This window comes from Lygodium microphyllum, chromosome 22, assembly GCF_053477565.2.
Source record: "Lygodium microphyllum isolate KBCC chromosome 22, Lygodium_microphyllum_v1.1.10, whole genome shotgun sequence".
Taxonomy (NCBI): Eukaryota; Viridiplantae; Streptophyta; class Polypodiopsida; order Schizaeales; family Lygodiaceae; genus Lygodium; species Lygodium microphyllum.
The window spans coordinates 85520202-85767948 of record NC_141156.1 but is presented as its reverse complement, the minus strand read 5'-3'; the positions used below and the strand labels follow the sequence as shown (position 1 = coordinate 85767948).

Below are 247747 nucleotides of genomic sequence, written 5' to 3'. Positions count from 1 at the left end.
TATGGTTTGGTTGGTTGGTTCATTGGTTATGTTTCTCTTTCTTACTTGGTTAGTTAGTTAGTAGGTTGGTTAGTTTAGGGTTAGTTGGTTAGTTTAGTTAGTATGTTAGTTGGTCAGGTAGTTACAGAGAGAAATCTATATGATATTAGTTAGTTGGTTAGCTATTAGTAGGTTCCATCTTCTTCTCTCACCTCTGACTATCCTTCTTCTCTCTCTATCTCTTTCTCTCTCTTTCTCTCTTCTTCTTCTTCTTCTTCTTATTCTCCTTCTCTCTCTCTCTCTCTCTCTCTCTCTCTCTCTCTCTCTCTCTCTCTCTCTCTCTCTCTCTCTCTCACGCCTCTCCTTCTTTGTCTTCTTCTTCATTCCCCTACTCTCTCTATTTCTCTCTCTTTCTTAGTTGGTTAGTTAGTTAGTAGGTTGGTTAGTTTACTTAGTATTATGTTAGTTGGTCAAGTAGTTACAGAGAGAAATCTTCATCTTCTCTCTTTTTCTCACTTCTTTTTCTTCTCTCTCTCTCTCCTTCTCCTTCTCCTCATTCTATCTCTTTCTCTCTCTCTTTCTCTCTTCTTCTTCTTCTTCTTCTTCTTCTCTCTCTCTCTCTCTCTCTCTCTCTCTCTCTCTCTCTCTCTCTCTCGCTTCTTCATCCCCCTATTCTGTCGTCTCAATGTCTCTCTTTCTTAGTTGGTTAGTTAGTTGGTGGGTTACTTTAGTTTAGGGTTAGTTGGTTAGTTTAGTTATTTACTTTATTATTGTCTATTAATATTTGATTATTTGGTTAGGTGGAGAGAGAGAGAGTGTGTGTGTGTGTGTAGATTGGTTGTGTTGGTTAGTTAGTGCATTGGTTGGTTGGTTAGGTGTAGAGAGAGGGAGAGGGAGAAGCGAAGAGAGAGGGTTAGTTGAACTTTGGCGGTATTAGATATGGGAGTTTTCGTTGTTTCTAAATTTTGAGAATATTTTATATATCCCTCAAGGTTAACACATGTTTTTTGCCCAGTATGGAGGCTTCTGCAGCAAACAAGAATATGTATGTAGAAGATATTATACATTGCACTCCTAACATGCAAATGAATTTATGCAAAGTAAAGGAGGTCACAAGGAAGAAGGCAATTCGTTGTACACTTAAGCATGTTGGAGGAATGCTAGTTCCATTGGTTCCTTAAGGTTTATTCGTCCCTTGGATGGGATTGAAAAGCAAGTAAAGACACTATTTCGACATAAAAAAGCTTCGATTTCTGTCTGTGAGAACATTGGTAACCATCTATAGAGGATTGAAAGAATGTTGGAAGAGAAATATGAAGGGCACCTTGCTGATGGAGTAACGATACATGGCGAGTTAGAAGAGATAAGGGGTTATATAGGTGACATTTATGAACGTATCTAGAAAAATTGGTAGCCGCGTGTTGGATCTTCAAACGATCAAGAAGAGAAGTTGAAATATCTTCTTAATAGTGTGGGTCATAATAGAGGATGGAGTATGTGAGTTGATTGCTCACAAGAACGAGAGCTTGATTGGACCAGAGAACATTGCTCTTGATGTGTAACTTACTTCTTTGAAAGTTTATCTTAATAGATTTTCAACAATGTTAACGCAAATGAATCGCCGTGCAAGCTCATCTTTTGGCACTGGAGAACATTGCCATTGATATGCACTAGAGAACATTGCTTCTTTGAAGAGTTGTTCACAATAGGTTTTTGGCAAAGTTAACCAATGCTTCTTTGCCGTGGTTTGCTTGGTATATGTAATCCCTACAAGACTTCTTAAATAAATTATTTGATGAAAATCTCCATTTTGAAACACATTGTTTGTGTCTTGCAAATTATAAAACTACTTTTAAACCATTATAATAGTCCCTCTTTCTCTTTATTTCTCTCTCGTTTACTATACAACTTTGCTAATGTACTTTTGTGACTTAGATTGGATTAGATACATAGAATGATTGAAGCTTTGACATGTTGGGATGTTTTGTATAGTTTGGTTTTGCAATTAGGGTACATATGCCTCACACACACACACACACACACACACACATTTAGGTGGCTTATGTGTGGCTCCCTCACTGTATCTCACTCTCTCTTTCTCATTCTTCTCTCACACGCATACAGATACACTCTCCTCTCATTCTCTTCTCTTCTCTTCTTTGCCATGTTGGAACGCTTTGTATAGTTTGGTTTTGCAATTAGGATACATATGCCTCTCTCTCTTAGTGGGTTGGTACATGTACCTCTCTCTCTTCATTATTGTGAGTTGGTAAGTTATCGTAAGCCATCTCAAAATATAGTTCTATGGGATTGGCACCAATAAGTATTTCACGACTTGGGACACCTTCCTGTGTAGAACATGTTCTTTTCTCTCAAGATTGTGCAAATGTACATGAATGAAAATCCATCGGCAGGGCCTTTAGGCAATGCATGGCTGGTGCTTGGTGAGTGCTATGTGTGCATGATGGCATTCATGCATAGCGTACATATATTCTTTCATGCATTTAGGGTTTGTGGTTGCGAATGTGTTTATCGCTTATATCTTGAATAGCTTTGAGATTTATTTGTTGTGTGACTCTTATGTTCTCTTTAAAGTTTGGTGTAGCCATGGAACAAAGAGAAGCCATAGGAGATATTCCTGACATAATGCTTTCGACTCCATTATTGAATGTAGTGGATTCATTTGAATTAAACAAAATGAAAACTGCATCTTCTCTTCAATGCTTGCCAGCTTGGAGCCATTCGCATGGGTATGGAAGATAGTTGCTTTAATTGTACTTGTATCAAAGTGCTACTATATATATTTTTGGAGATGATTATTTATATATCCCATTGCAGACAACATATGGGCTCTAATAGAATAAATGTGTAAAAAATGAAAGAGGTGGCAAGGGGACAAGAGATGCATGTTGCTAAATGTATAAGAGCTACAAAGATTCAGAGAAACACAAGAGCTACTTTAAGTGCTTCGGACTTTCAAAATCTTGAGGCCATGATGAATGAGTTGATGGAAATGCAGACGCGTTTATATGCACATGTTGGTCATGCACTTTTCATGTACTCAATGGAGTTACATGAACAGGCTAAAGGTCTGTATGGTGTTGTGTGTGAGACAAAGCATACACAGGGTGTTCAATAAGTGTCAACTGATCTGGGTGGTGAAGTAAGGACACTTTCAACAATTATTTCTGAGACAAGTAGATTAATGAATCTACTGGTGAATGATATGTGGGCTTCGGGAGATGACCACGAACCTGTGATTTGCCAGAGGGGCTGTCGGTTGCCATCCTTGCAATTTCAAATGAATGTTAGTAAGTTTAATGCTTTGCTGCAACAATTGAGTCATTAAATGAACGGTCGCATCTAAGGAGAAAGAATTGCTTAGGGTGAAACTTATAGGTTCAAATTGTCTTGCATATTTTAAAGTGCTTGGGCTAGCACTTTTTGTGATAATATATACTTTCTTTTTGTAAAGCCTACATGGAATGTGCTAAGATGTGTAACACTTTTGATATGACAAAGTGTATTTGAGTAAAATGTATTGTGTGTATAACATGATGCCTGTTTCTTGAGATTTACATGGAGCAGTTTTGATCATCCCATGATGGTTATTATATTTACATTCGATATATTGCATACATAATCTACGCAATACATTTAGTTTTGAAATCAAACCATGCATGTAATAAAGTGTGTTGATAATTGTTTCTGTGGTTGCATGTTTACTTGATTCTGTTAGTTAATTGAAATGGATCAATTATGCATGTGTTTATATCTAAATTCTCTATCTCAAGAAAAAGGCGCTCTCTCTCTCTCTCTCTCTCTCTCTCTCTCTCTCTCTCTCTCTCTCTCTCTCTCTCTCATAGGCAAGTGCAACGTCTTTGTAGACAGATACATTGACAGGGTTGCATGCATTAGCTCAAATACATTGGACTTGGTATTGTGACATTGCTGCCTTTCTTTTACCAAGTGGTCGTACAGCTCACTCATGGTTTAAAATCCCAGTAGAATTAAATAATTGATCCACCTGCAACATTCATATTCAAAGTGACCTTGCTCGGTTATTGAGATATGTCGAGTCTTATTTTGTGGGATGAGGCTCCTATAACCCATTGATATGGGTTTGAAGCAGTTGATAGAACTCTAAGAGATGTTATGAGTTGTGATAAACCATTTGGTGGAAAAGTTGTTTTGTTTGGAGGGGATTTTAAGCAAGTCTTGTCGGTTGTGGTAAATGGAACACTTGAGGATATTGTTAATACATAAGGATACTAAGGCTATCTGGGAATATGCGAGTGTCAACAATTGGTAGTGTAATGGACAATGGGTTCATCTATTGGATTCAAGGAATAGGGAATGGAGTGGGTATTATCAAAAGTTGTGATAAGTTGTGTGTTCCACCTAGCATGGTATTAAAAGGGCAGTCTATCGAAACCTTGATTGATAGTGTCTACAGTGACGTGTCCAATGTGAGTGACTACACATCGTATTTTAGTGAGCGGGCTATACTTGCCTCACCGAATACAGAGGTGGCTACTTTGAATGATCATGCATTGCAATTGATGCCAGGGGAGGTCAGGCAGTATTATAGTGTAGATTTGATTGCAAAGACTGACAACTCATTTTTGTACTATGTTGAGTATTTAAATACATTGAACCTTGGAGGTGGATTTTCTCCTAACTTATTGTTGCTAAATATAAATACATCTATTATTCTTCTTAAAATCCTAAAGCCAGAAAGGGGTATGTGTAATGGTACGTGTTTGATATGTAGAGCTTTAAATAGGAAAGTGATAGATACTAAGATAATAACAAGGGCAAATATGGACGAACGAGTTTTTATTCTCCGAATTACTTTTACTTTGAATGCTACACAATTGCCATTTACTATGAAACGGAGGCATTTTCCCATCCAGTTGGCATTCACTATGATAATCAACAAGTCACAAGAGCAAACTTTGTCCATTGTTGGACTTTATCTAAAGGCACCAATATTTACACATGATCAGCCATATGTTACAATTTCAAGAGTAAAATCATCGCATAGTATGAAAGTCCTATTGAGTGAAAAGGATGAGGATATGACCACAAACATTGTATACAAGGGTGTTCTTCGAAAGGTGCAATAATATGCATTGCTTTCTTTGTGGAGATGTAATTATTGACGACCATGTAAGGATACTGGTTTTGCATATATGTAAATTGCTCTCTATGCCTTGTTTGGTTGGCATATACTCTCTTGGAACGGAATTATTTTTTATATTCCGCTATTTATTTAACTTTTGCATATGCCTACCCTAGAGTTGTACTATTACCCAGCTTCTAACTATCAAAAAAAGCTACAGTGCATGTCGCACACAGTAACGAGTGATGATATCATAAAAAAGACACTTACAAAAGTCATCGGGCATTTATATGATGATGTTAATATTGACATCAAGCTCTCAATTTTTATTAAAGTTGTACATTGTGGATACACAATATTTTCGGATGCATATGTATAAGGTTAACCATAAGAAGATATTTCAATACTCTCATACTGATAAAATATTGAGGCATTAGTTCAAGTATGGATTCAAGGATTTGGGTTGTTTTGTGACGCTGCATCAATGTTTGTCAGTACCTATGAAATGGTTCATAAATATGCGAACGTGTATTATTACTATTGGGATGAAATGATCTTTGTTAGTTATTCCACGTACTTAATTTATGATTTTTTTTTAATGGAGAAATATTTTGTTAATGATTCATCAAAGAAGAGAAAGCTTTCGTTCTATTATGCATCTTGGAGACATTGTCTTTTTTTATTGGTATCGACCATTTACCTATGGTACTTGAAAACACTCGAAACCTTATACTTCATCTTTGTGACTTCATTTTCACTAAGTCTCTCATAGAAATTCTTTTTGTGGTGCTTAGTCTTTGTCTCGATTATGACTCGTTTCAGTACAACATTATTGTTCCACGTACTTATATTATGATTTTTGTTCCAATGCAAGTGGTAAAGAGAGAGGTAGGACTATTGCATCGCCCATGCGATTACCAATGGAAACTATGGAATCATTCCTTGCTTCGCCTCTGCATGTTTTGCTCAATGAGAAAGATTTTGTTAATGATTACTCAAAGGAGAGAAAACTTTCTTTCTATTAGGCATCTTAGAGACATTGTCTTTTTTTGTTGGCATCGACCATTTACCTATGGTGCTTGGAAATACTCGTGTGCCTTATACTTGGACCTTTGTAGCTTCATTTTGACTAGGTCTCTTATAGAAATTCTTTTTGTGGTGCTTAGTCTTTATCTCGATTACGACCTATTTCAATATAACGTTGTTATTTCTAAGTATTGCGCAAAGCAAGCATGTGATTCCTTACATTGATGTCGAGAGGAAAGATTGTAAGGATGGTGCATGGAAGAGATTATTTCTATGTCTAGCATTCTGTGTTATAAATTTTATAAACTACTTTTAGTTTTAAGTTTTGTATGTGTGTGTGAGAGAGAGAGAGAGAGAAAGGGTGCTTAGAGAGAATTGGGATATATATATATATATATATATATAGAACATCTTGAAAATGGAGAGAAAAAATAGGAGGGAGAAAGAGGAGAAATTGATTATTGAGCAAAGTTATCGTGTGATAGCACAACTTCACATGCTGCGAAGAGGCCTAGCGGTGGACATTATGCATCCTATTTACACTCATAAGGATCATTGAGACACGCTTTTTCATATGGAATATTTACATCATAATAAAATCACTTGTGATGCATAATGAAAAGACTAAGAAACTATGAAATCAAGGTACAAACATTGTAAAAATTACATTGTGTGGCAAACACAATTGGAGCAATAAATAAAAAACACAAAAAATAGAAGAAAAACTAAGATATCTATAACTACAAAGTGATATAATTATAGTTCTACTCATTCATGCACTTCCATGGTAAAGCTAAGATAGTGACTATATAAATTCTAGGTAAAGAGCTTAACACTTTAACTGGATGAATCCTAGCTGGGCAAAAAGAAAGATGATGATGGTTCTAAGATTTCTTTTGATACCCCATGGAGATGGTAAAGTTGATTTGATCTACATAGACTATGAACCTTTGCTTGGTGGCGAAGAAATATTCTAATGAATATTCCTTTTACCATTGGGTTAGGGATGAAACCCCTAAATTCTCATTAGGGGAGCCACTAAACCTCCTCAGATCCCCAACCAAGGGCCATGAAAGCGACCCCTAGGACCTGAATCAAGAGTCCTTGATAACTCCTGCAACTCCATTTAGTGTGCTTTGAGTTGCTACTAGCTTAACTACTCCATCTAATCCATTGCCTAGACCCACATAGGTCACCTTTTTACCATTTGGTCATATAGACCTCATTTAACATGTAAGTTAAGACCTTCAAGCTTACATATGGCTTCTCCTCATAATGGAAACCATATAACTTCAAGCACCATGGATCATTGGCAACACCTTATGAGGATGGGACATTAAGCATATCTAAAAGCATGTCGTATTTTCTATGCAAAACTAGTTCATTAACTAGCTCGTTGTTTGATGAGCAAGGGAAGCATAATCCATCCTTTAGAGAGGATGAGAGAGAAAGAGAGAGGAATACACTATTATCATTATTTCTCTCTCGTCTTCTTCTCATAAAAGCATGGAAGAATAGATTGAGTAAAACAAGTTTCCATTGTTCATATGGCTTGAACGAGTATCAAGGCTTCACAACGAGCATACCTTGTGTCCTCTTGTTTGCTTTTCTTATTTGCTTGCAATTATGGAAAATGAGTGAAGTAGGCTCAAACATATTTTGCTTCTCTTTATCAAGCGCAAGGTTCTTGTTAAGCTTTTGCACAGTAGTATTAAGTTGGGTTCATTGACAATCCATCCGTTCTCCCCAGGAGAAGTGTTTTAACGATTTCAAGTCCTCACAAACCCATCTGATCCTTTTGATTAGCCTTAAGCTTGGTTCTTGACCAATGTGGAGGCCGCCACCTTAGACTCTCCACCCTTAGGAGCTTCCACTTTGGTGACCCCTCTTGGCTTCCACCACCAACTTTCGTGGGCACTCCCTAGCAAGGTGCCCCACCTCATTGCAGAAGAAAGAAGAATCCAAGAAGAGAGAGCAGCGAAGCTCTACAACAACTTCGATACCATTTGCATCAAACACCTCTAAAGACTCGTTCTTTCCATCCCAAACAATTCCGGGCTTCTCCTCAGCTCTAAAAGCTTCAATGGAGCTAGCAGAAACATAAACAACCCTGCCCAAAATTTTAGCCAAATCCTAATCTCTGCATCTGGTCTGGCCAATCGAGGGAAGGAAAGATGATCCAAACAGGGCATTTCTATTGCAATATCTCTTGCGAGGAAAAGGCGGCGTACCAGGGAACAATATAGACTGAGTTACCCTTATTGCCGACAACACTAATCACTATCCAATCGAGCGCAACAACTAAGCCAACAAGAACCAGAAAGAAGCCTCTACCAATGAATCAGAACTGTAGACGAGAAGCATTTCCTTGACAGGTTTCATTGAACCTCCTCTCAATCTCACTCTCTTCTGGTGGTTTACCCATGAAGAAAAAGAAAAGACCAGAGAGAAAAATCAATATACTTGATCTCGATCCTAGGAAGTAAAAAAGCCGAAGGGGTCTAAAAGGCCAACGGGGTGTGAAGGGTCCTCTTGTTTCCTCCCTCGGCCAATAGCTGCCTATGTTTGTCATTGTGAGCTTTGAGGCCCCTCCTGCATACCCATCTCAAGCTCGTCATGTTTGATCTGCCTTGCTCTGACACAAGCCCGTTCAAGGACAGAAAGGCAAACTTGAGTTATGCTTGTAGGGGATTAGATTACAGCCTCAATTTCAGCATGCCAACTGAAAATCCAGACTAATTCAATATGTTTTAAGGTAGACAACGATTTCCAAGGCCTCTAAACTTCTAAGAAAACTTTAATGAAGCATCACTCAGTTGGTAAATTTACAGCAGTAATCCCCCCAAAGCCCACCTTCACGGCAGCTTCCTCATCCATGCTGACTTACTGGAATCTAATACATCGCTCCACATAGTGGATGCATGATTTTACATGTGGCTGGATGAGCACTGCAGGTGCTTACAATGTGTGATAGCTTAATTGTCACTCGCTAAAAACAATCACTAGTGGGAGCAATCTTGTGATTTCCATCCTGGCATGATGTACAAGCCCTGGTTAATTATGCTTGAAATCATGTTGTACAATGTTTTGGACTGATCGATGTACAGCTTTGCTGCATAGCCACAAATGCTACTAGGCAAGAACATTTTTTGAATCTGCCTCAAACAATTATCTGAAGGTGCAGTTGAATCTGTGGAAGCTTTGAGGAGTAAAGCTGTCAATGTTGATGTGTAATTTACATGCACAGTCACCTGAGCCTGCAGGTGAGGACAAAGAACTGTTAAGTTCTAGGCCACTCAATTTTTCTCTCTTTAGCTTACCATTTATATAAACTTTGTTTAAGTGAAAAACATGGCCACAAAATCACACTTCAATTCTACTAAACTATACAACTATACATGTTCTGATGAACAGGCAAATGTGATGTACAGGTAAAGACACTGAAAGTTATAGAACAACATCTAAGAATTATCAGAGTGTTACCAGTACATATCCCATGAATAGCACCTGTTCCCACAAATGCAGAATGGCAACCTGATCTAAGGCAGATTCTGGGGCTGTAAACAGCATCAAACCCTAAAAATGATGTCGTTGACAGTAGTTAGTGCAACCAATGGGCTTTTAGACAGCAGCAAAACCCTAAAAAGTTAAAACTATCATGTGACCTGATTTTCTCTCTCTAAAAGAAGAGGGGATTGCTGTTACAACATTTTCTTGGCATCACATGGAAGCTCTCTACTGGCCTTCTCCCTCATGTCAGAAATTTGAAGATATTCAACATGCTGAATTTAGACCTAGTAACTAACTGCTGTAATTAGGATTTTCAGCTGTCTTAAGAAGTGTTCCATGGAATCTTAGCCATTCTCAACCATTCTCAGTTTTTGCTCAATTGTTTGAAGGTGGACAACAGTGTTTATGCTGTCAAAACTCTAGTTATAGCAGAAACTAGGGTTTCTCATCCACCTCGAAGTGCATGCCTATTAAAAAAAAAGCGTAAAGATCAGAGTAGCTACTAGAATTGAAACAATTACAGAAAATCTAGTAAAGTACATCCACGTTGAAGTTGATCCGCATACAAGTGTTCTCGATTCAATTTGTACTTGAATTGTATTAGAATCAAGGGCCAAATTAGATTCCTAATGCTATTGGTCATTGGTGACATCCCCAAAGCATTGGAATTTGTAGGGAGATCGGTCTACATCTCAATGTAGTACAAATTCATAGGAATACAAGTTAAAGAAATATCTGTAAAGAAACACTTGTCTACAGATAACAAACACAATCCTATGACAAAGCACAAACTGATAATGAACATAGTTTGGGTTAGGATAACTTTGAGCCAATGAACATTGAAGAACATAATGAATGAATAATGAATGTTGCATATATACAATGCTCAATGCAACAAACACACTATGCAAATGTAAAATATTGACCCTTGAACTCTTGTGTCTCGACTCTCAAGGACCGAGGCAAACAGCATGAGCAGGAGTGTGTCGTACTTTGAGATAGCCTCTAGAGATGTCAGACAATGCAGCAAACACAGCTTAGGAATGGCTGAATCAGTGTTTGATGGAGCAGTCGGGAGCAGAAACAACAAAATGCTGCTCAGATGATGATGTGGTATTTGGGTGACATGCTGGAATAGCAAAACATAGATCTAGCTGACACATGGCAGTGCTGGTACAGCAAGTCCAATGATGACATTGACAGCTGGCAATATTAGGGAGAGGATAAATGCAGGCTGAACACAATCTGCAGCAGTAAACGCAGCTGTTCATGTTGACAACACACTGGAAACAGTCACCAACAGCAGTAGGAGGCTCGATAGCAGGCGTTTGATGATGGACAACAGCTCAAACTAAGATATCCCCTGCAAATGGGGTGTGGCCAATAGAGAGAAGGAATCTACAAATTGCAAAAATGAAATTTGCATGTCTATTTGTATATGGATGGGTCCTCCCAATTCAAGGTTTGGCTTATGGGCAACAGACACTCTCTAGGATCAAGTTTCTTTTTAATAAAAGTTTGGTAAGTTTGTGTTTTGGGACTGTTATTAAAAGCGGTTTAAGTTTAGACTCTAATTTTAAGCTTCATATCCCCTCTAAGGCCCAAAATTGGAGCTATGCAAGGACTTTCAAGATAGCTCAAGCCCAAGGTCTCTTTTACCCAAGGCATCCCACCCCAAAGCAACCAAGGCATTGGGCAAAGAAAGCTTGTCGGCTATCTAGTGACCTACCAAGACTACAAAGACAATGGTTAATTTACCAAGGGAGCCCAAGTGACCACCCTAAGAAGGCCAAGGCATCAAACAAAGGGTGCTCGTCCGTTGCCCAGTGGCCTACCAAGGCTTGCAAATGTTGATACAACCACCTTATTTTTATTTTTAAGATTATGAATGATAGTTGAAGAAGTAATATGTGCCCCAAGGGGAATAAAAGGGATGGTTAGACCCAACACATTACAAAATAGACAAGCTATCCCGATTATCCCTAGATGTCGATGATGAAGGAAGCTGTGGAGGGGTATGGAGTGAAGGAAGCAAGGAGACTATTGTAGGAGACTACCATGGGAGTTGCCGTGAATATGGTGGATTAAGAAATCTGGCCACTCTCTAACTAAAAAGGGATAAATATGCATAAATGCATGTTTATAAGAATAGAATACCAATGCATGGGAAAATATGGAGAGCAATGTAAAACATCATGCTCATGCAAAATGCTCTACAATGATGCAACACCCTAGTTGTCGTAGAAGTTGATGAATAGTGTCGCATATGAAAAATGAAGTGTTGCCAACAAGCTCTTCAAGTACATAGCCTTTACAATGCCATCAAACAGTGCCTAATACTCTGCCTTAGCAATGGAAGCAATCACTGTCTTGTGCTTACAGCTTGACCATGAAATGGGAGCCATGCACAAAGAGTAGATGCAATCACCGTGGAAACGCCTGGTGTCATGATCTCTTGCCAAGTCAGAATCAGTATAACCCTGAAAATCCAAACCATGACTATAAGTCAGTCCGTAAGAATAAATACATTGAAGATATCTCAACACACGTAAACAAGAAGTTCAATGTGACATTTTAGGTGCATTGAAATACTGCCCAAGCGAAGATACCGAGTAAGCTAAATCTAGTCTAGTGTAATCAACCAAAGTAATTTTCCTACAACAGATCTATAGGTGTGTTTCTCAAATGGACTTACCATTAAAATCCTTAGCTAGTTTGACAGTGCAATCTAGAGGCACAGCCACTGCTGGCTATATCCAATCAATGCAAAATTGTTCCAAGTGATTGAAGTGCGAACTTAAATGGAATCCCCATGTCAAACTATCCAATCCACAAGAAATAAGACATCTGGCCGAGGTCAATCATCTCAGAGGTAGAACTAAGATGGGCATTAATATCTATAATGGTAGCATTGGGGATGCTTTAGAGCCTCCAGCTAACTCTTTGGCTCAAAGTGCACTATGTAATCTGCCGTAGAATAGACGCAAATGAGGAAGTAGGTATACGCAAGGAAGATATTTTATGTCCTCTAGATGGAATTCGATGAAAGGATCTCAAAATCCCACATGGTTTGCTAGTACTAGAGAGGTAATGGACCCTTGGAAGGAGATCTAGGTGCGGAAGACTCTACAGGTGGATCACGAGCAAGTAGTCGACCCGGTTCACATGTGGCACTATTTCTAATGTCATAGGCTAAGGAATTGGCTTGGAGGCTGGTGAAGTGGATTATTCTACATCCCTCTCATAAAAAACTATATATCTCTAGGTAATCACCTTGTTCGTCTGAGAATTGGATAAGTACTAGGCTTTTTTCTCAGAGGAGTATCCTACAAAAATCAAGAGATCAACTTGGGGATTGAGCTTTCCTATCTTATCATCAAGAGTATATGTGTAGGCACGACAGTCAAAAGCTCTCAAGTGGGAGATGAGAGGCTGAGTGCCAAAGAATGCCTCGAGGGGATATTCTGAGAGACCATTATAGTCGAGTACTAGTTAAGGATGTACACTAATGTGTTAATAGCCTCAATCCATAGGGACTCAAGGAGTTCTATAGTTAACAACATAGAGCATGCTGTTGGGTATTTTACTCACGCCTTACTTACGCCTACGCTCATATGGGAGTGTCGGTGATCAGTAGGACACTGGGGCACTTTTTACTCTCGGTAGGAGAGGTTTTTTCCTCCAGACTTATGGTCTTATTATCGTATGTACTTATGTGCTTATGTTACACACATTTGGGCACTTAGTGTGTGTCGGGTGTGAACACCCCCCTACAACCCTAAGGTTTAAGGGTTGTACTTTGTACTTTCAGATTACACTCATTCAGTCTATTCTCTTGGGTGTCGTGCTTCAACTCTGTCTCTCTCATTCTCACACTGTCTACTGAATCTGGCTGTACCTCGATCCTCTGTTCTCACATTTGGTATCAGAGCGGTCCTCAATCAGCAGCCAGGAGTCCCCGCCAGTTTTGCCCCCGAGTCGCCAGCTCCAGACTTGCCCAGACGCCACCTGTACCTGCACGCGCCCTGGCGCTGTTCCTCTGTGTGTGGCCTTTGCTCAAGTGTCCGTCTGCAGCCCGTCGCCTATCGTCCACGTCAGACCTGCCCAGACGACTCCTCTGCCAGCGCGCTATTTGACAGTGTAGTCCTCGTCAGATGTCAGCGTCGTCAGCGTCAGCAACGTCGTCTGTCAGATTCGTCAGTCCGCCTGACATCAGTCTCGTCACGACACGACACGTCACGTCAGCTCGCGCGCTGTTCGACAGCGCAGTCTTCGTCAGTCTCGACGCCTGTCAGACCACTGTTTTTGACCACACGCCAGTCTGCTCTGCAACAGGTAAAATTTTCAACATTTTTTTAAATTTAAGCCCAGAACACAGTTCTGGAAGCGGAGGTTCACACGCAGCAAGCACAGAATAAGTGCAGGGATAAATTTCATGCAAATTTCTGGACTGGATCGTCAGACATTTTGGGGCTTTTGTGTATTTGGAAGACAGTTGCATTTGAACTACTGATACAGTCACAGAAAGACTGTTTTTGACAGAAATTTTGGCAAAATTTTTGGGGATTTTGACATAACAGTGTTGCATTGCACTGTTTGTACCTTGGGAAGCGTGCAGTAAAAGACAGTTTTCTGACAGAGTACGCTCTTGCACATTAATTGCAGAAACATATTTGCTGTAATTTCTGGAAATTTGCAGATTTCCAGTTCGTACTGCTTTGACATTGCTCATTTTGTCTTTGGAAATTTGTCATCATGGCAAATCAGGGAGGTGATGTTTTTACGTATGTATCCAAGGAGGACAAACTGGACGGAAGCAACTATTCCCTTTGGTCATTCATGATGAAAAATGTATCAGTGGCCAAGAATTTATGGGATTATGTCAGTGGAGAGGAAACTCGACCGGGAGTTGTAGCTCCCGTTACTCCTCCTCCCCAAGGCGCACGTGGACAACAGGGACCTCAGCCCGCTCCACTTCAGCAACTTCCACCCAGAACTGCAGCTCAAAAAGCTTGGGATACCCGTGATGCACAGGCCTTGTCGTGCTGATTGCTCTGGCAGTTCAGCGGTCCATCATACCTCATATCCGTTCGGCATCTTCTTCACGAGATGCATGGTTGACTTTGGAGCATATGTTTGCAGGAAAGAATGAGACTCGGATCTCTTTCTTGAAGAAAGAGTTGGAAACTCTGAAGATGCAAGAAGGTGATTCTATGCAGGATCACTTAAACAAGATTCAGGACTTGAGGGAGTAGCTCATGAATGTAGATGAGTATTTTTCGGATGCACAGTTGATATCCACGACCTTGAATTCCTTACCTCCTTCGTACTTGTCTTTTCATACTGCATTGAACCTCACCATGAGGATTGCTGAGCACCCACTCACTTTTATTCAGCTGGTTAGCTTGCTTCTAGAGGAGGAGCAAACACGGAAAAATAGTGGTGTGGACGCTATAGTCTCTGTGCAGGCTTTTGTGGCAAGACAGAAAGGCAAGAACAGCAAGGTGAAAAATGCTCCACAGAGTTCTGGCACTTCGGGCACATCGCAGAATCAGTCACAAGGGGGGACGCAAGCAAAGAAAGGAAAATGTCATTATTGTAAGAAGCCCGGCCACTATATCACTGAGTGCAGAAAGCGCATTGCCAAAGAGGAGAAGAAGGAGTCAGGAATGTCTGTTACTACTACTTCTTCCACTGCTAGTGAGTCCACGTCCTTTGTTGTGGACAGGAACTATTATTTTTACACTTGCAGTTATGACATCTCTTGGGCCGATAGAGCACTTAGCTCTACAGAGGATGCTGACACTTGGTTCTTTGACAGTGGTGCTTCTAGACATATCACATCTCGCAGAGATTTGTTTGCTTCAGTTAGTGCACCTCCCGTTGGGAAATCGGTACAGTGTGCCAATAATGCATCATACCCTGTTCGTGGTATTGGGGAGATTTAGCTCACAGCCATTGATGGCTCTATTCTCCGCCTACAGGATGCTTTGTTTGTGCCTGAAATAAAGAAGAATTTGCTTTCTATTTCTTCTTTAACACGTTGTGGTATGCAGGTCACTTTTGATGATGACCGTTGCATGGTTCGAGAAAAAGAATGCCTGACATTGGTCTTGACAGGATCTTTGTGTCATGGTTTATATGAGTTGGATGCTCTTTCAATAGATCAGTCAGCATACTTGACATCCACTCTTACTCCTGCTATGATACAGGCGGAGTTATGGCATGCTCGTTTAGGGTATGTAAACTTTGGCAGCTTGATCCTTTTACAGCGTACTCAGATGCTGGATGGCTTACCTCTCTTGGAGAGACCTCCTGAGCACTTATGCGAGGGATGCATTTTGGGGAAAATGCATCGGTTCTCATTTCCTCGTGATGTTGCTTTCAGGGCAACAACCAGATTGCAGTTGGTGCATTTAGATGTTTGTGGGCCTATGCAGACCATGTCATTGGGTGGTTGTTATTATTTTGTGACATTCATTGATGACTTCACACGTTTTTGCTGGGTCTATTGTTTGAAAAAGAAGTCAGAAGTGTATGATGCATTTTTGGCTTTCAGTGCACTTGTTGAAAACCAATCTGGATGCCACATTAAGACTCTCCGTTCGGACCGAGAGGGGGAATACATGTCCTCTATGCTGAATTCTTTTTTGCAGCAGAAGGGCATAGCACATCAGTATACTACAGCTTATACTCCACAGCAGAATGGGGTAGCAGAGAGAAAAAATCGGTCACTCATAGAGATGGCCAGATGTATGCTAAAGGCAAAGAGCTTGCCTCATAGTTTTTGGATGGAAGCAATCATGTGTGCTTGCCATATTTTGAATAGATGCCCTACCAAAGCCTTGAAGACCATCACACCATTTGAGGCTTGGAACAGCCGTAAACCTTCTGTTGGTCACTTTCGTACCTTTGGGTGTCTTGCCTATGCCCATATTCCACAGGTACTTAGAAGAAAATTGGACAACAAGGCTGTTAAGTGCATTTTTATGGGATATAGCAATGAGAGCAAAGGCTACAGACTCTATGATCCCGTTACTAAGAAGGTTTTTGCCAACAGGGATGTTATTTTTGATGAAAAATCAGAATTATCCTTGGTTGGTTTGGACACATATCAGGCTGCCCGTGATGTTTTTGAAGGCTGCTGCCCATTACTTTTGGTGATTCAGCTGGAGGTTCACAAAATGAACCTAATGTTCAGCCAGCTGCTCCTATGGAAAGTGCAGAAATTCAGCCATTGGCTGATCGGAATATTCAGCATCATGCTGAAACAGAAATTCAGCAAGAGCTTGCACACAGCTAGGATGCTAGACAGCTACCTAGATGGTATTTGCAGACTATGCAAGATAGTCCTTTGGATGCACCCATAGCTGGTCGTACTAGAAGGCAAACTCGTTTGCATGATTCAGCACATACTATGGAGTTTATTATGGCAGCAAGTACTTTTGATAATGAAGAGCCTGAATGTTATGAGGATGCACAACACAGTGTGCATTGGATGGCAGCCATGCAAGCTGAATTAGATTCTATTACTAAGAATCAAACTTGGGATTTGGTGTCCTTGCCATTTGGGAAGAAAGCCATTGGAACAAAATGGGTCTACAAATTGAAAAGAAAAGCAGATGGATCCATTGATAAATACAAGGCATGGCTGGTAGCTAAAGGCTACGCACAAAAAAAGGGCATTGATTATGAGGAGACATTTGCTCCTACTTCCCGTATGACGACCATCAGGTCTATGATTGCTTTGGCTGCACATTATGGTTGGACAGTCCATCAGCTAGATATCAAGACTGCATTTTTGCATGGGGAACTTCAGGAGGAAGTTTATGTACAGCAGCCCATTGGTTTTGCAATTGAAGGCTCAGAACATTTGGTATGCAAGCTCAAAAAGGTACTATATGGTTTAAAACAAGCTCCTAGAGCTTGGTATGAAAAGATAGATGCTTTCTTGCTTGGTCAGGGGTTTCTAAACAGCTCATCTGAGTCTACCCTTTACGTATGTAAAGAAGGGGGATCTATGCTGATTTTATGTCTTTATGTTGATGACCTTTTGCTCACTGGAACACATGCTGATCAGATTTCAGCATTCAAACAAAATTTGCAGCAAACTTTTGACATGTCTGACTTGGGAGTTTTACATTACTACTTGGGCATCCAGTTCATACATAATGCTCAAGGTATTGGGTTATCACAGTCAAGGTATATTGGGCAGCTTCTTGAAAAATTTGGCTTATAGGATTGCAAGCCAGTTACTACTCCCATGGAACCTGGACTGAAACTGTCATTACATAATGATAGTGATTTGTTTGATCTACATACATATGCTCCTGCAGTTGGATGTCTTATCTATCTATGCAATACTAGGCCGGACATACAGTTTGCAGTTTCAGCCTTGAGCAGGTATATGCATCAGCCACGTATGTCACATTGGCAAGCTGTCAAGCATGTTTTTCGCTACTTGCAGGGTACTCGTTCTCTTGGGTTGCTTTATGCCAAGGGGGGACCACTGCATTTACATGCTTACAGTGATTCTGATTGGGCTGGTGATTATGATACACGTCACTCTACTAGTGGCAATTGTTTCTTTCTTGGCACTTCTTGCATTTCTTGGCTTAGCAAGAAACAATCCACTGTTGCCACATCGTCATGTGAAGCTGAATACAAGGCAGCTTTCACCACCACAGTTGAATGCGTATGGCTTAGACGCTTGCTAGCTGATTTGGATGTATCTGTTACTGAGCCTACTCCATTGTTCACTAACAGTCAGAGTGCCATTGCAGTGGCACGAAACCCAGTGTTTCATGCTCGCACGAAACACATTGAGATTCACTATCACTTTGTCAGAGAGAGGCTACATGCAGGTGATATCAGCCTTGTCTATTGTCCTACCACCAGTAATGTGGCAGACATCTTCACCAAAGCTCTTCCTCGTGACAAATTTGAAGCATTTCGCGATGCTTTAAATTTGATATCCTTTGGTGGCGGATGATCCTTGTACTCTTGATCACTCTTCACTCCAGGGGGGTTTGTTGGGTATTTTACTCACGCCTTACTTACGCCTACGCTCATATGGGAGTGTCGGTGATCAGTAGGACACTAGGGCACTTTTTACTCTCGGTAGGAGAGGTTTTTTCCCCCAGACTTATGGTCTTATTATCGTATGTACTTATGTGCTTATGTTACACACATTTGGGCACTTAGTGTGTGTCGGGTGTGAACACCCCCCTACAACCCTAAGGTTTAAGGGTTGTACTTTGTACTTTCAGATTACACTCATTCAGTCTATTCTCTTGGGTGTCGTGCTTCAACTCTGTCTCTCTCACTCTCACACTGTCTACTGAATCTGGCTGTACCTCGATCCTCTGTTCTCACACATGCCATGCGCATCACGATTTGGTTCCTATGCTCTATGACTTCATTCCGAGGGGGAAGTTGATAGAGGTGAGCTAATGAGAGATGCCATGCTCATGTAAGGACTCAAAAACTTATGGAAGGTAAACTCACTATTGCTATCACTCCTCATAGTTCTTATATGACGACCAATCTGATTTTGTACGAGGCACACCCATATAGAGAAGTATATCAAGGCTTTACATTTATGCTTCAGAAAGTACACCTACATATATCTCGAATAGTCATACACAATAAAAAATGACTACAATGCGTCATTAAGGGTGGTAGTGGATGTTGGCTCACAAAGATTAATGTGAATCAATTTAAGGGGCTCCTCAACTCTATGTGTGGCGTGCGATGCTACTTCCCAAATTGACAAGTGCCATAGACATCCTTGGATAGTTTCAGACATGAAAGCCTCTCAATGTGATAACTCAAAAAGAGAGTCATAGCCAAGGTGCGTGAAGTGAAAATGTCAGAGACATTGTCCGTAGACTCCTGTGTGATGTCTGAAGCTCGGAAATAGTGGAACTCGAAGTTCTCAACAATCAGCTGGAAGAGAAACTTGATTATTGGCTACTAGGCTGTGACTTGCTAGGAGCAATCACGAAAACAATGTGAGAGTCTATGGCCTCGACTTTGGTCGCAATAAAGAAGACTACTCACTCCAATTGGAAAAGTTGCTAAACAAATAAAAGATTCACTCCAAATTGAGAGACAATACACATCGTCCAACAAAGTAAGATCCTCGCCCTCATCAATATTAAACTTGATGCAAGCTAGACCATGGATCTTGACTGAGGATTTGTTTTCACACTGGATATTCTTGTTGTAGGGGCTCAAGAGACAAAAATATCATATATGGAAGTTATATGACGGTTGGCTCCAGTATCCACGATCCAAACAAGTGAAGATGTGCTCGGTTAGGTAGGATGGGCCTCTGCAATTGGCTCATTAAGAGGTGACTTGCGAATATGGACTAAGCTTGTATCCTTTGACATCTATATAGAGACAAGGTGGACATGTGATCTAGTAGACCAGTCAGACATGACCTTTGGAGTTGAGAATGAAATCGGCTATAATGGCTGACCATTGGTGGTGCAAATCAGAGTCCTCCACCACCCCTCATTTTGGTTGCCACCACCCTATCTCCCTACTAAGAGTTACCTGACTAAGGGGCTCAAAATTTGATTTTTAGGTTTCCATTGGTACCTCTTGCCTTTGATTGACATCCATTGTCAAAATGGCTAGCCTTTTGATAGTGTTGGCAATACCTATTTTAATCTGGTACATTTTGCCACCCAAGTTTGAGAGCAAACTGGGAGTCCCCTTGTGATTCACTTGAGTGGTTTTGATTTTGATTTTGGTTTTGTGTCTTCTTGCCTTGCCCTTGCTACCCCCTTTGAGAGGTGGTGACAAGAGCCCTCTCTAAGGAGGACGTACTATGGAACTAATTGAACAATTGAGCGTAACGTAGCAGCTAACACTTGAACTCATAGAATGTGGGCATAGTCAGCTGTGAAATCACTTACTGTATGGAATTGATTTATTTATTAGGGAGCTCATTAAGGAATAATGTAGCCTAGTCATCACGAGACTTAGGAGTCCCTGTGGTGGAGAACTCTGCAAGTTATTGCCAATATTCAGCAAACTTGATCTTAAGGTCATCCCAGTGTCATGTGGCTGAAAGTATAGTGAATGAAAACTCCAAGAAAGACCAATAGTGAAAGTATCCAAGTTGTATGCCTGTGGGATGGAATTGTTTGTGTCTATGCTGATTGCATACAGTCTACATCAATCTGTCATGCAGTCAAGTGTGTTTTCACATCATAGAATTTCAGGACAAGTCATGAATCTTCAAGCAGGAGTAAAGTGGATTAGTTTAGAGAATGTAGGCATGATTTACAACAAGCCTAATGTGTGGATGAGAGTAGGAGCTGCCCCAAAAATTCTGCCGTGATTTGCGGCTTGTTCTGGCACCCATTTATGGACAGTAGGATGTAGGCCAATAATCATACTTCTTCATTCGAGATAACTGTGTATTATGTGGCAAAAAGCAAGGGCAAGAACTAAGAGAAGACTCCTCTATGTGGTTGTAGCTGATGCATGAAGGATACAACTGCTGTGGATAGATTTGAACTGGGATTTTATGCCATCTACTGCTGTTCATAGAGTACTCTCTGTGATCTATCTCTAATCTATGCTTAAAGAAGGCTTTTGGCTGTCCTGAAACAGGGCCTTTTGTGGACTATTTTGATGTATCTTGCTATGCTGCTGTAATAAGATGCAAGATTGATATTTTGGGCAGAAACAATAGTATTTTGGAAACCCAGGACAGGGATTTACACGTCTGTATGGCTCCATAGGTTCTAGACTGTTCATATGAACATACGTGCCTATTTTTGAGCCATATATACATTGTTTGATGTCTAAACTCATGTATGGTGAATCAGAATACATATGGGCTGAATATATTCGGGTTTATGCTAAGCCTTAAACTTTGTACATAGTCTACATGTTGATGTACATGTTGTATATGGTTGGGCCTCAAGATTTTATGCCATAATCATAATCTACAATAGCGTTTCTTGCATATATTGGATTTCAGCTGTTTCATACCATCTTCTTGAAGGGAGGAGAGTGCGCAATGGAGTGTGAGATAGAGGTACAAGCAGCAAAGTTCAGAGTTAGAGAGAGTGAACGCAGAGATAGGTGTACCAGATCGTGATGGTACACAAAGAATAAAAGAATGTATTTATATGTTAGGGTACAATAAGGGTGTGTTCACACTTGTATGACTATATACACGGAGACGAAGGGACTTTACACCCAACAACCTCCCACTTAAAGGTCCGAAGTGGTCCCTTTAAGCTAACCAACTCCCACTAAATGAATGCAATGCTCATGCTAAGCCTTTGCAAGACACTTACTGAGAACATCTGCAAGGTTATCTTGGGTTTTGACCTTAGTCAGTGTGACAAGACCATCATCCAAGACCTGTCGAATGAAGTGGTTCTGAACATCTATGTGTTTGGTATGTGCATGGAACATGGCATTCTTAGCCAGTAGACATACTACACTCTGGCTATTACAACCAAGCACTGGAATACGCGAAGAAAGACCAAAATCCTTGACCAGACGGCCAAGCCAAATAGCTTCCTTAGAAGCTTCTATGGCTGAAATATATTCAGCTTCTGTAGGACTCAGTGCCACAATTTTCTGCAATCTTGAACACCAAGAGATAGTCCCACCAGCCAAAGTGAAAACATACCCACTGGTAGATTTCCTAGTGTCAAGATCTCTTGCCATGTCCGAATCACAAAATCCCTGCAACTCTAGTGTACCCTTTCCATAGCATATACACTTTTCTAGTGTACCTTTCAAGTATCTGAAGATACATTTCACTGCTTCCCAATGTGACTTGCCAGGGTTAGCAATGTCAAGGTGAGTTACAACCATGGCATACATCAAAGATCCACAAGCTGATGCATAAGGTATACCCTTCATGGCACTAGTAGATGCATCATCCTTAGGGCAATCAGCTTTGCTAAGCTTTGTATGTGGCGGTAAAGGCACACCAAGAGGCTTAGTGTTAGCCATATTAAACTTGTCAAGTACTTTGCTGATGTACTTGTCCTGCGAGAGAAACAACAAATGCTGTCCTCTGTCTCTTTTAATGCACACGCCAAAAATGTGTTCAGCTGCCCCCAAATATTTCATAGAGAAGGCTGAATTCAGCTACCTTTTAAGAGCATTCAATGTACTCTTATGTTGTCCTACAATCAGCATGTCATCCACATATAAAACCAGCACAATAAGGTTTCCATCATCAGCCTTTTTAGTGTATAAGCAGTGATCTGCATGACTGCATTTAAATCCATGGTTGAGCATAAAGGTATCAAATTTTTTGTACCATTTTCTAGGGGCTTGTTTCAGCCCATATAAGCTGCGTTTCAGCTTACAAACCAAATGCTCTTTGCTTAGAATAGTAAATCCTTCTGGCTGCTTCATGTACAGCTTTTCATCTAAGTCACCATGAAGAAAAGCAATCTTCACATCCATCTAACCCAACTCTAAATTCAAGGATGGAGAGAGCAAACAAAACACGGAGCGTAGTCATCTTCACCACTGGTGAAAAGACCTCCTGGAAGTCTATACCTTCCTTCTGTGTATAGCCCTTAGCAACCAGCAGTGCCTTGAACTTGGGCTTCCCATCAATACATTTCACTTTGTAAACCCATTTATTAGAAATGGCTTTCCTATCCTTGGGCAAAAGTACAAGCTCCCATGTATTATTTGCATATAGAGACTTTATCTCTTCCTACATAGCAAGCTCCTACTTTCTCTTGTTTTCACATGACTGTGCCTCTTTTAAATGTCTAAGGCTCACCCTCATCAATCAATAAAATGCAATCCAAAGATGGTTGAAACCTCTGTAGCTACCTTCTGACACGTGTAGACCTTCTTACCCAATGATCTGTATTATCAGGCCTACATCCTGAGGAATGTGCACACCATCACCAGGTGGCTGACTTCCAACATTTTCTTGCTGCTGTAATCTATTTTCAGCATGTTCTTCTTGCTGTCCTATTTCATCCTGTGCATCTATTTGATGTCCATGATCTTCTGGCTGTGGCACAATAGGTTACTGCTCATTTTCAGCATCAAAAGGGACAGAACTTTCAACTAATGGCTTGCTGTTCATGCTGAAATTCGACCTTCTTTTTGTCAAGATCACCATGTGTAGCATTTTTCAGCAACTTTGCCTCATTAAATACTACATCTCGGCTATGTATTATCTTCCTTCCCTAAGGAAGCCAAACTCTATAACCCATCTCTCCCTCATCTCCATATCCCATGAAAATGCCCTTGATGGATTTCATGTCTAGTTTGGTCCTCTGTTCTACAGGTACATGCACAAAGGCATCACAACCGAAGACACGCAAATTGTCATATAAAGCAGGTTTGCCAGACCAAACCTCTTCAAGAATGCCATTTTCCAATGCACAATTGGGAGAGCGATTGCATACATGAACTGCAATTTTAAGAGCCTCTCCCCAAAACTGTTGTGGGAGATTAGTTGTGAACAGCATGCATCTAACTCTCTCACAAGGTGTGCAATTATATCTTTCAACAACGCCATTTGATACAGGATTATAAGGGGCTATCAACTCCCTCTTAATGCCATGCATCTCACAAAACTTGTTAAATTCATTTGAGACATACTCACCCCCATTATCTGTTCATATGGCTTTTCAACTTAAGCCCTTTCTGTGTGGTAACAAAAGTGTGAAACTTTCTAAGAGCATCCAACACTTCCTTTTTGCTCTTAAGTACATACACCTATGACTTTCTACTGAAATCATTAATGAAAGTAACAAAGCACCGTGCACCCCTATACGAATTAACAAGCATAGTGCACACATCAAAGTGTACTAAGTTTAGAGCATTAAACTTCTTAACGATACCAGAGTAATAAGGAGACTTCACATGTTTTCCATATAAGCAATCATTACAAAATTCGAGATCAGAGCATTTTACATCAAATCTCCCTAAAGAGGAGAGAACCTAAAGGCCTTTCTCGCTCATATGACCAAGTCTTTTGTGCCAAATCTCCATCTGTGAATGGACTTCAGCCACAACCAAGAACTTGTCAGGTAATGCTTTACAATGCAAGTAATATAAAGTCTCCCTTTTGCTACCTTTAACAATTAGCATAGAGCTCTTATAGACCTTCCAAGATCCACTACCAAAGGTAGTAAAATACCGTTTAGCATCAAGCTGCCCAACTGATAGTAGACTTTTATTTATGCTAGGTACAAATCTGACATTCTGCAAAATCAGCCCTTGGCCATTTTCAAGGGCCAAGTGAATGGTGCCAACACCCTCTATCTCACGTGCATAGTTATTAACCCTCTATCTCACGTGCATAGTTATTACCCAAGTAAACCTTGCCTTGAATGGTGCCAACACCCTCTATCTCACGTGCATAGTTATTAACCCTCTATCTCACGTGCATAGTTATTACCCAAGTAAACCTTGCCTAGGCAACCTACAGTGTATTTAAAAAATGACTCCAAAGAGGGGGTAACATGAAAAGAGGCACTACGGTCCACAATCCATGATTACAGAGACAGCCCATCATGAGCTGAGAGTAAGGCATCAATTACCTCCTTTTTAGTGACATGCATATCACCTACTGCTGCCATAATATCTGCATCATTACATGAGGCTACAACAAGTATCTCTTCAAAGTCAGAAAGCTCTTCAATGACCACACTAGATGCAACATTTGCCTTTGAAACTTCTTTTGAGGAAGAGCTGTCATCATCTTTCTTATCATCCTTCTTTTTCTTACCTTGCTGTTTCTTTCTTTCTTGCTCTTTCTTGAAGTACCGGCAATCGAGCTTTTTATGCCCTTTACGCGCACACTGGTAGCATGTGACATCCTGCTATTTTCCCTTGCTTTTGCTTCTGCTTTTGCCTTTACTCGCTGCATTACCTCTCTTTTCAGACCTACCTCTTACATGGTAAGCTGAGCCACTGCTTTCACCACTAGACTTTCTTCTGATTTCTTCATTAAGGATTGAACCTCTAACACCATCAAAAGTCAAAGCGGGGTTGTTGCTAAGTGACACAACCAAAGATTCCTAGCTGTCACGCAAAGTCATCAATAAGAAAATAACTTTCAATTTATCATTGAAAGCTGCCAAACCAGAGTCCTTACATGTGCACACTCAAAACCCTTGTGAAAGCACTTAAATGCTTAGATGCTAGCTTAGACTCATCCAACTCCACGTTCACAAGTTTATGCATAAGATGCACTTGATTTATAGGAGTTGTATTTTCATAAGTGTCCTTAAGATTTTTCCATATAGCATAACCTATATCAAGACGCTTTATGTCTATAAGTACATCATCAGACACTGCCATCTTAATGTATGCAATGGCCTTCTTGTTAAGTCTAGCCCAATCCACATCTGTCATAGTTGCAAGCTTAGTCTCCAAGAGAGCATCCTCACAGTCCTTGAGAAACAAAATGCCTTGCATCCTATCCTTTCACAAGTCAAAGCCAGTGCCATCAAACCTATTGATTTCAAAGAGGGATTTAGTGTCACTGCTGCTAGAAGCATTTGCAGCCATTTTTCAGCAATACACCAGAAATTCAATGCTGCAATTTATGATAGCAAAAATGAGCTGAATATTCAGCTGATTTCAGCCCAAATTTTCAGTAAATAATAGCAAGATTCAGTCCAAGTACATGTACAACAGTAGAATGAATGACTTTCAACAGTATAACTGCAATTTCAGCATACATTAAATGCATACATTACTGTCAGGTAACTCCCACTTCAGCAATATCACCAAAAATACATCTGCAACAATACCAGATCTGCAAATGATCACTAAGACTGCTGCAACATGAATAATTAGCAATACATCAACTCAATGGGAGCTGCCCAACATGTGTACTGCATACATATGTGATCGTATCAATTTCTGATACAAAAAACACAAAAAAATCTCTGCAATTTCTCCAAAATCGCACAAGCGAGAGATAAAAAATGCTCAAATCGCTCTTCTTATGGCAACAAGATTGCTTCAATAATATTCCCAAAGTGCATTTCACGCATCAACTTTGCCATAATCCATATATTTCAGCAAAAGCCCCAAAATTTCACTATCAAATCTGCCCCAATTGCATTAATACATGTTCTCGAGTGCATAAAACGGGCAAATTTAGCAAAAATTCACAAAATTTTGCAACAACCCCAAAATTTCCAGGTCCAAGTGTGCACGAATGTCAGCCAATCTGACTCAGCTGAACAAAATTTCACCAATATAGCAAAAGCCCCAAATTTTATGGGTCCAATGTTGAGAAATTTTACTCAAATGAGCAAAATTTCACTAAATTTGGCAAAATCCCCAATTTAAACACACACAATGTCTACAATTTCTGAAGCAGATGCCTCAACTATGAAGGAACAACACTAAATCTGAAAAGCCCCAATTTTCTAGGCATAAATCTACACAAATCTGAGCACTATGCTTGCGCACATGAACCCCCCCGTCAAGACAAGAGGAAACTCAAAGGAGATTTTGAAGAAAAAGATTTTTGATTTAAGGAAAAACGGAGAGACGGGGTTCCGTTCACCCGTCATGCGAGTCGCGTGACTAACGGCCCGTTGGCGTCCATCCCACACATGCCTTGTCTCACACCCATCCGCTGGTCCCCGTTGCACACTGCGCCTGCTGCCTGCTGCTGCCCACTGGTCCACACTGGTCACGCTGGTCAACAGTTTGTGGCACCCACAGTTTGGTCATGATCCAGCCAACTCCCTGCTCGACACAAACTCCAGTCGTCTACACGCCTGACGATCTTCTACCATATGCTCTGATAACAGTTTGAAGGGGGGAGAGTGCGAGATAGAGATACGAGCAGCAAAGTTGAGAGTTAGAGAGAGTGAATGTAGAGATAGGTGTACCAGATCATGATGGTACACAAAGAATAAAAGAATGTTTTTATATGTTAGGGTACAATAAGGGTGTGTTCACACCCGTATGACTATATGCACAGAGACAAAGGGACTTTACACCCAACACTTCTACAAGATTTCTTCTCTATATACTTCATGCTCTTTGAGTCTCTATGACTTTCAGCCATACACACTAAATACCCCAACACCAGTCTATAATCCTAAATTCTTGGACCTCATGGTTGAGATTTATACGACGGGTCCTATCGCAAGCCTCATATTAATCAGTCAAGTATTTCCACCACTCCGGTGCAAAGTCAAAATGTTGAAACTCAGCTTACCCAAGCACCTTTTTACAATCAAGATCATCCTAATGATGTGAATGATGATACAAAGTACAAAATGAATACATATTGTTTGAATCAAACTGTAATCAAAACCATGTCACCATTAAAAGAAGAAAGCTACCTCCTCTCAAGGTTTAAGGGAAAGCTAGAGAATCGAACAAACGATAGGCTTTCGCCTTAGGGGAATATCCTATAAAAATAAGGAGATCAATTTGAGGAGTGAGCTTTCTTATCTTATTATCAGGAGTGTGCTTGTGCGTAGGACACCCATGTCAAAAGTGGATGGCGTGATGGAAGCATGGAAAACTGTTGTAATAGATTGTTGAACACAAGAGACAAAGGAAAAGAGAAATACTGCAAAATAAAAGAACATTGCATAAAGAACTCAAAAGCAAAGAGATGCTCGAGAAATGGAATCCATATACCAAGATATGAGACACTATAGATCCAACATGAGTCACTGGCTATCAAGGCACTAGCACTAGCTCTCTCTCTCTCCACCAAAATCTGAAGAAGGTAAATGGCGATAATGACTAAGGAGGAGCCCCAATATATAGGTCAAATCTAAGCCATAAGTAATGTCAAGTTGGCCATCAATAAATGCCATAAACACCATGAAAATGACAAATATAAAATGCCTAAAATATCTAGAATGTGCCCAACCCTGTCAGGCATGCACAAACTCACACATGAACTAACATATCTACTAACCACCTGAAGAATCTAAAGTGGAAAACTACAAGCTCAGAGCCAAGGAATGCTTATATGGGGTCATCTACATGCCATAGTGGGGTACTCGTTGAGGATGTATATCGAAGTGTTAACAACCTCGACCCAAAGGCGCTCAAGGAGCTCTACTACAAACAACATGGAGCATAGCATGTTTATAATTATCCGGTTCCTACACTCTCTGAATCCATTCTGAGAAAGGGAAGTTGATAGAGGTAAGTTGGTGAGAAATGCCATATTCATGTAGAAACTCGGTGAACTTGTGGGAGATAAACTCACCATCATTGTCACTCATGCAACCCATGTGACGAACAATCTGGTTATGAACCAACAACACCCATGTAGAAAAGTAGATGAATGCATCAAATTTATGCTTTTTCAAAAGTTCACCTACATGTATCTCGAGAAATCATCCATTATCGAAAAGAAGTACAGCACACTGTTCAAGGCAACAATGAATATTGGCCTGCAAAGTCCAACATGGATTAATCTAAGGGACACCCTGGCTCTATATGTGGACTACTAAGGGAATAGAGTATAGTGTTGTTTTCCTAGATGACAAACATCTCTAGATAGTTTTAGGCATGGAAGGCCTTCAACCATCTATAGACGAGGCAACTAATAAACAGAGTTATAACTGAGATGCCTAAGCGGTAATGCCAAAGACGCTCATTATTTGTAGACTCCCGTGTGGTGTCTAAAGCATAGAAGTGATAAATCTCTAAGCCCTCAGCTCTCAGATCGGAAAGAAACTAGGTCATGTGATAAAGGCTCCTAGGTTTGGTGATTACTTGTGCCTCATCACAAGTAATCACCAAACCAGTTTAAGAGCCAACAAAGAAGTAACTACCCAAGTCACGCTTGAGGTCAAAAGCGAGTTCCCTCCTGTCACACTGCTGCTGCCACCATCGTGCCCCCACTTGCCATCAATCCCCCCTGCCGCCGTCGGCCCCCGCGCTGCCCCCGCCTCCCTCGCCCTACGACCCCCGCCTGCTACCATCGCACGCCCCTGTCGCCGCCAACCCCTGCACTGCCCCTGCCTCCCTCACCCATGTGACCCCCATCCTATAGGGCCCCCCGCACTACTCCCGTCCTTCGCCTGCCCCCCATGGCGAGCTGCGCTCCCCTCCCCCGCCGGAAAACTGAAAGTCTGCCCCCTCCTCACCACCACCCCCCATCTACCACACGACCTCTCCTCGCCTCCAAGCTGCCCCTCAATCTCCCTCAACCACCCCCTCCCCCCAAGTTGCTCCCTCCATCTGCAACAACATTCCCTCTCCGATAACACAACAGCTTGATCGGTAGGTCCTCAGCAAGGACATGCAATGGAAACCTCCGGTCAGATGCCGGTGCATTCTGCAAGTGCCCCCCAATCAAACACCATGTGCATCGTCCTCTCTAGGGAATAGCTCTTAGCCGTCCATGCCACAGAGCTGGAACTGAAAGAAACAACAATCTTTGGCCAGGTTGTAGGACATTCCCCATCCAAGGCCCAACTTCAGGATTGGCTTCTCTCCACACTACGCATTGGCATAACGCAGATCGCAGAGGCAATTCTCATGGGTCAAGGGATCTTCACGGTTTGACTCACCTCTGCAGACGTAGCCCATGAGCTATTTGATAGCTCACCTTATGCCTCCACAAAGGGGGTCATCTATATGGTTCCCTAGTATAGTGGCTTCACAATGAAGGAATTCGCGCTCCACAACAAGTTTCTTAGACACCCGCTCACGCTACCATTCCCCGGACTGGCGGTAGAGTATCATCAGTTAGTGGAGGACTTTGGACGGCTTTTCAGCACAGTTTTTCCTGCCTCCTTTACAGATGCATTGCCGCAGGAGACCCAAAGGCACGGGTGGCTATGAAAGATACAAAGAACATACCACAATTTCTGGAGATTGAGGCTAACAGACACTCCTTCAAGCAGCAGGTTATTGTGACTGGGCAGCCATGGCAGTGCCTACGATGCCATGACTTTGGGCATCAGGCAGCAAATTGCACGTGCTTCGAAGCCACGGCGGCTCCACCGACATGCCCGTAGGTAGATGTTGACAGCTTTACACGAGTCCAGCAACGATAGAGAGGGAGACTACAGGGGGGGCCTCAGTCAGCCCCTTAGATAGCCACGACAGTAGAGAGCAAGAGGGCGAGCAACGGACCCCTAGCAGAGCACCAGCAATACCCCCCAGCTCGTCCCGCCCAGCAAGATCACAGACCTCCACCTCCATCACCCACAGAGGCATCACAGGCTACCCCACCCGAGATCCCATAGCCCCCACACCCACCCCCTCCTCATGGATCCCCCCCCCCCCCCGACCCTATCCCACAACCTCCCCCTTCCAAGGCCACTCACCTCCTACCTCCGATCACCCCACCATCCCTCGATCTTCCTCTTCCCCTCCGATTAGTCCCCCTAATCCTCACCCAGTACATGTGACCCCCCCCCCCCCCCTCGCCACACAGCCACTAGCTCATCTCACCCAGTCGCCCATCACACTTTCCCTAGGCAGGCACAGCTACTCCCATAGGACTTCTTCCGCATCGGTTCATGGTCCTACTTAAGAGTTGCGGAGTGCAGAGAGTTTCCACTACCTCTGGAGGTGGGGATCTTCATGGTCCGCAAGTCAAGGAGAAACAAGGTCCATTTACTAGCACCATCGGATGGACCAAACTATGCTTTCTTCCTTCAAACCTCAGGAGACTGGACAATGACACAGATAGAGGAGGAGGTGAAGGAGCCAGGTTGTAGACCACATCTCCCAGTGGATGGGAGGAGAACTAGCACTCTTTTCTCGACAGTGGCCAGGGTGCATGATGGACATTAACTAGTGGGCTAGAACCAAGGTCCCACATCTAAGCATTATTTCTCCAGCTCCTCCACAATGGAGAGCACCGATGGATGTGATCGAGTGGCCCCTCACAAAAGCTGCCCACTTCTACCAGTGTACAGAGTCACGCCTCTCAGCCTGGCTGATAGACGCCTTCGTGGTACCGCTTGGAGCATCTATTACCCCCATGGTCTACCGAGAGCCACCATGGGGGAATGGAGTTCACCTTCTAGGCCTGCGGCAAAGTGCATTCTCATGCCCCATAGCTCTTCTTCTTCATCAATAGCTTCCACACCGAACAGATGCCTGTTCAGTCAGTCATAGGCTTCCCTATGAGTTTATATCTAGCATCCTGGAATGTGAATAGCCTCCACTACAGTGGGGCACGTGGTTCCAAGAAGTTGATTGTTCGGCAAGAGTTGCAGTCTACCCTTGCACAACGGATCGACATCTTACTTCTACAAGAGCACAAAGTCACCCTTGCCCAGGCTCATCAAGTAGGGAAGGTACTTCCACGTAGCTCACACACCTACTGGGAGTACTCCATCGGTGCCCACGAGAGTGGAGGCATATGCACCTCTATTGGCCCCTGGCTTACCACCTGTGTGCGTGACCATGAGACGATTGTGAAAGGGAGGGTCCTATGGATCAGACTAGACATGGGGGACTCATGCCTTAGAGTCTTCAATGTCTACGCTCCTATGGAGGTTAGGGCACGCAGTAGGTTCTAGATGGAGATTGCAGCAAGACTTTCAGAGGTGGACTCTTGGATTGTTGGAGGAGACTTCAACAACCTGGAAGCCTTAGAGGACTAGCAGGGCAGAGGCAGAGACTACTTGGGTATGGCAGGGAAGGAGCAGGAGGCATGGGAAGTCTTTCTCCTCACGATAGGAGAACATGATGCTTGGCGAGACCCAACTTTTCATAGGAGGGAGAGGTCATAGGAGGGAGAGGTCCCTGGACTTCTCTTAGGGATACAGGCGGATGGGCAGAGCTCTCGTGGAACGGCTGGACCGGTTCTATGTGGGAGAGTGGGGATGCTCTCGAGGAGGCCGGGTAGGGCAATTGGCTGGCACCACCTTGTGTGATCACTGCCCGGTTCTCCTCACACTTGATGCTCTAGTTTAAGCCCTTGACACGCAATCCTGTCGGATCCCTAACTCGATCTACATGAGGGAGGAGGTATAGGAGCCAAATTAAGCAGCTCTGGACTAGGGAGTGGGACACGAGGGACCGGATCACAAAGGAGGTTGTTGTGCAGAGGTCTTACCCGAGTCGAGCAAGATTTGCCAAGAGGTAGCCCTACAGGCCGGGCAGCAAAGCTGGGAGGAGAGAGCACTCCGGCGAGACCTAGCAACCACATAGAGACTACTCCAGGAGGCACCAAGGGATCCCACTCTCCACACACAAGAGGTGCATGCATGGACAGCCCTCGCCAATCTTGAGGACAGATGCTCGGAGTTTTCCTTCTGTACCTTAGCAGCCTTTTGGGCACGGAAGGGGGACACGATGTGCAGGGAGTTTTTTTAGGTGTATCAACCTCGTACCTTAGGAGATCAAATTTGCAAGCAGCCTTCGTGATCAATATGGGAGGATTCGCTCTGGCCCAAATGAGGTGATGGAGATTGCCACTGACTACTACATACACCTTTTTCAGCAGGAGGCAGTCTCAGCCAGAGGACAGCACGTCTGGGACCACATTCCGTCCCTCACCACAAAGGAGATGGGACGCTCTCTCCTAGACCCCTTCACAGAGAAGGAATTAGTGGAGGCTTTCCATGCACAGGACAGGCAGAAATGCCTGGAAGAGGAGTCTTTCTAAGGCCTTCTTCACTACCTACTGGGAGGTGGTGAAGGATCCCCTACTATTGGCCTTTCAAGAGATTTTCAGCTCACGATGGATGCTAGGGAGTCTATCGGTAGGTCTTATCAGTCTCCTCCCCAAAGGGGGAGATCAGTTGGAGCTATCCCACTGGAGACCAATCACCTTATTTTCGGTGGCCTATAAGGCACTGGCCAAGATGATCGGTAGGCAACACCACCCCATGCTTCTAGACATCATCCATGACACACATACAGGTTTTGTCCAGGATAGGAGCATCCTAGACAATGTTTTCACCTTCTTCAAGGTGACCGAGTGGGCCTAGCACAATGGCCAGGGATTGGCTGTAATTCTCCTGGACTTCAAGAAAGCCTATGACAGGGTTGACTTGGACTTCTTAGAGGGCACCATGGTGAGGTTGGGCTTTCCCCAAGCATGGATTTGCAAGGTTTCTGCACTTTACAGATCGGCCCCTAGGAGGGTTCTCATAGGTGGCAGGAGGGGGGAGGAGTTTCAATTGGAGAGATCTATCCGGCAGGGTTGTTCTCTTGCCCCGTATCTGTTCTTACTCTTTGCAAAGGCGATGTCCTACTTCCTCCGGTCACGTGTGAGAGGGCTACGTGGCCTTCAACTTCCGATGAGGGAGGAGACGGAGCTGCTAGATTCGGAGTATGCAAATGATACCGCCCTTTATATAGAGGACGATGAGCTGATGTTGGAGAGAGTGAAACTAGCTCTAGAGGTGTTTCGCACTAAAGCTGGAGTGAAAATCAATTAGCAAAAGTCGGTTGGTTTTCTTACAAACCTGGACTTTAGCATGGAGTGGGGCATCCACTTGGGGTTCAGATGGGTGTACAAGGGACAGACCGTCCGATACCTAGGGTTTCAGGTGGGACTCGACATCACTCTTGCCCAACAATTTCTTCTAGTTCTCAACTCTATCAGGCAGAAGCTGACCTACTGGAGTATTGTCCACCTTTTCTTAGCGGGACGAGCCCTAGTGGTCAACCAAGTCCTCTTAGCAACGGCATTGCCTCGTGTTGGTGCTTCTCCTCGTCTTGTGTAGTTCAACTTCGCCGCCTAGTGTAGAATTTTCTCTAGGCTGGCTCAGACGGTTCCAGGGATTCTCGAGCCAAGGTGGCATGGGCGACCATCATCTGGGATTGGTCTAAGGGAGGGCTTGGAATCATAGACCCAGATCTCCAAATCCCTTTTGGGCAAGCTAGTAGTCCGTGGGCTCACACTAGGAGGGCAACCTGGAAGGTCCTTTTGCAAGAGGGTCTCTAGGAGTGCAAACCAAGGCTTGGTGGTGGTTGGAGGCCATCCTTGAGATGGATCTTCACGACTGCCCAGATCATGCCACCCAGATCTTCCTTCCTCCGTAGCCTACTTCGTGTGTGGCAAGGCCTCCACAAGTCCCTAATTCACAAGCCCCCAGGATGCCAGAAGGAGATAGACTGCCAACCAGTGGTCTGGAACCCCTAGGTCCGAGATCGAGAAGGGATACATATTGGAGACTGCCCCAACGTCCAATGGGCTGGATGGGAGACTGGCACTGCTCATACTATCAGGACGTGGCGGGAGGGGTACAGGATGGTGGATCAAGAGGTGTTGCAGCAAGCATTAGGTTGTCAGCAAGGGGCTGAGGTGAGGAGAAGGGAGATTGACTTAGTGATTCCTCAGCAGTGGCTTGACCCCCCAATCCGAGAGCTAGTAGATCTTGGTGAGGTGTGGGCCACTAGATTTTCACCGACAGGTATCCCCCTACAAGTTACAGGTAGAGTGGGCGGCGCCCCCTACCGGATTTTCTTCACTGTGCAGGATGGGGGGCATCTAGTCCTTGACAGAGGCCAGCAGGATGAGGAGATCGTTGTCCTTCCTTAGAGGAGGATTTGTGTGGTTGGTCTCCAAGGAAAGACCTGGCGTCTGGACCCTTATGTACTCTGGGAGGAGTTTCGGGAGTGGCAACTCTGGATATGGGAGAGCAAGTCACTTGATGGGCTAGAGTGGGCCCTTGGAGAGTGGCTATGGCCGGCCACTGCGGTTGCCAAGAAGCCACTGAGGTTCTTAGAGTACACAGCCAGGATTGGTAAACATGTACTGATGCAGGTGGACATGGATTGGGCACCTTCGCGTAGCAGATACTGGGCGGAGTATAGCATCACGGATGCCTTCCGTCGGACTTTCTGGCGCCGTCTATGGGACAGCTAGAGGCCAAGGAGGGTGTCGTATTTCCTCTGGCTTTTGGCACATGGAGGTCTGGCCATTGGGAGTTACCTGGCCTAGATGTAGCAAGATGAAGGGTGTAAGCACTGCCCACAACAGTACTTGGAAACCCCAAAGCATTGCCTTGGTCTTGCGAGGTGGCACGTGTGGAGAGAAGCCTGTCGTATTCTCCACCGTGTGGCATCCAACCTTGGATGTATCTCGTGGGGGGCTTTTTGCTGGCAGGCAATCAGCCACGGCCGTCACCTTTTGTATGAGGCCAAGATATGCATGACACGATTTTCATCATTGAGGCTGAGTCTTGCGGAGGGGTCGGCTTGGAGGCTTTACCCAACTACCAAGTACTGGAGCCCACAGCAGGCCGCTCAGAGGTATGGGAGATCGTAGGGAGTCTTACAGGATAACACATCTGGAAGGCACCCTGTCAGGAGGTTTTTGGCGGGGAGTGCCTTTCAATACAGGAAACTTTGGTAGAGCTTTGGACCTCCATCATCCACTCCCTCCACGGCCGATGGGACCAAGTGCAGGGCAAGTCTCAAGCTCATCAGGAGCTCCGTTTTCACTTTCCGTGCACTTGGGGCGGCCAAGACCTGTTCTTCATGATGTAGGCAGACAGCCCTAAATAGCGAAACACCCCCCCCTCCATGGCTTCTTGCCCCCATCCCCCCCAGACCACCTTGAGAGGCTTATATACATGATGTATTTGTGATTTGCATCAACTCCAGCTAGTATGTTGAGCATGAGCACTCTGTTGTAATCAGCCTTCTGAATAATATATTTAGCCATATTTAACTTGCAAAAAAAAAGTCTAAGAGCCAAGGACCAGTAGACATCATCCAGCATAGCAAGATCCAGACCTTGGTAAGTTGCCAAACTGATGTGACCCTGAGATTGAATCTTGACCGAGGAGTTATTCCCAGCCGAAGCATAAAGTTCAGGCAAGAGCATGGTTGAGCGTTAGTAGTCGATGTTTATGTTGCCTTATGCCTTTTCAGTTGAGTACTTTTGCTTTTGTTACTTTGTAGTGCAATCGGGGAAGATTGTAAGGTTTTAAGAGGGAGGCCTATCATAGGGACATATACCTTTAATGCTTAACTTTGGTATTATTAAGTTGTGCACGTGTCAAATGTACATGTGAAGTGTAAGTATGGCACAGTGATAAGTCCAAAACCTAAGTTATGCATTGGGGAACATTCACAAAAGTTGTGATAAGCTATGTTGGCTAGGTAGTTGTAGGTACCTCGTATTAGTTTTGACCTAGAGCATTAAATATGCCCTAGAAATGACTTGTGGTGTCATTTGGGCTAGGCAAAAGTTAAACATTTAATGTTAGAATAAAGATCAAAAGAAGGTTTACACAACTTTCAAGTTTAAAGGGCTTAGCACATTAAATGTGGATGGGCAAAGACCAATTAATGGGCAGGGTCAAGAGGAATTCTAATTTTCAGCCATTTAATAATTGCTGAAAATTAAGTCTAGAAGCTGAGTTTCATTTGGGGGATTGTGCCATTTGGCAACCATGGAAGGAACTTGTCCATGTAAGATCAAAGGAGCCTGTTTAGGCTGGCCAAGACTAGAGAGAGGCCATTGTGGAGCTGATAATTGCTAATCAGGGAGATTCCAGCCAGTCAGGAGTAGTTTGGAGTCATTGGCAGCCATCAAAGGTTATCTAGCAGCAATGACAACATTGAAAGCACTTGTAGCAACTGGTGAAAATTGATTTGACTAAGCAACGGCCATATACAACCATGCATCCATCCACCCATGTCAAAATACACCATACAAGGGTTTACACAACCTTTAGGCATGTATCCCATGGGTAGGTCCTTATAGCTGTGTGGTGGAGGTGGACCGGCGATGAGGTTATATCCCTGAAAACAAGCACCTATTGGAACCTAAATGCAATGATACTCCTCCCGAGCATATCAAGCCCCAAATGCCACCGAGGTAGCCACACAATTTATGAAAATGTCAATGCTTAGTGGATCATCCCCCTTTTATTATGCAACTTTGCTTTAGTTGGGCAAGCGCCATGAGTCACTATGCCAAGCATCTTTGGTGCCACATGTAGAATTGGGCCCTGCAGTTGCCTTTCTAGCACAATACACTCATATGACACCTCACAGTTCTTCCCATCCATCTACAATGGTTAAGAATGAATTTGGTCACAAGATTGATTTTAATGGGTGAACTTCACTACTTAGTCCAATGTCATGCAGCATATGTTGAATTTCTAAAATTTATGGGACCTTGTTCAAGGGCTGGAACCCTGCTTTTCCATAGTCGACCGAATTGATGCTGGGTCTCCTCCCTAAGTTTCATTCCGAATTACAACATTTCCAGCTAGTCGAGCTCACTTGACCAGTTGCAATGCAGCTCATGATCAGGCCCATCACATAAACCTTGAACCATGAGCTTCAATAGTTTAAATATTAGACAATGGCAACCTTAAGGTGTAGTTTACTAGTACTATAAACTCCAATAGTTCAAAATATTAGACAATGATAACCTTAAGGTTAACTTTACCGAGTACTAGTGTTGACTCATCGACTTTGCCACCATTGGATCCACAAAGTCAAATCATGATCGGGTCACATTGTTCCTCATTAAGTTGCCTCCAAAATATTTCAACTTTATACTACAAGTAGTTTCACAATCTACCTTGCCTACTTTTTATGAATTTGAGTCTCAGTCATTGCATTGCACACCATTGTTTGTTCAAGTGTATAAGAGGTACTCTTTGCCATCTTCAAAGGGGCCCTCATTTCCATTCACCAAAAGGGAACTCGAGAAAGGAAAGAACAATGATAGATCTGAAGTGACTAGTGATGAGTGAGGGGACTCCCAATCTACACTAAAACTGAGATGGCAAAATGTCCCAAAGAAGAATAGGTTTTCCAATGCTACCAAAGGACAGGCCATTTCAATAATGAATATTGATCTATGGCCAAGGGCACCAAGCCCAAACCCCCTCCCACTTATACAACCACCCCACCTATTTTGGGTAACCCCCTTATTGGAGGCAAAATGATGGTCAACCTCCAACACAAGGCCAATGGAGACCATAAGTTCATGTGACCTCTCAATATAAAAGAATTCAATATGCATAATCCTAGCATATGCATTGAATATGCAGACCATATTTCATCTGGTCAAGGGCATATAACATCTCGTATCCTTATATATCAATAGGTCTGTGTGTAGACAGCAAACAATACTTTATGCAACAAGATGTAACCTTTGAATAGTTCTCTAGAAGAACAGCCTATATACTTTCAAATTGCCCTGATCCAGAGTGAAATCAGTCCCCCAAAATCCCTTCAATACCCTAAGTAAACCTTTACCACAGCATAAATACATGTAGAGATCAAAACAGTCCATGATTCTTCTTCAAACAAGCTTTCTATGAGCATACAACTGTAGGTAAAAGTGAGTTACAAAAATGAGTGAATTCCCTGCATGAACAGCAGTAAATTGCATGTTTTCTCTACACAGATCAGTCCAATATAGTCACGAAGATCTTTGATCGGTCCTCTTCATACACCCCAAAGCATCAACCAATCTTCTCCTTGTTTACTTCCTGCTTTCCCTGTGTTGATTTTTGTGCAAGCTTGAGATTGGCTGCAACTTGTTTTGGCCATACCTTTGTCATACAAAGCCCAAATAGGGTCATCCAGGTACTCAAATGAAATGAACGATGACTTGTCAACAGGCCAACGTCGACAGAATTCTGAAATTTCCCTTAGAATAGTCAAAAATATTACTTTTTTACAAACATGTCACTTTTTTAAAATTTTTGGCTTGGATAACTTGTACCACTCAAGATAAGTGCTTACATGCATTTAAATCCACCCAAAGTTCTCATTAAATCATTAGAACTTAATCTTGGATACTTAGACTTTCAAAGACTAGTTTCGTTCTTAGAAAACCCTGTAAAACCTCCCTATCATGTGTCCATATAGTTGCTTATCACTTCATGAAGGCAGGACAAATATTATCATGTACGCAGATAGTTGAATTCTTTTAGTAAATGGTCTTTCCTATGGTTTTCCATAAGTGAACTTGTAGCCACATGGCATCCACCCCCTTTGAACCTACACATGCGCTGTGTATTTGCCACACTGCTCAATCTTGGGATCACTGCTTTTCATCCACCATGATTAGTCACTCCCTGCTCTCAAAAACTTGTCAATCAAGATAACCCTGTATAAAACTACTGATAACTTTCCAACCATAGCTTAGATCGCCAAGCTTTCTGAAAAGAAAATGGACCTCAAGTTCCAATCTAAAACTTCTTAGGAAACATCTGAGGAAAATCTTCTAATGTGATGCCTCGAAAAAACTTTGCACAATCAGCAGTCCTGTTTTCCTGCATGCAGTCTACAACAGACATAAAGCTTCTTGAGCATGTATCTTTCCCACATCCTGCTTTGTTCGCTACCAGACTTGGTAGGCCTATTCTTTAGGTATAAGAGTACCCCTGAATATGCTATCCATCATTAGAAGATCCCTGATTAGCACCAAATTTCAGTGCATCAAAACTGTCCAAAAACTGCTAAACTGCAGTAATATACTTTGTGACCTGTATATACATTACTCACAGCATCTTTCCATAGCCACCCCTTGGGTAAGTATGCATAGAAACATGCTTCCATTGTCACCTTCAAGATCAAACATCTAGATAATCATCTGACATAATTTATGTGCATCATAATATCCACTCGGATCATAATCCCAAATACTTGTCTCCCTGATAAGCATGCACTCAATCCATTTTCCGATTCCTAGATCATATGGCATTGACACTTCATGCAGCCCAAATAGTATGTTTCCATACTTATCGTGCTCTAAGTAATCCCTAGAACCACATTGACCAAATCGTAACCCATAATACATTTGTAGCTACCCACAACTATATACAAAGAGAGGAGGAGGCAGACTCTTCTGTTCAATCACTACTTGAGATTCGAGTCGGCCTACACTCTTGGACAAAGGTCATACTTATCATGGGGGAAATTCTCTCTACAAGTCATACTGTCAGTGGGAGATTGGTTTGTATTCTAGGCGTTATAGCAAGAGACTTAAATTATAAGACTATAGGGTCTTAAGGGAGCCAAAGCTATGATTGAGGTTGTGACAGAGGAAGTTCCAATACAGGCACTTCTCAAACCTCCATTGGTTTCTTCTCTAGAGGGGATTTTCTTCTAGCAGTCATTCTGACTAGCAAAGACAGGACATTCCCTTTTATGCTTGAGGAGGATGGTCGCCTTCAACGAGAGGACCTTGACCAGATTGTGTTCGTCGGATGCTCCGAATAGAGAATCAAAGTAATGGCACACTTCAAGAGGAAGTGGCACACTGATCCAAACTCGACCGCCTATCCTGTAGATGATGGAGACATTGGGATTATTAGATTGGGCCTCTACAGAGATTATAGTGGGATCTGCAAGAGTGGGTTTAGAGGGGTCCATTCCTTAATAGACTATGTGACATGGCCTTCTTGGGCTACAGTACTTAGCTGGAGAGGAGGATACAAGTGAGTAGGATCAGAGCACAACTAGCACCCACCCCCCTACTGGCACAGAGAGGGAACATCAGATGAGTTTTTATATGACTTTTAGAGGAGGCTATATGACAGCTTTAGGCCTAGGGAGATCTCTCTCCTCCTATGGCCTATAGCTCATAGACCTTAGCGGTTGGCACTTGGCTTGGGTATGGCAAGGACTCTACAGCATGTGTGAGATGCGCCGAGCCAAAGGAGACACAATCACTACCTATGGGACTACCCTAGAGCCCAGGAGGTATGGAGCAGAGCCCTTATGATGATGTCATATGGCATAGCATAGACCATATTGGTGAATTGGGGGGTTATAGCCTAGGTCATAGATAGAGGCCCAAAAATGTGGCTACAAGGGCATTTAGGGGAGTTTTTCTTTCCTCATTGTTGGATAACATTTGAACAAGACCCCTACCCCAGATTACTTGCAGACAGTGTGGACCTAGGGACAGTGTCACAGATGGGAGCTATGTTTTCTCCCTCTCTCTCTCATTCTTTCTTTCCTTTTCTATCTTCCTCTCCCTCCCTCACGCTCTCCCTCTCTTTCTCTCTTTCCCTATTATGTTTAATGTTTTTTCTCTCTTCCTTTCCCTCTCTCATTTCCTCTCCCTCCCTCTCTCTCATTTCCTCTCCCTCTCCCTCTCCCTCTCTTTCTCTCTTTCCCTATTATGTTTAATGTTTTTTCCCTCTCTCTCTCATTCCTTCTTTCCTGTTTTGTGGACTTTCACAAGGCCTTTGACACAGTGCCACGTGCTAGACTCATGAAAAGAATGCAAAACATTGATGTGCCCGTAGAGATATAGTGGAGTATCTATGCCCTGTATGAGACAGTGACAGGCAGAGGACGAACACCTGAGGGCATCTCAAATACAGTCAATAGCACCATTGGGGTGAAACAAGGCTGTCCACTTTCACCGACACTTTTTGGGCTGTATATAGATGAAATTTCAGAATATGTGGATAGGACGGGTGGGGCCGGAGCCAGCCTAGCTGGAGTGCTGATACCATTACTGCTTTATGCCGATGATATTGTACTTATATCTGACTCACCTGAGGGACTAAATAGACACTTGGATGCATTATCAGCTTTTTGCAGAGATAGAGATCTTAAGGTGAACCTTGGCAAAACTAAAGTTATGGTATTTAACACTTCAGCTGCTTGGGTGACAAGAGCTGAGCACCAGTTTACTTTTGACAGAGAGCCAGTGGAGATGGTTAGGCAGTATGTTTAGTTGGGGGTCACATTGAAGGGACCACAGTTCTCTTGGAGAGAGACATCAGAGGCTCGTTTGGCAAAAGCATATGCAGCCTTAGGTGCATTGGAGAGGCAATGTGCTCACATACAATTTCATGAGCCGCGCACCAAACTGTGGCTTTTTGACACCTTGGTTACACCCACACTCCTATATGGGCAGCTATTTGGGGTCCGAGTCTATTTCACACGAGGAGACGGCCTTTGGGAGACCAGGATGGACCAGAGAAGGAATACTATGATGGATGGGAGCATATGGAAAGACCACTGGTCATGATGATCTCACGCATGATACGAGCGAAGAGCTCGACCCCACATGAGATTATTAGAGCTGAGTTGGGGGCATCACCCATGGTGGCTGAGGCCTTGGTTCAGGTAGTGACTTTCATACATAGACTATGGGAGCTCCCCCAAGATAGATACCCACGGCTAGCCCTGGCCTCTTCTAGACAACTAGCAGCAGACGGTGACAGACACTGTTGGTATGCTCAGATGAGTACATGGATGCGTCTACATGGTCTGCAAATTGACAGACTACCCCCCTTTGAATATAGCCTCGATTGCCCTACACTTGACCTAAGCCGATCAGAGCTAAACCATGTGATCAGAGCAGACATACTGAAGTTAGATACGGAGAAGACCTGGATCCGACCCCCCTCGCCCCATGGCACGAGGATGGCACACTACCAGACCCACTTCCTCCAGGTATCTGAGGATGGTTTCATCACCCGACCCAATTACATGGACACACAGCTGCCTCATGGACTACGCACAGTTATTGGTCAGATCCGCACCTCATCCCACCACCTGAGGATTGAGACAGGCAGATGGGAGGGTATACAGACAGAAGAACGCATATGCCCACTATGCGACAGAGAGCCAGAGACAAAGGAACACTACATCTGCCGATGCACTGTATATTACGACATACGAGGTAGATACCACTGTCTGTTTCGAGAGGGTTTTGGACCCCTGAGATGGATCATGCAGTATGAGGATCAGAGATGCTTGGGATTTTTCCTCTTGGAGCTCCAGAGGCGCAGAGCAACAATTCTACGGAGTAGGAGGCCCCCACAGCTCGGCTCACATAGACAGAGAGCAGTCACTGACTTTTTCATTGATACACGACAGAGTATGGCAGATACCACTACTACTGCCACACAGCCTACAGGAGTACATCATCATTGGACCTCATCTTCTGTAGGTGTCCCTTTGGATAGAGCAGTGGAACTTAGCCGGTCTAGGCGCCCACGTCCACCCGGACAAAGGCCTAGACATCCACACCACAGACAAATTAAAGCCATCATTGAGCGCCACAGGAGACAGATGCCAAGACGCCTCAGCCATGCAGAGATACACCTCCCTAGAGAACAGACATATCATTGATGGAGAGTTTTCCTTTCTCTACTCTCACTTTCAGATCACTGACATGTTTCCCTTTTATGGGACACTATTTCATTTCCTTTTCAGTCTTATAGGCATGTTTTTCATCTTTTTTCTCGTTCCAGATGAGAAACACACCATCATTGTATGTACTGCTTTGGTCTCATAGGCCACATTGGCCTTTTAGAGACGTTAATATACTCTCTCTCTCTTCCTCTTCCTCTCCCTCTCTCATTTCCTCTCCCTCCCTCTCCCTCTCCCTCTCCCTCTCTTTCTCGAAGTACAAGGAACTTTGTAAAGAGCAACTAAGTACATCACAAATACCATGGTTGTGTGAATAACCAATCAGGAGGGCTATAATGCCAAACCATCCAAGGGGCAGTATGGAAGAAAGTGCCTGAGTCCCATGTTTGCAATGCCTCTCTTTTCTTCCCCATCCTGTTAGAGCTGCCTTGCATCCTCCTCATCTTCGACGGAGAGTGTAGGTGATCATTGTCCAAATCCTCGATAGATTCTCTGCCACATCCAACGTGTCATCAAGAGAATTCTCTTTTCTTGGAAAAAACATGCGGTCAGGCTGATTCTAGTGTTTCACACCAGGAATCACAGATGCCCATCAGGTTTTCATATGTTGCAAAATGGTGGCCCAGAAGCAAAATGTTAACAGGATTCTACAAATTGAGAGCAGAATACAATGTCAAGCAATCAATTCAACTTAATGTACTTGTCTTATCCTAGCTACCATTCATGCAGTGCAGAAAGATATATAGGTGACAGTGCTTAAAAGAAAGTTGATAACTAATCCTTTACTGATTACACACTAAGAACAGTAAGGCATAGACTGCTGTGTAGGAGGCTGCACAATATAGAGACACACAGAAATGCACATATTGGCATATTTCTTGCTCAGAAACCTCTTTTTTATTAACTGTTTCTGTTTAAATGAAACTTCATTAGACATGAAACAAAGGACTTCATAGCATGTTAAATCATAAAGAATACAACGTAAAAGCACAAATATACAATGTCAGGCAATCAATTCAACATAACATACTTGTCTTATCCTGTCTTGTCAGGCAATCAATTCAACTTAGCATACTTGACTTATCCTGTCTACCATTCATGCAGCGAAGAAAGATGTATAGGTGACAGTGCTTAAAAAAAAGTTGATAAACTAATCCTTTACTGATTACACACTAAGAACGGTAAGACATAGACTGCTGTGTAGCAGGCGGCTCGATATGAAAACACATAGAGATGCACACATTGGCAAATTGCTTGCTCAGAAACCTCTTTTTGATAAACTATTTCTGTTTGGATGAAATTTCTTTGGACATGAAACAAAGGACTTCATAGCTAGTTAAAGCATAAAGAATTTAATGTTAAATCACAAAGAATATAAGGAATATCTTTTCATAGAGATCTTTTTATGTTTACCTAAAAATCTTGGTCACAATTCTGAGTTAATGAAACCCCAACTTACACTGAACAACATCACCTCAGACAGTGACTCTCATGTCAACAACCTGCTGGTTCCTTTTCCGACGGCGTGTGTAAACCTTCAAACAAATTGGGAAATGCAGCTCAGCTTGTACAATGGCATCATTTGCCATATTTTTCTGATCCTGAGATACCATTGGCAAAGCACCCTCACCTGTCACACATAATAAGATACTTACCAAAGCAGCACACTGATTCTTTTATTGACTTCCAACTCCTCATTCCATTCCTAATTGCACAACCTCCACAAAATATATACATGTATGAAGTAACTGTACCATTACTCAAAAATACATTTTTCTTCTTTAATCAAAACCACTTCCAATCTGTCAAAAAATGTTTTAAAACTTCTGTAGCAAAGCTAGATGTTCATAATGTACAGAAGTACTTACATAGGAATCCAAACCATACCAAATACTTGCTTAGAAAAGCTAGACATCTCACGTATACTCCCATGATTAATGTTCCTGCAATCTACTCACAGCATGAGCTCGTCTTCGACAGATGCAGAGAACTTGTTATCCATGATCAAATGCCACCTGAGGTAAACATAACCATCTTACCTCCCTCTGCCTTGCCCCAGCATTCTTCTCCTAACCATCTCCTCATGCCCTGCACCTTCTCCTTTTCCCTCACCCAGCATTCCTCTCCTCACAGTCTCCCCATGCCTTGCAGCCTGTGACCTTTGACTTCAACCTCTGCCTCCGCTTTTGCACCCTCCTCTTTCCTTCCCTCGTGCTACCTCCTCCCTCTTCCCAACCACCATCTTGAATCAAGGGATAAATCCTAGACAAGCATCACTGTCATGTCCTTTAGTTTCCTAGCACTAATCAAGTCAAGACCTTGATCATGATTCATGTAAATAATTTGTCTTGAGTTCTCAAACCATAATCAGGGGAAGCAAGAGAATGGGAGCAGAAATGTAAAGGGTGAAATTTTGGAATTTTACAAGTTTCTAGCAAGTATAAAGGTCTGGGATATGAAGGAATGTAAATGGAAATATAGACATGAATGGAAAGCATTTTAGGTTAATATGGTTAAAAACCATGCAATCAACGTGGCAAGTTAATTGCTGGACTAGATAGGTTTCCCTTGCTTGGATTCTGATACCTCGTGATGACCCAGGCTATCTGCTTGAAGCAAGGGGCAAGGGAAATTCAGTGACTATTTGTGTGGTATGATGAAACTTCTGACAACCTATCTGTGGTTCCTTAAACAAAATGTACTTGATGAAGCAACTATTTGAGTTGTAAATAAAAGAGGTTACTCATATTGCCTCCCACCTCCATGAGTTCAACATAATATTTAGCCAAATGCGGGGTCAGAAATTGAAGTTTGAAGATGAGGTTAAGGTGATCTTTCAACAATGTTCCTTGCTTGCATCATGGAATACCTTTAGGATATCCATTTAAAGATTTCATTGAAAGGTATCATGTGAAGGGATGCCTTTCAGAAATCTTGGATATACACCTTCATAGATTTAGAATCTTGTTTTAGGTTATGCCTTTCAATGGTGTCCTATGTCAAAACTTTAAAGGTAACAATTTTTGGCAAAATGGGTTTTGAACTTATCCACTTTTTTCCCTTAACGACAAAGTGAATAGCCACCTTTGTTGAAAGAGACTATGGTAAAGTACCTTCAAGCCCTCTACAGGAAAGCAATGCTGTGACATGAGATAACAAGGGCTAGACTAGTACATGGGCTTACAAAAAATAAGGATGCCTAATGCCAAATCATAGGTGGCCCTAGATGGAAGAAGCTGCTGGAATACAATGTCTCAAGAAGAGTATCTATCTCCTCAAAGCCAAAGATTTTCTCTAGTACCAAAACCTCATCACGGTCCTCTCTAGTTGAATTTTAGCAGATAAATCCTCTAGCACATCGGCATGGAAAGGTCTCAACAAGCTCAGATGAAATGATGCATGTTCCGATGCTGAGGTAATTTCAGTCTATAAGGCACATCACTTATATTTTCCAACACTTGGAAGTGTCCATAGGAACATATATTCAACATTGAATACTAATGCTCTTCCATCTTTTTCAAAGTGTAGAAGCATCCAATCACCCTATCCAAATTTCAATGCATGTCTATGGTGATCATCTGCCCTCTTTAGTTTTTTCTGAGATTTTGGAAGTGCTTGTTTAACATTTTCATAAGCAACATTCATGCTTTCCATCTACTTATCAGCCTCAAACATCTTATCTTTAGTTTGCAAGTTGGGTGGGCCTTACTTGTCACTTTGCATGATCTCAAACAAAGCCTTACTAGTGGAACTATGCACAGTATCGTTGTATGCAAACTCAACCAATGGCAAATAACGTCCCCAATGTGTTTTGTGCTCTGATATATAGCATCTATCGAAAACTTTGGAATTTGCCTCTTTTGACTGTCCATTTGTCCCCAAATGGAAAGAATATGAGAATTTCAGCATAGTTGCCATATTCTCAAGCAATCTCTTCCAAAACAAACTCATTATGTGTGGATCTCAATCATTGACTATAGATGCTAGCATGCCATGATGCTTCAATATTGTTGCATAAACCACATAATCAGCCTTGAAATTCTTTGGAATAGGAAAGAAATGCATATATTTGCTAAACATGCACATGATAGTCCAATATCATCATTGCCAATAGGTGTCCTCAGAAGATCAAGCATGAAAGTCTATAGAAATACTTTGCAAGGCGTATCAAGAATAGGCAAAGGAAGCAATAGCCTTGGAATCTTTTGCCTATCATATTTGACCTTTAAACATACAAGGCATGTGCAAAAAAAATCCTCAGCATCAGCCCAAAAAGTGTACAAGCCTTGAAAAAATCCATGAGAACAATATAAACACAAGGCAATCATAATTGTGCATAATTGACATACACGTGATGTAGAATCAGATTTATGAATATGATTCTTGGAGTAGACTTGGTTTCCTGTTTAGTATTATCCTATTAACCAATATGAAACCTTCATGAAGAAAAATTCCAGAGCTATTTTTAGTACTTTTTTCTGTGGACAGATAATTCAATCAACCTACTGGCATCATTCTTCCATTTTATATACATACTTATAAAGTCATAATGAACAAAGATGCATAGCAGTTAGTTGAAAGAAAGATGGTTTAAAAGGACTATAGTTGGGCACAGCTTACAGAATCTCACATACTTCCATCGAACATTGCACAAGAACAAATTGAAATTGTGAACCTTTCATTCACTGTCTTGAGAACTTTTAAGGTGCTCGATGAGAAAACGAACAAAGCATATAAAACTCCTAAGTTAACATTGATGACATGTGATGAAAAGAACTTTCAAATCAACTTACTTTCATCTAACCATGTATTTGCCTGCAGTCTTGCCTTTATGATGTCAGGGCACACAGATGGAACACCGACCCCTATGAATTCCAAAGATTTGTTTTCCCCTGTTAACACATCCCTAGATTTCTTGAACAATCTTTTATGGAGTCCATAGGAAACACTTTGCTTTAGCTCGGGCCTGTCTCTAGAATTCTTGACCAGTTGTTTCAATGCATCTGCGACCCACTGAGATGATCTCACCTATGGTTAACAGTTCAGCCATTAAAACGTACTCTTTAGCTGGCATAGTTATTGCAACTTTCCACACACAGGGTTCAAAAAGATGAGTCCTCCTGATGCTGTTTGATTTATTATCAAGCACACGTTACTATTAAAGTTGAATTCACCTACAATAAACATTTCCTTAGAGGAGTGTGAGTCCAGATCTATCACAGAAAGCACAAGGTTCAAAATGAGTACACTTAGCCCATATGCACCAAAGCAAGCACAAATGTAGACTTAAGAGCAAGTGTCACATAACCAAAAGCGCAGGAGTGTGTGTGCACTTTACTTACTGAGATCAATTTCACAAAAGTGTCTGCATGTGCACATGACAATAAAAAAACTTCACACAACTTGTAGCTCAGTTCATCCTGACATTTGCCTCCCAAGTATTGCCATAGAATGCTTTTACAAAATGTAAGCTTCAAACATGCTCCTTTACAATATTTTGGAAAAAAAAAACAAAAACTAGGAAAGTACAAAGTTAAACAATGGAATACGAGCAGAGTAAGATATAAAGAGCACAAATGCATTCACACCCATATGCTCCTGTGAATGGACTGTAAAAGTGTGTCAGACTTTCTTCATAGACCCCAAACAACGAGGATAACATATAGAAATTCCACCTATAATGTCATTGGCTGATTTTGTTCATAGAATTAGTAATCCAAGACCAAAGAAAGGAAAAAGAAACTCTAACTCAGTGATATTGAATTTATTCTTACACATATCGTGCTGAAGTTCCACTCTTTAATTACCAGATTTTGTCACAGCTACAATCACATTTGCAATTCTTTGAAGAATCCTTCCTTTAAATGAGTACTGCTTTGCGTTAACATAAAGCATCTCTCTGTGAACTGTATTGGGTACTCTTTATATACATGTAAGCAGGGTGGTAGGTGATATCCACAGTTGGTGGATGGTATATGAGGATAGTTGGAGAGATGAATGATCCTAACAAGGCTTAACCTTAGAGGTAGGTAAAATTACCTTCTTACATCCCCCCTTAAGCCAAAGAGAGGTGGGGATAAATCTACTACTACATGTCTGCTGTAATTCATCCTCAAAATCCGCAAAATTTCCAGCCTTGGTTCTAGTGAGCAGCATGTCATCAACTTAGAGAAGAATCATGAAAAATTTCCCCCTTCTTTGATGACATAGAGGGCACTCTCATGTGGACTGTTTTGCATTCCTTGGCTAATCAAGAAAGCATCCATCTTTGCATACCAAGCTTGAGGAGCTTGCTTCAAACCATACAAGGCCTTTCTCAGCTTACATACTTTGGATTCCTTCCCTAATTCCACAAATTGGAGCACGAATCAAGCCAAAGAAAATGGGAACGGGCTCATCACTCAAATCGGCTATAAATTCTCAATTCACTGCTGCTACTCTAAGTAAACGGTTTTCAATTATTGGGCACAGATTGCAAGGTGGCTGAGAGATCTAGTTTGTGCGGTAAATTAGGGTTTTGATATTATAAGCACTATTGTTCACCTTCAACCAGCTAAGCTAAACTGAGAATGCCTGAGATTGAATGCACACTTCTCCAGACAACTGCTAAACCCTAATCAGAGCAGTATTTATGTCTAAATTCAGGAAAGAAATGCTGAATACCTTTAAAATCTTCCAAGATGACGGAGAAGAACAGCACCAGGGAGAGAAATCTTCAATCTAATGCCAGGAACATGCTGTAACAGCAATCCCCACTTATTTTAGAGAGAAAAAATAAGGTCATCTGTTGGTTTTTAGGGTCTTAATGTTGTCTGAAACCCTAATATCTGCACCAGCACTGCCAATGACCTTGTTGTAAGGGTCTCTTGCTTTACAACCCCAGAATCTGCTCTAGATCCGGTTCCCCTACTGTCTTGAAACTTCAACAACTATGTCCTTACTCAAAACTAAGTTCTCCCACATCAGATCTGCCCCACACAGCCCAAAATGGGAGAAAAATAGCCCAACATGGAAAGATACACTTGTCTACAGCACAAAACTAATCCAAACTGGACACTTGGCAAATTTCCATTTTCACCAGCGTCTCCATATACAAAAATGAGCTGCCTAGCTCTTTGGCCTTGCCCTCATTAGAATAACATTAAAGGTTGCCTGACCTTAATTTTCAATCCTAACCTCTTTGAGCTTGAAAGTGTTGAAACTATGAAAAAATTTGTGGAGTAGCTGCTAGGGTTTGCACTAAGGAAACATAGAGTGTATGACCACAACAAAAACACAACGATATAGACACAAACATGCAAAACTTTAACCCTTAAAGAAAAACTCAAAACTCAAACACAGAAACAAACACAAACAAAAGGAGAGAGAAAAAAAACAACTCTGAAGTAAAAGAAAACCGTAAATGAATGTAAGAGTGTACAGAGTGCCCAAGGGCTCAACAATAGTGTCGAAGAGCGACGCCCACTCGAGACAGATCCTAAGTACTGTTACCACCACTTGGAGTATATAAGGAGAGGAAATTGCAAAATGATGATGCGAGCTACTAGTGGAGAACCAAACGCAAGCAATGATGATGTAGAAGAACCCACACAAGGCTGCAAACGCAAAAGACACAGGGTCGCCTAATGGAGCAAGAGTGCTGAACATTGTTGCCTGGGCAGTAGGATGCCAAACGCAAGCAAGCATAGCGATGCAGAGGGAGGAGAGTGATCAGCCACCTGACGTCTCCACAATAGGATGCCAAACACAAGCAACAAGAGGAGGTGAGAAAGCTAGTGATGGCTGATCAGCACCAAACGCAGCAAGGGGAAGTCCTCCAAGCGGTGGGTGGCAACTCCACAGGCAATTGCTAGCAATTGGGGCAGCAAGATATGGAGTGGCAGGAATCACAAACACTGGGACAACCATGTGGAGGAAGACTAATGGTTGAAATCTGCACACAAGGGTCAGAAATCTACACAAGGATTAGGACGGGACAGCTTGTCTATTTATAGATGTGAATGGACCCTACCAAATTAGGGTTTCACTGTGAAACTCTCTCGAACCACACACAATTTTAGGTTTTTCATTAAATAAGCATATTTTGGGCCTATTCAGAGGCTAATCAACATGTTATGTACTTTTTAGCTCAACACCTCCTCTCAGACCCAAAACAGTGCTAGAAAGGAAGGCCAACCCAGTTTTTCCCAAGGCGTCCCACCCCAAAGTAGCTAGAGCATCAAACAAAGGGAACACAACTACCCAATGGGCCTACTAAGACTACAAAGCCTACCAAGTCTTGCAAAGGCGGATGTAACCACAATGAACCTTTTCTTTAAAAAAGTGTATTGAGAGATGGTTTGTGGTCGATTAAGTAACTGCACCATATGAGAGAATGAGAAGGGATGGTTAGATCCAATCCATCACAAAACAAACAAGCTTCCCATCCACTCAAGGGTATTGATGACAAGGGAAGGGTAATAAAGGAATGGTGGTGCAATGTACAAGCAGCCAGTGGAAACAGCTTAAAATTTCTGCTAAGGAAATGAAGTGTGATGTTGCTTCCCTAGTTATCAAGTTGGGTAGACAACCTTGGACAAGTATAGACGTGGAAGGCCCTCAACCATCTAATGGCATGATAGCTCATAGAGCAAGTCATACCCAACATGTCCTAAGCAATAGTGCCAAAGGAGCTCATTGATCGTAGGCTCCTATGTGCTGGCCAAAGTTTGGAAGCAAAGGAACTCCGAGTCCTCCATTGTTAGCTAGGATAGAAACTAAGTCATCTCATAGAGGCTACTACGCTGTGCCTCGCCGCAAGTAATTGCTAAACCAATCTCAAAGTCTATGACCCCGACTATGGTCACTGTAAAGAAAACCACTTGCCCTTATCGACTCTAAGAGTCTATAACCTTAATTGTGATCACTATAAAGAAAATTGCTTGCCCCAATCAGCAAAGCTACCAACAAACAGACAATAAGTTCACCCCAAGGTAAGGGATATAGTATACATTGTCCAACAAAGTGAGTTTCCCAACCCCTCTCAGCATCAAAGTTCACTCAATCTAGACCATGAAAATTAACTGAGTTATTCTCATTGCGGACATTCCTGGTTGTACAAACTCCCAAGACAAAAATGACCTGATGGGATTCATTACTATCCACAATCCAACCGTAGCTAATATACTTAGTCAAGTAGAGTGGACCTCTGCGGTCGCCTTGTCAAGAGGTAACTCACAAATGTGAACCACCCTTGAAGCCTCTGATGTCTCCACAAAGACGAGGTGAGCCTCATGTCTAGCAGACCAGTCATACATGCCCTCTGGAGTTGAGAACGATACTGACTATGATGGTTGACCAATGGCAATGTGGATATGGCCTCACTACTATCCTTGATTCATTGGGTTTTTCTTTAGTATATTCTATCACTCGAGTTTTAAGGATGACTAGGAGTTTTCCTTGGGTCTCACTATCTTAGTTTTGGTTTTGAGTTTGATTTAAGTCGTGATTTTGATTTTGTCTTTGGTTTTGATTTTGATTTTTCTTGCCTAGCCCTTGCTACCCCTTATGAGAGGAAACAACAAGGGCCCCTCTGTGGAGGAAGCACTATAAAGTTAACCAAAGAGATGAGCATAACATGGTAGCTAATATTCAAATTCATAGAACATAAGCATGGTGGGCTATGAGATCACCTGTTGCACAAAATGGAACTATTTTCTAGACAACTTATTTAGAAACAATGTGACCAGTCATCACAGAATTTAGAAGCCCTATAATGGAGGATTCGGCAAGAAGTCACCCATACTCAGCCAACTTGACCTTAAGGTCATCCGGATCAGTCATTTTGAAATTTTGGATCTCATGGTTAAGATTTATACAAAGGATCATATCCCAGGCTGCACAGCAATGAGTCAAGTGTTCCCACTGCTCCAATGCTGGGTCAAAGTACTATAGCTTTGAGTGGAACTCCAATAAGAGACCTTGCATCAGCTCGAAGATAGCAAATACATTTTTGGCCTTCCATGAAAGAACAACCTCTAGTGGAACAAGTCACCGGTCAAGTTGATTCCAACCCGTGGACAACATCCCACAAGTTTTGTGAGTCAAGAACATGCCTTATCAAATTCAACCAACTGGTGTAGTTTCCCGTTAAAACGAGTCTTGTCAATAAAAGCACGCTTGGCACATGCGGATGAAGAACTGTGAGATACCTAGTAGTATGGATACAAAGAAGGATAGGGTGGGTAGGCAAAAAAAGTTGGAGAGGGACCCACAAGTACCTATAGTGTAGGCATGGAAACTCTCAAACTTTGTACAACTGTTGGCTCAAACATACTAGCATAACTAGATGCCCGCGAGGAATTGCCATGGAAGCAAACTATGGTATCAACTAGTCAACACTTGCATAAGCAAGGATAGGGACCCCATGCTAGGTGTAACCCAAAGGTACATGAGCACAACTCAAAACTGAAGGTGTAAAGGTTCTAAAGGATGTTCCTATGTTTAAAGAATCCTCTGATTCTGCAATGACATGAGGTGTCTGATATGCAAAGGTGAATGTTGTGAAAGGTAATGGTGATATAGCAAAAGAAGTGGATGTGATGAGTGGGTCTTGAATGAAGATGCATTAAGTTGATTTTGATTACTGAATGGAAATTGAAATCGAGATGATGATTCATAATGTAATGAAGAAGTAATACCATACTCATTTCAACTTTGAGAAGAAAAATTAAAAGAAGAAAAGGATGAATAAGTGTTACCAATCTTTCTTTTATAGTCACTCCTTTTTTATTAACATACATGAGTGGATCTTCAATGGGAGATTTTCCACGATCAATATATGGCACTATAGCTTCATTTTGATCTTTACCATAATGCTACAAGGGCGGTAAAGAAAAAGAAATAGAAAAAGGGACAAAAGTAGAAACTTATGTACCTTGCACCAAAGTAGAAGAGAAAGTTTGAAAGTACGGAATAGAATCCAGATTTGTTTATCCAAGAGGTGGGTCCACCCTAATGGAGATCTAGACAGCCTTGCAACATCATCAAATTTATATGCAACATTTGACGAGAAAGAATCAATTATTGCTTCTTCACACAAGTTTTGTTTAAATGCTTGTCCATGAAGCACTTCAAATTTCCTGTCTCTGTGAGCCAAGATCAATTCCAGCTCCTCATATGTGATGGATAGTGATGCGTGTCTCCAACGTAGTCAAGTTGGCCATGTTGAAACCTTGTGGAGTTCACAGTGTGTACCACTTTTTCTCAATTCTGGGCATAGGCTCATTTTGGGACTAAGTAGTTGTGAAAGTGTTCAATATCATCTTCTCTATAAAGTTCATGCTTTTGAGATAAGCTTTCCGATCAAGGGCCTGGGTCTCTTCAATTGGTACCTAGCTTTAATATCATGTAAAGAAATACTCTACTATAGAAAACACAAAAACAATTGTACGACAAATACATTGACTGATAAAGAAACATAGTTAGGGTTAGGGTGACACAAAGACAATGAACACTGTGAAAAATAATGAATGAATACTGAAGAGAATACAATGCTCAATGCAACAAGCACGCTATGCAATGAAGAATACTAACCTTTGAACTCCCGTGTCTCGAGAACTGGGGAAGAGAGCATGAGCTAGAGAGTGTGTCATACTCTTACAAATCCTCTAACGCAGCAAGGCTGTCTACGTATACGTCTAGGAAGGGCGAGCATAGCAGTAGATGCCAAATTAGTGAACAAACAAGAAAAAGAGGGATAGAAAACTGCAAACGCAGCTCAAGATAATGATGCCATAGCTCATTGAAGGTCCCCACAATAAAAGGCACCACCAGGAGAGAAAAATCAGCACATGCAACAACAGAATGATGAAAATGCAAGCTGGTGGATATCATAGGCATGCCATAATCAAGTGTACTCATTAATTCTTGCTCATGTCATATGAATCCACACCCCATGCGAACACACCCTTGGCAGGGCATCCTCGAGCCAACCATGAGAACCCACCCTTGCCATGTCATCATAGAACCTTCTAGAAGATATGCCATGTCATCGCTTGCATCATCGATGATGTCATCATGGAGCATTCTAGAAGATCTTTAGCCACCCTCCAACACCTATAAAAGGAGGGGCTCACCATAAAGCTCCTCAATCTTGCCAATGCCAATCTTGGGAGCTCAAGGAGTCAAGACCTCCAAGTAACTTCAAGTTCAAGTTCTAGCTCTGTCTAGTCATGGTATCTAATCTTGTCTTGTCTTCCATTATACTCCTGTTGTCTTATCACCTTGTAATCTTGTAGTACGAGATCCTATCTAGTATTGTCTTGTATCTTGTTCATCCCCGTCGAGGGAGATCTTGTAATTCTGATATCTTGTATCCAAACCTATGGTCCTGGGTTGTGGGATCCTTCATATCCTATCAAGTTCTATTGTCTATACCTACAATCCCGGATTGTGGGATTTTCCGTATCTTGTTAAGTTATCATTGTATCTTGTGCCCCTACGTGGGATTATCTTGTAATTAGAATTCTTGTAAAAGAAAATCTTGTATCTAGTCTAGTCTCTTGAGCACAGTCTAGTGCTCCCATAACAGTGGGTGTCGCTAGTTGATAGCGATAGTTGATCTTGGCAAAATGTAGCTCTTCAAGCAACATGCAATGGAAAACACACATTTTTTATAAAAGGTTTAATTCATTTTTGGAGCTGCTTTAATAAGCTAAGGTATCTTTACCTCAACCGCAGATGCGCGCAAGGAGGGGAGGGGGTTAATTGTCGGGGGTGGGAAGAAAGATCTAGTAATGTCCTTTGGAGGCCAAAATTGACCTATAGGACAAAGCAAATAGTTCATTGCATTCCACTTCACGTATCCATGCCATGAAGGCACATATAATGGAAAAGAAAGAAAATTAGATGGGATAAACTCTAAGCTCTTATGATTCATAAGAGCTTTAATTACAACACCAAGTTCTATTATAGAGATAGAGAGTGGCTAAATTCCACTACAAGATATATTTACATATGGGGAAGTGGAATGTAGAACTCCCGAATGACTACTTGTCCTCCTCAATACACTACCCACTTACCAATTCTTCATGCTTCTTTGACATTGGCTAATTCTATTGATTGATTTTTAAGCTGAAGTGGGGTCAACTCATCTGGTACCCACAGCTTTGTCCCTTGTAGGGACCTAGCTAGCTTCATCACTACTATCTTCTCTATCATATCCATGTATTTGACCTTTGCTTGCATGCCTTTTGGGATAATGTTGATTGGCTCTCCCAAATCTATGAAAGAGATCACCTTGCTTAATTGTGCTTGTAGGAAATTTGTGTCTAGGATGAAATCTTGTTCCAACTTTGGAGCAAGATTCTCCCTATCCTAGCCCAGGGAGAGACCACCAATCCTTATCTCTCTCTCATCACTTTCAATCCTCTCATTCTCATTGGTTACTAACATGATCTCTTAAAAAAAGTGTGTTGAATCAAATGAGTTCACTCTTTGTATCTCGTTGGCCAATTCTGCTTGTAATGACTCTATTATGGGCTCCTCCTCTGCTTTCTGTTGTTCCTTCTTCATGCCATACAGTTATTCCAACAATTTTGAGAGAGAAGGGGGGGAGAGAAACAAAGAAAGAAAGAGTATATTAATGTCTCTAAAAGGCCAATGTGGCCTATGAGACCAGAGCAATACATACAATGGTGGTGTGTTTCTCATCTGCAACGAGAAAAGAGAGAGAAAGAGGGGGGGGAGAGGGGGTTATGAGAACAACCAAGACTATGCAAGCAGGACTCTAGTCAACACAGCACTCTGTAGTAGGGTGGAGTCCCTACCTGTATACATAGAAATAGGCTTGCAGGTACAGAGCTGAACCAAGGCAACAACTCTGTGTAGATAGAGATTTGCATCACACACACACACACACAAAAGAATGTTTACTGCAACACCAACAACAAGAAAAAAGCAGGAAAATAAAAAATCTGAGAAGCAGGAAAAGACATAGGGCAGGCATGGAGAAGACGCCCAGAAGAATAATAAGCCCAGAAAAAATCCAAAAGCATGGGAACAACCGCCAAAAGTCCAAGGCGCAGCTGCCGAAGTTTGGAGGAGTTAAAAGCAAGAAAGTGCACCTTTAAATGCAAAGGCACTCTCAAATCCTTGTAAAAGAGTGCCAAGCTCCCTCCTGTGCAAATTGTAAACTTAGAAGGGCAGTAGGACTAGCTAGAAAGTGAAAGAATGGAGAAAAAGGGCCTAGGCCATGGCCGGCCATGTAAAAATTGAGGATAACCGCCCGTGGGAAGTAGGGCATGTATAAACTTAAAAAGTGAATGAGAAGCTCATTCTTGTGTGTGGCAAAAAGCTTCTTCTTCTTCTCTTCTTCTTGCCTTCTTACTTGTGCTTGAGAGAGGGAGTGAGTGAGTGTGAGGAAGTGAGGGAGTGATTGTGTGAGAGTGAGGGATCGAGGAGAAGAAGCTTCCCATCTCCTCTCTTCATCTTCTTCTCTTCTCTACTCTTCTTTTGTCTCGCGCAGCTATGGAGGATGGAGCTTGTTGGAGAGTGATTGAGGTTGCTTGAGCTTGCCTCAAGGATCGTAGAGCTACCGGCATGCATAGGAGAGAAGGATACTCGATCGGGGATCAAGGAAAGCTCACTACACCCCATAGATAGGGAGGGCGCGTTGGCTATGTGAGAGGTAGCCATGGCCGCTTGGCTTGAAACGCTTGACCAATAAGCGGTCTGTAGGTCTCAGGGGCTGAGCTTGTAGCTCCCTTTATTTCCGTTCCGTTGCTGGGACCGACGGAATTGAGCCTTGAGCGTCGCGCACTTCGAATCGAGCATAGAGATAGGGTTTTCAATCCCAACCGGTGCTTGAGATAGATAGGAGATTTAGGTGGTTTAATCTTCGAAACAAGTAAGTATTTTGGTTTGTTGTTGAGTAGACAAGTAGGTAAATCAACCTCAGCCACTATTTTTTATTTTTGTTGCACTTGGATAAGATTAGGACTAAGGTAATAGGGAAAACAGAAGGGGTTTTTACTGCTGGAAATAGGCTGAAAGCTGGGAGAAAGGGACATAAAATCTAAATCTTGAGTAGATGGGTGCAAGAGAAGCAACCATAAGGTTAAAGGAGACTTGAGCAGGGCAATAAGAAGCTCAAAAGGTCAGGGGAGGCCTCATTTTGCAATCAGACATCAAGAGAGAGAGAGCTTGAGAGAGAGTGTGTGAGTGCAAGTACAGAAGGGATTCGATCCGGTCGTTTTACTGTCGCCCAACCATTCCAGGTATTCCTTGACCTTCTCTGAGTTGTGCTTGTTTGATCTGGAAAGTTGGAGCTTGTACCAGGACCCCCACGCGTAGCATTTGTCACTCGCATCCTCACAACTACACCACGGCAAACACAATCGAACCAGGCTGCAGGTGTCCGAGTCCCAGAATCGGACACTCGGACTGTCTGACTCTCGGAGTCGGACCGTCCGACTCTACCAGTCAGACCACCTGTGGTCCGATCGGATGCACCACCTTAGACTTGGATCACCCGGTCCGATCGGACCAACTACGCGATCGAACTGTCCGACTCTACCAGTCAGACCACCTGTGGTCCGATCGGATGCACCACCTTAGACTTGGATCACCCGGTCCGATCGGACCAACTACGCGATCGAACCGTCCGACTCTGCTAGTCGGACCCTGCCACGTGGTAGTAGGACCCATTTTTAGACTCGGACCCACCCATCCAATAGGACCCTCGTCAGATAGTCTGACCAACTCCAGTCGGACCAAGACTGGGATCGGATCGAACAACCCAAAATCGGACAGTCCCATTCTAGGAATCGGACCACCAGGGCAGAACATTTTAAACTGGTAAGTGAGCCACCTCCTCAAGCCAAGGCCACTCCGAACACATCCCCAAACATCCCTAAGTACCTGACCCAGCTCTCAGAAGCTAAAAATTGAAGAAACCACACATGGGCAGCCTAGAATCAACCTCTAGTAGCAGGCCATAGAACAGACGAGACTTAGAGCCGAAACTGACCCTCAAATTCCAATCCGGCCTTGACGGGGTGTAGCGTGTGTAGCATAGACCCTAGACAATACGAGAAGACAACTAAGAAATGCGCTTAGAGCCATATTAGGCTACGAACAAAAGGGGGAAAAGCGGGAACTGCATTATTCATTTTGCATTCGCACCCCACGCTCATTTCATCATTTAAAGTGCACTAAAAGGGAGAAAGTCTGATTTGGCACTGTGCACTAGGAAGCACTAAGCACAAGTGTGAATAAAATTGATAGTTGCTTTCAATAACAAGGAACTCACATAGAATCATAATAATTCAAAGAACCCACCAATAAGAACATCCTGAGACGTAGCTGGGTGCCACAGAGCCCCGTTAATAGGACCTTGAAGACCCCAAAGAGTTTGAAGACGACAGGATTGAGGGCAAGTCGCTACCCGAGCTGATTGGACTGATCGACAACCTGGTGGAGCGAGAGGCTGCGGAAATGTCAGGAGCAGACGCGGACCGAGAGGATCACCAGCTGGACTTGGGCGAGTTTCCAATCAAATTTCAGTGTATGGTCGACCAATACGACCGGCTAACAAGGACCGTGATCCATGGCAGACTGATCGAGGAAGTAGTTACGGCCTTGAGGAAGAGAGGAAGGCATTAGTTGGTAAGGCCACGATAGGGCCAAACACAGAGAGGGAGAGGGAGCTAGAGACAAACCTGACACTAAGTAAGCTTGTCACCAAGCGGCTCATAGACAACACAACTACAGAACAAAGTGCAACTGCGCTAGCCACCTCTTTACTCACAAGCTTAGGAGTCACGCAGGGGGGGAAGAGCCACAACAAGATCCCTGCAATGGCCAAGCAAATGAACAAGTATCAGCCCAGCAACAACCCCTATAGCTTCGTGGAGCAATTCGAGCAGGTTTGCGAAGCCAACGGTCTCACGGACCTCGACCAACGCTCGCAAGCTTTCGGGCTTTGCTTGGGTAATAAGGGAATGACGTGATACACCAGCCTAGACGCAGCAGAGCGAACGAACTTCAATCGCCTGAAGGATCTCTTCATCAAGAGATTTTCAAAGACAGGGTATTCAGACAACCTCATAGTCCAACTAATAAATGTCAACCAGAAAGACAAAGAAGACATTAGAGACTACGTCACTCATGTATGTAGTCTGTTTAAGAGAATCCCTACCAACGAACGACCAAATGAGAGAGCGGTCTCTACCATTTTTATAAACGGAATCCGCAGTGAGAAACTTTACAAGGCACTGGCAAGCAACTCGAGCTTGCAGAGAGATGTGCTCGCTAGGATTTTCGATGAGGCAATAAGAGTAGATGACCAGCTTAGGGAGAGAAGCGCTAGAAGCTCGAATCAAGATGGCTCTAGCCAAAGAACCACAAAGAAAGCCACAACCTATAGCGAGAGATCAACCCCTAACATGCAAGATAAGGGCAAGAGCACGGCACAAGACCAAGAGCTAGCCGAAGTCAGGATAGAGCTAGCACGGTTGCAAGAGTTGATAAAGAGACCCACTAGACCGCATATCCAGTGTGTGCACTATGGAGGCAACCACATCCCTGCCGAGTGTCAGGATCCAAGATTCAAGCCTTGTGCAAATTGCGGAAGGTTTGGCCATGATGCAATGCATTGTCGATTACCAAGAAGGTTTCCTTACGCACAGCAGTACAACTCACCATACTACGGGAATAGGTCGCCTAACTTCTTCGGAAGAGGAACCCCATTGGCCCTTCTAGTACCTAATGATGCAAAACCGACCATTCCTAGATTAGAGACCAATCCCACGGGCATACCCAGACCACCTGGACCCTTCGTGACACATCCACCGAGTGACGCTCCCATCCACTACATGAAAGAGCCCAATGACGAGGAGTCATATGTGAACCCTTACATCTCGTATGATAAAGGGGGTAATCCGGTCCTCATGGACTATCGACCAGTGCCGGTGATGGCGTCAGGAAGAGGAAGAGGCAGGGGTTTTTCAAGGCCAACCCAAGACCTAGTCACGTGATGGACTTATGGTAACCCTAGTCACATATCGACACGATGCCCAGAAAAAGAGCAGGCTAATAGGGAGAGAGCTAATCTCAGGTGTGCCGAGTGCGGTATCACCCATCTCTTCAGGGAATGCCCTAGACAAAATCCGTCCTCGAGCTCAGGCAATGTACCATCAGTACCTTTGGGACTGTTTGGCGTTGAGACATTCGACAGTGAGGATACACCCATCCCGCTACATGTCATGACACATGCACAAACGCGGCAGACCGGCGTATCACTGCCTGGGCCTAGCAACCTAGACGCTACCTCAATAGGGAAGAAGAGTCATAGGCAGAGAAAAAAGAAAACCGACACTAAGATTACTCTCAAAACTAACGGAGAGACGACGCTAGTGAGTGGCAGGAAGGTAGCTGATGCTAAGGTTGAAACCACCGCTCCGAAAACAACATAGAAAGGGAGTGCTAAGGTAGGGGAGTACCCCTGCCCAAAGCGCCAATTAGAAGCAATTGAAAAGGTCAAGGAGTGGATAAAGGAAGCCCAAGAGAACCTGAAGGATGCTGAGGCCATCATAGAAAACGGAACGGAGGACTTCTCTAGTGTGCACCCTAGTCTCACCCTCTCGATTAAGGACAAGAGATGCGCCTATGCCATGAGCAGCACCACCCAGGAGAAGCTTAGGAGCCATGGGCCAACAAAACACCCAAGGCCAATGGCCTAGAGGTGTGGGAATGGAGGAGAGACAAATGACGAGTAACCTCCTCACGACATTAGTAACCACCCCAGTAACCCTGAGCCTAGGAGACCTACTTAGGCAACATCCGGCGCTTTGGCTGGAACTGAAGCACTGGGTGGAGGAACCAACTGAGCAGATTGCTACTGACCTGCATGTGCACGATGCAGTCACACAGATACCGAGCTTCACGCTGTACTCAATACCTAAATCTCTGCATGTAAATGCTTTTTGGGAGGGCACCGAGATGCACAATGTGCTATCTATCTTGGCCCTAGGAGACATGACGAGGAAAGGAATCGTAGACGCGGGCGCAGGGGTTAGTGTCTTGAGCCACACAGTCTTACAGGCCTGGGGAAACCCTCCTGTCGAGATTGCTAGGTTCAATGTCACACTAGCAAATGGAATGAAGGTAAGGCCGTTCAGAATTTTAAAGAATTGGCCAGTGAAGATTGCACATGTCCACTTCTCTGTACACTTCATCGTTATGAAGGGAGTGGACTACGACATCCTGCTAGGCCAACCCTGGATGAGGAATGCACGAATCATCAAGGACTGGGGCAACGGTCTAATCTTCCTGGGAAATTGAAAGGAAACATTAAGGGTGGAGATGGATACCTGAAAGACAACACCTGTTGATCTAGATGCCATCTCAGCCACATTGAGGGATAACACACAACCAACCACATTGTATGGGCCGCTGACCAAGTATATCCCCTGCCCTGAGGATGAGCGAGATTGGATGCATGTCCTTGCAACTATCGATCTCCCATTCTCAGAGGATGAAGAGTATAAGCAAGCCGCACAAGCCATGTACACGCCAAATGAGGAACACTCAATACCACTCTGCATGATGGCAAGGAGTGCGTGTGGTCGGCCCAAACCTGTCACATTCCATGTCCCAAATAATAAGCTAGAATTCCAGGAGACCCTAGAGTATTTGACAGGTAGATTGGAGGGCAATCCTTCTGCTAATCTCTTGCCCCTCAGAGACCTCCTGGGTGAGCACAAGTGGAAGTGGACCAAAGTTCACAACCTAAACTTGCTACACAATTAGGCTCTAGTCACCGATGAGAAAGAGGCTAGAAAGGAGAACCCAGGAGACGACGAGCAGTCAGGGAGTGCTGGTTCTGACAATGAATATGAGGATTGTTCCTCCATCAGTGAGGAGAGCGAGAAGAAAATGGATACCATGGAGTACGATACTAATGGAAGGGTGATAAAGCAGATAAGAGCAAACTCCAGGCCCCGAGAAAGGAATGCACATGAGATCAAGAGAGAAGTTATGAGATTGGATTGAGATCACTCTTGGTTGGAACACATAGGGGCAGTGGATTATGAGCAAGCTGGAATTGCCCAACCACCACTGGTACCTGTGTTAAGGACAAAAGCACCTATTGAACTACAACCACCCAGGGAGACTCCTTCCTCCAGTGAGGGCTATGAGTTCAACTCGGAGTCTAAAGTCAGTACGGAGAGCGACCCTGAAATACCCATGCCATCCAAAACCAAACGCACCAAGGGGGACTTGCCGGTCCACCTAAGGCGCAATCGGCTATAGGACAAAAGAAAGAAACGAACAAAAGAGTCAGACGCAAAACGATAGAAGAAACCGAAAGACCTATCCAAACGCTTCACTAAGTTTAAGAAGAGTGATGGGGTGGTGGTCCTGCTAGGAGCAAAGAGACGGGGCCAGACCAGTGAGCCTATTGAAAGACCCGCCAAGGTCAAGGAAGTCAACCTAACAGGGGAAGGTAAGAAGCGTCGACCTATATTCATAGCAGACAACCTGACCAAGGATGAGGAGGCTAGCCTTGTTGCTCTCCTACGAGAGTACATGGACATGTTTGCCTAGTCTCTGGATGAACTTAAGGAAATCGACCCCAAGGTTGTGACCCACAACATCCCTATGGTCCCTAACGCTGTCCCTATAAAACAACGCCCTTACCCCATGAATCCAAAGCATGCCCATGCAGTAAAAGAGGAGATTGACAAACTCATGAGAGCAAGATTCATCTACGAAATAGAACATACGAACTGGGTATCACCAATAGTGATCGTTATGAAGAAAAACGGAAAGATCCAAGTGTGCATCAACTACAAGAAAGTCAATGCCGCTACGAAGAGGGATAGCTGTTGAGCTGACATATGCATTACTTGCTGATTAGCCTCTTAAACAGCCCCAAAACACACTAAAAATGCTCTTTTAGAGTAAAACCCTAAAACGGGGAGCAGTTCGAGAGAGTTGTAATATTCCCGCAGCTTCATTCGCAAGAGGCCTTTTTCGCGAACCCCGTCGTAAGGCTTCAATTTCCAAAACTCCATTCATAGAAGCCCCATTCCCAAGAACTTTGTAGGAGCCCCATTCCCTTAAACAAGCTTAAATTCCCACAAGCCTGCTCGTGGGAACCCCAATTCCCGCAAGCACTCATTAAGTTCTATTTCCGCAGCTCTTCTGAAAAAGGCCCAAGCTCCAACCCCTAAGGCCTTCCATAAGCCAAATCTCGCAAGCCGGTATTTTTTTTCAAGGATCCGTATTTCAAAAGGGATCTCTTGCGTACGAGGGAGAAGGGCAAAGATCTTAAGGTTGCATACCAAGGCGAGTAAATTCGTAGACCGCAAAGGCAAACCAGAAGCTGAAATCACGCCTACGATGGCCCCTAAAAAGTCACAAGGTGCGCTTGCAGAAGGTTCATCTCCTACTATTCACGTGGATATCTCCCCGAGCCCACAAGTCCAAGTTGTTTTTTCTATTTCACGTAGAAGTATTGCATTATGCACGATAATTTCATGGACTAGGATGCACCTATGCATGTCAAATCCACCTAGCTAAATGCAATTGGAAATAAATCGGCTATTTCGAATTTACTAGAATTAACTCATGATACGAAATTAGTCATTGGTACTTTCAATGGAATGAACGAAAAAAAAAACACAAGGTGTCTATGTATTTTTAGGACCTTATTAGCAAGTTGCCTTTTGTGCGTTCCAAAGTGGCGAGCCTAGAACAACAGATGCCTATCATTATAAGGTTGAAAATATTAAAGTGCACCTTTGATTAGGCATGGAAAGATTAATCACATGTCGCATTTTTAGACAAATCTTCATTGGATGATTCATTAGGGAAGTCATTAACCCCATAGGAAATAGAAGAGCACAGAAATGACTCTATGAATTTGCATGTGGCATGTGATTGTAAATTGGAATAGGTTAACTCTAGTTTTTTTGGCATAAAGTTCACTACGTTGTAGTTAGGAAATGATTGCATGTTCCACATTCATCGTACGAAAAATTTCATTCATCAAGAGTTGTACTTAGAGAAAGACTGCATGGTTCATTTAAGCATGAAATCTTAAAAGCCTAGAAAAAGAATTATGAGCATGACCCTTGAATGTAAGACCTAGTAGGTTCAATGGAAGTTATACCGCAATGTAACATGCGTTGGTCTTAACAAGAAAAGTTAGGGTTATTGCGAATCTAGTCGTACGTAGAAGCAATGAATCGCGTGCTTACGTGAATTGTGACATGATGCAACTAGTTCTCCCCTTTTAGATCAAGTTAACATCTCTAGGAATGGTTCATCCTTGTCGCAAGACAAGTAAATTGGATTATCTAAATCACCTAAACCACAAGGGATTCACATAGGATGGTTCAATTAATATGATAAATACCCCAAGGGCTAACTAGGATATAGCACGTTAAGGACTCGACCTAGTTTCGTACTTGTTGCCAAGTCGAAACCCTCATACCCAAAGGTCCTACCCACATTCACGGAAGGTAGGGACAATTGGACGCTCATGCATGAAACGATCTACGGTTTTTACCCTAAGGATCATTCGTTCAAATGTTAAAACTCAGTTTGAGTTTGGAATCTCTAGGAGCAAACGTTGTCAGCCTAGTGCAATTAGGATTGGGATTGGGTAAGAAGAAGACATCCTAAACCCTATTTCTCGTCTAATCATAATTCCCTGACCAGAAAACGCCGTTCAATGAGTGAAACGATCCCTTGGAATAGATGCGACACTTGTGCAATAAGTTGCAGCGTCGCATAATCTTGTGGTTTGATCACAAGAGAGCTGCCATTCCTTGGAATGAGATTGGCAGGTTCTTACGCAAGTTTAACTTACAAGAGGATGAGTAGTCATCCTGTTATAACACCTTTCTTGGGAAAAATTGCCAAGTTAAGGGAAATTAGGTATGTGCTTGGAAGCAAAGGGTCAGTTGACAATTTAGAGCGACATGGTCACCGGGATTTATTGTTAATGTATGAAACCTAAGGTATTGGTTAAGTTGGGTTAACAAGGTATGACCCTAACCCAAGGACAAAAGGGTTAACAAGCAAACCCTTGGGGATCTTGCCAAGTCGCAATTGATCCCAGATCGAATGCTAGACACATTCGGAAGGAAGGATTCACTCCTTAGCAGTTGGCCAAATAAACGACTACTGAAATTGATTGTGCTTGTAACAGTTTAGGAGCACTGTTTGCATTGTTTGCTCAAGGAACTAAAGGATAGAAAGATATTTAATGCTTCAAGTTGAAGGCTTGAAGGGAGAGGCAGCTTCAGTTACCCCCGACTATCTACCTGACCCTAACCAAGGGGGTTGTTAGCCGCGCTGGGAACGTGGACCGAACCCGCCGCGTGAGGTCTCTCCGTTGAGCTTTACTTGGAGCAGGAGGAGGCTTGGGTGCCAGGGGGGCTCTAGCTGTAAATCCCTTGCCTTCTGGGCCCTGCACAAGAGGCCAACATGACTCGCGATTGGATCTCTAGGCGCGCATACTAGTCTACGGGCGGAATCTTGGATTAGTAATCCCTGTCGATTGCTAGATAGCCTTCGAGCGGATTATGGATTGCCTTCGGGCGGATTATGAATTAGCCTGCTAGCTGGATTTTATAGATGTATTCTAAAGATAAATATGATAACCTGTTGAAAAGGAACTTGTTTAACACTGCTTTTCTATGTCAAGTGCTAAGATTACGTGAAGGAACCAGTGTCTAATTGGCTAATTAATGAAGCTGTTTAAGGCGTGTCCAACTAAATGTGGTAGGTAATTAGACAACTAAAGCAACCTTTAGGAAAGTGCGGTGGATGTGGCCATGGGTCCGTCCTACGAATGGGTGGTCCCGCTTGGCCGGGAACTTTTCTCAATCAAAATGGATAGTAAAGGAGATCTTCTCAAAGGAAATGAACAGCAAGGGCATTGACCTAGAGTTTAGGTTACTAGAATTCCGATTTATGTTGTTTTAGGGGAACGGAATGGGACTATGCCTTATGGGCAGAGAGGTCGAGCCTTGTATCCCTCTCGTTTCCCATTCTCCTTAAACCAAGTGCAGCATGAATCCGCTTCGTCCCTGGCGTTTCTACGTAAAGTAGTTCGCTTGGGGTTCGACGCTAGCTGCCGTTTAAGAAAGTGACCATTAGGGGAATCCCTGATACAAGTCCGTCCTAAGTGGGAACGGCCGGAATACTTCCGCTAAGTGGTAGAGGCGGGAAGTCCTAGATCGCAAACCCCATAGCATTCCATGGGAGTTTCGGGCGGAGCTTTCTAGACTCTCTTTCCAATGGACTGCTAAGACGTGTCCTAAAAGGAAACAGGTGGACACGTTACAAGGGTTCAGTGGAAACCCTAAAATGTGGAGCGGTTCAAGAAAGTTTAGTGGAAACCCTCATTTTTGGGGCGCCCTTCCACATCTATAAATAGACAGGCTGCCCCCATTCAACAATCATCCTTGTTTTGCAAGACAGCTCTCAGCTGCTGGCGACTGCTCCAAACTGTCCCAGACTGCTGTTCAGCCTACTGTCCATCATCTCCAAGGTCAGCCAGCCTACGTTTTCAGCATTGCAGGCCCTGAACTCTCAGATACTATTTCAGCCTGCTGTTTACAGCACCCTATGCACAGTTTCCAGCCCTCAACCAGTGGTACACTACTGCGTTTTGGTGACCAGCCTGCTGCCATTCACTATTCAGCACTCCTACACTCCGGCTGGTGGTCACAGACTTGGAATCCATCTTCGATGGACGTCACACTCCAACATTGCTCTGCCCTTGAGCACACTGTACACTCTTACATTCATTTACAGCATTCATTCACTTCAGAGTTGTGTTCTCTCTCTCCCTTCTTCTATTTGTGTTTGAGTTTAGGGTTTGAGTTTTGAGTTTTGCGTTTAGGGTTTGAGTTTTTCCCTCTGTGTCTGTGTATGTGTCTTTGTGTTTCTGTCGTGGTCATACACTCTGTGTGTCCTCAGTGCAAACCCTAGCAGTCTTCCTTAACATGGTATCAAAGCCGATGCTCTTGTAAAGAGTATCTTGCGGATATTGTTGAGAGCTAGTCTTTGTGCAAGGCACACAATATGACTTGTAACCAAATCACAATGTCCCAAACACCTTCTTCTCCACTTCCTATGATGTCTTATCAGGCTTCTCCATCATTGGAGGCCCTGAGACGGCATTACTCCACCTTCACCAGATTTCACTAACATGACAAAGGAGGACTTTGAGGAGTACTATCGCAACAAGTACGGTGATGTTTACACCCCTCCTACCAGTTTTGCTACCACATTCAGACCGGTTGGTAAGGCTGGCCACCTCTCCAATCATGGAGGACATACGGCATTCGGAACGTCTGGCAATCCATCTTCATCATCTCCACCAGGTCCAATGTCAAGTTTGTACAATTCTTTTGTGTTGCATGAATCAAAACCCTCGCCTGTTTCTTCTTTTGAGGTACAAGATCCGGATGGCTTTGCGTATGTGAACTTCAATAGAGGGGGCTCACGAAGCATATGAAATTCAAGTACATCTACAGCTTCTGTTTCATTTGAGCATATTACACACACTTCTCACTTCCCTCCCATCCCACCCTCTTCTATATCACACCTTGATCATCTCTCATCATCTTTCCAAAATCTTAGATTATACTGCACATCTGCATCACACACCCTAGGGGTTGGATCTACCATCTTGCTCCTAGCACCTTTTCCTTCTCCACCCCATTCTCTACCTCTTTGCACCATGGTACTTCGTTAGGGGGAATGCCACCCTTTAGCACAGTGTCTCTCACCTTTCAGCAAATGAGCACACCCATCACTCCTGGGTCGACTGTGATGTGCATCCCCCTCACTATCCCCAGCTTCACATCTCCCATGATCACTCATACACAGGGGTTTCCATCCTCAGCTTATGGTGCGTCTTCACACTCTCCTTGGGTTACACCTATGCAAGAATTCCCATCTTCTGCTCCCCATGTTCCCATCCCACCTCCTTGGGTTCCTCATGTGGCTACCATGCCCATGCCTAGTCAGCCCATCCCTACATATGGATCCACCTTGCACACTATCCGCATGCCTGGTGGGCACTCTAGAGCCCATTCCCAAGTATACTCCACTCCCCCATCCTACCCCCACTACACTTTTTCACACTATCCATCTCTGAGCACTACCACTCCTGTTGCAACGGCCAAGAATGCCTTCACGGATAAGACATGTTTTAACGGGTCAAATTTCACTACTTGGTCGAATTTCATGCAACAAGTGCTTGAGTCTCAGGATCTTTGGGACCTCGTCATTGGTCTGGAGCCTATGCCGAACCCTCAACTAGCTCACCCTGACTACATCCGTCAATGGAGAGTCCGCAATGCTACAGCCAATGTTGAGCTGATGCAGGGATTGCTTCCTGAGTTTCACTCTCAGTTGCAGCACTTCCCACTCGCGTCAAAGCGTTGGAGTCACCTTCTCGACCGCTATGCAGCTCGTGATCGTACTCAGCACATCAATCTCAACTTTGAGTTTCAAGAGTTCTCTCTTAAGGAAGGGGATGATCTGAAAGTCAAGCTGGCTGACTATAGGCAGTTACTTGCTGAGTTCGCCACTACTAGCTCTCCAAAGTCAGATGACGATCAGGTTACATTCTTCTTGAATAAGTTGCCCGCAAAATACTTCAATTTCATTCAACACATCATCTCCCAACCTCGATTGCCAACCTTCTACGAGTTTGAGTGCCAATTCTTGCGTTACGCAAGGCTACATGATCAAGTCCACAAGAAATCCTCATCACAGCCTTATTCAGAGTAGAGAGGGTTGGTTGCTTCTTCTTTGAGAGGGAAAACCACCAGTGGCAAGAACTCGCTAGATGCGAAGGCAAGCCAATCAAAGGGTGACTCCTCTTCCTCCAATGGAACCAAAGAATCAAGACCTATCTGGCAACAACTCCCTAAGAAAAACCGGTTTTGCACACATTGCTAGATTGCAAGCCATGTGGACAAGGAGTGTCGCTCCAAGGGCCAAGGTCTTCCACCTAAAAAGCCTCACCAGACCGCTCCGACTTCACAGTCCATTGGAGCTACGCCTTCCACTGCTGCCCCATCTGTTCCTCCAGCCCCCACAGCGACTGCTGGACATGTGGCACCCGGACAACCTCAGCGGCCATCCTTCTCTACTCCTGAAGAATTGGTTGATTGGTCTGCAAGTTCCAATCCCGTTGCACTTCATGCATCTATCTCACCTTCCTCCCCACCTCGTCAGGTGTTCCCTTGGCAAAGCCCTACTACTGGACGTACGCAATGGTGGCCACCTTCTTAGACTAGCATGTCTCTAGGTCCTTTCGGATACCCTAGGTCAATTTAGCATTCATTTTTCGCACTCTTAGAGTCGGGCCCATAGGATTTTTGTCTCTATATTTTATGTCTTCCGCTGCATTTACTCACACACACATACACATTTACATGTTTGCACTTGTTTCTTCAGTTAGCTTTTCATTTTTGTTTTGTTTTGTTTTTTGGAGCATCTCACTACTAACCTCTATGATTGCAGACTTTGATCTCCTTTGCAGGTTTTGTTTTCAATGTAGGGCTAACATGCAGGTTTGCCCAGTCCTACCTGGGCTGGAGACTTGGGATGTGTGCCGTTCCTTTATGGTTTTATCATCCTTGGAGTTTGCTATTCTACCAACATGGAGGCTTCCCCTCCCAAGGCGGATCGTACAGCATCCCTCTTGATGCTATCATGGCGGTGACTTCTACCTAGCTCTTCCAGCTGGGATGCTTTCTCCTCCTCTTCATTCCTTATGGTTCTCGGCACCACACGAAGACCGACATCAAGCTCCTCTTCCTTCTTCGGCATCTACATCCAGGTTGAGGGGGGGTTCCTACCCTTCTTGGTATTCTACAGGCTTCAGCACTTTGTCTTCAACATTGGCTTCTCTCCCTGTTGTACCTTACCCTTTGCATTGCATGATTTTATCATCCTTGTACTAGGGCGCTTGGGCAAGTGAACAATTTCTCCATAAGGGACATTGTCCAAGTGGCACCTGCTACATAAGCATTCTTCAGCATGTAGCATACTTTGCATCTCATTGTGCAGAGCACCACTTGAGCGGATCCTAAGCTGTTTCCACCGCTGGCTGTTGTTACCACACCACCATCCTTCTTCATCACATGGATATCTCATCACCTACTTTTCCTCGTCATCGACACCCTGAGTGGATGGGTTAGCTTGTACTATTTTGTGATGTGTTGGGTGTACCCTCTCTACTCCCGTCTTCTAGGTCACTATTCCTCAATCAGCCGCATTCCATAAAATTTACCACACTTATTCAAAAAAAAAAACAACACACAAAAGTTCCATGTAGTTCCATCCGCCTTTGTAGGGCTTAGTAGGCCACTGGGCAGCAAACATGCACCCTTTGTCCGATGCCCTGTCCTCTCTGGGGTGACTACTTGGATTCCCTTGGTAAGATAACCATTGCCTCTGTAGTCTTGGTAGGCCACTGGGCAACCGACATGCACCCTTTGTCCGATGCCTTGGCTGCTTTGGGGTGGGATGCCTTGGGATACATCAACATCACAATGGCTGGCCTAACCTTTCGGCTCAGTTTTGGGCCTGAGAGGGGGTGTTGAGCTAAAATATGCATTACTTGCTAATTAGCCTCTTAAACAATCCCAAAACACACTAAAAATGCTCTTTTAGAGTAAAACCCTAAAACGGGGAGCGGTTCGAGAGAGTTCAGTGGAAACCCTGAAACAGGGAGCGGTTCGAGAAAGTTTAGTGGAAACCCTAATTCAGCAATCATCCTTGTTTTGCAGATTACACCAGCCCACACACACTCTGCTGCTGTTGGCGCCCAGTTTCCAGCCTGCAGCCCGCCTCCATCTGTTGTCTAGCCATCATCAACTGCAGCCACATCATCTTCAGCCTGTCCATTGCTGTAGGCGACAACTCTCAGCTGCTGGCAACTGCTCCAAACTATCCCAGACTGTTGTTCAGCCTGCTGTCTGTCATCTCCAGGATCAGCGAGCTTGCATTTTCAGCATTGCAGGCCCTGACACTCTCAGACATTGTTTCAGCCTGTTGTTTACAAGAGACTCTACACAGTTTCCCGCCCCCGATCAGTGGTACACTGCTGCGTTTACCAGTTTCCAGCCTCCAAACTGCTGCGTTTTGGTGACCAGCCTGCTGCCATTCACTATTCAGCACTCCTACACTCTGACTGGTGGTCACAGACTTGGAATTCGTCTTCGGTGGATATCACACTCAGACATTGCTCTGTCCTTGAGCACACTGTACACTCTTACATTCATTTACAGCATTCATTCACCTCAGAGCTGTGTTATCTCTCTCCCTTCTTCTATTTGTGTTTGAGTTTAGGGTTTGAGTTTTTCCCTCTGTGTCTGTGTCTGTGTCTTTGTGTTTCTGTCGTGGTCGTATACTATGTGTGTTCTCGATGCAAACCCTAGCAGTCTTCCTTAATAATAACTACTCATTGCCATACATCGAGCACATGCTTGAGAGGGTGGCAGGTAAAGAAGTCTATGGTTTTCTAGATGGCTTCTCGAGCTACAATCAAGTGCGAGTACACCCTGACGACAAGCACAAGACTGCCTTCGCTACAAAGTGGGGGGTATTCGCCTACATCGTTATGACCTTTAGGCTAATGAACCCGCCCGCAACCTTCCAACGCCTGATGTGCATGATCTTCAAAGACATGCTCAGACGTGAGCTAGAGGTGTTTGTGGATGATCTATGCATATACTCTAGCTAGGCGGAACACTTAGAGAAACTACGGGCAGTCTTTGAGCAGTGTCGACTTTGTAATCTCTCGTTGAACCCCCTGAAGTGTCAATTTTCGGTGAAACACAGATGCATCCTAGGGCACGTGGTGTCCAAGAACGACATTGCCACTAATTTCTCGAAAATCAGGGTTATTGTCGACTTGCCACCACCCAACAATTATAAGGGTCTTCAGTGCTTCTTAGGTCACATAGGATACTATTGGCGCTTTGTACTCAATTATGCACTAATCGCAAGACCATTGTGTAAAATATTACACGGCGCAGCGAACAGAATCTGAGAAAGAGATAGAGAGAGTACACAATAGATAAAAGGAGAATCAGTAAATTCTTTAACTCCAAACAACTGATACAAAGATGGCTCTGTCCACCCGTGCGCTTCCACTGTGTAAAGCTTAGATGGCGATCTAGACAGAAGATAGGTGAAGAGCTTAAGGCTAGCTGGAACAACTCTGACTGGGTGAAAGATGAGTAATCGATGGCTGTGAAGGGGTTTAGCTTTTATAGCCCGCGAAGGTCGTTAGGTCGGCCTGCTGACCGACCTACCATATGAGCCTCCACTAGTCGGCCAGGGAATATTCCCTTTACCATCAGGCCGGGGGCGCTGCCCCCGGACCCCCGCCAGGGGGGCCGCTGGCCCCCCTGGGACCTCCTAGCTAGGGGCCGCTTCCGCGGCCCCCGGACCCCACAATAGGGGCCCCTTTTAACTCCCTTACCCCGCAACTCGATGCAATGCGCCTCGAGTTGCTACCATCTTAACCACTCCGTCTAACCCAAAGATTAGATCCACAACGGTCACCTTTTTGCCATCCGGTCACATAGACCTCATCTGATATACAAGTCAGGACTCAACCAATATCCGAGCTCACATTTGGCTTCTCCTCATAATGGAGGCCTTACAACTTTGAGCACCATGGATCATTGGTAGCACCTAATGAGAATGGGGCATTGATCATATCCAACACCCCCCCTCAATGTCCACCCATAGATGAACTATCTCCTCGGCCCAATGCTGAGTCTCTGAAGATGAACTTGAAGCAGATCCTTTGTAAGTGCTTTGGTGAAGATATCTGCTCCATTCTCCTCTGTTGGACAGTAGACCAGTTCCACTATCCCATCCTCCATCAAATCATGCACATAGTGATACTGAATCTCTATATGTTTGGTGCGTGCATGAAACACTGGATTTTTGGCAATGGCGATGCAACTCTGATTGTCACATCTCAGCACAGTTGGTTCTTCATCCTGCACTCCCATATGCCATAGAATCCTTCTCAACCATACTACTTCACATGCAGCAAAACAAGCTGCCTTGTACTCCGCTTCGGTAGAAGACAATGCCACTGTTGGCTGCTTCTTACTAATCCAAGAGAAAATTCCTGAACCCAAAGAGAAACAATAACCAGAAACTGACTTCCTAGAATCAATGTCTCCTGCCCAATCTGAGTCACAGTTCCCCACAAGAGAAGTTCCGAAACTGTATGTGATACCATAGTCAAGAGTTTTCTTCAAGTATCTGAGCACCCGTATCCCAGCCTTCCAATGACTTTCATGAGGTTTGTTTGAGAACCTGCTCAAAACACCAACAGCAAAACTGATATCTGGTCTGGTGTTACACAAGTAGATCAGACTGCCGACCAACCTCCTATACCTCCCAATATCTGCTAGTGCTGATGTATTTTTAAAAAGAACTTATCTATCCGCTGGTACCATGCTCTGGGGGCTTGTTTCAGTCCATATAATGCCTTCTTTAGCTTACACACTTTGTTCTCAGAATGGGGGGCCTCAAACCCTGGTGGCTGAGCCACGTACACCTCCTCCTTCAGGTCACCATTTAAGAACGCTGACTTAACATCCATTTGGTACACTGGCCACTTCTTGTGGGCAGCCACTTCCAGATCCACTTGGTGCCAATAAACTTCCGCTTTGCTGGTCGATCCACTAGCTCCCAAGTGTCATTCTTCATTATGCTGTTATACTCTGCCTGCATAGCAGCCTTCCATGATGGATCTGCAAGTGCTTCTTCTAAGTCAGTTGGCTCATTTACTTCTCTCATAATCTCAACCATCAAGGCCATATTGACTATGTGAGCAGAAGCCCTCCTTTGCTCCTCTATTCTTTGAGACCTCCTTGGTCCGTCTGCCTTCTCCTCAATAGATGCAAGCATAGGATTATTGTGGTCATAGAGTTGCTTCACCCAGCGCGGCAATGGCTTTTCCGGTGGGGTGATGTCAAATTGGTGAACTTTTTCCTCATCATCTGAAGATGATGCTTCCTCCTCCTTAAGGATAGGGACAGCTCTCGGGATAGGTTCATAGTGGACTACTTCTTCGCTTGATAATAAAGTGGAAGAACTTGCCTTCTCCTCCTCCACTGTATGTGGCTCCTCCTTGAACACCACATCACGGCTCGCGATGATCTTCTTTGCCTCTTGGTCATATAATTTGTAAGCCTTCTGCTCATCACTATAACCCAAGAAGATACATTTTCTGCTTTTTAGTTGTAACTTGTTTCTCTTCTCATCTGGAACATGTGCATAACATTCACATCCAAAAATTCTGAAATGTGAGACAGATGGTTTCTTACCAGTGTAAGCCTCATGGGGTGTTTTTCCCTTGAGAGCCTTTGTGTAGCTTCGATTTAGAATATAGGCTGCAGTATTAACAACTTCAGCCCAAAAATGGTTAGGCAATCCCTTGCCCTTTAGCATGCATCTTGCCATCTCCACAATGGTGCGGTTCCTGCGTTCCACAACACCGTTCTGCTGAGGTGTGTGAGGCGTCGTCAATTGACGCTTGATCCCTTTGCTCTTGCAAAAGCCTTCAAACTCCTTTGAGTTGAACTCACCACCACCATCTGTTCTAAATTTCTTCACACTTTTCCCTGTTTCATTCTCAACAAGTTTTAGCCATTCTTTAAACTTATCAAAAGCTTGAGCCTTATCACGAAGGAAGTACACCCACATCTTCCTACTGTAGTCGTCGACAATCAATATAAAATAAGAAGATCCCCCCAAGGCCTGTGTAGGCATCTTACCACACAAGTCAGCATGCACCAACTCTAGAGGAGCCTGTGCTCTATTCTTGCTTTCTTGTGGAAATGCCTTTCTCTGTTGCTTGCCCATCATACAAGCTTCACATGGTTCCTTCAATTCAGTTATTGTAGGTAGGTGAGCAACCATACCTTGCTTTTGCATCTCCTTCAACACTACAAATCCGATGTGTCCAAACCTTTCATGCCAAAGCTTACTTGTGCCCACTCCAGCGGTGGATGTAAGAGCACTTAGCTCATACAGGTTGTTCCTTCTTTCTCCTTTGCCAACAATTGTGCCAGCACTATCAAGAATTTCTGCACCTGTCTTCTTGAATCTCACTTCATGACCAAGATCAGTTATGGCAGCAAACTGATAAGAGATTTCTCCTAATTTCGGAAACATACAACACATTTGAAAGCTTTTTGACTTCACCATTTGCAGCAACAAAAGAAATAGTACATGTGCCCGCAGCAGGGCATTTAGCATTATTTCCAACCGTCACAGTGATGGATTCTTGTAGAGACTGCATAGAACTATATAGACCTTTCTTATTGGTCATGTGACGGGCGGCCCCACTATCCAACACCCATGAGTCAGTGGTAGATTCTTCTTGCGCCGAGGAGCACACTTCCTCAATGGTCGCCATGAATAATTCCAACTCTGCTTCAGCCGTATTGGCTGTCTCTTTCCCTTTACTTTTAAGGGTACCATTCTTTTCATCTGTCTTCTTGACACGACAATCTGCAATTGCATGTCCTTTCTTCTTGTAGTAGAAGCACTCTCCTTGAAACTTTTTCTTGCCGCCCTTCTTCTTTTTGTCACCATCATTTTTTGTGGAGGAAACACCTTTGCCTTTTACATTGGCAGAGAATGCAGCATCTCCATTGTTGCTTCCTTCTCGGGCTTTCAGCCTCAACTCCTCCATTAATAATGCACAAAACTCCTCAAAAGTCAAAGCTTGAGGTCTCACCTGAGTATTAAAGGCAGTTACTAGTCCATCAAACTTTTGTGGACAAATCCGAAGACAACTCCGAGCTAGCTCTTCGCTAGTCTTTTGTATCCCAGCACCAGCCATCTGGTCGCACAGATTCTTAATCCGAGTCATGAATGCTTCAACCGTCTCTCCTTCAGCAAACTTCTCCACTACTAGTTGATTCTTCAAGTTTTGAATCCTTGTTTGGTTTCATGTTTCATACTGACTCCTTAGTACATTCCAAGCCTCTGACACTTTGGTTGTATACTGAATCAAAGTCAAAACACTGTCAGAACAACTTGTAACTAAGGCACACAATGCATCTGCATTCCTTCGTTTCCAAGCTCGTAGAAGATCTGCATTCGGAGGAATCATCACACTAGGATTTGATGGGTCGGAGGTAGGCTGTGGTTCTGCGTCAGTCCCCAACACAGTCTCCAGAAGCTCATAAGAATGAAGGATAGTTGTAATTTTGAACTTCCACAAGGTGTAGTGTGTACCATCTAACTTGCCTTCGCTGAAGGTTGGTGGACGAATCCTCAGTGTTTGAATAGCCGGTACAGCAACACCACCTCCTGCACCGCTTCCTGATGCGCCAGAACCGCTTCCGGAAGTCAACATAGTTTCTCTTTGCTGTTGAAGCCTTTGTCTCTTGCACACTCTCCGATCTCTAGAGCCCCCTGGGCTTTGATACCATGTAAAATATTACACGGCGCAGCGAACAGAATCTGAGAAAGGGATAGAGAGAGTACACAATAGATAAGAGGAGAATCAGTAAATTCTTTAACTCCAAACAACTTATACAAAGATGGCTCTGTCCACCCGTGCGCTTCCACTGTGTGAAGCTTAGATGGCGATCTAGACAGAAGATAGGTGAAGAGCTTAAGGCTAGCTGCAACAACAACTCTGACTGGGTGAAAGATGAGTGATCGATGGCTGTGAAGGGGTTTAGCTTTTATAGCCCGCGAAGGTCGTTAGGTCGGCCTGCTGACCGACCTACCATATGAGCCTCCACTAGTCGGCTAGGGAATATTCCCTTTACCATCGGGCCGGGGGCGCTGCCCTCGGACCCCTGCCAGGGGGGCCGCTGGCCCCCCTGGGACCCCCCAGCCAGGGGCCGCTTCCGCGGCCCCCGAACCCCACAATAGGAACCCCTTTTAACTCCCTTACCCCGCAACTCGATGCAATGCGCCTCGAGTTGCTACCAGCTTAACCACTCCATCTAACCCAAAGATTAGACCCACAACGGTCACCTTTTTGCTATCCGGTCACATAGACCTCATCTGATATACAAGTCGGGACTCAACCAATGTCCGGGTTCACATTTGGCTTCTCCTCATAATAGGGGCCTTACAACTTTGAGCACCATGGATCATTGGTAGCACCTAATGAGGGTGGGACATTGATCATATCTAACACATTGTACAAGCTGCTAATTGTATTCGAGTGGACCGAAGAATACCAACGTACTTACGAAGAATTGAAAAAGGCTCTTACCACCGCACCCGTCTTACGAGCCCCAGATTGGACCAGAACGTTCCATGTGCATATAGATGCATCTAAGTTTGCCACTAGAGCTGTTCTATGCCAGCCTGGCGAACAGAACCTTGATTACCCAGTGAGCTTTGCTAGCAGGCAGCTCACTAACACGGAGATGAATTATTCCACTACGGAAAGGGAGGGGCTGGCCATGGTGCTTGCCATTAAGAAATTTAGATATTATATTTTAGCCACACCCTTCACCTTTCTTATTGACCATCAAGCATTGCTCTATCTAATGAACAAGCCTTGTGCTATAGGACGCATTGCACGATGGTTATTTCTTCTTCTAGAGTTTGACTTCTCTGTGGTTGTATGCAAAGGGAAACAACATTACATGGCAGATCACATGTCCCGCATACCCACAGGTGAAGTCGTTGGACAAGGTATAACGGACAACCTTCCAGATGCGCATCTCTTTGGTCTGTCCGGTGAGAAGGAATTATTCAAGGCTGATTTAAAGCCATACTGGGCTGACGATGTCGTCCACATGCTCGAACAAGGTCTACCCGAGAGACCTATTGAGAAGGCCAAGCTTAGGAGACTTATTGTGAAGATCTAACCCTATCAGCTGATTGCCGACCAACTCTATAGGTTAGGGCAACATGGATTGCTACGCAAGTGTGTGTGCGAACAAGAGATGCACGACATGTTGAGAGAGGCACACGCCGGAATCGCTGGGGGGCATTTCAATGGAGACAAGACAGTCCGCAAGGTGCTGCAGTCTCAATTGTGGTGGCCTACGCTATTTTGTGACGTAGCTAGATTTGTCAAGCATTGTGATGAGTGCCAAAGGACCAAGGTCCCCGCGCGGAAGGACAAAATGGAATTGACCCTTGTAATAGCACGACAACCTTTCGAGAAATGAAGCATTGACTTCATCAGACCCATTAGTCCTGTGGCCCAGTATTCACAGGCTCAATATATCATCGTAGCAACTGACTACTTAACGAAATGGGCTGAAGCAAGAACCACAAGGAAGAACGACGCAAGGACCACAATGAAGTTCTTATGGGAGCAGGTTATCACGAGATTTGGTTGCCCTATTGAGATAGTGAGCGACCAGGGCACCCACTTCATCAATGCGCAATCGTTGATTATCCATAGGAAGTCTTCACCATACTATCCCCAAGCCAATGGCCAGGTAGAATCAATGAATAAGATCTTGGTCAACGTGCTCACAAAGGTGGTTTCCGCTTCTCAAAGCGACTGGGATAACAAGCTCATGGCAGCTTTATGGGCCTATCAATCAGCCTATAAAACGGCTGTGGGACAAATGCCCTTCAAGCTGACATACATAACCGAGGCTATCCTACCTTTAGAATTTTTTATCCCTAGCTTGAGGATCGCGGTGCAAGAGCGTTGGGAAGGAAAAGAGGCTTGGACTAACCGTCTTATCGAGTTGGAACGCCTCACTGAAACTAGACTCATCGCCACCCACGCTCTAATTTGTGAAAAGGCGCGAAGAAAGATGTGGTTTGACAAGCATGTCAAACAATGTGATTTTGACCAGGGCGACCTTGTGTTGTTGTACTCTGTGAAGAGCCATAAGCAGAAAATGAAGTTCTGAGGGTTAGAAACTTTTAGAGTGCGTACCATCAATAGGACGAACAATGTCGAACTTGAAACACTGGAAGGCGAGGGCATAGGCTTTTTCAATGGCAGTCACATGAAGAAGTACTGCCATCCCACACATCCTTTACATGAGCCCCCTATGATAGAGGCCCCTATCAATGTTTGCGTCGCAACCATCACCGAGATAGAGGGTGATGAGGAAGTTGTTGCTCCAGCTTATTTACGAATCACGGCCACAGCCCAAAAGACACATTCTTTTGATGCTTTGATCGATGAGGGAGCTAACGTCAATATCCTAACCCATGCTCATTGGACCCTCATTGGTCAACCCCAGTTGCAGCTTGGGGACGAATCCTATGCACTCCTTGGAAAGTGCAAAGTCATTGTCTCTATTGAGTCTGAAAGTTTGCCAATCATCTTCTATGTGTTGCCCAACGCGAAGGAGGTAGGCAAGGCATCGCTGCTAGGGCGCACTTTCAAAAAACAAACCCATTGTTACGTCAATTACAACCTGCAATATATCCACCTCGCCATAGGAAATGTGTGCGTCGTGACAACTTTCATCAAGGGCAATGTGGGTCCCTCCAAGACCGCCACTCCACCAATAGACAAGACCATGCCTAAGGCTAAGAAGGGGGGTCATGATGTGTCACACCCCACTCAGCCCACAAAACACCACCCCACCAAACCCACTCCTAAGGTTAAGCAACCTATATTTCAATGGGTACCTAAACATCAAGGTAAGCCTTCCCACAATAAGCAAACGCGACCCCACAGACCTAGGAACTCTCATGCAAAGCCTAGAAAGCAGCCTAGACACCAAAGCCGTAAACGCACCCTTAAGCCGCAATGGGTCCCCATAACCCTATTATGTGCTCAAGGATACTATGAGGGCAACAGTTGGATCTAGGTGCCCAAGACATCAATCCTTAAGAACAAACCCGTTACATAGCTTGCAGCCACACCTGCTTCAAGCAGTGTGTTCACTAAACAACCAGCCATACCTAAGACCCAAGCTGTCAAATCTATAACAACCACAAAGGCCGAAGCCCCAAAATCTAAGCCCATCTATCGACCAAAGCCGCAACCCGCTAGCTCTAAACCAACCACTACTGATACTAGAGTAAAGTCTCTAGAGACTCGACCAATCAATCCCGTGCAGCCTGAATCCACTATGTCTCTCGAGATCTCACAAACCCATCAACTTATGCAGCAACTAGATGTCCCACAATCATCTAATGCGACCGACTCTTGCATGCTCAAAGCAACTCACGATGAAGGTTGCACATCTTCCAAGAAGCCGCGGGACACACAACTAACCTTCCAAGCGGATGCTCATCCCAAGGAGCAATCTAGCGGACCATCATCGCTAATGCATCCATCTAGTTCTGCTCCACCACAGCCACCAGCAAGTCTTAGGCCTTCACATGGGCGACGCTCGTTTCTTGCTATGGCCAAGGACCTTGCTGCCAATTCAAGTGATGACTTGGTTACTTGCATTAAAATATTGGATAGCACATTCATGACCTTCGCCCGAAGTTATGAGCAGCTAGACCTTGGCCTTCTTAATGAGCCACTTGCTTCTGAAGTCCATGCTTTACCATGCACCTGGGAAGAGTACGAGCTCATGACCATCAAATACCCCAAGGTTGCAACTGAGCTTATCGCTAGCGGTGAAGTCTCAAAGGAGCAAGCAATCATCGACAGGATGCTGACCTCATACCGAAAACCTGCCAACTCTGCATCAATCCAAGAGCTTGAAGAGCTCGTGAGTCTTGCAAACTCTACCTCTTCATTCTTACAGCAATGGTACGCCTTACGCCTCCAATGGGAGCAAAAAGGTTGCCAAATTATGACGAATGCCAAGTAGAGACGCGCAATCAAGGCTGCGGAATATAACCCCACATACGTAGCTCCTACTTCTTTTAGGATTATGGCCATCATGTGTGACAAACTGCTTGACGATAATTTATTGGCCCATCCTTACATCAACCAAGTTCTTACAGAAGGAGAGCTACACGTTGCTAGCCGCCTCAAATCTAGCGATGTGCTACATGATGTCTTAACGTATATCATGCAAGCATCCATTAGACCGCATGAACTTGACTATCATGCCCAATTGGAATACAACCCAAATTTCTACCAGTGGCTATTGTCAAATTAAACACACAACGCTGTGCTTTAATGGCCTTGCCTCGTCCTATTCAATCCTAGGAAGGTTTTTCATCTTTCCACGAGAGGGAGGGGGAAAGGTGATCAAGAAAACATAACACAAAGGAAAAATGTAATGAAGAGTTGAACTACGCATAAAAACTTAAGAGCAAAGCGCACTTGGAAAATTCGTGTCTTTTCTTTCAGTTTGTTATTTCTTAAATTTCACGTTCTCGTGCAACTTTTCTAATTGTTCAATTCTTTCATAATGCCATAATTCAGTCTTACCTACCCCATCAATACTAATTATGGGTATTGTTGCATGGCAGGTACCCACAATGGCAGGACAGGAAAAAGGCGGTAAGCTTCCGTTCACGGAAGAAGAACAAGCCAAGTACGGGATAGGTGTGGAGACACTTCACCTTCAAGCACACTCTAAACCTGGACAAAGCCATCCTAGAGGAGCCAGCAATAAAGCAGCCGATGGACAAGTGTACTCTCCGGAAATATGTGGAGAAAGTGGGACAAGCGGTGGATTACAGTGCTTGCGTAGAGTTCCTGAGGAGTTTTGATGCTCGCAGGAACTGTGGCATAGTGACAGTAAGAAGAGGGGATGTTTCCCACCAAGTGGAGGTACCGCTTAACGCTGAAGTGGTGGAGAAGACCCTTGGCTTGGCCCCCAAGGCTGTGAAGCATCATAGAAGAGACATATATGCCATCCTAGGGATGAATAGGAGTGAGGTGCGCACAGTGGATGGAGTAAGTTTGGCAGACATCCCAAACCCGGAAGTAAAGATACAAGCAAAGATGGTCCACGCCCTCTTCTCAGGACAGAGATACAATGCTTTGATGAACAGGATCAGTGTCCAGGTATTGGAAAGCATAGCGGCAGGATCCCCTGAGAAAGTGAATTGGAACGGGTTCATCATAAAGACCATCGAGACAGTAGCAAAGGCCCTTGCTACGGGTGCAACAACAACTGGAGGAGAGTCCCCAGCCTCTACAACAAGATCAGCCCGTAAAAAGTCCTCTGCCAAGGCTTCTACCATCAGATACGATGGTGTACTGGCGACCATTATTCACAAGGCCACCGAGGAAGTAGGGGGAATTGAAGAGATAGTAGCACCCTCCCAACCACTGCACCGTGAGGAAGACAGATCCAGTGAATGCACCATTAGTGACAAAGAAGAGCCTGAAGCACCATCCACTCAAGCCGAAGCTAGAGCACAAGGAAAGGCAAAGACTGCCAAGATCCAAAAACAAAAGAAGAAAAAGTTAAACAAGGAAAAGAAAGCTAAGTTGAAAAGAGCACAAGAAGATTCCAAGAGAATGGAGGAGGAACGAAGGATAAAAGAAGAGGAGGAATTTGAAAGGATCAGAGAAGAGTCAAGAAGAGTCGAGAAGGAGAGGAAGAGAAGAGTTGAAGATGAAGCTGAAGAAATGAGGAGGAAGAAAGCTGCGGATTTAGCAGAGGCAACTCACAGGTCCGTGGAAGAGACCCATGGAGAGGGAGAGATGAGCCCACTGAGCCCACATAATGAGGCTGGAGTTGGTAGCAGTATAGAAACAGCCCACTTGGTTGTAGGAAAGGGCAAGGCCCCACTGCACCCCCTCCCCTCTTCCCTTGTGCCACTCCCAACTGAAACCACACCCACCACGACACAAGAGTTGGTGCCAGCTGTGGACACGGCTCAATTAATGGAAATGATACAACTCCTAGCTAACAAAGTGGCCGAGATTGCACCCGAAGCAGGAACAAAGAGGCCAGCCGCAGTAAATGCAAAATCACGGTAAGACCCTAAGCGGCAAAAGCTGGAAGCATCAACCACTACAGCCCCCCTCATAGTGTCACCAGTAGCAGACTACAACGCATATGTGGCTGAACTCCTCACTCAATTGAGCAAGGCCAGAGAGGAAAAGAAAGCGGTCTTAGCAGAGCTGGACGTTGAAAAGGAAACCTCAATAACTCTGGGGCTCAACGTGTCCAAGCAAGCCGCAGATCATTAAAAAGAGCTTAAGGCCCTAAAAGAGCAGTTGGATGCCAAGACCAAGGAAGCTCAAGAGAATGAGGATCATTTGAGGCGAAGATTGGAGGAGGAAGAACAGGATGCACTAGCTCTTCTAAAGAGTCAAAAAATGTTAACTCAGCAGTATGATGAGCTAATGGAAAAAACCGCTTGCTTGGAGAAGCACTGACAGGAAGAAAGCCAGGAGTCGAAAGAGCAACGTCAAGAGCAAGAGGACGCCTTGGTGTTCCAGCTGTGGTATGAAATAGAGGAGCAAGGAAGACTAGAAAGAGAGATCCAAGTCCTAGAGTAAGAAAAGCAGGATACCACAGGAAGAAGCACACAGGAGCTGAAAGATGACTTGGAAAACACAAAAAGAGGTGTGAAAGCTCTCATGGCTATGGCAATAACAGAAAGAAGACTGCATTTTGTAGAGTTAGAAAGCCATGAGCAGATCCGGGAAGAACTGTCAGAGAGATTCGCAGACACAGAACTGCAGTTTACCGTTGCGGAACAAGAAAGGAAAACAGTATAAGAGCAGCTGAACCGCCGCAATAAGGAGAAGACGCAGATGCTAGACTTAGTGAATGAGCAGCAACAGGTGGTAGTGATGTTGTCTTGAGAAATGGAGGGAAGGAAAAAGATAGAAGAGAAGGCACGGCAATGGGAGCGGCACAACTTCAAAAGAGTACGTGGACTAACAGAATGCCTAGCGGCGAGTGAATGTGAAAGAGTGTTCGTGGAATCAAGAGCAGAGGTTGCCAAAGTGTGCTCAAACACTCAGAGACAAGCCCTTCCAACCGGCACAGGTATTACTGTGGCACAACAACACAGTTACCTACGGCAAGCCGGCCTTTCTGTTGACGAGCTCAGGGAACTAGGGTTTGAAGGACAAGTGCAACAACCACTACCTCAAGACCAGCCGGCGGTAGAGCAAGCCACGGAAGAGAGGCCAGACTTTGAGCAAGAATTCGAGGAAGAACAACACAGAGAACCCAATCCGCCCCTACCTGAATTGCCACCGAAAAAGCCAGAAGGGGCATAAATTCCTGAACATATGGTAGCAGCCCAAAGAAAAAGGCAAGAGCTTGCGAAGCAAGCCCAAAGGAGAGCGAGAGTACGGCCACAGCAACTCCCTGAAGAGCCCATGCCGATACGTGAGGATTCCCATCCCGTCAACTGGTCCCAGGAGTTGACTATATGGCAACAGCGGGAGTTCCAGATATGACCATTTGAGCTGTCCTTTTCTTATCCACGAGCTTTGGATCGTGTTCTACCCCTAGAGACAATGGCAAGAATCAACAGAATGGCTAATGACCTCGCCAACAGATGGATAGAGGAGAGAAACATTGTAGTTACCAGATGGAGGCAGGAATCAACAGATTATTGATAGGACAAGGTGAACCGGATTCCCAAGACCGTCCAAGGCTACGAGGCGCAACCGAAGTGGAGGAGAATTTAGGATACCAACTTTGATGCCTGGATCGCTTTCTACAACTCATTGCCTGAAAAGCAGAACGACCCCATCTACATGCCTTACCCCCGCAGACATGGAGTCGACCATGACAGGAACCTGCATGGGCCCCTTGACTTTCCAACAATCTACAAGGTCAATGCACAGACTCCCAAGGGATGCTTGGTTTTTAGATTGGAGAATATCCTTCCATCCATCACCCGCTTTCTCGAGGATTTCTCCTCATGTCCAGACCCGGCATTTATAGTAACCTGTAATTACCTTAGGCTCATTAAGTTCTTGCTTAAGCAAAAGCCTACAGCTGAGGAAGCCCACCTTCCCCCGCTCTTTTTTTATATCAACTTAGGCATTGATAGTCGTGCCATGGCTAGGCTCATGATGAGGGCGACCTTACTCCCCTCCTTCTACACGGAAATCCTAGAGGACATAAGCGATACTCACTTCACGAGGTGTAACCATCCCTTTTTGTTATCAGCACCTCTGAAGGTAAGAGCTAGAATCAAAGAATATTTGCAAAGCCGTGCATTTTTTACTAAGTGCATGAGGCCACCTCGTGGACCATCCGAGGATGATAGAAATACAACATAAGAACTCTTTTTGTATTACAATCGCAGCAATGATCAATAAGTCATCCAAAAAAAATTTTGAAAAAGAGAGAGAGAAAAAGAAAGAGAAAAAAGAAAAAGAAAAGAGACTAATACCAGGAATGAAAAGAAAAAGGGCACTAGAGGACAAAAAGATGCAAAAAAGAGAAAAGCAAAGATTTGAGCTTCCCATGAAACATCTAGAGTGCCACATTCACTGCACCTAGGGTTTCCACCTAGCCCCTTCCCCACCTCACGCTTAGGGCACATCAAGGGCAAGACTACCAGACCTATCACCCTAAGCTCACATCCATGACGATGCATGAACTGGGTCCTCAAGTGTGGGACAACACCGTGGGCTTGCCCAAGGTTCAAGGTTCAACCCAACTCTCAGTTCCACCGCCATGTGCACTGCACGCACCACGAAGAGGCAGACACGCCCCTTAGGAAGTGCACAACTTTGCCTTGTAGGTTAAGATCGAGCCGTATCAAGGAGAAAGCACATCAACCAATGGATCCGCCCCAACACCATTTTCAATTTCAAGGGCAGATCTTTGTCAAGACAAAGCATATCTTTGTCAAGACACCTTTCCGGAGGGACCCAATTCAACACCATTTTCAATTTCAAGAATGAATCCCTCAAACACCATCCTCGACAAGGGCATATATACAAACTCAAAAGGCCACCCGGCCACCAACACTACCACCTTCCAAGCTACCACCCATCAGTGCCATAGGACTTGCACTCGGCTAGGAGGGGGGTAATGTTTACTGCAACACCAGCAACAGGAAAAAAGCGAAAAAATAGAAAAATCTGAGAAGTAGGAAAAGGCGTAGGGCAGGCATGGAAAAGGTACCTAGAAGAATAATAAGTCCGGAAAAAATCCAAAAGCATGGGAACAACCGCCAAAAGTCCAAGGCGCAGCTGCCGAAGTCTAGAGGAGTTAAAAACAAAAAAGGGCACCTTTAAATGCAAAGGCGCTCTCAAATCCTTGTAAAAAAGCGCCAGGCTCCCTCTTATGCAAATTGTAAACTTAGAAGGGCGGTAGGACTAGCTAGGAAGTGAAAGAATGGAGAAAAATGGCCTAGGCCATGGCCGGCCATGTAAAAATTGAGGATGACCGCCCGTGGGAAGTAGGACATGTGTATAAACTTGAAAAGTGAATGAGAAGCTCATTCTTGTGTGTGGCAAAAAGCTTCTTCTTCTTCTTCTTCTTCTCTTCTTCTTGCCTTCTTGCTTGTGCTTGAGAGAGGGAGTGAGTGAGTGTGAGGGAGTGAGGGAGTAAGTGTGTGAGTGAGGGATCGAGGAGAAGAAGCTCCCCATCTCCTCTCTTTATCTTCTTCTCTTCTCTACTCTTTTCTTGTCTCGCGCGGCTATGGAGGATGGAGATTGTTGGAGAGGGATTGAGGTTGCTTGAGCTTGCCTCAAGGATCGTGGAGCTACCAGCGTGCACGGGAGAGGAGGGTACTCGATGGGGCATCAAGGTAAGCTCACTACACCCCATAGGTAGGGAGGGCGCGTTGGCTATGTGAGAGGTAGCCATGGCTGCTCGGCTTGAAACGCTTGACCAATAAGCGGTCCGTAGGTCTCAGGGGTTGAGCTTGTAGCTCCCTTCAAAGAAAGAAAGAAAGAAAAATCTATTAACGTCCTTTGGAAGCCAAAATTGACCTATAGGACAAATCATATAGTTCATTACATTCCGTTTTAGGTATAGGTGTCATGAAGACACATAAAATGAAAAAGGAAAAGAAAATTAGCTGGGATAAAATCTAACTCTTATGGCTCACAAAAGCTTTAATTACAACATCAAGTTCCATTACAAATATAGAGGATAGCTAAATTCCACTACAAGATTTACTTCTGGCGAAGTGGGGTGAGGAAGTCCTTGATGGCTTCTTTTCCTTCTCAATACACTACCCTTTTTTCGTGCTTCTTTGACTTTGGCTAATTCTATTGATCAATTTTTGAGCTAAAGTGGGATCAACTCACCCGCTATCCACACCTTCATCTCTTGTAAGGACCTAGCCTACTTCATCACCACTCTTCTCTGTCATATCCATGTAGCTAACCTTATGCACTCCAAAAGACCTACTATCCAGCCTCTGCAATTACTGGTACACAGTCACACAATCCATAGCCCTGCAGTCCAGCACAAGGCCATCTGAGATTGGCCTCAGCCACAGCTACCAATTGCAGACGGAAGCTGATCACTATGTCAAAGTTGAATACTGACTTCATTGATCAGGCAGTGGAGGATTTGGAACCATGATGTTCAGCCACTAGTTAAACGCAACAAACACACTTCTAATGCCTTGATGACAGATTCTAAAGAACCCCAGCAAGCATTAGGTGCGCTATTATACACACATTACTTCTACTCTTGATGATTCTTAAGATTTAGACTAGGAGCACTTGTTGGAATTCGCTAGCACATTGCTGAGTGAGTACGTCCAGCATAAAAAAAGAATTTTCTGATCAGGATAAAGATCATATCTTGGATGCTACTGTGGATACAAAGATTGTCTTGCATTCCTTTTTGGTCTTCCATGGAAGAGGAGTTATTCTCTTCAGGCATGATCCCGATGCTTTCTTGAATCCCCGTCACTGGTTAGTCCTTGTTGCAAGGGGATTGTGTACATGAAATTGTTGTGGTATCAAGGGGTTTTTATGAGGTGTCGCTAAAATCAAAGGCATTTTGATGATCTCCTCACATAGTTGCCCTTGTTTTCTAATCATTTTTTGGTTCACGTTGTGCCATGGCCACCAATGGCAAACTTCAATATTTGCTTCAACAAGAATGCCCACTGTGGGTGGAAGTGGGGAGTTGTCCTATTGTGTATTGGTCTCTGCTAAAAGATGCTATGGCACCTATTGGAACTGCCTTGATTCCCCCAAATTGGAGGGCCATAAATTGCAACCATGTATGCATGTTGTGGGATACTTCTCATAAAAAGCCTAATTGGTTGCATCTGAACTCTATTGGAATACATCCTTTGTATTTTCGCTTGAAATGGAGCACTTTTGCGGGTCATTTCTTCTGCTTTTTGGGGCATTTTATGGCTGAGTGCCCAGAGAAAAATGCAGCTCCACATGCAGGGATAGCTTCACCCATCAATGATGATCTCATGGTTGAAGGCTCTCGAGGTGATAAGGCCCTTGTACTGACAACTCTAGAAAAAGGAAAGTAGCTTATGTAACCTTTGCATCAACCTGAATATAGTTTTGAGTTTATGTTCATTCTAAAAGAGGCAAAAAGACAGATGTTGACATGGCTACTACTATGCCTACCACTACGGGACTCTTTATGCACATATCAGTGGCGGAAGGAAAAGCTATCTTCTATATGTGCTGCTAATGAAATGGTTTCTTTTGCTCCTCAGAGACCTGCATTTAAAAGGTATCGGTTCATCACTCTCAAGGGATCCACCTGCTAGACTTGATTTCGATACAATAGGCAAGGTGATTACTCCTTGGGATCATCATTATCCCAATCCACTCCAAAGATGGGAGATATTCCCTCCATATCAATGCCTCAAAATCCTTCCTTGTCCATTATACTAAATCGAACTTGCAGACATTGGGATGCAAGGGTGTGGTAATATCCTATTATCTCGTGGCACTATCACCAGGCATCTAGGGTATCCTTTGGGTGTTAGTATTCAGCCAAAGCACTTATTGGAATGGATTTTCTACAAATTGAAGGCTAAGTTTGTTTATTGGAAATCCCAAGCCTAGCCATTCCATATTCGTCTTAAAGTCACATAAACTATCATGTTACCTATGCTTAATTACTATTTGCCACTACTACCTTGGATTACCGCTACCTTAAAAGATCTTACCATGCACATCCATTTTATCCTATTGGAAAAAAGGAATCATTGCATGCAAGTATTTCTTGGATTTCTTGGAGCCATATTTGCACCTCCAAAAGCATGGGACGAGAAGCTATTAGGATGCTAAGACTCATACAATGGCTCTTCATTGGTCACTTTTTCAAGCTATGTGCATTAATCATCACCCTTGGGTCTTTGTTATCTGTTTTTTTCTAGAAGACCTAGGCTTCTTGCTTTCTTTGCTTGAATGCCATGCTTTTGGCCAATTAATTTCTAACTTCTATCTAATCAGTCTCTTCTAAGGTTCACAAATATGATAATCCATCCCTTTAGGTGTTGAACAAAGATTATAACCAAATAAATAAATTGCATGTGTGCGCATACAATATCTCCGTAGTACTAGAGTGCACCCAAAAATACAAAATTTCCAAGATATTGAAGCACCCAAAAAATAATTAATTCTTATGCATTAAATTGCATTCCACTCTAAGTAATTAATTCGCATAACTCTATCTAATAATCTATTCACCATAACACAAAACACATTATTCCCTACCACCTATCTACCAAGGCATGATAACTAAGGAGGAGGGATATATAGGTATAAAATAATGCCAATAATGCATCAGGTCACCCAACATCATAATGACCTAGGAAAGCAATCCACCAGCCAATAAATGCCAAAAACCAAAATAATAAGCATCAGAAAAATGTCTAAAATAATCTATTGTGCCCAGCCCACAAATACACATGCACAAACTCAATCATGAGCTGACTAATCTACTAACAACTTGTTCAAGAATAGAGTAACATGGTCATTAGGGGACTTAGGAGCCCCTCTAGTAGAAAATTCAGCCAGAAGTTACTCATGCTCAGACAACTTATTCTAAAGATCATCCTTTGTTAGTGATTTTGAAAATTTGAAGCCCATGGTTGAGGTTTATACAATGGGTCCTATGCCGGGCCGCATAGTGGTCAATCAAGTATTTTCACCGCTCTAATGTTAGGTCAAAGTGGTATAGTTTTGAGTGGAATCCAAGAAGTAAACCTCATATTAGCTCGAGGATAGCACAAGCATTTCAAGCCTTTCATGAGCAAACAACCTCTAGTGGAACATGGTGTAGGTCTCGTTGGGGTTCCAACCCTTAGACAAGGTCCCATAAGTTCTAAGAATCAAGTGCATGTCTCATTAGATTTGACCAAGTGGTATAGTTAGACCTGTTAAAACAAGTCTTATCAATAAAAGCATGCTTGGCTAATGAGGACGAAGAAATATGAGTTGTCTGAGGCTAAGATGGATAGTGATAGTAAGGGTAGGGAGGGGAACAAGATGGGTAGGCAGAAAAAGTTGGAGGGATCCACATGTGGCTTTGGAGAAGGAACATTGTCAAGGGAGAATAAGGTCTAGGCCTAAAACACTGGGGTTTCAAGAAAATAGACAAAATGAAGGGAAGAAAGAAACTGTGAAAATAAAAACATAGGATATTTTGTAGAACTCAAGAAATAAACAGCTACAACTTGTATTACTCTAGAAGATTTGTACAATTGTATAATTTCTCTTAGGCTAAGAACTCTTTGTCTAAGGCGATGGCTCAAACAAAACTGTTTCCAGGCAATAGCTTGGACTCTATTCAGCCCAAAAGACTCTGCTAGAGTAATACAATGATCTCTATGTGCAAACGATATACTCTTCTCTGCCAAAACAGCCCAATATATGTATAAAACACACCCATAACCACTTCAGCCCTCCAAATCCCTATATAATACCAATATGACAGCCCTACATCTGCCATAAATTTGTAGCATACATGCATCCACAAACATATGTCAATCTTCTCCCTGGGGACTCTTAAACCTTGTGCAACTGTTGACTGAGATATAGTGGCATAACCAGATGGTCCACTAGAAATTTCCATGGAGGTAAACCATGAAATCAACTGGTCTACACTTGGGTAAGCAAGGGTAAGGACCCCATACTCTGAATTTCCCAAATGTGCGTAAGGTGGAGGCTGCAAGCAGAATACCTTATCCCTTGAGTTCCCTAAAGGAAAGCCTGGTGGCTACTCTGAAAGGTGAGAAGGATCGAAGCTTGCACGCGAGCTATGGCGGGAGAGCAAGAGCAAGAAAAGAGAGAGACAAGAAATGGGAACTCCAACCATCACAATGTGTGACTGGGCCTTCCTTTATTCAAATTGTCACTAAAAAAATAAAGAATAAAGTGACGTGACAGGCGCCCGCCACCTGCAGTGTGCAGTGGCAGGTACTGTCAGTGTAGTAATACACGGGGCGGCACGGCGAAGGCGCCTTTACCCCCAACAACCTCCCACTTAAAGGCGAATCTGCCCTAGTGAGAGAGAAAAGAAAAAAGAAAAGACAGTACAAATGTACATAGGTACAAGGGATGAGGAAAGGCGACATCTCATCCAACGCCCATCAACCTCCTGAGGAAGGCAAAGCGCTCAGTAGTGAGGCTCTTCGTGAGTAGATCTGCAGGATTCTCATCAGTGGAGATCTTGACAAGGTCAACAGACTTGTCCTCCACGACACCACATATGAAGTGATACCTCACCTCAATGTGTTTCATCTTCGCATGGAAGACCGGATTCTTAGCCAACTGAATGGCACTCATAGAATCCGAATGCAGTGTAGGTGTAGCATCAATCCCAAGGTCAGCAACTAGACGGCCTAACCATATGGCCTCCTTGCAAGCCTCAGTGGCTGCAACATACTCAACCTCAGTGGTAGACAAAGCCGTACACTTCTGAACCCTGGACATCCAAGAGACAGCCCCTCCAGCATAGGTGAATACATAGCCAGAAGTGGACTTCCTACTATCTGCATATCCTGCATAATCGGAGTCAGTGTACCCCACGACCCCTGTATCCTGGCTGCCATAGCAAATACACATATCTGTTGTGCCCTTCAGGTACCTCATGATACCCTTCACGGCATCCCAATGTCTGCTGCCAGGTGTAGCCATATAGCGTGCCACAACACCAACTGCATGCGCAATATCTGGACGAGTGGCTATCATGGCATACATCAAACTGCCCACGGCTGAAGCATAAGGGATCTTGGCCATCTCGGCCCTCTGCTCATCTGTCTGCGAACAATCGTCCTGTGATATCTTCACATAAGAAGGTAATGGACAGCCAATAGGCTTTACGTCCTGCATGCGGAAGCGCTCAAGGACTTTATGAATGTACTCCCGCTGTGAGAGATACAAAAGCCCCTGATGCCTATCGCGCTTAATGCGCATCCCAAGTATATGTGAGGCTTGTCCCAAATCCTTCATCTCAAAGCTCTTCTTCAGCTGAGATTTAAGAGCATCTAGCTCATCATGAGCTTTTCCTGCTATCAGCATATCATCAACATAGAGTACCAAGATAAGCAAACTGCCATCACGGGCTTTCTTCGTGTAAAGACACGGATCCATAGCACTCCTGCTATAGCCCTGTGACTGCATAAAGGCATCAAACTTATGATACCATTCCCTAGGTGCCTGCTTCAAGCCATACAAGCTCTTCTTCAACTTGCACACTAGGTGCTCCCTGCCAGGCTCTGCAAAGCCCTTAGGCTGATCCATATAGATCTCATCATGCAAGTCCCCATGTAGAAAAGCCGTCTTGACATCCATTTGATATAGATCTAAGTCAAGCTGTGCAACCAAAGCCAAGACTAAGCGCAGGGTGGTCATCTTAACCATAGGAGAGAAGACCTCATCAAAGTCCACACCATGTTCCTGCTTAAAACCCTTTGCTACCAATCTAGCCTTGTATGCCGGCTTGGGGTGTCCAGGGGTACTTTTCAGCTTGTACATCCACTTGCATGGTAAAGCCTTCTTGCCCTTAGGCAAGGCAACCAAATCCCAAGTCTCATTCTTATGCAGGGAGTCTATCTCAGACTGCATAGCCCTCTCCCAGGAGTGACTATCACCCCTGCGCATAGCCTCATCATAAGTGAAAGGCTCTCCTGCATCTGTAACCAAAACATAATGCATAGAGGGCTGAAATCTGTCAGGTGGACGTCTGTCTCTAGCAGACCGTCTCACCGCAGGCTCTGCTGCCTGTCTAACTGCCTGTCCAACACCCTGGCCCTGTGGAGGAACTACTGCAGGCTGTACTACTGGCTGTGCTGGAGCTCTAGGCTCCTCCTGAAAGATCACTCTGCGGATCTCAACCACCTTCTCAGGCTGCCTGTGCATCTTGTCTTCATGGAAGACGACATCATGGCTGCGTACTATTTTCCGCGCCTGCGGATCCCATAGGCAATAGCCCATCTCTCCTGACTCACCATAGCTAAGAAATATGCATTTAATGCTCTTTGGATCCAATTTACTCCTCTTGTCCTTGGGCACATGGCAGAATGCCTCACATCCAAAGACACGGAGATGCGCATAAGAGGGTGGCTTACCAGCCCAAACTTCCTCTGCAACCTGGAAATCCAATCCACTGGAAGGCGATCGGTTTATGATATGCACTGCCGTACTAACTGCCTCAGCCCAAAAACTCTGGGGTAGGCCTGCATGGCTAAGCATAGAGCGCACACACTCCTGAATAGTCCTGTTCATGCGCTCAGCCAAACCATTCTAGGGTGGGGTGTAAGGGGCGGTCAACTGACGCTTAATACCCCTATCATCACAAAACTGCTCAAAAGCATGTGAGACATATTCTCCCCCATTTTCAATCCTAAGGCATTTCAGCCTAGACCCAGTCTGGTTCTCAACAAGAGCAAGCCATCTCTGAAAAACTGCCAAGACATCAGACTTCTGCTTTATGGGATAAGCCCCCACTTTCCTAGAAAAATCATCAATGAAGGTAACGAAGTACTTCGCGCCACCCATAGACATGCAAGGCATAGGCCCACAAACATCGGAATGCACCAATGCCAAGGGCTCACTCATGCGTGGCCTACCCGATTTCTTATGCGTAGACCTATTTTGCTTACCATAAAGACAATGATCACACGAGTCAAAACATGCATAATCCAAAGGCGGAAGATACTGCAAACCAGATAACATTTTCATTCTCTTTAAAGACATATGCCCCAAACGGGCATGCCAAAGTGATATATGTGGGATAGAGCCCACTGCCAAAACATGATCTACAGAAGACCCAGATACAACAAGAGGATAGAGGCTGCCAGCCTTGGAGCCTCTAGCAAGCACAAGTCTGCCTTTGGTGATCTTCCAGGCAAAATCCCCAAAACAGACATGAAACCCTGCATCATCCAACTGTCCTACAGACATAAGACTGCGCGTAAGCGCAGATACATGACGTACATCCCTTAGCAAAAAGGAACTGCCAGTGGAAAACTGCAACTGAATATCTCCACAGCCCACAATATCAAGAGACCTGTCATCTCCAAGTCTGACTGATCCAGATACAGTACGGTAAGAGTGAAACCACTCACGGTAAGGCGTCACATGGAAGGACGCACCTGAATCCAATAACCAGCACTGTGCATACATACTAGGTGTCTCAGTCAAGTGTGAAGCATCAAAAGAACTAGCTGCAAGTATAAACTCATCACCACCATCGGACTCCTCAGTCTGCGTGACATTAATTTCCTCAATCTTAACGCTGGACTTCGCAGGTACTATGCTGCGATCAGAGGACTTCTCCTACACTTTATCTTTCCCCTTATCCTTACGCTTCTCATTGCGCAACTCATGACACTGTGGTCTAATATGGCCCTTTTTCCCACAATGATGACAAGTGACATTTGCATTGCGCCCACGCGACTTACTACGCGACTTGCCACGAGATTTAGATCGACCCTTCTGCGAGTCACGACCACGGCTATTACCACGATCATTCCTGTCATTCCTGCCTCTAACTGTCAAAGCATGACTACCACGAGAGGCATCCAAGTTTTTGCGATTCACCTCTTCCTGAAGAAGAGCATTCTCAACATCTGCCAATTTTAGAGTAGCACTAGAGGCACAAAGAGCAGTACGGAAAACATCCCATGACTCATTCAGAGTCCCAAGCAAGAAAAGAGGAGTTACTTCCTCTCCAAAGGTGATATTCTACAAAGTCAGGTTCTTCAGTATAGCATGGAACTGGCTCAAGTGAGCAGACATAGTCGCATTATCCTTCATGCACAGATCCATAAGCTGCTTCAACCAGTACATCTGACTCGCCGGACTTTTCTTATCATAAAGATTCTTGATCTTATTCCATAGATTCCATGCACTCTGTGCTTCCTCAAATACATTATAATGTACCTGTTCAGTGAGAGACAATACAATCGTGGACTTGCATAGCTTATCAAGTTCAAGCCAGTCGTCATTGTCCATAGTTTCAGGCTGCTCCCCACTCAACTGAAGTGGCTTAATCTGAGATTTCTGCACCAAGACCTGCCAAATTTGACTCTTCCAATAAGAGTAGTTGGTACCATCCAACTTTGTAATGTTAAAGATGGCACTATCATGCGAAGATGACGCAATTATGCAGGCTGGAAATGCCCAAACAGTCCAAAACTGCTTGTTGTTTTACTGCAGAAACTGCCCAAAAATGACCAAAAGGGGGTCCAAAGGGTGAGCAAAGTGTGCCAAAAGTTGCTGCCCACTTAGTACAGGTGCGGTACACCAAATCAGGATATTTCAGCATGAAAAGTACACCTCAATCCACCAATAACTGCTTGCTGTAATAAATTGCAGGTATGCAGTCTAGAGAGCAAACTATCCCAAAATAGGATCCAATGTCAAGCAAACAATGCTAGGTCCAAAGCCGGCATGAAACGGACATAAGCAAGGCCAATGACAGTGAAAAGAACATGAGCTCAACACCGAAGCATGTCAAAATAACATCTGCCAGTGAAAGGCACACTACACCCCCAGACACTCTAGGCAAAGTGTTCCTGTAACTGCCAAAACCTGACACAAATAGGTGTCTGCTCAAAGAGAAAGATCCAAATATGAGACTCAGCTCATAAGCATCCTGTGAACCAAGAGTACATTAATGCATATCCATAAAGATCGGAGTATGATCCCAAAGTCTCAATGCGTATGTAGCTGCTCAAGACATAAACTGCTCCAAATACATGTAAGTGCTCCAATAGCATGCAACTGTCAAAGGTCAAGCAAGCATGTAAAATACTCCCACTGGCACAAAAGGCGTACAAAGCGAGCTCAGAAGCTCAAACAACCCAAGAGAAAGCACCAGTGATAAGTGACCCTGTCAATGCATCAAGCGTATCCAAGAGAGCATGACATACATGAAGCACCGGTCGTATTAACCATGAAGCAATACATAAGCCCAAATAAGCTCTCGGTCAACTCAATAACATCCAAATAGCAACCAAGATCAGTGATCAAGTAAGCCGGGAATGCTTAAATACATCCAAATCCAAGCTCCAAATGTCAGTATGGCATACACAAACCAAATAACATATGTCACGAACCAAAGCATGTAATGCAAAAGCCTAACTGTCAAGCAGAGACATGAGGCATAGGCGGTCCACGAGCATGCCAAGTCGGTCCAAATGCCAGTGAAGACGGAGCTAATGCGAAGCTCAAAAGCATCCCATAATCTCATACATATGCTCCAAGCCGTCCCCAAATGTCAGAGACATCATGCCAAAGCTCAAAGCATACATCCGGTATCGGTAGGTAAGTGCCAAAGCCTGTAAAGTACCTTCAGCCCACTGTTATTCCAGCATGTATTTACTGTTCTAAACAGTAGATTTCAGCCCCGAATTCAAGCCAAAATCATGGTTAAACCAAATGCATACATCGCCAATACATCCGGGTAGGAAGTAGACCGCATACGGGCATCAAATAAGGTAACCGCAGTAGAGTATAAGCATCAAATGCCAACGCCAAGTGTGGCTGCCCTATTTCCAGCACTGTATAACAGTAAATAACAGTCCCAAATCAGCCAATATTTCAAGCCAAAATCATGGCATAATCATGTGCATACATTCCCAAGGCACTAGGCATCATGTAGACTGCATACGGGCATCAAATAGCACAACCGGAATGGAGTATAAGCAACAAATGCTAATGCCAATGGTGCTGCCCTGTTTTCAGCCTGTTATGACAGTTTATGACAGTCCCAAATCTGAAGAAATCAGCCCCGAATGATCAAGACCAATGCCCAAAGCTTGAATGACATCAAACATGAAGTCTATAGCCCTCTTGATTAAGGTAGAGAGCAAGAAGCAATGGCCAAGTGTGGAGCTGAAGTAGATGAGTGCTCACAGCCTGGAAAAAAATGATGCAATCTGCCCTGTTGGTGCTGAACTTACTGCTGCTCCACATGGGCTGAAAAGGGGGTAATGGGGGGCTCAAGAAGGGCCTATCAAAGGCCTATGACAAGCCTCTTTGAGCCTTCATAGGTGTAAGGCACAATATGAGGGGAATAAGCTTCAAGGGTTTGAAGCCATGGCTGCCCTTGCTATTTGCAACCTGTAGACTGAAATAAAACCCCGAAAGAATGATCAAATACCTCAGTATCAATGCCTTGAAGGTGCCTCAATAGACTGGGAAGGTGCTTGGGAAGCCGGGGAGTGATGGGAGCTCAGGGAGATCGGATATGGCTGCTGGGATGGAGATCCAATGCGTGAAGTGAGTCGATGCGAAGGTCGGGAAGCACCGAGTCGAGCTCGAGCAAGAGAATGCCAAGCTCTGATACCAGTTGAAAGGTGAGAAGGATCGAAGCTTGCACGCGAGCTATGGCGGGAGAGCAAGAGCAAGAAAAGAGAGAGACAAGAAATGGGAACTCCAACTGTCACAATGTGTGACCGGGCCTTCCTTTATTCAAACTGTCACTAAAAGAATAAAGAATAAAGTGACGTGACGGGCGCCCGCCACCTGCAGTATGCAGTGGCGAGTATTGTCAGTGTAGTAATACACGGGGCGGCACGGCGGAGGCGCCTTTACCCCCAACATACTCCACATAGACTTCCTCCTCCAAATAACCATTCAAGAAGGCACTCTTGACATCCATCTAATATATCGGCCAACCATGGTGAGCGGCTAGCGCGAGAAGCAACCGGAAAGATGTCAACCACGCAGTAGGAGCAAAGGTCTCTTCATAATCAATGCCATGCCTCTGTCGAAACCCTTGCATAACAAGGCGAGCCTTGTACTTATCTAAAGTCCCATCATCTTTTAGCTTGGTCCTAAAAATCCACTTTGTCCCGATAACTTTCTTGCGGCTTGGACAATCCACCAATGTCCAAGTCTCATTTCGGTCAATACTCTCTAGCTCCTTCTCTATGGCCTCTCACCATTGAGAGTGCTGAAGAGCCTCCTGCCATATATCCGGCTCAAAATGTGCTATGTAATCAGCTATAAACATCGACACAAATGAAGCCTGAGGAGCAAACGGAGTAGATTGTCTAGGTCCTCCAGAGTAGAATCCGGTGGTACGATCCTCCAATCCTGCATGGTCTGCTAGTACTAGCGAGGTAACAGATCTCGCGGAGGGGGCTTGGGAGATGAAGAATCTGCAGGAATGTCAAGAGCAGGAAGTAGACCAGGCTCAGCAGGCACGATCTTCGATGATGTGGAAGGAGGAATAGGATCAGAATCCTGTGCAAAGGATTGCACGATATCCCTTTTGTCAAAAACAACGTCCCTCCTAATGATCACCTTGTTTGTCCAAGGATCGAACAAACGATAGGCTTTCGCTTCAGAGGAATACTCAACAAAAATAAGGAGATCAGCTCGAAGAGTGAGCTTTTCTATCTTATCATTAGGCGTGTGTATGTAGATACGACACCCAAAGACTCTGAAGTGGAAAATGATAGGCCGAGAGTCAAAAAATGCCTCATACAGGGTCTTTTGAAGAAGAGCCACAATCGGGCACCGGTTAAGGATGTACACCGAAGTGTTAACAGCCTTGACCACCCAAAGGCGCTCAGGAAGATCTGCTGTGAATAGCATAGAGCGTGTCATTCTCATGATTGTCCAGTTCCTACGCTCTACGACTCCATTCTGAGAGGGGACGTCAGTAGAGGTGAGCTGGTGAGAGATGCCATGCTTCAATAGAAACTTGGAAAACTCGTAGGAGATAAACTCACCACTGCTATCACTCCTCATGCAACAACACGACATCCAATCTGGTTATGAACCAGCAGCACCCAAGCAGAAAAATATGTGAAAGCATCTGACTTATGCTTGAGGAAGTACACCCACATGTATCTAGAATGATCATCCACTATCAAAAAGAAATATAGCGTGCCATTCAAGGCGGCAATGGATGTCAGCCCACAAAGATTAACATGAATCAATCTAAGAGACTCCTCAGCATGATGTGTGGACTGCTGAGGGAATGAGGTACGGTGCTGCTTTCCAAGCTGACAAGCTTTACAGACATCGCGAGCTAGTTTTAAACGGGAAAGGCCCTCAACCAATTAATGGCGGGATAACTCAAAAAGAGAGTCATAACCAATATGCCCTAAGCAAAAGTGCCAAAGATGCTCATTGTTCATAGGGTCCCGAGATGTGGCTAATGCTTGGAAGCTATGGAACACGGAGCCCTCGGCTGTCGGCTTCGTCAGAAAGTGTCATGTGGTAAAGGCCATAAGGCTGTGCCTCACCGCGAGCAATAACTAAACCAGTCTGAGAGTCAAGGATCTCAACTCACTGTAAAGAAAACTGCTCACCCCAACTGACAAAGCTGCTGAACAGATAACAAGTTCACCCCAAGCTGGGAGACATGATATACATTGTCCAGCGAAGCCAAATCCGACCCTTATCAGTGGCAAAACTGACGCACCTTGAGCCTGAATCTTGACGGAGGAGTTGTTTCCTACACGGACCCACCCGATTATAGGGGCTCGAGTACAGAAAATGTCTTCTATAAGAGTCATATGATGTATAGCTCCACTATCCACAATCCAAACAGGAGATGAAGTGCTTGGTTGTGCCGAGTGGGCCTTTGCGGTAACCTCGTCAAGAGGCAACTCACAGATGTGGACGAGACTCGCATCTGATGTCTCTATGGAGACGATGTGTGCCTCTACAGACTAATCAAACAATCCCTCTAGAGTTGAGAATGTTGTCGACTGAGATAGCCGAGTGGTGGCAGTATGAGTCTGACCTTTAAACTGTCCCTTGCCATCACCCTGCCTCCCCCGTTGGGATTTGCCAAACTGAGGAGCAAGGGTCTGAGACTTAGATTTGGGTGCTATACCTCTAGCCTTTGATCAACACTCGTCGTCAAAATGACTAACCTTTTGACAATGTTGACAATACCTATTCTTTTTAGGTACATTCTGCCACCCTTGTTTGAGTTGTGACTGGGAGTTTCTTTGTGATTCCCCGAATTGATTTTGTTTTCGATTTTGAGTGGAGGTTTGATTTTGTTTGCCCTCCCCTTATTGCCCCTTCTAAAAATGAGCAACAAGATCTCCCTCTGAGAAATAATTCATATAAAATTAATTGAACAACTGTGTGTAACGCAACAGTGACACTCAAATTCATAGAAAGTAGGCATGGTAGACTTTGAAACTATACCTTCCACAAAATTGAAGTATTTCCTAGGAAGTTTGTTCAGAAACAATATGACTTGATCATCAGAGGACTTGGGAGTCCCCGTAGTAGAGAATTCGGTAAGAAGTCACTGATACTCAGTTAATTTGACTTTCAATTCATCCCGATCAATGATTTAAAAGAGTTGGAGCTGATGGTCAAGATTTATGCAACAAGTCCTATCCCAAGCCGCATAGTGGTCAATCAAGTGTGCCCATCATTCTGACGCTAAGTCAAAATGCTAAAGCTAAGAATGAAACTTAGGCAATAAGCCCTACAACAGCTCGACAATAGCGAAGGCATTCCTAGCCTTCCATGAGCACACAACCTCGTATGGAACAAGTGTAGGATCGGGTTGTGGTTCCAACCCATGCACAAGATCCCATAGGTTTTGAGAGTCAAGGACATGTCTCATCAAGTTCGACCAAGTGATAAAGTTTGACCCGTTAAAACGAGTCTTATCATTGAAAGCATGCTTGGCAAAAGATGAGCCGGAACCATGAGATGTCACGAAAGTGGGATAAGATGGAGGTGGAGGGTAAGATGGTGGTGGTGGGTGTGTCTGAGGTATGAGAGATCGTAGGGAGTCTTACTAGATTGCACATCTAAAAGGCGCAGTGTCGAGGTTTTTGGCAGGGAGAGCCTTTGAGTACAGGCGACTTTGGCAGAGCTCTGGACCTCCATCATCCACTCCCTCCACGGCTGATGGGACCAGGGGAAGGGCGAGTCTTGAGCTCGTCAGGAGCTCCGTTTTCATTTCATGCGCATGTAGGGCAGCCAGGACCTGTTTTTCACGATGCAAGTGGGTAGCCCCAATTGGCGATATAGCCCCTCTCCATGGCTTCCTGCCCCCATCCCCCCTAGACCGCCCTAAGAGACTTGTATACTTGATATATCTGTAACCTTGCATCAGCTCTAGCTAGTCTATTGAGCATGAGCACCTCATTGTATTCAGGTTCTTCTGAAGTAACATAATTAGCCACACTTTATTTGCAAAAAAAAAAACATTACCGTACTTGTTGCAATAGTACTCCTCAAAGTCCTCCTCTGTCATGCTAGTGAAATCTGGAATAGGAGTAGAAAAAGAAGGTGAAGGTAAAAGTGGAATGTCGTCCTCCTCACTGAGTCCATAATGTCGTCTCAGGGCCTCCAGTGATGGAGAAGCCTAATAGAACATCATAGGAACTGGAGAAAAAGGTGTCTGGGACATTGTGATTCGGTTACGAGTCATATTGTATGCCTCACACAAAGACTAGCTCTCCACAATATCTACACGATACTCTTTACAAGAGCACCGACTTTGATACCATGTGAAGAAAACTGCTAGGGTTTGCACTCAGAAAACACAGAGTGTACAACCACGACAAAAACACAAAGAGAGACACAAACACAAAGCAAAACTCAAACCCTAAACGCACAACTCAAAACTCAAACACAAAAACTCAAACACAAACAGAAGCTTCAAATGAGGGGGGTTTATCTTCACCTAGTGAGGGGAAGTCCTCTATCCCAAACATGTGCATTGCAGGTACCACAGGCTACTCAATCTTCTCCACAGTAGAATGAGCTTATCACCATTTCTCGATGGTATCGGCACCTTATATAGGAATCCATTGTTTCCTACTTTCCTACTACCCCATTAGGCCCACATAGATCAACTAGATTGCATGCCCAGTGGGATAGTTTACTTTGTGTGGACCATTCTCTTATGTCACACATTCTTCAAGATCGTGAAGCTCCTACAATTGATGAGGTTCTTGCATTAGATATTTGGTGTCACGCTATGCAAGAGGAGCTTGATTTTATGGAACATAACCAGACTTGGGAGTTGGTTCTGCATCCACAGAAGCAGAAGGTGATTGGTGTAAAGTGGATCTATAAGACCAAGTGCCTTGCTAATGGATCCTTGGACAAGCATAAGGCAAGGCTTATTGTCAAGGGATTTGCATAGAAGGAAAGGTTGGAATACTCAAAGACTTTTGCACCTACAACCTAGATATATACTAGCAGCCCATCACCGCTGGCCGATCTTTCAAATGGACATAAAATCTACCTTTTTGAACAACATCCTAGAGGAGGAGATTTATGTCTCATAGTCTCCTGGTTTTCTTGTGCAAGGGAAGAAGGACCATGTTTACAAGTTGCAAAAGGCTCTCTATGGCTTCCATTGATCAAATCATGTGCCTAACCTTTATTATAAGATTGACAGTGATAGGTGTGTGCTCATCATCTCATATGTGGATGACTTGATCATCACAAGAAGTGACTCACAAGAGGTTGATTGGACTCGAGAGATCTTAAGACAGGAGTTCAATATGACAGATCTAGGGATCCTGCACTTGTTCCTTGGCTTGGAGATCTATCAAATGGCACAAGGCGTCTTCATATCCCAACACAAGTACATCTCCAAGTTACTTTTGGAATTTGGTATGACCCGGTGTCAGCCTATTTCTTGCCCAATGGGCTTTTGGCTATCGAAGATCCCCTCCCAAATGCTACCTATTATAGGTGCCTTGGTAGTTCATTGATCTGGCTTATTTACACTCGGCCGAACATTTCCTTCGTGGTAGCATTGCTATCTTCTTTTATGAAGAATCCTACATGGGCTCACTAGAGAGCCAATTTGCACATTTTGCATTATTTACCAAGGACTCAATCCTACGAGATCGTGTACGCAAAGAGGAACCACTCTTTAGCAATCTATTGTGGTGATTTCGTCTATGGAGGTGGAGTACTGTGCTCTTTGTTCTATAGCTATGAAGGCAATTTGGCTCTGCCAAATGGCAGTGAAGATTGGCTTTCCACAAACAAGACCCACTTAGCTATGCGTAGATAAGCAAAGTGCCTTAGCTCTAGTAAAGAACCTCGTGTTTCATGCTCACATGAAGCACATAGAGATTCAATATCATTATGTACAGGAGTAGATCGTGGATTCCAAATTAGCGGTGGCCTACTGTCCCAAAGTACGCAATGCAACGGATCTTTTCACAAAGCCTTTACCTAAGGCTTATATGCTTCATCACATGAGACTATTGGATCTTTAAACACTTCTAGGATCTGAGAGGGGATGTTAGACTCTCTTATTTAGTCTGTCACTTTGTCATCTCTTGGTTGTGAGTCCTAGTCAAAGTTTAACGGGGACATTGGAGCTCTAACTGTGTCTTCATTCATATTATTGTGCATTTCAGTGTTTGTCAAGCATTTCATAGCCTTTGCTGCCTTGCCAGATGTTGTCCAACGCCCAAATTACTGCGATTTTCCCCGACACCTACCACATCATCATTTTCATTGCATTAAATGCAACCGTACTGCATTTACTGCAATCAGCCAGTTTTTGCTTTTCTGCTATTTATAGCAATTGTCAAGGTTGGGTAGATCATTGTCTTTTGTCTTCTACAAGTACTCCAACAGTTTGCAACACTCTTCTCTGTCTCCGTCGAGGACTACAGGCTGCATGCTCTCTATCTCTGTCATTGTCACCATCACTGTCACAAGTGCTGTCATCATTTTTCAACCTGATCTGGTGCCCTCATTGATACTATGGGTTGTGTGTAGGGACTGATTAGTCCTCACTATATTCAACTTTCCTTCATTATTGAGTGCAAATTTCTTTTCTCTTCCTACTGTCTTTTCTCTTCTCTTTCTCTCTCCATGTTTGTGATTCTCTTCTGTTGTGTTTGGCTTTGCCAAATGTTGGCAAAGATTGGCTTTCCACAGACAAGACCCATTCAAATTGCACATGGATAGCTAGAGTGCCTTGGCTCTGGCAAAGAACCCCGTGCTTCATGCTCGCACGAAGCATATAGAGGTTCAACATCATTATGTACAAGACCTGATTGTGGATTTTGAATCAGTGGTGGCATACATCACAGCGGACAATGGAGCGGATCTCTTCACCAGCCTCTGCCCAAGGCTTCTATGCTTCATCACATGAGACTATTGGGTCTTCAAACACTCCTAGGATATGAGAGGGGGTGTTAGCTTGCCTTATTTAGTCTATCTATCTATCATCTCCTAGTTGTGAGCCCTAGTCAAAATCTGAGAGGGACATTGGAGCTTTGTCTATGTCTTCATTCATTTTATTATACATTTCAGTGTTTATCAAACATTTCACAGCCTGTGCTGCTGTGCCAGATGTTGTCTAGCCCACAGACTACTGTGATTTTTCTGAGGACCTGCCACATCAATATTTTTGTTGTACTGCATTTATCACAGTCGGCCAGATTTGGCAGGTCAGCCAGATCAGCAATGGTCCAGTTTTCTGCTTTTCTGTTATTTATAGTGGTTGTTAGGGCTGGGCAGATCATTGTCTTCTATCCTGCAGGTGCTTTGACAGTTTGCAGCAGTCTTCTCTGTGTCCCTCAAGGACTCCAGGCTGCACATGCTTCGTCTCCGTCACCGGCATCACCGTCTCCATCACCATCATAGCTGCTGTAATCATTTTTCAGTCTGATCCGGTGCTCTCACCAATGCCTTGGACTGCATGCAGGGACTGATCAGTCCTCATTGTATTCAGCTTTCCTTCATTGTTCAGTGCATATTTCTCTTCTCTTCCTGCTGTCTTTTCTCTTCTCTTTTTCTTTCCCTGTTCATGATTCTCTTCTATTGCACACTCTCACTGCTCTAACTAGCCTCAGTCAAGCTAACAAGGCAAAATCTGGAAATACTGGAAAAGTAGAGTCATCATGACCCCACATTCAAAGAAGAGGGATGCCCCACTAGTGACAAAGTAGGAAATCCATTCATAAAGTGCTGCATCCTTCTATTGGCATAAGCACTCCATAATGAGCTCAGGGCACACCACATCTAGCTAGAAATCCCACTTTTTTGCTGAATGAAAGGCTTGATTGCTGGGCATAGAGTTTGGGCATCTTCAGAATAGTTTCTCTTCCTCCAACACATCTCATGGTAGTGGGTGGTAATTGAAAACAAGAGGTCCAAACACCCTAGAAACAACCTCATTAACATTGAGTGATTGCTCATGAACATCTAGGATCTAGGTTGAAGGATCATTTTCATTCATGTTCCACATCTGCAATTTCTTCTTAAGAACAGCAATCTCAACTCAGTTTTTGCTTGCACGTGGCTTGCAAGTACAGTCCATAGTTGCCAGGAGCTTCGGAAATGGGGAAATGGAAACGCATCTCAGAGTAGCGAATCAGAGTTTCAGCCTCGGTCCAAAACAGTGAAAGGGGGAAATGGGAACTCACAAAATATAAATATAAGTATGTGAGAGTATGTGTGAGTGTCTGAGTGTAGTTGTAGTATATGGTAGAAGCTACTACTTTAGCCTTTACATAACTAGATGCTTACATTGCCAAGCGTACCCATTACAATCACTATTTTGTAGCTATTGGTTGCTAGCTAGCTGCAAGAGTTAAGAGTTAGTACAACCTTCATAGTTACACAAATCTTATGAGCGACTCCATGCATCCTCTCATTATAGATGGCTTTAACAAGAGAAACGAGCATGCAAACACGTGTAATAAAAGTAGAATAGATGGCTTTAATGAGATAAACAAGCATGCAAACACATGTAATAAATGTAGAATTTGAATGCCATAAATGCAAGTTGAAACTAATACACATTTCCTGTCAGCCAAAAGTGGAAACATAGGTGGGTAAAGTTCAAGCCCCTTCTCTTTTCCAACAGCCCCTGAGAAACCCTTTTTTTTCCCCCAGTCCATCCCAAAAAAAACGAACCCAAAACGTTTTGACCATTTTGGCATTTTCCATTTCACGTAACTATGTACCCAAAGCCTGTTCTTTTGTAAAGATGACCAAAAGTGAGAACCTATCGCCTTTAATCCTGTGATAGTGCTAGTTTGGAGTAGTGTTCCTATACAAGTTGATACCTTCACCTTCCATTGTTTAAGAGGCTATAAACTACAGTACTAACAGGATAACCATAATCTGCACAAAAAGGCCTGGAAGCCTTATCTAGAAGCAAATTCACATCACCAACATATGGAAGCAGCCCACAAGCCACACTTACAAGTGAATTGGGCAACACATCTCCAACAGTTTGGACCAATCAGTACACAAAAAAGACCCACTGACAGAATGACTCCAAGCCAGGATGCGACATAGCCAAGAAAATATTTTGAGATATAAATAGTAACAAAAGCTTGAAAAAGATGTTGAGAAAGTGTGGTAAAGCTGGAGAGTATACGACCTTCCAAACTAAGATTTTGTGAAGTGGATAGATATCCAAACAAATGGATTCATAGCTCATTATAATAGATGACCCATAATGCTTTCAAAATTGGGATGCTGAATAGACACAGGTGTTAACAGGGGCCCTTTCTTGGTTGCTGAAGTAAGCTGTGCAAGTTGAAGGAGTGAAGTGATGCTGCCTACAGAGGGCCCTCCAATGTGAGCAGAAATGTAAGATGAAACTCAAGGAAAGGACCAGTTAAAAGATGACAGGAAAGGAAAACTGCCAAGGGGTAAGACAGAGAGAGGTGAGGAGTGAGGTGTGACTGGAAGGGATGGTGAGTCTAAGGTCTGGGTTGGTGGTAGTGATGATGGCAAGTGCAAGTAAGTGGTGTAAGAGATGATTAAGATGATCATGGTAATTGTGATGGAGAAGGCACAACAAAAGAAGCAAAAGAACTTTACAAAACACTCATCAACTGTTATAGGTAGCTGGCACAAACCACCTGCTTTTTTCATAAAATCATTATGCTCCAATACAGGCCAGAAAACCTGGCAAACCTTGTTTTTTTAATGTTTATGCTCTAAAACAGCAAAGCACATGGATACTCATGCTGGGCAGTGAGATAGCAGGATTGTATACTACTTCAAGACAGATGTGGTTTATCCTTTGTTCTTCAGTTTCAAGTGAATGGTACAATTACTCCCTCTAAGACCGAAAGGCATGAGAAGACTATGCCAAGAATTAACTGCTTGCCTTCTGTAACATTATGTATCACCTTATTGTTGGAAGTAGCCAGTTGATACAAAGCATACAAGCAACTCCTTACCAAACGTTGTGACCTTGTGGTTGCAACGACTACTTTTGTATCATTCAAGCTTCTGTCTATTGCAGCACCATCCCTTGAGCTATTATGTCTGCTAAACAACACGTGCTAATTTTGTCAATATGGACTAGCATTAAATAAAATACAGTGACTCATCAGAGGCTCACTTCTCTTTATAACTCTGGTCTCAAGTATCCTATCACAAATCTCACTAAAGAATCGACATGATAAGTTAAAAATTGTCAGTCAAACTCCAATCACCAATGGTCGCAACATCACATCTCATGACTGTCAGGCATATATAGTTTGTAAAAGAACCAGTACAAAGTCTCCACAGCCTACACAGTTTCCATGGATCTTACAAACACTATTTACTAGATTTCAGAATATGAGATTACAAACAGCCTATCTCAGAGAAACCAAAAAACGAAAAGCTTACAAACTGCCTCCACCAGGCTCAATATCTCAAGAAGACATTCTCAAGAACTGCCCTGACCCCTCCATTAGAGCAACAAGTCAACCATATAGCCAAATTTAAGCCTGATAAATGTAAAGACGTCTCTAGTCTTCGAAATTCAGGACCATGAAAAGTGTCACATTTATATTCCTAAATTAAATTTCAGTATGGCCATCATCGATGAGCCGGATGAGGATGAGAGTGAAGAGGGGAATGTATTTCAGGTAGAAGCAAACCCTATGGTTGAAGAAATTCATGACGAATATGAAGGAAATAATGATGAATTTTATGATATTGTGGGCAGTTTTCCTTTTGTTCCGGATGGTTCTTTATGTGCAATTTCTCATGATGCATGAACCGGATTATTGATAGATGTCTTGAAATTTATTACTGGGTATCTCCACATTTTAGAGGACATTTGGGTTGGTTTAACAATCTTGATTAATTTTGAACATTAATTTTAGCCCTTCTGACCCTGTCCAAAATTAAATGTGCACATCCATAATTAAATTGGCTAGGCCACTTGCAACCTGGAGTGGTCGCCAACATCTGTTGACCCTTAGATTGGCATTAATTAATTAATTAATGTTGGTACCTAGTGTCACCTCACTAACACTTATTGACCAAACAATTATCCTAGGGTCAAAACTGACACCAACTGACCACCAAAACCCAATTTGCATAACTTATCACAACTTTTGCCTTTGACACCCAGTGCATCCTCAGGATGCTTAGCCTATTACCATGAAATAACTGCCATGTACATCACATGTGCTAGACAACCTTGCATATTTGATTAAGATTCCATTTCATATAACATTACAAAAGCAACTCATTAAAATGGGAAAGGTGCTCAAGCTCCCCAAAACATCCACAATAGATCCAAGTTTTCATGGCTAAAATTCAAAACCTTGGGAGCATTTTTGCAGCAGCATGGACTCTATCACAAGGACGTGAAATTTTGAGATGCTTTAATCTTGTTGATAACATTTGATTAAGTTACTAATCAAATGTGCAAGGTTGTCTAGTAATGTGATACACATGGTAGTTATTTCATGGTAATGGACCAAGGACCCCGAGGATGCAAAGGGTGTCAAAGGCAAAAGTTGTGACAAGTTATGCTAGCTAGGCTTTGGTGGTCAATTGGTGTCAATTTTAACCCTGGGACAATTGTTTGGCCACTAAGTGTCAATGGTGACACTAGGGATTAGCATTAATTAATTAATTAATGCCTGTCTAAGGGTCAACAGAGGTTGGGGACCACTCCATGTTGCAAATGGCCTAGCCAATTTAATCATGGATGGGCACATTTGATTTTGACGCATGATTACATTGGGCCGTCCTTCTAAACCTACCCAAAATTAAATGTGTCCATCCATGATTAAATTGGCTAGGCCATTTGCAATATGGAGTAGTCTCCAACCTCTGTCAACCCTTAGACTAGCATTAATTAATTAATTAATGCTAATCCTTGATATCACCACTAACACTTAGTGGCCAAACAACTGTCCTAGGGTCAAAATTGACACCAACTGACCACCAAAGCCCACAGCTGGCATAACTTGTCACAACTTTTGCCTTTGACACCCACTGCATCCTCGAGGTCCTTGGCCCATTACCATGAAATAACTACCATGTGCATCACATTGCTAGACAACCTTGCACATTTGACTAGTAACTTAATCAAATGTTATCAGCAAGATTAAAGCATCTCAAAATTTCACATCCCCATGACAGACTCCCCAACAAGCTAAAGCATAATCTTGATAGGTCAGCCTAGAACTAGTAAAACCTCTAATGTTTTGTGCCTTACAATGGTGTACTACATCTTTCTGCAGCATTTTTGTCCTCCCGTACATCTTTATTTTCTTCTCTAAGAAGAGAAAAGTTCATAAAAACTACACCTCAATGAAAATCATATGTCAACTCCTTAGCTATCTACACCAAGAAGTTGTAAAGTAAAAGACTAACAAAATAACCAATCAGATGGGCCATAATACAAATCATGTGAGAGCCTCCTATATGAGAGAAAGCACCAGCCTGCCAAGTGCAATCAAAAATCCTCTTGCCTCCTACTGATGATACTAGCCACAGGATGATGACAGCCAGGAAGCGAGTGATGACCAGCTAGTACAGTCCTCTGGAGGATAGTGATGGCAAATTGGTGTGGAACAGGCTGATGTCCAAGTGCAGCTGCTAAGTCATGTGAAGGCAGCAGACAATGTAGGCTGGCAGTGGAGTAAATGCAGTATAGGCAGCAAGCAATGATGGTTACAACAAGGCAGCAACAATCATGGCAGCAGGATGTTACTCCAAGCAATGGAAGTAGCAGCACAAGATGGGACTAAAGCTGGTGGGTACATCTCTAAGGTACCGTTTGAGCCAAGCTCACTTGGAAGGTCCATTTCAGGCCAATAACCTGTCTGTGAGGAGATCTCAAGAAGCGGCAAATGCATGCAGAAACAATAATACCTCATGCTGATAGCTGGGGTCCCTATAATGATCGTGGAAACTATGTCATCCCTCAATCATGGCAAGTCGTTTCAAAATCACTTTGCCTCATCTTTCCTGGAACACAAAGAGGTGGAGTAGGGGAAGATGATATCAGGGGCAGCTCATGGGTTGCACCTAGTCTAGGGATGTGAGAAAAGAGAGCTTATTCAGAGCATAGAATGTACAAACAACATGACTAACCCATGTATGCTCAAAAGAAAGGAATGAAGCCATAGAATAGGTGAACAAGCTAGATACAATGAATGGATGCTCAAGAAGCAGAAGTGGTGCGCAGATCGGTCGCAGATAGCTCACGTGGTGAATCCCGGAAGGTCCCCAAGAACAAAGTACTCTACTTTTTAGCACAAAAACCCATGTAAAAGCAAGCACGACAAGAGGCAAGAGACAAATTGGGTTCAATCTCCCCCATGCCTTGTGTGAGCGCTTCACAAAGCATGTATTTTATGTATATTTCCAATCTTCATGCTCAATAATAGCCCAATTACAAAAGTATGACAAGCTTTTAGCTTTTGAGTTTGCTTTCTACAAAAATAGTAAAATAAAGCTAATGGACGGTGCCCATAGTGTCTGGCACGCCCAATCTCAATGTCCAAATAGAAATAACATATCCAGGCGCATAAGCGCATACAAAATAATAATAAATAATCAATGTCTCAATAGACATAACAAAATATAGGCGTGGCGCCTATCAAAATCTAGTCCAAGAGTCGAAAACCCGCTAGACTCCAATGCTTTCCTCCGCCACTGCTGCTATCTCTACACATCAACTGAAGCATTTACAATCGTTAGTAAAATAATACAATTAAACCGACAAAAGTGAATACCTAGCAGTCTTCAGCTACATAAATAAATCAACTGGTTAGAAATAAATCCTAACCTTAATTTATTACGAGTACGCACTCTAAACTCATAAACGTTTATTAATTTAATATGCATTTTGCGGAATCACCCGCTATGGAATCACCCATGTACACACTAAATTAATGAAACGCCCGAAAAGGACAGGCGTCCCCATCAACTTCTCGCACAAAGAATCATCTTTGTGTATGAGCCCCGGTCATCTAAGTTTACGGAATCCACCGTAAAACCTCACGGAATCCACCGTGGAATATGCCTCCTGGCATCATACCCCCGGGGTGGGATAGCAATTGACCTCAATTGCTATTAGCTCAATGTGGAGCTAACAGAGTGGGGAAAGCATTTAAGTCTCTAGCGTATATCCATTGTGCTTCCTCTACAGGATGGTTCTTTGTGCGAGAAGTTGATGGGGACGCCTGTCCTTTTCGGGCGTTTCATTAATTTAGTGTGTACATGGATGATTCCATAGCGGGTGATTCCGCAAAATGCATATTAAATTAATAAACGTTTATGAGTTTAGAGTGCGCACTCGTAATAAATTAAGGTTAGGATTTATTTCTAACCAATTGATTTATTTATGTAGCTGAAGACTGCTAGGTATTCACTTTTGTCGGTTTAATTGTATTATTTTACTAACGATTGTGAATGCTTCAGTTGATGTGTAGAGATAGCAGCAGTGGCGGAGGAAAGCATTGGAGTCTAGCGGGTTTTCGACTCTTGGACTAGATTTTGATAGGCGCCACGCCTATATTTTGTTATGTCTATTGAGACATTGATTATTTATTATTATTTTGTATGCGCTTATGCGCCTGGATATGTTATTTCTATTTGGACATTGAGATTGGGCGTGCCAGACACTATGGGCGCCGTCCATTAGCTTTATTTTACTATTTTTGTAGAAAGCAAACTCAAAAGCTAAAAGCTTGTCATACTTTTGTAATTGGGCTATTATTGAGCATGAAGATTGGAAATATACATAAAATACATGCTTTGTGAAGCGCTCACACAAGGCATGGGGGAGATTGAATCCAATTTGCCTCTTGCCTCTTGTCGTGCTTGCTTTTACATGGGTTTTTGTGCTAAAAAGTAGAGTACTTTGTTCTTGGGGACCTTCCGGGATTCACCACGTGAGCTATCTGCGATCGATCTGCGCACCAAGAAGGGCCAGCTGCAATGTAGCCAAAGTAGAAGTGAAGGATTGCCACTTAGAATCCAAGGTTGTGGTGTGCTGAAGGTATCATAGATGATATCAGAAATCAGGTGAGTGTGCCATACTTGAGAACCGGTCACTTGTCAATGTCGAAACTGTGAGGGAAATGTGTTTAGAATGCCACCAGCTGTGCAACAGTGGAGGACAGAAAACACAGCAGTTGGATTTGATGATGATGGTGTGGCAGGCTGAAACAACAGCATTCCACAGCAGCAGCAGCAGCTGCTGCAGCGTGGCCTCCCAGGATAGCAGCAATGATGGCATGGAAGCATCATGGGCAGTCTGGCATTGTCTAGAGCAGTCAATCAGCAGCCACACCTGTGTTTGGCCACAGGGCACCAGCATGGAAAGTAGGTGTTAAGCAAGTAAAGTGAAGGCCTAAATTAATCTCAGTTTTCTGGCATAGTTGAACTCTTAAAACAGCCCCAAAAGAAACTTTTAAAAGACAAATATATTTGAAAATTTTGGTAGGAGAATGGCTCAAAAAGTGGCAGTCATGGGCTGGCCACTTCAATCCCTCTTTCCAGCCTTCATCCCCACCGTCTGGGTTAGTCTTCCATCACCACCAACCTCGCCTTATCAGCTGCATTTTGATTCAGCCTGCCTCAGTCCCAACCTGCCCTTCATCAAAGACATTCTTCACCCTGAAGCTGCTGTCTAGCTGGTCATCATCCAAGTTGTTCTTGTTAAGGACCTGTGCTGCTGATTCAAGGCCTGTCACACCTCTGTTTGCTGGTCTAGACCCTGCTGCAGCTGCCTGAAGGTAACAAGCTGCTGTTCACTGTTGGCTCCAGTCCCCCAGGAGAATGTGCACTGCTGCATTTTCACCTTGGGAGGACTGCTGGTATCTGAGATGATTCATCTGCCATGTCACCATCCAGGCCAGTCACAACTGCATTTTCAGTATTCACTGTCCACAGCCACACAGCTGGGCAGCATCTTTCTCGCATCACATAGGTGGACTACTGCTGCTACTGCAATTGGGACCCAAAACACTCTAGGAGTTGTTTCTGGTCTCTCTGACTCCATCAGCTCATGACGAGCCTGATCCTAAAGGCTACTGGCCTTTTATACATTCTTCTCATTTCCGTAAACCCTTCTTCTCTTAAGCATTAATCAGATTGTGTTATTTTGTGGAGTCGTACATTGTTTGCCCTAACATTTCCTTACATAGCATCAAAGCTGGGAGAGTTTGCATAACACCCAAGCCTTGATTCAGAACGCTTGGCATTCAAGAACACATCAAACACCTTCAGATATCTCATCCTTCTTCACCAAAACACTCCCCATCAGAACCTTTTCCACTGATCCTATTTCTCCATCCTTACAAGCTTTGAGGGAATGGTATCCATAGTCAACCTACATGGCATAAGAGAAGGACGACCCTGTAAGGGGCTTCTACCTTGTATCCCAAGAAGAATACATGGAAGTTCTGAGATGGAGACATGAGAGACACCTAGAAGAAGCAAGTCAGTGGCATTCTTCCACACATAGTTCTCCTCAATATATTCCAACATCTTTGTCCTAGCCAGCACGACAGTCGAGGCTACCAGCTTCAGGAGACACCAACTTGAGCATGTCAAGTTATCTTATGTCTTCATATCCAACATAGTCAGTGTCGAGTATGCATGGTTAATATTCTACTACTCCTTTGTACTCCTACTGATGTGCAGGTTTCAAGCATAAGTGTACCACAGAAACTTGGCCTCACATCAGTATGCGAATCTGGGTAGAGCAGGTTCTAGAGATAGAAAGACGAGTAAATCCTCAAATTGCAAGTGTCTTCTAATGAGTTTGCTTTAGGTGCACCACCTCACATTCAAAATCCACCCATTTGACCCTCTTCTTTCATCATTTTTTTTTCCACTATCCCTATTCACCATCCTTCCTTTCATCAATCATCTACACACTTGCAGGTCTCTTTCCCTTTAGACACACAATCCATAGGTGCAAAACCTATCTTTCAATTGGGTGCTTCAAGTACAATAATGGTGGAAAATCCCTTTCACACTTTGCATCCCAAGGAGCTCAAACACAAGGGCTTCTAGCTCATGCATATCAATCCCCTAATCTCTCAAAGGTGGCCACACAATTTAGTAACATGTCTATTCCTACGTGGCCCATCTTCTTCTTTTCAAGCAATTCACAATTCATTCTTGTTCTGAACATAATCTTGGAGTATCTATGTTGAGCACCTTGACACCACAAAAGTACTTAGCCGACCATATGTTTCATCTTCTACTTATCCTCCACCTCATTTCTCATCCCACTATATTGCCATGCCCAAGAATACATTTAGTAATAAGACTCATTTCAATGGGTCAATCTATATGATGTAGTGTGACCTTATATGGTATGCGTTGGATTGGCAGGATTTATGGGACCTTGTTCAAGGACATGAACCCTAGCCTAATCCTCAATGGTTGTCATATGAGGTTATCTACTCCTGGAATAACCACAATGCCACAACAGCAGTTGAGTTGATGCAGGATCTTATGCCCGAATTTCATTCCCAAGTTCAACACTTTGACCTTGCATATGATCATTTGGGTTTGCTTGATCAACAATCATGTGGCTTAGAATAAACCTCAACCATGACCTCCAAGAGGTTAAGATCACTGAAGCGGACAATTTGAAAGTCAGGTTGGCAGAGTATCAGCAATTACTTGCTGAGATGGCCACAACTGACCCTCAAAGTCAAATGAAAATTAAGTCACCTTATTGCTAAACAAAAAGCATCCAAAGTACTCCAACTTCATGTAGCAGATCATATTATCACATTCTAGTTACCCGCCATGTATCAATTCAAGTGTCAACTCTTGTGTTTGGTGAGTTTGTTTAAGCAAGTACACAAAAAGACCTCTTCTACTTCAAAGGGGGTAAGGGTTCCCACCTCATACACGGGGATGTCAAAGAGTGGACAGAACATTAAGTCTAACAAGACAAGTGATGAACAAAGTAATCCTCCATCTAATCTAAAGCGAGGATGGCAAAATATCCCAAAGAACATAGGCTTTTGCACCCCTGCCAAAAGGCAGGCTGCTTTGACAATGAGTGTCATTCCAAGGCCAAGGGCAATCATGCATTGTACTCCTACGACTTTGACCCACCAAGATAGGGCAATCATGCATTGTACTCAAGGGGGGGTTGCTCCCACACCTATGGGCATCCCTTCAGCCACCCGTTCTTGACTCCAAAAGTGTTGTCTGATTGGTCTGCCATGTTAGCAGTTATCTCTTGGGCTGGCAAGGTAGGCCGGACAGGCAGGCAGGGCAGTGTGGGCAGCTTCCATCCATCGTGGTTAGTTCCATGCTAGGCAGGGCACCTGGATGGGCACATGGGCAGGCAGGCAGGGTCATCGGGCAATAGAGAGGTGGGCTGAGGTGGGCAGCATCTGCTGGTCGAGACCAGGGCAGGTCAGCTGCCACGTGGCAGTCTGTGCAACCTACCCCAGTCAGCTCCTTTTTGCAAGCTGATCTACACTATTTCTGCCCCATTTTCAGCCTCCACTAAGTAGGTGCACAATAGATCTCTATAGAAAGTAATTTGGAACCCAAAAAAAACTCATTTTTAGCTTCAAGCTGTTATAAGTTGAAAAGAGCACAAGTAGCTTACAAAACTAACAGTAAAAGGCTACCCAACCACACAAGCATTGTGTTTGGATGAGGCTAGCCAATGATGACACTTCACACCATAAGGGTTCCATACAGGAAGCTATGCAGCTGAGGCAAGCACTAGTTTCACGGAAAGATTTAGTGAGTGCCCGAGCCCTCATAGCAGTATCTTAATTCAGTTCCAGAAAAAGGAAAATTCAATGACACGGTTCTAAATGTTACATGTGCTAAGTGAGGTAGCAGAAGGGCGCTCACCAACAATCCATAAAGAAAAAAAATTTGTCAAAACTCTTCTAATACTGATTAACAATGCCCTTTTTTCTGGAAATACTCATATGTTGCTCGTAATGTGCCACATAACAGAATAGTGATCCATTGAGCTGGCTTATACCTATTTAGAACTCTGTTCACCAAGACTTTGTGCCAAATAATCTTAGTGCAAAGAGGATTATTTTTAACAAGAGTTCTTTTACATTCTTTTCTTTCTAAGAAAGAGACCCTGATTATTAATGTAGTGACGGATTTCAAAGCATCCATTGGGATCATACCCACACACTAAAAGAATTTGCTGTTTGTTGCTTCATAATATAATCCAAATCTAAACATATATTATTACAAGCAAAAACAAGAGAACCATCTGCAAAAATGGAAGAGCTAACTGAATCCTGATTTCTTAAATTAGGAACTTGAGTAAGCTATGCATATCAACCTTTTAAAATCAGCTTGCATAGAGCTCCTGCGTGACAGAAGACCATTAGTATTTCCTTCCATTGCTTGATTTGTTACTGCCAGGTTCAAAGAGGTATTATTCTGCTAGAAAAGCAATCAAACACTTTCAGGTCAGAGTCTGCAGTTCACAGTTTTAAACCTCCACAATAATGGTCGGCTTGAACCATCTAACAGAACTTCTATAAATTAATTAACGAAAGAGACAGACACCTGCAATGTCATATTCTGAACATGTTTGCTAGCATGCTTTTTAGATCGTTGATTGTGGTCTTTTTCAAAGCTGACCACAAACTTCTTAAGCAGTGTTGTTCCTGGGAAACGCATCAAATTCATCTGCATAGTTTCACTTCTTTCAGTATTATTGAGATATCCAAAATTGAACTTGCCCCTCCAAGTCTTCAACAACTGAGGCACTGCAGGAAGAATTAACTTTGTGATTCCTAGGTTCTCCAGCAACTGTATAACACACCACAAAGAACAGGGAGTGCTTGTTACAGATTTCTAGAAAGGGCAAAAGACCAAATATGTAGCAATAAGGGAATACATGCTCCTATTCAATGCACCAAAAAAGCAACCTTTTCAATCACGTTCATTAGACATCGACACATTCCTTGCCGCCGGCGAAGCAACCGAGTACCTATGAGTGGCATTTCAGCAAGCTTTGATCCATGAACCCTGGCCAGAATGGTAAGTCTATCAGCTCACTATTTAAGCAGTTCACAGTCAATGCTAGATGTGTTTCTCATTGTTAGACTATAAGGACTGGCCAGAAATATTGGTGTTCAGCCAAGAACACTAGTAAAATGTAGGTAGATAAGTCAAGCTAATAATATCATCCTAAAACCTGAGTGTTGCTACAGAGATTACTTCAGCTCCATCCAGTAGAATCAAAGTATAGAATCCATGGCAATTCAAACGAGTCACCTTCGACCTGCAACATCATTGCAAACGTAACAAATAAGTATCTGACTCCCTTTTGCAATATTATAGCACTAGTCAAATCCAAATGACTAAATGCAGGGGGAAACATCAGGATAATTTCACAGGTCTGTCTACAGTTTGACAAATGACTAAATGCAGGGGGAAAACATCAGGATAATTTCACAGGTCTATCTACAGTTTGACAAACAAGTGAAGGAAAACAAACAATTGCAACCTACAAAGCAAAGGTAAATGGAATGAAATTGCCATTTCTTATAAGCACATAAAAGGCCCAAATGAAGGAAAGTTATGCTGAGAAACCCAAAAAACAGCCTAGAGAAGAAAATGACTACACTAGTATCGTTTGAACAAGATACAAAACCATGCCTAGCCAATGACCTGCTTTCCCACTGACACTAGGCTTTATCAACTTGCCTATCTGACTTATCAGCATACAAAGCTTGAAAAGTTGACCAAAAGCCTCACCCTTCATGCATACATAATAGGATCTGGGATTTCCATTGTCTGATGATCATCGCTCATTCATTGTTCATACGTGCTAGTTGATAAAATATGACAGAATTAAACAACTACCATAGTCTGAACATCCCAGTAAGATACATGCTACTCTTTGAAGATACCCAAGAAGTATTCATCAAAAACTTTATAGATAGGCAGAATATCTGAAGTTCTCTCAGACAAAAATGCATCACTCACCCTTGGCTGAATAGAATTTGAGAGAGCAGATTTAATCCTGTTCTGTGGTCAATCATTGGAATGAAACACTCCTGCAAGACAGCCTGTGCAGAATATAGCTTTCTTCCACACTCAGAAGCATTCCAAGATGACATGCTAGCACACCTCAGAAGCATCCATGAAAGTCCCCCTTCAAGGGGTTGTGAAACTCCAATCAGCTGTTGCAGTCCTGTATAAATCTGCCCACAAAAAACATGAACAAAAATTTTGAGATACTTTTCAAAATCTATCCTGCATATGCAACAAAAAAATATTGCAGCTCACCTCCTCACAGCTTTTGCTACAGAACCAGTGGCCCTCAATTAATCCATGCTCTCCATGCCTTCCTTGCAAAGATGAGCACTGGACATGGTCTGCAACAACCTCTTAGACCATCAGGCATGAACTGCATGAACCCCAAGTCACTGTCATGAAAGCTAGCCTTTGAATAGTGCAAAATTCCTTACAGGTTTTCTCACACTGGCTGCAGCTAACTGCTGGTGCATCTCCACCACACTCAAAAAGGCAAGCTTGACAACTTTCACAGCAGCAGCTGAAACAATACCAATTTCCTTCTGGTATATCCTGGAATATGCAAAAAAGAGAAAAAAGAAAGAAAAATGTGAGATCATACGTCCAGCCAAATATATAAAACTCATCCAAGCACTCAAACTAACTTGTCCTTCCTGTGGAAAAACAAGCAGTAAACAACTCAGGTTTGGGTAACAACCCTGGGACCAGCCTGTACAATCAATAACAAAATGGCTTACTTTGAGACCAACACATTCAGCGTGATAAGCAGTGGGACACTGATCACACAAAAGAAGCTCTCCTCCATCACCACAAGCACTACAAATGTCATCATATTCAGATGTCTCCTCTGCATGCATTGCATCCTTTGAGGACGATTCAAATTGAAGACTGAGCACAGGATCTAGTGGTTGTCCAATTGTTAATAGAGTATTCTTCTGGGTCCTTTCAAAATAACTCTTTTGACTGGTTAATGCTTCGTCATCAAAAGCTCTGTCTGATACATGGATTGGAGATGATGAAATTTGTGTGGCAGAAAATGACTTTGAAATTACTGAAGCTGGTGACGAAGCTTCCAAAGGCTTCTTTACTAATGGATGCTTCCAAATCACTTTACCCCTTCCATTCATGCATGAGACTTCCTCTCCACCGTGCGGCAGATTCAAACATGATATGCCCTCACCAAAGTTGTAAGTACTAAGTAGTGAGTCTCTTTTCTGACAGGACTTATTAGCCTTTCTTTTCCAATCTCTACAAGCAGTTGTCAATGAGTAAAATCTCCGGCCAGTGGGGCTGATATAGACTTGCTCCCTTGGTCTGCCCAGCCGTTGATGGAATTGTAGTGTCCATCCAGCACGTAGAAGGAAATCCTTAGCTGCAAGGCGAGACTTCTTAATTGCATTATATGGTTCTGCTGATGCATCTCGGCCATGTTTTCTGCTTCTTTGAGTTATGCACTCTTGATCGGAGTTTTGTGTTTTTGCTAAAGAGATGACATTACCTTCCACGTTGAAATAAGCATGCTTTCTGCCACTCTGGTTGTAGCTTCTTGTTTCTGCCAAGGAGGTGAGCTTGCCTTCCCCTGTAGAAGAAAGATGCATCCAATGACCTCTGACTGTCCAATGACCTGTAACCTCATCCCATTCCTGAGAAATCCTCAGATTCTTCACAGGGACAATGCAGATTTCCTTGCCCCTGTCAGGATAGACCACTTTAGCACAAGCACTTTCACCGTCATCAGCAATGTTCTCAACCAAAGCACCCTCCCACCAGGCCCCGTCTAATAAGGTATCCACAAAGAGGCCTCTCCGCCATTCTGTTAGATCCTTCGTCTGAAGCTCAGGAGGACATGGCCTCAAGAACCCTCGAACTTTCCCACCCACCTTTTGACGCCAGCTCAAACCTTGATTGGAAGATTCCATTATGACAGAAAAAGATTCTTTAACTTTATGTATCCCATCGCTTTGAAGGAGATGCATGTATTCCACTTCCCTGTAGCCATTTTTCACGAAGCAAATAATTGCAGGTTGCCAAGAGCCGTGCAATTCTTTGGAGCGTTGAAGGACCTGCAAATCAAAACAGGCGCAAACCGTTCACAATAAACAAACGGAGTACTAAAATCTACGAATGCGCGTGGTTTACAAGCTTTGCTAGGGCATAAACATGATCGAGGTAGATTACAGGAAAATATGTCGAAATGATCGTTGTCGTTTGCAACGATGAAAAGCTCTAAAAATGCTCATGAAGAAGCCAGGAAGAACGGAGTATTCAATATAGGGACGTCAGTACAGATATCACCTCGACATGCTGTCCCAATTGCAATCTCGCTGAATGAGGGACAGTGTTCTCGATACTGCTCGCTGTCATTGCAGCCACTCTAAGGTAAGCCTGATGGAGATGGCCGTGCTCGCTCTCTCTCTCTCTCTCTCTCTCTCTCTCTCTCTCTCTCTCTCTCGCAAACGCAACCTTGCCTTAAACGTCATGCACTTCAAGGACCTAAAAGAATAGTAAAATTATGCATGCTAGCATTCGTGCGAGCGTGGCAGGTCGTCTGAGAACGAGAGATTAGTCGCGTATTGCAGACCGTGTTCCTTCATGAGAAACGCCTCAGCCATGTCTGTCGCGGTCAGTTCTTTCTTGCAGCTGCCTGGCTTGATTCACCGGCAATGCAGTCCAATATAACAGAAACGTGAGATCATCTGCGCAAATTGAGAAGCAGGTAATTTTTTCCCTTCTTCTGCACGTTTCTTTTTTCCTTCTCTTCTTCTTCTTCTTCTGTATCTGTACCTCTCACGATGTAAGGTGATGAAAGCGGGACGTCCCTCTGTGAGACACAGAGAGAGAGAGAGAGAGAGAGAGAGAATCCTTAAACCCTTTACGAAAAAAAATAATCCGTAAACCCTTTTTTGCTAACTTTCAAGATTAATCGGAAAACGGAATTTTGAGATACGCTGCCCGATTCCCAACCCGATTCTCTTACAAACCTCGTATGAGACGTGGACAGCAAGCTTCCTGTACTTTGTTTCTTTTATTTCAAATATCAACATCTATGGTATATTCTTGTATAGCTGTGAAAAGTGTTCACTAAAAATAGAGGTTTAATATGAATTTTAATGCAAAGAAAGTTTGTACTAATATCATTGAGATGAGATGTATAGCATCGTATAGAGGTTCCAACTATGGCAGCTAAGTGCATTACAAAGCACCTAGCTATCGAGAAATCCTCTCGCTGCAAGTTCCCATTTTCATCTTGGATGCGTGTGATGGATACGACATTTGCTTCACCTTCGGTATGATTGAAAGAAAAAGGATGTAGCTGTGTCTCCCTCAACATCCACTTGGCTCATAGTTGCAACTTGCAAGGTTCAATTTTGATTATCTCCTACACCTTGATGAAGTCCTTGACTTCCTGTAACAGAAGATAGATAGTTTAATTGTAGGAGAAAGGCTGAGTGTACCGAACAAGTTGGCCCAACAATCAATCGCATTTGATGGATCTCGTCTCCTCCTTTGCTTGATTGACATTGTGCTTTTTAGAGAAGTTTGGATCAATGCTATATGACGTGATCTAGCTCTTGCTCTACAAGGTTTAATGTAATTAAATTGTAAAATTTTGAATATGCACTCACCATTTTTTTAAGGTTTGAAAACCTTGAACTTCACAATAACTTATAGGGATAAAAATGGTAAATGTGTGTAATTTGATCTAACTCTCTCCACAAATTTGAGTTAAAATATTTTTGTATCGGTTACTAAAAATGGTTTTCATGAACATTGATATAAGTAAAACAAATGATAAATTATCAAGAGGCTTTCCCTTTTTGTTGATTGTAATTGATTTGTGTCTATAATTAATCTTTTAAAGGTGGAAGGTAATGTGGAAGTTGTCATATGTATTTCAATGTATTTGTAATATTCTTTTAATATGAGGATATATGTGGAGAAATTATCTATCCATTAGTGAAATGTGATGCCTGTTTTAACTTGTCATGAAGGTATGTTTGTCCATATGTAATACTAGTTGGTCTATTTTTACAATGAAGGTATGATTATCCATATGTGACTCTAATGCTAGGCCAATGTTGTTCATCACGCCCATTAACTATGCTTCTTATGGTTGGCATCATTGCAAAGCTTCCAAGGTTGCACCTCACTCATTTTGTGATAGCATGGTTGCTTCCCTTTGCTCACAAAATAAACAAACAATGCACTTTGTGCATAACAAACAACATGCTCCATGCATAATGATATATGTGCAACAAGTACATAATTGAGCAATTACCTTGCGAAGCAAACATGCTTTACTCACATCTCATTATGAAGCTCATGTAATGCGCATAATAGAATATAAAGCAAAATTTGTGGTTCATGTGAAAAGACAAAGCATTACATGCTATGCAATACATCTTGCATGATCCAAATGCTAGACTATGTTTTCTTTTAAATGCTTTGCCTTGGCAAATATCTAGGAACCAACGCTACAACCAAAGCCCCAAATTTTGACCCAAGCTTACATGGCATTCTACAATGATCCAAATTTATAATTAAAAGAACATAATGCAAATAAAGTTTTATAAAACTTAGAGAATGCTTGAGCATCTCTCTCTCTCTCTCTCTCTCTCTCTCTCTCTCTCTCTCTCTCTCTCTCTCTCTCTCTCTCTCTCTCTCTCTCTCTCTCTCTCTCTCTCTCTCTCTCTCTCTCTCTCTCTCTCTCTCTCTCTCTCTCTCTCTCTCTCTCTCTCTCTCTCTCTCTCTCTCTCTCTCTCTCTCTCTCTCAACTCCAAGTATTCATGTATGGAACTTAGCCTTAACCTTCCATGAAGGCATGGAGATCTTAGATTGGCTTTGGCACTTTGCTTCCCATGGGGGGAGGGGACACATGATCATTTCTCTATCCCTTTAAGTCCCAACTCCTAGATTGGTTGGACCTTGAAACAACCACCCTCCATGAATTTATAGAATTTAAGAAAACTAGATTTTAGATTCTTAAAAATGTGATTATTACTATTTTCAATATTGTAATAATAATGTGATATTTTCTTCATTATTTGGAGTTTTTAGTTGCTTCGTATTACATTTTTCAACACTTGCTTTAGAAACAACTCATACATAATTGAAAATTGCTACATTCCTTATGTGGAGAGAATTCTCTTCCACCCTTCTTTGATATGCCACATTGGCAAGAGCTAAGCAAGGATTGAATAAAGTTAAACCTATAACTCCAAAGGCTCATTAATGTAGCTCATTAAACTAATTAGCACGCTTTTTCTTCCATTCATCATCTTTCATATAGTGGAGACTTCCTCTTTCATTCACTTTCCATGTTACATGCAAAATAAACGAACAATTGCAATGTTTCAAAGCTAGCTCCCTTACAATGACATTCAAGGACATGTTTACCAACCATGCTCCATGTGGGGATGTGTGTATATAAGAGGTCTACTTTTTCCACATGATTCACACTTATCCCTTAGTAATTATGCCCATTGGGCTTAGGGGGAATCAAACCCCGACCATAACTAAAACATACCCACCAAGGAAACCTCTCACCTATGCCTGCCAACCAAAATGCCACAATGCTAGTTGGTTGGTTGAAAGGGTGAATATGAAACAAAAGTAAACATGGAAAAACATGTAAGATAGTCTACTGGAATGCATACATTGTTTGATTGCAACTCATTTGTAATGCTTGAATACCTTTTACACACTTACATCAAAACAATACAAGCAAAGTTGTGAATAAAAAAGCCTCTTTGTTGCACAACAAATCTTCTCCTACATGTTTGACTTAATCAAACTACAACTTTATATGACCTAGAAACCAAAACAAACATAGGACTTGGTGAAAGAGACACACAAAGTAAGAGAGAGAGAGAAAGAGAGAGACAGAGAGATAGACACAGAGAGAGAGAGAGAGAGAGAGAGAGAGAGAGAGAGAGAGAGAGAGAGATCTAGCCTAATATGTCATATGCAATATGCACATATAGTTCCAAATCAAGCATCACACACTCATTGTATTGCCATCATTCATATTAGTAGTCTCCATTCTCGCTCCTTGAAAAGCATCTCCATTATTTACATTACACAAAAATAGATAAGTTATAATAATTTATTATTAATTTAATTAATATAAATAAGTGATTTTATTATATTTTTATTAATTAATTATGAATTTATAATTAATATAAATATGTGATTTTGAATACACATCTATTTATAAGTGAACTCTCAAGCAAACATTTAACATCGGTTACACCATGTTATATGGATATTAAGGGATTTAATATGTTTTATGTTTTTGGAGGGTAGATTATTAGATTAGAGTATTGAATGAAATTATCATCTTTATTTTTTACCAAGGGAGTACTGCATGGAGTGCAAATAATGTTTTTAACATTTTGAGATGTATTTTGTTCATGACATTCCATTTTCGGTATGCTTCTAATTTGTAGTCCTAAGGTTGGGCATGTTTATTTAAGCCCCAAAGATATTGTTTAGAATTTTAGATATTAGTTAGATATTAGGAAAAGAAAGGAACTATTCATGGAAAGGAGCAAAAAGTATAAATGTATCATTTTATTTTTGGCATTTTTGGTGAAGAGCCCTTTCAATGAATTAGGGGGAGGGGGGGATTATATCCAAATCGTGTCATGCTTTCTCTCCTTACATTTTTGGTCTATCTATTTTCTTTTGTGTTCAATTTTAGTTTGTCCTTAGTCTATCAATTTATGGTTGCAATTTCCTAGTAGAGATGTGTGGTTGAGCTGTCTCTTTCAGTTGTGGTTTCTCTACATGCATGAGAGGTCTTCAACATCATCATCATCATCAAACATCTTCCTTTCAACTACTAGGCACTGTTATTATTTACTACTTAAAATCAAGTTTCTTTCTCTCTCTTCATTATTTGGGCTTGACATCCCTCTTCCCAAGGCCAAATATCCACATAAATCATCTTCTAGTGCAAAGACTCTATGCAAGACAAAGTGGGAAAGTTATAGTATTCTCACTATTTTAATTAGCTTTACAAAGGCTTTTACATTATTAATGTTGGCCTTGACCTATCATCTATCCTTATCATTGCCACATATCAGTTGTTCGAAGGCAAGGCATAGTAATCACAGTGCCTATTCTCAAGGTAGCAGAGGCAATACACTTTTTTTTCTTCTCTCTTGCTAGATTAGCGTGCAGGCTATTCGAAACTTTGGCTTATCTAGGCATCATTATTATAATTTATCATACAATGGAGCCAAGTTTGGATCGATGTGCCACTTTCTCTTGAAGTGTGCCATTACTCTGATCCCCTATTTGAAGCATCCGATGAACACCATTTGGTCAAGGTCATGTTGTTGAAGACAACCATCCTCCTCAACCATAAAAGTAAATGTCATGTCCTCGCTAGTCGCAATGACTACTAGAAGAATGTCCCCTTTAGAGAAGAAATCAATGGAGGTTTGGATTATTCCATCAAGTTGATGGAGCTCCCTTTGTGATGGCCTCAATCATAACTTTGGCTCCCTTGAGACCATGTAGTCTTTGTCTTTGAGTTTTCTCATTCCTAAAGAAAGTGGATACAAACAAGAGATCACACGTTGGAGTTGCCCATTTTGCTTGGATTTGCGTATAAGATCCTTACAAAGGTAATCAATCTCACATTAACCCCATTGATGCATATACTACCAAGACAAGTTTTGTCCAAAAGCATAGCATCCTGGATAACATCTTCACTTTTTGGGGGTCCATTACTCTAGCTTTATCCAAAAGTAGTACCTTACTCTGCTCCTTCTAGACTTCAAGAAGTCATATGACCATGTGAATTAGGAGTTCTTGGAGATCGCAACATTGAGAATGGGGTTTTTAAGGCAATGGAATAGGGGAATAACAGCTTTTTGCTTTTTCGTACATAGCCTCATTATGTGACTGATGCAATTCAATATTTAGAGATCAATTAGATAGGGCTATCCACTCGCCCCTTCTTGTTCTCATTTGTAGCAAAGGCCATGAGATCCTTCTTGAGAGACAAATCTACATATTCAAAGGCATTAGGTTACCATCCTCGAGTTTAAGGGGCTTCTTGATGTGGAGTTTGTTAATGACACAACAATCTATCTAGATGGTGATGAGAGTAATCTCATGCCCAAACTCCAAAGTCATGGTGCCCAATGATAATGATGATTATTTCTCCCCATCCAAAATTACTATTTGATAGTAAGTAGAATTTCTCCATCACAAATTATTTGAATTCATGCACTCCTTTAGAAGCATGAACATTAACAATCCCAAACCTCTCAAGAAAAAGACAACTGCATTGCACACATCCTCCATGGTATCTTTGATGTGCAATAAGGAAAAAATGAGAAATGAATTAGTTGTAAGTCATTTCAATTCACCAAGTTTGATGGAAGAAAAGATGGGAATATTTTTTAATCATGGCTAAGTCAATCTAATGACTATTTTTCTAAAGAATCCTTTATTGAGAAGGATAAGTTTGTGTGCCAATAACTCTCTCTCCAACAAAGCTCCTTTATGTTGAATATTCTTCACCATAGTGCCAATTAGCCTACTACTTAGGAAGAATTTTAATAAAAGGTAAAAAAATCATTCCTTCAACCATAGTTTCATTTATAGGCTAGGTGCAATTAGGCTAGCTTTTGTATGGCAAGATAGGGATACCCTAGCTATATACACTTAAAGATGTTGGTAGCACCTACTTCTTTCATGCATGCTAGAAGAAGTCTCGGCGGACACATTGTAAATAAAATATAAGATGGTTTGTAGCTAGGAATTTCATAAAAACTTCAACACTTTAGCCTTCTTTACTCTATGAATCTATTTCATATGCACATCACAGGGAGAAATAATTCCAAACCATAGCCCACTTATCTATACCAACCAAGGGAAGAATCATCAATTTGTAAGTAATAATCAAAAATTCAAAATAGCTTTCAATTTCTTTCATAATAGCATAACACAACTCCATGTACACCTAATGTACAACTTCAAAATGGAGTTGAGACTAAGCCATCTAAAGCTACGAATAAGCCATAAAGTGCAAATATTAATGTGCAATGCAAGAGACCCCAAGTTATTTGCTACTGATGTGAAAAGCCAAGCCATGTGCATTCTACTTATCATGTCAAGATTCTTTCTAAGAAGACTACCACTATAGAGCTTGAGAACGTAAAGTAGACACCAAACTACACTCCCGACTAGATAATAGATTCTTTACAACAAGAAGTAGCCAATGAAGATAAACCATCATCGAGTAACTCTATCTCCTTTCACACCTTTCTTTGCACGAAAGGTTTAGTCATTAACTTTGATATTAGGCTTATGCATGATGATGGCAGCTCACATATTTCATTATCAAAAAGTTGGTTAAAAGACTACATTAAAAAACCGCTTTGTCTTAGTACACAATATGAAATCTTCTTTTCAAGGAATCAAATATAATTATACATATGAGATAAGAGGTTTGGAAATAACTATGAGTTCATAGTTATATAAATAAAAAATGATTTTTAGTCACTCCTTAACAATCTTCTAATATTATATTGGGCATGCCTTTCCACCATCAACATATCATTGGTATTGATTATCATACCCATACCATTACTTTTGAATTTCATGATTGGCTTGTAACTTTGCAAAGTAATTTGGGACTTGAAGTGTTTCCTTTCATCACTCATACATAGGCTAAATGCACACTTAGGAAACAAAGTAAAGCTTGTATGATTTATGTGATGGAAGTTAAGAAACCCAAGTCTTCCACTCTTAGTCCTTCACATAAACATTTCTTGGATGTATATAAACATTGCTTCATAGAGGATTATCCATTGCAATTGTTACCTTCTAGAGGAGATTTAGAATATGAAATAAAGCTATTCCTTGGAGTTTCTCCTCCTCATTAGGTATGGCACCCTACAGGCAAGGGCACTAAACTTTTGGTCAAAGGCCAAATTAGACTCAAATCTTCACCCTTTGGATCACCCATACTCTTAGTTGAGAAGAAAACAAAACATACCAAATGTGTGTTGATTATAGGACTCTCAATAAAGTCACAATTAAAAATAGATATCAATTCCATTTGTTGATGATTTATTAGAGAAATTAAATGGAGCCAATACTTTCAATAAAATTGATTTGAAGTTAGGATATCACCAAATTAGGATGGGTTTAGATGTCATAAGATTGCTTTTCAAAGGCTATTTAGTCATTACGAGTTTATTGTAATGCCCTTTGGTTTAACAAATATACATGCAACCTTTACTTGAATCATCAATAAAATATTTATTAATTATTAGCATTTTACTACATCATAACCGTCTTTATGCTAATCTAGCTTAGATTTCTTTCTTTCAAAATCAAATAGAGGATCTTTGTCAATTTATTTCTATAGAGGGTATAAGGATTGATCCAAAGAAAATCTACATTGTTAATTAATGGCCTCACCAAAAAAATCCATGAAGTTTGTTCCTTTCTTGGTCTAGCTAAGTTTTATTAAAAGTTTGTGCAAAATTTTTCATTAAAAGCTCTTCCATTAACACACTTATCAATTGCATAAAAACGTTTTTTTTTTCATTCATGGGCTAATCAACAAATGTCATTTGATACATTGAAGCACTTCTTGTTGGCACATGATTTTGCAATCTAATTGCCGATGCTAGTGGATTTGGAATAGATGTATTGCTTATGCAAAATAATTATCTATTGCCTACGACAACAAAAAATTGAGCCCTCAAAACAATATCATAGTACATATGATAAAGGGTTGCTAGCCATCATGCATGCCCTAGATATATGGAAACATTACCTCATGGGATTTGAAGTTCTTATCAAGATTGCTAGTAAGCCATTAAATAGTTACTTTGACAAGCATATTAAATGACTCTCATTTATACAAAACTTTCTTATGATGATCCAATATTAGCTTGGACATTTTATGATGGTCACCAATGCACTTAGTCACCACCCTCATGACCATGTTTCACTACATCATATACTTGGCTTTCGTAAGATTAAGCATGTTCATTTTGCTATTGAAATCCATACTTTTGATTTGATCATTTCTACATATGCTTCTGATAACAATTTGATTTATGGAGAAATTTTCAAAACATTAACACTACTTTTTTAATGGCTCTTTTTATTACCAATAGAAATTGTGTGTAACTACACTATATCAAGCCATTACTATAAATGAAATGCATGCTTCTCCATACGTGGGTCATAGAAAGTCCACATTAGTTGCATCTAAATAGTATTTTTACTAGCTTGACTTGAACCATGATGTGGCAAAGTATATGCTTGAGTGCATTGTTTGTCAATGCATTAAACATAATCATAAAAATCTTATCATTTGCTTGTGCCTTTGCATGTATCTAATAGACCATGGAAGCAAATCTCTATGGATTGTATAACTAGCTTATCCACTACATCTATAGATAATGACATGATTTGGATAATTATTGATAGCTTTAGCAAACAATCCCATTTTATACCACGTAAAGAGACTTTGAGTGTACCTAAGGCTGTTAAGTTTTTTATAAATACCATTTTTCCTCATCACAATTTTCCTAAGGTTATCCTAACTAAAATGGTCCTTTTTGCATCACTTTTGGGTTTCTTTTTTTTTTAATATCTAGGAACAAAAATGGACTCTACCTTTGCTTTCCACCTTAAGAAAATGGACAAACTAAGATGATCAATAGTAGCATACTTGATTTGCTTAGGTCTTACACTATTGATTGTCCCACAAACTGGGATTAACATCTACCTATTCTATAGTTTGCTTTTAATAACACATTTCATTCTACTACTCACTGTGCACCTTTTGAGGTCATTTATAAAAACTACCTATACCTATGTTGGCCATGTTGATTAATGTACTGACCGCTAATTCTTTAGCCAATGATCACATAAAAATTTTAAATGAAGTCAATGATAAAATTAGACAATCTCCATTAAGGTATATTGCTCAAGCACATAAAAAGATAAATTCTATCTCATTCAAATAAATAATTTATGTGGATTCGCTTAAAGTTTATTGAATGACATCCCAAGTTTAAACGGGCTCCAAGATATTATGGACCTTTTAGAATTATTGATAAAGGCAATCTACCTATTACTTCAATCATTGATGATCCTCCATTGCTTGAGGAGGATACCGAGGTGTGAATTCCTGAAATCATTATTAATCCTCATGACAAAAGCACTACTTGTACGAGTCATGAATACCATCTATACTTGGTAAAATTTAAAATTTACTATGTTGAGTAATCCCAATGGATTTAGAAAATGCATCTTTCTCCAACTTATGATGATTTCATCTTTGCATACCACTCACTAGTATCAAACATAGATTTGCTACATGAGCTAGTGTTTGTAATCCACTATCATTCTTTTAAATAGTTGTTATGACCATCTACCACATGAGGCAACACATTTATTCATTACCATTTGCATTTGTTTGTTGGGTTTTCTCCCTTTATTACTTCTTGGTTGACTTAGTGCAAATCTATTACATGAGATAGCACTAGCATGTGATTAATCACCCATGCCATTTATGTATTTTGTCAACTAAGAATGGTTACTTTTCTACCCATGGGAAACGTTATGAAAACAGATGTGTAGAAAGAAGCACACTTGCCAAATGGCTTCGCCAAAGAACCCCCATTTTGAACTCTATCACAAGGGTTGCAAATGAGTTGAAGATCACACTCTCACTGAATTTAAATGGCCTCATTACTACACTAGGTGCCACTGATTATGAGGTGAAGTCATCTACTGTAAATGTTGCATCTAACACAAATTCTTAAGCCAACCCACAAATGAATATTGTGGAGATCCATTTGAATCTAACTACATCACATCCTTATTGCAACTCAATCCAATTATAAAAACCAACCATCTCCTCCTATTAATCAGATTAGTCCAACAAAGCTAGGCTTACATCTAAGACTAAAGCCATCCTACAAGAGACCATCCCCTCTTAGAGTTTGTTGGAGATATGGCCGCAGATACATGTGATGATATTATCACATGTATTGGATGTCAAGATTGTGGGAGAGAAGGAAGGAGTCTCACTTGTAGCTTTCTTGCTTGCACAATGGGGGAATACACACAGAGGTGGAGGCTGAAAACAGTTTTCCTCTTCTTAGTTGTGTAAGCCAAAAGAACTCTCATACAAAGAAATAGAAGAACCCTATATATGGGTCTTAAACCAAACTCAACTAACTAAGGTGGCATACTAACTGAGCCACGAACTAGAGTAGATAAGGATAGCTGTCATGTAGCTATTATTCATGGGTGGTGTACCAACCGCGTTTGCAAAACTGACAAGTCGGTGACATAAATACACAACAGTCACCCTGGCGTATCACGAGTGGAGCTCGATATCTCAACACTCCCCCTCGAGCTCAATCCCAATTCCTGCACACCAAGTAGGTCTCTAAACTTGCGCAGCTTCTCTCCACCCAATGCCTTCGTGAATATGTCAGCTATCTGATCCTCTGTGCTGACATAAACTAGATCAATAAGACCTAGTAAAACCCTCTCTCGCACATAGTGATAATGCACCTCAATGTGCTTTGTTCTAGCATGATAGACTGGGTTATTTGCCAAGTGTATACTACTCATGTTGTCACAATAAATGACAACTGGCCCATCTGTAGACTGATGCATATCATAAAGTAGCTTATGCAACCAAGCTACCTCACATGCAGCCATTGCTGCACCCCTGTACTCAGCCTCTGTGCTCGATAAGGCAACTGTAGGCTGTTTCTTGCTGCTCCAAGTGACTGCAGCACTCCCAAAAGAGAACACATATCCACTGGTAGATCGTCTATCAGAAATACTACCAGCCCAATCAGCATCAGTGTATCCATGCAACTGTATCTGAACCCCAGTCTCATAAAATAGTCCATACTGCAATGTGGACTTCACATACCTAAGTATGCATCTAGCCGCATCCAAATGTGGCTTCCTTGGAGCCTGCATAAACTGACTTACCAATCCAATAGCATAGCTCAAATCTGGCCTGGTAATAGTCATATAAATCAAACTTCCTACTATACGTCTGTACATAGTAGGGTCTTCTAGAAGCTCACCTGCATCTATGCTCAGCTTCACATTCTGCTCCAAAGGAACTGAAATAGGCTTACAGCCTGTCATCCCATATTTGGACAGCATATCCAATCCATACTGCCTCTGCAAGAGCTGTATCCCACTTGGTGATCTAATCACCTCAATGCCCAAGAAATAACGCAGCTCTCCCAAATCCTTCATCTCAAACTTCTGCTTCAATAGCATTTTCACATGAAGGATATCTTCATCACTGTCACCTGTCATAATCAAATCATCAACATAAATGACAAGTAGCATAATACCTTTCTCTGTTTTTCTCACATAAAGTGAGAAATCTGCCTTGGAAATCTGAAAGCCAATAGTGACAAGATACTGTCCTATCTTGTCAGACCATGCTCTAGGTGCTTGCTTCAACCCATACAAGGCTTTCTTCAACCTGCAAACAGACTCAAGATGAACATCATGCACATAACCTGGTGGCTGCTCCATATAGACATCTTCTTGCAAATCACCATGCAAGAAGGCATTCTTTACATCCATCTGATGTAAAGATCATCCCTTTGATGCAGCCATAGCAATGACTGCTCTTACGGTTGCCATCCTTGCAACCGGACTGAATGTTTCTTCATTGGTGCGCAGATCGGTCGCAGATAGCTCACGTGGTGAATCCCGGAAGGTCCCCAAGAACAAAGTACTCTACCTTTTTGCACAAAAAACCATGTAAAAGCATGCAAGACAAGAGGCAAGAGACAAATTGGGTTCAATCTCCCCCATGCCTTGTGTGAGCGCTTCACAAAGCATGTATTTTATGTATATTTCCAATCTTCATGCTCAATAATAGCCCAATTACAAAAATATGACAAGCTTTTTAGCTTTTGAGTTTGCTTTCTACAAAAATAGGAAAATAAAGCTAATGGACGGTGCCCATAGTGTCTGGCACGCCCAATCTCAATGTCCAAATAGAAATAACATATCCGGGCGCATAAGCGCATACAAAATAATAATCGATAATCAATGTCTCAATAGACATAACAAAATATAGGCGTGGCGCCTATCAAAATATAGTCCAAATGTCGAATACCCGCTAGACTCCAATGCTTTCCTCCGCCACTGCTGCTATCTCTACACATCAACTGAAGCATTCACAATCGTTAGTAAAATAATACAATTAAACCGACAAAAGTGAATACCTAGCAGTCTTCAGCTACATAAATAAATCAATTGGTTAGAAATAAATCCTAACCTTAATTTATTACGAGTGCGCACTCTAAACTCATAAACGTTTATTAATTTAATATGCATTTTGCGGAATCACCTGCTATGGAATCACCCATGTACACACTAAATTAATGAAACGCCCGAAAAGGACAGGCGTCCCCATCAACTTCTCGCACAAAGAATCCTCTTTGTGTATGAGCCCCGGTCATCTAAGTTTACGGAATCCATCGTAAAACCTCACGGAATCCACCATGGAATATGCCTCCTAGCATCATACCCCCGGGGTGGGATAGCAATTGACCTCAATTGCCATTAGCTCAATGTGGAGCTAACAGAGTGGGGAAAGCATTTAAGTCTCTAGCGTGCATCCATTGTGCTTCCTCTACAGGATGGTTCTTAAATTTTACTAGATATCTAGAATACCTTCGGCCAGTTCTAGTGGTCATGTAGTCAGTGTCTATGATGGCTTCTGGTTCAAGTATTTCAGTCTCTTCTTTTAGTAAAGGTGGATTTTCATAGACAGGGTGGATAGGTAATTGGCCTCTAAATGGTCTCAATAAACTAATATGAAATGTATTATGAATTTTCCAATGAGATGGCAATTCTAACTTGAATGCATTATCATTAATCTTATGAATGATTCTAAATGGTCCATAGAATCTAAGAGCTAATTTGACAACTGGATGTCTATCTACACTTTGCAGCCTACGCTTTTCTATTCTAAGCCAAACATAATCATCAACTTTGAAATTCATAGCTTGTCTTTTCTTGTTGGCTTGTTTGGTATATGATTGTTGGGCTTTAGCAATCATATCCTTAACCTCATAAAAAATAGTGTTATGCATAGTAGCAATATCATGAGCACTCTGAATTCTATTAGACAAAGATGCAACAGGTGTAGATAATCTATATCCATAAATAACTTCAAAAGGTGCTTTCTTTGTAGATATGTGCGGTGTATTGTTATATGCAAACTGTAATAGATGCAAATGAGTATCCCATGTTTGAGGTTTAGAGATAGGATATGCACGTAAAAGATCTAGAATGGTGCTATTTGTGGCTTCTGTTTGTCCATTTGTTTCTGGATGAAATGCAGATGAGAAATCAATCTTTGTGCCTAGATTTGCAAACAGTGTAATCCAAAAATTATTACAAAATCTATAATCTCGATCTGAAATAATCACTTTTGGCAATCCATGGTTAGTAAAAATAGTTTTCAAAAATAACTGTGCTGCTTGTGATGCTATTAAAGTTTTCTTACATGCAATGAAATATGCTTGCTTATTAAATCTATCTACAATTGTCCAAATCATGTCATGGTTAGATTTAGTATTTGGTAAACCAGTAATGAAATCCATAGAAATATGTTCCCAAGGTTTAGATGGAATAGATAAAGGTATTAATAATCCATACTGTTTACCATTATGTCTCTTTATTCTTTGACAAATCAAACATTCAGAAACGAAATTAGATACATCTGCATCCATATGCGGCCAATAAAAATCTTCGGTTAACATGCGTAATGTAGAAATGATACCTCTATGACCTTGATATGGGGGACAATGAATTTCATTCAAAACAAAAGATCGGAATGGAATAGTAACACACAGTCTCTTTTCAAAGAACATAAATCCATCATTATATGACAATGAATCAACAGGAATGAAATTATTTTGAACTAATTTTTACCAATCAAAATGAAAAGTAATATCCTGGTGATATGTGTCTTTCATAGCAATCAAAGAATCAAAAGATATGATAGAAATGTTATGAATTGCAGGTCTTCTACTCAATGCATCAGCAACTACATTTTCTTTTCCAGGTTGGTATTGAATGATAGGATGGAAACTTTGAATAAAGGAAGCCCATATGATATGACGGTCAGAAATTTGGGGTTGGCTAAGTAGATGTCTAATGCTTTGCTGGTCGGTCTTTATCATGAATTCTGAACCCATTAAATAATGCTTCCATTGTTTTAATGCTTGTATAACTGCTAAGAGTTCCTTGTCATAAGTGGAATATTTGAGCTCAGAGGGTTTCAACTTAGAACTAGAATATGCTATTGGATGGTTATCTTGCATTAATATGGCTCCTATTCCTGATCCGCTAGCATCGGTCACAACTAGAAAGAATGGTCTATTAAAGTCAAGCAATTGTAGAACAAGGGCATTGGTTAATGCACGTTTGAGTAAATCAAAGGATTTCTGCTGATTTTCAGTCCATTGATAAACAATTCCTTTCTTAAGAAGTTTGGTCAATGGTAAAGCAAGTAATGAGAAATTACGTACAAACTTCCTATAGAAACTAGCAAGACCAAAGAATGAGCGTATTTCATGTACATTTTTAGGAACAGGCCAATGCAATATTGCATCAATTTTCTTAGGATCAACTTTTATTCCTTCTTTTGATACAATATGACCTAGATATTCTATTTCTGTCTTAAAGAATTCACTCTTTTCAGGATTTGCAAACAATTGATTTTCTTTCAGTAATTGAAAAACTAATGATAAATGCTCATAATGCTCTTTTTCACTTTGACTGAACACCAAAATATCATCAAAGAAAACAATCACACAATATTGATATTTCAGAAAAATACGGTTCATCATTCTAGTGAAAGTAGCAAGTGCATTAGTTAATCCGAATGGCATGACTAAGAATTCGTAATGGCCAAACTGTGCCCTGAATGCAGTCTTAAATATGTCAGATCTATCTAGCCTCACCTGATGATATCTAGACTTAAGGTCAATTTTACTAAATATAGAAGATCCTTGCAGTTTGTCCATAAGGTCATCAACTCTAGGTATAGGATACCTATTCTTAACAGTGATCTTATTTAATGCTCGGTAGTCAATACACATACGATAGGTATTATTATTTTTCTTGACTAAGAGCACAGGTGCACCGAATGGAGAACTGCTAGGTCGAATTAGGCCTCTATTTAGCAATTCTTCAACTTGACTCTGGATTTCTTTTTGCTCTATTTGATTGTGCCTATATGGTGCTTTGCAAGGTGGTTGTGTGCCAGGTATTAGATCAATCTTATGGTCTTCTGGACGTGATGGTGGTAAACCTGGTGGTAGGTCTTCTGCAAAACAGTCCTTAAAATATGCAAGAAATTCCTTATGCCTAGGGTGCATATGATTTTCCTTTGCTTGCAATTCATTCACCCAAATGAGATATGATTTAGTATTCTTGCGTAGTGCACGTTTTGCTTGAGTATGCGAAAGCAGTGGAAAAATATGAGATGCATGTATACCAAATAATGTAATAAATTTTCCTTGAAAATTAATATTCATTGTGTGCGTAGAATAATCTATATTTGGATTATGCTAGTGTCTCCATGGCATTCCTAAAATAATGTCGCTTGACTGTAATGGGACAACTAAGAAATTTCTTCTTTCAATGTATGCACCAATTTGAATTTCTAAATCTTGTACTTCTTATGTGCCATTGTACCTAGTGCCTAAAAATGCAGCTTTTATGCGATAATGCGTAGGTACTGTATGCAATTTCAATTCCTTTACCAATTTTGCTGAAATAAAGTCATGGGTACTACCGTCATCATGCAATATAGTTCTTTCTTTTCCATGCACCATACATTTCATAGTTAACAATGAATGTGAAGTAGGCATACTTGGTAAAGTGTCAAAAGTAGTAGTAATATCATCCTCTTCTTCAGTGAAATCCGGCATATCCTCATGCTCGTCTTCGTCCATGGCTCCAAGGTAGTTGATATGTGCTGGTGGCTTCTTTGAATGACAATTTGCTGCGAGATGCCCTGGCTGGTGACACTTGTAGCATACTATTGGCTTAGCTTTGGTTACATTATTTGCAATGGCTGGGAGTCTAGGTACATTTGGATTTGCTTGTGGAATAGGCTTAGGATTTGGATTGACATTAGATGGTAATGCAGGTGATTTAGGCCAATTCTTGCAGAAAGATGGTGATGAGAAACGACCTGGATTAAACCTTCTAAAATTGGAATTGAATTGTTTAGATCCATAATTACAGTTGGCTTGGAATGGCTGTGGTCGTCGATCTCTTCCACGTAACTTATCTTTAGTGTTGTGAGCTAAGGAGATGGCGTCTTCAAGGGTAGCAGGCTTGAACATGTTCACTTCAGCATAGTAATATCCAAGAAGTCCAGACATATACTTTCGCTTATGTGTCGTCTCTGGTACGTCTTCAAGCATGCGTAGCTGTAGGAGTGCATTCCAAAAACGCTCTGTATACTGTGGAATAGGCTCACGATCTCGTTGTTGAAGTAGATTCCATTGTTTGATAGCCTTCTCATGAAATTGCAGTGGAAGGAAATTTTGCATGAACTTCTTCTTGAAATCTTCCCAAGTAGCAGGACATTCTATGCTCTTACGGACTACAGTCCACCAAAGTGATGCTCTGTCTATCAGATGATTAGTAACACACTTGATTTTATCTTTTTCGGGATAAGTTTCCTCATGGAAATAGTCATCAAATTGGCTAATGAATGATAAAACAATCTTTCCTTCTCTTATGCCATTGAAAGTGCGGAACTTGAAACTGCGTTTACTTATCTTGGATTCCTTGCGAATAGTTTGTGCTTCAAGAGTGGCGTCGATGGTACGTCGAATCAAATCTTCAGCTTGTGGTTCTTCTTTGTCGGTGGATGCTCTTTGAAGTTTTGTCAATTGCGCTTGCAATGCTTGCCTAGCCCTTCGCTCTTCTTCCAATTGTAGCATGATTAGATCCAGCTTTTGTTCCATGGTAGGCTCAGGTAGGTCGTCTTCAGCCATAGGATCATCCATATGTGGGGTAGTCATCCTGTAAAACTCAACAAACCTTTCTCTCTCAAAATCAGGTTAGCGGGATGAGCGTAGCTCAAATTTGGGGTTACAAGGCTATGTATTTTTGGGTATTTCTTTGTATATTTTCTGAAAATCTGCAATATTTCTATCTCCGTTTGCTGAAAGTACTTCAATGAACTTGTAGATAGGTAGAACAGCTTGCTGCGAACAACTTTCCAGTTCAGAGTTTTTGCATACGAACAAGTCTTCTAGAAGTTTTAAGCGTTAGTCAGTTCTGATTTAGTCTGACTTGCAGAGTTGCAGACTTAGCAGACTTGCAGAGTTGTTGACTTGCTGAACTTAAGCCGACTTGCAGAACTTACAGAACTTGATTACTGTCGACTTGCGGAACTTAACTTCAGAAGTGCGAGACCCGGAGTTTGCCGACTTGTCTGACCTGTGTAACTTGCAGAAAGCCTTAAGCTTAAGTGATTAAGCTTAAGCTTATGAAGCTTAAGAAGGACTAAACAGGCCGTCGTCAAATTTCGTGGGGGGGGCCGTTTTTTGGCCACGCGATAATTTCGGGGAGGTCTTCTGATACTTCGAGGTGATTTTGAGAAGCTTAAGCTTCCTTTAAGCTTTTAAAGCTTTGTAATTAAGCTTTTAGTGAAGAGGATTAAGAATTTTCTCACTGGTTTTCAACGACTTGTTGATGGAGATGTATGAGTGGTCCTCCGCCTGCAGAGCTTGGTCCTTCGCGATCTGACAGTGGAAACAGAGGTTCTTGATCGCCAGAAGTCTGCCTGTATCGACGGTTCGCGACGAGATTGACTGTAGAGCCCGTTTGTTCCTGGAGCTCCGCCTTCGCCCGAGATTGGTAGCGATTGGAAGCTCTTGATCTCTGCTCCGCTCTGATACCACTGGTGCGTAGATCGGTCGCAGATAGCTCACGTGGTGAATCCCGGAAGGTCCCCAAGAACAAAGTACTCTACCTTTTTGCACAAAAAACCGTGTAAAAGCATGCACGACAAGAGGCAAGAGACAAATTGGGTTCAATCTCCCCCATGCCTTGTGTGAGCGCTTCACAAAGCATGTATTTTATGTATATTTTCAATCTTCATGCTCAATAATAGCCCAATTACAAAAATATGACAAGCTTTTTAGCTTCTGAGTTTGCTTTCTACAAAAATAGGAAAATAAAGCTAATGGACGGTGCCCATAGTGTCTGGCACGCCCAATCTCAATGTCCAAATAGAAATAACATATCCGGGCGCATAAGCGCATACAAAATAATAATCGATAATCAATGTCTCAATAGACATAACAAAATATAGGCGTGGCGCCTATCAAAATATAGTCCAAATGTCGAATACCCGCTAGACTCCAATGCTTTCCTCTGCCACTGCTGCTATCTCTACACATCAACTGAAGCATTCACAATCGTTAGTAAAATAATACAATTAAACCGACAAAAGTGAATACCTAGCAGTCTTCAGCTACATAAATAAATCAATTGGTTAGAAATAAATCCTAACCTTAATTTATTACGAGTGCGCACTCTAAACTCATAAACGTTTATTAATTTAATATGCATTTTGCGGAATCACCTGCTATGGAATCACCCATGTACACACTAAATTAATGAAACACCCGAAAAGGACAGGCGTCCCCATCAACTTCTCGCACAAAGAATCCTCTTTGTGTATGAGCCCCGGTCATCTAAGTTTACGGAATCCACCGTAAAACCTCACAGAATCCACCGTGGAATATGTCTCCTGGCATCATTCATAGTCAATGCCATATGTTTGTGCATACCCCTTAACTACTAATCTTGCCTTGTATCTGTTCACAGAACCATCTGCATTGTGCTTCACCTTATAAACCCACTTACAGCCAATTGCATTTTTACCTTTAGGCAAAGGTACCAATTCCCATGTAGCAGTTGCTTCCAAGGCATCCATTTCTTCATCCATGGCTTTCTCCCATTTTTCTTTTCCCATGGCTTGCTCAAAAGAAGTGGATTCTGGTTCATGTATCACTTTGACCATATATGCATAGTGAATGACTGTAAATCCATCATATTTCAGCCTATCCACAGGATACCTAGCTCTCGTAGACCTGCGCAAAGTAGGTTCACTCCCAGGTGCTCTCAAAACATCCCTAGTCTTCCTTACTCCAGATTGAGCCACTGGATTCACCATCCACATAAGAGTGACCTGCATTTACATCAAACATGGGCTGATCAACCTTCTCTTTTCCTTTTCGTGATACCTGCATACCACTATCTGCATTGCTTTGAGAAGATTCTCCTGATCTCAATCTGCCTGTCCATGGCGAAGAATGTGAACCACTACTAGAGGATGCTCCAGGTCCACTAATATTTTGTGACTGCTGCTGTGAATTCTGTGCAGCATTACCATTTTGTGCATCTACATCATCAATCACATTTACTGGTTTATACCAGCTATTCATCTCATCAAAAACAACATCTCTACTCATCAAAAACAGCATTACCCTTTTTGCTGCAGAGAGTAACCAGTAAAGATGCACTTCTTAGTTTTTGGATCCAACTTGGATCTCAACTCATCTGGCACATGTACATAGGCAATGCAACCAAAAATTTTCAAATGAGAAATATCTGGTTTCCTACCAGTATACCTCTCCTCTGGAGTCATTCCATGTATTGCTGCAGTGGGAGTCCTGTTCATTATGTAGACTGCTGTAGCAACTGCTTCAGCCCAATAAAAATCTGGCAAGTCTTTTTCATTGAGCATGGCACGAGATACCTCTCCAATATGCCTATTTTTCCTTTCTGCAATTCCATTTTGTTGTGGGGTATGACTGCATGAATATTGCTGCTTTATGCCATGCTCCTGCAGGAACCTTGCAAACTCATTTGAGAGGTACTCTCCCCCTCCATCTGACCTTAGGCATTTTATTTGCAGGCCTGTTTCTTTTTCAACCATAGCTTTAAGGGTTTTGAAATGCCCAAAAACTTCACTTTTCTTTTTCATAAAATACACCCAAACTTTTCTGCTATAGTCATCAATAAAAGTGACAAAATAATGATAGCCTCCAAGAGATGCAGTTTTAGTAGTCCACACATCAGAGTAGATTAATTCCAATGGCTTCTCACTCTCTTGAACATGTCTAGGAAATGGTTTCCTTGCCTGTTTTCCAAACTGACAGGCTTCACATACCTTATGCATTTCTGCAACCTTGAATTTCGGCAAACCTGCAACAATATTTTGGGCCTGCATTGATTTAAGTCGTTGTACATTAACATGACCAATATGTTTATGCCAGATATCAATATCTGCAACTACACCGGTCCCATGTGCAAACATTGTTGCACTCAATTCAGACATGTCTGCATCCAATGTAAACATTCTGCCCTTCTTCTTTCCTTTTGCTATCAAGCGACCTTTATTTTTCATATCCTCAACAAAGCATCCATGAGGATTAAATCTGACATGCAAGCCCTGCTCAACCATTTGACCAACAGAAACCAGATTCTTGGTGATATTTGGGACATGAAATACGTCGGACAGGTATTTCTTTTTCCCATCCTGCATAGACAAAGGAAATTTTCCAATCTGCACAATAGGATGTGCAGTATCATCACAAGTCTCCACAAATCCTGGTTTTTCCATTTTTCTTGCATCCTCCATCCATTCTGCATGACCTGTCATGTGGTTTGATGCACTTGAGTCAACATATCATACATCATTGCTTTCTTCTGCACTTGTCACAGAATTGTTCATGTGCTGCACCATAAACAAGTGCTCATTTCTGTCATCACCCTGTCTACTAGAAGATGCATAATTTCCTTGTTGTAGTTTTCCATTCATGATGTCATTCTGCTTTTTATAGCAGTCTTTAGCCATATGACCCATTTTACCACAGTAGTAGCATTCAACATTACTGTTTGTATTTTGGCCTCTTTGCCATCCACCACGACCTCTTTGGCTCCCCCTGCCTCTAGAGTTACCACGTCCTCCTCCATAGGACTGGTTTTCTTGAGTTTGTTGCATATTCTGATTTCTACCACGGCCTCCATATCGGCCTCCTCTACCTCTGCCTCTACCTCTTCCAGCATTTGAGTAGAAGACAGCTTCTTTTGAAGTTCCTCCTAAAGAAGATGCACCACCATTTCTCTGCTCCTCAGAAATTAGAAGAGCAATCAACTCCTCAAAATCAGGAAATCTTTCACGGACGGAAATGGATGTTCGGAACTGTGCATAATCCTTTCCTAGACCATTCAAGGTCACAGAAACTAAATCATCATCTTTCACTGGCGACCCAATGGAAGCAAGTGCATCTGCAATCTTCTTCACCTTCATGTGGTAGTCATTGATGCTCATATTTTCTCTTTGCACATTATGCAACTCTTGCTTGAGCTGCATTTTCCTGGCTTGCGTATTTGTGCTATACATTTTTGACAAAGTATCCCATGCCTCCTTTGGCGTACTTGCATCTTGAATATGCACAATCATAGAGTTTGAAATGCTAATAGATAGCCAGTACATAACTTTCCTGTCTCTCTCATGCCATGCTTTAAATGCCTGCATTTGCTGTTGATTGGGAACATCAGGAAGAACTGGTTCTTCTTCATTTCCTGCAACAAATTCCCAATATCCTTTTCCCATAAGGAAATTCGTCATTCCAAACTTCCATGCTTGGAAGTTGTTCTTGTCAAGCTTTTCAATGACAATCTGTGAAAGAGAATCAGATGCCATTACAGAACACTGCAAAAAATTCTGTCACTGCAAAAACACAGCTTCACCCTCACAAGGGAAAATCTGCAAAACTGGCGAAAGTGGTATTTAACCACACAGTCACTTCCTAGTGACGATTTTGCATCAACAGGCAACATGGATGATTCTGTAACTCCCAATGTCTCTGCGCACAAGCATACGATGCAATTTCTACAGTAACTTTTCACCGACTTGTAGAACAGTGGCTGCACAGTATAAAACTGGGCCTTTTCCTGAGTGCGTGCAGAAAACTTCTGCCTCCAAAACAGGCCCCGAAATGGCCTCAAATAAAAAAAACAAGGTTGCCAAGGGCTAAAGCCCTATCCCGCAGCATATACTGCCCTCTTGCTTCACCGCGAAGGGCGTCTCAACCTGAGACAATGCACTCCTGTACTTTCGGGCTGTGCTACCTGCAGAGATCTGCTCCCAAAACAGAAAATGAAAGCAACACTGCTCCTCTTACCAGAACACCGCGAGCTTGGCTTGCTTTCTTGAGCTCCTTACCACGAACAAGGCTCTGATACCATGTCAAGATTATGGGAGAGAAGGAAGGAATCTCACTTGTAGCTTTCTTGCTTGCACAATGGGGGAATACACACAGAGGTGGAGGCTGAAAATAGTTTTCCTCTTCTTAGTTGTGTAAGCCAAAAGAACTCTCATACAAAGAAATAGAAGAACCCTATATATGGGTCTTAAACCAAACTCAACTAACTAAGGTGGCATACTAACTGAGCCACGAACTAGAGTAGATAAGGATAGCTGTCATGTAGCTATTATTCATGGGCGGTGTACCAACCGCGTCTGCAACTAACAAGTCAGTGACATAAATACACAACGGTCACCCTGGCGTATCACGAGTGGAGCTCAATATCTCAACATTGGAAGGCTTGATAACGCCTTCACCCTGCTTACTCGTAACTATGGATAATTGGATTTAGGTCTCTTAGATGAGAACACGATGGAAGATGTTGTTCAGATTCAAAGAGGCAGATAGATGACAGACAGAGTGAAGCAACAAGCTTCCTCTCTCACACTCTATTATTTATACCACACTCAATAGTGAAAGATACAACCTACGGTCATAAGACCATTCACACCAAAGGCACCGACTTATTTAATGTATCTAACTACTATGGCTAGACTAGCTGTGTCCAGCTCATGTCGGTCAACACACACTAAATGAGCTTGATATTCTAACACTCCCCCTCAAGCTCAAGACAGCATATGTACTCCAAGTAGCTGTCTAAAACCACAGAACTTATCTTTACCCAGAGACTTGGTAAAGATATCTGCTACCTGCTCATCAGTCCTCACATGCATAAGATCAACCTTTCCTGCAAGGACCATCTCACGAATAAAGTGGTAGTGTACCTCTATGTGTTTTGTCCTGGCATGGTAAACTGGATTCATGGCCAGGAGTACACTACTCAGATTATCACATAACAGTTTCACGGGAGCATCAACCTGAATATCCAAGTCAGCCATAAGCTTGAGCAGCCAAGCAATCTCACATGCTGCCAATGCAGCCCCCCTGTACTCTGCCTCAGTACTAGATAAAGCAACCGTAGGCTGCTTCTTGCTGCTCCAACTGATCATGCCGCTACCAAAGCCAAAGGCATAGCCACTCGTAGATCGTCTGTCAGTTGAGCATCCTGCCCAATCTGCATCTGTGTATCCAATCAGTATCAAGGGCTTATCTCTGACATAGAACAGCCCATAGTCTACAGTGGACTTAACATACCTCATGATGCGTCTAACTGCATCCAAGTGCGGCTTTCTCGGCTTTTACATAAACTGGCTTATCAGCCCTACTGCATAGCTCAAGTCAGGCCTAGTGATGGTCAAGTAAATCAGACTGCAGACCATCTGCCTGTACATAGTCACATCTTCTACTTCAGCCCTAGTGTTCATGTCTAGCTTTACATTCTGGTCCAGAGGTGTATCCAGTGGTTTGCATTCAGCCATGCCATACTTCTTAAGCATTTCCATGGCATAGTGCTTCTGCATCAGCCATAAGCCATTTTCAGCTGGTACGACCTCAATACCAAAGAAATACTTCAGATCTCCCAGATCTTTCATGTCAAATTCATATTTCAGCATCTTCATAGCATGCTAAATTCCCATGTCATCATTTCCAGTGATTATCAGGTCATCAACATATATGACCAGCACTACCAAGCCACTGTCAGTCTTCTTTGTAAACAGGCTGTGATCAGCCCTGCCAACAACAAATCCAAGACTCTGCAAGCAACTGCTAATCCTAGCATGCCAGGCTCTCAGAGCCTGCTTCAGCCCATACAGTGCCTTTTTCAGCCTGCACACATAATGCTGAAAATCAGGGCGCTCATACCCTTCCGGATGAACCATGTATACATCCTCTGTTAAATCACCATTGAGGAATGCATTCTTAACATCCATCTGCTGCAATTTCCAGCCTTTTGCAGCAGCCAAGGCAATAACAGTTCGTATGGTTGCCATTTTTGCAACCGGGCTGAATGTTTCATCATAATCCAAGCCATACTGCTGAGCATATCCTTTAGCGACCAGCCTTGCTTTGTACCTTTCTACACTGCCATCAGACTTACATTTGATTTTGTAAACCCATTTGCAGCCAACAGGCTTTTTCCCTTCAGGCAGTGGTACCAAATCCCAAGTCTGATTTTCAGCCAAGGCTTTCATCTCTTCGTCCATAGCCATGCACCCGTTTTCATCCTTTGCTGCTTCAGCATAAGTACCTGGTTCTTTGATCTCCATCACTTTTGTCATGTATGCATAATGCTTTGCAGAATAACCAGAGTACGTCAACCTGTCAACAGGGTATCTGACCCTCTGCGATCGTCTAGGCTGTGGTGCACTACTCGATTCACCTCTCTCATGAGGCGGAATGTACCTATTCTGCCTCGTGCCAGGTGTATAGATAGTCGGAATACCAAGTTCGATGTCTAAAGTATCACTAGACTCATAGCCCGAAGTCATTCTGCTAGGTGTCATCATACCATCCTCACTAACTTTCTCTTTTCCTTTGCTGTCCAAGACATCATGTCTCCCCCTCACTGACATACCTGTGTCAGTGGACGGTGAGCTCCTCAATCTCCCTGTCCATGGGGATACTGTCTGACTGATAGGTCCTGTCATAGCAGTGCTCTGCTGCATATCAACTGTAGAGACATGAGTGGAAGGCAGATCGGATGGCACTGCAACTGGTGAGACATACCAAGAGCCCAGCTCATCAAAGATGACATCCCTGCTTACCAAAGTCTCCCTGGTAGAGGGATCATAACATTTGTATGCCTTCTTCTCCTGCGAGTATCCAATGAACACACTCTTATGCGCTTTGGGATCCAGCTTTTTCCTCTTCTCATCTGGAATGTGCACATAAGCAAGACAGCCAAAGACCTTCATGTGTCTTACATCCAGCTTATAGCCATAGAGCCTCTCAAACGGTGTCATGTCATGAATGCCTGCAGTGGGAGTCCTGTTCAGAATATATGCGGCTGTCACAACAGCCTCTGCCCAATAGTAAAGCGGCATATGCTTCTCATTCATCATGGCCTTGGCAGCTTCCATTAGAACCCTGTTCTTCCTTTCAGCTACTCCGTTTTGCTGCGGAGTGTAGCTGCAGGTTAGCTGCCTACGAATGCCATTTTCAGCCAAAAAATCAGCAAATTCATTGGAGACATACTCCCCACCGCTATCAGATCTCAAGCAAGAGATGTAATACTCAAATTCCTTCTCAACCTGTGCCTTAAATTTCTGAAAAACAGCAAAGACCTCATCTTTTGTTTTCAATATGTAAAGCCAGGTATATCGATTGTAGTCATCAATGAAGTATACATAGTATCTGGAACCCCCCATAGATGCATTATGAGCTGGTCCCCAAACATCAGAGTGCACTAACTGCAGTGGTCGTGTACTCTGTCTTACATGCCTGACAAACGGCAATCGTGACTGCTTACCAAACTGGCAAGCCTCGCAGACATGACCAATATCTGAATATTGGAATCTAGGTAGCCCTGTTACTAGCTGCTTCTTCTGCATGGTCTGCAGCCTCTGCAAATTGACATGCCCCACTCTCTTGTGCCAAATCTCTAAGTCCCTGATAGTGCCAGAACCCTGAGCAAACATAGCGGAATTCAGCTCTGGCAGTGTAGCATCAAGAGTGAACATTCTTCCATTTCTGTGGCCTTTCGCGATCAACTTGCATCCATTGCCAAACTCTTCAATAAAGCAGCCATGCTTATTGAAGCGAACCTGCAAGTCCTGCTCTGTCATTTGACCCACAGACAATAGGTTCTTCGTAATCGAAGGAACATGCAAAACATCATGAAGATTCTTCTTCTTGCCATCATGTACAACCAGAGGCACTTTGCCTTTATGCTCAATGCTATGTTGCGTGTCATCACCTGTGCATACATAGCCATGCTTTTCAGCCACCATATCCGTGAACCAATCACCATGAGGGGTCATGTGATTCGACGCCCCCGAGTCAATGTACCACACTACATCATCATATGATTTTTTAGCAGCCTTATCTTTGACATATTGCATGGCAAACAGTCTATCACCAGAGTCATCTTCCTGACTGGACGTAGCATAATGTCCATGCTGCTTGCCCTTCTGATTTCCCTGCTTCTTCCAGCAATCCTTTGCAATATACCCATACTTTCCGCAGTAGTGACAATCCTTGTCCTTATTTGGATTGTCTGACTGACGCTGCTCCTGCCATGAGCCTCTGCCACGGGAGTTCGATCTCCCCCTGCCTCGAAAGTTGCCACTACCTCTTGCATTTGATGACTGCTGATTGCTATTACTATAGGATGCATTCTGCTGGCCTCCTCTGCCAGATCCATAGCCTCTACCACGACTACCACGACCACGCTGATTCGAATAAAAAACTGCATCCTTATTCTTAGAGCTGCTTGACCCTGTAGCTAAGCCAAGCTTCACCTCTTCAAGAATCAATAATGCAACCAGCTGATTAAAATCAGGCATCTCAGCCCGCACAGATACTGAAGTGTCAAAAGACTTATACTCCGGACCCAAGCCATTTAAGGTCACTGCAACCATATCCTCATCTTCTACCTGTGAGCCAACAGATGCGAGCTGATCTGCTAAGGTTTTAATCTCCGTGACATAGTCCTGTATGGATCTGTTTTTCCTCTCTATGTTGTTGAATTTTTGCTTCAGCTGTATCTTCCTGGCACTCGTAGTTGTGCCATAGTACCTGACCAATATGTTCCATGCATCTGCTGGGGATTTACAGTTCATGATCTGCATCACCATAGCATCCGATATACATAATGACAGCCAATGTAAAACTCTGCGAGCTCTTTCCGTCCAAGCTCGATGTGCTCGTCTTTGATCAGCTGTAGGATTCCTATCTGGAACTTCAGGTTCAGCCTCAACACCTGTCACTAAGTCCCAGTATCCTTTGCCTATCAGAAAGTTCTCCATGCGGAACTTCCATATTGCATAATTGTTGCTATCAAGCTTTTCTCCCACAATCTGGGTTACATTATCAGTTCTATCAGCATTTGCCATGTTGCAGACCTTGCCTGACTACCTGCAAACCAAGATTTTCTTAACAGTTCAACTTCAGCCCGGAACTGTTTATGACAGTTTTTTGCAATTAATTGCAGTAAAAAACTAGGGTATTTCAGCCCACTAACAGTCCAAAACAGCTCACACCAAGTGGCTTAACCTGTGAGTAAAGCAGTCAATGCAAATACTATGTATCCACTTCGGTTTGAACTCCTGCAACCTCACTGCCAAGGTACATATATGCAGTCTGAAAACTGTACTTCTGTGAGTGACCAGCAGTGATCTCAAACCCAAAACTGAGTAGTATACATGTCATACATGTCCCAAACTTCCATAGATTACTGCTAGTACATGTGTCAAGCCATGCATAGGCATAGAACCTCAAAACAGTATATAACCAGCATATATGAACATTGTAAATAAATTCCCAGATTTCAAACAGCCAATGCACTGGCAACCTGGATTAATTTCAGTCCCAAATATCCATAAACCATTTGCATTACTTCTGTTTCCAATGCTCAAGCATTCAATAGTCATAGATCGAGTCTTCAAGTACCTGTGGAACAAACCCAGCCAACTAGTTCTTCAGAAATAACCAATTTGTGCTTTATGTCTGCAAATTTTTTTCAAATTTTCAGCCTATCACAGGCTCTCAGATCAGGCCACTTCAAGCTCCAAGCTTATGTCAAAAATACCCAAGAAGTATGACATGTCTTCTACCAAGCATCAAGTGCTACATCCAAGTTCAATGTACATGCCAAAGAGCATCCAAATATGCAGGCTTCCCAAGTGTACAATGTCACTGTAAGTTCACTGACAGTTCAGCCCTGTGTATTCAGATCTGTACACCTCTATTACAGCTCCCACATGAGCTCCCACAAGAGCAATAGTAGGATAGACCCTTCAAGAACCTTCCTTGGTATGCATCCAAGCTCTATGCCACCTGACAAGTATTATACTCCTTGAATCTCAGCCAATGAGAGCAGCCTGTTCATAGGCACAGTCCACACAGACTGTTCAGAGTACATTCAGATCAGATTTGCCCACTTATTGATGCTCAACGGAGCTTTGGTGTATCTCCAGACAAGCTACACTCCTGGTAATGCTCAATAGAGCCTTGGTAAGCAGTCCATGTGCTGAATCTCAGCCATGGAGTTCAGCCTGGAAACAGGCGCAAACACGTTGGCTGAACAGATCTGTGCTGCTGCACATCTTGCTCATTACCATGACAATGATACACTCACTGATGCTCAATCAGTCCTTGGAGGACCTCTCAGCAAGCAACAACCCTTCTTCAAGCCAGAAGACTCCAATGCTTCACTGTACATACCTCTAGTGTGACCTTTGATGGAAATGGCAGTCAGTCCTCTTCTTTTTCCAGCTCTTCATTTCACTCTTCAAGTCTTCTTATTGAGTGCATTCCACCAGTGAGCCCATTCATGGCTCTGATACCATGTTTAGATTCAAAGAGGCAGATAGATGACAGACAGAGTGAAGCAACAAGCTTCCTCTCTCACACTCTATTATTTATATCACACTCAATAGTGAAAGATACAACCTACGGTCATAAGACCATTCACACCAAAGGCACCGACTTATTTAATGTATCTAACTACTATGGCTAGACTAGCTGTTTCCAGCTCATGTCGGTCAACACACACTAAATGAGCTTGATATTCTAACATATGTGAAGTATCCACCCTTATTGTGGCATGATTTTGAACTCATATTCACGAAGGACTCCTCAATTGTTGACAAACTAGTCACTAGAAAAATCTCATGAGAGAAAACCGTAAAAGGATGTCTTATTACCTCCTTCAAACATAGTCATGTGGAGACAACTTTAAGGATCTTGCCAATCTAGACCATCTAGCAAAATTCGAGTCCCTATTTTTACAACAATGGTCTAGCCTACATGCATACTAGAAAAGTGGGTTGTCAAATCATGACCAATGCCAAACGACATTGTACCATAAAGACATTTGAATATGATCCTACTTATGTCATCCTACATTCATTTTGAGTTCTTGACTTGACTCAATGATGAACAACATTGTGCCAGAAAGACATCTAAATATGATCCTACTTATGTCATCCTACATCATTTTGGGTTCTTGAGACTTGACTCGTAATACACCATTAGAGGATAATATCATGCTATATCCCTATGTGGATCAAATTATTAGTGAAGAAGAGCTCCATATTACTCATAGAATATGTTCGAGTGACCTCTATGTCACTGATAGAATTGACATCCTAACCTACATTACCCATGTCAACATATGGCCACAAGATATGGATCATTACACTGCATTTGAATATAACCTGCACTTTTATGATTGGTTGCTACAAAGGTAGATGTGTATACTTATGTATATAAATAAGTGGTCAAGCACAATAAATAAGAGCCAAAATGCATACCATGAATCCTTATAGCATAGCTCTCACTTAGCTATCTTAGGAAGTATTGTAACCAATTAGGAGAGGGAGGGATTCTTTAGACTCAAAAAAAAGACAAATTGAGAAATTTGCCTTGAGCAATCTTCTATGCAATGCTAGGCATGGATAAGCACAAAGTGTTCACTAAGGATGGTGTGATCTTGGTGGATATCCTAGATCTGGCTGTTAAAATTCAAGCAAAACTAATACATGTGCTATTTTCTAGCAATAGGTAAAACTCCATGATGAGTAGAATCTAAGTGGCAACATTGGAAAGTGTAGCAATGGGAAAAATGAATAATGAGAATCTTACCTATGTTAGAAAACCTATCTATGACACAACCAATACGCTCTCAAAAAGATTGGATCCACACTAGTAAACAAGCAAGGAAGTAGAAAGGAAAAAGCTATAATCAAAGCCACACTTATAGGGTTTAGGGGTATATTAACATCAATTATACAAGTCATAAAGGGCTCATAGACAAGAGAGACATCCACATCTCAAAAACCTCCAAGTGTGTCAACACTATAAGTGTCCTTTACATACACAGGAACATTAGAGCTAGAGCCATTGGGAGATCTAGGGGAGCATGGGGTAAGGAGAGTGGAGAAAAAAGTAGAGGAAGTTGTAAGGAACCTTGTTAGCAATGTGATAGAAGCTCAAGATATGACAAGAACCCACTAAGAAAGAATCAAAATCAAGTATGGTCCCCAAATAGGGAAAAGGAAGTGAATTAGCCAAAGCACATAGAAGCAATCCTTCAATATTAGGTAGTGTTGGAGCAACCGCCAAAATTGAGAAGCAAAAGATTCCATGATCCAATGGGTAGGTCTAGAACCTTGACAATGACAATAAGAAGCACAATTAAAATTGCTAGAACTAGCCATCTCTAAAAAAGGAAGGAAGAAGAAAGTTCATATCATTAAAATACCCAATAAAACAGGAAAGGTTGCAGTCAAAGAGGAGAAGGAGCCAAGGAGGAATCAAGAAAGAAAGAGGAGGATGGAGGCAAAAACAATAGAGGAAGAAGAGTGGCTTAGGAAATACAAAGAGAAGGACTGAGCCCTAGCCATCAAATGATGAACAACTTTAAAGGGTAGAAGAATTAGAATTGATGGGCCTCAACTTACAAAGCTTATTAGAAGTAGCACTAGTGCAGCAACCCTCAACATGGCCACTAGCAATAGGCAAAGGCAAAGCTTCATTAGAAGGCCCTTTTCCACCAATTATGGCAACCACACCTTCCATCTCAGTGCATACAATAGAAAACATTGCTAGGAATAGGCTGGAGAATATGGTCTACAAATTAACAACACTAGTTGATGTACTCTCTCAAGCAAAATTTGAAGAGCCTACAACCAAAAGTACAAAGAGATCGGCAATTGCAACATTAAATTTGGGCAAAAGGCATTGAAAATACCTAGGGTTGAAGGATCACCAATCTCCATACCTTTGGTCACACTTAGCCCAATGTAAGGTTTTGAAGCTGTTAAAGGATCTAGAATATCAAAGGGAACAATTAGCAACCTCATTAAGGGATCATAAGCTCATGGAAACACTTTGGGCTTATCATATAGCTTACAAGATGGTCATAGGGAAAACACCCTTTAAACTCACTTATGAGACCAACATTGTTATACCAGTCAAGTTCCTTATCCCCAATCTTCACATTGCAATGCAAGAAAATTGGAAATGCACTAAAGCTTGAATTGAATGCCTTACTAAACTGTAATGCTTTATTGAAGTATGATTACTTGCAACTCATGCCTTGATTTATTGAAATAGCTTGATAACATTCCTAATTTTGATAACTAATCAAAGGGAACAACTAATAGTCCTTGGCATGAAATTTCAATGGCTAATCAAAGGATCCAGAATATCAAAGGGAACAATTAACAATCCTTCGCATGAAATTTTGGTGGAGGGAGGCCCAAGAGCCACCACCCCTTCCCCACTAAAAAGGTACTTTCCACTCATTCTTTTCGGTCTCCCACTCAAGCACCCCCAATTTGCACGTCCGATTACCAATTTAAGGTCTAAAAGCTTTTGCTAGCCTATCTTGGAGTCATGCATTGCTTGGCACTTGTCATTGTTGATTTTGCCACTTGAAAATTTTTATAGAAATCTACAACCATTGGGAGATTCGTTTCCAAAAGCGATTTGAAAGCTCGTCTTCCACAACCACTTAAAATGGTCGGGTCCGCATTTGTCGCTTGTAATGAGCTTCTATATTTACCTTGAATTAATAAAATTTGGCACATTTTTGGCTTCAAAATCTAGTTCTCAATTATCATGCCTCTTGACTACATGACTAAGTATAGGTAAGGACTAGGTCCACTAGAAAGGATGCTGCCACTACCACAATAAACTTCTTATGAGAGTAAATCATCTCACAATTTGGCCCCATTGAAATTGCCAGCAAACCAAGGAACCCATTTCTTAAATGGTCATCAAACATCTCTTATCTACATTCTTAGCCTTGCACCATAATTCTAGCCCTTACTACCTTGAAGTAAATGGCCAAGTAGAGGCAACTAATAAGTTCCTCATTAAGTGTCTTCACCAAGATTGTCTCAGCTTCGTGATTGGACACTTAATGAGGAACTTATTAGTTGCCTCTACTTGGCCATTTACTTCAAGGTAGTAAGGGTTAGACTTATGGTGCAAGGCTAAGAATGTAGATAAGAGATGTTTGATGACCATTTAAGAAATGGGTTCCTTGGTTTGCTGGCAATTTCAATGGGGCCAAATTGTGAGATGACTTACTCTCAGAAGAAGTTTATTGTGGTTGTGGCATCATTCTTTCTAGTGGACCTAGTCCCTACCTATACTTAGTCATGTAGTCAAGAGCCATGATAATTGAGAACTCAATTTTGAGGTAAAAAATGTGCCAAATTTTATTAATTCAAGGTAAATATAGAAGCTCATTGCAAGCGGCAAATGCGGACTCGACCATTTTAAGTGGTTGTGGAAGATAAGCTTTCAAATCACTTTTGGAAACAGATCTCCTAGTGGTTGTAGATTTCTATAAAAATTTTCAAGTGGGAAAATCGACAATGACAAGTGCCAAGCAATGCATGACTCCGAGACAGGCTAGCAAAAACTTTTAGACCTTAAATTGGTAATCGGACGTGCAAATTGGGGGTGCCTGAGTGGGAGACCGAAAAGAATGAGTGGAAAGTACCTTTTTAGTGGGAAGGGTGGTGGCTCTTGGGGCCTCCCTCTGCAAAAATTTCATGCCGAGTTGGGGGAGAGGGTTTGGGGCAAAAAAAAAGGTGAGAAAAAAAAACAAAGGTGCTTGCACAAAGGCGACACCATTTTTGGGAGAGGACAGGCTATGGGAGGCTAAAAGCAACCCCTCTTACTGATCACATACATTGAATACTACATTTTTTCACTTCTCATAGCCAAACTCGGTTTGCAAATGATAGCTTGCACATAGAGAAACATAATCATTTTTTCTCTCTCCTCCTATAGGTAGTTCATATGGCAATTCTTAAGCAAAGAGTGAGATGGAGACCGATGGTCCAGCATGAATCAGTTGATTATAGAATGATGATGACATTGAGAACTGATGTCCGTCACTATTTTGAGACCAATGATGGGTCTGATTGCTATCCATAAAATCAATTTTTGAGGCCCGAAACACACAAAATGACGGTAATTCTTTTTATCAATTGAAATTTGAATATTTTTGTCATTTCATGGTATAAATCATGTTCATACATGGTGAAAATTTGTTTGAAGGTTGATTGTGATGTGTTTGAGGGTTGTAAATCATAAAATGCAAAACTTTTGTTTGTAGTAATTGTGTTATTAATTAATTAAAACCCGAAACACACATTTTATGTGAAAAAATGATGTTTTTCTTGGTTTTGGGTAATAATACGATGTTCATATGGAATGATATTAAATGTGATGATGAATCACAATCCAAATTAATTTCTTATACTAGGAAAATAAAAAATTATAGCAATTCACATAAAGAAAATAAGAAAAAATTTACCAAAAAGGGATTTTGGGACAAAGAAAAATAGAGGAAATTCAATTTAAGAGCATTAAAATTTAGAACATAGCACTCTGATGGGGGGGGGGGGAGATCATTGTGTACATGACACGAGGTGCTAGTCACCTAAATGCTTGGATACTCCCTTTATTCAAGTTGGAATGGGTAACACCATTGGACTACAAATCAATACAAATGCATGATTTATTTAGAGTAGTGCATAGCCTTCAGATGCTTATGGCCGTGAGGGTGGCCATGAGGGTGGTTTGGTGAGCATAGGAGGCATGGCTAGAGCCCTAGAGCCAGTGTTAGGCCCTTTTTAGGTCCTAATAGGTGGTGCATTTGCCAGAAGCCACTCATAAGTTGTAGTTTTCGAATCTTGGTTAACAAGGACTAGTTGTTTAGTGTATGCTGCCAAAGAGCACTGAAATAGATATGTTATTTCTTGATCAACATCGTTAAGCTAAGATTCAACATCAAGAAAGAGACCAAAGGGCTGAAGGGTGAGCTGAGATCGTTAGAATGTATTCTTCTAAGCATATAGTCTGATATCTTTGAGAAAGAGAGGTCTTGTTGACCCAATTAATATCCTAGTTAGTCCATCAAGGGAAAAGGAAGCTCTAGCATTCCCCTTTTCCCAAAAGTCAAGCTACTTTGAGTGGGAGTGTAACCCTACCAATGCAAACCCCTAGAGCAATCTTGGTCATCATGATGGCACAACCCATTGCAATACCTACAGGAATGCAAGATTTGTCAGCCCTAGGTTTCCTTTTACCCATTTTTGATGGGTTAGTAGGGGAAGATGTGGAACTTCACATTAGTGAGTTTTAGAAATTAATGTTCAATTGCCAAATTTAGGATGAAGGACATCTTATGATGCTCTTTAATATGACTTTGAAAGGAACGGCTACAATGTGATATCATGGCTTGGAATTCGAGACCATAACCATGATTGATTTATTATTTGTAGCCTTTCAAAGAGAGTTTTCCCTTGAGAGAGGTAGTCAGTGTTGGTTGCGTGTTCTAAATGTGACATATCAAGAGCCCCATGAGAATGCTCGAGCTTATGCCAAGAGACTAAAAGAGGTATTTCGCAAATTGCAAACCTCTATTCCTATTCCACCTGCTGCCCAACTGTAGTACCTTTTACATGGATTAGACTTCAATATCACAGTGCAATTGAGTAGCGTTGCTCTTGCTAATATAGACATTGCTATTACACAAGCATAGAAAATAGAATTGTGCTTACAAGTGGCCTATGCATCTAGGGCTAACCTAAAATCGAGTCTAGGTCCTTGAAATAATTTGGCATTGATCAGTGGAAATCAATGTATGATTCATATACTTATGACCAATTCAAATGGAAAAGAAAGCATTGATCAATGGAAATCAAGGTATGATTCATACACTTATGACCAATTCAAATGGAAAAGAAAGCATACTTCAAAATGTACCCATGCTGCCAACTCCTCTTAATGTTGCTACAGTAACTAGCCAAATGGTTCCACTAAATAATGAAAGCCAAATGACGAATCCTAATGTGATGCCAACTAATCAATAGAGTCAATCCCTAATTAGGTGGTTAGGCTAGTTGAATGGCAAGCAGATGATCGTGGTTATAAGACTAGTGCATCAAATGTTCATGGCAAAGTCAAGGACATGATGAAGCATTATACCAATATGATAACGGAATAGTATAAACAAATAGCCATAGATGTTCATTTATGGAAGAAGTAGCATAACTTGATACAAAGTCGACGTCCTAAAGAGGGTGGTCCATCAAGATTCTATAAGTGGTGTGGTGGTTAGCACTTTTTGAGAAACTTCCCTAATATCAAATGCAATATATGTGGGAAGTCCATCCATCTAGCTAGTACTTGCTAGAGTAAGATAAGCTTTCTTTAGCAAGGGAGTAAGCAACCAAGTCTAATTCATCATCAAGCACAAGGAAATAACCTTCAACAAGATGAGGGACCAAAGCGTTGTTGGAGGTAGAGGTGCCTTTGCCTAGCCGCATGTGTGTTACTACACTGATAGTATCCACACACGTGCACACTGTAGGTGGTATATGTGACCATCACTATCACTTTATTCTTTATTCTTTTAGTGACATTTGAATAAAGTGAAGGCCGATCACACATTGTGATTGTTGGAGTTCCCACATTGTGTGTGTCTCTCTCTGTCTTGATCTTACTTCCACTTCAGGGCTCACCTTCCTTCAATTGGTATCAGAGCCTCCTTCTTCCTAAGCTTGAGCTTGGTCTGGCACACTCTTAGCTTCCATTCAAATATGTACATTAGTCATCTCTTTGTTGGTAGCCATAGCCACTCCATTTGAGCTTCCTATTGGTTGCATTCTTCTTGGGCACTCTTTGAGCCTTCTCAAGCAAGTTGGAGCAACCTCCCATATCCCTCACCCTGCAGGTGTAGCATCACGTTATGTGAAACATGCCGGCATCTCACATTTTTCATCTCCTATAGCATATCTTCTTCATTGGGCAACTATACAAGCACTTATACACTTGGTTTTGATGCTTGGCATTAATCCTTCCACTCTTGGCATTTGAATCAAAGACATGGATGTGTTGAGCTAGATCTCAACCTTGGATGAGCTACAACCAATTAAATTAGGATCTATGCTTAGTCTAGAAGAGAGGAAGGACTATGTGTCCTTGATCCAAGAATTTGGTGATATTTTTGCCTGGAGCTATGATAAGTTGAGGGGTATTCCTCCTAGTCTAGTTGTGCATACTATTCCCTTGAAGGAGGGTGTTTTCTTGTTCGACAAAAAGTGAGGCGTATGCCTTTTGAGCTAAGGGATGGACTATTTGAGGGGCTATAAAAATTGTGTAAGACTGGCTTGATATTTCTTATACAACACACAGAGTGGTGTTCACCAGTAGTTATTAGAAAAAAGAAAAATAATCAAATCCGACTTTGCGTAGATTTTAGGAAGCTCAATAAACAGATGGTTAAATATTACTATTCATTGCCATTCATTTGATTAGATTTTAGATTAGTTAGTAGGTAGGGATATTTATTCGTTTATAGACTGTTTTGCCGATTATAACCAAATGGCTATCATTAAGGAAGATAAGTTGAAAATGACATTTATCACTGTATTTGGTACATTTGCATATCATGTCATGGCTTTTGGATTATGCAATGTGGCGGGGTCTTGGTAACATACTACTGATAAAATTTTTGATACTTTCAAAGGAGTTGAAGGTATTTATTGATGACCTAGGGGTAGCCACCACTAAGGAGAGATAGCTGATCATTTTGATGAAGAAATATTTCGAGCAGTGCATGTAGTTTTACATTACTCTCAATCCAAGGAAATGCGTCTTTGGAGTGTCCTATGGATTGCTATTGGGCTATGCTGTTAGCTCCATTAGTATCACAACTGATCCTAAAAAGGTAAAGGTTATCATTGCCATGAGTCCACTGCGTACTCCTAAAGAAGTGCATAGCTCTCTATCATCAAACAGATATTATTAAGGATTTATTAATGCACTAGTTGAGAGGACATTGCCATTGACAAATCTATTGTCTTTTAACTATCTATTTATTTAGAGTGATTCATGTCAAGTATCCTTCGAGGATGTAAAGTAGGAATTGGCAAGAGCACTAGTCCTGAATGCACCTAAAAGATATGAGATATTTTATATATTTTCAAAAACTATGATATATAGCATCAATTGCTTATGTTTATCCCAAAATTGGGAGGAAAAGTGGTACCATTCGATTGCATTTGCCAATGTTAACCACCACGGTGCAAAGAAAGCAAAGAAAATAAAAAAGATGCGAGAAAAAACGGAAAAAGACAGTCCAATGGAAAAGCAGAAGGAAAAGGACCAAAGCATAAGAAGCAAACTTAAAGTCCAAGGGAAGTACAAAAGGAAAAATGCGTATTTTAAATATAAAAGTGGACCCTAAATCCTTTATAAAAGAGCGCAAAGCTCTCTCCTATGCAGTTTGTAAATATAGATGGGTATGGGTGAAGGAACAATGTGAATAGGAAGGGAAAAGTGAAAGAAAACCTAGGCTAAAATGGCCAGTCATGTAAAAAGCAGGACGGGCACCCAAGAGGAGTAGGGCATGGATAAATAGCAAAAAGTGAATGAAGAAGCTCATTCTTGTGTGTGGCCAAAACTAGCTCTCTTCTTCTTGCTTGTGCCTGAGAGAGGGAGTGAGTGTGTGAGGGTGAGGGACTGTGGTGGAGAAGATCTCCATCTCCTCCTCTCGTCTTCTTCTCTTCTCTTATTTCGTGTGTGGCAATGGAGCTTGGAGCTTGAGGATCGAGCTCGCTTGAGCTTGCACCTTGGATCATGGAGCTACTGGAGAGCTTGTGGGAGGAGGCAACTCAATCGAGCATGAAGGTAAGCTCACTACACTTGTAGGTTTGAGAGTGCATATGGCTATGTGAGGGATAGCCATTGCACTTGCTTGAAATGCTTGAAATAATATTGTGTCTGTGGGTCTTGGCAGCAGTTGAGTGAGAGTTCCCACATTTTGGTTCTGTTGTCACAGATTCAAGCTTTGAGTGCTTGTGCACTTCGAATTGAACATTGAAGTAAGGCTTGCCTTGAATCAGTGCTTGAGATAGGTAGGAAGCAAGTCGAAGAGCATTTCATCTCTTTTGCAAGTAAGTTTTTTGGTTTTTAAGGTTTAGGTGAGTAGGTTGTATTAGCTTAAGTGTTTGTTTGTGATTTGGATGCATTTAGGTAGGGAAAAATCAGAAATAAACAGAGAAATAAACCATAAGGTTACTACTGTAAAGAGGGTAAATCAGGGAGAAAAAAGGGCTTCAGTGCATTAAGAGAGCAAAGAGAGAAGAAGGGGAGTGGAAGATTAAAGAACAAGGGGTTTAAGAGGTAGGGAGAGCAAAGGGGAGCTCATTTTTGCACTTAGAGTTTGAGAGTGAGAGAGAGTTGGATAGGTTGTTGCAGGGCAACATGGAGGCAAGGAGAGCTTTGATTCATATAACCTAATGCATTTGTAGGCTATAGGCGAGTTTTTTTAATTACTGACACCTTATTGTTTGATCCTAGAGATTGTTAAGGAGGACTAGGAGAAGGCATTGTGAGCATTCTATTGGATTTTCGTCAGGTCTGCACTTGTTTTTGCCATCACAATTAAACTGTCCAATTCCCAGAACTGGACGTTCGACTACCCCAAAGCCATATGATTTCCATAATCAGATGCATCGATCATCTAACCAATCAGATAAACCTTGACTAGCCCAAAAATCGAATAGCTTGACTGTCCAATTCAAACAAATCACATTCTGATCGTCTAGAATCGAATGTTTGATTTTGGGAATTGGACCAAAACTTGCAAATTGGACAGGAGAACAAAACATCAAATTCTGGCAGTTTCTGACCTTTCCAGACCCTATAGCGGCCAAACCCTAGCTATAGGACACCCTAGTAGATCCCTAGGAGAGTGAATAGGGAAATAAATCCAATAACTCAAGGGTTGAGACTCAATAATCTAGGAGTGGATGGGGTCATTGATCATGCCCCAATAGAGGCTCGGATTGACAACCTTAACCCGCTACCCTTCAAACCATGCATCAATCGTGCAGCAAGGACCTAGAGTGGACTATTGCGAGTAACCGCCACTTATGTGGGAGAGCTAGCACTAGTTGAAATTAATTAAAGGGAGGTGATCTACATTGATTGTGATTGAACTCATACACTTCATCACATAACCACTTGAAGTGCACAAGGAAAGTTAGAAAGCCTAATTTGGCACAAGTCCACTCCATCACTTGTGTGTTCGGGGAGAATTCCTAGTCGACATTCAACAAATGGTAAACCAATATGACCTGCAAACCAAAATGGTGCATCATGGTAGACCAGCCAAGGAGATCATAGCCAATCTTGATGAAAAGAGAAAGTTGGCAACAAAAGCACTACAAAGCATTGCCGCCTACAACCAAGAGGAGCGAGCTAAAAAATTGAGACATGATATAAAAATACAAGAGGTCCAGCACGTCTTAGCTCTCACCAATAAAACCAAGGCAGGACCAAATTTGAGAGGGAGAGAGCACTATAAAGGTTGATCTTACGCCGAGTAAGCTTCCCACAAAGTGACTCATAGACAACACAACTCTAGAGTAGAGCGGAGTAGCCCTAGCAACTACTTTGCTAATAGGGCTAGGAATCATGCCAAACATTAAGAGCCATACCAAAATACCAGCGGTTTCTAAGCAACTTGACAAGTATCAGCTCAGCAATGACCCGTATAGATTGTGGATAAGTTTGAGCAAGTATGTGAGGTAAACGACCTCACGGACCACACTTGCTCAATGAGCAAAATTTGTTTAACTTTATCTAAGAGCAAAGGACGGATGTGGTTTACTAGCCTAGAAAATAATAAATAGAATCATTTTAATAACCTCAAGAGTCTCTTCATCAAGAGGTTCTCCGAAGCAGGATACTCTAACAACCTTATCGTCAGGTTTATGAATGTCAGCCAAAAGGACCAGGAGGATATCTAAGATTATGTCACCCACTTATGGAGTCTCTTTGAGAGAATTTGAGCGGTGGAAGGACCTAACAAACGAGTAGTTTCCACTATATTTATAAGCGAAATCCGAAGCAAAGAACTCTACAAGGCCTTAGTGAGTAACTCGAACCTACAAAGGGATGTGCTAACTAAGGTCTTTGAAGAATCCATACACATGGATGACCTACTCAAGGAGAGAAGCTCCAGAACCATGACCCGAGAGATCCACTACCTTTAGATCCTCAGAGAGAGTTACGACCATTAACAAGAGATCTAGTCAGAATACACAGGACAAGGGAAAGGGTGTCGACCAGGGCCAGCAGTTCGTGAATATGAAGCTAGAGTTAGTAAGCTTCAAGAGATAATGAGAAGGCCCGCATGACCTCACATGCAATGCGTGCATTGTGGAGGAAATCATCTCCTAGCCGAGTGCTTGGATCTTAGGTCAAGACCATATGCTAGTTGCAAGAGGTTTGGCCATTATGCGATGCATTGTAGATTGTCGAGACGATTTCAATACCCGCAATTGTACAATCAATCGTATTACCTAGGGAATAGGTTGCATTGAACTTTGGGAGGGGAGCTATATTAGCTCTCCTAGTAGCCAACGACTCAAAGTTGGCCATCCATGGGATGGATTTCAACCCTACAGGGATACCTAGACCACCCTGACCCATTGTGACTCATCAACTGAGCGACACTCTAATACATTATGTAGAGCCAAACAAGGACAAAGCATATGCAATCCCTTACATCTCATACAACAAAGAGGGTAACCCCATCTTGATGGATTTCAAATTGGTATCGGTGATGGCATTAGGTAGGGAAAGAGGTAGAGATAGAGGTCTAGGAGGACAGCACCAAGAACCCATTGTGTGTTGGACTTGTAGTCACCCCCAGGGCATATCTCATCTCATTGCCCAAAAGAGAGCAAGTCAATCAAGACAAAGCTGACGTGAGATGTGGATCACAGACTTATATTCCAAGTGCTCTAGGCGGAAACCTTCCACTAGTTGAGCAATAAATCATGCCATCTGTACCCTTGGGTTTTTTCGGAGTTGAGACACTTGATGAGGTAACCCCAATTCTGTTGAACATCATGACCCAAGCACAAATGAAGTAGCTTGATATCTCATCACCCGGACCAAGTAACCTTGACACAACCTCAATAGGGAAGAAGAGTTGTAGGAGAAGGAGAAAGAAGATAGAGATGAAGGTAACTTTCAAGACAGATAGCGCTACCACACTATCCAAGGGGAAGCAAGTCATGAACACATAAGTGGAAATGTCTACTCTCAAGATGGCCAAAAAGAAGAGTGCCAAGATTGGGGAGCATCCCGACCCAAGGCACCAATTGGAAGTAGTGGATAAGATCAAGGAGTGGGTGAGGGAAGCCAAGATCACCTAAAAGATGCTGAACCTATCTTAGAACAGATGAGATCAATGAGCTCTCTAGTGTGAGCACACCAGTCTCACCAACGCGGTTAAGATTGAGAGACACATCTACACCCCATGTAGTACCGCATGGACAAAGCCTAGACACCATAGGTAGGCCGACCGACTGAGATCGCTAGCAAAGGGGCGTAGAGCCTAATGGAAAGCAAGTGGTTGGCAACTTGCTCACAACACTAATATCAACCCTTGTGACTCTATTTTTGGGAGAGATGCTTAGGCAAAACCCAACATTATGGCAAGGGTTGAAGCAGTGGATAGAAAGACTTGATGACCTTGGAGCAATCGATTTTCCTAACCACAATTTCATATACCGAGCTTAACCCTAAACTCAATGCCCAAGTCTCTTCACATAAATGCTTTTTGGGAAGGCACAGAGATGTACATGGTCTTACCTATCAAGGCATTGTGAGACGCCACAAGGAAGGGAATTGTAGATATAGGAGTGAAGTTAGTGTGCTTAGCCATATAGCCCTACAAGCTTGGAGGAACCCACTTGTGGAGACCGCTAGGTTTAACATCACGCTAGTCAATGGAATGAAGGTTAGACCATTTAGGATACTAAAATATTGGCCCTTGAAGATAGCAGGAGTTCAGTTCTCAATGAATTTCATAGTCATGAAGGAAGTGGAGTACGAAATCCTACTAGGCCGACCGTAGATGCGAAACACACAAGTGATAGAAGACTGGGGCAACGGTTTGATATTCTTAGGCAATAGATTGGAAGTTGTAAGAGTTGAGATGGATACTTAGAAGACCACATTGGTTGACTTGGATGCCATATCCACTATCTTGAAAGGAGTCAAGTCAACAATTCCTATGAGCCACTAACAAAGTATATCCCTTGCCCTGAGGATGAGTGAGATTGGATACATGTGCTAGCAACCACATCAATCTACTGTTCTCATATGACGAGGAGGATTATGAGTAGGCTACCAGGGTAGTCGGTGAGTCCCACAAAGTCACACCATCTCAGCTGTCAAAGAGTAGGATCCATTAGTACCACTCTACATGATGGCCAAGAGCTCTGGTAGTCAAATGATTTTATGTCCATATGAAGAGAGATGAGATCCCGTTACTTTGTGTATTTAGGAGCCTGTACATAGGACATGACAAGATAGGTTGTAGGATATTTGGAGACACTACCACTTTTGGACTCAGTGATTCAATCACAATTTAGTTACATGTAATGAGGTTGAACTCAAGAGGAGAAGGGAAAGTCAAATAAGTCTATGACTATGAGTAAGAAGGCATGTGAGCTTGTGTAGGGGCTAAGTAGGGAGCTTGTGTGACTTTCTTGTATGGTAGAAAATGGAGGAAAAAGGGAGAAAAGGAGACAGTACTTCAATGTGAACTATAGGTGCAAATAGGGTAGATCAAGCGTGGAAAAAATGTGGAGAAGAAGGGCCCTAAAAACTCATGCAAGTTGTAGGCTTTGGTGAAGAGGAACATGGTTGAACACCCCTAGACTTTGAAGATATTGATTGGGGGCAGCAAAGAAGTGATTTGTGGCTCTTATAAGTTGTGGGAAACATGGTAAAATATTTTATTCATGTTGCATATTACTGCCCTAAAATTTCAATACGGGATTAGTACCAAATGCATATGCTTGTCTACGAGTGTATGCTTGAAGTCTATGAAGAACACTCTTTAGGGTGATTTTGGGGCTACATAAAGGAGGTTTTTGGCTACTATTTATAATAGTAAAACATGGTTGAATTCTTGTAATTAGGCCCATACAGGGATTTCTTAGGATTTAGAGCTCATTGTCGCTTGTTTGGTATTATACCTAATTGATGGTAGCAACTATCTACTATATGTTTTCTTGGTTTAGAGATGAGATTTGAAGCTTTTATGGTTGCATAAAGCCTTTGTACAATAGGGTATTTCTCTACACTAGGATTCTCTCCGAGTTCTTGTCTCAAAGCTTTTAGGCAATCATCCCAACACAAGGTATTAAACTCATACATTCAGTGCATATATTAGATTTGCTTTGCTACAAATCATATGAATCAAAGGGCTTTGTCACAACTTCAATCAAAGTTTCTTGGTTTTGAAATTGTTCCAATCTTCTTTTTTCTTATTCTTTTCAAATCTTACTCTCTGCATCCTTCTCTTCCAAACACCTGTGGTTAAGGCCTTCGACTTAATATCCCTAAAACTACGATGAATAAACATAAAATAAAAAATCCATGTATGATATAGACATCAAGTTACTTTAAATAAATAATCATAATACTAACCATCTTACAAAACTCAAAACCAAATCCAAGATTGAGCACCACAATATTCAAGGAGTCCCACCTAATGTGATTACAGGCCTTGCCTTGGTTCATATTCATTAGGAAAAACGTATCCTTCCTTTCAATAGTATACTCAATGGAAACCATAAGATTGCAATGATTGTATAGTAAACATGCAACTTCATTAGCAAATGCATGTAGCATGCTTGATTTCCTACATGCATTAGGAAAGTCATAAATCTTTACCACAAAGTAACCCAATGACGTCATAAAGTTCCATATGAATCCCATGTGCCCCAAGGGATTTCCTCTTTGTCTTTTTTACTACAAAGCCTAGGTTATCCACATGAATGGCCTAGAAAATTTTAGATGAGACTTATTGAGGGTGATATCATGAATTTTTTAACCATTAAAAAATCCATATTGGCATGGATGTGAAATGTAAGATAACAAGAATTTGAATCTCAAAGCTAGAGCTTTTACAATGTCTATATTGCAAACATTAACCATGGTAAGTGGCCGCCATTGTCTACGTTTTATCATGTTAATAGATTTAGATAGAATTTCAATGTAACTCTCATTAACAAAATCATGTAACATGCCCAATTTCTTGCATTCATTAGCAAGCTCATAAATCTTTACCACAAGGAACCCAAAGGGCACTATAAATTTCCATAGGGGTCCCATCTAGGCTAGCAGATTTCCTCTTCATCTTTTTGACTACAAAGTGTAGCTCATCCACATGAATGGCCTAGCAAGAAAAAGAGAAGCCACGTCTAAAATTTTCCCTCCCACTTGATTGAAGTGAAAGGTGAGAAGGATCGAAGCTTGCTTGAAAGAGTTATGGAAGGAGAGCAAGAGCAAAAGAGAGAGACACACAAAATGGGAACTCCAACAGTCACAATGTGTGATCGGGCCTTCCTTTATTCAAACTGTCACTAAAAGAATAAAGAATAAAGTGATGATGATGGGCGCCCTCCACTTGTAGTGTGCAGTGGTGGGTATTATCAATGTGGTAATACACGGGTGGCTAGGCAAAGGTGCCTTTACCCCCAACAACCTCCCACTTAAAGGCAAATTTGCCCCAGAGGAGTAAAAAGAAAAAAAAGAAAAGACAATACAATATACACGTATAACAGGATGAGGAAAAATGTCATCTCATCCAATGCCCATCAATCTCCTGAGGGAGGCAAAGCGCTTAGTACTGAGGCTTTTCGTGAGCAGATCTGTAGGATTTTCATCAGTGGAGATCTTGACAAGGTCAACATACCTGCCCTCCACGACTCCACGTATGAAGTGATACCTCACCTTAATGTGTTTCATCTTCGTATGGAAGATCGGATTCTTGGCTAGCTAAATATCACTCATTGAATTCGAATGCGGCATAGGTATAGTATCAATCCGAAGGTCATGAAACAAATGGCCCAACCATATGGCCTCCTTGCAAGCCTCAGTAGCTGCAACATACTCGGCCTCATTGGTAGAGAGAGCCATACATTTCTGAACCCTAGACATCCAAGAGACATCACCTCCAGCATAGGTGAATACATAGCCAGAAGTGGACTTCCTACTATTTGCATGTCCTGCATAATCAGAGTCTGTATAGCCCACAACTCCTGTAGCTTGGCTACCATAGCAAATACACATATCTATTTGCCCTTCAGGTATGTCATGATACCCTTCACGGCATCCCAATGTTTCTTGCTAGGTGTAGCCATATAGCATGCCACAACACCAACTGTAAAGGCAATATCTGGACGAGTGGCTATCATGGCATACATCAAACTGCCTACGACGGCTGATGTATAAGGGATCTTGAAAATCTTGGCCCTCTGATCATCTGTCTACGAAAAATCGGCCAGTGAAACCTTCACATAAGAAGGTAATGGATAACCAATAGGCTTCACTTCTTGCATGCAGAAATGCTCAAGGACTTTATGAATGTAGTCTCTTTGTGAGAGGTAGAGTAGTCCTTGATGCCTGTCACGCTTAATGCACATACCAAGCATGTGAGAGGTGTGTCCTGTTAGCAAAGTATTTGTCAGCCCATGTGTGATCTGGGCTGGGCATTTTTATTAGGTATTTTAGGTTTTTTATGGTGTGGCATTTTATGCCAGTGGAGCATTTTTATGCACCAGTCGGCCAGCATTAATGCTGTCCGACCAACATTTATTGCTCCCCACTTTTTCAGCCTATTTATACTCAGTGCTCCTCCTCAATCATCATCATCACCTTCACCATCTGCAGACTCTGTGGAGAGAGGAGCCAGTGCCAATGCCCACGCAGCCAATGACTCATTGTTGTATGCGACTGTCTCGTGTTCAGATATATGGATTCCATTTCCTATGCATACATCTGAGTTCTCATCTGTATCGTGTTCTTTCTTTTCTTTTTGTCTTGTGTTTCAGCAATTTATTTCAGCACATGTTTATGCTTCCACCGCTGCTCCACTTCTGACATGATATCAGTTTTCAGGATTTGTGTTTTTGTTGTGTTATATTGCTGATTTCAAGCCTGTTTTCCCCTTTTCTGCTCAGGCGGTTGCTGCTGCTCAATACAGGCGACCTGTTTGACCTGCGTTTTCTATAGTTTTGCCATCGCCTGCTACCTACGCATCCTCTGCCACCTGCGTTTTCTATCAGCAGCTGTTGGTGACAGTTTTCTACCTGTTTTCGTGTAGTTTACAGCCTGCGTTTTTGCTGATTCAGCATCTTTCATGGCTGGATGATTGTTACTTCAGGCCGTTTTTGCTATTTTTGGCAGTTTTTGATTGATTTTTTGACTTTCTACAGTAGATTTTGTCTTCTATTGGTTAGATTTTGGGTTATATTGCATGTGAACTCTCATTTTCTCCAGTATGTGCTTGTGTTTTGGCTGTGTTTCCTCTCTCAATTCCATCCCTTCTCTACTTCTCTTCTTATCCTCTCCATATGGCTCCTCCGTGCACTTCCACTGATGATAAGTTACATGGCCCTAATTATCTCACATGGAGTGTTGTCATGAAAGCTTGGTTTGTGCAGAAGCGGTTATGGTACATCGTCTGTGGAGCTATTGCTCGACCTCTCCGTCCTTTTCCTCTTCCTGAAGACTTTGATGAGGACAACCATGAGGAAGCGGTGCTCACATGGGACTCGGACGATGCCCGTGCTTACTCGGCGTTGCTTCGGTATATCTCTAAAGCGGTCTTACTGACGGTTACCTCCTGTACGACATCTCCTGAAGTATGGCAGCAGTTGCAGCAGATGTACGAGGCACCTTCCACCATGCGGGCAGTCACACTTTATGGCCAGCTCCAGCAGATGAAGTTTGAGCCGAAAGATACTATTCAGTCTTTTCTTCTTCGTATTACGCAGGTACAGGACCAGCTTCGGCACATGCAGTCTGCTCTTCCAGAGGCACATCTCGTCAGGACGGTCCTCTACAAGCTCCCCTCGAAGTTTGATGGAGTGGCCAATGCTTTGCGGGCGCAGACAACATTGACTCCTGTCAGTTTTACACATATGACCTTGATGCTTCTTGAGCATGAGACATCCTTGAGATTACAGGGGCGGCTTCCGGCACATTATGGAGGCGAAGCTTATGTAGCTTTAGAGAGGGGTGACGGGAAGAAGAAGTCGAAGGCCCAGTGTTACCACTATGGCAAGAAGGGACATTTGTGAAAGTTACTGCAAGACGTTAGCGGCTTCCAGGAAGAAGAAGCAGAAGACGAAGCGGCCTGTTGACTCTACCGACGAGTCCTCTCCTTCATCAGACTCCGACTCAGATCCTCCGCCCAAGGTGCAGTCCAAGGCGCGGAAGGGATCATCTTCTTCGAATCGCGGGAAGGGCTTGGTGGCCCCTTCCTCGGCTGCTTTCTAGTGGTGGTGATGAGGTCATCCCTCACGACTCTCTTGTGCCAGAGAGGGAGTGTGAGCGGGTGTTCAGATGGGGCAGTCGCGCCTCATCTATAATTTTATACAGGTGCACAGGTTCCAGAGAGGGACGTCCCTAACGCATCGACTTCAGTCTGGCGGAATCAAATCCTGGAGCTGGGATTGACATCCAAATTCATGCTGAGATGGTTATCTGACAGAGAGCAGGAGGCTTTCGTCTGGAGCTCACATGAGGGGACACTTTGGCGGTCTGGGAAATCCATGGTCACCTATGTTCAGGGGCATTTTTGACAGGATGGTCTTGTATGCTACTGCGAGACATTGGTGATGGACACAGAGACATTCTATGATCTTCTCTATTTTCAGGTGTTTGGTATGATCAACCTCGACATCAGGTTCTCTCCGAGGCACCTTGATGGTGGCTTGATCACCCCCACTGCTTGGGTATCCATGGTTCTACTTGGTTCTATGTTGTATAGTTTCTGATCCCTTTTCCTTGTACTATTGTATTGTATCAGATCACCCATGATCTGAGAGAGGGTGTTAGCAGAGTATTTGTCAGCTCATGTGTGAGTCTGAGCTTGATCTGGGCTGGGCATTTTTATTAGGTATTTTAGGTTTTTTTTGGTGTGGCATTTTATGCCAGTGGAGCATTTTTATGCACCAGTCGGCCAGCATTAATGCTGTCCGACCAGCATTTATTGCTCCCCACTTTTTCAGCCTATTTATACTCAGTGCTCCTCCTCAGTCATCATCATCACCTTCACCATCTGCAGACTCTGTGGAGAGAGGAGCTAGTGCCAGTGCCCACGCAACCAGTGACTCACTGTTGTATGCGACTGTCTCGTGTTCAGATATATGGATTCCATTTCCCGTGCATACATCTGAGTTCTCATCTGTATCGTGTTCTTTCTTTTCTTTTTGTCTTGTGTTTCAGCAGTTTATTTCAGCACATGTTTATGCTTCCACCGCTGCTCCACTTCTGACATGTCCCAAATCCTTCATCTCAAAGCTTTTCTTCAGATGATATTTAAGAGCATCTAGCTCATCATGAGCTTTCCCTGCTATCAGCATATCATCCACATAAAGTACCTAAATAAGCAACGAGCCATCACGGGATGTCTTTGTGTAAAGACACGGATCCATAGCACTCCTGTTGTAGCCATGTGACTGCATAAAGGCATCAAACTTATGATACCACTCCCTAGGTGCCTGCTTCAAGCCATAAAGACTTTTCTTCAACTTGCACACTAGGTGCTCCTTGCCAGGTTTTGCAAAGCCCTTGGGCTGCTCCATATATATCTCATCATGCAAATCCCCATGCAAGAATGCAGTCTTGACATCCATCTAATACATGTCCAAGTCAAGTTGAGCGACTAAGGCCAAAACCAAGCATAGGGTGGTCATCTTGACCATAAGAGAAAAGACTTCATCAAAGTCAACTCCACTCTCATGTTTAAAACCCTTAGCAACAAGTCTTACCTTATAAGCCGGCTTGGGGTGCCCACGGGTACTTTTCAGCTTGTACACCCATTTTTATGGCAAAGTCTTCTTGCCAGTAGGCAAGGAAACCAAATCCCAAGTCATATTCTTATGGAAGGAGTCTATCTCAGATTGCATAGCCCTATCCCAAGAGTGACTATCACCTGTGCATATAGCCTCATCATAGGTGAGAGGCTCTTTTGCATCTGTAACCAAGACATAATGTATCAAGGGCTCAAATTGATCAGGGTAGCTCTAGTAGACCATCTCACTGTAAGCTCTACTACATGTCTAGCATCTTGTCCAAGACCTTGGCCATGTGTACCAATTGCAGCTGCAAGCTGTCCAACTGGCTATGCAGGAGCATGTGGCTCCTCCTAGAATATAATCCTGCGTATCTCTACCACCTTCTCAGGTTGTCTATGCATCTTGTCTTCATGGAAGACTACATCATGGCTGTGGATGACTTTCCGCGCATGTGAATCCTAGAGGCGGTAACCCATCTCACCTACATCTCCATAGCTAAGGAAAATGCATTTGATACTCTTAGGATCCAGCTTACTACGCTTGTTCTTGGGCACATGAAAAATTGCTTCACATTCAAAGACACGTAGATACCCATAAGATGGAGATTTCCCAGTCCATATCTCTTCTGCAACCTGGAAATCCAAACTACTGAAAGGTGATCTAGTGATGACATGCACATCTGTATTGACTACCTCATCCCAAAATCTATGTGGTAGGCCTATATGGCTAAGCATACTATGTACATGCTCCTGGATGGTTCTATTCATCCGCTCAATCAAACCATTCTGGGGTGGGGTATAGGGGGCGGTCAATTGATGCTTAATATCTCTCTCGTCACATAGCTGCTCAGCTCCCCCATTGTCAATCCTAAGGCATTTCAACCTATGTCGAGTCTGGTTCTCAACCAATGCAAGCCATCTCTAAAACATAGCGAAGACATCTGACTTAAGCTTAATGGGGGGTAAGCCCAGACTTTACGCGAAAAATCATCAATGAACATCACAAAATACTTTGCACTGCCCATAGACTGACAGGGCATGGACCCATAGACATTCGAATGTACGAATGCCAAGGGCTCACTCATGCGTGTCCTACCAAACTTCTTATGTGTATTCCTAGTCTGTCTGTCATAAAGACAATGCTCACATGAATCAAAACATGCATAGTTAAGGGGCAGTAAGTACTGCAAACTAGAAAGCATTTTCATTCCCTTCAAGGACATATGGCCAAAACGAGCATGCCAAAGAGATACATGTGGGATGGAACTAACTGACAAAACATGGTCAACAGAGGACCCATCAACTACAAGAGGATAGAGGCTGCCAACCTTAGCACCTCTAGCAAGCATAAGTTTGCTCCACGGGTGATCTTCCAGGTAGAAGGCCCAAATGAAACATGAAACCCAACATCATCAAGCTTCCTTGCAGACATAAGATTGTGTGTAAGAGCAGGTACATGACATACATCTTGCAATAGAAAAGTACTGCCAGTAGAGAGCTGTAGCCATACATCCCCAATACCAACAATAGTAAGTGACTTGGCATCACCCAAGAGAACTAAACCAGAGACAATGCGGTAGGAGTGAAACCATTCGTGGCATGGTGTAACATGAAATGAAGCACCAGAATCCAAAAGCCAACACTGCGCATACATAGAGTGAACCTCGGTTTACTGACGTAGCATTACAAGAACTAGTTGCAAGTATGTACTCCCCATCGGATTCATCAGTCTACATGACATTTATCTCCTTGATTTTCACACTAGATTTCACAGACATAATGCTGTGATAAGAGGACTTTTTCTATACTTTTTCTTTCCCCTTCTCTTTGCGCTTCTTATTGCGCAACTCATGACATTGTGGGCAGATATGACCCTTCTTGCTGCAATGATAACATGTCAGATTAGCATTTCTCCCACGAGACTTGCTGCCTGACTTACCACGTGACTTAGACCTAGACTTCTGTGAGTCTCTTCCACAGCCATTCCCACCATGGTTATTCTTTCCATTACTATCTCTACCTCTAACAATCAAATCATGCGACATACAAGAGGCATCCAAGTTCTTATTATTGATCTCTTTTGCAAAAGAGCACTCTCTACATCAGGCAAGTTCAAAATAGTAGTAGGAGCACATAAAGTAGTACGCAATATATCCCATGACTCACTCAGATTCCCAAGAAAAAACAATGGAGTAACCTAATCATTGAAGGTAATGCCCTATGAAGTCAAGTTCTTAAGAAAAGCATGGAACTGGCTCAAATGAGCAAACATTGTCATATTCTCCATGCATAGGTCCATAAGCTGCTTCTGCTAATACAACATTGTCATATTCTCCATGCGCAAGTCCATAAGCTGCTTTAGCCAATACATCTGACTTGCTGGACTTTTCTTGTCATAGAGGTTTTTAATTTTATCCCAAAGCTGCCAAGCACTTTGTGCTTCCTCAACCACATTGTAATGCACTTGTTCAGTGAGAGAAAAGATGAGGGTGGACTTGCATAACTCATCAAGCTCATCCCATTTGTCATCAATCATAATTTTAGGCTGCTCGTCATGCATCCTTAATGGATTGATCTGATATTTCTGCACCAATATGTGCCAAACTTGGCTCTTCCAATAGGCATAATTTGTATAATTAAGCTTAGTGATGTTGAAGATAGCATCGTAAGTGGAAGAAGATGCCATACTGTGGTCCAAAATGGTGCAGATAGCTCAAAGTTGCTTGTTATTTTCTATTGTAAATAGCCAAAATACCACCAAAACCAAGGAAAAATGACCATGAAATGATAGCTAATGATGTTACCCACCAAGTATCATTAAAAGTACATAAAATCAGGATGATTCAACATGAAAATTCCACATCAATCCATGCATAACTGCTTGTTGTAATAAATTAGAGTCAAGTACAATGAGAGCAAACTGTAGGCAAAATGAATGCACCAAGTAAACCACTGACTTTTAAAGCATAACCGGCATCAAGCGGGCATAAATCAGCAAGTGAAAATCATATGAACATCGAGCAAACACCCTAGCATGTCAAAAGAATCTGTCAGTAAGCCAGCACACTCCCTGTGTAATAGGGCAAAGTGCACACAACACTAGCAAGACATGACACAAAGAGATGTATGCTTAGGGAGTGCAAAGCCCAAATTAGCCCAAGTACATCTGTGAGGACCATGGCATATCAACCATGCAACATCCAAGTAAAGATCCATGTCTCAAGTATCCGAATGATCAAGTAGCATAAACTGCATTCTCAATGTCTGTCAAGCGTATCAAGACATTCCCACTAGCACAAAGGCTATAAATATCAAGCAAAGAAGCTCAACAAGGGCATGTGATATCACCAGTGCCAGAAGATCCAAGATCAAGCATCAATAAGACCTCATGAGCATATAGGTCGTGTAGCATCCGTACATAGCATCCATAGACATCAAGTACATCCAAACTGTAACTCTAGCAAGCCGAGAAATAGCCAAAGTAAGCTCTAACATGAAGAAAGTCATCAAGCTTCTTAGGATAATTCATGTCATTGCAAGGCCAAGTATCAACAATGCCTTAAAAACTGTTTAACAAAGACTAGCTATAGAGCAATCATCAAATTGGAGTACCCCATTTTCATATTCACTCTTGGGATCATTTAGTTTTTTTGCTTGCACTTAAGAGCCACCTAAAAGAAGAATGAGGTGGAAACATCACCTTCAAGTAGCCATTTCCGATTCAGTTATGCTTGAATGTTTTTCAATCCTATCTCTTTCTAGAGCTACAAGGAAATCCTTAGTATCCAATAAGAGCCACACAAGATTATTATCATGAGGAGGGAGACACAGTAGTAAGAAGGTACCTTAAAAACCTAGTAGGGGCCAACCACAACTTCCCTTTTTCTCATAAAGCCTTGGCTTGTGACCATAACTCTTTGAGCACGTAGTCATATCCTTAACACAATTCTCGACTTTGACAAAGGGATTAGCTTGAGTTTTGATTGCATCCTCCCATCACTCTTTAATTCAACAGCTTCAAGTTCTTTAAAAAGGAAGTATTCGATCTAAGTGATGGTGGCCCATGATTTTAGATGGCCACGTGATCATTTTAAAGATAAGCTCAATAGTGAAATAGTTTGAGTCAATGAGACTTGAAATAATTCTAAGTTTGGGGTAGGGCATCATCCACCATGCCCCTTGATTAACACTAGCCCTATCAAATCTTACAACCCTCTACGAAGTACCTTTGTGATAGTAATGCCAAGTGAAAGCTTGAATGTCAATCAAGGTTTTAGCATGTAATGGATCATGCATGCAACATAAAGTATCCTAATGTTGTCTCTTCCAATAACATTGTACTATTTGGATGTGATCTGTCACATAATTCAATTGTCATATTCTAGTCATCAATTAGCAAGGTACAATCAAAGGTCACCTTCTCATGTCTTAGATCCCACTTCTTAGCCCTATTCATGGAGCAAATTGGCCCATGCACTAAAACAATTACTCATTATGATTGTTGTTGCCACATCATAACCATTTTCCTCCTATGTAATGCTCAACCTTAGAATCCCTTTTATGAGAAGCATGGAGTTGCCTCTACCCCTATTAGAGAAAACCAAGAAGCGAACATACTAGTAAAATCCTCACTTTACACATCATCAAAAGCCATCTTTATCTCTCTAAGGGTAAGTGTATTTGATTTTCTTTGTTGACGGGGATGAGTTTTGAGTGTTTTTCGATCCTTGATGGGGATTTCGTCCACTGAACATAATGGCAAATAATACCAAAATTACTAGAATCTCTATTCTACCATTCATCTCTTCCTCTAGAGCTTTCTCTACCTCTAAGGTCGTCATTCATGACCGCCTGAAACCTACATTTCACCAAATTAATGATTTAGTGTATTTTACTGGTTATCACAAACATGTCCCATGCCACTACTTTTTGAAGAGGATTTGCTATGTCATCTTATTGAACTTGAGTAAAATGCTTGGACTTGTTCACTACTTCTTTCAGATGATTCACTCTACATGTTGATCTCTTCGGTATCATGAGAAAGACCAACTCATCAAAATTTAGAAACAACTTTCATATATACACAAATATGACAAATTATTTCTAGGCCTTCTCATTATTAAAGCCACCAAAAGTAGATAAAACTAAATCATTATCAGTATCACTCTTTATATTATGATAAAGTATCATAACACACAAGACTAGCATATTGGCATAGGAGCATCTGAAAATCACTTATCACATTGTGTTGTTATAGGCATACCCTAGACAAATACAACACAATTATGCACCATGGCACATCTCATAATCCCTTATTATATTGTCTAGTCTTGCATTTCTTTATTGCAATGCATAGGCCTAGTGATTAATATATAATGTTCCATGACTTTGTAGATGGATTTTTTTGAGATGGAGAAAATCTCATTTACAAGGTTATAACACATGAGAGGTTATTCCATTTCTTCTATAAAGTGGGATAACACCATCTCTATCCACAAGAATCTTCATATAGAATGTTATCTTTTGATAGATTCAAATGTCAAGGACATCAAGTTTCATTTTGCTACAAGAAGGGACCTAACATAGATGAGTTTAAAGTGGAATAGTGCAAATTGAATATTTCTCATATGGGAAGAGTACAACATCCTTTGCCTCTTAGGGAATCAAGTATTTCAACATGGAGTGACAAGTTGCTTGTATAAGATAACAATCAAAATATGTAGTTTGAGTGTGTTCATTTAGTTACCTTATGACAATTTTAGAAGAGCTTTGGTATACATAATAGTGTTGTCATGTTCGAGCTTACAGTGTATCATGATATCATTATTGTGTGAATGGAAAGGAGGTTTAAGTATAGATATTGCATTGCCACAATATATTAAGCATGTTTAATTACTGCATTAGATAAGTGCCATGATTCCCTCCTTCATGCCTTGTTTAGATGCTTTATTGATTTTTCTTTTTTGTTGGCTCCATGAATAAGCTTTTGATATGTTTGCTAATGTAAATACTCTGCAACATTAGCTTTTTCCACTCCACTATTTCTTGCATGGTTGAATAATAATAATGAGCTTGATACCATGGTTTCTCCGTTGCTTGACTTAACCAATTTAATTAGTATTGCACTTTAAACCTATGATTAAACTAGTTAATTATATAACATTCTTTGGTTGATACAACTTAACCTTTTGTGCAAGTAAAACTTCATTAACTAGATTTTTAATCTCAAAGGATTGTTTATTTGACAAATTCAAAAATATTTTGATAGGTGCATTTGAACTATCTATCCTTAAACAAATAGATTTGAATTTAAACCCTACATGGCTAGTTTCAATAAAACATGTGAATCTTTTTAAAGATAGAGAAACAATGAATTCCAAGAGATGTTTAGAATATATCTTACTTGGTTGCGTATATCCTCTTCTCATTGTGTTGCAATGTATATCCTATGTATCCCATGGTCTTCTTTTACATTTACAATCCTCTAATACTTCTTTAAAAGAAGAAAAAAGGAGAATGATTATTTTTCTTACTTAAGGAGTCATACTCATGATTAAGACTTATGTGAAGATGATATATATCTCACATATACCTCTCTAATATTTTGATTCAACCATCTCCTCATATGTCTATATATATTAAGCTTGATGTGGAGGTGATACACATCTCTCTTATACCTCTTTGATTATGATTTGGCCCCAACCATCTTTGTTTATGAACTTTCTTTTTTGGGGTTATGTCAAATGAGAATGTGCTAGAACATATCTTGATCCTTAGCACCACATTTGGCTCAACTTTTGATAAGAACAGAGTACACCATAAATCCAAATCAATTAGATTCAAGCCATCAAGTTTCGACTATTTTGAGTACCAATACTTATAATCTTAATTCAAGTACTTGACAACTTAAAATTTTCGTGTTTATTTGTGCATTTAAAGAATGAGACAAATGTAAAGAGTTGAACTTATATCAGTTTAAGATCATTTTTGAGTTTTATTTTATTTTTAATATATATTGAATTATCTATATTTATTGAGGTGGACTTTCTTGAAAGGCTCAAACATGAGTTCAAGTTTTCCCAAATGACCTTATTCTCAAATTCATGGAAAGATGCAAGAAAAAGATGGAACTATGTACATTGATGGTAGTTACAAGAGTGTCAAGTTTTCCTGAATGACCTCATTCTCAAATGCATGGAGAGATGCAAGAAAAAGCTGGAATTGTATATGTTGATAGCAGTTATAAGAGAGTGTCAGAGAGCAAGCCTTAGTTAAATATTATGGATGTTGATGGCAAGGAGATACATGTTGGAAGCTAAGAACCTAAAAGAGTTCAAAGAGAAAATAAAACATAGTATGCTAGTTCATATGCATGTATTAAGCAATGTCTACAAATCACTTTCAAGAAGACACTAGTAAAAGGTGATGGCATGTTAGTGTAAGGCAACTATAAAAGTTTGGGAGATCTAACAAGGATGCTTTGAAAGATTGGTTGTATAAGACGAAGGGCCTAGTTAGGCAATTTCAATATGTTAAATATGGAATCTAGGTAAGGAACTCAATCAAAGAATCCATGGCTTGAAAAAAGCTACACTTTCAGAATATGTAGTAGCAATCAAAGTATATGCTCCTAAGTATGAAGGCATAGAAAGTGTGCTTTTGTTGAAGAAGTATTATGCATGTGCAAGCTAAAATCTACAATTGATAAGTATAATATGTGATTGTCAATTGAAGGCAAAAGCTTGTGTTTTGCAATGTGAGAATTGTATGTGGGAGGTGCTAATCATGTGTTAAGAACAAGGCCACTTCTAAAAAAATTTTGACCTTGAAAGTTGGAACTTCATTCTCAAGCCCTCCCAAGCAATTCTTGACAACACCTCTTGTGAGTATTATACTTATTTGTTGACTTTAAAGTTTATAATCTTTTCGAGCCATCTTTGATCTTTAATAGTTAGAATATACTCATTGAGCTTTCTCTATTAACATACAATGTGCTACTAGGTTCTTCATATTTGAGAATATTCCAAATTGATGTGACATCAGTTTGGAATCTTGTCAAGTCGGACACATCAATTTTGGATCTTCTCAAATATGAAGAACCTCATGGCACATGCCAATATATGTGTAGAAAGAGGTCGAATACATTATTACTATCAACAAGTTGATATATTTTGGGAGAGTTTGTAAAAATTTGTATGTGAACCCATTTTTAAAAGAGGAAGGAATTTACATCCTTATAAGGCTCCTTTGAGAGTCCAAATTCTACTTAGGGTTTAAGTTATTTCTTACAAAGGACCTAGTTTTAGGGGTAAAGTTATGAAGAGCTTAGTGAGGTAGTTGGATCTTAAACATAGGTTACAGATCCATAATAACTACAAGGTCATGAATGGGGTGAAGCATTCAATGGCATATTGTTCAAGCTAGTAGAGGATCATTCCAAGGTTTGGAATACGTACTTGCATGTGGGCATGTGGGACCACATTAAAACTACTATTGTGTTTACTCAATGAATAAATACTTCCATTGGACTTGAGGTTCCCTCTGATGGATTTTGTTGGGAAGCATCAATTAAACTGAGAAGAACATGTGGTAGACAAAGCTCTAAGGATGCATGCTTTGCAACTAAACTAAGACAAGGCACTCCTTGTGAAAAAGTGGTTTGAAAGAAAAGAAAAGAAAGGACTAAAGAAGCTATGCTAGTCATGAAATATAGAAGTAGATTGGATCTTACCTTTCAAACAAGTTTACGATCAAATAAGAGAACCCATTTGTTATAAAAATGAAGTTCACCAATTGCAAGAGCTTGATGAAATACAACATGCTAGGAGGATAAACGAATTTAGGCTTAAAAGATATATACATAGGGTACTATAAAAAGCTCAAGTCTACTTGTGGGAGCTTTCGCTCAACCGCCAAGACCCACGGACCGCTTATTGCTTCAAGCGTTCCAAGCCGAGCACTAATGGCTACCTCTCACATAGCCGACGCGCCATCCATATCTATGGGTGTAGTGAGCTTACCTTGATGCCGTTCGAGTTACCTCCTCTCCCGCACACTTCGGTAGCTCCACGATCCAAGTGCAAGCTTCAAGCAAGCTCCATCCTCAAGCTCCACACTCCAAGCTCCATTGCCGTGAGCAAAACAAGAGAAGAGAAGAGAAGAGAAGAAGAGAGGAGAAGATGGAGAGCTTCTCCTCCTCGGTCCCTCACCCTCACACACTCCCTCCCTCACACTCTCATACTCCCTCTCTCAAGCACAAGCTCAAGCAAGCAAGAACAAGAAGAAGAAGAAGAAGAGGAGAGCTACTTTTGGCCACACACAAGAATGAGCTTTTCATTCACTTTTCAACTTTATATACAAAACCCTAAATCCCTTTTGGGCGGTCATCCCCTTTTCCCCTTTTTACATGGTCGGCCATAGCCTAGGCCCTTTTTCCCATTGTCCTTCTATCTTCCTAGCTTCCTTTCCACCGCCCGTCTACATTTACAAATTGCACCGGGTGAGAGCCCGGCGCTCTTTTACAAGATTTCAAGGTGCGCCTTTTTATTTTAAAATGCGCCTTTCCCCTTTTGCCTTTGCCTTGGGCTTTTAAGGTTGCCCTTGTGCTTTTGGCCTTTTCTCCTTTTCTTTCTTCAGTTGGGCTACCTTTTTTCCGCCTTTGCCCTGCGTCTTTTCCACTTCCTTTTGCTTTCTTCGTGTTGGGGTTAACACTACTTATATTTTGTTTTCTAGATTTGGGGAGAGTTGACTGTCCAAGGTGAGCTCAAAATGTGTCTTTGGAAGACACCTTCTTACACAGGTTGTAGATAGATAAAATTTGGATGTGATGAGGGCTTGACTACTTAATTAATAGGATATTGCTAAAGTGTTTTTTTTTTAAAAGGTCTCTCTTTATGTTCACATTTACATATGTGCATGCATATGCGTATGTAAATTTGTGCATATGTATGTATGGATGCATACTTACATACAAAATAAAGTCATGACTATTTTTCATACACCACTCATCACAAATAGAATAACATATTAGTCAAACCAATGAAGTGACCAAGTAAAGGAAAAAGGAATTGAACCTTCTCTCAATGTTGATTCATATTTTAAAATTCTAAATAAAAATACTAGATCTAAATAAAGTGTGAATAACATTAGCCCAATCTTAGCCATTTATCAACTTGATAAAAGATTGACATTGATTATGTGAACCATAGACAATTGCTTCTATCAAGAAAAAACTTGCAATCACAAGATTGAAACACTAAATTTTGCATTATACCAAGTTTCATGCCCTCTGGTGATTGATCCCAAAATACCCTCTCTGATAATGCTTGTGCTCCTTGCCACTAAAACTAGGAACTTTCTATATCATCCAAACCTCTACACACACATGCACGCACACATAGCTTCCCACTATTGTTTTGGAGGAAGTTGATCCATTTGTGGGGTAGCGTGATGTGTTGGTTGCAAAATGATGGGACATAGGTTACAATTCTTTTTCATAACACAGTTAATTGTAATGCTTAATTCATAAAGATTATCCTTCTTTTTTTTGAGGTCTTACATAAACTTTTGCACAAACCTTTTTCATGCCTAAACCTCATTAAATAAAGCCTATGCTTTTGGCAAATTAGCCCTTCAATTAGTAAATCTAGGTGTTTTTTCTCTTATATATCAAGTGATTTTTAAATTGAATTTGACATATTTGCAAACTTGTGGCATGTTTGTCTTTGCATATCCTATTATGGTGAGTTTGCTCTTATTCATAGCTATAATTTGACATGCAAGTCAACTATGACCAAAGTGGTCTAAAGAGAGTGGGTGTATCTAGGGAACATTTCCATTGCTAGCAACAATTATTGTCTTGAGCACTTTAGTCCATGTTCTTGTGAGGGAATATATTATGACGATATGGATTGTGAACTTGTGGAAAAGAATCAACTAAAAGTAACAAAAATGCCAATCTATCCCAAGACTATCATAGATGGAGGTAAATCCCAACCTAAGAGTCTTAAAGATACCAAATTTATCATTATGTTGAGCCTCATGGACTTGTAAATCAAAGACTTTTAACAAGTTTACTTTTATTTTGTTATGGCATTAATGTTCAAAGTCTCTATTGCTCTAGGGCTTCATGCATATTAGTGTTAAAGTGCCTAGCCTAATGTTGCTTGGATATGGTTGTCCCATTTGAAGGCTAAGATCCTTTCCTTTTTCTTGTGGTTTGACATCACTAGTGATTTTAAGAGGCAAACATCTTGTTACAATCATTTGTTTTCATGGAATCGAAGATACGATGGTTTGTGTAGCAATGAGTATAATATACTTGGGTGTGAAATAAAATGGACACAATGATGCCCAACATTGGTGCTTGCACTTGAAGAAATTGGTTAAACATTATGGTTATTCAAGACTAGTATACTTTGCAGCCATATCCATGCCACTTGTTCTCAGCTTTCTTGTGTTCCTTGCTAAGCAAATTTCCTTGATGTGGACTTGGACGCTACATTGGCTTTCATGGGCATCTTGCTCTCTCCTAGAACTCTAAACTCAAGGAGGCTTTCTTGACATGGAACCAATCGAGAGAAACATGGCATGGAACACCCTACTTTTTGCAATTGATTGTTGTGGCCCAGCAGGAGGACTATTATTCACTTTCAAGAGAGCTTTAAACTCAATTTTGTGCCTTGTTAATTACAAAGCAGCTAGCCATATCCCTTCATGTAGGACAAAGAGATGTGTACAACGCAAACCATAATGGAACAGCATACCTGGGGTGCACAGGCCTACAAGTTTATACATTTGTCAACCTATAGGATCATATGAATGGCCTGGTCCCCTTGCTTTCACAATCGTCATGGCGTTCCATTGCCTCGAAACACAATGAACTCCAAATAACATCTATCAAACTGCCAGCATACCTACCAGTAGTACTATGAAATTAGAATAGGAGCACTTAGACCTCCTTTGGAATCATACAGGTAACAGGGTTGCATTGCCAGTATAACATATTGCTCCTTAGATGTACTCATCTTTGCCAAGTAACATGTCCCTGCATCAAGTGGTCCTCCCATCAGACTCTACCTCGTGTAGGTGGACAGGAAGGGATACATGTCCTGCTGCTATGGGAGCACACAGTGTGTGCCACAAGCACTTCTCTCCATGATGGATCTTTAAGAATTTCGAGCTTCACACTGCTCAAAAATCATCTCCCTCTGTACTTGTTTACTTGTTTGGAGCCAGCAGTACAAAGCTTGTACATCTTTGATTATACTGTCATTGAATTGGAGCAAGTGGGTGTAGATTCGGAGGCGTCAACTCACACTCAACCTCTTCAGGCTCACGTGATATATTGACAAGGGGAATCTTTCCAACTGCACTTATATAGGTATTGCCACTCCACCAATGGCAATGAATTTGCAACTGAGTCTTGAATGAATCTAAACCTGAAGTGTCCACCTACATCTCCTGCTGTCAAAAGACCTACCAGCCGTTGAAAAACTGGCAAATAAGAGCTTGAAAAACAGCAATGTCGAGCTGAGCTGTTGAATACTAGACACTTCATATCAACAGGAACTACAATAAGGAAAAAAACTGGCCATACAATATTCTTGATATCACATACCTTACAAAAACAAGCCCCCTGATTCAATACAGAAAAAATCATGCTTTTGAACTGCCAGTCATTCAGCCAAATTTGACTTTGCAGCCTTTAAGCACTCCCAACCAAAATAATGTGACCATCAAATTTCACAATCATTCTGCTTTAACACCATGAATGAAATGTACAAGAACCAAGTAAAGACCAATGGCACACAGACACCAGATCAACAAAAGAAACTCATGCTTCTGACAGGAGCTACTACTAAAGAGCGATCTCAAACTATCTGACAACCTGTTCCTGAAGAGAAATCTGCAACCACCCTCCACACAAGTTTAGTAATCACAAACAATTCCTCATTTGAATTATCCACTTGCCCTCCCTAGAGCTCCTCTTGTGCCATTATATTCTTGTAAGGCTGACAGGCACTGATATAATCACTCTTCTTAGCTTTCAGCCCCTTCAAATGCCCTTCAATTTTTTCTTGCTCGCATCAGATTACCTTCGGTTTTCAACTAAAATTGCAACTACCTTCTACAAAGCCCTTCAGGTAGTCATTCAAAGCTCTTTGCTCAATTGATACTGCATCAAGAAAAAATAGTACGAAGACATATGACCTCCTTGAGAAATAACTTAACTTCACCATGACAAAAGTGTAAACTAGTAGCTGGTGTGTTAAAGAAGACACACAAAGTTATGTTGATCACAGAATAGTCACAGGATAGGTTACACAAGATAATCAAAAACTTAACCCGATTCATTCTATTTTACATGCATGATGTCAGCATCAAGATACATATAAGCCACAATATTCAGACACTCTTATACAAGTTTATTAGTTGTGTTGAAGATGGTCTGCCAGACAGACAGACAGGAAATTGTCAGCTGGAAAAATGCAATATTTCTTATGCAGTAAACCTGTGGAAAGTGATCACCCATTGAGTCACACAGAAAGTTAATGAAGAAAGTATGATATGAGAAGAGGGCCTTCTTTATCAAACACTATCCCTAGCAAGATAATTTAGGATAGCAGCAACGACAGCATCTCTTTTCTCAGCCCGAGCTTCTTCCCTTGCCTGTCTTTGTTCCTCCCTCTCAAGCCACCGCTGTTCCCTGATGATTCTCTCATTCTCAAGCTGCTCCATAGCATTCCGAAACTCTAACTCCCTCAACCTACGCTCCTCTTCTCTCCTTTCCATTGTCTCCCTCCACTGTAATTCCATGTGTTTCTGCAGCTGCAGAAAATCTTCAAGCACCTCCTGCATGTTGTTGGCCCTACATTTCTCTGCAGTGGACCTTTGCCGTTCCCGGTCAGTTTTCCTCTTCTTGGACTTCACAATGCGCTCATCCTCACTGTCATCATCATCATCGTCGTCCTCATCAGAAAAGTCTTCAGAAGACCTGTCTAGTAATGAGCCTTTCCTTCCTTTCTTCTTTGTTCGGGCTGCTGATTCTGATTCCACGAGTGAACCATCAGACCGCCTGGCCCGCTCAGTAAAAATAGCATGCAATTCCTCAAAAAAAGGAAATGATTTGCCATTATCTGGTTCCATGGTCTCCTTTCCCTGCTTCAAAGAGAAGCATCAAAATATGAGAGTAAAGCTGAGAGTCACATCATTGATGAAATTAGCACTCGTTGGCATCCTTTGAACAAAGGTAACACAACAGGATCTACTGACCACTAGATTAGTTATATATTTCCAAGCCCAGAAAGTGATATCGTTTAGAACTTTGCTCTTTCAATTCCAACAAAACCTTAAGTGAGTTCTCCCAATTTCTAGCTTAAGTTAACGACAAGGTTCTTTCAATTTCCGGCATACATAGCATCATTGCAACTCATAGCAATGAATTTGGAAGAGAAATGTTACAGCATCATTGCAACTCATAGCAATGATTTTGGAAGAGAAATGTCACAGCATCGTAGAATTATGCACAAGTTCTGCCAATTTCTAATCACGTTCTTTCAGTTTCAGAAATACAGAGCCTCATTTCCACTCACAGCAATGATTTTGGAAGAGGAATGCCATAGCATAAGAGCAATGCTATAACATTGTATAATTATGCAACCTGCAAGCAAGGTTTTCCAACGCCTAGGCTGCACACTTAGCGATCACCGCAGACACTCGGAAACAGACGAGATACCTTGTAGCGGTTGACTAGATTCTTCCACTTGCACTTGCACTGCTCGGCACTGCGGCGGTATCCCTTCTCCTTCATCTTGGCGGAGATGATTTCCCAGAGGGTCTTATTGCGCTTGGTCTGTGTGAAGTCCTTCTCGAGCTCGGCGCGGATGGCGATGAAGTCGGCGGTCTCCTGGAAACCCCACTGGGGGAAGCGATCGTCTTTCTTGGAGGAGGCGGGGGCAGCGGAGAGGGAGGAGAGGTCGGAGGTGGAGAGGGCCAGTGGCTGGGGCTGATGCTGCTGATGATGATGATGCAGGGGTATGATGGCCAGGACGCCGCCATCGCCGGGGGGTGCAGAGGAGGCAGGGGGAGGCAGGAGCTCGCTCCGCTGGGCGTACGCCAGGTTAGGGTTTGGCTCGCCCCCACCATTGACGCTGTGCAGAGAGTACGCCAGTTCTTAATATTCACGCAGGCTCGCTCTTGTGTGGGTTATCCCGGGTCCCGTTCTTTTCTCGCTCGCTGTGTGAACGAAAACAGGGGTCTCTGAAGAGGATGATGAATCGCCTCCCTCAGATGGCTGTCCTGACTCCTAAGTAAAGGGAAACTTCACAAGAAGTTGTAAACAATTTCCCACTATAGTTCCCGTATTTCTGAATTATTACGACATCGTCGTGAGTGGTCGGAGGCAAGGGGATCGGCCACATCACATACCTAGTTAGGTGTGGTGGGGGGGGCAACCGTTCGGTTAGTGACACCACATACCTAGCTAGGTGCCATTGGGGATTTTGGAGGGGGGCGGGGGGCACTAGGGCCCCCAACCGCACCTAGCTAGGTATAAGAGGCAACTCGAGCAAAAGCTGACAATATTTAGCACTTTAGGGAAAAATAAGAAAACATAGCCCATTTTCCCACATGGGGGGAAGATGTCAAATCCTTCTTTTGAAGGCCTTGCCTTACAAGTGGCTAGGAATTGCTCACCCTCTTCTCGGGCTAGATGAATACGAACACTCGTAGTCACCACCCCATTGATTGATATTTTAGTTGACACATGGAAGGGAACAAGTGATGGAAATGGCTATGATGTGGCAGAGGTTTCTCAAAACCATAAATGCATCAAGTGAGGAGCCATTCTATGAGTTGTATTTTAGAATAAAGCATTGAACAGTAGAGTATTTTATTAAGAAGATGTATTATTTAGTGTCTAAATCCCTATTTCCTTGACCTTCACGTGGCCTTGACTAAAACCGTGTTGTTTTCAAGGCAATACCCCTTACATGATCTAAGCCATAGGGTTAACAATATGCTTTGCAAGTGCTTAGCAAGCACCTTGAAATTATACAAGCTCATGATTTTGAGCCTCACATGGAGTGGCCAACTTGTGAGTTTCTAGTTGTCAATCTTGACCGTGGCTTTCTCAAAGACCTAGGTGGATCAGAGTGGTTTGGTTGTGCTACCCCAGTGGGGATGCCCATGTACCTCAAAATTACCCCCTGCTTATCAAGTTGCCTTTCCATCCAAGATTGTTCATGTGGGCTTTGGGGACATTGATAAGGGAAGATTTTCAAAGATTGTGATTGTATTTTCTAGGGACAACCTTGTCTCACACCCCTGGATATATTGAATGATTCTAGTAATGCTCCATTTAATGGCATTTGGGCCTACCCATGACCAATCAACAAAAAAGGGAGGCTTGATATCTTGCAATGAAAGCCCATTTTACTGAGTAGCTTTTGAATGTAGACGCATGAGACTTTATGGAAAGCTTTTTCGATGGCCAACTAATAAAGACCACTCCTTACCCGGAGGCTTTGGCCCATTCGATTGTCAGGATCTCATTTATGACATTTTCTACAACATTTTTACCCTTGATAAACCCGTACTAGTGTTTGTTGATGTGTTTGCTAAATAGGGGCATCAACCTATTGGATAAGGCTTTTGTCAAGAGCTTATAGATCATACACAGTAGGGAGATGGGTCTCCAATGATTAAGGAAGGATCATTGCTTTTGTTTCGAGATGATGGTAATTATACTTTTGCACCATGAGTGGGGGAGTTCTCCTTCTAACTAGTATTTGTTGATCAAGTTCTGTATGATGCATCCAATGACATTCCAGCTATGTTTAAGGAATTCTGTTGTCACCCCATCATGATCAGGGAATTTTGGGACCCAAGAATCTTGAGGATTGCTTCCAATTCCTCCAAGGTAAAGGCCAGTAGTAGCAAGCATTGTCTTCCTCTATGAGGACGTTTGGGACAACAGCAATGCATATGTTGGTTGCCTAGTCATTTGAGTCCTACGATCCACCATTATATAAGTTAGAATAAAAGCTACTACAATGTGTTCCAATTTTTGTTTGGTTTGTGTTCCAGCTACCATCATCAGCCTAGATTGCTATGAGACTATCTTTTAGCCTCTTCTTATGCAAACCTTTTATGAAGTCATGGGAAATGCATTTGATGTTTGAGAACAATCTCTTGTTGAAGACAAAACTGATTTTCTCGAGATCCCTTGTGAGGGCTACCTATTTGACAGCTTGGCATTTGGTTGATATCTAGAGCTCCTCATTTTTGAGGGTTTGGTGCTAGCAATTAGGGCAAGGTCTGTCAATACCTCGCAAGCCTAGTTGAGCTCATTTCTTTCCATGTTGCAGAGCCTAGATCTTTGTAAAGTAACCATGTGCTATAGGGTGTATGTCAAGTGGCCCCAAGGGTCTGGATTGTGATTACCTACATCCTTTGCTAGTTTTTGGGTAATGCCTATCAAAATGTAGTGAAATGGAAGTTGTTTGAAATGTCTTGCATTCATGCTCAACCATTTGTGTTCCCCTGTGACCCCATTGAAAGAAACAAACCTTAGTTCCAGTGTGATTGGGAGATGATTTAACATGAGATAGGTGCTTTCAATTTGTAGAGATATAATTGATTGGGAGCTACTCCCCAAAGCTTGAAGCATACCGTCTGTCCAATCATGCCCAGTAGCCTTTGCTACTTAATGAATTGAAGGTGTAGAGGGGTGTTGATATGTTTAAGTAGTCAACTAGGTCTATCATGGCATGGTGCTCAACTGCTTGGTTCCAAGCATCACCTCTTTGAGATATAGAGTGGTTGAGGGTGAAGATGCATCTTGTAGCGATGTGACCATGTTGAAGTCTCCTCTAAAGAGGTGTAGACTGCCAGGGACTTACATGAGACATTGCCATTGTTTGGTCTTAATTCTTTTGCTTGTGGATTTGTAGATATTGGTTAGGAGGACCCCTCCTTCATCCCATTGGATTGGTATAGAGATTAGTCCCCCATCGTCAGAGCGATAGATACACCATGGATTAAACGTTGATTTGATGATTCTCATGCACCCCCAGTATAAGCCAAGTAGACCTCCCACAAAACAAATATAATGTTTATAATTAAATTGCATCCCCACTCCACTTATGTAGTTTGTGTTCCTACACAAAAATTACATCAAAATAGTTTTTATATACTCAAGATGAGAAGAGATGTCTTTTGGCATCACCATTGAGCCCTTTTGCATTAAGGAGGGCCAACTTGATTGGGTGTTTGCTTTGTCCATCAACTTTTTGCTTGAGAGGATATTCACACTCATACCCTTTGGCATCATACTCCATGGCCAAATAATTATTAAGCCAATTTGATTCTGTGTTGACCCCCATAGCATTGGGATTGGTATTAAGTTGTACCATGAACCAACCCTAGTTATCCTAAAGCAATTGGTTGGTGTAGTTTTGTTCTAATGCTGACTATATCTTAGCATTGAAGCCTGGAAACTCTTTGTGTTAGTTGGTGTAGAGATATTCTATTGAGTTGTGTGAAGGTGCTGGCCCTAGGCTACTAGCCCTACTCTTGATGTTGTGGGGGATGGATGATTTATTCTAGAAGTCTTTGATGGAATGTGGATCAACTGCAGTGTTGCTAGATGCCAGGTAATTGTCCTTGCTATTTGTGGGTTTGTCTCAATGGTGCTTGACTATTTATCGGCCTTCATTCTTTGCCTCCTATGCTTTGACTTGATTCTTGTCTTTCTCCTTAGTCTTTGCAACTTTCGCCCAAGTGGCCTTTTGTTTTTGCTTGTTGTCTTCTTCCTCTCTCTCATTGCTAGGGCATTCCTTGTAGTAGTGACCCCAAAGTCCACATTTATGACAAGAGCCCGTGAAATTCCTCCATGCCAATTTAAGTTTGATGCTTCCAAATGTTGGGATGTCCAATTCAATGTAATCTAACTTTCTGTCTTGTGTGTACCACAAGAGGCAAATTTTGTTCCTAAATGGGCTAGCCAAAGGTGAAATATATAGTAGTCTTCCTAGACCTCTAGCAATGATAAGAAGCAAGTTCTAGAGATAGGATGGAAGTTCAGGGATTTCAACCCATATAGGGCATTCCTTCTGTAAGCAATCTCTCCCAAGCTCTAAGGGATGCCAAGCCATGAGATATACCAAGTCCAATCCCCAAAAGAGGATACCTTGGTTGAGGACTTTTCGAGCGACATTAGCACTTTTGCTATTGAAGGCCACCTCATAGAGGCCCTTACCCCCATAATAGATTTGGTCCACATGCCCTGCTCCTTTAAGGAGAGTGTTGAACCATGAAGCGGCTTCCATGGCCTTGGGAGGTTTCCCAATGAAGCATACCAAGGCTGGTCTTGTGTTGAATCGCAAGACATTGAAGCATACCTTGTGAGAGTGGATGATTTTCTTGAAGACTTCGTGTGGCTGATCTTTCATGCTCTTCTACATGAAAATTGAAATGTATGTATGAGCACGTGGAGGGCCTGGCGCTCTTCCTACGTGTCCCACCCAGGCGCACCGTCCCTCTTGCTCACCAGCTTGATCTTTGCGGATGGCCTTGCTCGGTACGTCCTAAGCTACATGCCCCACATGGTGGATTGTGCGCAGGCTCAGCCCACCGCCTTACGTGTTGCCTCCTCTTAACTCTCAGTTAAGTGCAGCTCCTGGGCATATCTTCTTAGTGTCGTTCCTCACTCACTACTTCACTTCCCCAAAAATTGTCATTTTTTGCTTCCTACTTAATTGCATATGACCACGCCTTGTAACAATTCTCCCTTTTGAACGAGTGCTTGTCTACATTTGCTATTACAAAAATATTTTAACAAACCACAAATATGTTTTTGCACATTATACAGAAATTTCAAGTCTTACTCAAAATTTGCAAATCGTTCTACCTAAACAAGACTAGTCCTTTAGAATTGCCTACACAGCATCATAATAATGCCATCATATTAGTCAATAAGAGCGCATGAACACATGCTTTGGAGGGGGTTATTCCTTGCTTTTGGATCACTTGATGCTTGAGTGTGATTGTTTCTTATTGTCTAGTTTGAGATATTGGTGGTTGGTTTTCTCTTGTTTCTTGATCTTGTATATTGCTTATATGAGCTTAGCATGACTACTAGCAATGATGCATAGTTCAATCACATGGCTTTGTATTGGATTATTTGGATGTTGTTTTTGTTGTGTGGGGGAATCTATTGGGTTTGTATCATTATATGTTGTTTTTAGCATGCAACCAAATATTAGGATTGGTATTAGTATTGTTTGTTGTATAACAATGTGAGCTCATTTGTCTTTTATTATTTGTTCTCTTTCAAAATGTCATATTGAAGTCTCTCCTTGTGCATGTGAGGTTGTATTGCTTGTTGTTTCTAATTGATTGCAAAATTATTTATATAAAAGTCTTAGTTTTTGTGTGTGTGTTTTGATAAACATCTATTTTTTAAATTGTTATGATGGCTAAATGTGTGAATAAACACGTCATAATATGTATTTGTTTATGATTCTAAGTTGGAGCATGATGAATGCTCTATAGTATATGAGACAAATATGAATTTTTATGTACTGTGGAGTGTGTCAAAGTTTAGGTATGCAAGGGAGTGTGTGAGCAAGAAGCAAATAATAAAGTAGAACTTTCTTCAAGACAAATAACAACCATTAATAAATAATGCAACAATGATCCAATAATTTTTGCCAAAATTATGTAGAAGTCTTCTCATTATGAAATACAAACTCAAGAGGCAATAGAAAATACAAAGGGATGAAGAATCCAAACAGGACATTTATGTGAAAGCTAGAAGGACCAGGCCTATTACTTGCACAATTGAGTAAGAACCAATTAGCAAGGATAATATGGTATTCTTATGCTATAGGTGCCAAGGGCTTGGCCTAGTTACTATCCATGTTGCTAGTAACACATAGTTACCTTGTTGGATTCCATTTAGGTGTTAGAATCCAACTGAGAATTGAAGTGTACCACTTAGCTTTTTAGTTAGGGAGATGATTGTGTGTGGAAAAAAAGGAAAAGCCTCTGTTTTGTTTATACAAGTAAGGTATGTGTTTAGGACAAGCTCCATTTTGTTTATAAAGGTAGGGTGTGCCTATAGGACAAGGCAAAAATGTATATCCCATAGACTTAAGACTTGGTGTAAAGAGAGAAAAAGTGGAGGATAATAATGGAGAGATAAGTAGTTGTCATTTTTGGGTTAGAGAAAAAGAATGTCACTAGTATTAGGCCAAAAATTAGAAGGGTGTTATCATTTTTTTGAGAGAAAGATATAATGTGTCTGCCTACTCATGGGGGCTAAGTGGCACTCCCCATAAATGCATTGAAAATGAGCCAATGTGTTCTTAGAAAATATTATTTGTTGATGAAGTTTAGGAAGCCATAATAGTGTGTAAATTTGAGTGTTACTATTACTATAGAGTACAAAATACACTTGAAACAAAATAATATACATGTGATTCTATGTGTGTGTGTGTGTGTAGGGAGATAAAATGCCCAATATTATGGAAAAACAATGAGTTATCCTTAATGTCAAATTGGATAGAGACATTTTTGTAAATCAAAAAGATGGTAGGGTTAGGTACATTGATAATTAGAAGATCATTATAATACCTAAAAGTATTGGTAAAGTGTTTTAGAATATCATATTAGTTGAAGGCAAGTTGCTTACAAAAGTTAAATTCAAAGTGGAAGAGATATATATTACACCATGGGGGGAGCATGAAAAAACCAATAGGGATGCTTGCGCATTGTCTTCTGTCGTCATACGAGAAGAAATGCAAATTTAACCTTGTGAAATGTATAATCCTACTTCAGGTAATATATCACCGCTTCAGGCAATTGTCAATGCTTCAGGTTGTGACAAAAAAATTCTAGATTTCTAGCATAAAACATAAACGTTTTCTGAGTAGGGTTTAAAATAAGTAATGCTAAGTAAGAATGACTGAATTGCATCATCTTGTTATATGAAATGCATCATTACTTCATACAGAAAATCCAAATTTCTACCATCAAACAAAGTCGTTTTCGCTAGTGTTTTTGAAAGGGATGCAGGAGACGCAGGAGAGAAGAGCACACACAATGTAGGTGTTGTCAACAATGTTATGACAGCCTTATTGCACTTTCATATATATATGAATAAAGAATATAGGTGATCATTGTATAGAGGCATGCCCAAGTGCCTTTTACCCCAACAACCTCCCACTAAAAGGCCAATGGGTTAGGGGGTGAAAAAACAAAACAAAAGAAAAGAGACAGGGTGAGGAATCACAACATCTCACCCAACGCCCAATCGGAAAGCGAACTGTGCAATAAGTGGCGGGAACCTCCTCACAAGAAGAGTCAAGCATCCCTGAGTCCATGACATCCAGGAGATAAGTGATCCCATAGCTCTAGACAATAGAGCAATCCATGATTGTTTCCCATGAAGCAAGCAACACAACTCATAAGTGCACGGCTATAAAGCATCAGAGTGGTGCATAGCATCATTGCAACGCATAAAAGACAACGGAGAGCATACAGACTCTCCAAAGTCAATCATCGAAAGAGGGCCAGCATCCCGGACACAAGTCAAATGGGGTCTCAAGATAGTGTGTAGCCTCAGCAAAGTGGAAGACTAACATATGCATGTAGAATTAGCCATAAAGCGCACGGAATGCGCATCAAGAGGCCTGAGAGGTGTTTGTGTCTCATAAAAGACAGCATGATGGCTACGTAGAACCTGTTGGGCATCTAAATCCCAAAACCTGTAAACCGTAAAGTCGCCATCTCCATAACCAAGGAGTATGCATCTGCGTGACATAGGCTCATGTGGCATACTGATAGATGCCTGGCAGCCAAACATCCTCAAGTGATCATAGGAGGGTCTCATGCCACTCCATGCCTCATGCGGAGTAATAACATCCAAAGAGAAACACGACGTCCAATTAACCAAGTAGACTGTCATCATAAGGGCCTTAGCCCAAAAGCCATATGACAACCTAGCTGTGGTAAGCATAGAAGCAACCTTTGCCTATAAAGTCACGAACATGCCATGAGCAATCCCATAATACCGTGGGCAAAAGAAATCAATGCCATATTGTTGATAAGAGATTTGTAAGCTGGGAGAGATAGCACGACTCTCATAATCCATCTGCAAGCATCTAGGCCTGCTACCAGCAGAATCCATAAACCTATCAAGCATAGTAACAACATCCTCAATCCGTACCAAAGGGTAAGCCCAAACACGGTGGGTAGCATGATCCATGAAGGTCACAAAATACGACACTCCACTAAGACTGGGAAGGCATAGGTCCATATACTGCAACATGGACTAGAACTAGAGGAGCATGCCTCACACAATTGCCATAAGCCAAAGAGGCTCTGCAAGGACCATGAGTACAATGAGGGCAAGTAGCATGGGGAAGAATAGGCAATAAGCCCATATCACATAAAGCATCCATCTCAGTGTGTCGTACATGGCCTAGGTGACAATGCCATAACAATGCATGTGGTATCTGCGTAACTGCAACCATAGAATCTCCCACATGAGAGACATGCACTACATAATCACTGACATATCTAGCACCGCTGACCAATACCAAGCAACCATGACGGATTTTCCATGAAGTATCCCCAAGAGAGACATAATATATTGCATCATGCAATTGACTAACAGAGATCAGGCTCTTACTGAGCGTAGGTATATGCAAGACATCACATGGCATAAGAGAAGAACCATTTGGCAAAGTCAAGTGTATATCCCTTGTACCAATAACATGACAGTCCTGCTCAAGGCCCAAAGAAATACATCTGTCAATGTCCCTATAAGAAGAGAACCAAGCTCTATGCGGAGTAACATGACAAGATGCCATATTGTCTAAAACCCAATCAAAGGTATAGGCCATATCACTGAGCAAGTAATCTGCAGGGTAACACGATGCGAGGAGTCTAGGCTCAACTGCATCATCATGGGTAACTACATGCACCATACCAGTATCAACAGTGGTCTCACCTACTATATCACCGACTCTGCTCTCATGTCTAGTGCATCGCAATCTTTTCTTCTCTCTAATCCACTTGAAGCATTGACGCTTCACATGCCCTGTCTTTCCACAATGAAAGCAAACACAACCTGTAAAACCTGTAGAAGAGGACAACTACTTTGTAATAGCATGAGTAGGGCTGTCCAATACATCCAAGGAGCTCAAAGAATTAGGGGAACTCTCATCAGAGAGAACAGGCTCATCAAGAGGACTGTCTGCAAGACTAGAAGAGCTAGAAGTCATCATAGCATACTACAAAGGGGACTCATCCAAACCAGAAGGGGAGAACACAAAGGCATCAACCACGGATGCAAAAGCTCCCACATGGACAAGCCTAGCAGACAAAAACATGACATATCCAACCACTATAGCTTGCAGCCATAAAAGCATAAGCATGCCTCGGAGCCATAAATGCATAAGCATCCCCGAAACATAGGAGTATACATAACTTTGCAGTGTCTCATACCATGTATTGACATACGTGTCCAGCCAAGAACGGTAGGTGGCAAATAAATATGCAAGAATCAAGCTCCAATAAAAGCCCAAATATCTATGTAAAATCATCTAGGTAAGAGGCTCTGTAAAATACATAGCAGTAGACCATGTGCATACACATATGGCCATAAAGATCAACTGCTCCCTGACATACACGGCCAATAACAGCCCAAATAGCATAGATGCCATACAACAGAGAAGCAGGACAGCCATAACTGTAAATCCCAAGCACTATCCAAGTCTGTTGATCAGTAAGTATCCTGCTTATCAAATGCAAACGAGCAATCATAGGTCAATAGGCAACTGCCAAAACAAGGGAGCAGTTCACTGCTCAATACCTGTAAGTGCATCCAAGTAATAGCCAAGGTCCATAATCAGAGCATCAAATCCCATATAGCATCCAAGGTCGTAACGGAAAAAGCCAAGTCTTAATGGAAAAAAGTCAAGTCAATGTCCAACTGCTCAAGGGAATACTCAAATGAATGTTGAGACGAGCTCAAACAACGTCCATCCACAGCCAAAGCATAAAGCATTCACCAAGACATCATAACCCATACTGGGTAGCCTAGGCATAAACCATGTCATAGATGAAATGCCAGCTGCAAAGAAGTGACAGTCAAACCCAAATCAAGCTCTAATCTCAGCTCAAAAGCATTCAGGAGCATAAACAAGACCTGTGATATAGTCCAAATACATCATGACATCATACCGAGTAGCCGGGACGACCCCGTGACCAATAGGCATAACCCAACTGTAGCATAAATAGCTTCAGTCTTGAAGTTTCTAGTAGCATATAACCTCTGTAAACTAAGCAAATTAGTGCTCAATCCAAGCTCAAATCCATAGGCAAACCATAGGCGTATATTCCCGTATGTATAGGCACCAATCGGGTATAATGGGGCATCAAATGCCAAGACCTGTAAGCATAAAATTGAAGTAACAGGTGGCTGCCCTATTTTGGACAGATCTAGGACTGTTCAAAATAGTCAATGGCTGAGCTAAATCATCTCCAAATACGTCTCACATAAGAGACATAACATCCACAAGTGATTCGGTATCAATAGACATCAGTAGAAGCATCGCATAAGCCATAGGCATACAAATACATGATGTCTCAGACCTGAAATCTGTTGCAGAATATTTTGTCATCAAAATTTGGCAAATCTGACATCACCATCGTGTTTGGAGCATGCCAAAACCCCAATTTAGACTCTTACCTTGCCTAAATCGGGTTCCGAATGCTCGAGATATGACAAAAAGAGTGATTCTTGAGCCGTTTTGCAAACATGCACAAATAAAATGTGAGCATGCTGCTGTACTTGAGGGGCCAAATTAGGGTGGGTAGGGGATAAACAAGAGCCCAATGAAGGCCTACAATAGGCCTACACAAGCCTAGGGCAAGTCCAAGCAAGAGGTGAAGAGAACAAGCTCATGTCAAAGAATGGCTGAGAACTAAGTGAGAAGCAAGCTCTCATACCTCGTGTAGATGCCAGGGAAGGCCGGGAAGGCCGGGAAGCCCTTGCGAAGGACCTGCTCTGACATAAGTTGAAAGGGATGCAGGAGATGCGGGAGAGAAGAGCACACACAATGTAGGTGTTGTCAACAATGTTATGACAGCCTTATTGCACTTTCATATATATATGAATAAAGAATATGGGCGGTCATTGTACATGGGTAGGCCCAAGGGCCTTTTACTCCAACAATTTTAAACCAAAGATATAGAGAAGCAATGGCAAGGTATACACATAGAAAACCCTTAGAACTCCATACAACAAATTCATTTTTTGTCCATAAAACAAAGTCGTTTTTCACAGAGCTTCACACCGAAGATTCAAGATGACAATGGTGGCAGGATCATGCTACTTTAAGCAATCGGTTATTGCTTCAAGTCTTTACATAAATTCTGAACTTCTAGCATCAAACAGAGATGTTTTTGTTCAAGCTTTAGAACCAGAAATGCAAGACAACAAAAGCAAGATTGTATCATCTTGCTTTTGAAAATATATTACTGCTTCATACAAAAACTTCGAAATTTCACCGTCAATTCTTTGTCATTTTTGCTCGTGTTTCAATATAGAAAAACAGAGAAGTAATGGCATGATCAGGAAAAGAATAATATGATTTGCACACAAAAAACCTTTCAAACTACATATAGGAAATTAAGTTTTCTTCCCTAAAACAGGGTTATTTTTCACAGAGCTACAAATTTCTTGCATCATTTGGAGGTGTTTTTCTATTAAACTTCCACAACAGACGTTCAGGAAAGCATGGTAGGATTGCCAAAGTGTTTCAGCCCCAAATCTATGCCGAATGCATAATAGGACTGAATTGTCCCATGCAGGAATATAGTAAACTACATCACAGACAACAGTGCAGAAAATACACAATGCCTCATCAAGCAACTAGTAGTTAGGGAACTCAGAGATAATGACATAGGAATGTGAGAACACATACTTTAGCACTAATACTCAATAAATCAAATACATAAACTAGAGAATATACTAGAAAAGAGCAAAATTAGAGATATGAGCCATGGTGCCCACTATCATATTGCCTTGATAATCAAGAAAATCCATCATACAACCAGTCATGATCTAGAATGATGATCCATATGTGAGAAAGGCACACAATACCTCTTGACATCACATTTTCCAATTGCCTACAAACTACACTTTACAACTTCATGATGTATTTTAAGACTACTTTACACGTAGAACTACTATGACTAAGGTTCTAAACCATGCTAAGGGCAAACATAGTACATCAGGCCAACGACTAACAATAATAAATCTTATGTATCTTAATGATGTGGTTGGATGAAAGCTCCACTTCAATGGTTCCATGTCCTTTAGCTTATTAGATGTTGTTTGTCACCCATGGTTACATTCAGTGGAGAGAGCATCTTCTTGAAGTTCACCAACCATTCTTTGTGGAAGGTCATATGATGAGAAGCTCTAAAGTCTAGGAACTAAGTGCATTCTTCCTTAGAGTCTTGATGAGGTAACCATACACTTATAGCTATGTTGATGATGGTATTTGATGGATTTTCTATGTTATAGTCTCCAATAATAACAAAGTGAGCTTGCCCTTTTGGGTGATTCCTATTACATCTTTCTCTTTGCTGACAATCCTTCTCTATATGACCTTATCTTTTAGAAATATTGCATATATAGTACTAGTGAGGATTTCTAAGAATGGATGAAGATTGAGAGATGAGTGATGAAATTTGGGTCTATGATAATGAGGAACGCCAAGGATTCCTTTGAAGTTAGAGCGAGGAGAGCTTTGATGAAGAGCGTGAGGCTTTTTGAAAAGATGTTTTGAATGATACATAGTTACAACTAGAGCTTTGGTTTCTTGGATAGAGGAAGTGGAAAGAGTATACCTCACATTACTATTAGAGACATTTGCAAACAATAGATCACAAAATACACATGGACACTTATAAGTTATATTGCTGATAATAAAAAGAAATACTAAAATAGAAAGAAACTTAAAAAAAACAAAGTTTTGGGTATAATTGATGTCAACCAAGAACAACATAGCTCTAGAGAATTAGTAATAAACACTATCACTTTTTGCCTATTACATATTAAGAGTACAAATTAAAGATAGTCAAGAGTAGGAGCAATTTCCAAATTATAATTATCATCATGGTTGGATAACTATGATATTCAAATTAAGCCAATAGTTGAGAATGGAATTCACATGTTTAAATAAAATGTAAACTAGGATCTATCAATACAACCAAACACAATACACACAACTAACATTGAACACATGAAGATTACAACCATACAAGAAAATAGATCTCTTAATCTCAAACATCAAACCATACATAATGAGATATGCTAAAACAACAATGCTCTAACAAAAATATATATTCATAATAGATGAAATAGGTATGCCAAAAGTAATTGTCCACTACTCTCTTTCATTTACAAGCACATCCACACATCACAATGACTTGAAGTAACTTAATGTACCATTTTATTCAATCTATGATGACATGTATGCTAGATGTTGTTGAAGATTATTGGCCGAGAACAATGCAATCAATTAATTACATTTTAATGTATATTCCAAGTTAGACTTTTAGATGTTTGTGCTCTTAGCTCTCTTCATGAGTATATCATCAATGGATCATTGAAGCCGTTGCTCAGTTCATATTGCATGCTCCATTTCACACACACACACACACACACACACACACACACACACACACACACACACACACACACACACACACACACACACACACACACACACACACACACACACACACACACACACACACACACACACACACACACACACACACACACACACATGCTCTCCATTATAACTATTACATGTATTTGATTTGGTTTCCAAGTGTATTTCATACTCTATAGTAATAGTCACATCATATATACATCGTAGTAAATTTTACTATTATAGCTTTCTATACTTCACAAAATGTATACTATTTTTTGAAAGGTGAGTGGAAAAGGTAGGAGCACAAGTGAAAGTAAGAAGAAAGCAAGAGCTATGAAGGTTTGAGCAAGAAGAAGAGAGACCAGTGTGTGGGAACTCCAATAGTCACAATATATGACATGCCTTCCCTTATTCTATTTGCCACTAAAAGAATGAAGAATAAAGTGATAGTAGAGGCATTCTTGGAGCATGACAAGTGGAAAGTAGGGCCTTGGGCAGAAAATAAGGCTAGAGGCACAGTGCAAAGATAGCATACTGAAATAAAGACAACAATATATATCTCAATTCAAATGTGGGCAAATAGCTAAGAAAGCAAGCTCCCACTGCCAGGGATATCTAGCTAGCACTGAGATATAAAGAATGCAAGTAACAATGACTAAGCATAGACCACCAATACCAAATATTTTCACAAACTCAAAGTTTCAGTAAACCATACATCCCATAAGCATATACATCATGTATATAGAGGATCTCAAGCAATGGCCAAGTTCTTCCAAACACACAATTGATTAAGTAAAGAGCAATGATGCTCAGTACATAACCAATATGCATGTATACATCATTGACAAATTGCTAACAAAGATAAGTGCCACAAGTGTCCAAAGTATATGGAATCAAATCAGCCCACAAGTGGGGGTAACTACATCCAATAGCATATAAGAAAGCATATACATGAACCAAGAGTCCCATTGTATGAAAGAACCAAGCTCTGCCAAATAAGTACAAGTGTCTCCCATTGGAAGTGAATTTGGAATGCAAAATGAGCAAGAAAAGCTCAAGACATATACATCAAAGCATCTAGGAAGCCTAAGCACATCACAAATACATTGGAAAAATATGAAAATCCTTCGTAGGATTGTGGAATTCAAGGTGTGTGAGCATTCAATGCATTCGTGGTATGCCTCACTTTTGTAAGAGCTAGTCATAAAACTTAGGGTTATATTCTAGAGTCGCATAATGGTCCATATCTTGTGGGTGAATGCCTACTTGCATGATATAAGTTAATACATCAGTTAAGAGGTCACCGGAGTTGATTCGACTTGCAATGTGGAGCTCTTCCTGTGTTAGAATCTTATCCAAGTATGGGTGAAGCATGATATTGTCCTGTAATGGCCGATTCCTAGTTATAGCCAACGCTCTAAATGAGGTGGGGGCCACATATAGGTCAGGTTGTACTCATAACTCTTGATGGCACATCGTTGCTCCACATTGTTCATGATTTGGTAGCCCTCTTGAGCCCATGAAAGGTGCAAATTATACTACTTGCATGGTGGCATGGAGATTGTACTTTTCTTATAGGATGTGATCAAGCATTGGCTTACAGATTTTTCTTGTGAAATTTCATTACCAACTGTCTCATTTGCAATAGTGGAAGTCTTAGTAAAAATGAATTCGTATTCTTCCCAAGAATAGGTAAGGAACATACCTCGTTTGCTATGGGTTTGTCAAGTAGGCCTAGGTCCAAATGTTCGTAACTTCTAGCAAATAGTGTGAAAGTTGAATCTAGTCATTGGATGCATGTTGCCAAGTCATCCCCTGTGTGCATGGCCATGTTGGAAGCCACTTCAAGAATTAATCATTGTAGCGGTGGTAAGCTAAGGTCTACTAGTGGTTTGGGTTTAGTTGAACAGGACAAGTTGATGTGGGGTGCTTCCACTTGAAGATTCTCAATGGGTGTGGGAAGATTGGTTTTCAAGGTTTGAAGTTCAATTTGACGCTTTATCATTAGGTTTTATGATGGTGATCATCTTAGAGTTGTTAGGTGGGAGCTCACTCATAAGCGATTGCTCGTGGACTCTTGGTTGAGCTTTGGGTCGATAGGTCATTTGAGCACCCTTCTTTTTAGTTTTTTTCTCCCTTGTTTTGGTTGAAGCTTGGTTTTTGGGGCATGAGATTGATAGGATCATAGATAGCACTTGAGACTTTAGGCAAACATAGTAGGGTGTTACCCTCATAGTGCAGCAAGGCTTTTGGAACCTAGTGCTACTCAATCACATGTGAACTATAGGAGCATCAACTCCGCTACTTAGGCCTAGAGCTCGAGGCATGGAAACTATGCATTCCTAAATGATTGACGTTTGTGAAACTATGGTCTATGAGAGATGTGACTATGAAGGTACTATGGGAGTATATTGTGATGTACTACCCCCTCCTTAGGGTGGACACTAGGTTTAGCTAGTTTGGCACTATAGGCTTTGAGACAACTGTGGTACCCTTGTTGAAAGCCATTACTATTCTAACATGACCAATGGCAAGGTGAATGCATTGCAAGTCATAGTCAACATTACAATAAACTTGTTTTTTGAACACATGTCCTAGCCCAGTGACTCCTTACCAACACTTTGCTTGTTAGGTAGCACGTAGAAAACGATGGGTAGGCTCTTAGTCTTAATAGAAACCATTAGTTTGCATTTTTCCAAGAGTGGATAGGATTGCCCCCAAACGGGCTAAGCTTAGCATTGGTTGGTTGCAATTGGTGCTGACCCATGGCAGTCCATTATTTATGTGTTAAGATATTGGCATCGGCTCCCTTGTATTAGTGCATCAAGAATGTATGCCTTTCAGGAGGTTACGATGATCTGCATATAGACCCGTGCTATTGCTTCCTCATTTGCCTCCTTGAGTTCTATGATGGTTGCAACCCTCATGTCCATCAGTGGTTCTATCATCAGAAATTCATGAAATGTCCTAGTCACTACACGAGGCAAATGCCACTTTTATTAGAACACCCACCAAGATTTTGTTCGTGGATTCAGCTTGACCATTGGTTGAGGATAATATGGAGAGGACATTCTATGGATTATTAAGAAGATGGATAACAAGTGAGGGATCACTTCATTGATGAAGTGTATGCCTTGGTCACTAACCAACTCTATGGGGCAATCAAACCATGAGATTACTTGCTCCCAAAGGAACTTGGCCATGGTTCTAACATCATTCTTGTGAGTTGCTCGAATTTCCTCCCACTTGATGAGATAGTTTGTGGCGACAATGATGTACTTGGCTTGGGAGTATTGAGCTACAGGGCTGATTGGAGAGATGAAGTTGATACCCCTCTTCTCAAATGGTTGGCATGCGGTCATCAGGGTCAACTCCATTTTGTCCTTAGAAGTGGGGACTTTAGTCCGTTGGCACTCATCACAATGTTTCACAAACTTGGATGCATCATGGAATAACATTGGCCACCACAATTAGTACTGGAGCACCTTGCGTGTTGTAGTGTCTCCACCACTAAAGTGCCCTCCAACTATTCTGCCATGTACTTCCTTGAGCACATCATACATTTCATATTGGCAGACACATCTCCTTAAAAGTCCATCTTGTCCTACCCTATACAGTTGGCTTGCAATCAAGTGATAGTGTTGGATCTTCAAGATTAATCTTTTTAATCTAGCTTTCTCTATGGGTCATTTCGGTAGTCCGTTCTCTCAAGTATGTGGACTATGTCATCTACCCAATATGGTGTGAGGTCTACTTTAAACAATTTATGTTTTCCAGACATTTTAAAAAGGTGTGCATCTGGTAGGTCATCATTGATTCCCTATCCAGTGGCTTCTCCTATGGGTATGCATGACATATGATTTGCCATATAATGTTGTTACCCTTGCATATGACCACAGAGAAGTCAAATTCCAAAAGCAAAAGTAACCACCAAGCAATGCGTCCCATTGTGCAAGGTTTATTCACAAGATAAAGCAATGCTTGATGATCTACAAAGAAGGTGGAGTCTTAAGAAGATAGTGTCTGAACTTCTTTAAGGCGAACACCATGCCTAACCCTTCCCTCTCCATTGTGGAGTAGTTCATTTCTGCCTTAGTGAGTTGTCTGCTAGTAAAAGCTCACTAGATAGTCAAGGTTATGTTCACCAGGTTGGCATAGCACTGCCCCCATAACAAATTTTGAGCATCGATGTGCACGTGAAAGGTAATGGACCGATCTGGGGATCTTAAGATAGGATCTAAAGCTAGATCTTGTTTAAGCCTTTCATAGGCCTATTGACATTCTTGGGTCCACTCGAATATTATTAGTAGCTTGTACAAGGGTTTAGCAATACGTGCATAATTCAGTACAAATCATCAATAGTATCATATATCATGTGTGGCCTAAGAAACATTGAACTCCCTTAAAGTTGGTCAGAGAGAGAAGGTGTATAATCACCTTGACTTTACAAAAGTCTGTGGGTATCCCATTCCTCAACACAAAGTTTAGCAATACGCGCATATTTCGGTACAAATCATCAATAGTATCATGTGTGGCCTAAGAAACGTTGAACTCCCTTAAAGTTGGTCAAAGAGGGAAGGTGTATAATCACCTTGACTTTAGAAAAGTCTATGGGTATCCCATTCCTCGACACAACGTGCCCTAAGATGCAACCATGCTTCACCCAAAACTGGCAATTTAAGGGATTCAATGAGAGATTGTATTGCCGATACCATTCAAAGACTATTCGTAATTTTTCCAAGTGCTCTTCCTAGTTGGTGTGGATGCATATGTCATTGAAAGAGACTTCCAACCATTTCCCAAGCATGTCCTTGAAAATGGCACAAATGAGGTGTTGGGGAAGGTACCATGACCATAATGGCATGCCTATATAGGCAAACACTTCCCACTCGGTGGCGAATGTTGTCTTGTGTTGATCGTCCAGATGGACTTATGGTACGGATATTTGTCTTGCTTGGTAGCTGCATTGACCTTCTTATAGTTTATGCACACTCAAATCTTCCCATTCTTTATCATGACTATGACTATGGGTGGTTGCATTGACCTTCTTATAGTTTATGCACACTCGAATCTTCTCATCCTTTTTCTTGACTACAACTATGGGTGGCACTTAGTCCACATGCTCTATCTTGTAAATGAATCCTACCTTCAATAGCTTATCAATATCCTCTGTTATGGCATGTGTATGCTTGGATTCATTGCATATGGTCATTACTTGACTGGTGCTGCATTAGAGGGGTCATGGGAATGTTGTGAGTCACGATACTTGGATCTATTCCCTTCAACTCATCTAAGAACCATGCAAACACATCGTCCACCAACTCCCTTAGGAGAATTATGAGATCATCCTTGAGCAACTTCACTCCTTCTTTGTGCTTGGGGGCCATGGTAAGTAGCTAGCCAAAGACTCTCACTCTTCTTCCCTTCTCTTCCTTCTCTTCTCCTCCTCTTCTCTCTCTTCTCTCTCACCCTTCTTCTTCTCCTCCTCTCCTTCTCCTTCTCTCACTCTTCTTCCCTTCTCTTCCTTCTCTTCCTTCTCTTCTCCTCCTTTTCTCTCTCTTCCTCATCCTTCCTTGAACATGCAATAGGGCTTTGGGCGCCCATCGCAACTTGACCGTTTGTCGGCTCATGTAATGCCAAATGTGTCTCTTAGGCCTAGGGCATGAGGTTTTGGGATTATGAGCTCATGCAAATTGGCTTCTAGGCGACTGCAATTTTCATTTAGGTATCCATTTGAGCTACTAATTAGTGGCTTTAGGTGTGTTTGCTAGTGGTTGTGGGTAGTTTGTTATAGTGGGTTGGGATAAGTCATGACCCCCCTCCTTAGGCTTGGCACTAAGTTGCTCTACTGGTGGCACTACGGTCTTAGATGGAGCCGCGCTACCCTTGCTAAAATCCATCACTATTCAAACATTACAAATGGTAAGATGAATACGTTGTGAGTCATAGTCGACATTGTAGTGTGCTTCTTTCTTAAATGCACATCCTCGCGGTGATTCCTTACCAATGGCCATGATGTTAGGCATCACATAGAATATCATTGGTAGGCTTTCAATCTCGATAGATATCACTACCTTACACCTTCCTGATAGTGAATAAGACTATCCCCCAAACGAGATGAGTTTTACATTAGTTGGTTGCAATTGGGACATATGTCATGTGGTGAGTGATTGATATGTGCAAGTATGTATGTGCCACTACTTCCTCATCCTTATGCTCTATCTCAGTGATGGTGGCTACTCTTACATCACAGGTGGGCTTAGCAACATTGGAGGCTCGTGTAGTGGGTGCACTTGAGGGTAGTACTTCTTGAGACAATTGCCATTAAAGGAGCCTATGCTCTCCCCCTCTAAAGTCTCAAGATCTACGTTGTTGATTCTACTAATGTTTTAGACTTTGAAAGGTCCCAATACCCTGAACTTCATATTTTGCTTATGGCCCTTCATCGAGTATAGGAACACTAGGTCGCCGTGCTCGAAGTCGCATTCTTTGGCATGCTTATCAAACTAGATCTTGTGTCTCTCCTTTTCAGAGATTAGTGCATGAGTTGCTAGGAGTCTGGTTTCAGAGAGGCATTTTGTCCATACTTCATTTCCATCCCATCTCTCTTGTATTGCTGCTCTCAAGCTCGAAAATGAAGAACTCCACTAACATAGGATTGCTTCAGTCCCATAGGTTAGCTTGAATGGTTTCTACCCTATGGCCATCTTGTATGACATCCTATGGGCCTAGAGCATTGCCATGAGTTTATTGTCCAAGTCAATGTTGTGTGAGGTGGAGACTACCTTAGTCAGGACATTCACTAGCCTACTAAACGTTAGCTTGAGGATAATATGGTGAGGATTTCCTATGGATGATCAAGAAGGTGGATAGCAAATGGGCAATCACTTCATTGATAAAAGTATGTGCCTTCGTCACTAACTAGTTTGATGGGGCAGTCAAATCACGAGATCACCCACTCCCAAAAGAACTTAGCCATTGTTCTAGCATCACTCTTTCTAATGGTCAAGCTTCAGCCCATTTCGTGAGATAATCCATAGCCATTATTATGTACCTCGCCTATGAGTACTACATTGCACGACTATGATCAACCCAATGAAGTTGATTCCCCACTTTTCAAAGGGTTTTCATGCTATTACTACCAAGTCTAACTCTATCTTGTCCTTAAGGATGGGAACCTTGGTTCTCTAGCACTTGTTGTAATGCTTCACGAACTTAACTGCATCATGGAATAGAGTGGGTCACCACAACTAATATTGCAGCATCCTACGTGTTGTGGTGTCTCCAATGAAATGTCCTCCATTAATTCCACCATGTGCTTTAGCAAGTACATCATGCATCTCATACTCACACATGCATCTTCGTAATAACCCATCCTATCCTAGTCTATAGAGCTGGTCGGCTATTAACTAATATGGTTGAACCTTGAGGAACAGGTGCTTTAGCCTAGCCTTCTCTATAGATCACTTAGGCAATCCATGCTCTAGGATTTGTACTATGTCATTTTCCCAATATGGTGTTAAATCGACCCTGAACAAGTCTCTTTCACTGGTCATGCTAAAAAGCTATGCATCTGGTAGGTCATCTATGATTCCTTGGTTAGTAGCTTCTCCTATGGATATGCGGGACATATGATCTGCCATGTAGTGCTATTTATCTTTGTGTACAACAATGAAGAAGTCAAACTCAAGAAGCAAAAGTAATCATCTAGCTATGCGTCCTATAGGACAAGGTTTGCTTACTAAATAAAGCAAAGACTAATGGTCAACAAATAAGATGAAGGGCGTACCCAAAAGATAATGATAGAACTTCTTCACAATGAATACCATAGCTAGGCCTTCCCCCTCCATTGTGGAGTAATTCATCTATGTATTAGTGAGTTATCTGCTAGCAAAGCTCATGGGATAATTGAGATTATGTTCGCCAAGTTGGCACAAAATAGCTCCCATGTTGAACTTTGATACATCAATGTGCATGTGGAATGTCATGCTCCAATATGGGGCTCATAGGATTTGTGCAGTTGTAAGAGCCTTCTTTAGTTCCGTAAGCGAATTGGCATTCCTTGGTCCACTTGAATACAATTAAAAAATTGTAAAGGGATCTAGAAATCAATGCATAGTTTAGAATGAATCATTGATAGTACCCTATGTTTCTCAGGAAGCACTAAACTCCCTTATAGTTCGTGGGTGGTGGCAAATTTACAGCCTACACCATTCAAAGATTACGTGAAGTTTATCTAAGTGTTCCCTCCAACTCAAGTGGACACATAGATTGTCAACGAATGATGTGCAAATGAGGCACCTAAAGATAGTTGGCGCATTTGTTAGTCCAAATGGCATGACTATGTAGACAAATACACTCCATTCGGTCGCAAATGCTATCTTATGGCTATGGTCAGGATGTACCTACACCTAGTTGTAGCCTAAGAAGCCATCCAAGAAATTGTAGGCTTCCTTCCCCGCTACTCTTTTGAGCATGTGCTCCATGTAGGGTAGTGGATAGTTGTCCCTCTTCGTTGCAGCATTGATCTTTTTATAATTCACACACACTCGAGTCTTCACGTTCTTCTTCAAGACAATCATTATAGGTATCACCCTCTCCATGTGCTTAATTTTGTAGATGAATCCCGCCTTCAACAACTTATCTATCTCCTCCTTAATAGTGTGTGCATGCTTTGGATTCATCAGGTATGGTCGCTGCTTATTTAGCTTTGCATTAGGAGTCATAGGGATATTATGAGTCACAACCCTTGGTCTACTCCTTTTAGTTTGTCTAAGGACCAAGCAAACACATCCATGTGCTCTCGTAGAAGAGTGATGAGATTAGCCTCCGCTTTTTTGGTTAGGTCCTCGGCTATGAATACGGGTCAAGGCTTCTCACCTTTCCCCGCTAGCTTGGCTTTCTTGATCTTGGTGGGCCTCTCTATTGGTTTGCTTGCTTATCCTTGCCTCTTAGCTCCTAGCAAGATCACCACCCTATCACCCTTTTTGAATTTTGTGAAGCACTTCCATAGATCTTGGGGCTTCCTTTGCTCTTCGCCTTCTGACCCCTTTGACTACCTCCTCTTTTCCTCCTTTAGCCGCTTGTACCTTAGGTGGACTGGTAGGTCCCCTTTGGTGTGTTTGGTCTTAGGCGGTCAAGGTATCTCTGGATCGCTCTCAGAGCTCACTTGCGATTCAGAGTTAAACTCACAACCCTCACTAGAGGAAGGAATTTCCCTTGGTGGCCGCAACTCTGAAGTCGATTCGGTCCTAACGAGTTGCATGGTACTTGGTTGAACTAATCAAGCTTGCTCATAGTCCATTATGCCTAGGTAATCCAACCAAGTACGACGATCGCATTTTGTCATGATGACTCCTCTTTCAATCCTAAGGACATTGGCTTTCTACGGCTTGGAGTCTACTCGTATTTGTTTGATCACTCGGCCATCCATATCATACTCTATTATATCCCCTCGTCCCCACTTTGCTCATTTGTAGAGTAGCAATCTTCATACTCACCGTCCAAATCGTTATATTCTGACTACTCCTCATCTCTTAGGTTTATGCTCTTAGCCTTCTTTTTGTCTATGATTAGTGCCCAATTGTATAATAGCTTCAAGTCATGCACTTGGGTCCATTCCCACTTTGGCTCATCCATGAGGTCCTTGAGAGGTTTGAGATTGGTAGTTGGGTTATTGCAAGCTAGCTCATCAAGTGTTGAAGAATCCCTGGGAGCTCAAGTTTGCTAAGATGGGACATGGATTGGTGCTCCATGTTTGCACATGTAACAAGTCACAATTTTGTAATGTTATACGATTTTATATCCATACTATGAAGACAGATGAGATCTTGTAACTTCATGTATTTAAAAGTCTATACATAGGACATGATGAGATATTTTGTAGGAGATTTGGAGAAAATGCCAAGTTTAGATTCAATTATTTAATCATATTTTAGTCATAGGAGGTTGAACTCAAGAGGAGAAGGGAAAGTCAAAAAAGTTTGTGGCTATGAGTGAGAAGGCATGTGAGCATGTGTAGGGGATAAGTAGGAAGCTTGTGGGACTTTCTTATGGGGAAGGAAAGGTAGGAAAAAGGGAGAAAAGGAGGCAACATTTCAACATAAATTATAGGCACAAACAAGTTAGATCCAGCTTGGTAAAGACATGGAGAAGAAGAGGCCTTAAAACTCATGCAAGTTGGAGGGATTGGGGAAGAGGAACATGGCTAATACTCTTGGACCTTCAAGGTATTGATTGGAGGCAACAAATAAGTGATTTGTGGCTCCTATGAGCTGTGGGAAATAGGGTATTCACATTACATATTTCTATCCTAAATCTTTAGCATGAATCTTTGAACACATGGATCATTATTGAATGCATTGCTTGTCTATAGTGAGCATACGCTTGAAGTATATTTTTAACTACCATTAATAATAGTAAAACATGGTTGAATTCATGTAATTAGGCTCATATAGAGATTTCTAAGGATTTGGAGCTTACGATCCCTTGGTATCATACCATGTTGATGCTAGCAATAATCTACTATATGTTTTTTTGGTTGTGAGAGATGAGATTTGAAGCTTTTGTGGTTGCATAAAGCTTATGTGCAAAAGGGTATTGCTCTACAACAGGGTTCTCACTGAGTTCCCACCTTAGAGCCTTTGGGCAATTATCCTGACATAGGGTATTACACTCATATAGTGAGTGTATGTATTGGATTTCCTTTACAACACATCATATGAATCAAAGGGCTTTGTGATATGTTCAATCGCAGTTTATTAATTCTCAAATTGATCCTTTTTTTTTCTTATTCTTTTTGAATTGTACTCCGAGCATGCTTCTTTCTTAATTCCCAATGGTTAAGACCTTTAACTTAATACACCTCAACACCTGATGTTAAGGCCATTGGAAGGGTACAAGACAAGTGATGTATTAGGTTCAAGTTCTTCTACAAGAACATGTGATTGATGAAGCATTCATTTGCACTTTTAATATGCATTTGCAATCTCAATGCAGCAGTAGTTGCAATAGCAACAACAGATGCATGCTTTTGCAAAATTGGAATCTAGAGTGGTTAACGCTTTGCAAGCTATGGAAAACAAATTAAAACTATTTAATGGCCACAATGTCCCAGCTTAATTGCATCTATATGCAGTGAAAATGGAAATTTTTGGATTTCACAGCTTGAATGGAACCAATACTTTGTGTGGCTCACCATCCATGAATTTAAAGCACGTATTATTGAATTGTATCTAATGGATCTACATTGGACTAAATCTAAAAAGGCTTTAATATAAGGGTTTTAAATAGAGGATACTAATTTGGTTATTTGTTGCATATCCTTTCAAAGTGGGTAACTAAGCCCAAGAAAGGACTTGTGGCTACAAAATTGCTACAAGAATTTGAAAGCATACATGATCAGTTAAATGTAGCAGAGCAACAAGCTCTAGAGGCATAAAAGATTGAGATGTTTTAATAGGCAACATATCTTGCCTTATAGGAGAGTTTTAATAGGCATCATGTAAAAGAGGATATTTAATGCACTTTTCAAGAAGCAAATAAAAAGGGCCAAATTGCATGTTAGAAGCACGGCATCAAAATCAGGAATAGATATAGCAGGTGTAGCCATATGCACAAGTGTGCCTATGGCTACACTTGCTATATCTATAGTGAAATTCGATGTCATGGATGAGTTAGTAAAGGGGATGTGTGACCTACATCTAAAGGTTGTGAAGTTGAATGAAAAGATCTTTTGGAAGGAAAAAATCCATACAAAGAAAATGGATCGTCCTTTTGCTCTGTACTTTGGGAAAGGTGGAATACAAAAAGTATTGGATGATATGCTTGCTAAAATAACATATGTAGCAGTGGATGCTATTACATTTAAATTGTAGATAGAGAAAGTCCCTGGGTATGTTATGGTTGGTCTAAAAGTTGAGATTTGGTCTCATGCAATGCATCCAACTGAAAAGTATCAAGGAGTGAATTAACCAATGTAGGTGCAAGAATTTGTGACATGATAAGATGGAACTCACCAATTGGTTCCTTCTCAATGTATGATTATCTGGATAACTTACAAAGCAAAAATATAATTGTAGAAGATAAGAGAAAGAGGGATGAAGATACTACATGAAAGTCAAAAGGGGTGATGAGAAGAAATCTTGAGCAGCCTAACACTTTAGTTCAGCCTAGTCTTGAGCGTGTATTGGAGGATGTATCTCAAGAGAAGAAACATGATGGAAAGAAAAAGGGTAAGCAGCTGGGTTACAAGCTACAATTTGTGACCTTGATTACAACGGATATAAAGAGAGTGCTCAAAGAGCATCTTCTCAATAGTAGGGTGGAATTTACTCTTAGAGGGAAGTGCCTATAATTTCTTGGTGATCCTGCAAATGCTATGGTGCATATGGAATAAGATCTTGGCTTGTAAGGGTATACATGTCGATTATAAGGATGAAAAGGTTGTTGTTTTGAATATGGTTGATGCTAAAAAAGTAGAGGCTAAGGATAGAAATGCTGATGTCTTGGGCTAATAACTAATTTATTTGCAATAATACTCAAAGAGGAGTTTGACAAATTCAACATATTGATGAAGAGTTATCTAATATCACAAATGTGTTTCTGGCAAATGCATTACCTAAGGATATTGTAGATACACTGAGAGCGGAGAATGTATTGCTTGAGGGTAATGCCTATGCTTTGATTGTAAATATAGTTGATATATTGAGAGTGACTGAAGAGTATGCTTTGACTATGAGTACAAAAGAAATCTCACTAAGGAGTAAATATGATATTTTGAATATGGATGTGCAAGATACGAAAACAATGAGTGATGATTTAGTTGTGAAGATTAAAAATATAATGCAATCTGTACAATCCAAAGATGATGTACTACAAAGTGATTCCCGAACACAAAATAATTAGATATCTATGGTAGTAGGTTTGTGCATATGATTTATTGGGAGATACATAAGTGGTCTTTTGACATGGCATAGAGTAGGTTATTCTAGTTAGTTGTTTTGGGGTACATTTGGTACTTTCAAAATTTGGAGTAATTAGGGAGCTTCTAATGATAGGAAATGCATCCAATGTGTACTTAGATACCTAAAGAAGAGTTCTACTAAGTTTGGTATCCAACCAAGTTAGTTCGTGGAAGATATATGCTTTGGAAGGTTTATGTTTGTAGAAGACTGTGTAAAGAAAAGTGAATTACAGGATACACATAGTTTTTTTCAAGTTAAAGCTCTAGGAGTGGATTTGGTGTGTGTAGCGAAGTTGTAGTTTGGAATTTTGGAATCAGTGCTATAAATTTCCTTCAAAAAACTTGGCAGTCTGAGAGCTATGGATCAAAAGTTACGAGCAGTTTAATATATGGTTGACTCGATTGATAGATTTTTAAAAGCAAGGAATACATAATCATGGTGGATGTAAAATTTCTTCAAAAAGTTTGGCAATTTGAGCTACGGATCAAAAGTTACAAGTAGTTTAAGATAGGGTTGACTTGATTTATAGATTTTTAAAACTAATGAATGCATAATCATGGTAGATGTAAATTTTCTTCAAAAATTTTGGCAATGTGAGCGATGGATCAAAAGTTACAAGTAGTTTAAGATAGGGTTGACTTGATTGATAAATTTTTAAAAGCAACAATTACAATCATGGTGGATGTTCAAGGTGGATACTAGGAGAATTAATGCATTTTGTTTTGTTGGTGGACTCATATTTAGATTGAAGAATCGGAGAAAGTCATGGAAATTATGATTCACCAAGGGAATCACTAGATGGAGCACAAATAATTATTTATAGCATTTTTATCATTTATTACTTGTGCACTTGGAGCTCATGACATTTTATTGTATGCTTCTAAGGTTGGGAATTATTATTATTACTAGAGCCCAAAGATAATTGCATATTATTTAGATTTTAGGGAAAGAGAAGCCAATCACAAAAAAAGAATAAAGTATGGATGCACTATGCTATTTTGGGCATAAGATCAATAATTATTAATAAATATATGCATTGGGGAGAGCCCTCCTAATGCATGGGAGAGATTACACCCAGTCATTGCTATCATACCTCACTTTTTGCATTCTTATTCTCTTCTCTTCTTATGTGAGCAATTTGAAGTTTTGTGCAAGAGAAAACTATCAATTTGTGATTTATGGTGGATTATTAATAGTATTCGTATCAAAGCAAAAGTTTTATTGGTGGAGCAATCATTATCACTCATAGAATCCTCTAATGCATAAGGATACCCCTTATCATCAACATCAAGGATTTACCTTCTATCTATTGGAAAATTATTTTGTCCTTCAACATCAAGGATTTTAACTTCTATTTGCATGCACATTGGTTCAAAAGTTCCAATTTATCTCTATTCTTTAATTTGGAATTTCACTCATCTTCTCAAGGAGAGATAATTGGAAGAAATATTGTTTTTTCCTTCTACACCATCTATGAAGCCACCTTCTTATTTTATCCAAGAGAGTGGATCTACACTATTATCAAACTCGCCTCTTTCAAAGAAAAGTGAGATTTTTCATTATTTTAGTTTGACAACAAACTCAACTAGATTGTTAAAGGGAAAGGGGATGTCCTACTCAATTATTTTTGTTAAAAGCATCCATCTTTTTGCAAGCTAACATGTGCCTTCATTAGGCTAAAGGCAAAAGCTATTAGCCAAGGTCCAAGCCACACCAACTTGGAGATGCTAATAGCCATTGTACATGTATTCATCATCCTCCTACAAAACTAATGCCATTGACCTCAAAGCTACTGCCATTAATCATGAAGTGGCCATCTACATTCATGCTTCTCTTTATCTTATTTTCTCCCATCCATCATATTTTGGTATTATTATCATTAAAAACATCCATCACAAGCTATTGTATGATGGGTGCCTTCATTGAGATTGAAGGAAGAAACTCTTTATTAATGAACATTATTAAACTTAAGGAAAATTTCTTTAGCCAAGGTCCAAGCCATATCAACTTGGAGCTGCTAACAGCCATCATTCTTGCCCCTTCGTGGCAACCAAAGAAACCATTTTAATATGGCTTCGAATTTAGAAAAAGATTATTGAAATCTATTGAACAACATCCCAAAATTAAACTTGCCTAGAGATACTATGGACCTTTTAAAATTTTCATAAGATCAATGATAATACTTTTTGTTTAGATATTTCACCACATTGACAATTCCCTGACTCTTTTCATATATTAAAACACTCTAAAGATAATCCACCTATTACTCCATCGGTTGATGATCTACCATTACTTGAGGATGATACTAGAGTTTCAACCTAAGAGATCATTCTTGGCCATGATAAAACTACTACTCATAATGGTCATGAATACCATTGCCATTTAGTTAAATGTAAGAACTGTTCAATAAGAGAATCCCAATGGGTTTAGAAAGTGTCTCTTTCTTGAACGTATGATGATCTAATCTCTGCCTACCACTCATAAGACATTAAAAGTTTAATCAAACATCAATCCACAACATGAGGCAATGTTTGAGACAACACACTTATTCATTGCCACTTTTTATTAATCTTATTGGGGTTTTTCTCTTGGTTTTCTTAGTGCTGTAGATTTTTCTTTATCTTGTCAACTAAGAAAAGGTAATCTTATGGTTATTGACTTATTTAAAATAACTTGATTTTTATATTTAATGTGAATTTTTTATTTTATACCAATTCACCACACAATCATGACTTATTACACATGTGAACATGGAGCATGGATCGCATTGTGCAAGGTGTATGTTAAGAGAATTAATGCATTTTGTGTTATTGGTGGATAGATATTTTGATTGAGGAATTGGAGAAAGATATGGAAATTATGATTTGCCAAGGGATGCACAGGATGGAATGTGGATAATTATATATGCCATTCTTATAATGCATTACTTGTGTGCTTGGAACCTAGGGCATCTTGTTGTATGCTTCTAAGGTTGGGATTTTCTTAAAAAGTAAAAATAAGCCCAAAGAAATCGTATATGATTGTAAATATTGTTTGGATAATAGGGAAAAGAAAGCCATGTACAAAAAGAGAATAAAGTATGAATGCAACATGCTATTTTGGATATAATACCAATAAAAATTAATAAATACACACATTGGGGAAATCCCCCCCAATGCATAGGAGCAGGTTGCACAGAGTGGGTGTCATGCCTTACTTTTGTGTTTCTCTTTATTTTGCTCTTCTTGTGTGTGCAATTTGAAATTTTTTGCAAGAGGAACTCCATTTTTGGTTCATGATGATGGATTATTAACAGTAATTGGAACTCTGCTTACAAACACTAAGGTAGTGATTGGGTTAAATGGTATGATCTCTTACTCCTTGCAACCTAATAGGTCCATGAGACAAGGACGTCCTCTATCCCCACTTTTGGTGGTAGCAGTTTATCCTCTTCTAAAGATGATTGATTATATGCATATAAAGGGAGACATTTATCGTCTTCTCATCCCAAGGGCTCTCAATTCTATGCTCAGCTACTCATGGATGATAACTCAAATATTCTTAAGGGAGATAAAGGGAACCAAGATATTTTAGTTGGTATCTACAACTAGTTTATGGTTTTTCATAGGTCCATAATTAGTGATGCTAAAATTAAAGTTTTTTCTATGGTATAGAAAACCCTATGAGAGTGTGCAATGGAAGAGAAACATGAACACAAAGAGAGAGAGAGAGAGAGAGAGAGAGAGAGAGAGAGAGAGTAGGAGATGAAAGAAGAATACTACACTAACTAAAGAAGAATGTTGATACAATGGGGATGGACTAATTAGTCCATGCATGCAACCCAAAGCTATGAGTGAGGGCACTAGATCAAGCTGATGATGATGGCAACACCAAGCACAAAGAGTCGAAGTGTCGAAGTATGCACTTGCAAAGGGAAGATTAAAGACTAAAGAGTGTGTGTGTTTGCTAAGTGGGGAATGCACCTATAAATAGAAAAAGCACCAAAAAACTGGCCGACCTAGTCTTGAAGAGGCCATAAATGTTTGACGACCAACATTAAATTCTAGTCTCATTAACATAATGCTAGAAAAATTTGGGGAGATCTTGAAAAAATCCCAAATGACAATGTCTGCCAAGTGCAAGAAAAATATGGAAAGCAGAAACTAGCCTAGGAATGCACAAATGAAGTTGACAAATAAAGAAAATGCACCTAAACTGCCAAAGTTCCTATGTCTCCATCAGACTCTAACAGGAGTTCACAACTAAGAGATGACAAAATGATATGACTAACATAGGCAGAGGCTAACACCCCCCTCTTAGATTCTGGAAGTGTATGAAGTCCCAACAACCTCATGTGATGAAGCATAGAAGCCTATGGTAAAGGCTTCGTGAGAGATCTATTGTGTTGTCCTCCATGGGACAATAGGCCACCACTAACTTAGAATCCATTATATGCTCTAAAACATAGTAATATTGAGCCTCGATGTGCTTCATGAGAGCATGAAACACAAGGTTCTTTGCTAGAGCTAAAGCACTTTGGTTGTGTAGCACTGTAGGTCTAGGTTGAGGAAAGCCAATCTCCACCAACATGTGGCAAAGCAACCACCTCCATAGCTATAGAACATAATGCATGCTACTTTGCCTCAATAAAAGAAAGGGCCATAGTAGGTTGCTTCTTGTTGCTCCATGAGATAACTTGCGATCCAAGGGATAAGGCATAACCTATAGTGGACCATCATGAGTCCACATCACCGGCCCAGTCGGAGTCACTCCAACTAGAGAAAGTAAACCCCTCTCCATACATGATCATGTAGGATGGAGTCCCTCTATAAAGAACAAAGAACATGCAAGGCTGCTCTCTAATGCTCCTAAGTGGGAGTCTTCATGAAAGAAGACAATAATTCCACAACGAAAGAAACATTTAACCATGTATGAATAAGCCAAATGAGAGAACCAACAAGACACCTATAATGGGTGGCATCTAGAAGGGGAACTCTAATTGCCAAATGCTTGGACTTTTGGTCCATGGAGTAAGAAATAGGTTGACAATCAACCGTACCAAACTCCAAGAGAAGCTAAAAAATGTACATGTGCTGCGAAATAAAAATGTCATGTGCCATCTAATAAATCTCCAATCCAAGGAAGAAATGTAGGATCCTTGAGGTCCATTGTATTAAACTCCTATTGCAAAATCTCTTGAGTATAATCATAGCTTCTTGTAATGATAAGATCGCCCACATACTAGATGAGAAAAACACACACGTCACCCTCAATCTCAAAGTATAGGTTGGGGTCATGAACAGAGGGATGGAAGCCACTCTCTATAAAGAATCAATCAATCCTCAAGTTATCAAGCACGAGGAACCTACTTCAAGCCATAAAGGGTCTTCTGCAATTTTAGACATGGTCTTCCTTTTCCTGCCTAAGAAAAACCTAGAGACTGTGAAACATAAACCTCCTCCTCAAGGACACCATTCTAGAAGACAAACTTGACGTCCATGTGATAAACACGCTAGTGATGGTGGGTTGCAAGAGCCAAGTTAACTTGAATAGTAGGCATCCAAGCTATAGGTGCAAAAGTCTTAAAATAGTCCAAACCTGCTCTCTCAACAAAACCCTTGGCAACAAGCCTAGCTTTGTGCTTGTCCAAGAAACCATTTGCAAGGTACTTGACCTTATAGACCCACTTCACACCTATTACCTTCTGCTTTGGGGGATGCATAGCCAACTCGCAAGTCTAATTATGCTTGATAGAATCGAGCTCCTCTTGCATGGCCTAATGCCAAATATCCTATGTAAGAGCTTCCTTGACTATATAGACTCACTATCATGAAGAATCTGTGACATAAGAACATAGTTCACATAATGTGAACTATTTTGCTAAGCCTGTAAGTGAGCTAATCTACATAGACTTATGGGAGAAGAAAGAAAGTGACAGACACCTAAATCTTGCATGAGTTATCAATACCATCAAGAAATCCAAAAAGGCACATCATCTTGCTGCATCAGAGACCAAGAAGCCTCCAGTGCTGGGGGTAAAGGTGTATGTGCCTAGCTGCCCTTGTATTACTACACTAACAGTCTACGCATACATATACATTGGAGATGGCAGGTGCCCTACCACTTCGTTATTCATTCTTTCAATGACATTTGAATAAAGGGAAGGTTAGACACGCATTGTGATTGTTGGAGTTCCCACATCTCTCTCTCTCTCTCTCTCTCTCTCTCTCTCTCTCTCTCTCTCTCTCTCTCTCATACCTCTTTCTTTTTCTTGCATGCTTCTACTCTGGGCTCACTCCCTTCAAGTGGTATTAGAGCCAACCATTCAAGGAGCTTCTTCATCCTTTGCTTCTGCCCAAATTCAAAGCTTCAACTCAAGGTTTCTTGGCAACCATTGTTTCATTATCTGGAGGCATGCATTGAATCTTTGCTTCTTCTAGCTTGTTCTAGCTTGCTCCATGCTTGTTGAGGAGCTTCCCAAGGCTTAATTGAGCCTTGTTGAGTTCTTATTGAGCTAAGAAGCACTAATTTTATCCGTTTTGAGTGGATAGAGAGCATGCTTGAGAAGTCATGGATAGCTATGGTATCTTGATAGTACTATCGTATTTTGGTCATAACTTTTGCATACGGTATCAAATTTGGGTATTCTATAGCTAGAAACAAAGAGTTCAACAAGAGATACGAATTTGGGCTCTCATAGAGTTGATTTTGTGCAACTTTTTGTTATCTGTTTCACATAGAATAGAACTGTTTAGGTTTGGACAACAAATAGTAAATCCCATAATGCATGTTTGTTGCGTCAGGGATGCTATTTTGGTACCCAGATGGTATGGTTATGATTTTGGGCTAATTTGAGGACAAATTTGGCTCACTTTTCTCATAGATTTCATTGCTATAATAGTAGGGTTGAATGTAATTTATCCTGGAAAAGCATATACCTCTTGTCACTTGATGCTTTTGGGGCTTGGTATTGATGTTTGAATGTTCACTTGTCACTTGGGGATGCTTGACATATGTCTTAAAATGCTTTTGTACTTTGATTGAGCTTGCATTCACTCAATTTTGACTAACATATCCCTACTATTCATAGTGGATAGTAAGCAATTGTTTCATAAATATTATGCTCATTATGCTATGAAGCTACTTGGGTATCACACATTGGATGTACCGGCACTTTTGGTTGTCATGTATGCCTATGGATATGTTTATGACATGCTCCTAAGCTGAGATTGGAGCGTGGATTCTTTGGCATTGGCTATCATTCATGTCCTTGGATGCTAGTTGGATGCTACCATTAGAGTCTTGTAGACTACTTAGGTTCAATGCTTTTGAATGTATGCTCTATGGATCTTGGATACTTGGATGTCATTCACATGATCTTTTGAGCTTTGCTTGCTCATTTGGCATTCTACTTTTGCTTTAGTGTGGGAGCTACTCAGCTTTATGTATTGAGCCACATTGGCACTTGGATGTACTATAGAGCATTTGGTTTATGCAGTTGAGCTTGAGCTTATTATAGTGAGATAGTAGAACTCATTATGGCATGTACATGCTCGCTTGATATTTATTGGTTGCAGCTATCCTATCTGGGCTGATTTGATCACTTGGCTTGGACCTAGTGCTTATGTCTATCAGGGTGGTGTTGTAAGTGGTATTTATGTGCTTCTAGATTATTTATTGAGCTTTGCTCAATGGGTTATGCATCTGGCAGCTCTCTCTAGAGACCTACCTTGTGCATAATGTCTATGTCTATTGCATATATGGTTTCTGACACATTGCAGTTGTGACAGTCTTCAGTGCTGATTGTTTTTGACTTTTTCCTTCTTGGTTGCTCACATTTGCTTGTTGGCATATTTCTGCAATTTATTACAACAACATGTCATTTTCATTCTATGCATTCTATTTGAGGGTATTCACCTAGACTTGACAATTTTTTGCTTACAATTTGTGGGCAACTAATTGCTTCGGTAGTATGTCCTATCTCTCCCTTGATTTAGTAGTGGTATGGCTAGCGATTCTTATGACATTGCTATTTTTAATATTGAGAAACTAGATGAGACTAACTATAGCTGTTGGAAGATCCAAATATGGCATGTTTTAGTGCAGAAACTATAGGCTAGACTATCAAAAATGGAGATGCCAAACCCAAAAACATTGCAGTCGAGGATTGGGATAAACTGGATGAGCTACGCAAGTCCACGATCATTTTATCACTCTCTAAAGAAGCTCGCTACAATGTTGAAACTAGAAATCAGATTTTGCATATGAGCTTTAAACATTGATTAATAATCTTTATGACAAGTAGAGTCCTACATCTCAAATGTATTGGCTGAAATAGTTGATGGACCTTCGCATGAAGGAAGGGACTTCTATGTCTATACACTTAAATGAGTTTCATTTTATCATTAGTAGCCATTTTTCTCTGCATGAGATTGAGTTTAAGAATACTTTGCATCCTTTATTTCTACTTGGTACTCTACCTAAGTCGTGGGACACTTTCCACACATCTCTACGTGCTAAGGTTGGGCTGAAATTGCAAGACGTTGAGAGTTCCCTCTTGATAGACGAGGGTAACAAAAAGAATGTGGATGCTTCCCAATCATCACATGCATTGACCATGAGAGGCCAACAAAATGGAAATGGCCATGGTAGAAACTCTAACGAGTCTGAGTCTAGGATACATGGATAGTCTCGCAATAAGTCCCATGACTATAAGTCTAGTCTCACTTGTCATTATTGTGGGAAATTAGGTCATATTCAACCACAATGCCATAAAATGTGTGAAGACAAGCACAAGGAAAAGGGAAAGGGTAAAGTGTAGGACAAGAATTATGATTGTAGCATTGTGCCTAGCAAGTCCATTTCAAGATTGAGGTGATTAATATGGTGCAACTTGATGTATTTGATGATCTTATCTTAGCAGCTTCTTCTTTGATTGCTTTAAATATGACTAATGCTTTGTTAGGATATCCTTGGTGTTGATTGATAAATTTAGGGGCTTTCATGTGACCCCTCATAGAGAGTGGTTTCACTCCTATCACAATATAATTGGATCTGTCTATTTGTGTTATGACCTAACATTGGAGATAGTTGGTATTGGTGATGTTCAGCTATGTTTTGGTTCAAGCAACATGTTCACTCTTCAAGATGTATAGCATGTACTAGCTCAACCTCAAGTATATAGACTCAAAAGAACAAATAAATCGGCGATCATAATGAGAAGAACCACCCTCCAAGTGGTGTGTTAGTTAATGTCATGCATGTATCATCAATTGAGGAAGGTCGAGCACAACAAGCATAAGGATAAATCATGGAGGGTAGCAAGACTTGATAGAGCTTACATCAGTCAAGGGGAGTGGTGGTATGGCTGGCTCCTAATGCCAAAATTACTTTGCTTACAGATTGGATGGTTCCGAATCATTGCCCCATCTAAGTCACCTTCAAAATGTTTACTCAACTCAATCTAATAATGGGCCATCCATGCATTGTCCCTATTTTTTTGTTTAATACTGCCTTTATAGACACTCTTTCCAAAGCAACTGAAAACACGTTGAAAAGAATCCACTAATATATTCTCTAACCCATCTTTGATATTGAATAAGTACATCTCTTCCATGACTAAATTCTCAAGAAAGTGTGTCCAAGATAAAGGCTTTTCTCAAGAGAGAATCTTTGATGACACTGCTCAATGTCAAAGACATATGCTTATTACTCTTTCTATTTATCCTAATGATGATGTTATTCTCTAGCTCCTACAAGATACTAAGGATTTCATTAGAAGTCTAAGAACGTAGATTCATTGAAGGTGTCCAAGGTACAATAATGGAAAGATGGATATTAGACAGGAGATGTTCCTAGACCCTTAATCTTCAAAGCCTTGCAGTCAAAGCAAAGGAAGAAACTCATCCCCATGATAGAAGATGAAGAATATAAAAAGCATTATGATGATTGGGACATTGCTAAAAGTTTTACCTGCCATCTGTCAAAGCAATTTTAGAAATTGAACCTAAAGTAGACTTGGGATACCATAAGGAACTACATGAAGTCTTGCTAATTATCAAGAAGGAAAGCTTCACAAAGGCCTCTACACTTCACTTTAGGTCATTTTCCATTAATTGTTCAAAAGAGCTATGTCGTGAAGAAAATGAAGAGAGGGAAATCTCCTTGAAAGAATGAGATCCTTGTGAAAGTGTATGAAGCTTTGTGGGAGGTATATGATTAAGGAAGGTTGAACTTTCTCACTTTGGCAACAACATGTAAGCAGATTAGTCAGTTCATGATTGAGTCTGTACATGTGGTACAGCAAGCTAGGCACAAAAATATTTTAGGCATTTTATTTGCCAACATTTATTGTATTTTAGCATTATTTGCAGCCAATCAGCCAACATTTAATGTTGGCTAACCAGTCATATTATTGGCATTTATTTGGCCTATATATTCTCAGGCTCCCTCCTCCACATTCATTCATCACCTAACAATTCTTGGGGAGAGGGAGCATGTGCCAATGCCCCCACAGCCAATGACTCACATTGCTTCTACATTGTCTCATGTCTTGATATATGGATTCCATTTCCCAAGCATACATCTAAGTTCTCATCTGTATTATGTTCTCTCTTTCTTTTCTTTTGTCATGTGTTCAGCAGTTTATTTCAGCACATGTTTATGCTTCCATTGCTGCACCACTTCTGACACAATGAAGGTAGAATCAAGCTACTCCTCAAATTTCTATGTAGTAGACTGAGGTAGTGGCACCCACTCACCATGTTGAATGTATGCTACAAGATAATTGACAAATCCATGGCCCTTAGGATCAAATTTTTACTACTAAAAATACTACACCCAACACAACATGGGTTTTTGCATGGAAGAAAGATCCATGATGCAAGTCTTAATTTCATGGTCTCTTTAGAACACTCTTCAAAGGAAGGGATTATTTGTATTCATTGACATGGATTTTCAACAAGGCCTATATGATAAGATCATGTAGGACTCCATCATTGCAATATTGAACAAGATGGGATTCTCAACTCATTTTTGTAAGATGGCAATTGTATTATTCTCCAACACCATTATGCATGTTAATGGATTGATATCGACTATCTTTCAGCTAAAGAGGCTAGTTAGGCAAGGATGTCAAGTTGCTCTCTTATTCTTTTCAATTACAACCAGCCCACCCGTGAAGATGATTGACTTCAACTTTTAATGAGGCCACCTACTATGTGGGGTCTTTATACTTGATTGCAATCAATGTGCACTCATCTCTTTGTTGATTACAACTTCAACTTGCTAATAGAAAATAAGAAGAAGAATGCTAATAAAATCATAGATATCTATGAAAGCTTCAATTGTTTGTGTAGGTCCATAATGACCAAAACCAAATTTGAGATCCATTTGAATTGGATGATCTGGAACAAATGTGATCCTTGCAAAAGCATATGAAACTTTGTGGGGGCTTGGAGGTATGTGTCAAGGATGTTTGTGAATGTGCCAATGCATGTTTGAAGAAGGTTGATCTTCCTCACTTTGCCAACAAAGGTAGAATCAAGCTGCTCCATAAATTCCTACGTTGAAGTAAACTGAGGTAATGGCACCTACTCATTATGTTGACTATAGCTATGAAATAATCATTAGAACCATAGCTTTTAGTATCAAGATTCTACTACTAAAATTATTATACCCAACACAAAATTGGTTCTTGCATGGAAGAAAGATCCATGATGCAATTCTCGATTTGATGATCTCTATAGGGAACTCTTGAAAGGAATGGACTGCTTGTACTAATTAACATGGTCTTTAAACACAGCCTAATTGAAAAAATCATGTGGAACTCCATCATTGCAATGCTAAACAAGTTGAAATTGTGAGCTTGTTTATACACAATGGTACTTGTATTATTCTCCAATGCCACATGCATCATACTAGTTAATGGTTGATGTTGAGTACCTTTTTGCTAAAGAGGTCAGCTAGGCAAGGATGCATGCTTGCTTCCTTCTTCTTTGCATTTATAGCCAATCCACTTGTGAAGATGATTAGTTTTAGCTTTTAAATAGGCCTATTTTGTGGGTTCTTTATACCTAATGGCAAGCAAATGTTCACTCAATCCTTTTGTTGATGACAACTCCAAATTTCTTACAACAAAGAAAGAGAATGTAGATAAACCCTTAGTCTATGTCTACAAAAGATTCTATTGTATGTCTAGGTCCATTGTGAGTGAAACCAAAATCAAGACCTTGCATATTGGATTGGATGATCTAGAACAAATAGGATCCTTTTACAAGTGTGTGAAGTTATATGGGAGGTTTGTGGCAAGGATGTTTGTGAATGTGCCAATGCATGTTTGAGGAAGATCCATGATACAATTCTCAATTTGATGGTCTCTATGGAGAATTATTCAAAGGAAGGGATTGTTTGCACTAGCTAGCATGGACCGTAGTATAAGGCCTATATGACAAGATCATGTGGGACTCCATAATTGTATTACTAAATAAGTTGGGATTTTGAGCTCATGTTTACAAGTTTGTAATGTTACTGTTCACTAATGCCACTTTGATCATACAGGTTAATGGGTTAATGGCAATTACCTTTCAACTAAAAATGCATGTTAGCCAATGATATTTGCTTGCTTCCTTACTCTTTGTAATCCCACTTGTGATTATTAATCTTAGCTTTTGAAGAGACCTATTGTCTGGGCCCTTTGTACCTGATGCCAAGAAAATGTGCACTCAACTCTTTACTAATGACAAATCCAAATTTCTAATAGAAAAGAAAGAGAATGTGGATAAACTATTAGATATCCATGGTGAGTGTTAACACGCCATGGACATCTAAGAGCACAACGGGTGGAGCATGGAGATGGAGATTGCTTGAGTGCATTCCTTGGATCATAAAGCTATTAGTGGATTCATACGACTAGACTACAATGAATGGATTGGTTGGTAAGCTCACTATATTCTATTGGAGAGTGTGCATTAGTTATGTGAGAGGTAGCCACATCTCAATTTCTTGAAATGCTTAAATCATTTCAATTGCTTGAAATGCTTGAATCAATAAGTGGTTCATAGGCCCAGTGATGTTGCTCATGAGAGCACTAACGTTTGGTTTCATTGCCATGACCAACGGATTCAAGCAACTAGGAGTGCGTGCTCTAGGCCAAGTGACAGAATAGGAGCTCGCACTCCAAAACATCACACGGATTAGTGTAGGACGACAGATCAAGATGCAATCAGTCCATGTTTTAGTGTTGGATCTTTCATTTTTGTTACATGGAGAATTGGTTGCAAATTGTAGATAGGCTTAAGATTGCTTTGTTGAATGTAGAGTTTAGGTGTTAAGGTACTAAAGTTTTTTAATTGGTTGCAAATTGTAGATAGGTTTAAGATTGCTTTGTTGAATGTAGAGTTTAGGTGTTAAGGTACTAAAGTTTTTTTACCCATACAATAAACTCAAGCGTCTTGATTGTGAAAGTCGATATCAATTTTTTTTTAGGACTACTTTACACCTCCTTGACTCTTTGGTGATTGGGCAAAGTTTTGAATGAAAATACAAGTGCATGAAATTAATTAAAAAGTTTGATTGAGCATTCTTGAGAGGAAAAATCGCATTGCATTCATTCACTTCCCTTGAGAAAGAATTGAAAGCATGTTTGTGCACTATTCACGGTTAATTACACTTGGTAAGGAAGGGATTGTCTGCTATGATAAGCAACACATGTATGTGTTAAGTCATTCAAAAAGCGAGGGGCAGAATCAATTGACCACTAGAAACCAAACATGAAAATGAAATCTAGAGACCACATAAAATTGAACCACAATAATATTGAGACCGAGGGAAAAGGTGACAAAAACAAACCCATGAAGTACATTATTCAAGTGAACCCTAGTGCAACAAGCACCTAGACAAAGTGTCTCTTAGAGGAGAGACCATTGCACCATCAAACCTCATCAACACCGGAAACCTTTGTTACACAAGAACAAAAAGTGACCATGTCAAGGATCAGCCCTCAAGAGTTTCCAACCACTCCTAGCACAATACAAGCAAAAGGCACTAATAGTGCATGCAAGTACACCAACCCATGAGATCATCACTAAGATAGAAGTGGAAATAAGTCTAGGGAAGGACCTATTGCAACAGATCGCAAGATTCACAGTAGCGCAATGAGTCACTAGGCAAAGGAAAGAGGCCCAACTTAACCAAACGCAACGCATCTTGGCATTCATAGGGCACACAAGACCAAGGGTTAATGCTATTACAAAACAAGTTCTTGAAGCAAACCACGCTCCAGCCAAACTCCTAACCAAGTGACTACTTGAAAATTCAATCAATGAGTGGAATAGTGTTGCACCTGCTGCCTCAATCCTAGCCGAATTAGTGATTGCACCCAATACCAAAAGCCAAACTAAAATCTTGATAGTCACAAAACAAGTTGAGAAACACATGGTAGGAGATGACCCATACAGATTTGTGGAATTATTTGAGTAGGTTTTCAAGGCCAATAACCTCCAAGACATTGATCAATGTGCACAAGCTTTTGGATTGTGCCTAAAGGAAAGGGTCAAACTCCACCAGCCTAAACAATGTCGAGCACACATTGATATGTTTATCAAGATGGTTTCTAAAGTAGTACATAGATAACTTGATTGACAAATTTATTAACATCAATCAAAAGGACAAGGAGGAGATCCACAATTCTCTCACCCATATCAGGAGCCTTTACAAGAGAATCAATGATGCTGAGTGTTCGAATGAGAAGGCAATCTCCATTGCATTTATCAATGGAATATGGAATGACTAGCTCTATAAATCCCTAGTGAGTAATTAAAGTCTACAAAGGGATGTGCTACCAAGAGTCTTTGAAGAAGCAATACATGTGGATAACTTTTTGAAGGAAAGAAGCTCAAAATCCATTCAACCAACAAGTACTACTTCTAGCTATGGTGAGAGAACCATTGTTCACAATAATGAACAAACTACACTTGATGCTTAGGAAAAGGGAAGAGTGTTAACCAATCAAAAAAAATAGCCGAATTAAAAACTAGGACTGGCTAAGCTCCAAGAGGCAATCTAAAGACTTGCATGACCTCATATGCAATGCATTCATTACCAAGGAAACCACTTGGCATGAAGTAATACATTGTTGCATGCTAAGGAGGCTACCTTATCAATGGCCCCACCCATTCCCATTGTATCATAGGAACATGAAATTTACTTTTGGGAGAGGAGATCCACTAGCCTTGGTAGCACCTATTGAGTAGAAATTGATAGTCCCTAGGATTGATAGTGATTTGACAGAATACCTAGACCACCTAGGCCCATCATAATCCATTAGTCGAGTACTACCCTAATGCACTTTGTGGAAGAACCATTGGATGAGAAGACATACGTGAATCCTTACATCACCTATGATGAAAAGGATAGCCCAATCTTGATGGATTATAAACCAATGCCGGTTATGGATTTGGGCAAGGGACAAGGTGGAGGTCTAGGAGGAAGGCATAGCCAAGAGCCACTCGCCTACTCCCAGGGAATATTTCATTACAATGTCCCAAGAAATAGCAAAAGCTAACAAGGATAAAATGAATTTAAGATGTCCCAAATGCGATGTCACACACTTAAATGCTTATTTCCCTAAGTGGAAACCTTCCACTAGCTCAACAATTGTGCCATCTATGCCACTAGGACTCTTCAACATTGAAACACTGAACGATGATTCCGCCCCAATTTCCTTAAACATCATAACACAAAATGAATCCAAAGAGGCTAGCATTTCATTACTTGGACTAGCAACTTAGATGCAACATCCATGGGAAAGAAAAACTAAAAAAGGAGGAAGAAGAAAGATGAAGCCAAACTTACACTCAAGATGGCTAGTGCCTTCGCACTCACTAAAGGGAAGCATGTTACCACGACACAAAAGCCAATACATCCACTCCAAAAATGAGGGAGAAAGGAAGTACACAAGTTGAAGAGTATCCTAATCCCAAACAACAACATGGAGATTGTGAATAAGATTAAGGACTGGGTAAGAGAGGCATAGGCACACCAAAAGCACACAAAACCAGTCATTGAGGGACATGATCAATGAACTCTTGAATGTGAGTCTACTTGGTTCTCCTAGATGCATGGGAAAAAAGGATAATATGACACTAGAGATGCCATAACAAGGGCATAATGAGACTACCACAATAAGACAACCTACTAAGCTCAACATTTCGGTTCTGTTTGTCAGTACCTAGGATAGTGCAACCCGCCGAGGTTCTCACACTCTTACCATGTGGAGAAATAGGAAGCTTGTGCATGGGCATGGATGGGATCAATGGGGTTCCTATCATCCATGTTTGTGGCTAGCGTTTCAAAACCCATATGGCTAAGTTAGAAAGGTCGAATCAAAAGGAACCGGTTCGTTCGTTGGATTGAGATTGTGAAGATAGACATTGTTAGGGTAAAAAAACACAAAACACAAACTTTTTAAAAAAACACACAAAAAACTCAAATCTCAAATCTCAAACACAAAATGTAAAACTCAAACCCTTCTTGCTTGGACAACCCGTGTGGCAACATTGCGAATGATGGTTTATTTTGCTTGCCCTTGTGATTGGTTGCATATGTATTCATGATTGACAACAACTAACCAAATTTATAGCTCACTCTTGTTTACAAGCACTCGCACATATAGATCACTTGCACCACCTCAACCCTAGCCACTCACTCGAACCACCTCTCTCACTTGCACCACTTCCTTCACATCACTCACTCGAACCATTTCCTTGATTCGAACCACCCCTCACTCGCACCACCTCACTCACTCAAACCACCTCTCACTCACACCACCTCACTCCCTCGCACCAACTCCTTTGTACCACCACACTCACTCAAGCCACCCCTCACTTGCACCACCTCACTCACTCAAATCACCTTTGCACCACCACACTCACTTGAACCACCTTTCACTCAAACTACCCCTCACTTACACCATCTCACTCACTTGAACCATCACACTCACTCGAACCACCTTGACCCTAGATCACTCACTCGCACCACCTCTCATTCAAACCACTCTCACTCAAACCACCTTGACCCTAGCCACCTCTCACTCGCACCACCTTTGCACCACCACACTCACTTAAACCACCTCTCACTCAAACCACCCCTTACTCGCACCACCTCACTCACTCAAACTACCACACTCACTCAAACCACCTTGACCCTAGATCACTCACTTGCACCACCTCGTTCATTCAAACCACCTTGACCCTAGCTCACTCACTTGAACCACCTCACCCCTAGCCACTTACTTGCACCACCTCCTTCACACCACCTCACGCATTCGAACCACTCACTCGCACCACCCCAACCTTAATCCCCCACCCTCACACCCATAAACCCTAACTATTACTTGAACCACTCACCCCTCACTCGAACCACCATACCTCACTCACACATAAGGAACATTTACACACTACTATACAAGCCCACTCACACCTCACTCGTACTCCTCTCTCACTAATCCCCCACTTACTCATCCACACTCATCCCTACTCACTTATCCTCCCTCAACTCTCACTTATCACCCACTCACACTAACCAATCACTCCCACACTCACTCACACTCCCACTTATACACACACACACTATGCCTCAAGGCTTACTCATACTTGTCTTACTCACATTCTAAATTTGAACCTCTTGGTTTACGTATTTGCATCAATGTGCCATCCTTACTTGCCATATTGTTAGCATGATATGGTTGTGATACTTTGAGGAATTGCTTGCATCCATGCACATTGCATTGGAAAGGAAAGCCTAATTTTACACACCTCACTCTTGTGAGTTTTTGAATCAAAGTGTTGCAAAGTGCCATGATAACTTGTAGGTTTTGAAGTCAAGAATTTGAAATAAATATCTTAATGACTTAAGAACTCAACAAGGAGCTTGTTAAACTAAGTAACCACCTCATCACATTGTAAGGACCTGGCATACATTGCACTTAGCACCTAAGCAACCTTGGCAACACACATTGGGCTAACATTACCTTAGGTCATTTAGGATCATAATACACAACACCAACAGTCACTTTCACATCTACATATAGGACACAATGCAAGTCATTAGGGGGGGAATCGTCCAACCAAGCTACGATCATCATGTGCTCCATTCCAATCATTACAAGGGCTTGATGAGTAAAATCCAAGCTACCGTAAGTCCTAAGCCCCCTTCGAATCATTTTGAACTACATTCAAGAAAGTGCCAAGACTATAGCAATTGAGAGGAGAAGCCAACCACTGCACCCATGATTTCACCACTTGCACTTAGTGCATATCACAAGACCGATTGACCAATGAGAGACAAATTTGAAGGATAGAAACTCCAAGCAACGAAGTTGCAAAATTCAAAAAGGACTGACAAGCCTAGAGAGTTGAACAAAAACACCCACACCAAGAACCACACAAGACCATTGCAAGAAGAGTTGAAGAGTTTAACATTTAGCTATTCAAAGCCTTACACTCTATTGATGTGCCTCATAGTGGACTCAACCTTAGGTCTCAAAATCCTAAAACCTAATGAGTCAACACAAATGAATGAATATTCTCATCCATTTATCCATTCACATATTGTCAGAGCTAGAAACACAAGAGCCTAGATCAAAGCTAGCAGATCGAATGGTGCGAGATAAATTTCCAAAGGCTGGCCTTAGATGCATTGAGTGCAGCATCACTCACATGTACCATGATTGTCCGACATGCAAGGTTTCATGTAATACCCTAACTAGGTCTACCATGCCTAATATACAAAAGATCCAAGCCACAAACATTGACCCAAAAGATGAAGAGCTAATCCCTCCTATATATCTTAGTGTCAAACTAACTGGCAACCGAGAGCTCATCATTGACACTCTCATAGATGAAGGTTCAGATTACAACATCTTAACCTATGAGGTATGGACTAAGATCATGGACAACCTAAACTTGTCCCAACCAATGCAGCTATCAAGTCATATGGAGGATCAACCTATTCCCTCTTAGGATGATGTAAAATTCTCTTGACTATTGAGACTGAAAGCATACCCACAATGTTTAATGTGCTTCCAAATCAAGAAGATATGGGAAAGGAAGTCTTGCTTGGAAGACCTTTCAAGCATGCAACCACATGCAATGAGGACTACGAAGCACACCATATACACTTAATCTTACGAGATGTGGAGATTGTCAATACTTTTAGCAAAGGGGACCTTGTCTCTTCTCTAGTGAAGGGCAAGAAGCTTGTCTCAAAGTCAGATCAAATGCCTAGAGAGGATAGCTAGAGAGTTCTTAATGAACTACTCGAGGTACATGAGAACAAGAGAGAACCACTCAATAGGAAGCCTTCTGGAACCAAGGGAAAGACCACCAACACTACCACACATTCTCAAGTTGTTGGGAATAGAACTGCATCTAGAAGGGGAAGAGATTTAGTGCAAGTAATCAAAAGCATCGATGGAGAGCTAGCAGAAGGGGCCACAATGGGTGCCCAAAGCTTTGCTCCATGCTCAAGGGTTTTATGTGGAAAATTGTTGGATTTGGTTACCAAAACTACCCACAAAGCCACCGCCCATGACCACAGACCAAGTCCCATCCAAATCCCAAAGAAAGCAAAACAGACCCACACACACATCTAGGTCATGGACCAAGATACTTGAGGAGACAACACTAGATAAGTTAGTGACTGACGAGCTAGTTCCTATGACACATGAGTCTACAATTCCAAAATAGCAACCACTTGAAGTTGATGCCACTCCACAGGAGGAACTAGTAGTGTCCAAAAAGTCATCGAGCAAGGGGGAAAAGCTAGAGCCAAAGTAGTCACTTCCATGTGAGGCTGCTCAAGCTTAAATGAAAACTCCAAGGATAGATGAGATAAAGCCCTAAAATGTTGATAAACAATAGCCCCAGGGTTGTTGTTGGGTCTTCAAAACCACCAAAATCTCCTCAAAACCAAGAACCTTTGTCACCCAAACGAAAACAGAAAATATGGCAACAGCAGCCTAGTGTAGCTGCTCAATCTAAGGAAAAGGATCCACAAGGGGGACAACTCTGAAAACATCAAAAGAGCAATGACCTCCCTCTACAAGTGTTGTCGCAAACAAATTTGGAAATACAAAGACCATTTATACTTCCACTCAATTCAAGGATCCAAGTGCATAGTCATCTATGACTATCATGATTGACCACTCCACTGAATCGAAAAATACTACTTCCAATTCTGAGATAGAACCCTTACAATCACAGCCCTTGGCTGTGACTAAGACTATCACTTCAACTGAAGAACAAGTCTCTAGTACTTCAGTCTCACACAAGGATATAGAATCTAGTGCAGAGAGCATAATGAGCCCATTGATTCACAAGTCATGTTCTTCTCGACCAAAGGCTCCAATACACTTAAAACTAGCTAAACGATCGATCATGGAGATGTTAGAAAAGAGGGGACAACACAAAGATCAATCAAAAGCTACGAGTTCTCAAGAACTAGATGAAACACTCTTGACTTCCTTGCTCGTGCATATGTTCATGCCAACCTTGGAATTTAGATTGTTGAGCATCAAAAACTCTTAGAAAAGCATTTGACATGGTCAGAGAAATCACAAATTTTTTTGGATCTACCTAGCTATCATGGGAGAAGTTAAAAGGAAATGACCAAGGTAGAGCAGCAGAAGCATCGCTTAATTCCTATGTTTTACACTGGGAAGCGCGCAACAAGTTGGGAAGATGTTGCAGCATTGGCCAAGAAAGTAAAAGGACAAAGTGAGTTTGAACAAAAATGGTTTTCTAGTCGAGGGGGGTTAGCCGCATGATATGGTAGTTGCCTGATGACAATTTCTGAGCAAAGAAAGGCACTTTGGACTTCAATGCATGATCCTACATATGTTGCTCCTACTTCTCTCCAAGTGCTTACACTTGTCCGTGGTGTCAACATTTCTAAATTGCTAAACTTGATCCCTTGTGTGACAAACTTCTTTCAGAGGAAGAGCTACACATTGCAAGTCAATTAGGACAACGAGATATGATAACTAATGTCACTAGATATATCTTTTATCACACCCAAGACCCACAACTTCTTGATGAGCATGCTTCATTAGAACACAATCCTAATTTCTATGAATGGTTTATTCCAAGGATGCATGACACAACACCAAATCTTACCTCTACTTCTAGTACTACAATGACTAAATCTTCATCCAATGATGTGAAGCAAAGTGATGTACATAAACCTTCTCCTAACCCCCCAGACACAGTGGTTGGAAGAGGTATGCTTGCGATTCTAGTTCCTAGGCCTAACGCCACTAATCTCCCTACTAGCTCACCCCACCAATTAGTCCCACAACCGAGCAATGCCATATAGTTAGTATACTTTAAGCTAGCCCAACTTATTGTGAGACCACTTCACTACGCTCTATCATCCTAGCTCGGAATCTCGCCTTGCCACAAAAGTTGATATATCACCCATTGCTTGACAAGATTTTGATCGAAGAGGAACTACACATTGCTAGTCGCTTTATAGGGCCCTCTTTGCTTGGTGATCTGATTACCTACATTTGTGGACTAGTTACCAAACCACCTAACTTGGATGCTTTTTTCGAATTGGAGTACAATCCGAATTTCTATGACTAGTGGATCTCGAAAACTGCAAAATACTAACTCTTTTTCCTTTTTAGTCTTAGTTTCTTTGTACATGTTTTTCTTTAGCTCCATTTGTTACACTGACAAGCACAAAATCCCTCCGACTTTAGAAACAACACTGCATCTTATGCAAGGGCAAAAAATAAAAACAAGAGGTACAAGCTCAAACCCTTTCGCTCCTCGTGTGATGTTGAAATTCAAAGAAGAAAAAAAGTTATTCATAATTCTTTTTATCTTTTTCCCTTGAATCCACTGCATGGTACTCTCAAAGTTTCACCAAAAGAATGTAGGAAAACAATAAGTGACAAAGCAATGCAATGAGCCTCAAGGCTTGAAGACAATATCATTGGCAATTGAAGCTTCCTATGAATATCCTACGTTGCAACAACGTTAACGACTTGAAGCTAACACTAGCATCAGAACCTTCCTAAAGATCTCAAGCTCGAGAGGCATCACGTCAAGACATCAAAGGCCAATCAAGACAATGAGTTTATCTTGGAGCCTCACTGAAGAAACACATAACTTAAATAACTCAACAATGAGGTTTTGATTTCTTCAATGACAACATACCTTGACTATAGCATCCAATGGTCATCTACTTCCTTAGGAGCCATTGCCAATTGCTTCGTCAATGAGCATACGAGTCTTCATTGCCAAGTTTGGGTTCTTCTTCAACAACAACTTCATCAACAATATGGCAATGTACTTCAATGTCCAAGCTCAATATTCAAATCTTCATTGTACGCACCTCAATGCACCAATCAACTTATGCGCCAAGTTTTATTCTTTGCAATCAGCCTTTTAATCTCATACTTCCATTTCTCCTTATAAGGAAGCATGCCTTATTATATATTACGATTGCTACTTGACTTGCCAAAAGAAAAAAAGAAGAAGAACAAAGAGAGAAAAGAAAACAAAAAAGAGTGAAAAAAATGAGAGGCAAAAAAAAAAGCACTCGCATTCACTACACCTCACCTAAGGGTCCTCAAGTTGGAGCTTCAGTCGGTTGGCTCTGTCTCTAACCCCCTACCCCTTTTTCCATTTTCCCACACATTTGCTTACGGCACATTAAGGTCAAGACATACCTAGGGAGTCAAAGCTTGCCTAGGTTAGACCTGTCTCCCTGAGTCACCTACACATTTCATCCCTTCATTTGATTTATCCAGTGTCATCAATCCTCACTTCCCAGCAAGTGATCCTGATGCATAGACCCATGTTCTTCAAGAGTTTATTGAATTGGACACCTACTAACTCCTTTTCCCTCAGTCATGACAATTTTTTCCATCATCATATGTTCAAGTTCCTTTGCTTCATCAAGCATCATCATCAATAGAAGCACCCATGGAGAAGTCTTCTAACTATGTATTAGAATATGTAAGCACGTGCACTCACTTAGTATTTGCACCATACCTATTCACGGTTTTGGATCCTCACAAGTGTGGGACAACACTTCAGGCTTGCTGGGAGTTTGTCGACCCATCTCCCAAACCAACATCATTATTTGTCTTAAGCACAAATTACAGACTAGCACTTTCCCCTAAGAGAGTGATTGCACGAGAGGTTTTACTTTGCAAGTTCAAAGTTTGTGGAGGTTCAATGTCATCACTACTACATCAACATCAAATCCCTCATCTTCTGCAATATTCCATTCATCTCCAATTACCATTCAAGATGTCTCCATTAGAAGGACCATCAGTCAAGTGTCTCTTCAGCAACACCCAATTCTACAAGATTTGTCACCAGTAACAACATCAATCACCATCTACCACAGCATGAGAAACATCCTCTATCCCAACCATAGTAGAAAGAATCTTAACTTCCTCAACAGCCACAGTTCTTCATCAGCAACATTCATTTCTCTATCGTCAGGACCACTACTCCATCGACTGTTCCTAGCATTTTGTGTTTACGGTGCAAGCTATCGCATGCTATTACGAAGTGAGTGCCATGGGATTGGCACTTGTCAAGGGGGAAAATAATGTTAAAGGTATTTTGAGAAGGCTGCAAAAAGCACAAGTGTCGGCTACTATTTTGGATCATGGACATCATCATATTATCATGGATTTATTCCTTTGTGAGAGCCAAGGCTCACTCCCATGCACATTTTATTTATCTCACGTAGTTGTATTTGTCACACCCGCAAGTGTTGTGTGGGTTGCGCACATGTATTTGTGGTTAGATTAGCATAGTCTAGGTCTATTTAGGCTAAGCAACAAGCATGCTTCAAGGATTGACGGCCTAGAGCCCAATAAGTGGGTAGGATACCCAAGAGAGGGTGCAAACCCTAATTCATAGTTGCACAAACCTTAAATGCAAAAGGGGCACAAACCCTAAATGCAAAACACAAACCCTAAACCTAACCCTAATTCTTGGTCTATATAGGGGTGGGAAGTCTCAGTTGTATTCACCCTTTTAGCACATTCAAGTTGCGAAAGCTCTATCAGTGTGACTACTCAAGTTTTATATTCTATCTTTCCATTCTATCATCTTGCTTCCATTGTGTTGAGAGTGGCTCAGAGGGAGAGAGTGAGAGGTGTGTTGGGTGAGGGATTGAGGGAAGGTGAAGCTCTTTGTCATCTTCTTGCTTTTTTCTTCTTCTCTACTAGCTCGTCAACTCATTGGTGTGCTTGGTGGTGGATGCAAAGGAGCAACGACATTGGATCATGTTGATCGTGGTCGTGGAACCATCTTTGAGCCTTGGAGTCATCAAACACAAGAAGGTAAGTTAGGTGAGTTCACTACAACTTGAGCTAGTTTGTGTTCTTGCTTTCTTGGGTTGGAGAGGAGGATGCTTGGTTAGTTAGAGTGGAGTGTGAGAGACAAGGTGAGAAATTGTCACCAAAGTGAGTTGCAGCTTCTGAAACAATAGAAGTCCGTCCAAAGTCTCGACTATTGGTGCATTTGGCTAACAGAGGATAATCCACTAATAAAAATGACACGATTTAATGTCACATTAGCTAACAGGATGAAAGTCAACAAACCATTCAAAGTGTTGAAGGACTGGCCGCTTAAGATCTCAAGGATCCAATTATATGTGAACTTCATAGTCATGAAAGGGGTAGAGTATGATATCTTGTTGGGACGCCAATGTATGCACAATGCCCAAGTGATTGAGGATTGGAACAATGGATTGATGTTCTTTGACTTGGATGCTATCTCTGCACTACTTAAAGGGGATGCAAAGACTATGCCCACATATGGATCTTTGACAAAGCACATCCGTTGCCCTGATGATAGGCAAGACTGGATGCATATACTAGCTACAATCTATTTACCCTTCTCAAACGATGAAGACAACTATAAGCATGCCATAATCACTCCAAAGAGATGTGATGAGTAGAAAGAAATTGTCAATGCTATAGGGGATTTGATTAATTCTCCGATGCACAAAGTATAGAGGGCATCTATAGAGATTGTGAATCAAGGGATGAAACCTCACAACTAAACCTTGAAATAATTGACTACGACATTGTGATGGGCATACAATTGAGCAGATAATTGTCAATTCTAAACCCACAAAACCCCCATTGTTGCTTGTTAATGGAATAGTCAAAATGGATTGCAATCATACTTGGTTGGAATATCTAGGAGCGTTGGACTATGAGTGAGCAAGGCTCAACCAAGGCAATTGAGTGACACTATACGAAATCAGAATTGCTTTAGAGCTATGACCACCTCAAGAAACACTCATCCAGAGAAGGCTACGAGTTTAACTTTGAGTCAAAAATTAGCTCTGATAGTGATCCGAAAAATCCCATCGCTTCCTCTTGATGTAGTAAAAGGGATATTTTAGTCCACCTACAATGCAAGCAGTTAAAGGAAAAAATGAGAAGGAACATGAAAAACTATGATGCCAAGAAGTTTTAAAAAAATGCACAATCTTCTCAAATACTTTATCAAATTCAAAAAAGGGGATAGAATAATGGTGCTATTGGGAGATAAACGGCAAGGACAAGCTAGTGAATCAATAGAGGGCTCGATAAAAGTCAAAGAAGTTGACTTAGCTAAGAAATGTGAAAAAACCCAACCAATATTCGTTACCGATGACCTAACGAAGGATGAGGGGACTAACCTCATAACCCTCTTATGAGAGTTCAAGGATGTGTTCACCTAGTCACTTGAGGAGCTCAAGGGAGTAGACCCTAGCAAAGTCACTCATAATATTCCCATGGTACCAGATGCGATCCTAGTCAAACAATGACCATACACTATAAATCCCAAGCATACACACGTTGTCAAAGAAGAAATTGACAAATTATTGAATACTCGATTCATTTATGAAATAGAGCACAGAAATTGGGTGTCACAATTGTGATAGTAGTGAAGAAAGAGTCGTAGGAAAGGAACCTTATAGCTTTCTTGACGGAATCTTAGGCTATAATTAGGTGCATGTCCATCTAAATGACATGCATCAAACGGCATTCGCCCTACTAAACGGGGCCTATTTGCATATACAATGATGCCATTTAGATTAATGAATGCTCCTACCACTTTGCAATGGAGAAAAAGTTTCAACGCTATTTATTAGCAACCCCTTTATTTTTTGTATGGACCATCAGACATTGTTGCACCTTGTGAACAAGCCTTGCACTACAAGAAGGCGCATAGCTAGATGGTTATTGCTTCTCCTTGAATTTGACTTCTCAGTGGTTGTGCAAAAGGGAAAATAGCATTACATGGTTGATCATCTTTATTGCATTCCTAACGGGTAGCCGGCTAAAGAGGGCATTGTAAATGACTTAGTAGACACTCATCTATTAGGGATTTCGAAGGATGATCAAAGCATAGCCATACCAATTAATCATTAGACAATTGTATCATTTAGGCCAAGATGGTTTGCCAAGACACTGTGTTTGCAAACATGAGATGCATGAAGTCATGACAAAGGTGCACGTAGGAATTGTGAGAGGCCATTTTGATGGATATTCCACTACTTAAAAATTCATTCAATCCCACTTATGGTGGCCTACCCTATTTTGCAATGCTGCAAATTTTGTGAAGCATTGTGATGAGTACCAACACACCAAAATTCCAATCAAAAAGGATATAATGGTGCTTAAACTAGTAATACCAAGGTATCCTTTTGAAAAATAGGGAATTGATTTTGTAAGACCTATAAGCCCTGCATTGCAATACTTGTAGGCAAGATACATCATTGTTCCCATGGATTATCTGACCAAGTGGGCAAAAGCTAGAGCTACCAAAAAGAACAATGCAAGGACCCTAACCAAATTATTATGGGAACATGTGATCTCTTGATTTGGTTGTCCAATTGAGATAGTAACCGACCAAGGCACCCACTTCATTAATAAGGTGATTACACACTTGTTGATCATTCACATAAAATATCTCCCCTTCTATCCCCAAGCCAACAACTAGGTAGAGTCCACAAGCAAAATGTTTATCAATGTCATGACCAAAATTGTATCGGCTTCTTGGACGATTGGGACAATAAACTCATGGTAGCATTATAGGCATACTGGATAGCCTACAAAGTAAATTGGCCAAACACCATTTAGACTGACATATAGCACAAATACAATCATGCGTATAGAATTCTTTATTCCAAGTCTAAGAATAGTTGTCCAGGAAAGATGGAAGGGATAAGTAGCGTGGACTAATCGCTTGCTTGAATTAGAGCGACTTTTTGAAACACGATTACTAGCTATCCATGCGCTCATTTTGTGAAACAACATGACAGAAGGCTTGGTTTGACGAACATGTCAAACAATGAGATTTTGAAAAGGGCGACCTTGTGCTATTGTACTCCATTAAAGGGCACAAGCAAAAAAATAAATTTAGAGATCCATGTCCATTCTGCATGCCTACCATTAGTAGAACCAACAATGTTAAACTTGAGACGCTTGACAATAAAGGCTTAGGCTTTTTAATGGCAACCAAATCAAAAATTATTATCCCGAGCACACCCTCTGCATGATTTCCCAATGGCACCACAACCCATTGTGATAAGGGCTATTAGAATCATTGAACTTGACCTTGAGGATAAAAGCCACATACCCATAGCTTATTTGAGTATCGCCCTAACTATAAGGACATCCCGCAACATCACTATCTTGATTGAGACGAAGGTGCTAATTGTAACATCCTGACATATAATGATAGATAGGAATTGGGCAACCACCAGTCACACCTATGATGGCAAAAGTAAATCCACATGGGGGATCTCCTTGGGCATTATTAGGGAAATGTTATATCATCTTAACTATCAAGATCAAAAGTGTACCCACCATCTTCTATGTACAGCATAGCATTGAAGGAGAAAGGAGTTGGTAATGAGGTACTGTTGGTATGCCAGTTTAAACAACTCACCAAGTGTGTAGTTGGCCTTTAACCACAACATATCCACTTGGAGTTGCCTAACTTCAAGATTATCATGACTTTTAGCAAGGGTACTAAGACGACCTAAATGGAGAAGGCCGTACCACCGATGCTTCCCACACACCCCAATTCACCCCTTAAAAAGAGCAATGATGCTTTCCTCAACAAGTTGGTCAAGGCTCAGGTATCCCATGATAGGTCAACCAATCAGCTATATACATTCAATAGGGATCATCAACAGTGGGTGCCGACACTAAAGAAGAAAAGGCAAGGTGCCCACTCACGTGCTTATCCTATGCACAAATTGACCCCTAACCAAGTACAATGGCAATGCAGACGATGTGCTTGAAATCCAACTTGGTGGATTCTTAAATCCTTGCTCAAAGCACAAGGGTACTACATTGTGACAAGCTCATCTAGTTGCCGAAGCTCACACACAAAACCATCGTGATACCCTCATACATAAAATCTTGTGATGTGAAACCACCACAACCATGGAAACAAGCACCACAACCACATTTACCCAATCATAGATTGAGTAGTACTAACACTTGGCTTTAGCTTGTTGTAGGCATTGAATTGAGGGTGCTTTTAGGGATGGGTGGGGGTCTACCATCCACTAAGTGGTTTGGTTTGGTGAATGAGATTGTGGCACAATATGGGCAGTCTTTAGTATTTTCTTGCTGTTGGGGATAGTTAGTTGATGGGGTTCCAACAACTCATTAGACTGTGATTCTTTGCAAGTTAGTTGTAGGGGTTTAGAGGTTGTGTATAGGCTATAGGATTAGACCAAAGGGTGGGTGGATGCCCAAAAAAGAGGACATGTATATAAGCCAAAGAATAAGAGGATAAGCTCATTCTTAGAGTGTGCAAACTTGTGGCTCTCTTCTTGTTTTTGTGTCTATCTTATTGTGCGTGAGGGTAGGAGAGATGGATTGAGAGAGAGGGAGAGTGTGAGTGAGAGTAAGGGACACTCAGAGAAGCTCTTGCTTCTCTTCTTTTCTTCTTCTTCTCTTTTCTTTCTTTGCGCGACGACCATGATGGGTGGAGCATAGAGATGGAGCTGCTTAATTGCATTCCTTGGATCATGGAGGTATTAGTGAATTCATGCCGCTAGACTACAATGAATGGATTGGCCAGTAAGCTCACTACATTTAATTGGAGAGTGCGCATTGGAAATGTGAGAGGTAACCATAGCTCGGTTGCTTGAAATTCTTGAATCAATATGTATTCCATAGGCTCAACGGCATTGCTCATGAGAGTACCAATAGTGAGCAAGACCAAAGATGAGATCTTACATATCAAATTGGATAATCTTGAACAAATAAGATCCTTGTTATATTATGAACCTTTATGGGAGATATGTGGCAAGGATATTTGTGAATGCACTTGAGATGTACCCACTGGGAAACCAAGGAAGTAATGTTGGGTAGTCTTGGCAATTGCCCAATTTCTCATCTTGAGCATCACCACCCGGATCCCATGGAATACGTAGGCTTAGACTGTTAGGTTACTTCTGGGTCTATGTAGTAGGGGAGCATCTTGCTTGACCCATATAACGATTGACCTAAGATCCCTAATGACTCAACTACAATCGTTAACAGCATTCTAGTGTCAAAGTTAAGAAAGCCACTTATGTGATCAATCAAAACTCAAAGCAAGAAAGCATTGCACTTACTTCAATGAGAGCGAGAAACAAAAAGTAGAACATTGATTCCTCTGCCCATAAGCCATAATCTCACACTAACCCCCTAAAATGGTGCTATGTTAGGAATTAGACCCTAAGGAAGTCATCATTCAACTCTAACCTAGTTGTTGAGAAGCCACTCAATTAATCAAGTCCACCCAACCATAGGACAACTCCCATCTCGAGGAAGTCATCACCCTGCTTTCCATGCACACACCCAAAACATCTTTAGTTTCCTAATTAGAGCCTTAGCACACTTAATTTGGACATTCAAAATCAATTTGCTTAATTAATCCTTTAGCACAAATTCGTTACATGCCTTTAGATCATGAATACAAAAACAAGTGAAAGCAATCATTTATATCCAACAAGTGAACAAAAATTAACTCTTGATGAAACTGCCATGTATCAAGCCCAAAAAAACACTCTGGATAGTTTGTCCACCAATAGTGAGCAAACCACTCTAGACTAAAACTATCTGTACTAAGTCTTCACCATATCCCCTAACTAGTGTAGGGACCTTCTAGAATGCATTTGTCTCACAAGTCACTGATCCTACTATCTTGGACTCATGAAAGTCTCCCTAAAGCCCCACTAGTTGTCATGGTCTCAGACAATCAATCGCACCTTGCAGAGGGACCTCTTGTCTATAGACCCAACCTTAGCACCAATGACAAAATGGGTTCCTAGTGTAATAGAACTCAATGCATTGTGCTTAGGGAAAGCCAAACCCACTCTCAATCCATCAATAGCTTTCTTATTACTTCACAAACACAACCATAAAACGGACATGTCCAAACATAAAATATAATCTTTTCCAAACAAGGCTTTTATTAATTACATTTACAGAATCAAAGCACTAAAGCAAGCCATATTTTTACCACGCATCAATTACAAAAGCATACTATCTTCTTAAAAGGTCTAACAAATTGACTAGTAAAATAGTATATTCAATCCCACTGTTTTTTGAGAAGAAAAAGAGTTCCTACTGAAAAAATATCAAAAGTTACCTAATAAACCAGCAACAGAGGTGAGAGAGGGGCTACGCTTGTCATCACATAATCGCTTGCTCTATTGCACCCTTTGCTCCACTCATTTAGTGGTCATTGGGACTTGCTTTGCTATAGTTGCACTCCTCTTCAAGGCCATCGTTCCAAAGCACTGAAAACTAGGACTCCTCAAAGATAAAGGTTTGAGGAGATGGGGAGGAGTAAGGGCAAGGGTAGTGAGCATTAATAGGAATTGACACAAGCTAAGTTTTTGGAGTGCCCCTATCCCTTACATAGTTGTCGGAGGGAAGCATTTACAACTTACATCATTGATGATGTTAAGAGGGATCTTTTTGTGGGATGCTAAGCCCATAAGCATGGAGCCACCTTATTCTCTACGCAAAAAAAAAAAACTAACTAACTAACTAACTAAAAAATCGACTATCATCACCCAATCGAAATGGTTGTGCAACAAGCGCGAACACTCGTAACAACAGGCAGTATCCCTATTGCAACTCAAGACTAAGGTGACAACCAAGGCATAGACCTTAGCATCTTGGACTTTGCATACTTGGCAATGAGGCTACAAAGGCCTCATCAACATTGTTGTTGCACGAAGTTGGAACTCTTTACTCTCCCAAAGGGCATTTAACTGCCAATCCTAACAATGCCGTCACCTAAAGGCATTTAACAATCAATCCATCAAGCTAGTCCTTGTTGTCATTCTACACTAGAAATATAGTTTTTATAAACTTGTTTTGGGAGGGCTTTCGAAGTACCTCCCACTTATGAATATAGGAGCATTTTATTGCATGAAAATCGAATCCTTTACAATGCCAATGCATGTTTGAGGAAGATCCATGATGCAATTCTCGATTTGATAATCTCTAAGGAGCATTATTCAAAGGAAGGGATTATTTGCACTAATTCATGGACCTTTGACGAGATTGTTTGGGACCCCCAAACTATAGATACTAAATAAGGTGGGATTGTGAGCTCATTTTCGTGAGATTGTAATTGTATTATTCACTATTGCCACTTCAATCATATGGGTCGATGGGCTAATGTCGACTATCTTTTCTCGCTTTGATGATATCTATCGAGCATTATTTAAAGGGATTGGATTAGTTGCACTAGTTAACATGGACTTTGGACAAGGCCTATATGATAATATTGTGTGGGACTCCATAATTGTAGCAAAAAAAGCCACTTTTGTGGCAATTTCAAGCATCTATAAAAAATTGCCTCTCATTAATGAGAAAGATGAAGAAACTATTCCAAGAAAATGTGCTCAACATAAAATAGTAGTTGAAAAAAATAGAAAGGGTCAAAACAAGTTAAGAATTGTATATTTCTATGCCCACAGTTGAGAGCATTTTCATGGAAAATTAAAAATTTTGGTGATTCTAATCAAAATTATCCCAAAAGTCTTTTAATCAAGCTAAAACTCCCATGAAAAATACTTTGATACATATTTTTGTTAAGATGTGTTGGGGTGCTCAATTGAGAGTGACGGAAGTTCAAGGAGTGACCGTGAGAGTGTAACAACTGGAGAGAGAGGGAGCAGAGTGAAGTACGATTCGATATGAGTGTACGAGCAAATGTGTTGGTACACAAAGAATAAAATGTATTTATACTTAGGGCATGTAAGGGTGCATTCACATGTACAATGTGTGTGTACTATACACGGAGGTTAAACCGGGTCTTTATTCCAACCACCTCCCACTTAAAGGTCCGATGTGAACCTCTAACCAACCCCCACTAGTCGTATGCAATGCTCATGCTAAGCTTTGCTTAGACTTTTAGTGAGAACATCTGCAGGGTTGTCTTGTGTTTTGATCTTGGTCAATGTGATTTGACCATCTTCTAGAATTTGTTTGATGAAGTGATATCACACATCTATATGCTTTGTGCGTGAATGATACATGGCATTCTTAGCCAGATACACAACACTCTGGCTATCACATCCCAAAACTGCAATACCCATGGACATGCCTAGATCCTCTATAAGTCTGCACAACCATATAGCTTCCTTAGAAGTTTCAGTAATTGATATGTATTCAACTTCAATGGTACTCAGTGCAACGATGTTCTGCAACCTGGAACACCAAGACACGGCCCCACCAACAACTGTGAAGACATACCCGTTGGTGGACCTATGAGTGTCCAAGTCACATGCCGTGCATGCATCATAATAACCCCGCAAACTAAGTGCACCCTGCCCATAGCAAATACACTTTTTTTGTGTACCCCTGAGGTATCTAAGAATACACTTAACAGCCTCCCAATGTGTTTTGCCAAGATTTGACATAAACCTGCTAACAACTCCCACTGCATGAGCAATGTCTGGACAAGTAGCAACCATAGCATACATAAGAGAGCCACAAGCTGATGCATAAGGGACTCCCTTCATAGCATTTGCTTCCACATCATATTTTGGGTTGTTGGCTTTGCTAAGCTTGAGATAAGGAGGTAAGGGTACCCCAAAAGGCTTAGCTTCAGCCATGTTAAATCTGTCCAGTACATTTTCAATGTACTTTTCTTGAGATAAAAACAGCAATTTTTGCATTCTATCTCTACAAATCCTCATGCCCAAAATATACTCTACATGTTGAGAAATAGACAAATGATATATGCTCCAAGAGGAGCTGCCTGAATCCCATATGCACAATGAGGAGAGTGGAACAACTCAAAGCCTATAAAGCATTGTACTTGACTATGAAATGAACACAATATCATGATGCTTGGTACTTTCAGTTAAGTGTCTTATCATTGTCAATTCTACACAAGATTGTGTTTATGAGTCCAAG

At 41.6% G+C, this 247747-nt stretch overlaps 2 protein-coding genes across 10 annotated transcripts; both read right to left on the bottom strand.

Moving 5' to 3' along the window:
* Window positions 1–8908: 8908 nt before the first annotated feature.
* Window positions 8909–122956, bottom strand: LOC148017374 (uncharacterized). 9 transcript variants are annotated; one of them, XR_015687919.1, is made up of 14 exons: window positions 122770–122956; window positions 122484–122545; window positions 120926–122251; window positions 120623–120740; window positions 120441–120529; window positions 120138–120355; window positions 119344–119430; window positions 119075–119174; window positions 118710–118955; window positions 118480–118583; window positions 109121–109208; window positions 48475–48709; window positions 45095–45311; window positions 8909–9387 (listed from the first exon to the last, which is right to left on the bottom strand). XR_015687919.1 is itself a non-coding variant. In XM_087663271.1 (14 exons), the coding sequence occupies exons 1-13, from the start codon at window positions 122798–122800 to the stop codon at window positions 45157–45159; spliced, it is 2859 nt and encodes a 952-aa protein (XP_087519397.1). In that variant the 5' UTR covers window positions 122801–122956; the 3' UTR covers window positions 8909–9387; window positions 45141–45156. The 9 variants fall into 9 exon arrangements, 3 of the variants coding, with proteins under 3 accessions (XP_087519397.1, XP_087519398.1, XP_087519396.1); XR_015687922.1 differs by having other exon boundaries at window positions 118480–118580; XM_087663271.1 differs by having other exon boundaries at window positions 45141–45311.
* A 62966-nt stretch (window positions 122957–185922) lies between these two features.
* On the bottom strand, window positions 185923–187758 carry LOC148017373 (trihelix transcription factor GT-3b-like). The gene is made up of 2 exons (XM_087662812.1): window positions 187324–187758; window positions 185923–186746 (listed from the first exon to the last, which is right to left on the bottom strand). Exons 1-2 carry the CDS (start codon window positions 187396–187398, stop codon window positions 186177–186179), a joined length of 645 nt encoding a protein of 214 aa, XP_087518938.1. The 5' UTR covers window positions 187399–187758; the 3' UTR covers window positions 185923–186176.
* Window positions 187759–247747: the final 59989 nt, after the last annotated feature.

Excerpts from the sequence above, each read along its gene's own strand:
- LOC148017373 (XM_087662812.1), bottom strand. The coding sequence starts at position 187,398 with ATGAAGGAGAAGGGATACCGCCGCAGTGCCGAGCAGTGCAAGTGCAAG. Across the intron at positions 186,747-187,323 it reads ATCTAGTCAACCGCTACAAG|GGAAAGGAGACCATGGAACC; the intron begins GTATCTCGTCTG and ends TCTTTGAAGCAG.
- LOC148017374 (XM_087663271.1), bottom strand. The coding sequence starts at position 122,800 with ATGGCTGAGGCGTTTCTCATGAAGGAACACG. Across the intron at positions 120,356-120,440 it reads GTAGCAAAAGCTGTGAGGAG|ATTTATACAGGACTGCAACA; the intron begins GTGAGCTGCAAT and ends TTTTGTGGGCAG. Across the intron at positions 118,956-119,074 it reads TAATGAACGTGATTGAAAAG|TTGCTGGAGAACCTAGGAAT; the intron begins GTTGCTTTTTTG and ends TGTGTTATACAG.